The sequence below is a fragment of the Grampus griseus genome (genome assembly GCF_964374135.1).
Source record: "Grampus griseus genome assembly, chromosome: 9".
Classification (NCBI taxonomy): Eukaryota; Metazoa; Chordata; class Mammalia; order Artiodactyla; family Delphinidae; genus Grampus; species Grampus griseus.
The window spans coordinates 96,749,825-97,035,499 of NC_139003.1; the positions used below are offsets into that span (position 1 = coordinate 96,749,825).

Genomic DNA, 285,675 nt, shown 5'->3' on the forward strand with positions numbered 1-285,675 from the left:
ATTTTGAATTTCTCTGATATTATTTCACTTTGAATCATGAGTTACTTAGACATATGGGAACATTTTAACAATCTTTTTATATTTACACACATTTTACTTTCATTGTGGCTGGGTGACTGGTTTGTATATATCTGAGTCTTTGACATTTTTGAGGTTTGCTTTGTGACCTAGTGTTAAATTTTTGTAAATGTTGCGTATGTGCCTAGAAGAATGTATTATTGAATAAACCAAGTTTGTTAACAGTTTCATTCAAATCTTGTTTAGCTTTACTCATTTTTTGTCAGCTTGAATTATTAATAATTGAAAGAGGTGGATTGAAATCAACCACTCTGATAATATGTTCATCAATTTCTCCTTGTAGCTCTACCAATTCTTAATTTACATATTTGGAGTAGACTTTTTGCATGCAAATTTAGAATTCTTATACTGTATGGATTGAATGTGTCTCTCCCCCAAATTCACATGTTGAAATCCAATCCCCAATGCAATGGTATTAGAAGGTGGGTCCTTTGGGAGGTGATTAGGTCATGAGGGTGGAGCCGCTGTGAATGGGATTAGTGCCCTTCTAAGAAGAGGCCCCAGGGAGTTCCCTGGTGGCCTAGTGGTTAGGATTCTTGTCTATCACTGCCATGGCTGGGGTTCAATTCCTGGTTGGGGAACTGAGATCCTGCAAGCTGTGTGGCCAAAAAAAAAAATTAAAATTAAAAATAAAAAAATAAGAAGAGGCCCCAAAGAACTAGTTTGACCTATTCCTACCATGGGAAGAGAAGTCAGCTGTTTGCAACCTGGACGTGGTTTCTCACCAGAACTTGACCATGATGGTACCTTGACCTTGGCCTTCCAGCCTCCAGAGCTATGAGAAAAAAATATCTGTTAGCGCGGTGTTTTGTTACAGCAGGCTGAGCTGGCCATCACCTGTATTTTCCTGATGAAGCTGTTGGTATTATGTTGTGATCTTCCCTGTCCTTAGGAACACTTTCTGTATTAAAGCTTATGCTGCCTGGTGTTAGCCTTGTTACCCAGCTGTCTTTTGCTCAGTGTTTGCATTTCTTTCCTGTTTCTTGACTTTCCATTTTTGGGTGTCGTTACCTATTAGCTCTTATAATCAAGGAATTACTTGATTTTGTTTGTATGCCCAGTATTCGTCTTTTCACTCACCACACAGTTCAGATAATTTTTCTGGGTTCATTTTCTTTTCCTCGTGGAGTACTCCTTTAGAAATTTCATTATTGTTGGTATATTGGTGCAATTCTCTTGGTCTTTGATTTTCTGGAAATGTATTTCATCCTCATTCATGAAATTTTTTTTCTGCAAATTGCACCACTCTCAGTTGAGAGTTATTTCTTCTCAGTCCCTATAAATTGTAATTCCCCGGTTTTGAGGGTTACTTTTTGTTGCTGTTTGAAAAGTCTGTTCTCAGGCCACCTGTTGTTCTTTTGTAAGTTGCAGATCTTTCCCTTCTGGCCGCTTTTAAGACACTGTGTACTATAGTCTGTTGCTCACTCACTTCTGTAACTACACGTTTAATTCCTTAAAAAATGTATTTATCATTAGTTGATACTCTGTATATGATCATTACAATATCCCAGATCTTTGAGGGTCTGAATCCATGGTTGGTTTTTTTTCTGTTGACTGTTACTCTCAGTAGTTTGCTTCCTTATGTCCTTGATGATCTTTGAGTATGAACTCAGGTTCGGTTTATATTAGTCTGAGGAGATACCAGGCGACCAAACCGAGGTGCTTTCTGACAGGCAACATTTAATGATTCTGTTGGTAGCCAAGGGGCACTTCTGGGCTGAATTCCCTGCAGGTGCCCCTTTTCCTTCCCTCCCTCTTCCCTTTTCTAACTTTCAATATAGAAACTTTCCAACATAAGGGAAAGCGGAAAGAGAGTTTTCTTTAACTGAACACCTTCGGTGAAAGTTATAGACATTGTGAAACTTCATCTCTAAATATCCCAGCATCCATGTCCTAAGAACCAAAACACTCTAGTTCGTCACTGCAACATCATTATCACACTTAAGAAAATCAAGTCAGCTGGCCACCTAGTAATTCCCCAATATCATCTCAGACCCAGGCCATTTTCATGTTTCCCTTACTGTTCCCAACAGCTCTTTTATGGATTAAAAACTAGGATTCTAGAAATTATCATACTAAGTGAACTAAGACAGACAAAGACAAATATTATATGATATCACTTATATGTGGACTCTAAAAGATAATACAAATGCACTTACTTACAAAACAGAAACAGACTCACATAGAAAATAAACTTATGGTTACCAAAGAGGAAACGGGGGTGAGAGATAAATTAGGGGTATGGGATTAACTGATACCACTATATATAAAATGGATAAACAAGGACTTACTGTAGAGCACAGGGAACCATCAATATCCTGTAATAAGCTATAATGGAAAAAAATCTGAAAAAGAATAGATATACATATATATGTGTAACTGAATCACTTTGCTGTACACCTAAAACAAACACAATATTGCAAATCAACTGTAGTTCAATTAAAAAACAATCAACAAGTAGGATTCAATCAAGGTTCATGTGTTGCTATCGGTTATTATGCCTCGTTTATTCTAGACCAGTCTCCCTACCTTTTTTATATAAAAGAAAAATTTTTTCCCCTAGCATGTGATTTCCCAAAGGGGAGTCCGGGACTGGCTGTACCACCCACACTGGTAAACTCCAGCCCGGGCCCAAGGTGACTGCTCTGGGTCGTCCCTTTCTCCCGCCATGAGGAAGGAAGGAAGAAGTGGAGGACAGCCTGCTCTCCAGCCCCTGAACCATCCCACCCACAACTCCTCAATCAATCTCCCGGTGGGGCTGACTGGGAGGTGGAGCTGACTCCTGGTGGGGCTGACTGCCTCCCACCCACAGTCTCTCAGGGCATTTGTGGGGGGCTCTCCCCAGTACTTCCACAATGGGCAGAGCACCCCATTTTCACAGCAGTGAGGGAACATCAGTCACCCTCCTTTCAACAGATGAAAATATTGAGGCTGAGAGAAGGGAGGCTGGCAGAGGTCTCACCCGGACAGGTGGAGGGTTCGCTCTGAAAAAGGTCAATGGCAGCAACAAACCCAAGGCGGGTGTAAGGCTGGAGCTGAGCTCTGAGTGGTTTGCAAAGTGAACTGTGCCCCTCACCCCAGTAACTCCCACCAAAATCCAGGTGCAGTGCCCAGGAGTGCCCAGCCTGCCCACCGTGCTCACGGGTGCAGGTGTGCACACAGGTGTGCATGGGGCTGGGGGCTGCACCCTGCCGAGCACTCGGGGACCTGGGCCACACCCCTTTGCATCCCACAAGCCTTGAGCAGTGGGCTCTGACGTTGCGGCACCCTCACCAATATCCTGATTTGTCCATCCCCCCCGGGGTGCAGTGGCACCTGCATGAAACTTGGATTCTCTCTTCCATGACTTCTTAGCATTCTAACTCAGTTTCTGCCTGGGAACTTTTATTTTATTTTATTTTTTAATTTTTATTTTTGGCTGTGCCGCGTGGCCTGCAGGATCTTAGTTCCCTGACCAGGGATCGAACCTGTGCCCCCTGCAGTGGAAGCACAGAGTCCTAACCACTGGACCGCCCAGGAATTAATACGTGATAACTAAGCATTTACCCCCTGCTTGCAACTCTCTGTGGGGAGAAGGAAGCCCTCCCTGCAGGGTTCCACCTCTCTCTTTCTAAACAATACCTGACCAAAGAAAGAGTGCGTTGACCAGAGCTCACCAGGGAAGCCCAAGACCTGCTTTGCTGTCATTTCTGGCCAGGCCCTGGAGGCAGGCTCTGCATCTTCCCCCAGCAGGCCGGGAACAGGGACTTAATCACTGTGAACTGAAAACACATATAAACTGGCTTGCTTTTCTCTCATTGAGTACAATTTGTCTTGACCTGCCCAAGAAATACAATAATATATTATTGTATATTGTAATAATACCCATTATTATTGTAATATTATTATTACAATAATAATGTTTATTTTGCCTACTTTACAATGGCCAAAATCCTTCCCTATCTGTTCTGATTTATTCATTAGTCCTCACAGCAAACCTGTAATGTGTTGGATTTCAATCAACCCATATTAAATTACATTTCCCTGATTATAAAAATTTGTCATAAAGGAATATTACTCAGCCATAAAAAGAAACGAAACTGAGTTATTTGTAGTGAGATGGTTGGACCTAGAGTCTGTCATACAGAGTGAAGTAAGTCAGAAAGAGAAAAACAAATGCCAAATGCTAACACACAGATATGGAATCTAAAAAAAAAAGGGTTCTGAAGAACCTAGGGGCAGGACAGGAATAAAGACGCAGACGTAGAGAATGGACTTCAGGACACAGGGAGGGGGAAGGGTAAGCTGGGACAAAGTGAGAGAGAGGCATGGACATATAGACACTACCAAATGTAAAATAGATAGCTAGTGGGAAGCAGCCACATAGCACGGGGAGATCAGCTCGGTGCTTTGTGACCACCTAGAGGGGTGGCATAGGGAGGGTGGGAGGGAGACGCAAGAGGGAGGAGATATGGGGATATATGTATACGTATAGCTGACTTACTTTGTTATACAGCAGAAGCCAACACACCATTGCAAAGCAATCATACTACAATAAAGATGCTAAAAAAATTTGTCATAAAATTTTTGTAAAAATTTATGCACAGAAACATGTATGGGAGAGGAAACAAACACCCATATTTTCACCCACAAGAGGCACGTGGACGCCTGGCTTCATGCACGTTTGCCGTTCTGGGTGCCTCGCCACAGGTGGGCGAGGGCGGCCTGAGATTCAGGGCCCCAGCGCTGGGCACACCAGGGACCACAAATGATTGAGTAGCTCGCCCTGACTCAGTGGCCATCACTACTCTGAAACACGGGACCCTCGGTGCTGTGAGACTCAACGAAACTTAATGCAGGAACATTTGCTGGCTACTCGCTGAGGGGAGCTAAGCCCTGGGTGTGGAGGAGTGGGACGTAAAAACGAATAAGGAGTGGCCATGTGCTCCAGGGGTTCACAAGAGAGGGAGATGCAGGTAGCTAAATAATTGTCCTTCAAGACTGTAAGAGTTTCCTAGGGCTGCTGTAAAAAAATAACCACAAACTGGGTGGTGGTTTTATAGTAGAAATTTATCCTCTCCCCACCTGGATGCTGGAAGTTCAAGATCAAGGTGTTGGCAGGGCTGTGCTCTCTCCGAAACCTGCAAAAGAATCCTTCCTCACCGCTTCCAGCTGAGGTGGTGGCTGGCCAGCCTTGGTGTCCTTGGATTGAGGCAGCATCACTCCAAGCTCTGCCTCCGTCCTCACATGGCCTTTATCCCTCTGTGTCTTCTCCTCTCATAAAGACACCTAAATGCAGGATGATGGCATCTTGAGACCCTTAACTAGAGTTAAGTAAGAACTTATTTCCAAATAAAGTCCCATTCTGAGGATCCAGGTGGACATGAGTTCCAGGGGGACCCGGTTCAACCTGCTACAGAGACAGATATTGATGAGTGTGGAAAGGCAGGGGAGCATGGAGGGAATCAGCGTGGGGCGATGGGGGGTCTCCTTTGATGAAGAGGGAGCCAAGTTGACCCTTAAATGGGGATGTGCTGACTGTGTTTTATCTTACCAGTGTCACAGCCTTTCCCAGTTGACATGGCTCCAATGGGGCGCCAGGCTAATGTGTCTCCCTGATGCCCCCTTGCCTAGGGAGGACACAGGACCCAGACTCTGGGGCTGGCTATCGGGGACTGTGGGCTCCCGGCAGAGTGACTGTCCCAGCAGTGAGCACCTGGGGGCCGCTGGGCTGCCTTTGCTGGCGTGTGGAGGACAGAGCTGCCCTGGAATGACCCAAGGTGCAAGAGGCACCTGCCCTTCCTGGCGTTGCTCCCACGGGTGTCTGGAAAGCATGATTTGGGCCTCAGGACCCATCAAAGACGTGCAGCAAACCTGCTGCTCTGGTTTCCACTCCTTTCAGTTGAGCTGGAAGGTTTCTGGCCAATGCAGTGGGTGAAACTCTGCAAGGCAGAGGAGAGGTTTGGAGAGGGCATGACCATGCAGGTGACAGCAGGCAACAGGTAAAGCATCACCAGGCTGAGCTGGGGGCAACAGCACGCAGGTGTGTAGGGGAGGGGCGGTCTGGGTGCTGGCCTGCCCCGCCTTGCCCAGAGCCCATTCATGCTACGTGCTGCCCGTAGGTGTTCTGCTACGTGGTGCCCGTAGGTGTTCTGTGGTCAAGTTAGTTGAAAGGCAGCGTTCAACCAGGGTACGTGGGTTTCCTGCCTGCAGCATCTCTTGAAAGCTTTCAGACACAGCGTTTCTTTTCTTAGGGTTTTCCTCAGGACGTGTGTGCTGTAAAAACACGCTTGCGGGATGCTCTGAGGCAATAGGAAACATCTTTTTTTAGAGCATGGAATGGATAAGACGCTTTCTACATTTTAGGGAAAATGTGCCAGCGACTGAGTGATGGGAGGGAGGGCGGTTCCAGTGGTCCTGGCAGGAAGTGGTGAAGACCCGGATGAAGACAGCTGCAGCGGGCGTGAGTGGAGACGCAGAGGAGGAAGCTATTTCAGGGGCCGGATTCACAGGACTGGGAAGCAGATTGGACGTGAGGCGAGGAAGGGAGGTGTGGAGGGAGGCTGCCGGGCTCCTGGCCGGGGAAAGGCAGTGCCTAGAGACGCAGGGAATCCGGAGCGGGCTGGGGTGGGGTCCCGCTCACATTTCCTGTGGGCTGACCTGAGTGCTGTCACCAACACTGAGTGTGACCCAGAGCTGCAGCTCTTCAGCACAGAGAAGGGCCAGCTTAGCCAGACCCCACAGCAGTGAGCATGGGGCTGGCGGGCAGCAGTGTGACTCTGCACCTGCCTCCACCCTCTGCAAAATGCACGGCTAGGAGCTCATCGCTCAGGTGCCCTGGGCTGCATTTACAGCACTTTAAGTCCCTTCCCTGTACAGCAGATGCAAAATGCATTTAAAAATCCTTCTGGAGTTTTGGTTTTCCTTTTAGTCACAGATGGCCTTTTCGGCCTCTGGCTCCTATATTTAACCTATTTAATGAGATTTCTTTTCCAGTAATTCCTGAAACTGGTAATCTCTAATTGGGTCAAATTCTCTACCCACAAGCCAGCGATTCTATTTTTAGTGCAAATCCTCAGGCTGAAGCTTCCCTGCCTTTTGGGTGCAGCTGTCACAGCCGACTCTCCGCCATGCAAAGCTTATTTCCACCCCGCTCCCCTGCACGTTTCAGGGTGCGCCTATAGCTCCACCCTCCTGCCTCCCCATCACCTCCAGCCCTACCCTCCCGGGGATGGTTTATACAAATCCACTTAGTGCCGGTCAGCTTAGGTCCCCCGGGTCACTACAAATAACCATCAGCGGCCGGCGTTGGCGCGGGGCCGAGCAGGCACCCTGCCTGTCGCTTTCTGTCCCCGTGGTGGACGGTGCACCAGGATGGGGAGTACTAACAGCATTGTTTCATGAACTGTAAGGACCCCGAACATCACTGGGGAATCCATAGAGAATCCCGTCCTTGTCCTTTTCAGTCGGGGGACCCCGCTTGGTTTCAGGGTGCACGCTGGGCACTGTCTCTAGGGTGGGTGGCCCTTGTCTGTGCTGACCGCCCCGTCCTCTCTAGCAGCAGAGGTGACCGTCTGGGCACTGAGTCTGTCCCCTCCTTTCTCCCCGCTGGACAGAGCCACGCTCCTGTGCAGGGCACTCAGCCCCTGCGCGCTCACCGACTGAATGGAGAGCTCCTCTCCCTCGGAATATACCCACGCACACCTGCCTGGAATCTAATTTCTTTTGAACTTAGCAGAAAAAAAAATGCGATTTAGAGGAAACAGGAAGGGGATGCACTTGCTCTGGCTTGTTGAGGGAGGTGTGTTAGTTACATCAGGAAAGACAGCGAGGGCATTGCGGGGGCTTGGATGAGCTGCCTTCTGCACCCGCGAGTGTCCACTGTGGTCTCCCTCCCAGGGTCACCTGGACCCTTCCATCCTACCCGTGGCTGGTGTCCCCTCTCCTGGGGTCACCTGGACCCTTCCATCCTACCCGTGGCTGACGTCCCCTCCTCATGAGGCCACTTGCTGTCTCACCAGGATGACACAGGAACCTCGCAGGGACCCCGGAGGAGGTCAGTCCACACCCCCTTCCCCACCCCGAGTCTGGACTAATCATCCAGGCCCCACAGCGTGCTCCGGGCATCAAGAGCTCGCGGCAGTACGTCTCCCTGCTGCCGCCGGTAGCCCACTCTGCTGGGGGCTCAGGTGCTGTTCACAGAGCCCAGCGTGGCCTGACACCACTCCGCTCACCACAGGTTTCACCCAAGGACATGCCCTGCGGCTGCTCTCTTGGGAGTACTTGCCTCAGTTGTGATCGCATATTTATCTGTGTGATTGCTGGGCTTGGCGCCGGCCTCTCCCACCAGCCAAGACTCCTGCTCTGTTTGATACCAAATCCTAAGTGACAAGGGCAATCGGCAAAAGTGTCAGTCACACCAACCTCCGCCCGCCAGCCAGGTCTCCCTGCAAAAAGCTGGGACAGTCCGCTGTTATCTGATGCCTTCGCCCCTAGGCCGGCCGGCGACCCTGGCACGGAGGGCAGGACGCTGAGTCCCCCAGGACCGGCGAGCCCACCACCCTGGGGGGAGGTGAGTGGGAACCAGCTCTGGTGCCCCAGTTAGGCTTCTTCCTGCCAGCACTGCAGGGGACAGTGATGTGTGAAGGGACTGAAGTAGGTTGGTCGCCTGCCCGTTGGTCATCCAGCCGCTTGTCCATCTGCAGTCCCTGCTTGGGCTCGAGGACTCCCTTGCCCTCGGTTCCAGGAGTGGAGCGTCTCCCCCAGGGGCCTCCCCGGGCCTCTGAGTTGTGGTCCTGGGTCATCCATCCAGGCTTTCAGTTGGGAGAGTGAAGTGGCCTCCTAGTTTTCCGGTTAAGGTAGCTGGGGTTGGAGTTCTCTGCCCCCTTTTGACTGGAGGAGTCCTGAACAGATCCCCCGACCTTTTCTAATCGTGGTCCACAAATCATGTTCGTGCGTCCCTCCTGCCCCAGACAGCAAGTCCACCAGGAGAGACCTGAGGAAGGCCTGAGAAGCATGCTGTGGTGGGTGTCAGAGGAACATGCGTCCCAGGCACCCTGGAGGCTGAGCTCTCCCAGGTCACCCGGCTGCAGGTGTCTCCACTTTAATGGCCCATTGAACCTGTCATGTGGGTCGTTTGATTACCCGGCAATGGCTCTGACAAAATTAACTTTCCTGAACGTAGTTTCTTATTGAACTTTCCCACTTCTTTCCTGACCAACCTGCATTTCCACAGTGGTTCAGAGTCAGTTCACTAGAGGTGGGTCTCTTCAAACAAACCCACAGGGCGAGCTTTGTCCCAAATACAGAGTGGCCAGCGGAATAAGAAACGCTCGTCTGGAAGCCAAGTCTCTGGCCAAAGTCCGAGGAACTCAACGAGCTGGCTTAGAGCGACGTCCCTGGTATCGTGGTCTCTGTTCGGACATGCCTGAGACTCACACATTTACCTCAAAGAGTCTGAATGACACTTGACCCATTCCTGTGTGCATGGAACGTTCATTCATGAGAGGCAGAAGCCGTCCACTTTGTGCTTACGAAGTGCAGGCTCTGTGTGCAATTGGGCCTCTCTTCCCATGATAACCCTGTGAGCCAGGGGCTGTTATCTACTCAATCTAAGGAGGACATGAGGCACAGAGAGGTTAAGTAACCTGCCCAAAGTCACACAGCTAGGAAGGGTGGTGCTGGGATACCAGCCCAGCTATGTGACTCAGGGTCCACCACCCCTGTGGTGTCCACGATGCTGGACCTGGCTCCAGGCTGGGCCCACCCTGAACCACGCCTACGCACAATCTGAAATTGGATTAGTTTCTGAGAAGGCCAGAGCCCTTGGCAGTTGTGAGGCTCAAATGCAAAGATACACAGGAGATTCGTAAACAACAGGAAGTCAGACAGAGGCCCAGTGGCGTTACTGCCGCAAGAAGTACTGCCTGCCTGTCTCAAGTGAGGCGTCAGCTCTCTTTCTGAAAGTGGGGAGAGGACTCTGATACCCCCAGAGGAGCAAGGGGGCCAGAGGTATACTAGTTTTGTTTTGCTCTTTTTTTGGAGAGGAAAGCTTTTGTTTGGTGACAAGGAGGTAACCGAATGCCCGTCTTCCCAGACCCGCAGGACACAACACGGCCCACGATGGTGCCCTGCATCGGTTCACCTCCGCTGGGGAGGACGTGCTCCCCAGGAGAGCTGAATTTCTCCTTGTGATCTTTGCAACCCCTTCACTGTTGGTCAATATTTACCCGCTGTAACATGGAACATTATCCAAGATAGACCATATGCTAGATGTATCACTCTGCTAGGGCCCCTGTAATAAAATACTGCACGCTGGGGGCTTAAACAACAGAAATATATTCTCTCACGGAAGTGGGAGGCCGGAAGTCCAAGATCAAGGTGTGTGGGGAGGGCCACACTCCCTCTGAAGGTGCTGGGGGAGGATCTGTTCCCGGCCTCTCTCTTGACTTCCAGTGTTGCTTTGGCTTGTGTGTGTGTGAGTCTGTCTATCTCCAAATGCCCCCTTTGTATAAGGACACCGGTCATATTGGGTTAGGACCCACCTTACTCCAGAATGGCCTCATCTTAATTATATCTGCAATGACCTCATTTCCAAATAAAGTCGTGTTCAGAGGTACTGGGGGTTAGGACTTCAGTATATGAATTTTGGCGGCGGGGACACGACTCAAGCCGTGACATCCAGAGAGAGTATGGGGTGTGTGCATTTGACTGTCTGTCAGATAACTTCCCTGCTAGCCCTGACTGCAAACTGCCCACGTGAGGCCTTCTCCTTTCCACCCAGAAGATTCGATGAGACAAGATGAACTTATGAACAGTGCATGTCCCCACTGTGGCAACCCCTCCCACCAGCTGGAGTTAGGAAGCTGGATCCCTCACAGCTCACACGAAGCTCTGGTGTGTTCCTGTCTCCGGCATTGCACAAGCATCTCCGGGCCTCTGCTTCTTGGTCAACAAGACGAGGGTGACAGATCTTTTCTCCAGGATGCCAAATGGGATGATGGATGTGACAATGACCTGTGAACTGTACCCCATGGCCCTGGCTGCTTTGTCAGGAGGACCCTGTGTGGCAGCAAGCAAAGGGCATGGTGCCTGTGCCTGAATCTCTTTCCATCAACCCTGACATACACAAGCTCTTTAGAAAAGGAGTTGATGCCAATTTTGTCTATTAAATTTGTTGGCCAAGGGAAGAGTGTGCCGTTGATCTGTGAACTTTGCACCCAGGTCGCTTTGTCATATTTGTTTCATTCTTACGTAGTTTGATCCGTTTTTGGATATCATTCAGCTTTCCGTTCATAAAATCATTAGGATAAAAAATATACTACGTCATTTAACAAGAGAATATATTCTTGATACTCAGAACTTAAAAAGAAAAATCCTGCAGACTTTGCTACCATTTGGGGGCAGGGAGAAAACTAGATGATGGAAGTCAGACACTTTGCCACATGAGGGGGAGGCAGGTGATATTCGTGGTTCAGACACGGCCCTCCCAGGGCTGCCAGCTCCACGTGAGGTTGGACATAAACAAACTGATGACCAGATAGAGTGGTGGGTATTAGGGGGGAGTAGGAACTGGGCTGAGGAAGCCATTAGCTGGGTCAGGGGGAATCGGGAAGGCTTCACAGAGGAGGTGCCCTGTGTGGGGAGGCCATTTCACCAGGAGGGACCCGATGGCCACCAAAAATTTGCTGATGTGAACTGCTGGGGACATGGAGTGGAGGTGCCTAGGCAGAGTCTGTGAGGTGCTGTCTTTATAGCTATTGGCACCGGTAAGGGATTACTTTGGACTCTCACAAAAATGGCAACTTCATACGGCTCAACTAATACCGGTACCAGAAAGATGTGAAACACACCTCAAATTCTAATTCTTCACACCATTGTAAAGCAATTATACCCCAATAAAGATGTTAAAAAAAAAATTCTAATTCTTGTGCCCACATAACAATATATGGTGCAGCGGCTCTTACCTCTAGAGTCCCTGGACCCCAGGGAGTACCTCTAAAACAGACCCATGCTCGGGCTGCATTAATTAAACCTGTTTGTCTGGAAGTGGGCCTTGGGAGGGCCTCCTGCAGAGGGCTAGCCTCCTGGTCTCGGGGACTTCCTGGGACCTCCTGGTCCACTGGGGGTTCACACATATGAGAAGCAGCACGGGGTGATGGAGGGGACAGGGGTTCCGCTGTGAGTCCTTACACCTCTCCACACCTCCTGGAGCCAGCTGCTCACTCTGGGATCCCCATGGTAAAGGGCGGACAGAGGCACAGCCCCCGGGGCCACTGTGAGCACAACACAGGTGGAGGCCGGCACAAAGCCCCTTCCCTTAGAGTGAATGAATGAGTGTAAGCCGTGGGTCCCACGCACGCGCCATGGCAACAGTCCCTACATTTGTCCTGCTGGAAGAAAACATCTCCCCATCACTTGGGTTTCCAGTTTCCTCTTACGGCAAACTGCAGGGTCCCTTCTCCTTTCGACACCCACCCCATCCCTGAACCAACAACCTCCCACCTTCTTCCCTAGAGGCCTCACCTCTAGGACTCTAACCTGCTCCTTCTGCACCCAGGTGGCACTGGCCACACGCCCCACGGCCCGAACTCCGGCTGGGGGCTCTGCTTGTCGGACTACACCACCTGGTCACTGCTCCTGCACCGCTGCACCCACTCACGGGGGTTGTAGGAACCAGGGCAGGACTTGCCCACAGCCCGCCGTGGGGAGGGTCCCGCGGGCAGAGGACCTGTGGGGAGATGCCGTGGCGGCCACCTTCCTCCCTGCCCCCGGGTCCTTGGGCATCGCTTCACCTCGCAGGGCCCTAGCTATGGATCCGCAGTCAAGCATGGGCCCCACTTTGCGTTCCTCTAGAACAGGGGACCTGCTTTTATTTGGGGGGCATGCAAGGTAAGCCCTCCCACAGGGGAAAAGCGCAAAATTTCAGCATTTTTAACGCCCCGAGAGACAGCACAGTGCGTGGCACTGCGCACCAGTGGGGAAACTGAGGCCGGGAGCGGGCTAGGTGGGTGCCCGAGGTTTACGCGGCCCCTCCGGCGGCGGGGGGCCTGGGATGCGGCGTTGGGGTGCGGGCCGGGGCGCGCGCGTGTGCCTCGCGCGCCCAGGCCCGCGGCTCCGAGCTCGGCTGTCGCAGCGCGGTCTCCGGAGGACCGGGGCCGGGGCGCGGGCGGCGCCAGTGCGCAGGCGCAGCGGGCGGGAGGGGACGCGCTCGGGGCGCGCGCGCGGGGCAGCAGGCGCCCCAACTCTGCCCGCCGCGCCCCGGCGCCTCGCCGCCCGCCCGCCCGCCCGCCCGGCGCCCCGGCCGGCGAGGGGCGCGCCCGCTGCATGGCGCTGGGATGGCGGGGGCGCCGCGCGGCCGAGGCGGCGGCGGAGGCGGAGGCGGCGCGGGCGAGTCTGGGGGCGCCGAGCGGGCGGCGGGGCCGGGCGGCCGGCGCGGGCTGCGGGCGTGCGACGAGGAGTTCGCGTGCCCCGAGCTGGAGGCGCTGTTCCGCGGCTACACGTTGCGGCTGGAGCAGGCGGCCACGCTGAAGGCGCTGGCCGTGCTCAGCCTACTGGCGGGCGCGCTGGCCCTGGCCGAGCTGCTGGGTGCGCCGGGGCCCGCGCCCGGCCTGGCCAAGGGCTCGCACCCCGTGCACTGCGTGCTCTTCCTGGCGCTGCTCGTGGTCACCAACGTCCGCTCGCTGCAGGTGCCCCAGCTGCAGCAGGTCGGCCAGCTCGCGCTGCTCTTCAGCCTCACCTTCGCGCTGCTCTGCTGTCCCTTCGCGCTCGGCGGCCCCGCCGGGGCCCACGCCGGGAGGGCAGCGGTGCCGGTGGCAGCCGACCAGGGCGTCTGGCAGCTCCTTTTGGTCACCTTCGTGTCCTATGCCCTGCTGCCCGTGCGCAGCCTGCTGGCCATCGGCTTCGGGCTCGTGGTGGCCGCCTCGCATTTGCTGGTCACGGCTACCTTGGTCCCCGCCAAGCGCCCACGTCTCTGGAGGACGGTAAGTGCCGCGCGCGCTCCCGATCCGGTCTGGGACACACCTGCCCGGGAGGGACTGGGAATGCGGGGAGGAGGGCGCGCATCGCCAGGCTGGGCAGGTGGGGAAACTGAGGCCCCGAATTCGAGGGGGGACGTTCAAGGTCACTCAGAGAATTGGGGACACAGTGGGGGCTGGCACCCTGGGGCCGACTCTTTTCCGAGTTACAGTCCACAAAGCGCTCCTGGGTGTGGAATGTGGAGACCGGTAGACTAGTGTAGAGAGGGCAAAGATTGGCAAGGTCAGGCAGCTGGTGAGCGGCCAGGTGCGGCCAGAGCTCGGGTCCGACGCTGTCTGCGCCCATCCCCGCAGGAGGGACGAAAAGTAGGCGCGGGGAGCAGGCCAGGGCAGGCAGGATTCCTGCAGGCTGTGCGCACAGCCTAGGGTGCCTCTCCCTCACGCTTGGCGCCTGGAGCCCATGCGGCGCTCGCAGAGACCCCCTCCCAACCGTGCCGCCATGGGGGAGGTGGGAAGGGGGCAAGGACTTTGGCCCCCTCCAGCCACCCTGGCGCCCAGTTGTGGACCCGTTTGGGGTCCACAGGGACAGGGTTTGCCAAGGTCGCACAGGGCTGTGGTCTCTTCCGACCTGCTCTGCCGCATCCGGCACCCAGGCTCGCAGCGCCTGAACTTTGTCACTGTCTTTCCCTGGCGGGCAAGATCGTTGCGAGGATCCCATGCCGGCTGCTGCCCGTGGGCTCCTCCCCAGCCCAAGAACCCCAGAGGTCTTGCTTAGTGGTGCTTTTGGAGCTTTTCCGTGCAGCCCAGCCTATCCCACCTGGGCTTGGAGGGCCCTGAGGGAGGGTTCTGTTTCTGCCTCTGGCTGCATTTTGGCAAGAGGGCGGGGTGGGTGGGGTGGGGTGGGGGAGCATATCGAGGGAGAGAAAGGGGGAGATGGAGGAGATGGGGTGAGGAGGGGAAGCTGGACAGATCTGGCTTTGGGAGGAGCAGCTGGGGTGGGGGGAGTGATGGGTGTCAGACAGCTGGGGCTGGGGCCCCACTAAGGACCCACCACCCGAGGACCAAGCGAGGGGCCCCCAGACGGTGATGCCCAGGATGTACAGGGTCAGAGGGGCCATGGGACACACAAGAGTGACACAATGCTGGACCTATATTTCAGGGCCCAGAGAGGCCAGTGTGTGGTGAGGGCTGGGAGGGGAGGAGGAGGGAGTATGTGGAGAGGGGCTGGGGGGTGGGGGGAAGAGAGGAAGGGAAGTAGGGGTGAAGGCCGGAGGCAGAGAGGAGGCAGCGATAAAGGCAGAAAAAAGGGAAGAGGGCCAGAGGGCTGCGTGCCCCCAGGGAGGGGAGGAAGGTGATGGGAGGGGGGAGGGGGAGGGGAGGGAGAGGGGGGAGGGGAGGGAAGGGGGAAGGGAGGGGAGGGGGAGGGGAGGGGGAGGGGAGGGGAGGGGGAGGGGAGGGGGAGGGGAGGGGGAGGGGAGGGGGAGGGGGAGGGGAAGGGGGAGGGTTTGTTTCTCCAGCAGGCCTCCTATGGGCTTTGAGTGCGGCTTGTTTGACCTTCGCAGGGGGCACCCCTGTATCTCTCCCCCAACAACCCTCCCATGTATTGTGGTTGTCCCTCTCCCCCCCCCACAGCCAGGTCCCCCCAGCAAGGACAACTTCCCTACCAGGACCGGGAGGGAGGCCAGGTCAGCTGCAGGTGGGGAGGGGGCCTGGACAGGCCTGGGCTGGGGCCTGGCTCAGTTCTGGTTGCACCCAGGGCTTCAGTCAGCTGCTTCAGTGACAGGCAATACTATTGTCTTCTTTTTTAATAACCAATGCTTTATGTAGCCTGTAGTCATTCCTTTTAGAGAATTAAAAGATTAAAACAGAGAGGGGGGAGGGGTGCGGGAGGGGGAGTCTGTAAAGGTGCCTCGGGCACTCAGAACTCTGCCCCTCCCCCAGGATAAGAGGAGCGCCTGTATTCTAGGAAGAAAGGGAGACCATCCTGGGGGCGTGGGAGTCGTAGGGAGCAGATATCTGGGCTTCACTGCCACTGGCTGTGATTCCCTGGGCAATGCAGACCCTTCCTTTTCTGAGCCTCAGTTTCCCCACCTGTCTAAAGGGCGTCGCAGCTCCCCTGTAGGGCTGTGGTGAAAGTTCGTACTGGAAAAGCACATATTTGAAATCTCAGGCCCCTTCTGAATCGTTCTGGCTTCTTTAGAATGTTCATATTCAAACCCATGAGTCTGTACAGGTGGTGGTGATATTGACAGATAGATGGGGATGGATGCAGAGAAATACGTGGTGATCCAACTGTATGGTGCCCCAGGGATCCTCCCTTCCAATTAGAAAATTCTGGGAGTCTGTGAAATCTGTCCTTGGTGAGCTCTGCAACTTGGTATTTGAGACCAGTGAAGAAGATAGCACCCATGTTTCCGAAGCATGTCCGCTGCTAATCACGCTTCACCGCCTCCCTGCCATCTTGCAGTCCACTCACCTGCTCACAGCGCTGCTCCCGCAGGATGGAATTTGGGGCAGGCAGAAGCCCTGCAGGACACAGGGTAGAGGCCAAAAAGCGGCAGAAGAAGGACTGGATGAATGAGGCGGTCTGTGCATGGGTGCCGCCTTTGCTGCCTATATGCAGCGTGTCATATGCTCGCCGGAGAAAGCGCGCTCTGGGGACTGAGACCGGGGTTCAAGTGTGGGCTCCCAGAGCCTCAGGCCCTCCGCAGGGAGGCTCTAAGGCTTTCTTGCAGCAATCCTGTGCCGCCCTGGTGTGTGGGGATCTGGGGACGCAGCCGTGTGCCTTTGGGCTCTGTAGAGCCGGGACCAGCCCAGTTGCCGGGAGGCCGAGGTGGACATGCAGAAAGCCGGCCACGTGACTGCACTGCTGAAATTTGGGGGCCTCCACCCTTCCCCGAGAGGGTATGCCTGCTGCTTTCCGCTAGAGCAGAAAGAATTTGGGGGAAATGGCCTTATTCCCACCTGGACCAGCACCAAGGATGAGCCCCATGAATGTGGACCGGACTGGGTCCCCCCCCTCCCAGCCCCTTGCTTTCAGGGCCCCCTGGTTGTACCTAAACACAGTCACTTTTATTTAACTGGGCAACGTGTCAGAACTGAAGGCATCACGTTCAGGAACACCTGAGGCCTGCTCAGAACCAGCAGCGGTGGGCAGGCTGGAGGGCATGGGGTTGGGGGGTGAGCACAGCAGCCTGGGGGCCTGGGGCTTCGAGGGTGGCGGAGGAGGGGAGGGGGAGATGCCAGATTTGTCCCTTGTTGACTGACAGAGCCTTGAGGGGGGAGGCTCTGGGAGGAGGTGACTGTGCTCAGGGACAGGTTGGCTGGGGAGTGGCGGGGAGGTAGAGTCAGGGCAGTGCTTGTGAAGGTCATTGCCGGGGAGTGACGGTGGGGCAGGAGGGGTGTCTCTGGAGAAGGGTTGCTGGCTCAGGGTGCCTGCTCTGCCCCTCAGGCGCCTTGCCTGTGACGGGTGCAGGGTGCAGAGCCCCAGCTTCCACCCTGTGCTGACTCTCTCCCCAGGGCTCCCTCCCGGATGCCCGCTTTGTGGGCAGGCGGGTCAGGATTGCTGTCTCTTTTCAGAGGGGGGATAGCGAGGGTCCACTGCAGTGTGCAACTTGCAGTGCAGTCTGGTTGCCTATCCACGTAAAGGAAATGTGTTTAGTGCCTGAACCACAGAAAGGGTAACAAATCGCTGCTGTGCTGGGGAGCTGGGAGCTGGCCAGAATTCCCCCTGCTCCTCCAGTTGGGCTGAGCCCTTGAGGAGAACGTGAGTGCTGGCAGGTGGAGCCACGTGACCGCTGTCAGAATCACCATGTGTGCTGGCTGTACCGGCCGCCACACGGGCTTGGGCAGCCCATGCCTCCCGCCCCTATGTGTCTCCCACCCCTCCTTCCAGACCTGTGCCCCTCCGTCAGCCCAGCGCCTCCTCAGGCGGGGCCCTCCCCCCCATGGCCCCCTCTCCACTGGCTGGCCCTCTTCCCCTCTGGTCCTCTGCACCTCCCCTCACCCCACCTCCCTGGACCCTCTCCTGACCAGCCCGCCTCTGCAGCCGTGCCGCACAGCCGGCCCCTCACCCCGGTGGGGCCCCTTCTCCTCTGGCTGGGCTCTTTCCTAGGTGGGGCCCCTCTCCTGCTGCACGTAACCCCCCAGCCTCCTGACTGCCCCCTACTGGTCCCTCCCTCTCCCTCCCCTGCCCTGGCTGGATCCCATCACCCGCTGGCTCACCTGCCTTGGCTCCCGTCACTGGGCAGGGCTCAGCCCCATGGTGACTTACTGCCCCGGCTTCCCACCCCCTGCACATGACAGCCCGGCTGCTCCCTGAGCCTTGGGCAGTGTCCAGTGGCTCCTCCAGGCCTCCAGGTTCATGTCCAGCGGGCATCCCACAGGGCACACCTGATTCCCCAGCCCCCTTGTCTGCTGGGCGGTCCCCTCCCTAAACCTGGTCTGTTTCCATCACAGCTGTGTCATCCTCCCGCCAGGGCAGCCTGCTCAAACTGTAAGAAGCATCCAGAGCTGCCTACACCAGGGCAGCAGGAGCTGGGGCCTGGGTGAGGGGGAACCGTCCTGGCGTCGGGCGAGGGTTCCCACCTGTTCCCCCTCTGGGCGGTCCTGTGGGCCCCAGGCTTTCCTTTGTGGCCGCAGGACCCCCAGACTGTCCATGTGCTGGAGCCTGGCCCCCCGGTGGACCTGGTGGAAGGGACGGGGACCAGGCGAAGCAGACGTGGCTGTGAAGCCTCGCAGCTGCTCGGGCTGGGGCACCTTCTCTGGACAGTTCTGTGATCCACGTTTGGGTGCCAGGCCCCGAGCTAGGGGACCAGACCACCCGCCCTCCAGAACGTTAGTCTCTGGGGACCCCGATCAACAACTGGGACTGCAGTGTGTGCTGGGAGAGTGTGTGTGACCTTCGGAGGCGTGTGAAGGGGACAAGGCAGACAGGGGGCTCAGGGTGGCCTCCTGCGGACAGTGCGCTCCAGCCAAGGTCCTGGATAGATGAGGCCAAGGGGCTGCTGGACCCTGGGGCTGCAGGTGGCTGCCTGAGGGACTGAGCTGGTCACCACGGGGCCAGGGAGGAGGGCGTGGAAGAAAGGCAGGTGCGGGGAGGCCCTGGGGCTCGGGCCACAAGGAATACTTGGAGGTCTCCCTCAAGCGGGTCCTGTGGGGAAACGTCCCCACCCGCTGCCCTTTCCATGGGCTTACAGTGGTTCTGGGGTGATGCCCTTCTCCCCTCACATCTGTGAGGTCCAGAGGGTCAGGGCCCAGCCTCTGGGTTGACGGGTCTCCTGCTGGCTCTGTGTTCCTGCAGCTTGGAGCCCAGAAATGTCCTCGGATCATTTCCTGACTCAGATGGGGTGGGTCGGAATTCCCAGCACCGCGGGGGCTCTGCTCCGAGCTGTGGTGCGGTGGGCAGGGGACTTACCCTGTGCCTCAGTTTCCTCCGAGGTCATGCCCGTGGTTGTGTAGGTGCAGGTGGCCCTCTGGGACCGTGGCGTCCCCGCAGCGTGGGCCAGCACTCAGTGAAGTGGGAGTCTCCTCTTGTCATCACCAATTGAGCGTAGCCTGTGACCTACGAGTTTTCCCTACCTTGGTGACCCTCTGTCTGGTCTTGGTCAAACGCTGAAAGAGACGCGCAGGATGCCGGTGGCAGGCCGTCTGTCCAGACTGTGCCCTTTGGGTGTTCCCATCGCTTCCGGCCGATGTGCTGTTGGGAGCCCTCCCGTAGCACAGCCCAGCAGCGGCAGCCAGAGGGCTGTGTCTGTGCTGAGGCCTCCCCAGGGCCAGGGCTTCGCTCGTCCACGTGCCAGGCTGGGCAGGGGCTGGCGGTGGGGCAGGAAGGGCCGCATGGCAGCCAGGAGGCCTGGGCCACCACCCCGCCCCTGCACCTCCAGGTGAGACCCTGTTCCCGGACTGCAGGCACCTTAGTTTGCACCGAGGGGCTGAGCCAGGCAGGCAGAAAAGAACTTCCCGCCCCTAAAGTGCTGGGTTCCGCCATGTTTGAGGATGTGAGTCACATGTGGTCCGTTGTCTCTCTCACACGCATGTGCATGCACACATACAAACACACTCAAGTGCACACTCACACCCACACAAATGCACATACAAGCACACTCACACACATTCCCACTTGTACGTACGTGCTCTCACACTCACGTGTGTACATGCATGCACACATAAACACACACCCTTGCACGCTCACACAGGAACACACCCACATGCACACTCACAGGCGCGCTCACACACGTTCACGCAACACACTCTGATTATTTTTACTGTTTTCCGGGTGGACGTGTCTCCCCCGAGGGAAATGGGGCCCGGGGCCCTCCAACTCCACGACCAGTGCGTGAAATGACACCAGGCCCCAGGCTCTGCCCAGGGGGGGAGGTCGGGTGAGGGGGCCGTGTGTGTAGGACTGAGAGCCTTGGGGAAGAGTGACAAGGGCCGGGACCCCCACCGGCTGTGTCCCTCTGCCCTCTGTCTGCTTTGCGTCAGTCCAGGCAGGGCAGGCTGGGCTTCCTCGGGCTCACATCCACGTGCGGGGTGTGGCATGGGGCTGACGCGGCGTCCCCACCCACTGCAGGCTGTCCCTCACTGCCGCGTCTGCGGCCCTCCAGTCTTCGTCCCCCCTGGATCCTGCTCTGTCCCCTTCCCTCCTGGACCCTGTCTTCTTGGATTGGAGAGTGGTGGGATCTGCCTTGATACTGAGCTGTCAGGGTTCTCTGGGCGGGGCTGTGCAGAGCATGCCTGTAGCTCTGGGGGCGGGGCCTCTGCGCGCGCCTGCGCGTGTTGTGGACGTGCGCGCGCACGAGTGCACACGTGTAATGTACGTGCCTGTGTGTGCACACGTAGGTGCCCGTGTGTACACACGTGCATGCATCCTGGTGTGCAGGGGTGTGAGTGTGTTCACGTGGGTGTGCCTGTGTCAGGCTTGGTACAGGGTCTGTGGTCTGAGGGCCCACAGCCTGGGCGCAGGGACAGCAAGCAGGGCCTCTGTGTGTCTAGGTCTGGAGTCGGGGGCACTTGCCGAGGTGGGCAGTGCAGCTTGGAAGGGGGCCTGGCCAGGCAGTCGCGGCCTGTGGGGATCCTGTGGGCAGCGGGGCTGCTGCAGGCCCAGAACCAGGGTGCTTATGAGGGGTCCCAGGTGAGGGGCCCCTTGTGCAGGTAGGTGGAGGGGATGTCCAGGTGAGGGATCCGGGTGCAGGGGGACAGCATGCCCAGAAGAGTGACCCTGGGGATGGGACTCCCATCCGTGGTGCATCAGGGTCACTGGACATGCTGGGTGCTCCCTCCTGCTGTCCACACCCTGCAGAGGGGGAAGCCCTCCCTGTGGGCACATTCCCAGTCTGAAGGCAGCTTTCTAGTTTGATTCTGAAGTACAGAGTGACTATATCAGGGTCCAGCTTTTCCTTTGCTGACGTAGACCCTGGCTTCCCGGGAGCACAGCTGACTCTGATGCATGGATGGGTCTTGTTGTTCATGCAGTGGCTCGTATGGGGCCCAAGGCACCATGTGCCCAGGGTGGGGGATGTCAGATGCCACACTCTGGACAAGGAGAATGACCGACCACAGCAGGGCCTGCCCCCTCGAACCTGGGCCGTGCCCGGGACCCTGGCCCTCCGGCCGGCCCTCCTGTGTGGCCTCTTGTCCCGTGCACTGTCCCCCTAGCGCCCTTCTCAGCAGCTGCCTGATGAGCCCGTGTGAGACTGCATTCTTCCAAGGGTGCTTCTCACATCTGCACTGGCAGTCTTGTGCTGCATGTGAGCATCTGAGGGAGGCGTCCGCTCTGGGACACTCTGCCCACTGCTGCTGGGAGAACTTGGTCGTGGGCATCGGTGGGAGGGGGAGCCTTGTGCTGGAGTGATGACCTTCTGTGAAATCGTTAGCGCATTTTTCTTAGTGCCTTTGCCTAGTTCCCTTATGGGAGAAACACTCTCTTGTTAAGGGAAGGCGTTGCCTCCTGAGTCAACCGTGGCCAAAGGGATCTGAAATGTGTGCTCTTTGAACTTGTTTTGCAAGGTGGCTGCTTTCCCAAACACGTGCCCTGCTGCGTGGATGAGAAGCTCAGTGAGCACATCTGGGGAATCATTGGTTTAGCCTAAGGATTTGGAAATATCTCTGATGCTTTATTTTATTTTTTTTAATTAAAAAAAATTATTTATTTTATTTTTTTATTTTTGGCTGCGTTGGGTCTTCATCGCCGCACGCAGGCTTTCTCTAGTCGCGGTGAGCGGAGCTACTGTTTGTTGGGGTGCGCAGGCTTCTCATTGCGGTGGCTTCTCTTGTTGCAGAGCACGGGCTCCAGGCGTGCGGGCTCGGTAGCTGTGGCTCGCGGGCTCTAGAGCACAGGCTCAGTAGTTGTGGCTCGCGGGCTCTAGAGCGCAGGCTCAATAGTTGTGGCGCACGGGCTTAGTTGCTCCGCGACATGTGAGACCTTCCCGGCCCAGGGTTCAAATCCATGTCCCCTGCATTGGCAGGCGGATTCTTAACCACTGTGCCACCAGGGAAGCCCCTGATGCTTTATTTTAAAGCAGATCCTTACCTGCAGGAATCACAAGTGGTTCCTGGGTACTCACTGTGTCCCGGGAGCACCCTGTGCGGTGGGACCCTTTTCTGAAGTCCAGTTTGTTCAAGGGTCAGAAATGGGCAGTGGGGTGAGATCTTCTTTGTGGATAGAGTCGGCGTCCAGGTGTGTAAAGGTGAACGGAGGCGCTGAAATACTGCAGGTGCTGTTTATGGGTGGGTGGGACTTGGAGGCACACGGTCCTGTGGCCCAGCTCACTCGTGCACCAGCAGGTGGGGTGAGCCGGGACCCCAACACCAGGAGGTGCCCTTGATGAAGATGCCGAGGGTTACATAGCACTGCGCCTGGATCCTCCCGCCCCTACCTAGGTGTGGTGACCACAGCCCAGCGGGCCTCAGCCTTGGGGCTTAGAAACCCAACGGCAGGAGCTCACAAGAGCCCATCAGCATCTTTTAAAAAATAACTTGTTTTTATTTTATTTTTATTACGGAAACTTCAATCATACACAAGAGTAGAAGGACCAGCGTGGTGATTTCTTGGGTAGAAGCCCTCAGCTCCAACAGTTACCGACATTCTGCCCTTCTTCTTTCAAAAGATGGTAGCCCTAAAATACTTCTATTAATTGGAAAACAGAGCTAAGAAGCAATTACATTAATTTGACAACACACCTGTGAGTGATGTGGAAAAGCCAGCTCTGCTTGAAAAGACAAGAGCGCCACCCGGCTTGCGGTGACTGAGTAGAGGTGGGAATGAATGGGTCCCCCTGTGAGCACCCTTGGAAAGGAGGTGAGAGGGACCCAGGGGTCTTAGGGCCTGGCCCACAGACCAAACGCACAGTGGCTCTGCAGGGTGGGGTGGGAGGCACGTGGGGAGTCAGGGGGTGGTGGAGCGGGGGGTGGGTGCGTTGGGCAGCAGCTCCCTCCTTGTCTTGTGACCGCACTGCCCTCTGTGACTGAGGAGGACATCCTCGAGCCGCACCCTCGAGTCCACACACCTGGCTTCTCTGCAGGACGGGCCCCGGGTCCCGTGCTGGGGACAGTCTGGGCGGCAGCAGATTGAAAATGGATCAAGTTCAGTGGAGGAGTTTGAATGCTGAGTAGGGGTGATCTTGGGGTGCCTCGGGATTGGGGGGTCAGGAGGCCGCCGAGTGAAAGGAGGGGAACCCTTGCGGGCAGAGGCATCAGTGAGCGGGAGGAGTGCCGAGGGGAGAGCGTGGGCTCCCCAGAGCTGCGTGCTGCGTGGGCCGCGGGGGCATTTGGGGTGCGACACGCTCTGTACGTGGATGGGGGACGGGGGACAGGGGAGCGGCCGGCCTGGGAAAGTGGGCAGAGCACGGGGCTCCTCGGGTCTCAGGCCTGCCGTGGAGGCGGGATGTTGTCCTGGAGACCACGAGAGTGTGAGAGCAGCGACCGGGGGTGTGGGTGCAGTGACGGGGGGACGATCTTCTGCAGATATTTGAACTCCTTTCCAAATTGCCATGAACCTTTTAAAATTTTTGTTTTTTTCTTTGTGGCGTGTGTGTGTTATTTCCCCTTATGAAGGGTCCCTCCGAGGACACCAGGGGCACACGTTTCCCGTTTAACTGCCCGGCGTGTAGATCTGAAGTGTCTGCCCTGCCTTCCTGAGGCCCTTTGGGGATGGGGCAGGGCCCTCCGGGTGGCCCAGGTCTGACGCAGGCGCTTGTGCTTTCCCTGTTTGGCTTCTTCTGTCTTTACATGCTTGGGGCTGACCAAGCGCCCTGCAGAGGAGCCTCTGCGGGAAGCCCAGCGCAGCGGAATTCCACTGGGGGACAGAGCGTCGGGGGTGTGAATGTCTGAAACTCAGCGCACACGTGCTTCAGCACCAACGGGGTGCTCGGCTCTGCCTCTCAGCTCAGCCCCCCGTTCTGAGATGGCCCCTCAGGAGATGGGGAGTTTGGGGGGCAAGGGTCCCAGGGGCGAGCTGGGCCCTGTGTCTACACTGGGCGTGGTCACTGTGCTGGGGGACTCTTAGCCAGGTGGGATTATGCCCCACCCGCCCGGGCCCTGTGGAATTGGCGCGGGCGTGGGGTCTCCCTTAGGGAAGAGGTGCAGTGCAGACCACACTCCTGGGTCCACGTGGGGACCAGGCCGTGAGAGCCGCAGCGGTCCTGGTGTCATCGTCCCCTGGGAAAGCAGCCCCAGGCCGGGTGTGGTCGTGCTGGTCACTTGTGCGCCAGCCCCGGCCCAGCCTCGGAGCCCAGAAGCCAGTGGTCGGGCCCCGGAGGAGGGACTTTCTTCTGGATTGCTGTCTCCCCATGCCAAAGAGACGTCCGTTTGGCTAGTGTCCAGTGCTGGGGGGTCCCCCTGGGGTGGGAGCCCCTTGGACATCCCCATCTGGGAGGAGGTCCTCTGAGGGGCACCGAGACGTGGCACTAGTCTTGCCCGGGCCAAGTGGCAGTTTCCCACGTGGGCCTTAGAGGTGCCCGGGCGCAGTTCCACTGCTGCCGACTGCCGTCCGTGGCAAGAAGCCGTGGGCTCCCCTGGGCTGGGCAATTCTGCCCGGACTGGCTGCTAACTCCCCTGGCCCAGGTGTTGTCTTGGGGCCTTCCCGGAGAACCCGAGGGGTGATCTGCCGCTGTTTCCTTCCTGTGCTGAGCAGTGAGTGATGTGGGTGCCCATGGGCTCGCCAGGAGTGCAGCCGGGCTGGACTGGGCCCGAGATGGGATCACTGCTGCAGGAGTGGTGGGTGATGCCTCCCGACGCCTCCTCCCCTGACTCTCCATCCCTCAGCCTGTGGGCACCTGCATCTCTGAGAAGCTCACGGTGACCCCCGGCCTGTCTCCCTTGTGGTTTCTGCACAGCAGGTGCTAAACCATGTGGTCACCATCTTCAGGGCACCTCCGGCCGGGCCACGAGTTCAGAGAGCTTCATGGGAGGACTTTTTGTTTTTTTTGCTATGTCATGAGGCACGTGGGATCTTAGTTCCCCAACCAGGGGTTGAACCCGTGCCCTCTGCGGTGGAAGTGCGGAGTCTTAACCAACCACTGGACTGCCAGGGAAGTCCAAGAGACCTTCGTGGGGAAAGGAAAACTCCTGAACCCTGGGGAAACCCCGGGGCTGGCCGGTTTGGATCAGTAGATGCATTGGGCGTGTGAGGAAGCTCCCATCTGGCAAGGTGCGGAGGTGGGGGGGACACCTGGTCCTAATGGTTCACATTGGGGGGGCTCCAGGTGGGAGGGCCCTGGGGGTTCCCAGGGTGGGGTGACAGGTGGTTGGCAGACGCCCTCCCCCAGTCTCCCTGAAGCGTCCCTTCCCACCAGTGATCCCATTTTAAGAAATCCCTTTGATCGGATGAATGGATACAGAAGATGTGGCACATATATACAATGGAATATTACTCAGCCATAAAAAGAAACGAAATTGAGCTATTTGTAATGAGGTGGATGGACCTAGAGTCTGTCATACAGAGTGAAGTAAGTCAGAAAGAGAAAGACAAATACCGTACGCTAACACATATATATGGAATCTAAGAAAAAAAAATGTCATGAAGAACCTAGGGGTAAGACGGGAATAAAGACGCAGACCTACTAGAGAATGGACTTGAGGACATGGGGAGGGGGAAGGGTAAGCTGTGACAAAGCGAGAGAGACATGGACATATATACACTAACAAACGTAAGGTAGATAGCTAGTGGGAAGCAGCCGCATAGCACAGGGAGATCAGCTCTGGGCTTTGTGACCACCTAGAGGGGTGGGAGAAGGAGGGTGGGAGGGAGACGCAAGAGGGAGGAGATATGGGGATATATGTATAGGTATAGCTGATTCGCTTTGTTATGAAGCAGAAACTAACACACCATTGTAAAGCAATTATACGCCAATAAAGATGTAAAAAATAAATAAATCAAAGAAGTCCCTTTGCTGAGTGCTGCTGGAGTGGGGGGCAGCTCCCAGCTCACTGCAGGGGTGCGGACAATGTGTGGTTTTCCTGCGGGATGCAGGGCCCACAGGTGGTCTGAAGTGGAGTGCAGTGGAGTATGGGCTTATGCCGCTCAGGTTTCCTAGCCGTGGGGGAGGTGAGCTCTTCCGGGGAGAGGGAGAACAGCTGCTTCCCCCCGAGTGGGCTCCAGCCGAGCCCAGTGAGGGATGCAGTGGCTAGCGGTGGGCGGGGGGCAGGGGGAACGTCTTTCTGCTGGGCAGACGAGCAGTCCTTGGCCTAGCCATTGTACTTGGGAGGGGTGCTGACCACACACATGGCAGGGGTGTGTGTGTGTGAGACCCAGGACCCTGGCAGATGAGGACAGACTGACTGGTCAGTCACCTTGACACACACACACACACACACACACACACACACACACACACACACACACACACACACACACACACACACACACACACACACACACACACACACACACACACACACACACACACACACACACACACACTGGCTCTTTTATGCCCCCCAGGGACTCGCCATTCCTGTTTGTAATCTAACCCCAAAGATGGCAGGAAGGAAGCTAAGATGATGAGAAAATCCCCAAAGGGAGGTTTCTGATCTTCTCAACTATAGTTTTAATTTCAAGGGCTGGAGTCCACCTTTCACATCCTCCCGTGCAGGCCTTTCCGAAGGTCCCCTCACGCGGGCTCTCATGGCTCCAGGGGCCCCGCCCCCTCCTCCAGGGCTGGCCCTTCCGGATCCCTGTGTCCAGCCAGTGCCCAGGATCTCTGCTGCCGTCTCAACAGTCTGCTCACGTTCTGCCTGTGTCGCAGCCACTCCCTGACTCCTTGGCACCTGTGATGGGGTCCTTGTCCTGAAACCCTGCTGCCCTGAGAGCGTCCTGCTGCCCCTGCCCTGCCGCCCCTTCCACACTTCCCACTAGGCACTTGTCCCCACCTGCCCTGGGCCTTGTGTGCAGGACAAGGGGCGGGTGAGGCCCCGGCCATCCCCCGACCAGCCACAAGCCCGGCAGCCCTGAAGCCCATGACTGCCACCACCCGTGCAGGGCCCCCAAGGCCCATCCACCCAAGGCCTGGATCCAGAGATGTGCCCGTGGCCTGGCGGGCCCTGGAGTTACGTGCCTGTGTTTGGGACGTCCTGGCCTTGGGACCTCGGGGAGATTTAACCTCTCTACGCCCGTGTCTTCCCCATAAATGGCAGGCCTCATTTCCGGGCTCACCCACCTGCCCAGGGCCTGCTTGGGGCCTGCATGGTGCCACCTTTGCTTCAGTTTGTAGCAGTCCCTGCTCGTGTGGCCTCCTGGAGGTTTACCTTCTGCCTCCTAGTAAAGGTAGGCCTGCCCTCCTCCCATAGCCCTTAGAGTCCTGAACAATGGGTTCTCCTCGGTTAAGTTACTGATCTCACAGCCTCTCATGGGTGTGAGATGGGGCTTCCCTGGTGGCGCAGTGGTTGAGAGTCCGCCTGCCGATGCAGGGGACACGGGTTCGTGCCCCAGTCCGGGAAGATCCCACATGCCGCGGAGCGGCTGGGCCCGTGAGCCATGGCCACTGAGCCTGCGCGTCCGGAGCCTGCGCTCCGCGGCGGGAGAGGCCACAACAGTGAGAGGCCTGCGTACTGCAAAAAAAAAAAACATAATGATGCAACGTTCAGGTGCGTGTAAAGGGGTGGGGGGCAGTGAGCCCTGTTGGTTGTGCAGGAAGCGAAGCTGCCGCGGCCTCGTGCTGAGCGGCAGGGGGAGAGCTGAGGGCAGCGCAGCGGGGCCTGGGGGCCAGGGTGGAAGGTGAGGGTCTTGAACGAGCTCTAGGGCGGCGTGCCAGGCAGGGAGCAGGGACGTGGGATGGCGGAGTGCCGGCGGTGTTTAGAACTCTTGGTGCGCAGGAGATGCTCACTTGACGAGGGCTCCCAGCCCTGCCTGAGAAACTAGCCAAGACCTGGGCATGTGATTCCATCTGCAGGGCGTGTGGGGTTTGGGGGGCAGCGGGCGAGGGCCCTCCGGCTGGAGAGCAGTTGTGTGCCTTCCTGAGTGCAGGCCAACTGCAGGGATGTAAACGCCTGAGGAGGAATTCTCCCCCCAAGTCTTTGCCCTGTGTCACAAGAGTGGCAAAATATTGGGAAGTGCTGCGAGTACCATCGATACGTCACGGTTAAGAGAAAGATGCGCTGCGTCGTGGTTTCCTGCAGTCACTGAATCAGTGATTCTGAGCACACGTCTGACCGACAGAGTGGGTGCCCCGGAAGTCCCCAGCTGGGCCACTCGGATGAGGGGACACAGACAGAAGGTCTAGCCCCCCTCCCCCCGTGCCCTCCAGGTGGTGGCCTTAACCTCCTGGCTGGGTCTGTATCTTTGTGGTCACTGTGGACTCAGAAAAGGCCTCCATTCCACATGCCAGACCAGGCCTGTTTGTTCTCAATCCAGCCTCAGAGCTCATCTCCTCCCAGCCCCGGCAAGGCTCGCCTGGCCCTCTGGGACCTGGAGTGGCCGGGACAGGAGAGCCCTGCCTGCCACAGGGGACATCTGGACAGTTCATGTTGACTGATGACCCCACGCGCCCACCCACTGCGCAGTACCAGCTTCTCCCTGCTCTACACTGGCCTTCCCAAGGGGCCGGGGGACCCCCAGTGCCCACTGTGGGGTGGGGTTGGCTGCCTGCCCCGTGGGCAGAGACTGACGAGCTGCCGTGGCCATGCACACCTGTCGCCAGGTGATCTCATCCTTTTCCCTGCAGTGCTTCCTCTGCTGGCCGTCTGCCCAGGTCACGGGGCCTGCAGGGCAAGGGCTTGGGAGGGGGATGCTCCTGCCAGGCCTGCCCCGCACGCTCCAGTGCCGTTCCCTGGGCTGCGTGATCTGGTCCATGTGTGCATGTGTCTGTGGGCTGTGTCCCAGCAGCTCCCACCAGCTCAGCCTGCCCCAGAAGCCACGTCACTTTCAGACACTAGGACACGTTGATGCCTTGCCTCTTTGTTTTTTTTTTTTTTTATATTTTTCCCAGTCTAGCTCTTATATTTAGATTTTTGATCCATTTTTAAAAATAAATTTATTTGTTTACTTGCTTTTATCTTTGCCTGTGTTGGGTCTTTGCTGCTGCGCGCAGGCTTTCTCTAGCTGCGGTGAGTGGGGGCTACTCTTTGTTGCAGTGCGCGGGCTTCTCATTGCGGTGGCTTCTCGTTGCGGAGCATGGGCTCTAGGCACGCGGGCTTCAATAGTTGTGGCATGTGGGCTCAGTAGTTGTGGCTCGCGGGCTCTAGAGTGCAGGCTCAGTAGTTGTGGCACGCGGGCTTAGTAGCTCTGTGGTATGTGGGATCTTCTCGGACCAGGGCTTGAACCCATGTCCCCTGCATTGGCAGGCGGATTCGTAACCACTGCGCCACCAGGGAAGCCTGATGTCTTGCCTCTTTTGTGCCTCTCTTGATCGTGGAAAAGCTGGGGTCCCTCCCCACTGCCCATCTGACGAGGCATATGAGAGTTGGGACACAGTCTTATCAGGTCTCGTCCGAGACAGCCTGGAGAGAGGTTGGGCAGTGCAGGTGGCAACACAGGTGTCTGCGTGTGAGTTCTCCCTCTGTCCCTTTCCAGCAATGTGACGGGGCCCAGCCCCCTCACCACCCCGTGTCCTCAGTTATTCATTCAAGAAATACCAGGCACCTGGTATGATACGAGAGGCTCTATTCCAGGCTCCCGGATCAGTCGTGGACCTGACAGACTGAGGCCCCTCGAGGGCTAGACAGCATGCAGGGAAGGTGACAAGTGAGTTAATGTTATATAACGTGTTGGAAGACGGTAACTGCTAAAAACAATAGGAGGAAAGGAAGAAGGAAAGAAATAGAACTGGTCAGCGGGAGAATACTCCAAGCCCAGGTGAGAGTGTGTGCCTTTGTAGACACAGGGGTCGGGTCGGCTGTTTCGAGAAGGTGCCTTGTGAGTGGAAGCCCTGGAGGTCGGGGGTGAGCCAGGCGCTGTGTGGGAAAGGGGTCCCACCCAGGGACGCAGGGCAGAGGCCCTAAGAAAGCAGGCGAGGCCGGGGGGACACGAGGAGGACAGGGTGTAGGGGCCTCTGGCCTGGGCCACGGAGGGCTTTGGGCACAGGAAGACTGCAGGTCAGGGGTTCAGGGCAGAGGACCGTGCGGGGAGCCTGCAGAGCTGGGAGGAGCACAGGGCGGGTTAGGAGGTAGCTCGGTAGCCAAGCAGCCGTCGGCAGCGGGGTGTCAGTGCCCCGTCTGTTGGAGACGGAGCCGGGAGGATTTGCTGGTGGGGGCAATGGGCCCAGGCCTGAGGGGCTTCCAGGGGCCCGGGTCTGCTGAGGTGGGAGAGGCTACCGGGGTGAGTGCTGGGGGTGACCAGGGGTCCTGCCAGGGTCTGTCCCATGCAACGTTGGGCTGGGGAGGGGCACGGCTGGCTGGCCCAAGCTGAAGGTGTCGATCTGGGGTCTTTGGCACAGGGCTGGGCTCCCGAGGTGAGTGTGGATGAGACATCACGAGGGGTGGAGTTTGCGGTGGAGGAGGGTCCAGGTGTGAGGCGTGGACCAGAGGAGGCTGGGGAAGGGGCCAGGGGAGGGGAGCTGACGGTGGGCTGGGCACTGGGACCTGAGCGTGGGCTCAGGATGTGAAGGTGGCCCCGCCCAGGGCAGCTGTGAAGGGAAGGCAGGCTGGGGTGCGGCCCAGGCAGGGTGAGGTGAGGCCTTTTCAGGAGTTTTGCTGGAAAGGGGAGAAAGATGGGCCCGCCTGGGAGAGGAAGAGGCGTTAAGAGAAGGATCTCATTTTCAGGGGAAAGAAATAATCAGACGCTTGCTGTCGAGGATGATGGTTGGAAGTTGCGGGTCCCAGTTGAAGTGGGGAGGGGGGGCCCCGCAGGCAGTGGGCAGTGGGACCGGCTGGGCTGGGCAGAGGGAGGTCCCCGGGGGAGGAGGGACAGACGAGGATTCCCTTGTGGCCGGAGGAGCACCCCAGGCACAGGGTTGTGCACGGAGCTGGCTTCGCTTCCAGAGTGTGAGCGGGCAGGGGGCTGTCCTGTTGGGCTGTGGAGTTTCAGCTAGACAAGGAAGAGAGCTCGAAGGGCAAGCCTTCCAAGGGTGGGAAAGGTGCAGGATTGAGGTCCTGGCAGGGCCCTGGCATCCAGGGCAGCGTGGGCTGTGGGAAGGTCCTTGGGGGCCCAGATGCTGAGGCCCGGTGTGCAGGTCTGCTGGGTGTGCCGCGCCCTCTGCAGCGGGGGGCCCTGCCCTTACACAGGGCCTGTGTGTGTAGTGCCAGCAGGGATGCCGTGGGGTTGGCAAGGACTTGGCAGTACCAGGACGCCCTGTGGTCCTGCGGCCACGTGCTCTGGGGTGTGGTACTCAGCCTCCACCCCGGCACGTACCCTTCCCCGAGCTCAGAACCCTCTCAGCCTGTTGCCCCCATCCCCTCTCTTCTGGTGCCGGCGTGAACCAACGCCCTCTCCAGGTGACCTCTGGGCCAGATTCTCTCTGCCTTGTCACCCTCGTCCCTGATCACTGATTAGGAGGCCAGTCTTGATACCTCCCTGTGCCCCATGGGGGCAGGGGCTGCACCTCTTGTCGCTGCTGTGTGCCCGTCACCGTGGCTGCTGGTCTGGGGGTGTGTGGGAATGCAGGGGGGCAGGTGTGCCAGCAGCTTCTCGTGGACGGCCTCCTCTTCCGCTCTCCTGCGGGAAGATCTCTGGGGCGCGTGGAAGCACCCTGGGTGTGTGAATGTGAATGCAGAGCACCAGGCAGGGGAGACCTGCCCGCTCCCCAGATTGCCCTGCCCGCCTCGCCCTGCCCGCCAGACTCCAGCTGTGGGGTGTGCCGTGGGGCTGTTTTCCATGTGAGCAGCTCACACGGTGTGGCAGGGCAGCTAGGTACTCAGTGACTGCGTGGCTGGGCCTTGCTGTCCCTGGGGGGGTCACCATGGCCGGAGTAAAGGGAAGGTGGGTGTAGAGGAGGTGACAAGGTGGGGCTCCCGGTGACCCAGCCCGCTCCCACTCTGCTCCTGAGTTTTCCCTTGACCAAACTGCCCAGCCTCTGCTGGCCCTTCTGCCCCCAGCCCATGCCTCACGTCTCTGCCCAGACCTCAGTAGGGATCCGCACTCCCCCCCTTTTCTGCCATCGGCCACCTGAGGCCCTGCTTTCTGGAAAAGCCGCATCTGCCAGGTGTGACCTGTGGCGTCCTGCACCCTGTGCTGAGCTGACCCCGGGTGCCTGGCCCCTCAGTTGGACTCCTTATGCTCCACCTGACTGCGTACTCCGCTCGACAGTGACAGCTGGGCGCTTCACTGCAGGGGTCACGGAAGCTGTGGGGCTGACGGGCTGGAGGGCATCTCGGGAGAGGTGTCCTGTGTGTTATATGTTCTGCATGTTCAAAACCTTAAATAGAGGCTGGGAGGGGCGTGCAGAAGCCACAGGTGATTAAGGGTCTGCTGGGAGAGAAGCGCATTTTGTGCAAAGACTCACTATCGTTTGAATTTTTAGAAACGTGTTCACTACTGCCTGTGGGCGTTTTAAACACGCTCAGTACGCATTTAAATATTGACTCCACCAAACTACAATTTATTGTTTCATATACGCCGGTCTTCCCGCTGCCACCAGAAAAGCGCCTTCCTCTACAGACTGGGATGAGCTGATCCCAGAATACAGCAGGTGGTCCTTTAGACGCAGAAAACGCTGCGTGGTACGGGGGCCAGTGCAGTGCACCGGGGTGCAGCCAGTGCTGGCCACTGCCTGTGAGAGGTGGCACAGGCGTTGAAGTTGCGTTTGTGTTCCAGCCCCGCACCGGGTTAAAGCATGGACGCTCCAGCTAGCGGGACGCTCAGATTTGGAGGTGTTCAGGGGCACAGCGAAGATGATCAGGGTCACATGGAGATACTCGGGGTCACATGGAGATGGTTGGGTCGCACGGAGATGCCCAGGTCACATGGAGATGCTCAGGTCACAGTGAGGTGTTCTGGGTGACAGTGGGCACCATTTTTTTTTTTTTTTTTTTTTTTTGCTGTACGTGGGCCTCTCACTGTTGTGGCCTCTCCCGTTGTGGAGCACAGGCTCCAGACGCGCAGGCTCAGCGGCCATGGCTCACGGGCCCAGCCTCTCCGCGGCATGTGGGATCTTCCCGGATCGGGGCACGAACCTGCGTCCCCTGCATCGGCAGGCAGACTCTCAACCACTGTGCTGCCAGGGAAGCCCTCTTTTTTGTTTTTAATCAACTCTCCTTCACTGCTTGTCTCCAGAGCTTTCCACGTTGCCTTTGTGGGAATAACCACTCTGTCTTCACGTTCAAAACTTCTGGGTGTAATGGTTTCCTCGGGCTGTTGTAACTAAGTGCCCAGACTGGGTGGCTTAAACAACAGACATTACTTCTCACACTTCTGGAGGCTGCTTTCTCCCGAAACCTTTCTTCTTGGTGTGTCGACGGCCATCTTCTCCCTGTGTCCTGTCTTCCCTCCGTGCGTGTCTGTGTCCTGATCTCCTCTTCTTATAAGGACACCAGTCATGTTGGATTAGGGCCCAGCCTAATGGCCTCATTTTAACTTGATTACCTCTTGAAAGACCCTGTGTCCAAATACAGGCCCAGGCTGGGGGGTTAGGGTGAGGACTTCCACGTGAATTTCGGGGGACACACCTTGCGTCCTTTCCTACTGTTCCGTTACGTGACAAGCTCATAGCACAGGTGACCCCTGCACAGGGTGGGGGATGAGGCCTGGCTCGTGGCCATGTGAAACCGGCTTGGCACCGTGGGTCTGGCTGGCGTAGTCGTTTCATGGGCTGGTGGTCGGAGGACGCGTAGGAGCCTCTGCTGAGCTGGGCCCTGTGTGTAGCCCTCTGCAATGTTCTCTCCCCTCCAGCTCGGTGCCAACGCCCTGCTCTTCCTTGGCGTGAACATGTACGGGGTCTTCGTGAGGATCCTGGCTGAGCGCTCCCAGAGGAAGGCCTTCCTGCAGGCCCGGAACTGCATCGAGGACCGGCTGAGGCTGGAGGATGAGAACGAGAAGCAGGTCAGTACCCGGGGTCTCGCCCTGAGGGACATGGGGGGCCCGGGGCGGGGGGCATAGAGCCGCACAGCCTTCTCACCAAGGGCACTGGGAGTGAGGCCCAGCCTGGCCCGCCTGGGAGTCGGGTAGGGGCCTCAGGCCCCCGCTGGCCCCTCTGTCTCTGTGGACCAGCCCCCTCAGCTGGTCGGAGGAGAGGGGCCAGCTGCGTGGGAGCAGAGGCAGAAGAACTGCCACTCGTGGTCATCCCTGGGCTTCGGTGTAACCGTGGGTGACATGAGGTACGGGGCTGTGGACGAGACGCCCAGGAGGCAGGCCTCAGTGGAGGCAGAGGAGAGCTGGCCTTGGTGCCGCTGGAAGGCGCTGAGTTGCTAGGAAGTGATGGTCACCCTGTGAGCCTCACACCCGCAGCTTGGCCTGAGGCTGCAGAGCACCCTGCCCGGCTCCTGCCAGGCCTGCTGGGGCAGCTGCACTGTCCCCTGTGATCTAAAGGCTTGGAGGGAGCCGGGTGGGTTCCCACTGCCCCAGCTACCGTCCCCTGCATGTCGCGGGCTCACCGCTTTCGGCGGCGTTTCCTCTGCTGCTGTCCTGGGGCCGCGGGGACGCTCCAAGAGCCCTGGGCGAGGCCTTTAGCTGGGAGCACCCGGACTCCTGTGCTTTCCCAAAGTGCTTGTTTTCCCGGGGTAGGGTGGATGGGACGGGTTTATAAACGAGATGCTATTATTATTGTAAATACGAGGCGTTAAGAACAGACTGTACACTTAAAAATGCACACGCACGTTTCCATTTGTAGGTATTATAACGATGCCTAGTATTTACAGTAAAAGTTGGCCATCACTTAGAAATAGATGGCGCATGTATGTTTAGATCGTGTGTGGATCAGCGGGTGGCTCTGTCTGTGGGTGGTGTACGTGTGGGAGATGTGTGTCTGTGAGGCTGTGTGCATTCTTGCGATGTGCATGTGGGCATGTGTGTGTTGTATGCACGTGCATGGGCACATTTGTATGTGTCTGTACACGTGTGTTTGTGGATATGTGGGGCATGTGTGCAAATGTATATGTGCGTATATGTGTGCATGTCTGTGTGTGGGTATATACATGTGTGTGGATTGCATTCACGTGGACTGCGTGTGTGCATGCCTATATGTCTCTGTACACACCGTGTGCACGTGTGTGCACTTGTGGGTGTGTGTGCATATGTGCACGTGTGGATGTGTGTGTATGAGTGTGCTGGCACCCACATGCACAAGTATAAAGAGCACGTCTCCTGGGGCTGTGCGCTGAACGTTTTCCCGTGCCAGCGTCATCGGCGCCGATGGGGAGTCTTCGGTGCGAAGAGACCCTTGAGCTTGGTGCCTTATTACGTTCATCACCTCCACGGGATCCCAGAAGTGACTCTTCAGAGTCCTCTCCCCTTAAATACATCGCCTGAAGCACTGGAAAAATCAACGTGGGGGCCATTCTTGTGTGTTTCTGAATCTTCCTTTGCTTTCTCTGTATTTTTCTATCCTCTCCATCTCCTTTCAAGTATCTTCCTTTCCCACTTTCTTCAAAAAATCACTTTCTTAAGAAAAAATATTTATTTTTACTGAAGTATAGTTGATTTACAATGTTGTGTTAGTTTCAGGTGTACAGCAAAGTGATTCACTTATACGTACATATATATCTACTTTTTTCACATTCGTTTTCCACATAGGTTATTATAAAACAATATTGAGTAGGGTTCCATGTGCTATACATTAGGTCCTTGTTGATTATCTGTTTTATATATAGTAGTGTGTATATGTTAATCCCAAACTCCCAGTTTATCCCTCCCCCCCTTCTCCTTTGGTACCCATAAGTTTGTTTTCTATGTCTGTGGGACTATTGCTGTTTTGTAAATAAGTTCATTTGTATTATTTTTTTATTTTATTTTTTTTGTGTTACGCGGACCTCTCACTGCTGTGGCCTCTCCTGCTGCGGAGCACAGGCTCCGGACGCGCAGGCTCAGCGGCCATGGCTCACGGGCCCAGCCGCTCCGCGGCACGTGGGATCCTCCCGGACCGGGGCATGAACCCATGTCCCCTGCATCGGCAGGCGGATTCCCAACTACTGCGCCACCAGTGAAGCCCCATTTGTATTATTTTTTAAGATTCCACATGTAAGCGATATCATGTGATATTTGTCTTTCTCTGTCTGACTGATTTAGTATGCTAATCTCTAGGTCCAGCCATGTTGCTGCAAATGACATTACTTCATTCTTTTTTATGGCTGAGTAATAGGCCATTGTATATATGTTCCACATCTTTTTTTTTAAAATTTAATTTAATTTATTTTTTTATACAGAAGGTTTTTGTTAGTTATCGATTTTATACATATTACTGTATACATGTCAATCCCAATCTCCCAATTCATCCCACCTCCACCACCCGCTCCCCCACCCCGCTTTCCCGTCTTGGTGACCATACGTTTGTTCTCTACTTCTGTGTCTCTATTTCTGCCTTGCAAACTGGTTCATCTGTACCGGTTTTCTAGATTCCACATATATGTGTTAATATCTGATATTTGTTTTCCCCTTTCTGACTTACTTCACTCTGTATGACAGTCCTTGGGTCCATCCACGTCTCTACAAATGACCCAATTTCGTTCCTTTTTATGGCTGAGTAAATTCCATTGTATATATGTACCACATCTTCTTTATCCATTCATCTATTGATGGGCATTTAGGTTGCTTCCATGACCCGGCTATTGTAAATAGTACTGCAGTGAACATTGGGGTGCATTTTGAATTATGGTTTTCTCTGGGTGTATGCCCAGTAGTGGGATTGCTGGGTCATATGGTAGGTCTAGTTTTAGTTTTTTAAGGAACCTCCATACTGTTCTCCATAGTGGCTGTATCAATTTACATTCCCACCAACAGTGCAAGAGGGTTCCGTTTTCTCCGCACCCTCTCCAGCATTTATTGTTTGTAGATTTTTTGATGATGGCCATTCTAACTGGTGTGAGGTGATACCTCATTGTAGTTTTGATTTGCATTTCTCTAATAATTGGTGATGTTGAGCAGCTTTTCATGTGCTTCTTGGCCATCTGTATGTCTTCTTTGGAGAAATGTCTATTTAGGGCTTCTGCCCATTTTTTGATTGGGTTGTTTGTTTTTTTAATATTGAGCTGCATGAGCTGTTTATATATTTTGGAGATTAATCCTTTGTCCTTTGATTCATTTGCAAATATTTTCTCCCATTCTGAGGGTTGTCTTTTCGTCTTGTTTATAGTTTCCTTTGCTGTGCAAAAGCTTTTAAGTTTAACTAGGTCCCATTTGTTTATTTTTGTTTTTATTTCCATTACTCTAGGAGGTGGGTCAAAAAAGATCTTTCTGAGCCTGCGCGTCCGGAGCCTGTGCTCCGCAATGGGAGAGGCCACAGCAGTGAGAGGCCCGTGTACCGCAAAAAAAAAAAAAAAAAAAAAAAAAAAAAAATCTTTCTGTGATTTATGTCAAAGAGTGTTCTTCCTATGTTTTCCTCTAAGAGTTTTATAGTGTCCGGTCTTACATTTAGGTCTTTAATCCATTTGGAGTTTATTTTTATGTATGATGTTAGGGAGTGTTCTAATTTCATTCTTTTACATGTACCTGTCCAGTTTTCCCAGCACCACTTATTGAAGAGACTGTTTTTTCTCCATTGTATATCCTTGCCTCCTTTGTCATAGATTAGTTGACCATAGGTGCGTGGGTTTATCTCTGAGCTTTCTATCCTGTTCCATTGATCTGTATTTCTGTTTTTGTGCCAGTACCATATTGTCTTGATGACTGTAGCTTTGTAATATAGTCTGAAGTCGGAAAGTCTGATTCCTCCGGCTCCATTTTTTCCCCTCAAGATTGCTTTGGCTATTTGGAGTCGTTTTTGTCTCTGTACAAATTTTAAGATTTTTTATTCTAGTTCTGTAAAAATTGCTATTGGTAATTTGATAAGGATTGCATTGAATCTGTAGATTGCTTTGGGTAGTATAATCATTTTCACCATATTGATTCTTCCAATGGAAGAACATGGTATATCTCTCCATCTGTTTGTGTCATCTTTGATTTCTTTCATCAGTGTCTTATAGTTTTCTGAGTACAGGTCTTTTACCTCCTTAGGTAGGTTTATTCCTAGGTACTTTGTTCTTTTTGTTGCAGTGGTGAATGGGATTGCTTCCTTAATATCTCTTTCTGATCTTTCGTTGTTAGTGTATAGGAATGCAAGAGATTTTTGTGCATTAATTTTGTATCCTGCTACTTTACCAAATTCATTGATTAGCTCTAGTAGTTTTCTGGTGGCATCTTTAGGATTCTCTATGTATAGTATCATGTCACCTGCAAACAGTGACAGTTTTACTTCTTCTTTTCCAATTTGTATTTCTTTTATTTCTTTTTCTTCTCTGATTGCCATGGCTAGCTAGGACTTCCAAAACTATGTTGAATAATAGTGGCAAGAGTGGACATCCTTGTCTTGTTCCTGATCTTAGAGGAAATGCTTTCAGTTTTTCACCAATTGAGAATGATGTTTGCTGTGGGTTTGTCATATATGGCCTTTATTTATTGAGGTCGGTTCCTTTTATGCCCACTTTCTGGAGAGTTTTTATCATAAATGTATGTTGAATTTTGTCAAAACCTTTTCCTGCATCTATTGAGATGATCATATGGTTTTTATTCTTCAGTTTGTTAATATGGCATATCACATTGCTGGATTTGCATATATTGAAGAATCCTTGCATCCCTGGGATAAATCCCAATTGATCATGTTGTATGATCCTTTTAATGTGTTGTTGGATTCTGTTTGCTGGTATTTTGTTGAGGATTTTTGCATCTGTATTCATCGGTGATATTGGTGTGTAATTTTCTTTTTTTGTAGTATCTTTGTCTGGTTTTGGTATCAGAGTGATGGTGGCCTCATAGAATGAGTTTTGGAATGTTCCTTCCTGTGCAATTTTTTTTAAGTGTTTGAGAAGGGTGGGTGTTAGCTCTTTTCTAAATGTTTGGTAGAATTCAACTGTGAAGCCATCTGGTCCTGGACTTTGGTTTGTTGGAAGATTTTTAACCACAGTTTCAATGTCATTACTTGTGATTGGTCTGTTCATATTTTCTATTACTTCCTGGTTCAGTCTTGGAAGGTTATCCCTTTCTAAGAATTTGTCCCTTTCTTCCAGGTTGTCCATTTTATTGGCATAGAGCTGCTTGTAGTCTCTTATGATGCTTTGTATTTCTGCGGTGTTCGTTGTAACTTCTTTTTCATTTCTAATTTTATTGATTTGAGTCCTCTCCCTCTTTTTCTTGATGAGTTTGGCTAAAGGTTTATCAATTTTGTTTATCTTCTCAAAGAACCAGCCTTTAGTTTTATTTATCTTTGCTATTGTTTTCTTTGTTTCTATTTCATTTATTTCTGCTCTGATCTTTATGATTTCTTTCCTTCTACTAAGTTTGGGTTTTGTTTGTTCTTCTTTCTCTGTTTCCTTTAGGTATAAGGTTAGATTGTTTATTTGAGATTTTTCTTGTTTCTTGAGGTAGGCTTGTATAGCTATAAACTTCCCTCTTAGAACTGCTTTTGCTGCATCCCATAGGTTTTGGATCGTCGTGTCTTCGTTGTCATTTGTCTCTAGGTATTTTTTGACTTCCTCTTTGATTTCTTCAGTGATCTCTTGGTTATTTAGTAACGTATTGTTTAGTCTCCATGCATTTGTGTTTTTCACCTTTTTTCCCCTTGTAATTGATTTCTAATATCATAGTGTAGTGGTCAGAAAAGATGCTTGATATGATTTCATTTTTCTTAAATTTACCGAGGCTTGATTTGTGACCCAAAATGTGATCTATCCTGGAGAATGTTGCATGTGCACTTGAGAGGAAAGTGTAATCTGCTATTTTCAGATCAATGTCCTATAAATATCATTTAAATCTGTTTGGTCTATTGTGTCATTTAAAGCTTCTGTTTCCTTATTAATTTTCTGTCTGGATGATCTGTCCATTGGTGTAAGTGAGGTGTTAAAGTCCACCACTATTGTTGTGTTACTGCCGATTTCCTCTTTTATAGCTGTTAGCAGTTGCCTTATGTATTGAGGTGCTCCTGTGTTGGGTGCATATATATTTATAATTGTTATATCCTTCTTGGATCGATCCCTTGATCATTATGTAGTGTCCTTCCTTGTCTCTTGTAACATTCTTTACTTTAAAGTCTATTTTATCTGGTATGAGTATTGCTACTCCAGCTTTCTTCTGAGTTCCATTTGCATGGAATATCTTTTTCCATCCCATCACTCTCAGTCTGTATGTGTCCCTAGGTCTGAAGTGGGTCTCTTGTAGACAGCATATATATGGGTCTTGTTTCTGTATCCATTCAGCGAGCCTGTGTCTTTTGTTTGGAGCATTTAATCCATTCATGTTTAAGGTAATTATTGATATTTATATTTCTAATACCATTTTCTTAATTGTCCTGGGTTTGTTTTCGTAGGTCCTTTTCTTCTCTTGTGTTTCCCACTTAGAGAATTTCCTTTAGCATTTGTTGTAGCGCTGGTTTGGTGATGCTGAATTCTCTTAGCTTTTGCTTGTCTGTAAAGCTTTTGATTTCTCTGTCAAATGTGAATGAGATCCTTGCCAGGTAGAGTCATCTTGGTTGTAGTTTCTTCCCTTTCATCACTTTAAATATATCATGCCACTCCCTCTTGGTTTGTAGAGTTTCTGCTGAGAAATCAGCTGTTAACCTTATGGGAGTTCCTTTGTATATTATTTGTCATTTTTCCTTTGTGTTTTTAATAATTTTTCTTTGTGCTTAATTTTTGGCAATTTGATTACTATATGTCTCAGTGTGTTTCTCCTTGGGTTTATCCTGCCTGGGACTCTCTGCACTTCCTGGACTTGGGTGGCTATTTCCTTTCCCAGTTAGGGAAATTTTCGACTACAGTCTCTACAAATATTTTTTCGGGTCCTTTCTCTCTCTATTCTCCTTCTGGGACCTCTAAAATGAGAACGTTGGTGTGTTTAATGTTGTCCCAGAGGTCTCTTAGGCTGTCTTCATTTCTTTTCATTCTTTATTCTTTCCGCAGCAGTGAATTCCATCATTCTGTCTTACAGGTCAGTTATCCGTTCTCCTGCCTCAGTTATTCTGCTATTGATTCCTTCTAATGTATTTTTCATTTCAGCTATTGTATTGTTCATCTCTGTTTGTTCTTTAATTCTTCTGGGTGTTTGTTCTTTAATTCTTCTAGGTCTTTGTTAAACATTTCTTTATCTTTTCAATCATTGCCTCCATTCTTTTTCCGAGGTCCTGGATCATCTTCACTATCATTACTCTGAATTCTCTTTCTGGAAGGTTGCCTATCTCCACTTCATTTAGTTGTCTTTCTGGAGTTTTATCTTGTTCCTTCATCTGGTACATAGTCCTCTGCCTTTTCATTTTGTCTGTCTTTCTGTGAATGTGGTTTTCATTCCACAGGCTACAGAATTGTAGTTCTTCTTGCTTCTGCTGTCTGCTCTCTGGTGGATGAGGCTATCTAAGAGGCTTGTGCAAGCTTCCTGATGGAAGGGACTGGTGGTGGGTAAAGCTGGGTGTTGCTCTGGTGGGCAGAGCTCAGTAAAACTTTAATCTGCTTGTCTGCTGATGGGTGGGGCTGAGTTCCCTCCTTGTTGGTGTTTGGCCTGAGGCGACCCAGAACTGGAGCCTACAGGCTCTTTGGTGGGGCTAATGGCAGACTCTGGGAAGGCTCACGCCAAGGAGTACTTCCCAGAACTTCTGCTGCCAGTGTCCTTGTCCCCGTGGTGAGCCACAGCTGCCCCCCGCCTCTGCAGGAGACCCTCCAACACTAGCATGTAGGTCTGGTTTAGTCTCCTAGGGGTCACTGCTCCTTCCCTTGGGTCCCGATGCGCACACTACTTTGTGTGTGCCCTTCAATAGTGGAGTCTCTGTTTCCCTTGGTCGTGTCAAAGTCCTGCAGTCAAATCCCTCTAGCCTTCAAAGTCTGATTCTCTGGGAATTCCTCCTCCCCTTGCTGGACCCGCAGGTTGGGAAGCGTGACGTGGGGCTCAGAACTTTCACTCCAGTGGGTGGACTTCTGTGGTCTAAGTGTTCTCCAGTTTGTGAGTCACCCACCCAGCAGTTGTGGGATTTGATTTTATTGTGATTGCGCCCCTCCTGCCATCTCACTGCAGCTTCTCCTTTGTCTTTGGATGTGGGGTATCTTTTTTGGTGAGTTCCGGTATCTTCCTGTTGATGACTGTTCAGCAGTTAGTTGTGATTCCAGTGCTCTTGCAAGAGGGAGTGAGTGGATGTCCTTCTACTCCGCCATCTTGAAACTGTACCACACCTTCTTTATCCATTCATCTATCAAGGGGCACTTAGTTGCATCCATGTCTTGGCTCTTGTAAATAGTGCTGCTGTGAACATTGGGGTGCATGTGTCTTTTCAAATTATGGTTTTCTCTGGATCCGCTTTCTCTGGTTCTGTCTTGCGTTTCTTTTCTTACTCTTGCTGCCTTTCCTATAGACTACCTAGCATCTACCCTTAAAACATTTTTGAATGCTTGGTGTGCCCTCTGTCCCTCCAATGGGTCCCATCTGTTGATGGCGAGGATGCTGGCCATGGTGTGGCCACTCTTGCTGCCTGCACGTGCGGGTTCTGCAAGTGCACATCCCTCCCCATGCACGCCCGTCCAGGGAACACAGTGGCCAAGCAAGCACTCGTGCTTGCTGCGAACCTAGCCTTTGCTGCTGTACGTGTGTCACCTCTCTGCAGCTCCGAGAGCAAGGAGCTTCTCAGTCCCAGACTCACGGAAGCTCAGCGACGGGTCTGAGTTCTAACCGCCGACCTGATGTTCTTAAGCAGGAAATGTGCAATCACCCAATCCCATGAACCCAGCTGAGTGCTCTGTATTTTCGAGTTTCCGTCCTTACGCACATTCTCTTCCCTCATCTTCGTCATTTTGGTGTATACATAATTTTATTTTCTGCATTTTGACTTAACATTTCCCACAGGTGTATCCACTGGTGCCCTAAAGGTCACCTAAGACAGCTGCTGCTTCCTCGTCTTCATGCAGGTCTCCGCATCTGACTTGTAGACACCATGTTTTTAAAAATGTTTCTTTCTCATAAGCATCTTTATTCGTATAGACTTGAAGTATCCTTGGTTACATTCTCAGGAGTGCAAATATTACAGTGTCATCTCTCTCCCTGTCCTGGGTATTTTCCAAAACATGTTGTGCTTCCTTTTATCTTATAAGTAATACTTAGTTACACCCAGCTCTGGGTAGCAGTGGTTGAGTGGGGTCCTGGGGCCGACAGGGTGGGCGTCAGAGGGAGCCTGCCAGAAATGCAGATTCTCAGGCCTGCCCAGTCCCATGGCTGGGAAAGCTGGGGTGGGCCCAGCGTTCAGGGTTCTGGTGTGTATCCCCAGCGTTGCACGTGACCCACTTTCTCTCTCCCTCCGTCCCTCCTTCCCTCCTCTCTTCCTGTTAGAACTCGGTACCCCCCGTTTACTCAGATGCCGGTTCCTTGCGTGGTGGCCACTTTTCCATGCGTGCTTACTGGTTGTGTTTCTCTGTGGAGCGCATGTTCTGATCCTCTGCCCATTCATGCTCTGACTTTCCCGTGGGTTTGAATGAGCCGCTCACTAGGGAAAGGCTGGTGTTCCTCAAGTCTGTTCCTCTAGCTGTGCTTTTCTTTGTGTGAAACTTCAATCTTTCGCGTATTCCACGGTATCAGTCATTTTCCTCTGTGGCTTCATCTGTTGCTGGGAAAGCTGAGCACACGAAATGCAGAAGTGCGGATGGGTCACCCCTGTGAGTTCCCTTGGCTGGTCCTGAGAGGGGGCGAGGCAGTATCCTGACTTGCTATATTTTTTTGATTGGAACCCCCGGGTCGTATCACCGGACAACTCTCTCCCTGGGAGGCCTTGTCCCTGGCACTCAGGTTACTCTCTGCCTCTGGCTGGGACGCCTGTTTTTAGCTCAGGGAGCCCTGTCTCTTTGGGGGGCAGAAGGCAAGCACTCGGGCTCAAGTGGGGCTCAGCCACCTCTTCAGGGCTCTCAAGCACCAGTAGGCACCAGGGGACGGCCTGGCCAGGCCAGGGGAGCCTGAAGGTGGCCAGGCAGCTCTGCCCAACTCACACCTCTGTGTCAGTGTGAAAACCGCAGCCCCCTGAGTTGCAGGTGAGGGACGCCCTGACCATATGGGCTTGTCTGCGTTTTCATGCTTCAACTCAAGTAACAGAGCAATCCAGTTCCATAGCCGCTTCCAGAGTCTTCTCCAGGCCCTGACCCAGTAAGGCGGCACCCTAGGTGATGTGAGGGGATGGTGGATGCACCCTGGTTCTGGAAGGGGGTTCTGGGAGAGGATGCTGCGGACATGGTCCAGTTCTGGGAGGGGGTGGGGTGGGGCGTCCAGCTCCAGAAGGACCACTGTGTGGCGGCAGCTGTGCCCCACAGGCTTCTGGGGGGAGGCAGGGAGATGCCGGGTTTGGACTGCAGGGGCTGGGAATGGGGTCCTTGAGCAAGACCGAGTCAGGGAGGCGCATGAGCGGTGAGACGGGGCGGGGCATGTGCTTGGTGGTCAAGGGGTGGCGTGTAGTTTGTTGTGGCCTCAGCTGGAAGGAGATGGGAGAAGGTGAGAGGGAGGCAGGGCTTTGCCCTCGGTGGAAGGTGGCGCACCGGACCGCGTGGCGGGGCCCCTGATGTGTCTGAGCAGGACAGAGAGCTGGTCAGACGCAGGTTGGGGGGGGGTCAGTGCGGAGGCAGGACTTGCCCTAGAAGCCGGGCAGGTTGTTCTTTCCTCTCTCCCCAGATGAGTGTCCACCCAGGTATGCCGAGGAGGCTTCTGTAGGCAGGAGAAGATTGTGCTTCATGGCCCGAAGCAGGAGTTTCTCCAGAGCCCCCCTAGACGTCCTCTCTCTGGGATGCACCTGCAGGACAGGCCTGCGTTTGTGTGGCCACCACTGGCCGGCCAGGGTTTGCGGGAGGGGCGAGTGAGGGACCTGCTGTGAAATGCAGACACGCAACCTCAGAACCCTCGCCTGGCCCAGCTGCTGGACCCTTTTGTTCCGGGACAGGAATCAGCAGATGCAAACTGTTGAGAAGCATGGCTCCCACTGCAGAATCCCGGGCAGTAACTTAGACGGGATTCGCAGGTCCTTCCCCGCTCTGTACAAATCTGATGCCAACGTTGTTCTCGCCCAGGTTGATCGGTTGCTTCTTTCTTTTCTTGAAGTATAGTTGGTTTACAATACTGGGTTAGTTTCAGGTGTACAGCAAAGTGATTCAGTTACGTAGATTTTAGGGTGCCCTTCATCTCAAACCTTGGGAAGAGTCTCTGACTGTCTTAGGCAAGGATGCCACTGTGAGCTCTTACCTCTCACCCGCCTGCAGCCGGGAAGGACCCGTGGGCATTCCGTGCCTGTAATCACTGATTTTTGCAGCAACACTGAGAAGACAGTGATGATTGTGCCAGAAATCGGGAGCATCTCCTCCCCTCCCATAGGGTTTAGAATTAATAGCCCTGAAGTTGCTATTTTAAAAGAAAGTCCAACTGCTTTGGCTACAAAATCTGAGTGTTTCTTTATCTCCTGCCCTGCTCCCTGCAGACACGGACAGGCATGTTCTCCCCAGCCCAGTCTCCAAGAGCAAGGCCTCCTCCAACGTTTTCACAAGTGGGAATATTAGAAGCGTTCTTTCCTCCTCAGGGCAACCCACAGAACTAGAGGGGCTGGAGAGGATGGGCAGGGGGCCTGTCTGCTTCATTGGACGCACTCTACTTCTAGAAGGTTCTCTGCTATATTTTGAAAAAGCTACCTGAGTTGTCAGTGACCCCCTCCTCCCACCGAATCAAAACAGCGGCCCCTACGCAGGGCTGCCCGACTCTGTCCTGTCCCGCGGGGTTGTGGCAGAAGAGAGGAATGTGTTTGATCGGAAGGTGTTCTCTCCTCTGGGTTCTTAGATCTTTAAAACTAATTTCAGCCCCCTGTATTGCAGTTAAGCATGTAAAAACTTTGTTCCGTTTTGTAAACCCGAGAACTGGGGCTGGCTCGGAGAATTTAAATGATGTGGGAAGGCCAATAACGCAAGTGACAAAGCCGTTGGTGGCAGAGGGAGGAGAGCAGGGGCCAAAGCCCAGAATCCCCCCCAAACCAGCTGTGGCCCGCTTTCTGCCTTTACATCCTCGTGTCTCTTCAGCCACAAAAAAAGGCTCACACAGATGTTTTGGGTTGATTGATATCTGGATTAAAGTATTCCAGAGGGCTGTGAGGGGTCTTTTAACAGGACTCTTTCAGTTTCAGACAAAAGCATCAAAAATTGGTTCTTTGACACAGAAAAACTTTAGAGAGACTGACCAAGAAGAAAGAGCAGGTACGAGATGATCCGGGATGGGAAAGCACACGCCCTAGGGATAAAGCCAGGTTAAAAATAGATGAGAGGGAAACACTAAGAGGTTTTTTTTTTTGCCAGAATATTTGAAAACTTAGACAAAATGGACAAATTCCCAGAATGGTGTTAGTTACTAAAACTGATTCTAGAAGAAAAAGAAAGCCTGAAACATCCTATGATCATTAAAACGATGGACTCAGTAATGAAAAGTTTGCCAAAAAGTCATCACCGGGTCCCAGTGGTTTGACAGCTGAGTCCTACAAACGTCGAAGGAAAACACCTTTCCAAGCTGATCACGCATAGGACAGAAACTCCTCTGAGCGCAGGATAACCTTGCTCATGACTCTGGAGGATGGAGCTAGGATTCCAGAATCTCAGTTATGCGGCTCAGACTGACACGCAGGGGAGCAGCCCCTGTGTCCCCAGGCTTGCGTTCATGAGTGGTGTCAGCCCCGAGGCCCTTTGCCTCTTGGTGCCCGATTGGGTTGGGAGAGGCCCAGCTGGAATCCCTGTGGGGGTAGTCATTCATGACTCTGCACATCTGAATGCTTGGCCCACGGCTCTGGAGACCCTGGGATGGAGGGAACCTGGTCTCAGCAAGATGTGGTGTAACTGGATGGGAGACAGAGAGCAGCAGCAGTTGGCCCCTGTGGCGAGGCCCAGCTGGAGGATGGGCGTGTCCAAGGGGCATGCTGTGTGTAGGGAGGGTGGGATGTGCACTGGAAGAGTATTTGGTTGGGGCTTTGAAGGATGTGTAGGAGTTTGCCAGGTAGGGGCTGGGAGATGGGGAGCAGTGGGTGGCATTCATAAAGCTAATGGGGGTGGGGCGCACAGGTATTACTTTCCAGTCAGGGCTGGCAGGTTGGTAAGCTGCAGCTCTGTCTTCCTACAGCTTGGTGAGAGTTGGGGTAGAGCTGGAAGGGCTGCTCCACTGGGGGGCAGGGACCACCTGGGAGCCTTAGGTGATCACAGCTCCCCACCGGGGTCTAACCCTTAGGTCTGAGCCTGTCAGAGCTGGTGATCCTAGGGAAGGGGGTGAGAGACCTCTGAAGGTCACCCCTTAGCTCCTTGGGGGCCTCCTTTCCTGCCGTTCCCCGTAGCCCAGCCAGGGAGCCTGGGCTTGCAAGGTCCTACCCCTGAGATCGCGTCCTTGACCTGACTGCACAGGCCACTGCTCCAAAGGCCCTGATATTCCTCAAATACCATTATTAATTCGTAATTCTAAAATTACCTACAGCTGTTTACAAAGCACATCTTCAGTTGTCATCCTAACAAGGTAAATGGGACAATTTTGATTTCCCATTGTGAGGAAATTTATCAAGAGGAAGCAAGTTTCCTTTTCAGTGATATAGGATGGATTTTTAAAGAGGTCTGACTCATTCACAGCATCTTTTGAAACCACTATAGTTGCTATTTATTTTTAATTTAAAAAAGCCTATTGATCTATAGTTTATGTATCAGTACTATTAAGTTCAATGTAAAGTTCAAAACAACTAAATGTTTTTTTTTGATATTTTGAGTGTGTAACCATCACAATAATCTAATTTTTGAATATTTTCATTGCCCCCCAAAGAAACCTGTACCCATTGGTGGTCACTCCCCATCCGCTCTTCCCAGACCTAGATGCCACTAATCTATGTTCTGTCTCTGTGGGTTTGCCTGCTCAGGACATTTCACGTAGCAATACATGGAATCACACAGTACGTGGCCTTTTGTGTCTGGCTTCTTTCACTGTGCGTACTGTTCTCAGGGTGCGTCCGTGTTGTAGCATGGGCCAGTGCTTCACTCCTGTTACAGCTGAGTAGTATTCCACTGTGTGGATGGACCATGCTGTTTATCCATTCATCCGTTGATGGACGTCTGGGTTGTTTCTTCTATTATTTTTCCAGTCTGTTTTTCAGTTTGGTTAATTTCTACTGTTTCGTCTTCAAGTTCACTGAGCTTTCCCCTGTCCTCCCCATTCTGTTGTTGTTGCCATCTGTTGAGCTTTTTATTTCAGATTTTTTTCCAGTTCTAAAATTTCCATTTGATTCTTTTTTTGTGTCTTCTATTTCTTTGCTGAGAGTTTCTGTTTTTTCGCTTTTTCAGACATGTTTGTAGTTGTTCGTTGAATCATTCTTAGGATGACTGCTTTCAAATCTTGGTAGTTATTCTGATCATTCTGTCGTTTGGTGTCGGTGTCTGTGACTATCTTCATTCGTTGAGATTGTTCTGGTTCTTTGTATGATGAGTGATTTCTGATTGGAACCTGGACAGTTGGGGTGTTACCTATGAGACTCTGTGTCTTCTTTGAAAGTGGGGACCACCACCCAGTACTTCCTAGTGGGGCTGTAAGTCCAGGCTCCACACTGGGCCTCGCTTGGGGTTCATGGGGGCGGGGATACCTCCTTACTGCTGTGCAGGAGAGAGTTCTGGCTTGTGACTTGGAAGGAGCAGGAAAGCCTTTGGTCTTCACTGACTATGTGGAACAGTGTGAGAGGTGTGCCGCGTGTTACCAGATGGGGGAGGCCAAAGGCAGGGGTCCCTGCATGGCCTCTCTGACACCCCAGCCTGGGGTTGGTGCTTCCTCACAGCCTGGGGAGGATGGAGGTTTGCAGATGTTTTTGGAGGTGTGCCTGGAGTGGGAACTGCTTCTTCTACAGCAGTTTTCTCACAAGGCTGCCCCTATCCTGATCCTTTGATTAGAGAGAGCCGACTTTTGTCGGAACTTACTGCCGTGCCTGTCGGCATCTCTGGGCCACCCACATGTCCAGCACTCAGTCTGGGTTACGTGAGGCAAAAAGAAAGTCCAAGGACTTATCTCCATGCCATCCCTGGTCCTGAGGTTCCTGCCACCTCCTCTCTGCCTTTCACAGCCTTGGATGACTGTTTTATGTGTAACGTCCTGGACTTTTGGTGTATTTAGTGGGGGGAGCAGGGAAAAGTACATCTCCATCTTTCCGGAAGCAGAGCCCTCACAATTGTTGTTTAAATGTATTAAGGATAATACGTTTAAGTCCCATTTTGATAATCAAGAAAAACACTGAGGTTTTTATATAGCCTTCATAGGACGCTGGGATGTTTGATATGATCCATGTTCATAAATCTGTCCCTTTGATTTCTGGCTTTGTATCTTATTCCACTGGTTAGAACTCATTAGCGTAGCTGTCTGCTCCTAATGTAATGAAGGTCTCATTGCTGCCTGAGGCTTTAGGGCTGTGTTTGGAATTGGATTTCAGGTCTTATCTTTAGGATGTCAGAGCGCTACTTTGTCTTAGGTTGCTCGCTGGATTTTTTTTTGTTTTTAATCGGGGATGGGTGCTTGATCTTTTCAGGTGGCTGCTTTCCTCCCCGTGGGAGAGGCTGTGTGCTTCTCTCTAGTCTTGATTATTAATGTGTGTTGGCTTTAGGCACCATCACTAATCTTGTGGATGGAGTTCATGCTGGGCCCTTGGTCAGAAATATAACCCGCAGTTAGGAGCTTCATACGACAGTGGCTTACCCAAGTGAGATAACCCTTGTCTCTTACATACGTATTCCAGGGAAGGCACTTTATGGCTGACGTGGCAGATCTGATCCGTGTAGCCCTCACACCCCAGTCTCCATCCAGTTAAACGGTCTCTGCCATCGCTGGTGTGTGGCCTTCATCCTCCTGAACAACGATGGTCGGTATAGATCCAGCCATCACGACTGTATCCCCAGCAGCAGCAGAGAAGAGGGAAGAAGAACAAGCTATCCTTAGGGAATATTCCAGAAGCCTCCACAGGACCCTTCAACTCCTATCTCCTTGGCCACATCTAGCTGCACAGGAAGCTGGGCAATGTAGTCTTCACTCCAGGTCTCCAAGGCCCCCAGTGAGAATAAGGGGCTGGATCGCGGTGCTGGTGGTGGAGAAGGGATCTGGGGACAGCACTGACTCTGCCGCAGCCATCTGTCCTGCGCCCCTCGCTGCACTGGGTGTGCACGCCTGGGCCACCAGCAGCCCTCTCCTCTGTCCTCTGGGATTGGCACCTGCCTCTTCATCACCTCTTGCGTCTGGGGCCGGTCAGTGTCCCTCTGCCTTTTCAGTCCTTCCTTCCCTCCTGGTGGCTGCCTCGGTTTTCCTGTTCTAACTCCAGATGGTGCCGGGCAGCCGAGGTGATGGAGAGACCAAGAGTGGGGCGGGCTCCCTTCCGCAGGGGCCCCCGGGGGGAGGCCGTGGCTCGCTCAGGGAGAGCGGTCGGTTCCGAGGCTGTGAGACGGGGCACGTGCAGATCCCCGACGGTGCAGGAAGGAGTGAGACGGGCGCCGGGGAAGCACAGTTTCGCTTGTCTGATTTGGCTTGGACAGCACCTGACTGGTTTTGCAGGTGCAGGTGACAGATTGTAAAGATGCAGGAGACAAGAGAGCGAAGCCGTGAAGAGCTGTCACAGGAGGTGCTGGGAGGCGTAGTACCAAGTAGGGACCCCTGAGGGTCAGCCAGGGCCTGAGACGTTCGTCCCCTTCTCAGAACACCCTGCTGAGGAAGTTGGTGTGATTTTCGCCCTGACAGACGGGATGGGATTGTGACGGAGCTTGACTAACCGCTCCGAGAGGCAGAGCCAGGATGTGAGGCCAGGCAGCTGTCTTGCAGGCCCTGGGACTCGCCTTTTCCCCGACACCTCTGTGCGGGGCTCTGGGGTGCAGGGGCCCAGGGTTGTAGACGCCCACGACACTGGGGCTGCGGGAGAGGGCACAGCTGCCCTGTGTGTTCCCAGGGCCCTTCCTGGGCGGCCTGCCCTGTCGTCCAGCTGCTTTTGTTTTCCCACCTTGCATCTCAGGGCGGTGACAGTCTCTGGGAGCTTCCAGGTGGTCCTTTGATGGTGGCCCGAGTGAGCCCCCTGCCGAGTTCCCTCCACCTCAGGACAGCCGGCCACCTGCAGAGGCTCCTCTCCATGGGCCGTGCTCGGGCTTGTCCCAGAGGCCCCTCTGCTAAGGAATGGCCGACGTCCTCCCATGCAGGCTCAGGTCACACCCCAGCTCCCGTGCCCTGGGCAGTGGGGCTTTCCGTCCCTGAGGCTGTCCCCGAACACACGCTCGGACCGGCACTTCTGTCTCAGAGGGTCCTCTCCCTGTGTGGCCATGGACAGCTGCGCTCTTGCGATGTCCCTCCTGAGTGTGGAGGTCTGTCCAGCCTGGAGCCGCGTGGGGACCACAGTGGGTGGGGCCCCCAGCATAGATACGGGCCTCGCTCAGGACCCAGGGCCCCGGCCACAGCCTGGCTTGCCTGGGCAAACACGCTCCGCTCCACCTGGCGTCTGGCGGGCCTGGGCCTGGCCTCCCTCCTCAGAAGTGTATGTGGGGATGCGTCGCCTGGGGAGACTCTTCCAGTGCATCAGAAACATTCTCCCATCTTAAAATAAATGTGTCACCTGGAGCCAAGGCGGAGAAGCCCTGACATCCGCACCCCAGGCCGGGAGGCGGGCTGGGCTTTTAGGGTCTGTGACTGTTGCCCTACTGCTGCTCTGGTTGTCCTTCAGAGGGTGTCGCGCAGAGGAGCGTCTGCCCCCGGTCAGGGATGTGGCCTCACACTGCAGGGTGGACGTGCGGTCTAGGAGGGTCTCAGGGCCTGGTGGCTGCACCCAGACCCTGCTCCGGGTGGGCCATGCCAGGCATCCATGTGGCCCCGTTGGAGCCTCCTCCATTGACCGGACAGGCCGGGGCCGAGGGGCTGTGGGCCCAGCCTGGGGGCTGCTGGAGGGAGGGAGGGGCTTCCTGTGCCCCCTCCCTGCCCCATGTTCACCCTTGTAAGATGTCCACCTGATTCCAAGCAGGATCTAAATTCCGATCTTTTGTTTGCTTTCTGAAGCAGAGTGGGAGGGAGGGGCTGTGAAAGGGATTGAGGGAGGAGTGGGGCCTCAGTCCAAGTGTCTAGAACACGGTTTCTCAGATACAGTGTGGCCAGTGGGTCTGAGGCCAGGGGCGGATCCACCAAGAGGAGGAGGAGTGGAGGCCAGAGGAGGAAACCGAGGGCCCGGAAGGGCGACAGCGTCCCCAGGGCGGCACGGCTCCTGTGGATAAGCCCAGATGTTTGCTCCATCCTCTGGTGGGGACGGTGGGGGGAGGAAATGTTTGTCTCCCGCAGATCGGGGGAAATCAGAAGACAAGACCGGGAGGAAGTGCCACAGTGTGTCCAAAGCCACTCACTCTGTGTGAACACGGGCCCCGTCTGCTGGGGCACAGGTGCTTTCGTAGCCCACCTCGAGGTCCCTGCTGGGGCCACGCTGGACAGGTCTGCTTGGCGGCAGCGACACTCCCCCCCTGTGACCCGCTGCTCACTGAAGCTGGGGCTCACGGGCGGGCCGGGTGTTCTGGAGGCGATGCTGGTGCCTGTGCAGTGCTCTGGGCGCGGGTTACCTGTGCGGTGACAGCCCAGGCCTGCTCACCACCCACCTGGGGCTGGGAGGGTCCGGGGGACTGGACCACGTGCCGGTCACGTGTGAGGAGGGTCCGAGGCCCCTCGTGGAGGGCAGCTTCCCGGCACCAAGGTCACTGGGGTGGGCGTGTCCAGGAATCGTCGGGGAGCTGCCGTGTCACGTGGGCCCGTCTCTCCTGTCCAGGAGCGGCTGCTCATGAGTCTCCTGCCCCGGAACGTCGCCATGGAGATGAAGGAGGACTTCCTGAAGCCCCCCGAGAGGATTTTCCACAAGATCTACATCCAGCGGCATGACAACGTGAGGTAGGGCTGGCACTGGCCTGACCCTGCGATGGGCCTAGGGAGCACAGGTGGGAGGGGATGGAGGTGGGGGGGGGTATGGAGGTGGGGGGGGTATGGAGGTGGGGGGAATGGAGGTGGGGGGTATGGAGGTGGGGGGTATGGAGGTGGGGGTATGGAGGTGGGGGGTATGGAGGTAGGGGGTATGGAGGTGGGGGGGATGGAGGTGGGGGGAATGGAGGTGGGGGGTATGGAGATGGGGGGTATGGAGGTGGGGGGATGGAGGTGGGGGTATGGAGGTGGGGGTATGGAGGTGGAGTGGGATGGAGGCGGGGGGTATGGAGGTAGGGGGTATGGAGGTGGGGGGGATGGAGGTGGGGGGAATGGAGATGGGGGGTATGGAGGTGGGGGGAATGGAGGTGGGGGGAGTGGAGGTGGGGGGATGGAGGTGGGGGGATGGAGGTGGGGGGTATGGAGGTGGGGGGGATAGAGGCAGGGGGTATGGAGGCGGGGGGTATGGAGGTAGGGGGTATGGAAGTGGGGGGAATGGAGGTGGGGAGGATGGAGGTGGGGGGGATGGAGGTGGGGGGAATGGAGGTGGGGGGGATGGAGGTGGGAGTGATGGAGGTGGGGGTGATGGAGGTGGGGGGGATGGAGGAGGTGGGCAGAGGGCGCTAGTTTAAGGGAAGGAGGGAGCACGTGTGGGTTAGGAGCCCAGGGGAGCACTTGCCCAGCAAGGAAGCAGCTCCCACAAGGGGGGTGTGTTGGCTTCTCGGGTGATGCATTTCACAGCTGCCCTTTCCCATTTTCTCATTTCTCCACCTTCTATTTCCTGTGTTGGCTAGAAAGGGTGGGAGCTCTGTTCCTAAGCCAGGTTTGGACAGTGGCCATTGGGCTGGGAATTTGCCTGCATCAGGTTAATAACTGAGCATTGTTCTAGTTGGTGCCGGGCTCTGGGGTAGGGGGTCTTCTCACTCTGTTCATCTCATGGCAGCCCCAGGAGCTAGGGATTGTTATTCCCATTTTATAGGTGAGGAAACTGAGCCCTTGGAGTGAATCAACTTTCCCTGGACACTCTGAGGTTTGCTTGTTTGTTGTTAAAGATTCTGTTAAAAAGCAATTAATTGTATTCAGTCATGCATTCCCTTTTAAAGTACCTGGAATAGATAACAGTGTTGCTTGTCTGGGAATCATATCGATACTTTACGTAAGTGTCACTCAGGCAGGAGATGGCGGTTTGAAGGACCCCCTCTCATCCCGGAGACTTGTGCTCCACTGCTTACTGCTTGTACTCAAGTTCCAAGCAGTCTGCCTCTCTCAGCTTTTTTTTTTTTTTTTTTTTTTTTGCGGTACGCGGGCCTCTCACTGTTGTGGCCTCTCCCGTTGCGGAGCACAGGCTCCGGACTCGCAGGCTCAGCGGCCATGGCTCACGGGCCCAGCCGCTCCGCGGCATGTGGGATCTTCCCGGACCGGGGCACGAACCCGCGTCCCCTGCATTGGCAGGTGGACTCTCAACCCCTGCGCCACCAGGAAAGCCCTCGCTCAGCTTTTGATAAGTCATTATATGGTTCTCAGTCATCTTAGTTTCCACATGCTATTTGCACTTCTGAATCAATCCCCTCTTCCTTTCTTCTTCCTTCTCACCTCCCTCCCTCCCTCCCTCATTCCTTCCTTGTGTGTCTGGATAGTGCCTGGGGAGGACAGCTCCAGCCTGGCTGCATCCGCGAAGTGGGTGTTGTGCCTTCCCGCAGAATCCCAGGCTTCCCATATCATTGCTTCCCTGTGCTCTGTCCCTCCCATCTGTGAGCTGTCTTCCCCGGATGCTGAGCTCCTGAGGACAGGGACCTGGGGTGTAAGAGATCCTCCACGCATGTTTGCCTGCGTGCGTGGGGGACGTTGGGTGCTTCGGGGGTGACGTTTCCCACAGGTAGTGGAGGAGGACAGGCAGGGCAAGCCCTGGGGGCTTTCCTAGCATGGGAGTGAGCAATGCTCAGTCGGTTTTTGAGGAACGAAGTGAACGGGCAGAGGCTGAGAAGCCAGTGGATAGAGGAAGGCCTGTGAATGCATGGCTAGTTATAGAGAAGGAAGAAAACACAGTGACTCCTCAGAGATGTAAATAAGCCTGAATTTTATACCAAAACAGAGGGGAAAGAAATCGGTGTTGTCTATCTCCGCCCACTCTTGCAATCCCTTTTCTTAGCTTCTCAGTATCAGTGACACTTCTCTACCCTAGACACCCAGGTTTTACTCATTCATTCATTCATGACACAGGTGTGCATCCCCCTTGCTCTGTGCTCGGTGCTGTGGGCATATAAGCTGGGCCTGCATCCTTCAGTCCCTCACAGTCTCAGTGGGCAAAGCTGCCCTGCAGATAGAGGATTATAACTGGACGTTCGGCTCGTCATGGGGTGAACACAGCGTCTTTCCAAGCTGGGGCAGGGCGTGGTTGAGGTGGGGCGAGGGCCTCGTCAGGGAGAAGCTTCTCTGAGATGTGGGCTCCTGGCCCCTGCCTGTGAGGTGGGTCGCTACTCTCTGGCATGAGGTGTTATTGAAAATGCAGAACTGAGGTAAGATCTGGCATCAGGAATTTTAAGATATGAACACAATTGTGTAAAAAGAACAAACCACTTTCATTCCACATCACTTTCTTCATTTAAACTGGAGATGCATGTTTAAGTCTCACAAACCCCTCCAGTGTACCATGTGTGTGATTTCCCAAGTCTCACAGCTGAGGGTGCTTTTGGCTGTAGGCGACAAAAGTTGGCCATGCAGTGTCTTCAAGAGCGAGGGGCTCTCTTTCCCCTGGGGCGAGAGGTCCAGAAGTGGCACCTGGCCCTGGTCCGGCAGCTCCGTGATCAGGCCCCATGGCCTCTCCCAAGTGGGTTCCGTGGAACACCTCGTCCTGAGACAGGCCCCTGATCCCATCTCCCTCGTCCCTCACATGTGGGAGGGTCAGGGTGCTTGGAGGACTCGTCAGGAACCCCAGCCTCTCCCAAACGTACGGCTCGGGGAGGTTCTCTGTTGTCCTACAAGTTCTCTGCCCTGCTTTGGTCCTCATTACTTAAGCCTTTGAAAGTCTTTCTAGCATCCAGGATGCCAGCTGTGTGCTATGGGTGGGCATTGACTTGTTTAGACTGACCCAGGTACTGTAGTAAATGGACGCCCCGCATATAAGAGGGGTTGCCCCCCCCCATAGCTGACTGAGGGGTGACCCTGCGCGTAGCACAGGACTCCCGTGAGGCTCTGACGGGGCCTGGGCCTCAGTCGCCTGCATCACCTGTAGGAGGTGTGGAGGAGGGCTGCTCATTCCATAAGAGCACGTCACTTCTGCTCACCTGCCACCAGCCACGGCCCCGTCACAGGGCCACCCTGGGAAAAGGGACAGGCCTAGTGGGCGTTGAGCTTCTCCCCTGTGTCTGGGGAACGCCGAGTATATAGACAGCATGCGGTGGTCACTGCTGCTCCCCTGTGTCCTGGGAGGAGCTCTGAGTGGCTCCAGCATTTCCTCCCTCTATGACCAAAGAGTCCCCCGGCTTCTCCCAGCCTCAGTCTCCTCACCTGTGACACGAGAACAGCAGAGCCTTCCTTTTCCGCTGCTTGAGGGATCAGCAGGGGGCTCTAGTTTCAGGTGATGTGCGAAGGTAACGTCCGTCTGAGTGGCAGGAGCCTGTCCATCTGTCGGCGGAGGAGGGCAACTGGCACCCCTTTGTCTTGCAGCATCCTCTTTGCAGACATCGTGGGCTTCACGGGCTTGGCGTCGCAGTGCACGGCCCAGGAGCTGGTGAAACTCCTCAATGAGCTCTTCGGCAAGTTTGACGAGCTGGCCACGGTAAGCGCAGCCTCTCCCTTTGTCCGGAGGTTCACTTGAGTTGCTCCTGGGGTGACGATGTGCCAGGTGGATCCCCATGTTGGAGATGTGACCTAGGCTGGTTGGGACGCGGTGTTCGCCCGTTGTTCCAGCCTCACTGCTCGCTGGTTCCTTCCCTGGGACCTGAGCGCTACCTTTGCAGACAGGACGGCGCTGCACCAGCACAGGCAGCGCCTCCAGTGAGGGGCCCCGGCAGCACGAGGCACCGGCTGAGCTGCGTGGTCTTGCGCGCAGGCCGCCCTCCACCTTCTGTCCTGTGGCACGTGTCGCTTGGGCTGGCCTTGGTGGAGGACTCTTCGGAGCAGGCCTGTGCTGCCCTTTTCCGGGCCCGCTGCCTGCGCTTGAAACTTGCCTGCTGGGGGTCAGCTGGTGACGTGTCAGGATGCCCGGCCCCCTTGCTCACTGCGGGCTGAGCGCCAGGGTTTTGAAGTCTTCCTGGAACAGGTCACATCTAAGGCCGGCAGAGGTCAAACCGAGGCTAACGGCCTCACTTGCAGCATATGCAGGCCTGGGACCCCGACCCCCACCTGCCCTGTCCTGCCAGGACATGGGGGAGACACAAGGACATGGACAAGTGCACCTTCTCCTTCAGCCTCGCTCGAGGTGGAAACAGAGGCCCCTGAGTGGGTGGTTATGAGATGGAGGGAGGGAGGGAGGGAGGGAGGGGTCGGCCGGCAGATTCTGTCGAGGTCAGACTCCTTCTCAGAGGAGGTGACAGTTAAAGCTCTTGGAAGGAAGAGTGAACGTCCCCTCAGTGAACAGGGTGAAGAGAGGACCCCTGGCTGGGCCTGGCTCATGCAGTGGCCAGGAGTCCTGAGGGACGCTGGGTGGCGGGTACCGCGTGGGCCGCAGACTCGGACCGGCCTCTGGGCAGGACACAGAACACCAGGCCCCGGCCTTTGCTCTTGCCTTGCAGGAAGAGCGAGCAGCGGTCACACTGCCTGTGATGTCGTTTTGCTGGGCATGGAGCTGCCTGTCCTCGAGGCCCTGGCAGCCTTTGTCTGCGCGGCCACTGGACTTGCTCCCGGGAGCGAGGCTGAGGTCTGTGCAAACACGTGCCGCCTCGCCTTCCTGGGAGAAGGCCTCCCGGGCGTCCTCCCGCGGACAGGGCTGCATAGAAGAGGCGGGGAGGGCGTGAGCGTGGCCTGTGCCCGGGCCTCCAGCACCTTTTACCTTTGGGTCAGGATGTGTGTTTTGTCCGATGCAGGGGGTGACTGGCGGCCGGGGGCTCTCATAGTGCTGCTTGGGAGCTTTCTCAGGCCTTCTGCTTCCTCCCCCCTCACCAGGAAGCTTCTGGACCAGGGTCCCACTCGGCCCACCAGGGCCTCTTTTCTGAGCATCTGCTGCTGACGGGAGGGCCTGTACTCTTTGCCTCTTCGTCCGATTCTGTCTTCCCAGCAGCTTGAGGTCAGCATCATGGTCCCCGAAGGATCAGGGCCAAGTTTGGTCAATGATTCGTGGTGAGCAGTGCCGCCTGCCCCTCTGCTGTCCTTGGGAGACCCCCCTGCTCCAGGCCTCTCAGGACATAACCTGCTTCCCAGCCGCCCAGGAAGTCTTTACGGATTTTCCGCTGGTCCTGTGTCAGATACCTGATTTGCAAATATTTTCTTTCCCACTTTGGCCTGTTTGTTCATTTACTGACAGTGTTGTATAAAGGGCAGAGATTTTAGTTTTTATGCAGCCCAGTGATCACTTTCTTCTTTTGTGGGTGTGGCGTTCCCAGAGGTGGGCAGTCCGATGGCCGGCCCCACCTGTGCTGTGTTCTACTGGAACAGACGCAGGGCCTACCCCGTCCAGGGTTTGGAGAGATGGGCCTCCCTGGGTGGGAGAGCACGGGCGGAGATGGTGCCCCGGGAACACCCAGGTCTTCGTTCTCAGCATGAAATGTGTGATCTGGGGGCTCCCTGTCCTGTCCTCTTCCTTCCTAGAATACAAACTCCCTCTGTCGCTTTGCCAGTTTCTTCTGTTTTAAATCAGCTGCAGGTGTGAGTGTCACCTTGAGTTCCAGGCCTGTGCCCTCACCCTGGCCCTGGGGGCACCTCTCGGGCCCATGTCCCAGCTGTGACATCCATTGCTCCTTTCTATCGGCACTGCACCCAGGGTGCACGTGGCAGGGTGTCCGCTGGGCCTTCTGGGGCATCACACGTTCCCTCAGAATGTCTCAGTGTTCCATGTGTTTCCTCAGATTGTTACAATTTGCCTTTTTTTGGTGTTAAATTTATCCCTAGGTATGTCATTCTTTTTGGTGCAGTTGTAAATGGGATTATTTTCTTAATTTTACTTTCTACTAGTTCGTTATTAGTATATAGAAACGTGACAGATTTCTGTATATTGATTTTGTATCCTGCAACTTCACCGAAATCATTTATTAGTTCTAACAGTTTTTTGATACAGTCTTTAGCGTTTTCTGTATATAATATTATGACATTTGCAAATAGAGACAGTTTTACTTCTTTTCCGATTTGGATGCCTTTTATTTCTTTTTCTTGTCTAACTGTTCTGGTTAGGACTTCAACACTATGTTGAATAAAAGTGGTGAGAGTGGGCATCCTTGTCTTGTTCCTGATCTTAGAGGAAAAGCTTTCAGCTTTCCACCAGTGAGTATGATGTTAGCTGTGGGCTTGTCATACATGGCCTTTTTTATGTTGAGGTAGGTTCCGTCTATACCCACTTTGTTAGACTTTTTTATCATGAAAGGATGTCGAATTTTATCAAATACCTTTTTTGCATCTATCGAGATTGCTATATGATTTTTATTCTTTATTTTCTTAATGTGTTTGTATCACATTGATTCGTGTGTGTTGAACCATCCCTGGAATAAATCCCACTTGATCGTGCTGTGTGATCCTTTTAATGTATTGTTAAATTCGATTTGCTGAAATTTTGTTGAGGATTTTTGCATCTATGTTCATCAGGGATATTGGATAATTTTCTTCTTTTGTGCCATCCTTGCAGGATAATACTGGCCTTGTAAAATGAATTTGGAGGTGCTCCTTCCTCTTCTGTTTTTTTTTAGAGTTTGAGAAGGATTGGTATTAATTCTTCTTTGAACGTTTGGTAGAATTCGCCAGTGAAATCGTCTGGTCCAGGGCTTTCCTGTATTGGGAGTTTTTGATTACTGATGCAGTCTGTTCAGATTTTATATTTTTTCGTGATTGAATCTTGGTAGATTGTATATTTCTAGGAATTTATCCATTTCTTCTAGGTTGTCCAGTTTGTTGGTACGTAAGAGATTTTCTCTTTTATTCACTACTAGGCTCTTTCACCAGGACACTTACTAGTGTCTGAGATGTTGGATTAGATACTTTTATCAAGGGAAGTGCACACCCTCCAGAGAACAGGTGCTGCACACACTGGAGCCTCATGGTGGGTTGACTGGAGTAAGAGATATGTTAGGTGTGTGTATGTGTACGCATGTGAATGAGCATGTGTATATAAATGTATGTGAGTGTGTGTGTACATGTGAGTGCATTGTATATACGTGAGTGTGCATGAACATGCATGCAACTCTGTACATGTGTGCATGTGTGTACACGAGTTAATACGTATGAGAATATGTAGGTGTACGTGTGTGTACATGTGTGTTAAGTTTTTGTTTAGATTTTTTTTCCATCTATGCTCCTGAAGGATATTAGTCTGTGGCTTTCTTTTCTTATGTTGTTTTTATGTGGTATCAAGGTAATGCTGATTTCATAGAAGAGTTGGGGAGTATTTCCTCCAGTTCAATTTTCTGGAAGAGTTTGTGTAGCATCGGTATGATTTCTCTCTTAAATGTGTGGAGAATTTACTGGTGCATGGAGTTTTCTTTGTGGAAATTTTTAACTATAAATTCAATTACTTTCAGTAGGGCTCGTGGGGTTATTTATTTTTTTCTTGAATGAGCTTGGTGTTTTATAATCTTTCAGGGAGTCTTCCCATTTAACCTAAGTTGTCAAAATTATTAGAATAAAGTTGTTCACACTATTTCCTTGTTATCCTTCTAGTATTTGTAGAATGTGTGGTAATGGCACCTGTCCCATTCTTGATTTTGGTGATTTGTGTCTTCTTTTTGTCTCGTCATTCTGGCTGCAGATTTATCAGTCTTATTGATTTTTTAAAAAGAATTTGCTTTTGGTTTCATATATCTCTATTTCCATTTTATTAATTTCCTTTATGTTTTTTCATTATTTTGTTTCTTCTGCTCATTTTGGTTTTCATTTGCTCTTCTTTCTGTAGTTTCTTAAGGTAGCAGCAGAGACCATTGTGTTTTAGATCTTTTTTCCTCTTCTGATATGAGTGTCTAATGCTGTGAACTTCCTCCGAAGTACTGCTTTAGCAAATTTCTCATATGTTGTGTTTCTATTTGTGTTCAGTTCAAAATACTTTATCATTTTCCCTTTAATTTTTCTTAGACCCATGGATTATTAAGACGTTTGTTTTTTGAGGGAGTTTGCAAAGATCTTTCTGTTTTTGACTTCAAATTTAATTTGATTGTGGTTGGAGAGCATACTTTTAAAATTTGAATCCTCTTAAATTTATGGCCCAGAATATGGGCTTCACTCATTTGTGTGGTCTACGTGTGGCATATTTCCACGTTTTATCTTTTTTTTTCTGTTTAATTTCCTCTAATGTTTCTTTTTCTCTTTTTTTTATACATTTATTTTTTTAAATTTATTTATTTTTGGCTGCGTTGGGTCTTCATTGCTGCGCGCGGGCTTTCTCTAGTTGCGGCGAGCGGGGGCTACTCTTCGTTGTGCTGCGCGGGCTTCTCACTGCGGTGGCTTCTCTTGTTGTGGAGCACAGGCTCTAGGCACTGGACTCAGTAGTTGCAGCACACAGGCTCAGTAGCTGTGGCTCATGGGCTCTAGAGCACAGGCTCAGTAGTAGTGGTGCACGGGCTTAGTTGCTCTGCAGCATGTGCAATCTTCCCGGACCAGGGCTCAAACCCATGTGCCCTGCATTGGCAGGTGGATTCTTAACCCCCGTGCCCCCAGGGAAGCAAGCCCTCCTCTAGTGTTTCTTGCAGTGTGGGCCTGCGGGTGACAAATCCTTTCAGCTTTTATATTTCTGGAAGAACTCTTTATTTGGCCTTTATTTTTTTGAATTTCTTTTTTGCTGGGTATAGAATTCTAGGTGCAAAGGTCTTTCCTCCAGAACTTTAAAGATGCTGCTCTTCTTGTCATCGTTCGTATTGTTTTCAACAAGAAGTCTTCTGTCACTCTTTGCTCCTCTGTATGAAATGTCTTTTTTCTCTGCCTGCTTTTAAGATTTTCTCTTTGTTGCTGGTTTTCAGCAGTTTGATTTTGACGTGCCTAGCTGTGGTTTTCTTCAGATGTCTTGTGCTTGCAGTTGATTGAGCTTCTCGCATCTGTAGTTTTCATAATATTTTGGGAAAAACCCTCAGTCACCGTTTTGCAAATACTTTTCTATGCCCGTCCTCCTCTTCCTTCAGGAACGCCAGTTTCACCCACGTCAGGATGATGATCTTGTTTTATTTTGGGGGTTCTTTTTCTTTCTGTTTCATTTTGGACAGTTTCTACTGCTGCGCCTTCAGGTTCACTAATCTTTGCATCTTCAGCGTCTAACCTGCCACGTACCATCCAGTGCAGCTTCCAGCTCAGACATCCTGGTTTCATCTCGGATCTTTCTTCCTTCTCATTGAGGTGACTGTGAGGAAGCTCAAAATTAAAATGGCCTCATTCCCTTCTAATTTATTGCTTTTTTTCTCTGTCCTTTTGTGCGTGGATGTTGTGGGTTTTAAACATATTTTCGTTCTAATCTGCTGGTGTCCTGTTTTGATGAGCACCTGGACATGTTTTTCTCACATGTGCTTGTTTTGTGTCCAAGGGCCCGGTGAGGAGGGTGTGGTGACCCCAGGGATCCAAACCCACCCTCCTTTACAAAGGTATCTGCCGGGCAGTTAAACAAACACAGAGCGTGTTTGTCTTAGTCTCCACAGGAGCTGACGTTTTATTTACCCCGATCCACGGCTGATGACCGCAGATGTGCACTATGTTTTTGACCTTTCCCCCATTTATTGGATCCATTTTAGATTTGTGTTTGCTCTGATCTCCGTGTGTATTTGACAACTGGCTGCACCCTTTGGGTTTATGGAGAAGCCCCTGTCCCAGGCTCAGCCCTGCTCCACCGCCACCTGTTGGGGATGGGGCCCTTCTCTGGATCAGTTTTCTCTGCGGGAAGATGAACTGGCCGGGTGAAGCAGACGTTCATCTGGCTGGTTCGGGAGGTATGGGCCAGCACGGAGGGTCCTTGGTGTGCCCACTACGGAGACGAGCCTGAGTCCCTGTTGTCCTCTTATCCGCAAGGCCATCTGGGCTGGTTGTGGCCCCCTCCTCAGGGGTGACAGGCAGATGAGAACACAGTCCTTAGCTCTGGTCATGACCCCGGGAATCCTTCAGGGACTGTTTCCAGAGAGAGCTTGTCGCACTGTTGTCAGTTCTCAGTCCCGAGGTGGCGGTTGCCTGGCACAGGATGGGGGTGCATTGGATTTAGGACAGTGCTGGTGGTGCCCGGGGCCAGGAGGCTGACCCACACGCGTCATGGGTGGTTAGCGAGCGCAGACAAGTGCGGGAGGCATCCCCTCTCTGGTCCGAGCATCCCTGGGGATGCTCAGAGTCTGCTAAGGGGCTCTCCCTGGGGATGCCCGCCCTTGGGCTTGGCCAGTCTGCGCTGTCCCTGAACTCGGACGCTTCGTGAGCCTTTCTGGCCCGTGAGGACCCGACACCGAGGGGCTCCTGGACAAGAGTGTAGGGGGTGCAATTCCTGAAAGATGACTCTGACGACTTGTGTCAGTGAGGACATTATTTTTCAGTTATTTGTGTTTTTCTGGATGTTTCTGAAAGGGACCCATGGAAGCTGGTCCAAGGGCAGAGCTCCCTACCCAATTCCGAGCTACTCGGGTGTGTGTTCAGGTCCATCCTTCCTGTCCCCCCTCATCCCTCCTCCTCGGGAGACTGTCCTCGGGATCATTTCAGAGGGTCAGGCCTTCCTGCTCTGACACCCTGGTCCCGTAGCTGCGCAGAGTTGGCCGCGTTCAGGCCTGACACGTGCTCGTGGGTCAGTTGTGACTCTACTGGACGGTGTTCCTTGAGCAAAGCCACCTGTGCACCTGCTGTCGGGCAAGGGGTGCTGGAGCACAAAGACGGAGTCAGGGAACTTACAGCCGGGGTACTTACAGCTCGGGTGGGGAGACCTGGAGCCAATTTTGCAAAACCAGGATTTGCTGAATGAGATGTTTGCTAGGGTGTGGTCAGGATGAAAACAGACATCGTGAGCACAGCCTGGAGGGGGTGGCGGTGGAGCTGTCACCAGAGCTCAGCTTGGAAAACTGCCCCAAAGGAACGATTTTAAGTGATCAAATAACATAGAGAGTAGAATCCCGATTTTCACACTGTGTGTGCACACACTTATGTGAGTGCCAGAGAGAAAAGGCTGGAATGAAATATCCCAGAATAACTGTGGTTATTGCTGAGTTGTGATTTTTAATTTTCTGAACTTTCTGCATCCTTGATGATGAACCTGGATTTCTTTAATTATCCCTTGATTAGCAGGGAATAAATATTTTTTCTTCTTTTCTTTCTTTTTTTTTTTTTCGGTATGCGGGCCTCTCACTGTTGTGGCCTCCCCCGTTGCGGAGCAACAGGCTCCGGACGCGCAGGCTCAGTGGCCATGGCTCTCGGGCCCAGCCGCTCCGCAGCATGTGGGATCTTCCCGGACCGGGGCACGAACCCGCGTCCCCTGCATCGGCAGGCGGACTCCCAACCACTGCGCCACCAGGGAAGCCCTAGATATTGTTTCTTGAAAAGCCAGTAGATGTTTGGAATTTGAAGGAGTCTGTCATTCGTATCAGGTCACCTGTAGAAACTCACCACCCTGTCTGCTGGGAGGAAACCTTTATTCAGCAGGTGCGGTGGCCCAGGTCCCTGTGTGGGGAGATGTGCTCTAGGCAGAGGGAGGAGGGTGGTGTGGAGAGCAAGGTTCACTTGAGGCCTGAGTGGGGAGCCGCGGTAGAGGGAGAGGCAGGGTAGCCTGAACGGGCCCCTTGAGTGCCGTGCACAGGAGGAGGACGTGTCTCCTCCACGTATCACCAGGGAGGCACTTGTTCATACTTGGCTTCAGAAAGCAGCTCCCCGGTCCCTCCTGTGTGCCAGCATTGTCCTAGGTGATAGGGGTGCAGCATGAGTAAGCCAGATGTAAACCCTGCCCTTGAAGGTTTTAGAAAATTCGCACAAGCACAAAGGTAGAGACAATAACGTAACGCCCTCTCCCCCGGCACCCACAACCCATCCTCGACAGTAACTAACGTCTGGCCAGTCTTGTTTGGTCTGCACTCTCCCCGCCAGGTCCTGCCCAGCACCGCACAGCACGCTTGCATCCTTGGTGAGTAGCTCTTCCACTGAGCACGTTACGGCCAGCACCACCTCAAGGCCCCTGTCGCACCCAATTGCACTGACTGCAGTCACAGAGTCCTGAGTCTGGCTCTGGGCTTGGTCACCCTGCTCGTCTCAGACGTGTCTTTTCTTCAGAGCTGGTTTGTTCCAGTCAGGATTCACATGAGGTGGACGTGTGTCTGGACTGCACCCTTGGGTGATGACACAGAGGCTAAGGCCATAGAAGGATGCTCTATCACTCATGGTCCCCGAGAGGAGGGGACACACCAGGCCATCCAAGGTCACAGGGGACCACCGGGCGCCCAGATTGGCAGAGGGGGCTGGGAGAGCAGGGCGGGGCTTTATTGGCATTTCCACGGGAAGAGGGGGCAAGCAGATGCAGGGCTGGACAGTGTGGATAGTAAGGGCTCTGGGCTGTCGGTGTTCCCTGCAGTCTGGTCCCTGCCCTGGTGATTAGGGTGGGGACAGTGGCCGGAGTGTGAGAGCCCGCAGAGGAGACGTGGCCTCTGATCCGCCGGTGTAATTGGAACAAGCCGTTGTTTGTCTCCGGGAATTAGCCAGCCCTGCGCGGTGGTCATCGTTCCCTGCCAGCGAGGCCCCCGAGACGTCAGACCTTCATAGGATACAGAAAACTAAAACCTGGATGAATACACACACCGTATTCCGTGGACATGCCAAGTGTTTCTTGGTTTCGGTTTTTCCTTGTTAAGCCTCCTGCCTTTTGTGGCGGCTCAGCCCCAAGGCTGGGTGTGTCCTGTGCTTCTCCTGAACCAGCAGACCTTCTCTACCTGCCTTAGATCCTGGGCTCGCTCATTTGTGTTGACAGCCCTTCCCTGGAGCGCAGTGCTGTCCCCAGTGCACCCCTCCCCACTGGCCTCCTCCCTCCAGGGCGTGTGGGTTTGAGGTTCCCGTGTTGTTACCCGTCTCCCATGACATTGCACCCGAGGGTCACAGCAGCTGCCTGGCGAACTCGGCCCATCGGTGCTCACTCTGGTTGCCACAGTGGTGGTTTTCGGATCCTGTTGTTTCCTCTGCATTTACTAGCTTGTGGTTCCTTAAAAACGAAGCTCATTTAGTCCTCAGCTCTTGGGTTATCCTCAGTGCATGCTTGGTTCTTTTCATTTCTTTATCAAGTTTCAGGACTAGAACCCTCCGAAGGGGTGAGCTGTGCGGTTGCCTCCTGCTTCCTCTCGACTCAGCCCGTCCCCTCTGAGCGTGGTCCTGTCTCACAGATGTGGCGTTTTCCGGAAGCCCTAGTTTCTTCCACTGGGAAATGGTTTTTCCAGCCTGTAATCTGGGTGGTCTCCGGTCCTGGGACTTTACAGGAGCCAGACATGGAAGATATGTTTTAGAAAAAGAAAAATTCATGAATGAATGCTCAGTTCATACTGATATTTCCAATTCACTTAACTTCACTCCTGTGATTCTTAAATTTGTGTCCCTTTTCCTTTGATGCTGGAAACCCTAATGACAGTAATAGAATTTTTTTGTTTCATCCTTTTATATACAGTTGATTCGAAATAGCATTACCAATATTATTCCCCACAATAAGACCATTGAATAGAATCTAAGATTTCTTTAGTGGTTGCTCTCGTTACCTTGCCCTTGAAGTACATCCCACTAGATATCCAGTCAAATACGTGTTTTCCTGTCACTTGTGAAACCACTTGTGAAACCACTTGTGAACTGTGCTACCAACGTGGTCCCAGTTATTTCATTTTGGTTTTATTTTTAGGCACTGCTGTTCTAAATTTAATTTTTCTTTTTTAAGTACATCAACTATTTGCACGGCTCTGTCCCACAATGCAGACCCTGAGGCAAGATACGCGGAGAGAGGGCTGAGCCACCCCACCGTCGCCCCCCGCCCCGTGCAGTTGGGCATCTGTGCCCTGTTTTGGGTTGCTCCTCCTCTGTTCCTTTTGGATACCAGGAGCAGAGGTGTACATGTGACTGTTTATTATTGGAGAGTGTGCCTCAGTGGGGCCCGTTGATGTCTCTTGGGCGTGGCTGAGGCTGGAGAAACTTCCGGTCCTCAGTTAATGCGGCTGGTCTCTGCTGTAGGACAGATGTCTGTGCGTTCTTGGGTTCCAGCTCTGTCGCTCCTGTGTGGTCCCTCCCCGTGGGCAGGAAGCCCTCAGAGCACAGGGTCCTCGTCTCTTCCCTTCGCTTGTGTCCGCGGTCCTTGTTGCAGTGGGTGGAGCACGTGGGACTCAGTAAAAGGAACTGCAGGAACGATCTGTGGAAATGGAAGTTGAAATGATTATGTGTCCTACTTTCCAGCGATAGCCGTGGTTTATATCTTGGTGCATTTCTTTTCAGCTTTGTGCGGACGCAGCAGGTTAAACGCTGAGACAGCCTCCTAGAAGGAACATTTTCTAAAATCTCTTATTTGGTTTTCCCACGGATGGCCCGGCGCCGTGCAAGGTTAACACCACTTGGCCATTTGGTTTTGCATGCAGTCACCTGGGGATCAGGTGCAGTCACTGGGTCATTTCAAGCTCTCTCTCTGCACCTCCCCTCCCACAGGGGTGCCACCAGGTCTTGGGAGCTCCCCAGCCTTCCCAGAAGCCAGCTGCAGTGTGGGGTGCACATGATGGCCTCTGACCTCTCTGGACCCCGCTGTTTCAGAGCCGGCCTCAGAGGGGTTTGGGCCTCTTCCGGTTCTGAAGCTGCAGTGGCTCTTCCTGAGATCCCACTGAATTCTCTGCTTCTTCCTGGGTCCAGGGCTGGGCGGGCAGGGTCACAGAGCCCTTGAGTGTGGGAGTCTCTGCCGTCCTCTCGGGCAGGGCCAGCCAGGTCCAGAGTTGACCAGCGGGCCTGCAGACCATACCTGGGAAGCAAAGGAGACCCTCCTGCCTGGATCCCCCGGCAGCCCCTGTGCTGCTCTGAGGGGGCTCTGTCCATCATGTCCTGTCACTCCTGTCCCTTCCCAGCAAGCCCCGCCGTCCCTCCTCCTCCATTTTCTTTCTTTGCTTTGGCCACGAAGCAGCTGTTCAGGTGTCACAAACGCTCCCTGCGGGGGAACTCCAGGCGCTGGCTTTCGGTATTTACAGGGAAGATGTTGTTATCTAAAACACCAAAAGCAATGGAAAACATCGTTTTTTTGGTCTCTTAAGCTTGTTAACAAAAGTCAGGAGAGTTGAGATTAAAAAACAAGGGGACGGGTGAGCATTTCACTTCCCCAGTCTGTTCTGAGCCCGGGAGGGACTGTCTCAGGATGGTCGCCAACGACACATGTGTCGCTGGCGGGCTGTAGTTATGCCCCTGCGTGTGTTGGCTCTCCCCAGAATGCGGTGGGCCTCATCTACCTGTGAGCCCGCAGCCTGGATGTCACTTGCTAGATGCCCCGTCCTGCCTTGGAGAGCAGCCCTGCTGGGCGTAGGGGTCACTCCTGAGGCTCGCCAGGGACACCACTTGCATTCATCACAGTTTACAACGACAGGGTCCTTCAGCACTTCCTGTCCTGAGGGGTCGGCCAGCCCCACAGAGACTCCCTTTTCTGTGGCGGCCACTCTTGAGTCTCTGTGTCAGATATGACGGTCGGGCTCATAGGGTGGCTGCTTGGGGGGCAGCCCCACCCACGGCCTCTGATTTCCCTTGAAATCTGACGGCACAACTGCCACTTACTACCTGCCCGTAGGATTTATGGCCCATTCTCACTCACACACACACACACACACACACACACACACACACACACACACACAAGCGCGCGCGCACACCTGCCCGCTCAGTGACCTTGTACCGAGCACCTTCCAGTCCCAGGGTCACAAGGCTGGGGTTATGGGGCCTGGAGGTGGCTGGGAACTCCGCAGAGCCAAGCTGGGGGATGCAGGGATGTCTGCAGTCACCCGCACTCATCGTCCCACGGAGATGCTGATGGGTGGGGAATACCTGTCATCCTCGAGGTCCCCAGAATCAGGGCTTGGTGACCTTAGAGATCTTCTGCAAGAATGCTGCCCACGTGGGGTAGGTGCTTGTGCGGGCTTCTCAGAGGGAGGGGTCTGGATCACCAGATCCAGACAGCTCGGAGGGGGCTGGACGAGTCGGGAATCATGAGCCTTCCACCGAGGGTCTCTGCGCCTGGGGAGGGTCGGGCCCCTGGCAGTGGACCCTCATCTCATCCTGGGCGCTCGGGTCTAGTGAAGGCAGCCCGACTGTGAAGACGGGGCACAGATGTATGGGGCGAGCTGCCCCTCGCTGGCCTGCACGGTGTGTCCTGGCAGTGACGGTGGGGACAGGTGAGGACGGACACTCTAGAGGTGCCAGAAGAGAGCCCGGGCTGCCTGCTAGCCTAGAGAAGCCTGGCTGGCTGCTTCCCAGGGGCTCTGCAGTGTGGACGTCTGCACCAGGCCCTGGGCTCCCAGACTCTGTCACGGGACAAGTCAGCCCCAGCACGGCCTGCCCATGGAACGCTGGGAAACAAACCCCTTCTGCAGACCAGGAGGCTGGTGTCTTAATGGTTAAGTGGCTGCCCCTGGTCTCTTGACGGATGAGTGGCTGGACCCTGGACCTCCCTGGGGCCAGCTCCCTGTCCACAGGGGGAGCTTGTGGGGCTTAGCATGGGGAAGACCCGGTCACTGGGTTTCCCCAGAGACCACCCGACAGGTGGAAGTGACTGCTCTTCTCTTCCCCTTTGACCGACTGTCCCTACACTGAGGGAGGCCCAGGGCTGGGGGGAGCTGGGCACCCAGCCATTCAGTGGCCTGGGCCATCTCTCAGGAGAGCAGCAGGGTCGCTGGCCCTTGTTCCTCCCCGACCCTCTGCACCAGTGGACAGCGTCCTGCAGAAGAAGTGCGGGCCGTGTGTGAACCCGTGGGTGGTGAGGGCTGAGAATTCTCATCCCAGGGCACTGTGTGAATTCACAGCATTGGAGAAAACCTGCAGGAGGTGGCTCCTTTGTAAGAAACCAAAGAGCAGAATTAAATACAAGCTGTAGAATGTGTTCTCAGAGTAGGGTCGGCAGAGCTCTGGGCTTTACAGGACCATCCGGGGGGCTGTCCGTCCCGGGGGCTGGGAGGTCCGTCTCATCCACGGACGGGCTGCGTGAGGCTGATCTTCACAGACGTGCACAAGCTCAGGAAACATGATGTCATGAATGGTAGAACAAAGAATCCAGCTGTCTCCTGTCAAGACAGATACTGGAGACTTGCAAACGTGAGAACGATGCCTTGCTTCTCATTAGTTTCTGTTTGGGGAAGTGTCATAATTTTTCAAACAGTGTTACTTATGTTAATATATAACACATTTGCTATTGTTACTTTAAATGCTTTAATACGTTTTAAAAAATCTCTCAGTTGTAGCTTCTCATGTGGTAATAGCCATAGCTGTAACCTGCTTACATGAAAACTTTTTATGAGGTCCTCAGTTATTTAGGGGGGGTTTGAAGGGGTGTTGTAAACAAAATGTTCTAAAACTGCCGTTTTAATGCTGTCCTTGAAATAAAACTGACAGTCACCGTCATAATCATAGCTGACCCCAGAGGACTGGTGCAGGACAGGTGGCAGTAAGCGTCTGGCGTGTCTCTCTGTCCTCAACACGAGGGCGAGGTGGGCACTGGCATTCTCCCCTTTGTGTAAGTGCGAGAGTAGACCTTCTGCAGTGTCGGAGGACTCTCCAAGGTGCTCCCCGTGGGTGGTGAGGTCTGGGCTCAGGCCCCGGCTGGTGGTTCTCCGGGGAGAGCTGCTCACACGGCCTGTGGACCTTGACTCTGGGTTAAGCCACGGGCACTCAGATGCGTGTGGCCTGCCCTTCCCGGGCTGGCGAAGGAGCCTAGCATGTTCCAGTAGGGCCAATCACATGGTGATCCGAGGACGGGGACTGTATTAGCCCCTCTTGGGAGAGGGGGCCCCTCCTTGGGGAGAGGACCTGGCTCCCAGGCATGGGGTGACCTCCCCTCCTTGAAGGGCCTGTGGGGTTGGCCTGGTGATCTGAAGGGCAGGGGAGGTGGACCCCCGCGTGGGAAGAGGCTGAGTGCGGGTAGCGGGGACGGCGTGGGGTGCCCCAAGGCGACCTAATCACAGCCATATAGGGGCCACCTGCCCTCTCGAGGTACCCTGACTGTGGGAGAGCCGCCTGGGCCCTGGTCTAGGTCGGGCCTTGAGCTCAACGGTCAGCGCACCTGGTGGTGGCAGAGGCGCAGGTGCTCGGGCAGCCCCAGGTGCGTCACTAACATGCCCTTTGCCCTCTCGCCCGAAGGAGAACCACTGCCGTCGCATCAAGATCCTGGGAGACTGCTACTACTGCGTGTCCGGCCTCACTCAGCCCAAGACGGACCACGCCCACTGCTGCGTGGAGATGGGCCTGGACATGATCGACACCATCACGTGAGTGCCCTGCCGTGCAGGCCTGCCTTGTCCTGGCCAGTGTGTCCGAGGTGGGTCACCTGTGCCGTGGCTGCGGAGACCCAGAGCCAGGCGGCGAGGTGCTGGGTGGAGTCCCGCCTGCTCTGTGCAGCTCTGCCTCTGTGATTCCCTTCTTTGCATTTTGTGGGGACTGCATTTCCCTGTCCGCGGTGATCCAGGGTATTGCCAGCTATGCATTAGTCAGGCCAAAAGAAATGACCCTTCGAGCTTAGCCGGATAAGATGTTCAAGGAGTTGATTGCGGGAAAGGGTTGGCTCAAATCCGGCCGCGTTCCAGTTGAAAAGGAGTCCCACGTGCTTGTCCACGCGGGCAGGTGACCAGGTGTCAGGGGCTCTCTGTGGAGAGAGGGTGGGGTGGAGCAGGTATTTTTGGAACACTGGGGGCCTGGCCTGCTCCTTTCTTAGCTACCCTCATAGCCCTCGTCAGGCAGTGAGGAGGTGGGAGCCTTCCGTCTAGTTAAGGAGGGTGTGGAGCTGGGAGGTTGGGCTGGTGGGCGGAGCTTAGAGCCACATCGCGGCTTCTCGACAGCCTGGAGAGATGGCTTCGGCTCCGTGAGATGGGGTCACCAGGGCCTGCCGTGGTTTCACACTTGGGAGCAGAGAAGTAATAGCACGAGAATGGGACGCGATGGGATGAACGGCAGGCTCAGCTGCACAGTCCTCGCGAGGCAGACTGCGGGGTCCACACACCTGCACACTGTGTGCAGAAGCAGGGTGCTCAGCACCTCGCCAGCGTGCTCGGCCTGGTACCCCGCTTCTCAGGAGCCAGGAGCTGTGTGTCGGCATTGCCTGGGCAAGTCGAAACCCTGAGGCCTGCTCTGCCTGGAGAGCCAGTGGCAGCTGGTCTGGGCTGTGGTCTAGGATTGAGGGTGGAAAAGCCCCCCCCTCTAGGTGATTTCAATATGCAGCCCTTGCTCTGGAGAAAAGCTGAACTGGAGAAGAGGCTGGTTGTTGACCGGCCTGCTCTTTGGGGAGGCCAGAGGTGGCCCTGGGTCGCGGGCACAGCGCCGTGGGTGACCTGGAAGCAGAAGAGGCTGTTGTGCCGAGATGTCCCTTGCTGGGGCCACAGAGAGGTCTGCTGCAGGCCTGGGGACCTCTGAGTGGACAGAGGACACCCAAAGGCTGGAGGGATGGTTGGCAAGGTTATGAGATTCCTGAAGCATCTCGTGCAGACGCCGTGCGTGGTGACGCAGATGCTCAGGTTCGGGGGATGCGCGAGCCCCACCGTAGGGGTGTTGGACCACTGTTGTCAGCTCCCTCTTCAGGCGGACGCTTTGCGGGCAGCACATCCACCAGGGTCGCTCGCTTCAGAAAACAGGGCAATCCACTGCGACCCTTGTGAGTGCAGGACCGACGTGTGTGGGTCAAGCGCTGCTGCCGCCGGATAGAGAGGAGCGGAAGAAGGAATCTGTAAAAACCGAGGAAGAAGTCTCTGCAAGGGCAGGGGCAGGCAGGCGTGCAGCCAGACCGGCCCTGACCTTGCGTGAGACCGGAGGGGTCGAGGGTCTTCTCCCTGGCCAAGAAGTGAGGAATGATCTTTTTCCACTTGGTAGAAAGTTCATTTCTACGGGGAAAACAGATGAAAGATTTTCCATGCTCCGTGTAAAAGACCGAGTGAAGAATGCAGCCTGAATGTGGAGTCCCAGGGCTCTGAACCCCCGCCCAGTGGAGTGGCAGTGCCCGAGGCCCTCTGGGCTCCTGCTTGGGGGAATCTGGCCCCCATCTGCCCGCAGCACCCAAATCAGATCCTCCTTTCAAACTGTGGACCTCATTAAGGTGTGCAATGTGCTCTTAAAAAAACACCACATGTTAATTGTTGTTGGTGTGATTTTTAATAATAATTTAAAGTCATCTATATATTCCCAGTTTTGGCCAGGTGGCACCTGACTGTGGGAGGAATGGAGATAGAGTGGGAAGAGCCTTACGTGCCCAGCAAGTGTGGTGACTGGCTTCGTCTTGCCCCTGCAGAGCTGTGACCCTGGCTCTCAGTTTCCCCATCTGAAAAATGGGAGTGATGGCTTCATTGACATCCAGGGCTCTGAGCGAGGTTGGATTGGCAGAGACCAGGGCAGTGGGACCAACCTCACAGCCACGTCCAGGCCCTGCGTCCTGGTGGTCAGGGGCTAGTCCTTGACCTTGAAGGTTCTGGGGAGGTTTCTCCAGGACTCCTGGTGGTGTCATGCTGCTTGGACCTGGGTCTTTGACCGTAAGTTCTGCGGCCCCTCCCCAGGGTACCCAGGCCTGATCCTGCCCCCCCCGCCAATGGGTGTGCTGCCCATGTGAGATATGTGCCTCTACCCTTTCCTGCACCCCAGTGCCAGCTTCCCTCTGTCAGGCCTTGAATATTAGGTCAGACCCAAGGAACCTGCTCCTCTAGTCTGGTGCAAGAACGCTTCCTAGAGTTCAGGTCATCAGTCCCCAGATGCAGCTGTTCCTGAGTGGGCTGGGGGCTTCCTGCCCGAGGAAGCAGACAGGCCCCCTGGGTTCCTGGTTCCCCATCCTTGAGGTGATGCTTTGGTTTCCTCGCATCCCTGATTTTCTCTGCTGTGACATGCAGAAACCGTGTTTGCATCTCTGAGCTGTTGTGGGAATTAAATGGGATCCCAGGTTAAATGGGCTGGCACGGAAGATGCTGGGGCCCCAGCCACTGCGGTCATCAATTCATTAACCCCCAGAAAAGGCAGCCAGCTGAGCTGCCGCTGTCCCTCCCTTGGGCTCCAAAGCATCAGGATTCTGTGCACTTACAGGAACGGGGTTTGTCCACTCCACGGGGAGCACCTTGCCCGTCACAGGCATTAGCAAATCACGAATCAGACCTCCAAACACGCAGGGTACCGTTTTGCTAAATCCTTCATCCAGACGTGGCTTTGCTTGTGGTCTGGGTATTTTTGGTTCACTATATTGAGTTAAGTAGAAGTAAATGACATGTGCTCTTCCTTCCCTGACCCGTCTTTGAGCTGGTAAGGCCAGCTTGCCTGTGCTCAGGTCATGGGTAGACCCGATGTGCCCAGGCTGGAGCAGCCCAAGGCTGGAAGTCGAATGAGAAGAGATGGCCAAGTGACAAAAGTCATTTCTGGTTGTTCTGGAGGCCTGGTCCTCCCCGTCCTTCAATTTTCTCAGTTCTTGGCAAACGCTCTTCAGTGAGACAGGTTTTTTGTTTTTTTCTGTTTTTCTTTTCTTTTTCTTTTTCATACAATTTTTTCTTAACTCATTGTGGTGGCTTCTCTTGTTGTGGAGCACGGGCTCCAGGCACACGGGCTTCAGTAGTTGTGGCTCGCGGGCTCAGTAGTTGTGGCGCACGGGCTTAGTTGCTCCGTGGCATGTGGGATCTTCCTGGACCGGGGCTCGAACCCGTGTCTCCTGCATTGGCAGGCAGATTCTCAACCACTGCGCCACCAGGGAAGCCCGACAATTTTTAAATTGTAGTATAGTTGATTTACAATGTTATGTTAGTTTCAGGTGTACAGCAGAGCGATTCAGTTACACATATATATGTATATCTATTCTTTTTCAGACCTTTTCCCCTTACAGGTTATTACAAGATCCTGAGTATGGTTCGCCATGCTGTACAGTAGGTCCTTGTTGGTTATCTAGAGTGAGACAGTTCTTGAGGCAGGATTTATCTACAAGTGACTGTCCAGCTCACTGCACGTCTGCTGTTCCCCCAATTGAGAGCCTGCTCGAAGGGGTGACAGACGGGGCGAATTGGTGGAGTGTCCTGGGCTGCACAGGTTGGGTGGAGGCTGGCAAAGGCCCTGCACACTGGGGACAGGAAGGCCTCCTTGAGGAAGGTTGGACGTGGGTCGCAGCAGTCCCCCTGCCCTTTGCCCTTCCACGACTGCAGAAGTAGAAATGCTTAAAATGCACAAAAACATCTTTTGCAAGTTTACTTCTTTCCCGAACTCATTTCTTTTTGTGAATTAAGAAAAATTTTTTTTTAAACCTTAGTTTTGTTGTTTCAGTACCTTTAACTGGCGATTGGCAAACGAATGAAAAAAGAGTTAAAATTGAAAAAAAAACACATTTAAAGTGTATACAATGAAATAGGTAGTAAAGATATGTGAACAGTCAGGCTTCCACAAAACCTTTATTGTAAATTCGTGGCACGCAGGCTTCTGAGGTTATCAGAGCTGAACACCAGGATGCCCGGGGCCCTGTGTAGATGTATCTGGTTCTACGGTCCAGCCTGGCCCCCTGAATACGGAGGACGGTGAGGCTGGGCTTGAGGGCCAGCTGGGAAGGCAGTGTCTCGGCACGCCTCTGGGGCCCGCGTGTGCCATGGTTTTGGGGGACAGGCCCTCGGTGGGTGACGCGAGCAGTTGCAGGCAGAACTGCTCCTGGTTAGAAGACAGGCTGGGATGGGGGGGGAGGTTTGAGTGGAGGCCGCTCGGGGTGGGGGGCCGTGGCAGGGGCTCCTGGCTGGCAGGAAGCCCTTCCAGGCTGTGGGTGAACGGTGTGCAAGTGGAAGTCAGGGTAGGGCAGGTGGGCTGGGTCCAGTGAGCCTCACGCATGCTGTGGCATTGCTGACAAATGGGGTTACCCTGCCCCCCAGGTCCTGTCCCTTCCTGGTCGCAGCCTGCAGTTTTTGATCTGAGGACAGGACGTTGGCATTGAGGCAGCCGAGTGTGCACAAGCCAGGCTGGGGAGGTGGAGCTCTGGGGACCCAGCCCGAGGTGCACCCCGGGTGTAAGTGTTTGCTTCTTTAATGCTGCTACTCCTGTTATGATGATGAATAAATCGTGGATCATTGGTAAGGGCATCACGCATCAGTAACCTGCTAGGAAGAGATCATGGGATAGTTTCAGAGTCCCTGGGGATGCTAGTTTCAGAGTCTCTGGGGAAGGCCCAGCCTTCCCGCGGGGCGGCCCAGCTCTGTCCTCTCTTCTGCTGCACAGAACAGGCTCCTTTGCTGTCAGAGGCACGTGAGCCAGGGCTTCGGGACTTTCCTTCTCTGTCGACCTCCTTGCGATGTTGTGGACTTAAGTTGTGTCCTGGTGGCATTCATTTTGTTTCAGATGAAGATTCCCAGTCTCTTTATTTCCTCATCATTTGAAGCCCCTCGTCTTTCTTTAGTCTTTTAGATTAAGGGTTTTTTTCTTGGAGGGCAGCGAGCTGGCGGTGGTCAGCAGCTGTGTGGGCGAGGGGAACTGAAATCTCATTCCATACCGTTTACTCACGAGGGTCCAGGACCGGTGTTACACCAGGCCCTGGGAAACTAATGGCCAGGACCCCTTGTGGATGGCCTCGGGTCAGCAGGCGGCAGGCCAGTCCAGGCACAGAGGACTTCCAGGTACCGAGCGTGGAGGCAGGCTCACGCGCAGTGACCACCAGGTGGGATGGGGCTAGTCAGGACACGGGACGCAGGTGGGCTGTGGAAGCTAAGCCAGGGCAGGAGGTATCAGCTACCGCCTTCCTTCTCCCTTGGGCTGACACCAAACCCAAGGGGCCATTGGCGGGCGCTGTGGCCGGAATGCATCTGTCCAGCGGCTAAGCCCTGTTACAGCTTGCAGCCGTCGCGGGTGGGGTAGGTGGGAAGTCCCAGCCGCCTGGGACAAGACACAGGTGAGGAATGGCCTGGGGCAGCCCCTCCCAGGATGCTTGCAACCTACTCTCTGAGAGGGCCCTAGGATGTCCGCCAAGCCTCTGGTCAGTAGAGCCAGCCCGGCCATGTGGCCATGTGGACGCAGTAGTCTCTGATGGAGCCTGACCCAGCGGAAGCAGAGTGACAAGGGTCTGGGCAGGGACGGGGGTGGGTTTGCTGTGGTGAAGGATCTGGGAGGGCTTCCTGGCTGCAGCATCCGGGCTGGGCCTCTGTTATGTTTGAACAGGGTGGGATGCACATGACTCAGCCCTGAGACTTGGGGCAGGACTGAGATTTTGCTCACAGGCTCGGGGCACCTGTTGTATTGTGGGGGCAGGTCTAGATGTGGTTGGACTACAGGGCAACTGCTGTTGGGAGGGGACGGAGGGTGGGTAGTCCATGTCGGGCTGCCCGAGGGTGGTGGCAGCGTGGCCCTGTGTGCCTTTGGTCTCCCAGTCTGCCTTCCCTCTCACAGCCGATGTCCTAATCATGGGGCGCTGTGTCCCCGAGCCTCAGCTCCACCTTCCTGCCCTTCTTGCTACGGAACGTCTCCACCGGCCGGAGAGCCCCATCCAACACACGTGCCGGTCGGGGCCACCTTTGGACCCGCCCAGGGTGGGGAGGGCTGGGGGCGCCGTGGCCGACCCCCTCCCCGCCCTCACGGCTTCCTTGCAATTCTGTCCCTTGGAGCACACCAGCCAGGCCCGACATTGCTTCCTCAGCAACATGCTTCAGACTTTTTAAAGATTAAATAATCTCTTGCTTTTGGGGAGAAGTGGAAAGTCCAGCAAAGTGGCATCAGAGGGCCTCCCCGTGGCTGCGGTGCGTCCCCTGCGCTCTGGCTGTGCGATCACAGGCCCTTTGCGTACTTCCTGCATCTCACTTCACCGTGGGCCTCGTGGGGCTGGAGAAACCATGCAGGGCGTCCTCGTTCCTTTAAAAGGAGCTTTTAAAACCACCTCCTGTTTCTTCTGACGCATGCTTCCAGTGACACTGCCCCCCACCTCCGAGGGTGGTCTCTCCTGGGGCCCTCAGGGCTTCCTGCCAACCCTTTCCTCAGCTGGGGCTGGAGCCCAGAGACACGAGCGCCTGGGGCAGTGGAGCGCGCGTGCACTGGCCCTGCAGTCTGATTTCAGCGTCCGCGTGTTTCGTCTTGTTTTCTCCCTTGAGCTGACTGATGCAGTTTGCAACCCACAAGGTCCCCCTGTTGTTCGGGGCAGGTTTGTGGAGCCTCGCGCCTCCCCACAGGCCGGGTCTGCAGCCCACCCTCTCAGGGAACTCAGGGTCAAACCTTGACCGTTCCCAGGGCTGCTGGGACCCTGTCCGATGTTCCCCGGGGCTCTCACGCTGGCCCCTGGCTAGCAAGCAGGCACGGACACCCCTGATGAGGTCAGTGGTACCCAGAGCAGGATCGGGGTCCTGGATCGGGGTCCTGAGCTCATTTCTCTTCTGCTGCTGCTCTGGGTGGGGAGGGGGATAGGGGAGGTGGGATGCCTTGTGAGATGGCCAGTGGCCAAGGGAGCAGTGGGGAGCCAGCTTGGAGTGACCCCTGCCCACCAGGGCCCGCAGCTCGGGGGTCAGGCTGACTAGGTCAGGAGACCCGCCCCCCGCATGCTCCCGCTGCCCTGTGCTCCTGGCCCTGAGGGAGCAGACCACGGGGCCCCAGCCCCACGCCCTGCCTGTGTTTGCTGCAGGTCCGTGGCCGAGGCCACTGAGGTGGACCTGAACATGCGTGTGGGGCTGCACACCGGCAGGGTCCTCTGCGGGGTCCTGGGCCTGCGCAAGTGGCAGTACGACGTGTGGTCCAACGACGTGACCCTGGCGAACGTCATGGAAGCCGCCGGCCTGCCTGGGTAAATCGGGAACCCTGAGGGTAGGGGCGGGGGATTCTAATTCAACCTTCTGTCTGGAGATCTGGGAATGCCCGGCTGTCCCAGCCCCACCCCCAAGGCCCCAAAGAGAGTGGGCGAGCCGACCCTGGAGGAGGAGACTGAACGCTGCCCCTGTGGTCTGCCTGGCTCGGAGCTGTCCTGCGTGCTCAATGTCGCTTCTCTTTTTGCTTTCTTTCTCAGACTTAAAGTGGAAAGTGTTCTGCCTTTAGAGCCCCACTAGGGAAGTTACAGATTTTCTTCTAGAGTGAGGAGGGTGCATTTCTCACTGGTCCGTGCACTCCTAATGCTTTCTCATTACAGTCGCCTCCTTTGGTCTCATTTTCTTCAAACCATTCCCCAGAGCCAAGGCATCATGGACGGTGAAAACATTAACCCGAGAACTGAACGGGACCTCCCCGCCCTCCACGAACGGTGGGCAGCAGGGGGACGATGTGACTGCAGAAGAGGGGGCTCTGAGGCACACTCCCATGGCCCCACTCTCCCGATTTCCGCCTCTTAGAGGGGTTGGCAGGCCGTGCTCACAGCTGCTGCAGGGCCCAGCTGCGGTTCCCAGGGGCTAGAGCTGAGCGTTAGACACCTGCACACGCATGTCTGCTTCTGTCTTACGAACCTCAGGGCAAAGCTCTGTGCCCTCCGCTCTGCGGGACCTCAGGGCCCCTCTGGCCCTGGCTGCCTGTCCCCAGCTGTCCTGTTCTCACCCTAGAGACCTGGCGTCCTCTGGGCCGCATCTTCCCCCCTCCCTCCTGGCCTGACTTTTTGGGGGAGGTGGCGGAAACAGGTGACACCTTTCCTTGTGCCAAGGCCCTGAGCTCGGCCGAGGGACCAGTGAGTGACATCCAAGGCCAGTGGCTCTGGAGAGCAGCTTTGAAATTGCAGGAAAGGAGGGCTTACGGGGCTCCAGGAAGCAGCAAGCCCGGAGATTAGAATCCAACAAGCCTGAATGCACGCTAAGCCTGCCATGGGAGTGGCCGCAGCATTTCTAAGCGAGCTCAAAAATTGCGGCACTGTCATCTGTGACCCGGGCTGCCTCTGAGCGTCCGTCTGGGGGGACCCTCTTGGCCACCGACCCCTCCTTCCTCCAGGGCCCCGTCCTTCCAGCACCCCTCCACTCCTCCTGTTCTCCACCCTTCAGAGCAGGGACTCGGAGTTGGGGGGGGACACCTTCTCACTGCGCCTGCCCCTCACCCTCTGGGCGCCAGAGTGAGTCCCAGCAGCTGCCCGCCTGCAGCCCCGCTGTCCTGCACAAAGTCCAGCCCCCTGGCCGGCCAGGTGGCGCCAGGAGCCGCCCACCTCCCTCCGCCCCTGCCCACTGAGGTCTTTCAGCGTTCTGCCTGCCGTGCAGACAAGCACACGGACTTCCCACCGCCAGGGACCCCGCTCCGCAGCCCCCTCACCTGGCCAGGGCGTCTTTCAAGTTCCGGCTGACCGGTAGCTTCCCTCCTTCCACTCTACTTACCAGCCCCATGGTGGGGGGCGTGCATCCTGCCTGCCCTGCTCTCTGCTTTGCTTCTTTCTTCCCTCCTCCCCTCCACTCCCCCTTTCGGAGACACCCACCTCAGGAGCACAGTGTTTACAGAGCACCTGGCTTTTCCAGGATGGGGGAGGGTGATGTCGGCAGCGAAGACAAAGCCCTCGGCCCCGGTGGGGTTCACGTTCTTGGGGGGCCACCGGGGGGATGCAGAGAGGGGAGCACGACACGGGGCCGGGGGGAGGTGCCTTTATCACCTGTCAGCCTGGGTCTCCTGGGCACTGAGGTCAGTTCGGAGCTGGGCGGGGGTCTGGGGCGCTCACAGGCCCTTGGGGGCACTGAGACCCTGGCACTGTGCACGGAGCGCCAGGAGGAGGTGCGAGGAGGAGGGAAGATGATGAAGGTCCGAGCCTGAGAGCTCCTGAGAGGAGGGGAGCGCGAGACAGGAAGAGGGGCAGGGGAGGGTGGGGTGGTGAGAGGGAGTGCGGGCAGCCGGGAGGAGGGCTGGGGAGGAGGGAGAGCCGTCAGCTGCGTTCAGTGCTGCAAAATGAGGACTGGACACCAGATCAGGTGTGTGCAGCCAGCGGTGGCCTCAGCAGAGGGTTCAGGGCACACGAGGGCCAAAGCGTGAGTGCCTGGCTCCCAGGGAGATAGCATTGCGACTCTCCCCGCAGGGCAGGGGGCGGAGGGGAAGGAAGCTGGCCTGGGCGGGGTTGCTGGAAAGCTGCTCTGTGAGTGGGGACCAGGGCTGCTGAGCCACCCTCCCCAGTGCCTCTAGGGGCCTGGCACACGTGGTGCGTGCACCCCTCGGGGTCCTGCCTTGCCCTTGCAGCGGGGCAGGGGGGAATGTGTGTGATGGGGCTTTTCCAGTAACCTTCCGAGAGGCCCCTGGAGATGGTGTCCGCCCTGGAGCTTCTCAGGGTTTCCTCACTCTGCCTCTCTAGGTTTGCTCTTTCTTGCACTATTCTTAATGTGATTCCTTCATTCTTTTAAAAAATTTTATTTTATTGAAGTATAGTTGATTCACAATGTTGTGTTAATTTCTACTGCACAGCGAAGTGATTCAGTTACACGTGCATATATATATCAATACGTTCTTTTTCGTATTCTTTTCCATTATGGTTTATCACAGGATATTGAATATAGTTCCCTGTTCTGTGCATAAGACCCTGTTGTTGATCCATTCTCTATATAATAGTTAGCATCTGCTAACCCCAAACTCCCAGCCCATCCCTCCCCCTTCCCCCTTCGTCCTTCTTTTGCTTTCTTCATCCACCCACCTATCCACTCATCCATCCTCCATACTTCCTCCATCCACCCATCCATCCTCCATCCATCCATTCTGCAAGCACTTGTCTTCTATTCATTGGGTATTCGGGGAGTGTGGCTGGTCAGACAGACAGATGGACGGGCGGACAGATGGGAGGAATGAATCACTGCTGTGTCTTTACCCCAGCATCTGATGCTGGGACCCCTGGGACTTGATTCATGGACTCCTTCCCAAGGCCGTACACCCTGAGTGGTTGCCTTGGAGAGGCCAAGGCCAGGGAGGGATGGGGCACCTGTCTGCTTCTTGGTGGCAGGAGACCACACAGCCCTCTCTGCTGCCCTGAAGCACACACAGCTCCTGGTCAGCCCCAAACTGAAGTGCTGGATGCATGTTCCAGGCTGCCTGGAAGCAACTGAAATTGGGTCCTGAGCAAATGGCCTACCCGCGCCCCCCACCCCAGGGGCCCTCAGGTAGGAACCATGATTGGGGTCACCTGCATACCCCACCCAGCTCCAGGGTATGGTGGAGCTCCCTCCGCCCCAGGTCCCACATCTCCCCACCCCTATTGTCTTGGACAAGACAGTCTCATCAATAACTGGGCTCTGGTGCTGCGGGCCTTAGGGATGGCAGACACTGGGCGTCCCCACCCTCCGTCTCCAGGGCAGGAGAGCTAGCGTGGCTGTCTTCACTCCCACCACCTGTGTTGGGGGAGGGATCGCCCCGTGAGTGGTGGGCGGCACTTGGAAGTGAGGTGGCCCTATCCCCTTTAGTGCCCTTGCTGCTCAGGACCAGCCAGGCCTCCAGTTTCTCCCCAGCCCAGGCTGAGAGCCTGGATGCTGTCCATTGCCACCATGTGCTTTTAGGGCAACCTGCACCCGAGACCCCTCCTCTTTTCCAGAGCCTGAGATGCCCTGCACTGAGAGCGGTCGCTGATGTTTCTGTCTCCCTATTGGCCCCTCAGCTCAGTGACAGGACTGTGCCGTCCCTCTCTGTGGTGGAAGGAAGGGAGGAAGGAAAGGAGGGAGGGGGACCAGTGAATGAATGAGTGGACGTGCGTGCATTTCTGGAGACCGTTGATGCCGTTTGCAGTTCAGGGCCAGGCTGATGGGGCGACAGTGTCCCAGGTGCCCTCAGGGCCAGCAATGGGGGGATGCTCACTCCTGCCTCAGTGCCCTGCATGTGTCTCCCCCTCCCCGACCGAGGAATTCAGGAGACTGTTTGGGGACGTGAGGGCTCAGGTCTTTGCAGGGAGTGTTTTGCATGCTGGGGAGTTTGTGTTTCTCCCTAAGCCCCAGTGCTCAGGCCTTGCTAAGGGCCGGAAGCTCAGGCCACGTGTCTAGGTTACGTGGGGACTGGGTTTTGCTCAGGTTATGCTAACAGAGGATTTCTCCTTCTCTCACCAGAAAACTCACTGGGGTGGGCATGAATGCCGCGCACACGGCTCTGTTCCCACCCGCCCACTTTGTGTGGGGACAGTGTGGGCCTGATGTTGGGCTGGGGTCCTCCCGCCCTGGGGGTTTGGCTTCTCCTCTCACCTTGCCCCCCTCTCCTTCCTTCATCGTCCTTTCTGTGTCCTCTGACACTTGCTTCCTTTGTCCCCTTCAGTTCCTCTTGTGTCCCTCTGGCCCCTTATCCCCTCGGCCTGCAGCCCTCCCTGTTCTTGGCCCTCCTTTGCACACTCCCCCCTCTCTCGTGGGGTCCCTCCCCTGCCCCATCCCACCTGTCAGTCCTCCTGTGCGTATGCCCCAGGGAATCTGAGTGTTCCTTCCAGAGCTCTGCCAGGACCCCGCAGAGCATCGCCCGGATGCCGCCCAGACCAGCTGTGGCCCCGCAGGGGAGGCTCCGTCCAAACCTCCGCCTCCTTTTCCGTAGGAAGGTTCACATCACAAAGACCACCCTGGCGTGCCTGAATGGTGACTATGAGGTGGAGCCGGGCCATGGACACGAGAGGAACAGTTTTCTGAAAACTCACAACATCGAGACCTTTTTCATCGTGCCCTCCCATCGGCGAAAGGTGGGCTCCAGAAGGGGTCCTGTGCGGAGCCTTCTTAAGGACTCATAGCTTCCCAGATCGCTGCTTCTCAGGCCCTGAGCTCTGCGCACATGGGAGGGTGTCCCCGCTGACCTTGTGTCCTGGGCCTGGCCTGTTGCCCGTGAGGGGAGGGCCGTGGGGGAGGGGAGGGGATGGAGCTTGGAGTCAGGGCCCTGGGGTCCTCGAGGGCTGGGCCATCCTGAGTCCTACCGCACCTCCCTGGGCCTTCACTGCCTCTCCTGCAAATCAGGTTTGAGAACCCTCTGCAGGAGGTCAGGGATGGGGTGCGCTATGGATCGAGGGGTGCTGTGCACACAGGAAGGCTTGTGACCATCCTGTGTGAGCGCTGAAGGTCACTCTGTCCTGGGAAAGTGATCTGGACACGATTGAGGGTGACCGAGCCACTTCCGGGGCTCAGGTGAGGGGTACAGGGCTCAGGTGAGGGACGCAGGACTCAGGTGAGGGGCGCAGGACACAGGTGAGGATTGCAGTGCTCAGGTGAGGGGCGCAGGACTCAGGTGAGGGACGCAGGACTCAGGTGAGGGGCGCAGGGCTCAGGTGAGGGACGCAGGACTCAGGTGAGGGGTGCAGGGCTCAGGTGAGGGGCATAGGGCTCAGGTGAGGGACGCGGGACACAGGTGAGGGGCACGGGACACAGGTGGCCACAGTACTTCTTCAGGATACAAGCAGGTCAGGGAGAGCTTGGGGTTTCGCTGTCCTGGTGCATCTCCAGGCCAGGATGCGGTGGCCCCCATGTGATGTGGGAGCTGGGGATGGGTGTGGCACTGGCCAGGGGAGAGAAATGGGGCTCAGGGCAGGACAGGCAGGGCAGGGTGAGCTGACTTCTGGAGAAGGGGAGTGAGTGTGTGAGGGAAGGGCAGGTGTGAGAGGTTTGGGTGACCAGCTGGGGTCAACCTGGGGACATAGGAGCAGAGGGCAGGGCGCCAAGGAGGAAGGCCTGCGAGCCGCTGCCGGGATGCAGGAGGTTGTGAGTCAGAGGAGGGAGCCTTGGTGCCATGAGTGGATGCCGCCCCACCCGTCATACAGAATTAAACAACGGCGTCAGCCATGGCTGCGGTTTGAGGGTGGGAAGGATGGCGAGATCTGTACGATGAGCAGCCCCTTGGGAGAAGTTTGGGTTGAGGAGGAGAGAGAAAAAGGTGGAAGGCAGAAGGGCAGGTCTGCAGGAGGGGCCCCGGGGGCCAGTGGGTGACACTCATCCGCGTGGTGCTGCCCCAGCTGGGTGATGTCCATGCATCCGCCCCGGGATTCGGGCATCGCTCTCGTTTCAGAGGCATTGGACGTAGTTGAGACCTGCGTGTTTTGGGACTGGGTTGCCGGTTCTGTTCCCTGCTGGGTCTGGTGAGCCGCAGGTCCTCAGCAAGTGGCCTGTGATCTCCCTGCCCCGTTAAGTTCGTGCTCCCCGCCCAAGAGGTAGGACGTGTGTGTCGGCTCACAGCGTTTCTCTCTGCTGCACGTCCGCACAGATATTTCCAGGGCTGATTCTCTCAGATATAAAACCGGCCAAGAGGATGAAGTTCAAGACCGTGTGCTACCTGCTGGTGCAGCTCATGCACTGCCGGAAGATGTTCAAGGCTGAGATCCCTTTCTCCAATGTCATGACCTGCGAGGACGATGACAAGGTAGGCGGGCCCCACCCCCGTGTGCCGGTCCCGCAGGGAGTCCCTGTGTGTCTGTCCTCCCAGTGCCGTCCTGCTGTGGTCGGCTCCAGTAGCCCTCGTCCTTCACCTCGCACAGTCTTGTAAATGCTGTTCAGAGCTGGGCTGCTTTTGCTTTCCTGCAAAACACTTTTCATTATGTTGTGGGGTTTTTTTTGCAACTTGGCATCCCATGGATTTATCGGTAAATTCAAGCCACAGACCCCAGCTGTTGTTTAAATCTGTCCTCAGGATATCTGTACGTGTCAGATATTGTATCGCTGGTTCCGGAGCCCCCGACCTCCTCTGTCTGCACCCCGAGAGCCTCAACGTGGTGTCACCCCAGCCTTGCCCTTCACCTCCATGGAGAGCATCTCTGGCCATCCCCTCCCTCCCTCTCTGGCTCTCATATCAGAGGCCACTCCTTCCTGGGTTAAGTCCCTCTAGTTCGTGGTGCATGGCCTCCAGCACCTGACGGAGGTTCCTTTTGTGGGTGTTCCTGCAGGTGACCTGGGTGCAGGATTTTCCGTCTTTCTTCTTGGGTTGGTCAGAGTCACCTTCGTCTTTAGTCTGCTGGGATGGGGCGAGGCCTGGGGTGAAAGCCTGGAGCTGAGCGGAGGCAGCATTGTGGCTGGCGGGGGGATCCTTAGTGTCTGCTTCAACCACACAGGCATACTGTCTGTAACCCGGGGCCAGAGACCCTGATCCCTTCTCCCCGCAGGGAAGACCCTGGTCCTCTGGGGCAGGAGGGCCGCGTCCCGGCAGCCTGGGGTGAAGCCTGTGCTCCGCCACTTCGTCAGCAGCTTTGAGCGTCCTCCCCGCGTCCTCTTGTCTTTGGCCCTCCAGCCCCCTCACCAACGGCTGTGCCTCCTGAATATTCTGACTTTCACTATCACCTGTGCTCTTGGGTCTGCACATCCGTGACCGATTGCCTGTTTCCCGAGATTGCATTGCCGCTTCTGCACTCTCATTTTCTCCTCCGTGTGGGTTTTATGCCTTTAAAAGGAATTCCCTCATCACAGTTTTAGTGGCTTTTCGGGAGGAAGCAAAATCCTGCTGACTCTCGCTCGTGGTGCCTTATTCTAGAGGAATTTTCTTGTGATTTTGATGACGAGCTCCTGTTTGGGAAAACTTTATCTGGAGATGCCTAAGAGCTCTGTTGCTGGTGAATTCCCTCAAGAAGATGGGCCTTTCCTCTACTGGCCTTGCAGGAGGCTAAATGCCCAGCTTGTGGTTTTTAGATGTCCCAGGTGGTACGCAGCTAGGTCTAAGGCCAGCTGTCTTAGACCGACCCCACTGCGTGGTCTCTCCTGGTTGGTGTTTGCTGACGGAGCCTCTCAGGGTCTGGGGTTCAGCCGGAGGGCTTTGACCTCACTGCCCGTCTTGCTTGGGCCCCTGGATTTCTGTGAGCCCCATGAAAGCTTGATGGTACCATTCCCTGGCCTGCATTCCTACTGTCCTGACGCTTCTGGCCTCTGGTCATTTTCCTTACTTTCTTGCCAGCTCAGTTGTACATTTCAAAGTATGTATGAGTTAATATATTTACCCAGAATTTGTAGCAGGAGAACTCTCAGGCTTTCTTGTTAGCCAGATTGCCAGGGTAGAAACCCTGATTTAATCTCTGTCTTCTTCCCACACTACCCCCGCCCCAACCCCCTTGATTCAGCTTGACCCCCCCGCCAGGGATGGGACTGGGGGAGGGTTATGAGGTGCACAATTTAAATATGTGTCCAAAACTCAGTATCAGGATGTGCTTCCCTGGTGGCGCAGTGGTTAAGAATCTGTCTGCCAATGCAGGGGACACGGGTTCGAGCCCTGGTCCGGGAAGATCCCACATGCCACGGAGCACCTAAGTCCGTGCGCCACAACTACTGAGCCCACGTGCCACAACTTCTGAAGCCCGTGTGCCTAGAGCCCGTGCTCCACAACAAGAAGAGCCACCGCAATGAGAAGCCTGCGCACCGCAGCGAAGACCCAACACAGCCAAAAATAAATAAATAAAATAAATGAATTTATAAAACAAAAAACCAAAAAAACCCCTCAGTATCAGGATAAGTAACAGTGCAATATTTTAAAAAATCAAATGTAATCCAAAAGAATCCACAATGAATGAAAAATCAAATTTTAGTTGAAGCCTGGGCAGTGCAGAGCCATCGTCCTGGAGCCTGAGGCAAGGGCTGGCGTCCCCAGGACTCCTCAGGGGGGTTGGGGTGCGGAGCGGGGAGGGAACGCGTCATTCCTGCTGGATTGCCCAGGGTGGAGGAGTTAATAAGGCTTTTCCAGGGCAGAGCCTGCTGACCTGTGAAAGGAGCCTATGACCCCTGGATTCAGACTGTGTCTGATGAGCCTGCACAGCTAACATCAGCCTCTCCTTCGCTGGGGCCGGTGGCTCCTTGGTGTTCGCACTCGGACCACAGAGCGCCAGTAACACCCCCGCCCCAGCCATGGCTCCTTAGGTTGGGGAGGAATCGCACACCTGGGCTCAACGCCCAGGACAGGAGCTGTGCAGCTCCTCCCGTCCCTCCCATCCCAGGAGTTGGGGGAGGCAGACCTGCTGTGTGCATGGCCCCTTCCCTCCCTCCTTTTCTCTCTCTTTTTTTTTTTTTTTTTTGCTGTACGCGGGCCTCTAACCGCCGTGGCCCCTCCCATTGCGGAGCACAGGCTCCGGACGCGCAGGCTCAGCAGCCATGGCTCACGGGCCCAGCCGCTCTGCGGCATGTGGGATCCTCCCGGACCAGGGCACGAACCCGTGTCCCCTGCATCGGCAGGCGGACTCTCAACCACTGCGCCACCAGGGAAGCCCCTTCCATCCTTTTCTTCCAGCGTCACGAGTCACGGTTGGATTCCTGGATTCCTCGTGCCCCGAGCCTCTCACCTCCCCAGCTTTGTAGCCCTCCCGCCTCCCTTGGGAGCATGCGTGGTGGTGTCCTGGGTTTCGTCCTTGGCGCCCTGTCCCCGCAGTCTCCCGCGGGTCTACCCTGTGTGCTCAGGGTCCCCATGCCCCTCTCCGACACACCCGACATCTCTGGTGCTTGGGACACCTCCGCCACTGCCTGGCTGGCTCCAACGGAGGAGACCGCAGCCCAGGCTTGCGCTCTGCTCTCAGGCGCCCTCTGCACCCAGCCCGCTTCTCTCTCCGTCACGCCGCCTCCTCCTCCAGACTCTGACCCCTTGTCCGCAGGGCGCCCGATTCCGGCCTCGATGCCCCCTGGGCAGCCTCTATGGGCCCAGGCAGCTCCCCTGCTGGGGAGACAGAGAGCACAGCCTCCATGGGCAGGTGCCGCAGGCTGGGAGCCGAGCTGGGAGCCCGGGCCTCTGCTACCCTGCTCTGTGCCCTTTCATTGCCACCTGCCCCCCGTGATTAGTGAAAACGAGGATGGGGAAGGTAGAGGGCTGGCACCGTGGGGGGGCATCAGAGGGTGAAGACAGGGCAGGCGGCCTGAGGGGGGGTCCATGGTGGTCCTGGGACGATGGGGTGGAGAGGCTGTGCACGGGCGGGGCCGGCCACCAGTGGGGACATTTGGGGAGGATGACATGAGTGCCCCGTCCGGTGACCCCCGAGCAGAGCAGCCCCTGCCTTGCAGCCGTTCTCCCCGGCGGGTCTCAGATCCTGCATCTACTTTAGGATGAGGTCTGCCTCATCGTTCCTGTTCCTGTCTTCCGTTTACTCTATCCGCACCTTGAGCCTGACCGAGGGGGCCTTGGAGATGGAGCTGGGGAAGCCGGCGGGATCAGGGCAGTGGGTTCCACTGTCGCCTGTGCCTTTGTGCCGAGTTTGTGAGACATTGTGTCCCAGGTTCTGGGGGGTGACTCAGATGTACGTGGTCAGCCTCAGACCACAGCGCACCTGGGGTTCCCGTGTTCCTAGCCTCTCCTGGGTCAGCGGTGTGGGAGCCCAGGGCGAATCGGCCGCTAGGTGGCGATACCGTGCACGCACCTCCGGCCAGGGACCTGGGCTTCGGGGTTTGGTGTCAGGGCTCCAGCACAGCTTTAGGGTACTTCACGTCCAAGGTACTTCTCTCCAGTAAATCCAACCCCCGCATGCTTACGCTTGTCTGTTTCTTCCTTCAGTATTCCTTTCTGATTATAAAAGTAATTTATTGTGGAAAATATGGAAAAATACGAAAATGCACAAAGAAGAAGATGAAAAGCCTTCACCTACAATCCGATCACCCTCAACCAACCTATCGTCAACATTTTCGTCCTTCTAGCTCCTTAGATGTGTGTATATTTATAAATTTCTACATAAACTTGATGGGATGATATACAATCAGTTTGCTGCTTGTTACTTTATTTTCACTTGCCAGTGTATCATAAGGGTTTCTTTATATTATTGACTCTTCCTCAAAAATAGAATTCTCTAATCATTGTGTAGATTTCCAGCCTAGGGAGAGACCGTTTACTTACTCAACTTCCACTCAACTTCCATTGATATTTAGGTCATTTCTGCTTTTATTGTTGTTTTTGGATTTTTTTTAAGCAAAATAAATGATTCACAGCATTTTTTTGCTCACGAAAGGGCACTTACATCTCTGATCATTTTGTAAAATGGATTTCTCTGAGTTGAGTATCTGCGAGAGTGTAGCTGGTTAGAGATTGTAGCACCAGTGTTACCTGTAGCAGCAGGTGGGAGACAAGCCTCCCCCTCCCTGGCCAGCCTGGGGAGATGCTCTCTATGGAGTCCCCTAATACTGCCAGTAGATTTGCCCCTTCCAGAATGTACACCAGGAGCCTTCCAGTTCTCTCTCCCCTTTTAAAAAATGCTGCCTCTCTCCTTCTCTTCAGATTTAAAATTACCTAAGCATATTTATTTTAAAATACAAAAGTAACATGTACCCGTGATACAGAAAGTCCAATCCCCCGAACTGTTTACCATTTTGTGTTTTTTCTTCCCCCCCAGAAAAACCTGGCTGTGTGCTAGAAGGTTAATGCCAATAAGACCTGACCTATTTAACTGTCCCAACGCCCTGTCTTTTCACTCAGTGACAGACCTTGGAGATCCTGGAGACTCGTACCAGGGGGCCTCTACCTGCAGACAGACTTGTTTCCCGGTGCCTTGCTGATGCGTGGGAACGTGATTTCCAGATTTCTTCTCTTGGCCATCGGTGCTGAGAACATTCTTAAATTAAAAAAATTTTTTTATACATCTTAATGAACTTTACAAGGATAGCCTGCGGTAACTTCTTTGTAGTGAAATCACTGTGTTAAATGGTGCCTGTATTTGAATTTGTGATCGCTGTTGCCAAATTGTTCTCTCCATGTTTTCCGCACTCACTCTTGTGACAGCTTCCCCAGCACGGCCTCAGCACAGTTTAAGCATTGTTCGTTGCTTCATGCCGCGTCTCCCTTCCTGATCTATTTCAGGTCTGCAGAGGGCCTTTCCTACCCTGTTTCCCAGCTTTTTGTTTTAAAGATGGCTCGGAATATTTTAGAAACATAGTTTCCACCATTACTGCTTGAATTTGATGAAGATCAAATTCTAGCTTATGTTTGGTCCATACTTATTGAAACTGATTGTAGTAACTTTTTTACTTCCCTTGGGTTTCCTTGATATACAGCGGTATCACTTTTAAATAGTGATAAATTTTGTTTCTTTTTTTACATCCTTTATTCAATGATAGTGATGAGTGGCATTCTTTTTTTCATTCTGGCTTAATTAGTTAAAACAAATAGAGTTTTCTTATTAATTGTGATGCTTTTGGTAAGAACTAGTAATGGGTGCCCAATGATCTCAAGAAAGTAGCCCTGTGAGTGAGTGTTTGCACTTGTTAAAATGAGAAGTAGATATTGAATTTTAGCAAATAGTGTTCGGTATCTATTGAGATGATCATTCTGGTGGCTTTTCTTCTCTGACTCTTACAGGGTAAATGGTATTACAGGCTCCTCCAAGGTTTCTTTGACATCTAGTAGCTTTTTACTTGCTTTGTGTCCCCACCGAATCAGGATGCCCCAGGTATAACCACTGCAAGGGACAGCGGTTGGCTCCCCTCTCTGTCACCACAGTGATGTGTGTGCCACTCTTTTGTCACTGGCTTTTAGTTGTCGCAAGAGGACACTCTGACCCCTGAGGTGACAGGCTGACCTGAGGTGGATCTATATGTCCATCAGCCCCAGACAAACCAGACCAGAGCACAGTCGCCATTGGCCACTTACGTTCTGAGCTGAAGGTCACTTACCGTGGTCGAGATCCAGACCAGGTCTGCCCACCTGGGAACAACCTGCACTGGCATCCGGAAAGCTGCTGGACAGAGCAGAGACACTCGCTGAGCTGGATCTGGGCATGGTGTTCTCGTTGCTTAGGCCTCAGAAAAGACTTCACGCCTCAGGACGGTTTCCAGGGGCTCGTAGGATTTCTCGTCTGAAATCACCCGACTGAGCCATCCCTCATGGCCCCGCTCGAGAGCTCTGTGCTTTCAGCTGCTGCCTCCCCTCCTGGCCAGTTTTGGTTCAGCCCTTGTGCTGGCCCTTGTCTGGCAAAACTCCAGTGGGTTCCAGTAAGAGGTTCTGCTCTTCCTTGCTCCCCGACAGCCCATGTCCTTGAAGTGGATTAAACCCCGAGCTGTCATCCATGACGATCCAGCCAACACAACCATTACCATTGTCCCCCGGGGAGCAAGGGGGCATCGTGTAGATCCTAACGCGTTCATAGTTGAAGGTAAGGTGGCAGCTTTACAGCCCACTTCACAGTTCAGATGAAATGGACAAATTCCTGGTAAAACTCAAAAGGGCAAAAAGACCCAGGCAAAAGTGGAAATGTGAATACTCTTTTGTCTGTTAGGAACTCAAGTCTTACTAAATTGCTTCCCAGGAGGAAACTCCCAGCCCGTATGGCTCTGACGGTGGGTCTCCTGGTCATTGAAGGAGTTCTAGTGCCCCCTCATATACGGACTCTTGCAGAGAAGAGGAAGGAGAGAACTTTGCAGCTGCTTCAAGGAGGCGGTGGATACCCCCTGATGAGGACGCCCCTTGGGAGGCGTGAGCCTGGCCCCTGCCCCTGCTCTGGGAGAGGTTCAAACAAGGAATTCTTCGTGGAAAAGGGTGGAGAAAAGCCGCCAGTTCTTAGGCTGATGAGTCATTTCTAGAAAGTCGTCTGTGAAGTGATAGCATTAAGCCCCTGGGCTGTCCCTGTCCCTTCAGTAGGTGAGGGTGGATGGCAGGGCCGCTCATCGGGCCCTGTGGGGAGCTGGATATGTGAGGGGACTGGCTAAGACCTGGGGCAGAGCAGCCGCCTGCTGCCTGCTCCCCAGAGGGGCTGATGCTGAGCAGAGACCGTTTCTCAGACCATGGCCTTCCTGGGGTGTCAGGTGTGAAAGGAGACCTGAGATGCAGCTCTGTGCTTTGCAGGCCTGGGGACACTTTTACTGATCTCAGCTGCTCATATGCTTCAGGAAGGTGGGTGCCCAAGCTCAGCCCCAGGAAGTGCATGCCTGCCCAGTCTACCCCAGGCCAGGGTTTCAGCTCCATGCTGTGGGAATGCCCCATCTTCCCTGTCCCCCAGTTCACCACCCTGTCTTCTTGTAACTACCACACCCCATGGCAGGTAGAGGGCAGATTGGGATTGGAGGAGCAGACAGGTCATAGCATCCAGGAATGCTGCTTCAGAGATGTGTGCTTTCGGAGGTAGTGCTAATCAGGAGTGGGTTTCAGGACATATGAAGAAAACCCCAATCATGGTGGCTTGAACAAGATAGCGGTGAGTTTTCTCACGGATAAACTAAATCCAGAGAGCAGGCAGTTCAAGGCTAATGTGGTGGCTTCAAAGCATCTTGACCAGACCCTTTCTCTTTCATTATTCTGGCTTGGCTGCTCTGCCACCTCATGGCCCAAGATAAATGCTGGGGCTCCGGTCATTACATCTGCATTCCAGCCAGCAGAAAGAAGGCAGAGCTGGCAAAAGGCATATCTCTCTCCTCTTGAGGATGCTCCCTAGCAACACTTCTGCGTATAGCTCATTGGCCAGAACTCAGCCACACAGCTGCACCAAGCTGACACGGGAAGGGGAGAAAGGCAGTGCATTGGCTGAGACCAATGCCTTTATAGAACTTGGGTTCTGTGACCAAGGGGGTATGAATGTCGGGGAGACTGCCAGCAGTCTCTGCCACGCACTTGCATCTGAGACCCTGACATCGGTGGGTCCATGGAAATGGGCTGGTGTGGATTGAGACCCAGTGGCTTTCTTAGTGGCAGTGACACAGAACATTTCCATCACCACCAAGGTCTCGCCCCACTCGTGGTCACACCTTCTCCCTCCTCACAGCCATCCTTAACCCTGGATCCCACTAATCTGTTCTCCATCCCTATAACTGTCACTTGAGAATGTTGTATAAACGGAATCACACAGTGTGTGACCCTTTGAACTTGGCCTTTCTTATGCTCAACTCTATGCTTGGGTCCTTCCAGGTTGTTGCTGGGATCAATAGCTCCTTCCTTTCCGTGGCTGGCTGGTATGCCGGGTTGGAATGGACCACCTTTGTTTAACCACTCACCTGTTGAAGGACATTTTGGTTGTGTCCAATTTTGACTATTACAAATAAAACTACTATAAACGTTCAGGTACAGATTTTTTACGTGGACATAAATTTTCATTATTTTTGGATCGATGCCGAGGTGTGCCATTGATGGGTCATATTTGGTTTTGCGTTTTGTTTTGTTTTTTTAAGAAACCGGCAAACTGTCTTCCAGAGTGACTGTACCATTACACATTCCCATCAGCAACATATGCGCGATCCAGTTTCTCTGCATCCTTGCCAGCCCTTGGTCCTGTCACCACTTTTTTTAAAGAAAATATATTATTGTTCTAATAAGTGTGCGGTGATGTCTCCTTGTGATTTTATTTTGTATTTCCCTGATGGCTAATGATGTCAAACATCTTTTCAAGTGCTTATTTTCTTTTTTGTGTGTGTGCTATTTTCTTCTTAACAACTTTTATTACCAAAAGATGCATGTTCCCTATTAAAATTTCTAGCTGCATACTGATCTAGGAGCGTTTTCTCAATGGAAAGAGTCTTTATTCTGACTTTTATCTTTCTGACATTGTAAGAAGATTTTAATATCACTGATTTATTATTCCCCTCTGCTGGCTGGTGAGCTTTTATGTTTTCAGCCAAACTGTCTGTACAGCATTTCATCTACAGATCTTTACACGTGTGCAAAGATACAACAAACAAAGCACAGGGGAGAATTGTGACAGTGAATTTCCAAATGGTCCTCACAAAGCTACTTTCATGTCCCCCCAAATTTGAGGGGAGTAAGAAAAACTAAAATACAAAGTATTAGTTATAAAATTAAAGAGATACTTCATACTGTAAAGTAGATACAGGCTAGCTCTGCAAGGGAATGACATTTAATCCACTTTGAAAAAGAAATAAAAAACGGCTTCCCTGGTGGCGCAGTGGTTGAGAGTCCGCCTGCCGATGCAGGGGACGCGGGTTCGTGCCCCGGTCCGGGAAGATCCCACATGCCGTGGAGCGGCTGGGCCCGTGAGCCATGGCCGCTGAGCCTGCGCGTCCGGAGCCAGTGCTCCGCAACGGGAGAGGCCACAACAGTGAGAGGCCTGTGTACCGCAAAAAAAAAAATAAATAAATAAATAAATAAAAATATGTGTTTATGTATTTCAAGATTTAATCCCTCATATAAAATGCTATGCTTTAATATTGATCGAAAAGCGATTGCTTATATTTCTATCCATGTGTTTTTTTGGCCACACTGCCCAACTTGTGGCATCTCAGTTCCCTGATGAAAGCCCAGGATCCTAACCACTAGGCCTCCAGGGAGCTCTTTGTATGTTCTCTTCTTTGGTGAAATGCCCCTTGTGTCTATTGTCTGCTTTCTAACTGGATTTTATATTTTCATGTTTTGTAATGTGATCCACTCTGAGTTAATTCTTTTTATAAAGTGTGAGGTTTGAGTTAAGTTCATTTTTTTTGCTAATGGATCTCCAATGGCTCCAGCACTATTTATTTAAAAGCTTTGCTTCTACCATTGAATTGCTTTTGCACTTTGTCAAAAATCAGTTGACCATACTTGTGTGAAGCTATTTCTGGTTCTCTGTTCTGTTCCATTGATCTATGTGTCTGTCCTTCTGCCAAAACCATATTGTCTTGATTGATATAGTTATATAGTGAGTCTTAAAATCAGTAGAGCAATTCCTCTCACTTTATTCTTTTTAAGAAAAATGAGCTATTCTAATCCCTTTGCTATTCCATTTAATATTTAGAATAAGCTTGTCTAGCTACAAAAAAAAGAATATCCTGCTAGGTTTTGACAGGAATTGACAGTGTGGGGAGGATTGACATTTTCACTATGTTGAGTCTTCTTATCCATGAGCATGGTATGTCTGTCCATTTATTGAGATCTTCTTTGATTTCTTTCATTGGCATTGTGTAGTCTTCAGCATACAAGTTCTGTTGTTAGATTTACACCTAGTATTTCATCTTCTCAGTGATTATAAATGGTACAGTATTTTAGTTTTGGTCTTCACACGCTCATAGCTAGTATAAAGAAATATGGTTGATTTTGTATGTTTATCTTTTATCCTGTGGCCTTGTGGAACTCACTTATTTGTTCTAGGATTTTTTTTCCTCCCACTGGGGTTTTCTGTGTAGACTATCATGTCTGTTTCTATCATGTCTGCAAATAGGGACAGTTTCATTTCTTCCTTTCCAATCTGTTTTCCTTTTATTTGCCTTCCTTGCCTTATGGCACTGGTTGGGGGCACTGTATTGTATTCAAGGTGAGGGTGAGCCAGAAATCTCTGCCTTACTGCAGATGGTAGAGGGAAAACCTTTTACCTTTGAGTGTGATGTTAGCTGTAGGTGTTCTGGAGATGTGCTTCATCAAGTTGGGGAAGTTCCCCTCCATTCCTAGTTTTCTGATCATTTTTATCATGAGTGGATATTGAATTTTGTCAAAGGATTTTTTCTGTATCAGTTGATATGACCATGAGGTTTTCCATGTGGTGGTTAATATGGTGTTAATACGATGGATCGCATGGAGGTTCAAATATTTAAACAGCCTTGCATATCTAGTAAAGGTCATGGTGTAGGCCTCTACTTATATATTGCTGAATCCTATTTGCTAATGTTTTGCTAAGGATTTTTGCATCAATGTTCATGAGGGATGTGACCTCAAAAGTGGTTTTCCTTTTTTTAATACTGTCTTAGTCTGGTTTTGGTATCAGTATAATACTGACTTTATTATTTATATAAATTTATTTATTTTATTTGTATTTATTTTTGGCTGCATTGGGTCTTCATTGCTGCCCGTGGGCCTTCTCTAGTTGCAGCGAGCCAGGACTACTCTTTGTTGCGGTGTGTGGGCTTCTCATTGCGGCAGCTTCTCTTGTCGCGGAGCATGGGCTCTAGGCATGTGGGCTTCAGTAGTTGTGGCATGTGGGCTCAGTAGTTGTGGTTTGTGGGCTCTAGAGCGCAGGCTCAGTAGTTGTGGCGCACGGGCATGTGGGATCTTCCTGGACCAGGGCTTGAACCCGTGTCCCTGGCACTGGCAGGTGGATTCTTAACCACTGTGCCACCAGGGAAGCCCCTAATACTGACTTTATAAAGTGATTTGGGAAGTGTTGACTTCTATTTTCTGGAAGAGATTATATAAAATTGATGTTAATTCTTATTTAAATGTTTGGTAGAATTCACGATGAAACCATCTCAGCCTGGAGACTACTTTTGCATGAATTTTAAAATTATGAAGTAAATTTCTTTAGCCATTATAGGGCTTTTCTAGTTATCTTTCCTGTTGGGTGAGTTCTGGTAGTTTGTATGTTTCAAGGAGTAGGTAATTGATCTAAGTTGTCAAATTTATATGTGAACTATTGTTCATAGTATTTCCTTATATCCTCTTGATGTCTCCAGGGTCTGTAGTAAAATTATATTTCTTTCCTGAATCTGTTAGTGTCTTTCTTTCTTTTTCTTTGTCATGCTTGCTAGATATCTGTTGATTTTATTGACATTTTCAAAGAACCAGTTTCATTGCTCTGTGCTGGGCACTGTCCACTCCACATGAGCGGGGGCCCTTAACCCTCCACATGGTACCACCGCACAAGTGCCATGTAACCCCACTTACAACACCAAGGATGAGATAACTCACCTGGGATCTCGCTGCCAGCAGGTGGCTGAGGCGGGATTGCATCTCAGATCCCCAAACCCGGCCCCCCAGACTCTGCAGTGGGCGAGGACCCAGGAGGAGGGAGCATAAGAGCTCTTTTCTTTAATAAGTGGAGAATTTGACACTATCCCTTCCTTTCTTTCCGTGACGGGCAGCGGAGGGCATTGAGAACAGCCTCAGAAAAACTCAGAAACCGCTCGTCTTTCTCTACAAATGTTGTCCACACCACCCCTGGGACACGCGTCAACAGGTACATCAGCCGCCTCCTGGAAGCCCGCCAGATGGAGCTGGAGATGGCGGACCTGAACTTCTTCACCCTGAAGTACAAGCAGGCTGAGCGAGAGCGAAAGGTGAGTGCCGGGGGGGGGGGGGGGGGGGGGCTCTGGGGAGGCTGGGAGTGAACGTGGGTGGCCCTTCTCGCTGTAGTTCTAGGGATCCCTGGTGCCCTCAGGAAGACCTTGGCGTCTCCAGGAAGCTGGGCGGCTGACGGTCCTTTTCTGTGTCTTCTAGTATCACCAGCTTCAGGACGAGTATTTCACCAGCGCCGTCATTCTGGCCCTCATCCTGGCCGCCTTATTCGGCCTTGTCTACCTTCTAATAATCCCGCAGTAAGTACTGTTCCGGGTCCATCAGTCAGAGGAGAAGGTCACCAGGAGTCCTTTTCTTTTCAAGTTCAGGTTCGACTCCCGCGGTCACACTCCTGCGGTGCCCTGGCCTTTGGGGACGGCCTGAGCCACGCACCAGTTCTCCATTTACCGGAGGAACTAGCTGAGCACGCCTGATGGCAAACGTGTGGAACGCTCACTCGCAGTTTTTAATTTTAAATGTGCTCAGTTCTCAGACACCGTATATTTTCAGTGACTCTGTCCACACCACATGTGCCATTGACCTCATGACAGCGTCTGCAGCAGGAGACAAACAGGGCACCAAATGGGCACCCTGGTGTCTAGGTGCTTCTCATTTTCAGAAACATTAAAATGAGGAAAAGCAGGCTTTGGAAAGGAACAAAAGCATAATGATTTTAATAACATTTAGTCATCGTCCCGAGTGGAGCAATTCTCCTGTGAGTTTCCAGAAAGTACATGGAAGCCGCCCCCACCCCCCACCCCAGGACACTGTGGACACACAGTGGCCATCTGCACGGCCCTATGTGGGGATACAGCTTTTCCTAGAAAAACCCTTCCCAGTTGAAGCCCCGTAAGAGGGTTGTACCCAGCAGCCAAGTCTGTGCAACCCCAGCCCTTCCTGCACAGGGAAAGCATCTCTCAGGCACTCCCAGGACTAGAGAGACCCTGGGGGGCTTAGAAGTTGGGGTGGACACAGAAAGGGCTCCTCCCCTAGAAGAGAGCCAGCATGGACAAGTCCCCAGAGACCACTGTTCCTTCCCGGGGGCCAGCGACTGGGTGAGGCAGGGGAGGAAGGGTGGGTTCCCAGGCATTTCTCGGGCACACCTCGCCCGGCCCAACCTGCAGTGCCCACGTGTCTTCTGTCCTAGGAGCGTGGCCGTCCTCCTCCTGCTGGTGTTCTGCATCTGCTTCCTGGTGGCCTGTGTCCTGTATCTACACATCACCCGGGTCCAGGTATATGTGTGCTCGTGTTCTCTACCTGCTCGTTACCTAGTCCAGGTACCAGTGTGTGTGTGTCTTGCACCTGCACATCACCTGGACAGGTAGGTGCATGGCTTCTGCCTGCCCTGTTGGCAGGACAGGTGGGGTAGTGGCAGGCGGAAAGAGCTGTCCGCGTATTGGGGGTTCATGAAGCCCGTCATGATATGCCAGGTGCAGTTTGGAGTTCTGGGAAGGTGCCCCATGGACACAAGGGTGGGTGATTGGTAGTGACTGGATAAACGAACACAAGGTGTGACGCTCTTCTCTGCGGATGGAGCGTCCTGTGGCTCGTCGTGGGTTCCCGTCCTAGCCTGGGGCGGCCACGCTCTCGAGGATGCTTCATTGGCCTTGGAGCCAGGGCTGAGTGCGTGGCCCCGTGTCGCCCATGGCTCCTGGAAGAGGGCTCTGTCCTGGTCCCGCACGCCTCTCTCCCATCCTGAACCTTCCTTTTCAAATGTCCCCTGTCCCCACTAGACCCCCACGTGTCACGTCTGACCGACCCAGGGTTATTTTTGCACAGTTGTGGAAAACAGCTACTTCTTGAGAAGATTGGCTCTAGTTTTATTTATTTAAATTTTTTATTATTCATGGGTAACTTGTTGAGTAAGAAAAAATGCTATTTATTCAAACCACGTTCCCAGCTCTTTGATTTCATAGATGGAGTGGCGTCTGGTTTGGTAAACTGGAATTTCCCACTTCAGATAAGATTGCTTTATTCACCTAATTTCAAGTGAAAGCATGGCAAGTGGATGCTAATTTCTTAGCCCGTCCTATTCATCCCCAGTGTTCAGAATCTGTGCACCTGGTGGACAGTTTTCCTGGAGGAGGTGACCCTGGCTCCCCCAGCCCCTTTCTTTCCACCCACATACCCCTCCTTGCCCTCCCCCATGGGCCTGAGCATTTTTTCTAGGTGTGCGATTTTGATCCATTGCTTCATGGGTCCACTCAGAGCGATGGTCAGGAAGCAGCGGGGTGCAGCGTGCATGGTCCTGGCAGCAGGCAGCTGCAGGTCGCCCGGCCAGCATGCGCCAGTTCAGGGGCCAGTTTACACACTCGCACACTCCCCTTCGCAGGCCCTGCGCCGGGCTCTGAGCTCACCATGGGGCTTGTGCAGAAGACTGGGCGCCAGGCGACAGGAGGGGCCAGACAGCAGGCAGGCTCTGGCTGGGGAGGGTGGGGACAGGCAGCGGGGGCAGGGTCGTCCCGCAGAGGCCAGCACGTGCTGAGATGGGGAGACGTGAGTGGTCACGGCTGTGCACGCAGGTGGGAGGGTCCATTGCAGCTGAGCATCTCCGAGAAGGCCTGGGAGTCAACTGGGCAGAGTGCCTTCCTCTGTGACGTAGAAGCGGCCACAGCCAGGGCATGCAGCCGGTGGGGCAGCTCCATTGCTAGGGGCTGCCAGCGCGAGGGCCTCAGTGTCTCCGTCCGTGAAAGGATATTCATGATGTACTGGGAGCAGGGCCTGGCACACATTCTGCCCGTATTTCAGCCTCACTTTTCTGTCCGCCGTCCCAGTCACCCCTTCGTGGTCCCCTGAGCGAAGGTACCGCTCAGGAGGTGGGGCTCCTGCCTTGGGCTTCCTGCCCTCCCTACGGCCCTGGCAGGGCTGGCCTCCGGGGAGGAACAGTGCCCTGCCCACCGTGCCCCCGGCCCGGCCCACCTTAGACCCTGCGAGCCGCCTGCAGGGGGTGGGGAAGGCAGGGAGGAGGTCTGCAGTGGTGGTGAGATTCCACTTACACTGGACGTCGTCGATGAATGGACAGTGCCTGGGAAGTTAGAAAACCTGTAGGTTTTCCCTCCTTGGGGAGGGAGACGGAGCCTCAGCAGAGGACAGTGACCCTCCGGGGACAAACTCGAGGGCTCTGCTAGCCCCTGAGAGTGCCCCGCCGTCCCCGTGATGCATCCTTTTCTACCTCAGCCCCAGTGGCTTCTGCAGTGCATCTGTGTGGGGTTGAGTTCATGTATTTAGCATAGGGTAAGTCATATTTTTTAAACTTCAAATTGCAACTCTCTGGGGGGCTGTGAAATTGGGGGTTTTTTTGCTTGTTTTTATGTGTGGTTTTTCGGTTTTTTTAGGTTTGTGTGAGATGTGAACAAAAGGAATGGAATAGGAATGAATGAAAATGCCATCGTACATCAACTGTAGTCAGGGTTTCCTGGAAGTTTGCTTCAGTTGTGTGTACCTGTGCGCCGTAGTGTAAAACGCAGTTCTTACTACTCTTGATCTTAGCCAAAGGCTGATGCCAGGTTTGATGCCTGGTCAGAAGCCTCTGAAGCCCCGCCCCCATGGGAGCACGTGGTCTCTGGCCACGCCCTGTGCTTCTCTGGGCCCTCAACACGCATGGGCGGAGAATAAGCCCAGAGCGCAGAGGCAGGGCTGAGTGGAGAAGGCTGCGGTTGTGTAGTTGTCGCCTTTGCCTAGGTCGTTGAGACTCTGCGGCTCCGGCAGAGTGTCGCCCGCATTAGGACTGACCTTCCACGGTGCCGGGCGGTCACCCCTCCTTTCGCCGGCCATCTGGCGCGGCCGCGGTTTCTTCCGTGTGTCGCGCCCTGGTCACAGCACGCTCCACGGCTCCGCTTCTCTGCAGAGCACAGGGCAGGGCCTTGCTCTGCATCCCCTTGCCTCGCGCCCTTGTCACACTGCTGGGGTCCTTTGTGAAATTCAGCTCAGGCTGTGAATCCCCGTCTGGCCGTGGGGTCCCGGGCGCTCAGCCTGGCCATTGCTGCAGAGTCCCTTCGTGAGACAGTGACAGCATGCTCTGAGGATGTGGCAACGATAGACAACCCCCTGGGTCACCTTTGACTAATTGTGGGTCACGTTCTGGGGGAATTTTCCATTGTTTATGTCAGATCAGCTACCTTTTTTCTATATTATGACAAACTATTTTTCATGCTGTTTTTAGGTCTGTGGAGATGTGTGTGTGTCTGTGTGTGTGCGCCTGTATATTTGTTTTTTTGCTCAAGAACTGATAAGTTGACCCAAATTAACTGTAAAAAAGGCGGCCAGCAGTCTTAAAATGAACAGACAGCCCTTCTTATCATGACTGTGTTCCTACCCCTCTAATTGCTCCCAGCAAACAAGCCCCAACTCCAGGCGGGTCCTTGTGATTGCCATTAATTTCCAGAGAGGTATTTTAACTCTTGTGTATTCAATCAAACACGTTTGTAGGATCAGGCAGTTAGCATGGAGTGAAGAGGGTCTCAGTATCCCGAGGCTGGCCGTCACAGCTCTTCACCATTGTGTGATCCAGGGGCGGCCTTAAACAATGTTATTTTGCAGGTAACGGAAGAGCCAGCTCAAATGGTCTTAAATGATAAAGGGAATTTATTGTCCTATATATTCAGAAAATTCAGAGGGAGGGAGAGAGGGAGGGGAGGAGGGTGGGCCCAGGGCTGGTTTTATCCAGTGACTCCATTCAACTACCTGAGACCAGTTTCTCTCTGGGTCTTCTGACTGCCCCTATGTGCCGGCTCAGCCCAAGGCTGCCCTTCCTTGGGTGGCCCAAAGGCCTCAGCAACCCAGCTGTACATCCGCGTCCACCCTCCAGGCCCGGAGCGGGACACACCGTGGGCGGGGCTTGCCCAGCCTTGGCCAGTGGCCCTCCGCTCATAGCCTCCCGAGAGACATTTGTCCTGTTTCCACCTCTCCCGCAGCACCAGGGGCCAGGCCCCACTCCCGGTGGCGCCCTGGGGGCTCCTGAAGCCCACCCGGCCAGAAACAGTGTCTCCAGGGTTTGCTGAGTAAAAGGGTGAGCAGCCCGTGCTTCTTGGGGCTGGGGGCAGGAGTCCCCTTGAGCATCCACGGCCTTGCCCAGGGCTCAGTGGGAGAGAAGACTGGGATGCGCGTGACGCAGGTACTAAGACAGTGGGGCTCACACCGCCGCAGAACAGCTCCTCTGCGTGAGGACCTCAGAGGAGATCTGTGTTTCAAGGAAAATACAACAGTATTGAAGCCTAGAACTGGGACCCAGATCCACGTCCACCACTGTGTGAGCTGGAGCGGCCCACTCTGTCTCCGGGACTGGAGAATGAGTGGTGTCTGGGCCGCATTTCCTCACCGGTAGAGCGGGGTCGGTAATGATTCCGACTTCACAGCGGGGAGGATAGAGGGATAACCGTGTAGATGGTCCCGGGCTCCCTGGCTGGTTGGTGTTTTCTGTAATCTCCCTGTGGTCTCTATTTTCGTTTTTGTTTCTAATTTCAGAAGTGTGAGTCTAAGAAGAACGTCTTTTATCCATGACATCATTTTTTGAATATTGCAAAATGTGTTTATTAAATAGACTTAACATAAGACTTCTAATGACAAAAATTTTATAAAGCCTGTGTGAAGAAAATGATAAAACTTAGTTAAAGCATGTAAGACACAAATGAATGGAAAGTCTTACCATTTCTGAGATAGAAGGATGCAGTATTCTGAACACGTCAAGGTAATCTGTTCAGTGATTGTCGGTGCCACTCAGCGTCACAGCATCTTTTTAATTTAAAGGCTTCAGTTTTCGTCTTTTTTAGTTTGGGCAGCTTTTCCACCGGGGAGATTAATTATATGAAAACAGCCAAGAAAGGCGTGTGAAGGATGAGTAGTCGGTGAGACTCTAGCTGCCTACAGGTGGCTCTCAGCATTCTGTACTGTGATTTACTGTGAACACGATCGACTTTGTAACAAGAGGCCGTTTTCTCAATAGCATTTTGTTGTTCAGTGTTTTCCAGGGTGCCTGACGATCCAGATCCGCACCGTCCTGTGTATCTTCATCGTGGTCTTAATCTACTCTGTGGCCCAAGGCTGTGTGGTGAGTGTCTCTGCTGAGCACGGGGCTGGGCGTGGTGAGAGCTGCCAGGCGCAGGTACGTGGGGGGCCCTGCGGGGACCACCCTGGAGGGCCTGGCCCTGGGCTGGGGAGGGAAACAAGGGGATCAGAGGTGGGCCTGGGGGTGCTCAAGGAAGTGCGGGGTGGGAAGGGGACGTCACCCAGTGCAGGACACGCGATCCTCCTGGGAATGGAGGCCCGGCCTTCGCAGTGCGCAGAGGATGAAGCTTGGGCAGAGAAACAGGAAGGAGGGGGTGGGGGGAGGGACAGGATGGAGCTGAGTGGTTTGGGAGGATGGTAGGGGTTTCATGCCCCCAGGCCCAGGCCCTGGGGAGACTGCCCCCTCTTGGGTAGTCAGGAGACTAGCAGGGCCGGGAGCAGGCAGAAGTTTCCGAGGCCCGGCTGATGGCGCCGGGGGAGCGGGTTGGAGCGGGAGGCCGTAGGGGGCTGGGAGCAGGGCGCGTGAGTGTCCTGAGTGGGGCTCCTCCCACGCTCCTGGGTCCTCTGTCCCCCTTCCAGGTGGGCTGCCTGCCTTGGGCCTGGAGCTCCAGTCCCAACGGGTCCCTGGTGATCCTGTCGTCTGGGCGCCGGGACCGCGTGCTGCCCGCCGCGCCCTGCGAGTCTGCGCCCCACGCCCTGCTGTGTGGCCTCGTGGGCACCCTCCCGCTGGCTGTATTCCTGCGGGTGTCCTCCTTGCCAAAAATGATCCTGCTTGCCGTGCTTACCACCTCCTACATCCTCGTCCTGGAGCTCGGCGGGTACACGAAGGCCGTGGGGTAGGTACGCTGTTCCGGCTAGAGCCGGTGGCCAGGCATCGCCTGTGTCCACGCGAGGGGCCCTGTGTTCCGATTTGCTGAACAGAAGATCGCCGGTGCCGGGGCTTCTCCCTTTCTTCACTTGGACCCACGTTCCAGCCACTCCTCGGGTTTCCCCGGGGATGGGGCTCTCCGCCCGGGTCAGTCCCGGGCGCCGCTGGGGGTGTCGCGTCTGAGGGGCCTCTGGGGACCGGCCTTGCGTTCGGGACACTGACGTGGGTTTCCTTCCTTTTCTTCCCCAAGGGGTGACGCCGTCTCGGGCCGCAGCTTTGAGCCGATCGTGGCCATCCTCCTGTTCTCGTGCACGCTGGCCCTGCACGCCCGGCAGGTGGACGTCAAGCTGCGGCTGGACTACCTGTGGGCCGCACAGGCAAGAGGAGCCCCTCTGCTTCCGTGGGGTGGGGGGGGCGGGGGCCCCTTGGGAGAGGTGTCAGGTGGGGGCTCCCGGCTGGACGCTGGCGGCTCTGTGGGTGGAGCCACTGGGGCTAAGGAGCAGGAAGGCAGGCAGGCGGGGGGCGGTCTGACGAGCCCTGTGCGACGGTCAGAGGCTGACTGCTTTGCCAGCCGTGAGCAAAGGCGTGCTGGCAGAGGGGTGACGGTGCAGAGGGGCTCGGCCTCCGCTGGCCGGACGTGACAGCGGGTCTCATGAGGCTCGTGGAAAATTCCTGAAGATGCCGAATCTCGCGTGGCCCGCTCCAGACTTAGGTCTGTGGTTGGGGGCCGGGACCTGATGTTTTTACAGTGCATGCTGGGGAACGCTGAAACGAGAGGGAGAGACTCGGAGGAGTAGCAGGCCCGTGAGCGGTCCTGGGCCCTGAGCCCCTGTGTCAGGCGATGACCTCAGAGCACAGGCGCACCGGGCATACCCAGGGCCACTTCTGGGCCCAGCCCAGGTCACACGTGGTGTGGTGTGTCTCCGAGCCCCCTCATCACCTGTTCCTTGTCCCCTTGTCACCTGCTCTGTGTCCCCGACTCTGGGAACAGAGGGCTTCCGGCTTTCTGGTCCAGAGGCCAGACTCCATCTGTGTAAGTTGCACACTTCCTGGCTCTGGACACATTGCTTCCCCCTGGTTTCCTCGTCTAAAAATGGGGAGGCGGGTGTGCAGTAGAACAGAGGCTGCAGGAGAGTCTTCTCATTCTGACACATGAAGAAGCAGCTGTCTGAGGGAGTTCATTCTGTTCCGTCCTCACAGCAGCCCTGCCCGGGAGGTGGGATTACAGATGGGGCTCAGACACAGATGTGACGTGCCCAGGGCCAGGGCTGGAATGACTGGAGGTCCCAGCAGGTCTGTGGTGGGTGGGAGCGTCCGCATACCAGGGACCCTGTGTGCAGCCAGGGTCCCAGTCCAGAGCCACGTGGCTCTGAGCCAGGGGTCTGGGTGCACCCCGCCGTCACCCCACACTCTCCCCGCCTGCTGGGGGGCCCAGTCTCCTTTTTTTTCTGCCTGCCCACACCCTTGCTTCAGGAAGACGGATGACGCCTGTCCGTGTCCGGCGGTGGAATAGGCAGGAGGTCAGTGGCTGAGGCCCTCGCTGGTCAGCTGTGTCGGGTGGGCAGGAGGTGGGCCTAGAGTTAAGTGGTCCTCCTCGGGAATCCCACAACTCCACTTGGGGTCCCTGGTCCGCAGTAGAATGGAGTGAGGACCGTAATCCCGTGTGGGAGTGTATTGGTTGGGTTCTGCAGAGAGGAGGTTTATTCCCGGGATTGGCCTGCGAGGTTACGGAGGCTGACACGTCCCGCCGTCTGCCACCTGCCGTGAGAGAACAGGAGTGGTGGGGTGTACGTAGTCCAGTCCGGGTCCCAAGGTCAGAAACCGGGAGTGCTGATGTCCGAGGGAGGGGGAAGATGGACGCCCCAGCTCAGGCTGAGAGCAGAGTGCCCCTCCTCTGCTATTTTCTTCCCTTCAGGCCCCAGGGGATTGGATGACGGCCGCCCACATTGGAGCGGACGACCTCCTCCCGCAGTCCAGCTATTCAGAGCTAATCTCTCCTTCAGACACACTCAGAAGGGATGCTCACCAGTGATCCGGGCGCCCTGTGGCCCAGTCAGGTTGACACATGCAATTAGCCACTGCAGTGAGGAACGATTACAGTTCCCTTCCCAGCAGGCTTGGCGCACAGTCGGTGCAGACACCGTGTTACGTCTGACAGGCTGCAGGCCCCACTGGGCTCTCTCCGGAGCCACTGCTGGGTGTTCTCCCTGTGGGAAGGAGGGGCAGGGAGGGGGGATGGGAGGGCTGGCTGTGATGGCGGCGGAAGGCAGCGGCCACTCCAGTGGAAACTACTGTTCACCCTCTAGTTTAATTAACCTGGAAAAGACAGATGCTACTAAAACAGGTTGCTGTCTGCACACCAGGGCAGGTTGTATTCAAGATCATGAGCAATCATTCCATTACTCTGGGTAAACAAAAGAAAGAAAATGTGCGTGTGTGTGTGTGTGTGTGTGTGTGTGTGTATCTGTCTGTGCACACACGGATATGCTAGGTGAAAAGCATGGCTTATTTATTCCTTTTTATACAGCAGCTTTGCTGAGGTGTAGTTCACATCCCACGTGGTTCACGCACCCATCTAAAGTATACAATTCCGTGGCTTTCAGTATATTCACAGCATCGCGCAACCAACACCACAGTCAGTTTTAGTACATTTTTACGCTGCCCAAGGAACCCCCCATAACCATTAGCGGTCGCTCCCCATTTCTAGCCACCCCCCAGCCCTGAGCCAGCACTCATCTACTTTCTGTCCCTGTGGATTTGCCTGTTTCTTTATTCTTCAGCCTGTACTCTTAAGTCAGTGCCTGTTCTGGACACACTGACTCCCTGTGTGCGGCCAGTGGGAGCCCTGAGCCAGCCCTTGCTGGGACAGACCCCTGATTCGCAGGGGCCTGTGGCCCAGCCCTGTCTTCACTCCATACCTGGATTCCAGGTGGGCAGGAGGCCGCTGAGATCTGAGCCCCCTGGCTCCCTCTGCACAGGTAGGGACCCCCCAGGTGGGCTCTCTGGAGAGCACTGGCCCCAGTTCCTGTGCAGCTTGGGCAGGGCCCCTGGTGAGGGCGTAAGGGTGGGAATCCACCTGATTCTGGCTCACCCCGCTCCTCGGGGGACTCAGGCAGCCGCCTTCACCGGTGCCAGATCGAGGCCGCAGCCCCACTGACATGTGCACACCATGCCCAGCCAGGCTTCTGGGAAGAGCCTGGGCTTCTCTGGGCCTCTTGGAAGCTTGAGACTCAACCGTGGAGGGGTGAGGGGCTGGCGTCGAGGAAAGGGGACAAGGTGTGTGCCAGGAGGGGGAACTTCACAGAGACCCTGGGGGGAAAGGGTGGCGGGGAGACCATTGAGGGGTCAGAGCCCCCCGTTCTCTGTGGGCAGGGCTGACTGCTGGCCCCAAAGCCAGGGTGGCAGGATCCCATCCCTGTCTCTGGAAGGTGGCCTGGCCATGGAGTGTGATGGAGCAGGGGCAGGGGGAGGCACCCCTGGGTGGGGACCCCACAGTCACAGGGGCCACCAGGGGGCAACTTGGAAGTGGCCCTGTAGAGCCCGGGCGTGGTTGTCCATCAGGCGCGGGGGTTGCGGTAGAGGTGGGTGTGGTCTCAGGCACGTAGCACTCAGTCTGGGCAGAGGGCAGAGGGCGCGCTCCAGACCAGTGAGGTCAAGAGAGCTAATGGCACTTGGACCATCTGAAAGGTGGGGCAGCGATAGGACAACCCCAGGCTGGTGCAGTGCCCAGGGCACCACAGTGGAAGGGGTCCTCAGCACCTGGGACAATCTGGGCCACCAGACAGGATTCACGACCTTCCGCCAAGGGACACAGCCAGACCCCAGTGACCAAGCTGGGAGGGACCCAGCCACGCTCTCCTGCCTCCCTCCCAGCCCCTACTGATGTTCCCACCGGCCGAGCCCGGCCAGAAGCCAGCGGCAAGCGGGCCTGTAGGTAGAGCCCTCTGGGTGGGTCCTGGGTCAGCACAGACGCCAGGGGAAGAGGCCGGCGCACACCATTCCTGGAAAGGGGATGCGGCTGCTGCAGTTTGCCAAAGCCGTGCCAGGTAAGGGAGGACGGCCTCTTTGTGGTGGGCTGTGCCGCTGAACTTGGTCTTGTCCGGCTCTGGCCGGGTATCCAGGGTGACCGGGCAGGCTGGTCCCCGAGATGTGTCTACTCGCCGTCCGCTGGGCCCTCTGGTTTAAGATCTTTCAGTTATGAGTAGCTACTCAGAGCTAGAGAAGAACGGGCTTAGGATGAGCCAGGAAGCGCTGGACCGGCTTGGGAGTGTGGGAGATGGGGTTTCCCACTCTTTGACTGGGTGCCCGTTCTGGACCTCATGCTCAGAGAGTGGGATTGAGGCCCTGGCTGTCGACTCCCCCAGCTGGGGACCCCTTCCCCCAGGCAGGCAGGCAGGTTCTCTCATCTGGATTGGCAAGAGCTGTTCTTGGCATTGGTGTCCCCTTAAATGTTACTAAGTCCAGTGGTTGACCCTGTCCTGGGGTCCTCTGCCAGCGATATCCCTTGCACACCCGGCCCCACTGTGAAGAGCGCTTTCCAGGGAGTCTGGTGCAGGAGAGGACCTCTGTGTCATGGGGGAAGGGTTGCCTACATGGAACACACTGACATATTTTTCTAACGATGTGTAACGAGAAACGCCTCGCTTTCCTGTAAACGCAGCAAAACAAGGAAATTTCTAGACTTTGCCCATTTGCCCTCTGGATATTTCAGCATGTCGTGCAGAGGCACATCAGAGTGCCTCGAACTGTTGCAAAATTGCCAGACCAAAGACTCAGTGGGTTAATTATTTATTGAGACCCAGCTGGTTCTATAAACCTAAATAAACAGATGGGCTTTTCCTTCCTGACGACTTCCTCAACCTCTTAATCTGGAACTATCGGAATGCCTTTGCTCCAGTGATTTTTTTTCTTTGAACTCAGTAGATAATCATGATGACACTTATAATTTTGATTATGATAAAAATTTCTCTCTCTACAATGAATGCCTATTCCGACGGTAATTCCCACTTGTGCAGCGGCCATTCTCAGCACTCGGTGGCCGGGGGGAGCTCAGACGTGGAGTTCCCAGTGGCTGGGCTGAGCTGAGGCCTGCTGCAGCTCCTTCTCCAGTCACTTCCCAGGCCTCCTTTCTCCACACGCATGACAGGCCCACGGCCTGACCAGGCCCCCAAGTTGGTGACATTAGCCTATAAAGATAACACCTGATAGAGTCTTGGAGATTTTGGAGGAGTTAGCCAGGGAGAGGTTCTGTCGCTGTTGGATGGTGTTTTACATTATGTCAGTTAATTCAGGTTCTGATTTTCTCTCTAATCATTCTATCAAGTTTTGAGAGAATGGTGTTGGAATTTCTAACTACAGCTGTGGATAGAACTTGTTGCAGTTCTGTCAGTTTTTGTATGTATTTTGATGATCTGTTATTAGGTGCATAAATATTTAGGATTATGTCCTCTTGATAAATTGAAACCTTTTTCCTCTGATCAACAAAAAGTCGCTCTTCGGGCTTCCCTGGTGGCGCAGTGGTTGAGAGTCCACCTGCCGATGCAGGGGACACGGGTTCGTGCCCCGGTCCGGGAAGATCCCACATGCCGCGGAGCGGCTGGGCCCGTGAGCCATGGCCGCTGGGCCTGCGCATCCGGAGCCTGTGCTCCACAACGGGAGAGGCCACAACAGTGAGAGACCCGCGTACCGCAAAAAAAAAAAAAAAAAAAAAAAGAAGACGCTATTGTATACCTGTGGGCTAAAACCAAAAACTCCAAATAAATATCGATCCCTAAAAAAAGACCTTCTTTTTCCAGGTAATATGCTTAGCTCTGCAGTCTGCTTTGTCTGATATTAATATAGGTAATCCAGCTCTCTTGTTATATGTTTTTCCATCATTTTACTTTTAACCTATTTGTATCTTTTTATTTAAAGTGGATTTCATATAAGCAACATACAATTGGATCTTGCCTTTTAATCGAGCTGTTCCGTTTACAATTAATGTGATTATGGATGTGGTTGGATTTTAATCTTTAATCTTCCATGTTGCTGTTTCCTGTTTGTCCCATCTGTGCTTTGTTTTCATTTTCCTCTTTTTCTATTTTAGGTTAATTAAATATTTCTATTATTCCACTTGATCTCCCTCTTTTCTTATTAGCTCTAACTCTTTGTTGTATTTTTTTAATGGGTACTTATCATAGCTTGTCTTCAAGTGGTATTATACGACCTCACATATAGTATAAGAACCATAACAACAGGACGTACATCGGTTTCTTCCATCCTAGGGATTTTGCCATTGACATCATCATAGATTTTATTTGTACATATATTATAACCCCCCAAATATATTATCATTTCCATCATAAACATTAAAGTCTGTTTTAAAGATATGTTATAATGAGAAAGAGTATTTTTTGTTTACCCACATAGTTATGATTTCTGGTGCTTTTCATTCCTCTGTGCAGATCCAGGCTTCTGTCTGTTGTCATCTTCCTTCTGCCTGAAGGACCCACTTTGATGTTTCTTGCAAGTCTGTTGGTGATGAATTCTTTCACCTCTTGCGTGTCTGAAAAACTCTTCATTTTGCCTTTGTGGTTGAAAGATACTTTTGCTGGGTATAGGATTCTGAGTTCATGATCTTTTTTTTCTGCTCAGTGCATTAAAGACGTTCCGCCACCTTTCGTCTGGCATTGCTTTTAACGATAAGTCTGCTATCATCTTTATCTCTGTTCCTCTGACCCCACCTCCCCTCGTGTTTCACCCTCTTGACAGTGGATGGGGGGCTCCTCTGGGTGTCCGTGCCCCGTGTGGCCTGACCAGCCTGGTCCACCCTGAATCTCCACACTTGTCCCCTCTGCAGGGCAGCCACTCTCTATGGAGACAAGCACCATCATTGATCACCTGCCCAGCTGATGCAGTTGTTGATGCATGTCTCACAGAGTGCCTTTTCCTCACGTGAGACTAAATTATCAAAGGGAGGCAACTAGGAATGATTCAGTTCAAGAGTTAGAGACGAAGTCCTTCTCACCTGGGGACTGATGACCTCTGTCTCAGCTTCTCTGTGTGCTTTGGAAAGGCCCTTTCCCTTTCTGTGCTTCCCCAGGAGGAGGTGGGCGTCCCGAAGAGGGGGGACGTCCCCCAGAGCCTGGGCGTCCCGAAGAGGGGGTGTGTGTACCCCAGAAGGCAAGTGAGATAGCACAGTGGGGTTTTGGAAGAAGACATCATGATGTTAGCTTATGTGTGAACTTGGCTGGATCACGAGGTGCCTAGTTATTTGGCCAAAGGTTTTTCTGCGTACCTCTGGAAGGGTATCTCTAGATGAGATTAGCATTTGAATTGGGTTCAGTAGAACAGATTCCCCCTCCTAATGTGGTGGGCCTCATCCAATCCATTGAGGGAGGCCTGAATAGAACAGAAAGGTGGAGGAAGGGAGAATTGGAGCCCCTCTCACCTGTCTACACGATCTGGGACATCGTCTCTGCCCTCAGCACCCCGGTTCTCAGACCTTCAGGAGTCACACCACCAGGTCTTCTGGGTCTCCAGTTTGCAGACAGCAGATGGTGGGACTTCTCAGCCTCCATAATCACGAGAGCCAACTCCTCCTCATAAATCTCTTCCTGTATATCTATATCTGCCCTATTCTTTCTGTTTCTCTGCGGAACACTGTGGAACAACATCAGAAGTTCTGTTTATAGTGAGCGAATCTGAAAATTAAGAAACATGCTTTCCTCGTTGAAGAATGAGCTGGCTGGGTTGATCTCACCCTGGCCAGATGTCACTTCTAGGACACAGGCAGGGACATCACTGCCCAGGCATAGCGAGGCCGGTGCCACCCTCCCTCAATTGCTCATTTTTAGCGAGCTGTCCTTAACTCCAGCTGCTGGGTCAGGGTCTGCTTGTTTGGCTGGTTAGACTGAAAGCTTCACAGCACCTCATAGGGGTCACACCGAGAGTCACAGGGCACAGCGGCTCACCGGTCATCTGCCGGGAGTTGTCAGGTTGTGCTGTTTTTTGTTTTTGCTCTGTTCTGTTTACCAAAAGATAGTGATCCCAGGCTGGGTGCCCTTCTGAGATGCCGTGTAGCTGTCTGTAAGTGTCCCCTGGTAATTAATTTCTGGAAGGTAAGCTCCCATAATCTGTCCTATAGAGTCAGGGGTCAGATTTTTGACACGTGAGAAGGAACGTGCTTTTTTAATTTAATTCTTTAATTTTTAATTTTTTTGTTGAAGTATAGTTGATTTACCATGTTGTATTAGTTTCAGGTTGGTTATCTATTTTATATATAGTACTGTGTATATGTTAATCTCAAACTCCTAATTTATCCCCCCTCCTCTTCCCCTTTGATAACTAAGGAAACTATGGTGTAGAAAAAACTTTTTTTTTTTTTTTTGGCGGTACGTGGGCCTCTCACCGCTGTGGCCTCTCCCGTTGCAGAACACAGGCTCTGGACGCGCAGGCTCAGCGGCCATGGCTCATGGGCCCAGCCACTCTGCGGCATGTGGGATCTTCCCAGACCGGGGCACGAACCCGTGTCCCCTGCGTCGGCAGGCGGACTCTCAACCACTGCGCCACCAGGGAAGCCCGAGAAAACATTTTGAAAATGGATGTTGGATGTGTCTCTGTCGTGTGATTTTGTTTACAGGAATAATGTATATTACCCACAGCTCTTTCTTACCAATACTTCCTGGCTGGTTGGAAAGTCTTACAAAAAGAGAACTTCAGTGGATTTTCATCTTATTTGTGAAAAATATAACGATCCAACTTCTTCTGCTTAGTTTGTAAGAAGATAGACATTTATCAGTCAGATTTCAACAGAAACGTTCACATCCGTGGATGGATTAAAAAGTAGTTGATTATTTAGAAAGAGAGTTAATCTGATAGCCCATAAATCTGAGTTAGCTGTAAATAAATTGAAAGAAACCGAAATTAGAACGAAAGCTTTTCAACACACAAAGTGATCAATCAAAATTTTTTAAAAAGTTGAAACATATTCAGTTACACTGCATTCATTAAAATACTGTTAACGTTAATATTTTGGAGAGAGCAAACATTTATGTGTCATTAATAAATTTCTAAACACCTGTTAGTTAAAAACTATTATTTACTTTCTCTTTACCTCATCTTTCAAGAAACTTTCTTTTGTGTGTCAGTGCACACGTGTTAACAGGAAATTAATTATATGTGTCTTAGGAGAGGTTCCTGTTTCCCTTGTGAGGCCTTTCTTCCCCACACAGCTGTGTCTGCTGTTACCCATCTCAGCCGCTGTCCGCAGCCACAGCCCTGTCTGCAGGGTCCATGCTTGTCTGAGCCGGGTCCTGGGGCTCCTGGGCTCCTTCTTCTGTCCTCACCTGCAGCATGTCTACCCACTTTAAGGGGCAGGACGAAGCCTGTCGTGCATCAGCCCCGTTGCTAACTGACGGCTCCTGTGGACCACACATCTCGTTTTCCCAGAAAACGCCCTAGAGGAGGCCTGGGACTCCTGGCTGGGCCCCCTTCCTCCTGGCAGGTGTGGCCTGAGGCCTCCTCACATCCACCTTTGGGGGTCTCACATGCTTGCTTTTAACTGGTAGAATCACTGCATGAAATCCAGCAGCGTGTAGCCGACCCCTTCCACTGTTATTATAATAACAACACCAAAAATAGGTGACACTCTTCAAGGCTTACGAGCTAGCACACGCCCTCCTAACCCCTTGACAGGTAGGAATGGTGCCTCTATGAATGGGTGTTTCATTTTATGACGAGGCAATTGGAGCTCTGTACCCGGCCACTTGAACCAGGGTGTGCTGCCCTCCACGGTGTGGGTTTTGGTGGCGGCCGCAGGCCATCAACACGGCATGCCTGTGACATTGTCACTGCATTCAAGAGCTTGTTGCCCCTGTAATGCTGATGTAATGTCCCCCCAGTTGAGCTCCTTCCCTGGCTACGGCCAGGTGCCAGATGTGGAAGTGGGGGACAGTGATCCACAGTGATCCGGTGGCCTCCATTTCTGAGGGCTGGCACCTGACCTGAGGCTGGCCTCAGCACTTTGCCACCATCGCCTCTTGAGCCCTCATGGTGCCCAGTGAGTGGGGCCATCACCACTGGTTGCATTAGTCTCTCAGGGCCCTGGAGCTAAGAGGCCAGCCAGCTGGGACCCGTACCGCACCTGCCATCTGCTTGGCCGTGTCCCCCAGTTGGACCCGCCGGCTTCTACCCTCTGCTCCGCTGGGTCTGCCCCCCCGGCCCCTGTAGCTTTCTGCTTGTCTCAGCACCCAGAGACTTGTGAGTCCTGCTGAAAGCCACGAGATTCTAGAGGACGCAGGAGCTTAGGGAGGGTCCACCGCTGGCTTCGGGCATTCCCAGTGAGGCCGGCAATGCTCTGGAGGCACGTCGGAGGCTGCTGGAGGCCTGGTGTGTCCTGGGAGTGGGCACGTGCCCCACAGAGGGCTGCTTCAGGCCTCTGGTCCCCAGAAGATGGCTGGGGGTAGACCCTGGAAACTGGGGCCAGGCCCCTTATTGTCTGTCCTTTGGAAGCTCTAGCTGAGCCGGGTGGTGACTAGTCCAGAATTGCGTGGATCCTCTGAGCCCCTAATGTTGATCTAGTCACTACCTGGAGGGGGCGTGGAGATGAGCCTGGTGGAAACTGTTGGCATACTTGGCATTTAGCTTGGATAGCAGAAAGAAGCATGCGTTACAGGTGTAATAATTCAGAGCTCTCATTAAAGAGGGTAAGGCAGACATTTTTCGGGAGTGTTGCGTCAGGCGTAGGGACCAACCACTGCAGCGGAAGAGAGAGCGGGCTCAACCCAAAATAGAGGGCGGGCAAGTGGGGCTTTGTAGCCAAGGGGCAGGGTGGGGGGCGGTGGATGGGAAACTCCCAAAGGAGGCATCCAGCGTGAGGGGGCTTCCGGCTAAACTGACCTAACAGGATCCCTGCTGAGAGCAGGCCAAGGTGATCCGACATCACCTGGCTGGGCTCGGAGATGAGGAACGCGATCAGATAACCGGGGTGATCAGAGGTCAAGGGTGGGGCGTCGTGTTAAACTGACTAAGCAGGGCTCTTGCTCGAACTGGACGATGCAGAGATGAGCGTGGATGCCCCGACGTCAGGGCACATTGGGGAAGAGTGTCCAGAGTCTGGTCCAGGCGAGAATCTTGTTGCATGGCGGGTAGTCGAGCGAGCAGGGAAGCGTGAGTGGGCGGGCCAGTGGCTAACGGAGGACCACTCCCCAGGCAGAGGAGGAGAGGGACGACATGGAGAGGGTGAAGCTGGACAACAAGAGGATTCTCTTCAACCTCCTGCCGGCCCACGTCGCCCAGCACTTCCTCATGTCCAACCCCCGCAACATGGTGAGCACCGAGGTGGAGAGGCCCCTCGGCCACCCCAAGGGCAGGGTGGGAACTAGACCATCTGAGGCCCCTGGGCCATGGGGGTGACAGGTGCCCAGAGCTAGCGTGCCCTCCCCTTTGATCCTCGGAGAGAGCACAGCATCCACTGTCCCCACAGGGAAGGCGAGTGGGCTTCATTAAACTGCACACGAGGTTGGGAAGCGCCGTTTCAAGGCCTGCACGTCCTGGGTGGCCCCCTAGAAACTGCCACACCCACCCGTAGGGCCGGCGGTTCACTCCCTTCTCTGTGCTCAGAGCTGTCTGGGTTGCTCAGAACGTCCTAGTGGCCGCGACCTACTGCAGTAAAGCTCTGGGACCACCCAGTCAGCATAGGGCAGGGCTTCTGAAAGCCGACTCAGCAATAAAGAGGCTCCGGCTGGGCTTTTAGGTCCTAAAGGCACAAACCTCCAGGCTTCGCTTCACTAGCTTTGGCCTGAAATAGCTCCAGGGCTCATGTTTTCGTCCCGCTGGGCTGGGGGCTCTGCACCCACCTGTGAGCTGACTTACCTCGTGTGGGCCTAGATCCTCCGAGCCCCCTCCTCGTGTGGCACGGGGTGCCGGCGCGTCCTGGCAGCCACGCCTCAGGACTGGTCCGCAGGCCCTGCTCCCAGCGCCAGCCCTCAAGGCTGCTCTGCCTGCCTCTTCAGTGCTTGACCCAACCTTTGGCCCCCAGGACCTGTACTACCAGTCGTACTCGCAGGTGGGGGTCATGTTCGCCTCCATCCCCAACTTCAACGACTTCTACATCGAGCTGGATGGCAACAACATGGGCGTGGAGTGTCTGCGCCTCCTCAACGAGATCATCGCCGACTTCGACGAGGTAAGGGCCGCCCCACAGTCCTGACCCCCTGGGGCCTGGGCCGGCCTGGTGCCCCTCCTCCAACCGAGTCCTGAATTGTGTCCACCGATGTAGCACGTTGCTCTGTGGATGGCAGGGGGCCAGGGGGAGCACGTGCCTTTTGTCTCCTTGGGAATCCCAACCAACCGTGACAGTTGAGGAAGGAAATTGGCCTTAGGATATGGGGAGGGCGGGTGCTGGCATCTGTGCCCTGCCTTGTGAATGTCGAGCTCAGGTGGGCGGCTTCACCTGCAGGTTGGGGGGGTGGGCAGGCACCTCTGCACCCTCCAGAGCCAGGCTTCCAGTCTGCGCCAGTTCTGCTTCCCTCCCTGGGGCCCGTCTGCCCGCTGGGTGGTTGTGAGCTCAGCTGCTGGAGGACGGAGAGGACGGGAGTGCATTCCGTATGGCTCCTCCTTGGCGCCTCTTTTAAGCACCTTTGCTGGAGCCCCTGAGGCCTGCGCCTCTCGGTTCAGCCCGAGAACTTGTCTCATGCCTACATGAAGAAGACACACTGCTTTCCAGAACGTACCTGTCTGCGGTTGCTCCTGGCGGCCGTGCGCCGCCGTGACTTTTATAAGATGTTATGTAACGTTTAACAGTTTTGTGTTTCAAACAAAGCTCATGGACAGAGACTTTTACAAGGACCTGGAGAAGATCAAGACCATCGGAAGCACCTACATGGCTGCCGTGGGGCTGGCGCCCGCGGCCGGGACCAAGGTGAGCACAGGTCGACAGGTGGGCCCTGCTCAGGGGCTGGGCCCCGGCTCTGCCCCCGGCTCTGCCCCCAGCTGCCCAGGGACCATGGGCAGGCCCCCCACTGTGGGCCTCAGTTTGCCCTCTGCACTGGATTAGGGCAGCAGCCTGCAGGCTGTCTTGTCAGTGGCCAGTTCCGTGTTGACCTTCTGGGGAAGGTCAACACGGAAGGCCGGGCACAAGAACTACCTCCAGCCCTGCCCACTTCCTACCACCCTGGCCCCATCCTGGCAGCCTGACACCACTGAGTGTTCCCCTTTCCCAGTTCAGGCTTGTGAATAAAGTCCTCAGGTTGCCCCTATAAAAAAGGCAGAAAAAGAGAGGAAGATGTAAAAAAAGAAGTGTCATGGATAGAAAGCAGTTACACATATGGTAGATGCTAATCTAACTATATCAATAATCACCGTAAATGTGAATGGCCTAAAAACACCAATTAAAAAACAGAAACTAACAGAGTGGCTAAAAAACAACACCCAGCTAGGTTTTCTGCAAGAAACACACTTTAAATATAAAGTCACAGATACATTAAAAAATAAAAGGATGTAGAAAGAGACACCATGCTAGCACGGTTAAAAGCTCAAGTAGCTATCTTAATTTCAGACAAAGCAAATTACAGATCAAGGGAAATTATCAGGGATGAAGAGGTACATTATAAAGGAGTTAATTCTCCAAGAATACGTAACGACCTTTGATATTTATGCACTTAACAACAGGGGGCGAAAACTGATAGGACTGCAAGGAGAAGTAGATGAACCCGCTATTCCTGCTGGAGACTTCATTACCCTGCTGTCAGTAACCCGTGGATGCAGTTGGCTGGAAATCTGTGAAGAGAGCTGAACTGAACAGCATCGTCAATCACCTGGATGTACTTAACATCTATAGACTACTTCATCCAAGGACAGCAGAATGTACTTCTTTTGAAGCTCACATGGGACATTTACCAAGATAGGCCACATTCTGGGCCATAAAACACCGCTTAATAAATTTAAAATAATTGAAATAATGCAAACTATATTCTTAGACTAGAGTGGAATTAAAGTAGAAATCTGTTGCTAGGAGATAATTGGAAAATTCCAAAATATTTGGAGATGAAGCAGTACACTTCTAAGTGATACAAAGGAGAAATTAAAAAAAAAAGAAATCTTGGGCTTCCCTGGTGGCGCAGTGGTTGAGAGTCCGCCTGCCGATGCAGGGGACGCGGGTTCGTGCCCCGGTCCGGGAAGATCCCACGTGCCGCGGAGCGGCTGGGCCCGTGAGCCATGGCCGCTGAGCCTGCGCAAACGGAGCCTGTGCTCCGCAATGGGAGAGGCCACAATAGTGAGAGGCCCACGTACCGCAAAAAAAAAAAAGAAAGAAATCTCAAGAGAAGTTGAAAAATACTTTGAACTAAATGAAAATAAAAATATAACTTATCCAAATTTGTGGGGTGCAGGAAAAGCAGTGCTTAGAGAGAAATTTATGTCATTGAATTCATACATTAGAAAAGAAGACCAATCCAAAATCAATAAGCTTCCACCTTAGAAAAGTAGAGAAAGTAGAGCAGTATAAACCTAAAGCAACAGAATAAAAGAAATAATAAATATCAGCGCACAAATCAATGAAATCAAAGACAAGAAATCAGAAAATCAATGAAACCAAAAGTTGGCTCTTTGAAAAGTTCAATAAAATTGATAATCTCTAGCCATGCTAACCAAGAAAAAGGGAGAAGACACAAATTACTAATATTAGGAACAAAAGAAGGGCCATTTCCACTGAACCAATGGACATTTAAAAGATGTTAAAGGGCTTCCCTGGTGGCGCAGTGGTTGAGAGTCCGCCTGCCGATGCAGGGGACACGGGTTCGTGCCCCGGTCCGGGAAGATCCCACATGCCGCGGAGCGGCTGGGCCCGTGAGCCATGGCCGCTGAGCCTGCGCGTCCGGAGCCTGTGCTCCGCAACGGGAGAGGTCACAGCAGTGAGAGGCCCGCGTACCGCCAAAAAAAAAAAAAAAAAAAAAAAAAAGATGTTAAAGTATATTGTGGACAACTCTATGGTGCTACACTGGAGGTCCTGGCCAGTCCAATAAGGGAAGAAAAGTAAACAGAAGAGTTATGAATTGCAAAAGTAGGAACAAAACCATCATTCTCAAATTGCTCGCATGTTTAGAATATACAGTGCTAAAATGTTTCCATATAAGCTGATAGAATTTTTAAGTGACTTTACCAAACTTGCTGGATACAAAATCAACATAGAAATTTCTATTTTATCTCTGTATCTTAACTACAGACAATTATAAAATCAAACATTTTAAAAGTTACTATTTCCAACTGGTATAAAAAGTATAACTATGTGTCCACAAATTTGGTAACTTAGGTGACATGGACCGATTCTCTGAAAGATGCAATCTGCTAAAACTCACATAAGAAAAATAGATAATCTGGGTAGGTCCATATCTATATTAAACATTGAACCAGTCATTAATAACCTTCCAAAACAGAAAGCACTGGGCCCAGTGCTTATTTAGATCAAAGATCTAAATAAGTCAAGAGATACTCCGTATTTCTGCGTAGGAAAACTCAGTATCATTAAGATGTCAGATTCCCACTTGATCCGTAGATTTAATGCAGTCCTGATGAAAAGTGCAGCAAGTTATTATGTGACATTGACCAACTGATCCTAAGTTGACACGGAGAGACAAAAGACTGAGGGTAGTCAACACAACATAGCAGAAGCAGGACAAAGTTCGAGGACTGACACCACCAGAAATCAAGGCTTGCCGTAGAGCTGCAGTAATCAATACAGTATGGTTTTGGCAAAAGGGAGGTAGTCAAATAAACCAGTGGAACAGAATAGAGAGCCCAGAAATAGATTTATGTAAATATCGTCAACTGATCTTTGACAAATGGAGCAAAGATAGTCTTCAACAAATGTTGCTAGAAAAATTGAATATCTATCTATCTAAATTATATTTTTTAAATGAATCTAAACACAGACCTTACACTGTTCACAAAAATTAACTCAAGATGTATCATAGGCCTAAATGTGACATGCAACACTATAAAACATCTGGAAGATAACATAGGAGAAAATCTAGGTAACCTTGGGTTTGGTGATGGGTGTTTACATACAGTACCAAAAGCATGATCCGTGAAAGAAAACACTGTTAGATTGGACTTAATTAAAATTTTAAAATTCTACTGGTGGAAAATACTATAATGAAAAGACAGTCCATATACTTGGAGAAAATCTTTGCAAACCACCTATCTGATAAAGGCTTTGTACCCAAAATATTACAAAGAACTCTTAAAATTAAGAAGACAAATAGCCCAATCAAAAAGTGTTCCGTCCAAAGATGGGAACAGACACTTTACCAAAGAAGATATACAGATGGCAGATAAGCATATGACAAGATGCTCCCTATCATATGTCCTCAGGGAAATGCAAATTAAAACAACAAGATACAATTTCACACCTATTAGAGTGGCCAAAATCCAGAACGCGGACACTGCCACGTGCTGGTGACGACGTGGAGCCGTAGGAACCCTCGCTCATTTCTGGAGGGAATGCAAAATGCTGCAGCCACTTTGGAAGACAGTTGGAGTTCTTACAGAACTAAATATGCTCTCACCATATGATCCAGCAATCACTCTCCTTGTTACTTATCCACAAGAGTTGAAAACTTATGTCCACACAAAATCCTGCCCAAGGATGTTCATAGCAGATTTATTCATAATTGCAAACCTTGAAAGCAACCAGGGTGTCCTTCAATAGGTGAATGAATAAATAAACTGTAATACATCCATACAATGGAATATTATTTAGCACTAAAAAGGAATGAGCTGTCAAAGCATGAAAAGACATGGAGGAACCTTAAATGCATATCATTAAGTGAAAGAAGGCAATCTGGAAAAGCTACATACTTTGTGATTCCAACTGTATGATATTCTAGAAAAGGCAAAACTATGGAGATAGTAAATAATAGTTTCCAGGGTTTGAGGGAATAGGTGGGGGATTTAGAGGACGGTGAAACTATTCTGTATTCTACTACAATTATGGATACATGAAATTTTGCATTTTTTAAAACCCATAGAGCACACAGAGTGAACCCTAACGTAAACTGTGGACTTTAGTTAATAATAATGAATCAACGTAGGTTCGTTCAGTGGTAACAAATCTACCATAGCCTAAAGCAAGATGTTAATAATAGGGGAGACTCTGTATGTGTGAGGGGTGGTACGGGGGTAGTATATGGGAACTCTCTACACTTACCTGCTCAATTTACCTGTAAACCTAAAACTGTTCTTTAAAAAATTGTCAGTTAATTTTTTTTTAAAAAAAGCATTAATTCCCCAACTTTGAGGACTATGAAAATATTCCTAAAACAAGAAGAGCAAGTAACCTTGATATCATTAGAAAAAGAAAAAAAATTACAGTTGTTTTCTCACAAAAGAGAGGATCTGTCAACACAACACGATGAAAGAGACGGAATCAGTGTGAGGAAGGAGGGCTGGAACTGCTCTCTGCTGTGTGAGCAGTTGACTCAGACCCCCTCTGCTCACCTTACTTTGCTTGTTTCCAATGGGCTGGTGGCAGCCTTGTCTGAGCAGTGGGACATCTGGTCTCCCACCACAGGGTTCCCCTCCGCCCCCATTCCTGCGGAAGGGCTCTGCCTGGGCTCAGATGGCCTCAGTCTCTGCCCTCAGGAGCTGGGAGCCTTGGGCAATAATATTCCTCCTCTGTTTCAGTCTCTTACCTGTAGAATGGGATGATAAACACACACTAGGGCAGCTGTAGGGTGCCACCCAGTCAGCCCCAGGCCCAGCCAGCGGGGCTGCTGCATGGTTGACGTGGGGGTCAAGTCCCTGATCCTGTGAGGGGTACAGCCTGGTCCGCCCACCCCCGCAGGTCACTGGCTGAGTGTCCCTGGCCCCTCTGCCCTTGCACCTGTCAAACATAACCCGTGTCTGCTCACGTCCAGGCTAAGAAGTCCATCTCCTCCCACCTCAGCACACTGGCAGATTTTGCCATCGAGATGTTCGACGTCCTGGATGAGATCAACTACCAGTCTTACAACGACTTCGTGCTCCGTGTTGGTACGTGGCTGCGAGCTGTCCCATCATTCGGGCCAGCTCACCCTTCCTGCGCGGGCCCCGGGAGCTGGTGGCCTGGGCTGTCCCCTGGGAGCGGGGGTCATCGGTCCAGGCTCCCTTGTCTCACAGGAAGGAGGATGGTACCACCCAGAGGAGTGCACGGGACGCAGGGACAGCTGGGTCCACCTCAGAGCTGGTTATCAGTGACTGAGGACCTGGAAGAGTCATTATGCAGCTTAGGAAACGCAGGAGAAATCTTGATTGTCTTAGAGACTCTCAGATACACCTCTGAGTCCACACTCAGCTGGAGGAAGGTGCCCCTGTCCGCAGGCCCGAAACGTTGGGGCCGAGGCTGTGCAGAAGCCCAGGGTGCAGGCTCAGGCTGGGTCTTTGGTCCTCCTGGGTTCCCTGCCTTGCCTGCGAGTGAAGAGGGGAACCACCCGGGGTCTAAGCTCCGCTCTAGCTCTTATCAGACTTGTAGGGTTTCTGTTTTCAGTCTTAAATTCACTTTTTTCTGGGAATACAGGTTTACCAGAAAAACTTGTATTAGTCGAGGATATAGTTAAACGAGAGATGTCTTTCTTTCTCTCTCTCTCTGCCTGTCTTCCTTTCTGTCCTTCCTTCCTTCCTTTCTTTCTTTCTTTCTTTCTCTCTCTCTCTTTCTTTCTTTCTTTCTTTCTCTCTCCTTCCTTCCCTCCCTCCCTCCTCCCTCCCTCCTTCCTTCCTTCCTTCCTTCCTTCCTTTCTTTCTTTCTTTCTTTCTCTCTCTCTTTCTTTCTTTCTTTCTCTTTCTCTCTCCTTCCTTCCCTCCCTCCCTCCTTCCTTCCTGCCTTCCTTCCTTCTTTCTCTCTCTTTCTTTCTTTCTTTCTTTCTCTCTCCTTCCTTCCCTCCCTCTCTCCTTCCTTCCTGCCTTCCTTCCTTCTTTCCCTCTCTCTCTCTCTCTCTTTCCCTCCCTCCCTCTCTCTCTCTTTCTTTCTTTCTCCTTTTTTCCTTCCTTCCTTCCTCCTTCCCTCCCTCCCTCCCTCCCCCCTTCCCCCCATTACCTACTAGTCCACGATATAGTTAAACAGGATATTTGTGGCTGTTTTACAGTTCAAATGTCTAGTGGCCTTAAAGAACAGCACTTAGAGCTGGGCTTGGGCACGAGGGGTGGTAGCCTCCAGAGTGGGTAGAGTTCTGATGTGCTTAAACACGGTGCTGACTTAGCCCTGGTGCCCGGCCCGAGGGACGTGCTGGAGGTAGGGCCAGAGCACCCTCTGCGCCTCACCCCCGGGGTCCAGTTCTCCTCTGGGGCCGCGGGCTTGGATTAATAGACGTAAGGGTCCATCAGGGAAATTCTGTTTCTTACTCTCCTACTGAGGACCCATAGGCCCGTCGCACCTCTGTGCCCGGATGGCCGGTCACACAGGAGGCTGCATCCTGGCTCAGTCTCGTCCACATGGACTGGGGCAGCCGGGGTGGTAGAAGGGGTTCCCCAGGTCCCACCAGCCATCTGGAAGTGGCCCCTTTGGGGCTCCTTCCTGGGCTCCCACATCCACCTAGCCTGAGGCTCCCAGCTCAGCCCGTCCAGTTCCACCCCTGCCTCCTCCCAGAGATGCTAGCACCCACTGCCCCGGCTTTGGGGAGTTGACTAGGCCAGCGTCTGAAATGGTATTAACGCGCTTGGCTAAGCTCAGGAAACTCGACGCAGAGTACTGAGTCAGAAGGTGTGCTGTGGTGTCAGCCCAGACCTGGCTGCAGGGGCGACTGGGGCTCCTTGGGCCTGTGTCACTGTCCAGGCCAGTTGGACCCTGTGCCACATAAAGACAAGGGCGCCCTGAAAATACGTAGTTCTGGGCCCGACACCCAGAGGAGCTGAGGGGATCCCTCATCCAGGGGACCCGTCGAGCCACTGTCCTTTCTGGGAGAGGGAGCTGGGGGCGGAGGGACATGCTGTGGCCCACAGCCTGAACGGTCAGCCTTCCGATCCGCAAGCCTCGGCACGGGGTCGCCGTTCCAGGAAACGGGACTTTTTCCCAGATCAGGGCTGCTCCCTGACGGTGTGGCATGCAAGCAGAGCCCGGGAGCTGCCTCTCGGCGATGCTCTGGGGTCCCTGCTCTGGGGAGGGGCGTTGCACTGTGTGACCCCAGGAATCCGTGACCTCCCACGGGGCTGCTCCTCCCTTCGGAGGCTTCCCCACTGACGCCCCGCGCGACTGTTTCCAGGCATCAATGTTGGCCCCGTGGTGGCTGGAGTGATCGGGGCTCGCAGGCCGCAGTACGACATCTGGGGAAATACGGTCAACGTGGCCAGTCGGATGGACAGCACCGGCGTCCAGGGCAGAATCCAGGTCAGTTCACTCGGAAGCCCCCGAGGCACAGGGGCCCATCCTGCCGGCGGGAGGCTGAGGTGGAAGGGGTGAGGGTCGGGCGGGGGCGGCCGCCCAGCCCCGCAGCCTGCGTCCTCCCGTCCTGGTCTGCCTCTTCTGGGGAGGGACACGGAGCCGCGAGGCTCAGTGTGTCTGCAGCCTTGGAGGTTGGCCTCTGTGTGGCCAGGCGCAGAGATGGGGATGGCGAGTGATGGCTCCCGAGAAGGGAAGGGGCTGCCTCACCGTTTGAAGGGCAGGTGCTGTGGGGCCCCCTGACCTGAGAACCTGCGGGCGCTCACTTGGGATGCGAAGCAGGTGCTCTGGCACTGGCTGGCACTGAAGGTGTAAGAGACGGTGGCCCCTGCGCTTCGTGGTATGTGGCCGTGCGGTTCCGCTCTCGGGATTTCCCTTGGAACAAACATGCAAGCGTGGGTCACACGGAGGGAAGGAGCCTGTCCCCCGTGTGTGGCTTCGGTTGGCCTCTGGGGGCCCGGATGGATGGGGCAGAGAACGCAGCGCTGGGTGACTAGGGCCACTGCCCTCCTGCTGTGGCCTGGCCTTGAGGTAGCCACCAGCTGGCAGCCAGTTAGCACTGGTCCTTTACTTGATCACAAAGTCTCAGTCCTCCGTAGACCCTGCGAGACACGTGCATTCACCCCAGGTTTTGAGAGAGGCACTGGGGTGCGGCCTCTGCAGGATGCGGTTCCAATGAGAAGGTTGCCCACCTGGGGCCCTCTCGTGTCATACCTGTTCAGTTCCTGGGGCCCCCGCCTGCATTCATCGGGTGCTAACCCTCGGACAGGTACTTTGGTGGGTCCCTTGGGTCCGTCAGCTTAAAAGACAGGCACCAAAATCTTCCTGGGGCTCTCCTGCTCGGAACACAGGCGGGATCTGCGTGCAGCCTCTCTGCACCTCTGCATTCTTTCTCTTCAACTTTTCTCGCGGTGGTGGAATACACATGTCGGAAAGCGGACCGTCTTAGCTGTTGTTAAGTGCACAGCTCAGGGGCGTTAAGCGCGTCCACGGTGTCGTACTGCCGTCCATCCCAGGACACCGTGTTCCTTTTCTAAGAGGATCTTTCATCTATGTTTCTCACAGTCTTCCCCAGGAGCTGGTCATGCCCCAGGGGACACCTGGCGGGAGCCCCCTCCACCCTCCAGCCTGGCTTCTGTCCAGTGCCAACATCACATCTCTAAGTTTGTAACATCTGATCTGCGTCGGCCACCCCTCTGCTCAGAACTGTCCCTGCTCCCTCCGGCCTCCTGTGAGGGCTGTTTGCCATGGCAGGGACTCCGGCACGCCATCCAGCCTCTGCCGGCTGCTGGGCTGCCCGGCGATACCTGTGTCTGGACTCCCGCAGGGCAAAGTCCCTCGGCCCGGACCTCCTGGAGGTCCGCATCGCAGGAGGTCTTAGCAGACCAGGCCCCTCCCCTCCCGCCCTTAGGCTCGGGTGGCAGCACCCCATGCACTTGGGACAGGGCAGGACAAAAGCAGGGCTCTGGTGACATTTGTCAACCTGGGTAAGACCTGCAGTCCCTCCATCTGGCGGCCCACGTGACCTGGCCTGGCTGCTTGGCCACCCCCTTGGCCGAAGGCTCTTTCCCTCCAGCCCATCGTGCTTGTCATCCCAGTTTAAAGGGAGAAACACTTATGCTCCACTGTTGTATGGTTCTCGTAGGTGTTCTTGGTCACAGCCCAGGAGAGATCCCTTCCCTTTGCCAGCCCAGGTTAAACCTTTGGTTCTTTTAAAGAAGTGAACAAGAGACTCACATATTAATGATGAAGGTTTGCAAAGAGGTGTCTTAACTTTTTCCTGAGGATAATATCTAATCAGATATCACCTGCCCAAATGCTCATTCCTTAGTCCTCAGCTGGGAGCTTTCTTTCTTCTGTGTCAAAATTCCTAAAAAGGAGACCCCTCCTCACGCCTGCTGTCCCAGGAGAGGCAGACAAGGGGGTTCTGAGCAGACTAAAGTCCCCGGGGCATCCCAGGGCTCCGTTTTCCAAGGAGTACGGCAGCCAAGAGAAGGTTGACTGTGACGATACCCAGGTTCCACCTTGGCCATCAACTTGAGGACCAAGCAGGTGCTTCCCGGGAAGTGTCTCCGTGGGAGCCCAGCACCCTCTCTCAGGCAGAGCGAGGTCGGTGTGGTTGCAGGGTGGGTGTGGTTGCAGGGTGGGTGTGGTTGCAGGGTGGGTGTGGTTGCAGGGTGGGTCCCCCCCACTGCTGGCCGGGCCTCACAGGGAGCTCTAGAGAGAGTTCCCAGCCCACCTCTTCAGAGACACAGGGATTCTCATGCAGGTGGCTGAGAATCAGACTTCACAGGGGACTCCCTCTCGGCCTCTTGGGGACCTCGTGTCTCTGAGCCCCTGACCTGGACCCTTTCTGGGCCCCCCACGGTGACGTCATACACAACCCCGATTCACAGCCTGGGACTTCCTGGCTAGAATGTCAAGGCTGAGAGATGCACAGGGGCGGCATGCAGCCCGAGCTCCCAAGCGGCCCGGAAGGACGCCCAGGCCCGAGCCCACCTGCCTTCAGACCTCGGCTTTACTGCACGTGCTGGTGGGTCATCTTCACCTCCAGCATTACCTTGTGCGATGATCTGAATATTTTGTTACCTCTCATTCTTCGTAAGACAAGAGAATACAGTGAGAGGAAAGAGCTCACGTAAGGATAAGACTCAGAGATTTTTGTTAATGTGTATTTTGGGCCTTAAGCTGGACGTCAGGGTTCTAGGAAGGCCAGATGAACAGATGAATTGTGGGTTGGTTCAATCGTGAAAGGAAGGAGCACGATAGAGCCTTTGATCGCAACAGCAGGCCTCTGAGATCACCTTGCATCTCAGAGGCCACATCTGAGTGGTGACCTTTGTGACAGTGGCACCTCCCCTGTGTCACCGGCCAGCCTGTGACTCAATTCCATGAAGGACTCTGGGGTGCGCTGAGCCCTGCTGGGGACCTGAGTGAGGCCGTGTGGCTCTGGCCCTTGTGTGGCCTTGGATCGAGGTCTTTGGCAGCACTCTGGGGAGTTTCAGCACTCCCCACTTTTTCTTGACCGTCCAAGTTTTTGTGAATGTCATAGTCATCATCAAGTTGACCAAGGGACTCTTCTTGTAAGTGGACGACATGCTTCTCCTTTACGAGGTCTGGGAGGGACCACCTGACCTGCTCCCAAGGCCGAGAGATGCAGCCAACCTGGTGAGGGTCTAGGCCTCAGGCACCCACCTGCCGTTCTCCATCCCGGTGGGTGGGCGGCGGCAGCCCTGGTGAGGGGCCGCGGAACTTTCTCCAGAACACCAAGCAGCCCCCTGCCCCCCGCGCGAGCACCAGCCAGTGCCTTGCTGATGAAAATCCACAGAAACTGGCGGAGTTAATTAATTAAGGGGAACGATACATCCTTGGCCACTTGTTGTGGGTTGAGCATACTCTGTTCCATGCCCTCTGTCTACACTGGATCAGCCAGTTTTGCTTGTTTGTGCCATGAGGGGAGCTGAGGGACCCCCTCCCAGCACTTGCAGATCCATTGGCAGATTTCACTGTCCCGGGAGCTGTGCAGGTTGTGATGTTCCGTGGTCATTCTTGTTTCCTGAACTGCGGGCAGGTTTCTGGCGGGCCTTGGTTACCTCCCTCCCTCCCTTCCTTCCATTGGTCCCTTTATTCTTTCATTCAGTGAGCACTTATGAACACCAGGAGCCTTGGTAAGTTGTGCTGAGACAGACCTTTACCGTCGCACGCGAGAAGCAGGCTGACGGTTAGCGAGGGTGAGAGCCGCGTTGGGGGGAGGGGGTGGGTTCAGGGTTCCAGCGAAGCCGGCGGGGAAGAGAGCAGCCCCTCTGCCCAGCTCTGCTGGGGACTGACACCCTGGGGATGCGAGACCCTGGCCTCAGGGTGGGCTGAGTCGTTTTAAATAAAGACGCCAGAGGTGGGTGACTACATGGGGTGGGGGAGGGGGGATTTTCAGAGCAGCAGCTGGGAGTCGGGGTGACGGGGAGAGAGGTGGTCTCCGCCTTCAGTGTCAAGTGAGGAGAATCCAAATGATCGTGTCCTCTTCTGTGTACAGAACCTTATTAGAAAGTGCTTTCTTGCCCTTTACCTTTTTCATAACTCTGTGAGGCAGGAATTCTTTTGGCTAAACCCTTGCCCGGGACCTGAGCATCAGGAAAGTTAAGTCACACCCCTGTTGTCCCTGGGAGAACGTGCCCTCTGCCCTCTCGTGCTGGTGGCCCACAGAGGCCCCAGGGGTCCCTGGCAGGTTGGTGTGAGCCCACCGGGGCCCTGAGGGTTCCGTGCCAGCCACGGGGATGGGAGGCGGTGCTGTCCCCTTCCAGCTGAGCTGCTACCTGCCAGTCCCAGACCCTCGAAGACGTGTGGGGTTACCGCGTCCCGAGGGCCCTGGCGGCACAGCCGGAGCCCTGTGTCCAGGCATCTGGTTAGGGCTTGGGGTGATCACGGAGCTCACACCGCAGCCCCTAGGACCGGGTCCGTGTGGGCCCTGTCCAGCCCGCCCACCCACTCTGGGCACCCCCCATGGCGAACGCTGTCCTCTCCTGCTTGTCTAGGGCCCCGTTGAGGCCCCTCTGAGTCCCCTGCTTTCTCTGCAGGATCACGTCCTTCTCGCCGAGTGACCATAGGAGGGGCACAGGACCCGACTTGCCAGCCGACCTGGGGAAGCCAGAGGCCGGGCGATCGGGTGATCAGTGCAGGTCGGGGAGGGACCCTCTCGTGGGCTCCCCGTTGACCAAGAGTGACGCCCTCCTTTCTCCGCTGTAGGTCACGGAGGAAGTGCACAGGCTGCTGCGGCGGGGCTGCTACCGCTTCGTGTGCCGAGGCAAAGTCAGCGTCAAGGGCAAGGGCGAGATGCTGACATACTTCCTGGAAGGCAGGACCGACGGAAACGGCTCCCAAAACAGGTCCGTGAACTCAGAGCGGAAAATGTGTCCTTACGGGAGAGCCGGCCTCCAGACCAGACTGGCCACGGGCCACCCCCCGGTGCCCCCTGCGGCCGGCCTCCCAGTCAGAGCCGGGCCGGGGGCTCTGCAGGGCTCGGGGCTTGCCCCCTGCCCCCCAGGCCACCACCTGCCCCCCGGAGCAGCTGGGAAGGAGGCTTAGCGGAGCCCAGGCGGGCCGCTGGGGGCACAGCGCACAAATGCTCGGGGCGTTGGTGGCCTCGGGGCTCCCGCAGGGACCAGCCCGGCCAGCAGAGCAGGGCCGGGAACCAGTGGCCGGGCTGGGGAAGGGGGACTGTCCAGGCATGACCAGAAGCAGCTGGGCAATGACTCGGGTGAGGGGAGAACCCAGACTGCGCAGACGCCGAGGCTTTAGCAGTGTCTTTGTTTGCTCCGTCCTCTTCTCGGTGGCCGAGGGAGGTTGGCTGGGTGAGCTTTGGACGTCGGGACCGTCGGGACCGTCAGAACATCCACCAGGGCCACAGGCTACAGCGAGAGCCTTGGAGGTCTGGCTGGCAGAGTGACTGGGCTGCCCAGCTCGTGTGTGCCCGGAGACGGATTGGCATCAGCCCAGCTGTGTGGGTCCCGTGAGGGCAGCTCCCGCCCTGGGCGGTGGCCTGCAGAGCCCAGAGTAAGAGTCAGGACTCTCTTGGCCAGAGCCAGAGCTGGGCAGGCCTTCGGTGGACGGTTTGGGAAGAACTGAGAAGCCCCTGTCCCACTGCATGGATGGTGGTGGCCGCTGGCTTTCGTCGAGGTTGGGTTTTTGTTAAGAGCCAGAGGCAGGTCTTCTGGAATTCTTGGGGGACCCTGCAGCCACATCTCTGTGACCAGCATAGTTCCTGTTCCACCTGTGCGCTCTCCACCTGCCCTGCTGAGCATATCGGCTCCTGTAAAACCTGGACGTTCCCTTTTCTGCCCACGTCACTGTGTTTGTTCAAAGGAGAGAAGGTGGTCGGTGTCATTTCTTACCTCTTCCGCCACGGCATCTTGGGTTCCCGTACGCTGAACAACAGTGCAAGGCTTTGTTGATTTTGAAAACAAGTGGACCTCGCAACCATGAGAACGCTTCCTGGATGGAAGGCGTTTCTCTGGCAGAACCAGTCCCTTGGACGCGGAGATTTGGAGTTAGTTTATGGCTGTCGGTACAGATGTCCCTGCTCCGGTTTGCAGGGAAAGTGACTGCAAGTAATTCTGTGCAAGTCTGGGAATCTCCTACCTAGGCATCTCTGCGGTTGCCATGGAGATGAAGAATGCGGCCATGCTGGGATGGGCTCCTGGGCGTGGGCAGGGATCTGGGAGGGCCAGTGCGAAGAGACTGGCCAGAAATAGCTGGACGTGGAGACCTCAGCTCTCGACTGCAGGGAGGAGGGCAGCTTGAAACTGGAGGGAACCTTCTGGGCAGGCAAGTCAGTAGGGGGATGGCCATGCAGAGACCCAAGCTCCGACAGCAGCCCGGAGGGTTCTGTGGGTTGCAGGGGAGCCCTGCTCGGCAGAGTCAGCAGGCCTGAGGGTCCCATTCCACACCGCTCTCCCTGGGGGTCCCGACTTTTCAGAATTGGGACAGGGGCTCACTCTGGACTGAGCCCCATGGGGGTGGCTAGTGGCGTCCCCCGGGCTGCCTCCGTTGTGGGTGTATGACTCGTGGCTGTGTGGGTGTAGCTGACAGGGCCGGCCACTTAGCCCATGTGGACGGGCCAGTGACAGAGGCGGGCAGGTGGACAGTCTTTCCTCAGATGTGCCCTGGGTGAGAGCTGAATTTCCTCCCCCCTCCCCTTACAGACAGAGCACAAGCTGAGTCATCTCCAGAGCCCTCTGAGCACACGGCCTGTACAGGTGCACACCTGCGTCCAGCTGCGGGGCTGAGACCCTGGCCAGGGCCCTGCTGCCCACCTGCTCCCCATGGCCGAGCTTCCAGCCCAGGGCAGGGCGGGAGGGGGGTGGACAGTGCAGGGGATCCTGACCCTGCGAATATGCTCTGTCACATGGCAAAGGGGGCTTTGCAGAGGGAATTCAGGGCTTGGGGCAGCAGCTGAGGAGAGGATCCTGGACCATCTGAGTTAACTCAGTGTGACCAATGCGACCACGTGGCCCCTTAGAAGTGGACACGGAGGCCGGGGCAGTCAGGAAGATTCGAAGCACGAGGTCGCTGTTTAAAGATGCAGGGCCCGCAGCCGGTCGAAGGTGAGGACGCCCCAGCCATCAGCCGGTGAGGAAGCGGGTTGTCGATCCCACAGCTACAGGCCTTGAATTCACATCACCCTGAGCGAGGTGGACCCTGAGCCCCGGGATGAGAGCCCAGACTCACTGTGCTGGGACCTCAGGTCCACAGAGCCACGGGACCACCCCCCGCCCCCACAGGAGTGTTGGCAAAGCCACGGAACGCGTGGCCAGCTGTCACCGCAGCCACGGGAAGCCATCGGGGCCTCGGCTGTTCTGCAACGGCGAGGTCTCCCCTTCGATGAGCAGAGCCTCCTTCATCATCAGCAGTTCCAAACCCTACCTGCTTCCTGTGGGCCTAGGGGCCGTGCTCAGCCATAATGTTCCTTGGGGTTTGGCCAATGACTTCCTTTTTATTTGTGATAAGACTGTATGATATTGCCTTATTTATTTTTAACCTTGTACGATATTCATGTACAAATGTTAGAGCCTTCCAAGTAGGATTCTCTCTAAATTATTTCTTTTAAGATGCTCTGTAAATAGCGCACCGGTCTGCCTATTCCATTCTGACCAAAATGAAGGTAAGCCCGACACCCCGTGTGAACAGCACACTTTAGCCGATGCGCGAGGTTCCTAGTGCATCGCCCCTGCTAGGCCAGGCTGCTGCTGCCCTTTGGAATGACCCCATCCACGTGTCCCTTCGAGACCCTCGCATGCCTCTTGTGCCTGACCTCAGTAGATTAGAACGCAGCCCCGAACTGCCAAACGCTTCCACGCCCCTGACCCTGGGCCAGTCCACTCCAAGGTCTGTGTCCTGCAGGGTGGACCCCACGCCCCCCAGACCCAGACACCCTGAGCCTGCCGTGTTTATCGGACTCCAAAGCCACCAGGGCTTCCGATACCTTCTGTCACTAGAAGCAATAACTCTAAACTGTACAGACAGGTCTGGTCCAAAGCAGATTGGTGATTCAGAGACAAGCCATGTGTACAAGTTTCCCCAAACTGAAGAGCACACTGTTGGGGGGCTGACACCCCCAAATCCGGGCTGACGTGCAGGCTCGGACAGGATCTGGCCAGCCTTCGGGGACACCTTGCTTTGTCTCCCCCCATAGGAACCCTGCACCACCGTCCCAGTAGCGACCTAGATATAATATTTGAATCCCCGCTTTAACCTGCCACGCGGGAAGGAAGGGCTGGGTTGGCCTGTCAGCCGTGTCTAGGTTTCCTCCCTGTCTCATTTCCCGTCTCATTTCCAGGGTGTGTCTCATTTCCAGGGTGTGCCCGCCCTTCTGCAAAGTGTGTTCTGTGATCCCCTGAGTCTCGGGGTCCTGCGGGTCTCTCCCCACATGACAGGCCCTGCCCAGGACACCCATGCGTGACCCGTCAGGCAAGCACTGCCTAAGTGTGCGTGCACCGCGCGGGAAATGCAGGTTCACACGCGTGTGCCCTGCATCCAGCAGTTCTCTTACCGGGGTATCACAGACCTGCTGTCACACGTGTCATTCTCGAGTGTGCAGACCTATTGGTTGTGTATGACGAGCCCCCCCCACCCCCGGAAACTGGCTTGCCCTGGGTTTTGTAATGGCTTCAGTGAAAAGCAACAACAAAAATGACCCCCAAATCCAAACTCCACAGAGGCAATTGGTTTCAAAATATTTGCTTTGGTGAAGTAAATGAGGGGTGAGCTGTGGCCGACTGGCAGGTGGAGGACACGACCGTATCCCTGGGCCCAGACATCCCCCCTCCACAGCTGCAGTTTGCTTTGAAAGTCTGTGCTAGCCGTTTCCCGTTTTCAATCAATACTGCCGGTTTTGTAGTGGATGATGAAAGACGTGCCGTTTCTTCATACAGCCTCCTGGGTTTGCATCTGCCTTCGCAGGACCTTAGGCTGGGGGTGGGTCTCAATCAGATTCAAGGTCTGCTGGGGCCTGCGCTGCCAGGCCCAGAGGTCAGCAGGCGGGACTGGGGGCCCACGCCTGGGTGATGGGAGGCCAGTCGTGGTGGCTCGGGCCTCCACACTGAGTTTGGGAGACAACAAGGAGATGGGCTTTACCTGAGGGACTCTGCTGACACAGGGCCCATTGTCCCATGACATGTGTCATGAGCAAAGGCCAGGCCGGGTGCCCAGGGGTTGGCCAGGTGGGCCGTGCGGGGAGTGGCGTTGTGCGTTTCCCCAGGATGGACTCAGGAGCTTGGGGCTGGTGTCCGAGGCCTGTGTGGGTGACCACCTCGGGAGTGCTGACAGGCAGTTGTCCCCCAGCCCCGGGTCCCCCAAAGCAGGAAGACATCCTTGATTCTGTGTGGACTGACAGCCAGGAGCCACAGGCAGGCCCCGTGCCTGGGAGACAGTGTGGGTGGGAGAGTAGGATGCAGTGGGCACCCCAGTGGCCAGGGCTGGGGTAGGCGTGGCCAGCAGGGTGGCCAGTTAAGCCAGCTACGGACCAAGCTGCTGGAACCTGACCTAGATTTCAGTCTCGGGTCAGGGGCCGTGCGGGTGCACCCCAGACAGCCGGCACACAGGGGAGCTCCTGGGGACCCCTCACCTCCAAGAAGCCACAGGAGGCTTTGGAAAGGATTCGGGGAGTTTTTCTTTGTCTCCTGTCTGTGTACAAACTGGAGACCTGTACTGGAGACAGGTCCTGTGGTGGGATGAGGAAATCTGTCTTCTCCATTGTCCATTTCGTAAAATTAACAAACCCAATTTCAGGTGCCCCATTTGGGGCTAGACCTCCCTAAACAACTTGACTTTACGGCAGTGGAACAGACATTCGTATTCCTTAATTTCCCTGAAAATATAACACATCTGTTCACTAAGATAAAAAATAACTTTTCTGCCAGAGGCCAGGCTTAATCCAAGTTTGTGTGTGTGTGTGTGTTGTGTTTGCATGGCATGGCGTAAGCAAAATTAAAATCAATTATTTGTTCCTAGGATTAGGATGGATTCATATAAGAAACAAATGAACTAGAGATACAGACAGATGGCTACCCCCCAGGGCATCGGGGGAAACTGCCCCTGAGTGCCCCGACCCAGCTCTATTTCCTCTAGAAATCCTGACCTTAAAAGGAGGAGGAAGGGCAGCAGCTTCTCGGCCAGACACAGAGGCAGCCTTGACCCCCGCCGGCGTCCACGTGGTGCCCGGGCCTCCCTCTACAAGTACTAGAGAACCACTAGAGAATAAGAAAGTCTTCCTTCCTCCCTCCCCTCCTTCCTGGAATCTCTCCACAGTATCAGTACAAAGTCCAGGGATGTCAGGGCACTGAGCCGATCCCGTTTTCTGTTGTTTGTGTGGTCGTTTTATTTCTGTTGTGTTTGGGGTTCCGGTGTACACTGAGGCCTGCGGGGAGTGCCGCAGGAATTCTGGAGGGAGGAGCCGACAGCCCCCCCCCCCTCCGCCCGCCTCCCTCCCAGTTACCCGGGCAGCCACTTGCAGGCCCGGCTTCAGTCTCTGGGCTGTGTTGTGGGAAGAGAAAACAATAGACAGGTGGTCTTCAGGGGTGTGGGTCGCAACTGGCTGGAAAAACACCTTGGGAATCAGACAACTGACCCCAGTGGCAGCCCCCTGGTCTCCCGTGATTACAGTAAGCTCAGTTTCTTCAGCCCTTGATGGTGGCTATCCGTGTAGATATAATTCTTCATTCCTTTGTGAAATTCCTGCACTTCCCCTGATTCAGTGTGTTCTACACTAATAAACACCGGGAAAGGCTGGGTCGCTCTCCTATATAGTTAAACTACGTCTCTGGTGGACTCTTCACGTGACTACAAACTAAGGGAATGATCATGACTAAGACCCGTATCTTGCTCAGCAAGTACACCTTTCCTGTGCTTTTCCCGCCCCCTTGCCTCCAAACATTCTGCAGAGGGAGGCGTGCTTATGCTCCGCATGTTGTCGATGAGAACTCTGAGGCTCAGAGAGGTTACAGACTTGGACAGTCACACAGCACTGTGTGGCAGGACCAGGATTCATCCTGTTCCCATCCATTCCAAGCCCCCGGTTTCCCATTCTTTTCGGCACCTCTTAACTAACTGAAATCGGCAAAGTTGTGTTGGTTTGGGTGGAGCCTTTAGCTCTTGCACACACAAGTAGTGGTGGTGCCTGGCCGGCTGGGTCTGAGCAGCCAAGCAGGCCCCCAGGCAGCGGGTTTGCCCCACAGCCCATCCCTTGGATGTGCCCAGGCACAGAGTTGTCCTCACCTGGGCCTCACGTCAGGACGGTAAAACAGTGCCTGTCTCTCCGCTAAGCCCTGCCTCTGCTTTAACAGCTGATCCCCGGCAGAGACTTAACAGTGTTGGGCCTGAAGAATCCCTGCCTTGTCTTGTCATCCTTTCTATCCTAAAACTATGTCCTGTAGCACCACCTGCCATCGTGTCTTAGAAAACACAGACTCTCCCTCAGTGAGGACAGTTGTCTTATCTCTTTCTGTAAGGCCTCTCTGACATCAGCCAGGGGGAGAACCGGGGCCCCCTGGTGCCCCCAAACTGCACACGCTTCTCCACTTACAAGGAGCCAACCCAGTCCCCAGCTCCTGGTCAGAGTCCTCCAATGTCCTTGTCACGCTATGGCGTGGTGTAGGCGGTCAGTGTTCCTTCCTGGGGATCAGAGGACGCCCAACAGCAGGTTTCACTGAGAATACACAGAAGGCGAGACAGGGACCACCACGGATGGTGAAGGATTGGCAGCCACCCTGCACAGGTGTCTCCGCCTCTCCCAGGCTCTGGCTTCTGTGGTTCCTGGCAACTCATCTTCAGATGGGTTGGATTCCAGAACAGCTGGCAGTCGCATCTTGAGAACAGACGTTTAAGCAGAGAGCAATTCCTAGACTAACCCTGAGAGATCTGTCCACCTCTTGGGCTTGGTGAACGCGTGCAGGGCAGCCAAACAGAGAGCTGTGTCTGGGGCTCTCACTCCCTGCGGTGCGAGCAGTGGGCAGTGGGCCCACCAGCATCCAGAACTTGTTTCTTGACTCCCACCAGCAGCCCGCACGCGATCTCAGGCCCGGACACGAAGCACATGTCTCAGGGGACTGTTCCCACATTCTGGGAATCCCGGGGAAGCCACCAGGGCCTCTTGCACAGGCCGGGGGTGCCGGCACTCCCCAGGCATCAGCCCCAGAGAGGCACGCGGTTTTGTCTTCATCCCTGTTGAAAGTGTGGCCGCGCGAGCCATTTGCACTCAGCATCGCATGCCGTGAAATTCCTAATCGTGTGAAACTTACTTTTGGGATTCCGAAACACGCAGCATGTGCAAAGGGGCAGGCCCAGGCCACCACGGGTTGTCTGCCGGCAGGCTGCAGAGCGTCCCGTCACAGCAGATCCTGGACCCTGAGCCCGTGCAGCTCCTGCACTCCTTCTGCAGTGTCTCCCCTCGGCCCGAGCTCCCCCCGCCAACCTCTCATTCACACTGATTGCACCCCACCTTGCACAAGCGGAGATTATGTACCGATTACCACCCTCTCTTAGCAGCAGATTCCACTCTCGTTTAAGGTAAACCCAAAGCCCACTCTTGGATTTTCTTTACTCACTGAGAAGGGTTGTGTGAACCCCTCGGCCCTCCTCTGTCCCTCCAGGGAGCACAGAGTGGGCCGGGGTGACACGTTCTCCTGCCAGTAGAGCTCACAGAGGATGCTTCTTTAGATGTGGAAACGAGATGTCTGTACCAGAAGGACAACAACTCAATATCACTGGGTAACTTCTCATGATAGATTTGTATAATCAATACGGGTCTATTTTTACGTCCACTGAACACTGTAGACTACCTACCAGTCTTTTCCAAGATTGTTAAATTGAGACAAGTAATTGAATAATTTGTCCTATTTTTATTTTGAAAAAAAAACAGTGAAATGGACTGAAATGTTAAACGTGAATGTACATTTCTTAATTGCAACTTTTCTACTGAGTGTTTGCACTATACTTTCTGGAATCTTATTTAACAAAAATAAAGGGAAAAAAATTGCTTGACTAAACTCTGTGGCCATTTTAATTGAAAAACTAACAGTTGTGTGGATGTTTTAAAGACCCTGGGACATGTTCTGTAATTTTCTAAAATGCTGTCACCCCGTCCTTCCTCGGGGCCCTGGTGTGGGCCCTGCTCCTCCGACGTGACAGGTGGGCGCAGTGGATGGACACGCTTCGGCTCTTTATTTATTTATTTTTGGCTGCGTTGGGTCTTTGTTTCTGTGCGAAGGCTTTCTCTAGTTGCAGCGAGCGGAAGCCACTCTTCATCGTGGTGTGCGGGCCTCTCGCTGTTGTGGCCTCTCCCGTTGCGGAGCACAGGCTCCAGACGCGCAGGCTCAGTGGCCATGACTCACGGGCCCAGTTGCTCTGCGGCATGTGGGATCTTCCCGGACCAGAGCACGAACCCGTGTCCCCTGCATCGGCAGGCGGACTCTCAACCCCTGCGCCACCAGGGAAGCCCTAGGCTCTTTTTGATTTCCGCACCTAAACATGAGAATCCAGGAAAGATAAGTTTGTATTATTTGCAATTCCCCATGACTAGTCTCTCTCTGACGAGTGTCCTCCGGCTCTTTTAATCTTTTATAAAAGAACAGGGAAAAATCTTGCCTGCCTGAAATGAAATACGAAAGTTGGGGTTCAGTCTCACTATTGACCAGCTGTGCACCCCTGCAGACCTAGGGAGTGGAGGGGCTCTGGGGTCCTGGGCCACTTGAGCAGGTGGGAATGGCCACCTCCAGGCAGAGGCCACAGTGAAACAGCACAGCCCAGGGCTACTGGGCACAGAATTTCATGGAGTGAGTGACGTCTGTCATTGTGATTTAGGAAAAAAAATCCATGCCAGCCCTGAGTGGAGTGTGGTCCCTAACTGTGGCAGATTCTGAATCTCAGGCATCCTCAGAGAATGTCAGTGGCTGCCCCTGACCACACCCTGGGCCTCCTTGAGAGCAGGTTAAGCTGTATCCCTGCCCTGGACCAGCAAAGCTTCCTGCTGGACGAGCCGGTGAGTGGTGTGAAGAGTGGCCAGGAGAGGAACACGGTCACCACGGAGAGCTGAGATCCGCGGGTGAGAGCCTGGACCACCGGGAAGCCGTGGGCAGAGGCGGGCGCAGGAGAAGGGACAGGCGGAGAGGTGGGGTGCGCAGGCTTGGGGCTCTGGAAGTGCCCAGACGTCTGACGGGTTCTGTGCTCTGCGGGCGCGTGGGGGGCACCTAGTATTGGAGGCTATGAGCCTGGATGTGCTTGAGCTGCAATGGCCACGCTGCGAGCTCCGAGTTGCTGCTGGTGAAGAGAAATTATTCACTGGCCACTTGTTAAAATGGCAGGGAGGAGTTTATTCAAGGCTAGTACAAAAGTGGGGAGAGATTGGACTCCACTCTGGATACAGCAAAGACAGCTGAGGATTCTCGGCCACCGGGCAGAGTGAGGGGCTCAGTGGATACAGAGTGACTGAGAGGAGCTTGGTCAGATGCCCAGGATGGTGATGCTTGCTGTAGGGTAAGCCACGGACTTGGACATCAGGGGTGGGGGGCTCCCCCATAAGCCACTTAGCAGGATTCCTTGCTAAAACTGGGCTCTTGGCAGGCCAAAGTTAGGTCAAGGTCAGGGCCTAACAGAGAAGAGGAGCTTGACCAGAGTGGTTTGGACGAAAACTGGAGACGCCCCGGGTTTTGGAATCCTGTCCATTAGGAATTCTGTCGGCTCTATCTTCCCGATTGATCGTCCGCATTTCACGTCACCTCCTTGCTGGCCCCATCCTGTCCAGCCTGTCCCCCCTTTCCTGAGTTACAGCAGAGCTCACTAAGCATTCTGGTCACTGAATCTCCTCCCCATGTCTATTCAAAGGCCAGCTGCAGGGGTTCTCTTAAAATGCCGATCAGATCGTGACTCGTTGACTCAAACTGTGCGGGGCCCCCAGCTCACGTAAATGAATGGGGGTCTGCCTAGGAGCCGAGACGCTCTCCTTGGGCTGCCCTTACTCTTTGCTGTTGAGGCCACTCCATCTGCAGAGCTCCTGGCTGCCCAGTGATGCACCAGACATGCTCCCCCACTGGGATCAAGGGCTCCCTCTGTAGGACACGCCTCCCTGGCTCCCACTGGACTCCCCGTTCCTCCAAGTCTTTGCTCAAATGTCAGCTTCCCCAAGGGGCCCCTTCTCTTCTGTGGTTAAAACTAGCCTCCCCACCGCTCGCTGCACTTTGCTTTCCGCTGGCCGTCATCACCTCCAGATATGCCTACGATGTACAGGTTTTGTCTGTACTGCTTCCTGACCCCTCACTGGAAGGTAAACTCCTGAGAGCAGGGATTCTGTCCTTTTTACTCATCTACTCAATGGAAATTTATCAAATGAATCAATGAATAAACAGGGTGACCACTTAGGTGGCCATGTTAGTCTCCTGTCACAAATTACCAAAAACTGGGGGGCACTTATAACAATAGAAATTTTTTCTCTTACGGTTCTGGAGGCTAGAAGTTTGAGATCAAGGTGTCACAGGGTTGGTTCCTTCTGGGGCTTGAGGGAGACTCAGTCCCATGCCTCTTCCAGCTTCTGGTGGCCCCAGGTGTCCTGGGCTTGTGGCCGCATCACTCCAATCTCTGGTCTTCACATGGTCTTCTCCCTCTGTATCTGTGTCTTCTTTACTGTCTGTCACTGGATTGAGGGCCCACCTTAGTGCAGATAATCTCATCTCCAGATCCGTACCTTAATTATATCTGCAAAGACCCTTATTCCAAATAAGGTCTGCTACGGACTGAATTGTGTCTCCCCAAAATTCATATGTTGAAGCCTAACCCCCAGTGTGGCTGTGCTTGGAAATGAGGTCTTTAGGGAAGTCATTAGGGTTAAATGAGGATCAGAGCAGAGAAAACTTGAGTGGCCCATGGATGGTGATGATGATGATGATGGAGGAGAAGGTGGTGGAGAAGAAGCACCCCCAGCAGCCGCAGCAGGAGAAAGAGAGCTCTGAGCACCCATGTACATTAACCCATTTACCCCCGTCACACCCACACCACACTGTAACCTACATTTATGCCTTTGAACAGGCCGTGCTCTTTAGGGACACACAAGTGAGTTGTTCTTTTTTCCTGAGCAGCTCCTGTTTTCCCTGGGCTGACATATCCCTGCCCAGCATCCCCAGGGCCCGGGGTGGAGGAATGTCCTAGGCAGGTGTTCACAGATGCCAGCAGTGAACCTCTCCCAGCCGGTGCTAGTTCCTGCTGGTGTGACTGTCAGATAAGCAGTGCTGAGGCGGGGAGGGTCTGGGAGAAATGGGAAGGACTTTGGGGACAAGTGGGAAGCAAAGGAAGGGATATCACTGAGGGTTACCAAGGGGCAGGAACGAGGGGACCTGAGGGTTGGGCAAAGGATCCAAGGAGACTCTGGAAAAACACCACGGATGAAACCAAAGTATTTATACCCCTAAGAGACACAGGGTCATATCCTAACTCTGTATGGGAGAGTTCCTCATCTTCCAATGCTGCTATGGAATTATTTGTTAGATTTTAAATTTCTGAGGCGTCTTTTATTTGCTGGGTATGTCTCTCTATGGCATCCTATTATTTCACCACTATTCCCTTAAGACATACTTCAGGTTCTCTGATGTTTTCTTCTGCCTTCATAACCTGTTTCCTATATTTTTGTGTGTTTCAGTCTCTCTCATTTTTTATTTATACATTTATTTTATTTATTCTTTTTAAAAAAATTTTTGGCTGTGTTGGGTCTTTGTTGCTGCACACGGGCTATCGCTAGTTGCGGTGTGCAGGCTCCTCATTGCAGTGGCTTCTCTTGTTGCGGAGCATGGGCTGTAGGCATGCGGGCTTCAGTAGTTGTGGCTCTAGAGCGCAGGCTCAGTAGTTGTGGCACACGGGTTTTGTTGCTCCGTGGCATGTGGGATCTTCCTGGACCAGGGCTCGAACCCGTGTCCCCTGCATTGGCAGGCAGATTCTTAACCACTGCGCCACCAAGAGAGTCCCCTCTCTTTCTTATTTGAATTGAACATTTGCCGTCATCTAAAAACTCTGCATCTGTGGATGGGGCTCGTCTCCTGTGGGACAGGCTGAGCTGTTAATGGGGTGCCTCGACATCTCTCTTTGGGGAGGTGCCCCATCTCCTCCTGGGACTGTGGGCCTGGCTGCATCCATAAACTGTAGGGAGACACCTAGACTCTCAGTGTCCAGTACATAAATCACCCTGTACTCACCATGCCTGTCAACAATTAGAGCATCCGAGCCCTTCAGAGCTCCTCCTATGCCCCCCATGAGTATTCCCACCCTCCTCAAGGGTCATAACAATCTTAAAAATATTACAGATAAAGAAGATGTGGCACATATACAATGGAATATTACTCAGCCATAAAAAGAAACAAAATTGAGTTATTTGTAGAGAGGTGGATGGATTTAGAGACTGTCATACAGAGTGAAGTAAGTCAGAAAGAGAAAAACAAATACCATATGTTAACACATATACATGGAATCTAAAAAAAAAATGGTTCTGAAGAACCTAGAGGTAGGACAGGAATAAAGATGCAGACGTAGAGAATGGACTTGAGGACACGGGGAGGGGGAAGGGTAAGCTGGGACAAAGTGAGAGAGTGGCATGGACATATATACGACTACCAAACGTAAAATAGATAGCTAGTGGGAAGCAGCCGCATAGCACAGGGAGATCAGCTCGGTGCTTTGTGACGACCTAGAGGGGAGGGATAGGGAGGGTGGGAGGGAGACACAAGAAGGAGGAGATATGGGGATATATGTATATGTATAGCTGATTCACTTTGTTATACAGCAGAAACTAACACAACACTGTAAAGCAATTATACTCCAATAAAGATGTTAAAAAAATATTACATAACTGGGTTAAAAAGTACAATGTGAGGCGCTTCCCTGGTGGCGCAGTGGTTGGGAGTCCGCCTGCCGATGCAGGGGACACAGGTTCGTGCCCCGGTCCGGGAAGATCCCACATGCCGTGGAGCGGCTGGGCCCGTGAGCCATGGCTGCTGAGCCTGCGCGTCCGGAGCCTGTGCTCCGCAACGGGAGAGGCCACAACAGTGAGAGGCCTGCGTACAATGTGAGAATCTCTCTTCTAACCAGGGAATTTAACCCATTTACTTTGGTTATGCTAAATTTGAACTTGAACCACCTTGCTTTTTAATTTTTTGTCTTGTTTTTCTGTTTTTATCTTTTTATTAATTCACTTTCTTGCACTTTCATTGATTCACTTTATTGTGAATATTAAAACAGAGGGAAAAGAAAATTTCATTATTCACAGTATTAATTACTATATTATACCCACTCATAATAAACAACACTTGAACCACTATCATTGCCCTACCCTGATTACATGCTATTCTTACCTATTATTTTAGTCCTGTGCTTTTTAAAATCTCACAGAAAGATACTAATATAGGCATACATTAGAGATATTCAGGTTTGGTTCGAGACCACCACAGTTGAGCCAATACTGTAGTAAAGTCCCATGAATTTTTTGGTTTCCCAGTGCATGTAAGAGTTATGTTTACACTACAGTCTATTAAGTGTACAGAGGCATGTCTAAAAAACAATGTATATTCCTGTCTTACCCCTAGACAGGAATAAAGACACAGACCTACTAGAGAACGGACTTGAGGATATGGGGAGGGGGAAGGGTGAGCTGTGACAAAGCGAGAGAGAGGCATGGACATATATACACTACCAAACGTAAGGTAGATAGCTAGTGGGAAGCAGCCACATAGCACAGGGAGATCAGCTCGGTGCTTTGTGACCACCTGGAGGGGTGGGATAGGGAGGGTGGGAGGGAGGGAGACGCAAGAGGGAAGAGATATGGGAACACGTGTATATGTATAACTGATTCACTTTGTTATACAGCAGAAACTAACACACCATTGTAAAGCAATTATACCCCAATAAAGATGTTAAAAAATTAACATCATTTAAAAAAAAACAATGTATATACCTTAATTAAAAAATACTTTATTGCTAAAAAATGCTAACCGTCATCTGAGTCTTCAGTGAGTTGTAGTGGTAACAAAGATCACTGATCTCAGATCTCCAGAACAAATGTGATGATGAAAAGGTTTGATATAGTGTGAGAATTACCAAAATAAAATTAGCAAATGTTGGAAAAATGCCACTGATAGACTTTCGATGCATGGTTGCCACAAATCTTCAACTTGTGAAAAACACATTATCTGTGAAACACAATAAAGTGAAGAGTAATAAAATGAGGTATGCCTGTATTTTATTTTGATAGTTTAAAATTTTAATTTATACTCCCCATTTTATTTTTCACCAGTCTTTCTTGCCTCTCAGACTAGCCTGCTGGGATAATATTTCTTGTTCCATCTTGTAGGAGCTCCTTTAGCTCAAGCTGCAGCAATAAATTAACTTTATGTTCATATGTAAATCTCTTCATCTCCCTTCTTAAAAGATGAAAAACAGGGCTTCCCTGGTGGCGCAGTGGCTGAGAGTCCCCCTGCCAATGCAGGGGACACAGGTTCGTGCCCCGGTCTGGGAAAATCCCACACGCCGTGGAGCGGCTGGGCCCGTGAGCCATGGCCGCTGAGCCTGTGCGTCCGGAGCCTGTGCTCTGCAACAGGAGAGGCCTGCGTACCAAAAAAAAAAAAAAAAAAAAAAAAAAGATACAAAACAAAACTGTGTACACAACTATCGGTTGACAGTTTGTTCTTCCCTGAAAAATTTGAAATATTATCCCATCCAAGTTTAGTTGATGGTGTGAGGGATGGCTTCCATCACTGCTTTGAGAAATCTTGTGTCAATCAAGTTGTTTTTCCTTTGTGTGTTGTCTTAGGGTTCCCAGAGAAATGGAACTAATAGGTGTGTGTGTGTGTGTGTGTGTGTGTGTGTGTGTGTGTGAGAGAGAGAGAGAGAGAGAGAAAGACAGACAGACAGACAGAGAGAGAGAGAGTGGGGAAGAAGGAGGGGGAAAGAAAGAGAGGGAGGGGGAGAGAGGGAGAAAGGGAGAGATGGAGAGAGAGAGATTTATTTTAAGGAATTGGTTCACACGAATGTAGGGGCTGGCAAGTCCAAATTCTGCAGGGCAGGGCAGCAGGCTAGAAACCCAGGGAAGAGCTGAGACTGCATCTTGAGTCTGAAGGACATCTGGAGGCAGAATTCCCTCTTCCTCATGGGACCCCCGTCTTTTCTCTTAAGGCCTTCAGCTGATTGGATGAGGCCCACCCATGTCATGGAGGGTCATCTGCTTTACTCAAAGTCTGCTGATTTAAATGTTAATTTCATCTAAAAAAAAAACCTTCACAGCGACATTTAGATTGAGGTTTGACCAAACAACTGGGCACCATAGCCCAGCAAAGTTGACACATAAAATTAACCTTCATCTGTGATGTATAGCTTTTCTCTGATAGTGTCTTTAATTTCAAATAAAATCAACTCCTAGGAAAGAGATTTTAAAAATCATTATGAATAGCACAATATCCCAAAAGGAAAAAAAAAGGCATTTACAGGATTCTCAGAGAAGAGATACAACTAACTAGAAAACATATGGACATATGTTCAACAGAACTCTCAGTGAAAGAAATGTAAATTAAAAAAAATTTTCATATCACCTTTCAGTTTGGTAAATGTTTTGGTTTTTTTTTTTTTGCGGTACGCGGCCCTCTCACTGTTGCGGCCTCTCTCGTTGCGGAGCACAGGCTCCGGACGCGCAGGCTCAGCGGCCATGGCTCACGGGCCCAGCCGCTCCGTGGCATGTGGGATCTTCCCAGACCGGGGCACGAACCCGTGTCCCCTACATCGGCAGGCGGACTCTCAACCACTGCGCCACCAGGGAAGCCCCAGTTTGGTAAATGTGTTAAAAGATTTTTTAACCCTAGGAAAGCCACAGTGAGCTCCCATTTGGGCACTGCTCTTGGTAATTTGTACCTCACTTGGTAACACATAACAGGGACCACAAAAAGTATATTCTTTTTCCTGGTGTAGTTTCTATTCAACTTAAAATGAGACGTTGTCTCAGTTACATCCTTAAATCCAGTAAAATAACTTCAGGATTCTACATCACAAGATTGGTAGACATGGGCACAAAGCATTTTGTACTAAGGCTGTTATCACAGTGTTATTTATAATGATGAAAAATTGGGAACATACTGGTGGACAGAATGCTAAAACGAACCCCCAAAGAGTCCATGCCCCCGTATCTCTAAATCTGTGAAGGGATGAGATATCACCCCCCAATCACAGTTGTGGGATTGGATATGTTACCTGGCACACTGGACCTCATAAAAGCCCTTGAAAGCAAGGAAATTTCTCTGGCTGGTGACAGAAAAGAAAGGCAGAGGGATTTGAAACATGAACAGGTTCCGTTGTACGGTTGACAGCTGAAGACGGAGTAGGCCATGTAAATGGGGGCGGCCTTTGGGATCTGAGAGTAGCACCCAGCCCACAACCAGCAAGGAAAAGGGGCCCTGAGTCCTACGACCACAGGGAACTGGGTTCTTCCATTCTCTCCCAGGTGCCCCAGGGGAGAGTCTACCTTGATCTCACCTGGAGAGATCCCAGGCAGAGGCCCAGCTGAGCCACCAGAGCCAAGCAGAAGAGGTGGATTGCTTTGAGCCGCTACGTTTGTGGCCACTTGTCATGCAGCAGTAGAAAACTAAAACACAGCAGAAGCTAAGATACACTGACACACAAACCAAACATCCGGCAATGGGGAAATTGGAACACGTAAGGCTGGCGTGTCCATGCAACAAACGCAGTCTCCACACAGCAGTTTTCTGAACCACGCTTAGTGACAAGGGGCTGCACATGCTGTGTGGACTACACAAATTGTGCTTGATCTTTTAGGGGAAAATGTGTTATTTAAATCAAGCTTAGAAATGTCTTCTCATTTTAAGTTAGATAGAAACTGCAGCAGGAAGAAGGAGGCACTTCCTTTCCTTGTATGTTTTAAAACTGCATTTTCTGCAAAACATACAGGTTTGTATACATAACAAGAGTTAAGGAAATCACTTTCATTCCAAATAGTGGTGTAAGTCACACCCACGCTGGGCTCTAAATGAACATCACTAGTGTGATTCCCAAGGGCTACCGTTAAGAGATTTGTCATGTTGCCAATGACAACCATTCATTTGGAAATCTTGCAGATTCTCATTGTACATCCCACCTGAGCTGGCAGTACCCGTTGTCCTGAGTGCCTCGACCTGAGGATGTCCCCTCCTGTTCATTCCCAGCTTCTCCCAGGCCAGCCCTCCTCCGAGGATACAGTGGGGTGCCGGGGGTCAGACGGACTCCGCTCCACTTGCGCGATCTGGCCCTCGGGCAGCAGACTGGCCAGCACAGCCTTGTTCCTCTGCTTCCCGCCACCGCCCTCCAGTGGATGGAACTTGTGCACAAACACCTGTGTTTAACTTGGGAGATATTCACGAGAATTGCACTTTAAACACTTTAACTAGCGGACCTACGATACTTACATATACTCCAATTGTATGAATGTAAGAATCTGGTTTTTCGGTTCGTTTTGGGGGGTTGTTTGTTTTGTTTTGTTTTTTTGGCCACGCCATGTGGCACGCAAGATCTTAATTCCCCAACCGGTGATCGAACCCACGCCCCCTGCATCGGGAGGGCGGAGTCTTAAGCACTGGACCACCCGGGAAGTCAAGAATCTCTTTTGTTAACACATAGGAGAGTGTGGACAAAGGATGTCCCCTGCCATTTCAGTGAACAAAGGATGTTGCAGTCCTCTGCCACTGTCGCTGCTCCAACGGTGCACCCTGAGGGGATTCAGGATGGAGAAAAACTGGATGCTGGCCCTGGATAGCTAAGGTGCACATCAAAGGAATGATTTCGAGGACTCCAGCCTCTTGCGTCTTCCCATATAGAAAAGCACTAGAGGCTTTAACTTGAGATGTCTGCTTCTTTAATTAGCAATAATATTTTGATGTTCAACGACCTTTTTTTTTTTTCCAAAAACTGTGATATATCCTGGCTCCTCCTTTACCTCTTCAGAACCATCCCTCTGAGTGATCCAAGAGGCTGTATCCAGGCTTAAGTCCTCAGTAAGTCCACTGAGTAAAAAAATTCTCAGATTTTAGGTTGTGCGTTTTTTTCAGTCAACAAGACTCAACATAAATATCTAGGAAATTATCTCAGGGGTAAACCTTTTTCCTGAGTCCCTATAATTCCCAGTCTTTCAAAACAAGCTTCCCCAAAGTCCCTACATTATTTTTCTTCCTCCCTAGACTCATTCTCAATCAGATTTCTTTTAAAGGATGAAAACAGATAGAATTCACTTGGTTACATGTCTGACTTACTTTGCATCAGACACAGACTTTGGGAACAGTTCTCGTGAAAATTGTTTATTTTTAATGACAAAGATGGGAAGGAATTAACACTGAAGTATTTAATCTCCATGTTATTGCAATTATAGGTAGCTTTTCTGCTTCTTAATTTTTCAAATGTAACACAAAAGTATGAACTATTTTATGATCTGGTAATTGTTATAAAAAAGGAAAAGTGGACAAGTCGAATAGTCAGCTTGTAAAGGAGAGAGTAGCTCATAAAACTTAAATGTTTAAACACACTACACAGTAAATAAGTTCTTGCCAACATATGTAAGAACATCAACAGAGGAAATTTGAAGCAACTATCCCAATAATTGCAGCCCTCAGCCTGCATCTAATCCCCTGTGAGGAATCCCGATCATTCCTTCTTTATTCAAAACCTCCACACAAATGAAGCCTCTTCCAGGGAGCACCTTTCTGATCTGGAATGCCCTCCACCCACCCAGCAGCTCCAGAGTAAGACTCTTCCCTCTCTCTTAGACCATCCTCAACCTTGCCGTCCCTTGGAATCTGCCACCTCCTGTCATTTCAGGCCAGCCTGAGCCTCTGTTTAGGGTGCCCGGTTAGACTCTGCTCTAGCAATAGGCTTTATCTGCGTCCCTGAGAAGACCCAGGTCACGGATGACTGGCCTGGAGGATGGGCTGCGGAGGCAGCACACGATGGCACTGGAAACGTAAGCGCTTTTGGTTTTTAGAAGAAAAAAACCACTTTTAAAGTGGAGGGGTGGTGTGAAAGCATTTACAAGGATAAAATCTAGCTCTGTATTCATAACCACAACGGGTCCACTAACAGACGTGTCTCAGAAATGCCTGGACCTGGGACGCTGATGCCGGGCTATGCTGACTGAAGTGCCCTGGGCACCCGTTGTTTTTTTTCCTTACAGTATGAGGGTCACAGAAACCTCCAGCCCTTTCATGGGATCTTTATCCTAAGCAGTGAGGTAGAGAGCTCAGTTCTAGAGAAGGACGGGACAGGAGACAGCCCCGCACAACTGCAGGGGTTTAAATTCCTCACCCCGCCCCCCAATACCCTAAACAAACCAGCAACCACAAAGTCTCAGAATGCCCTCCAGTTGAGAGCCACTGTTTTGGCCTTTCCTGGAGTGGCAGTCTAAGACCCTGTCCTCTCCAGCTGGGTGGGCTGCCTAGCTCCTTGGTATTTACCTGTGAAACTTGGTCCTATTCCCTACATTGTGTCATCCCAGCATCTCAGGCTCACCTGGCGGTGCTGGGGAAGAAGACAGGGTAGATGGGTTACGTCTCATCTCCGGGTACCTCCAGGGTGGCCCTGGGTCATCCACCTCACCTGTCTGTACCTGCTTCCTCTAACCCCTCATCTCAGTTGGCGCCTCTGAAAGCCACATTTGGAATCTGAGTAACAAGATCATACGCCAGTTCCTCCCAACCCACCCAGAGGTGCAACGGAGGTCAAGGTTGGACCCAGAGCAAGTCCTGAGGAAGGTGTGGGGTTGACAGACAGACAGTCGGATGGACAGATGAGTAAGTCAGGCCACAGCAGGAGCTCCTGAGCACAGCTGCGTCCCGGTCCCGGGGCTGAGCACTCAGTCGTCTTCGATGGTGAGTTCGTGCTGGGTGGCCTCCTCGATGCTCTGAAGCTGATGGATCTCCCACTGCCTCAGCCGCTCTGTCTGTTAAAAGAAAGGCATCTCTGAGGTCTACCTTGTAGGAGCACTGACCTTTGCTAGAGACAATCTGTGTTGGAAAAGCAGGTGCGCACCCAGGGCTGCAGACCCTCACACGGGTTGACTTTCGGGCACCACCCAGGACTCACAAGTGAGAGCTGGCCTCGCCAGCATCCACGGCTCTGCCCCCGCATGCCGGGCACCATGACCCCAAGACGGAGCTAGCAACCTCCCAGAGGACCGAATCCCAGTGTGGGGACTGGCAGGTATGTGAGTGGATGGGGTTAGGACCCCAGGATCTGGGTCTGACAAGGGCACAGAGAGGTCACTGGGGAGGGGACAGGAACAAGGAGGGACCAGCTAGGCATGGTCCCTAGGGGAACGTGAGGGGTGGTTGGCACCTGCAGATGAGTGAGTGTCTGTGTGAGGCTGTCTAGACGGGCCATTTTCCTGCTGTGTTTTCAAGGGGCTCTTCCAGAGCTGCCCAGGGCAGGGGAGGGAGGGAGAGGGTCCCCGGGACAGCGTGGGGAAGATGGAAGCAGGATGACTTAGGTTGCTGAACAAGGCAGAGGCACATAGAAAGTGGAGGGGGGCAGGGCTCAGGTGGCTTAGCCAGATCCCGTGGCGTTTGGTGTGGGGACTGGATCTCAGAGGACAATCGTGGAGGCGAAAGGAAAGAAGGCTGGGGTCTGCTGGCCACCGATGGCAGGCCCGCTGTGGGTCAGGGTCCCCCAAATACCCTGAAAGTATAAAAATAGAGGCAAGCCCTAGGGGCAAAATGAGGAATGGGAGAGCCTGGTGCCGTGGAGGACCCAGTGTCTGTCCCAGTGATTGAGGAAGAGGGTCTCTGCCTGCATGGAGGGGCTGCACTGCTTCTGGGGACCCAGGCTCAGCTGGGGGTAGGTAGGGTTTGTGGCAATCTCCCCCCACCAAAACCAGTGAGACCTGCAGGCCCCTTCTCTCCTTCAGCTCCAGAATATTCCAGCCAGGCTCATGCTTCTCCTAGCAGAAGGACATTAGCTTGTGGGGATACTGACCAGTGAGAGGAAGCATCTGTCCTGCAATGGAGAGGCAGCCGAGGCCCCCGGGCAGCCCCCGGTCGACAGGTCCCACCCAGAAATGCACACAGAGCTTCTGATCTGCTGGTAATTACCTGCTCCTGACTACAACCAGGCACGGTCCTGAGACTCAGCAGGGTGTGGAGGGTGGCATCAGAAAAACTCACTCCATGAGCAGCGGCCCCAGAAAGGCAAGTGAAGCCAAGCAGAGGGGGCAAAAGGCCAATGAGAGGAACTTACGGGAACGAGGGAGCTCCTGGAAAGTCAAGTCGTCCTGCAGTAGGTAACCTTGGAAGGTAGAACCGAATGACACTCTGAAGAAGTAGCGTGAAAAAGTAAGACGGGAAAGAGAAAAGAGACCACTAGGCGATGAAGATGACACGAATAAATGAAAAGATATTCTGTGCTCATGGACTGGAAGAATTGATATTGTTAAAGTGTCCATGTTACCCAAAGCCATCTACAGATTCAGTGCAATCTCTATCGAAATTCTAATGGCATTTTTTACAAAAAAAATGTTTATGAACAATTTTAAAATTCATGTGGAACCACAAAGGCCCCCACAGAGCCAAAACAATCTTGAGAAAGAACAAAGCTGGGGGCATCATGCGTCCTGATTTCAAACTATATTACAAAGCCATAGTAATAAAAACAGTATGGTATTGGCATAAAAACAGACACATAGATCAAAGGAACAGCATAGAGAGCCTAGAAATAAACCCATGTATATATGGTCAATTTATGACAAAAGAGCCAAGAATGTACAATAAGGAAAGGACAGTCTCTTCAATAAATTGTGTTGGAAAATCCAGACAGCCACATGCAGAAACAATTAAACTGGAACACTATCATACACCATACACAAAAACCAACTCAAAACGGCTTAAAAACTTGAATGTCAGACCTAAACCCATAAAAGTCCTAGAAGAAAACATGGGGGTGAGCTCCTTGACAATGGTCTTTGTGATGGTTTTTTTATTTGACACCAAAGCAAAGGCAATAAAAGTAAAAACAAACTAAAAAGCGTCTGCTCAGCAAAGGAAACCATCAACAAAATGAAAAGCAACCTATGAAATGGGAGAAAATATTTGCAAATCGTATCATATCTGATAAGGGGTTAATATCCAAAATAGATAAAGAATTTATATAACTCAATAGCCCCAAAGCAAACCCAACTTAAAAACGGGCAGAGGATCTCGTGTGAAAGGCAAGGCAGCAGTGTCCACAGCAGTGCCCCTTCCCGAGAAGCTCCTAGAACATGAGGTCACCAGAGGACCAGCTGAGGGGCTGGGAAGCAGAGCTCACAGCGGGAAGGGACCAGGAGACCCTCCACCCACCAGGACCCCGAGGTCGGCCAGAACAGGGGAGCAGGTGCGGCTGCAGGGGCTCGTGGCTGAGAGGAGGACAGAGCAAGGGGCTTTCTGGGGACTCCCACCCTGTGCTATCTCATCCCTACAGCACGGGAAGGCAGGCTATGCTAAGGAGTTTGGGGAGCACATGGGAACCGTGGGAGGCACATATTTCATGGCACAAGCAAAGGTCCTTCCCGTGGGGTCACGGGAACCCCTCAGAGTGGGGGAAGGATGGGGTACAGGCAGGGCCCTGAGCTGGACGATCTCCTCCAGTCCTGGTGACCTCACAATGCCCAGGCCAGGGGCCCATCAGTGAGGAAAGGGCAGCGTTTGCTCTCTCAGTTGCCACCAGGATGCTTCCCAGGGGGCCTTGGGCAGGGGCCCAGAGCTCCAGGGGATGGGTCGGGGTCAGGTCCTACCGCAGCAGCCAGTCTCTTCAGGTCCCGTGGCCTCCTCCTGGCTGTGTTCGGGATCCCGGGCAATCCCGGGTTTGGTGACGATCTCCTTGCTCGGGGGGACTTGCGCTGCTGCTGCTGCTGCTGCCGCCGCCGGGTGACCGAGGCTGGCACGGGTGGGTCTTCCTCCAGCGCAAAGGGGTCCGAGTTGGATCCTAGCTGTCCACTGGACACCTCAGAGGCCCGGATGGTGGAAAGCCGCCTCTTTCTGAGGGGGGCCTTGGGGCTGAGCTCTCCCGGGGACGAAGGGAGGTCCCAGGGGGAGCGCACAGGCAGTGGGGACCCGCCTGCAGAGCCCCCTTCCTGGTGTGAGGGGACATAGCCCAGTACCTCTGAGTGCCAGCTGGGGGCAGCTCCCTCTGGGGTGCTGTGCTTTAGGACCCTTGTCAGGGACGTCCGTCTGGTCACGGAAGAAAAGCCCTCATCCTCAGAGGAGCTCAACTCAGGAAGCTGCCAAAACAAAGCACAGAGGTCAGCATCCCAGAAGGTCACAGCAAGTGGAGCCTCGGGCCCGGCACCAAGCCCCACCGGGCACATTCCTGAGGTACAACCATGAGGCAGACACTCCAGGTCTGCCCCAGCGAGGGAAGCTTCCAGCACAAGATGAAACCCATCACAGGACAAGACCACACTCATGCTGTGCCTGCCTTTTCAATAGTTTTGTCTTTTTTTGGTGAAAATTTTAAGCATCTGTCAGAAAGATGGTTTTTAAGGATAGGACTGAAAAAACAGATGACTTTCAGGTAATACTTTTCAGAAAAAAAAAAGTTTGAAATGTCAATGAAATCATCTCAACATTGAAACTCAACATGAAAAAACAAAACTGCGGTTTTGGGTACGTAAGTGGAATTGTGTTGTGCAGGTGCAGATGCTGAGAGTGGGGTGAGGTGTGATGCTTTTGAAAAGCTTGATAATATCCCAGTGCCAAACCCCACGACAGACAGCAGCGAGTCCATCGTGGCCACCTTTTTTCTTCTTCCAAAATAAATCCTTGACTAAACCATTAGAGGTGCTGAAAATACAGTCTAGGGAGGGCTTCCCATGGACACATTTATTCCATGGAGTGTGCTGCAACGTTCAAAATCTGTTCTCCTGGATTTCTCACAGTGTTCTTATGAGGTAGGTGTGATCTGCATCAAGGAACTGAGGGGAACATCAAGGCGGGGTGGGGTGAGTGACCAGAAGCAGGTAAGCAGAAGAGACGAGCTGTGGATCAGAGCTGTTGACGCCCACGTCTGTGGAGGTCTGGTTTCATGCACCAGGATGCCTTGAGCTCCGCCAGAAAGCAGGGAGGAAGTGCCCCTTCCTCCTGGGAGGATGAACTGATCACGATCATTTACATGGCGTCTTCTGTGTAGCCCTTGGGGTCTTTTTGAACATTGTTTCCTTTAGCAAAAATGCTTAGAGTGGATTAATGTAACTCTAAATAAACCTGAAAGATAAGATTTACTCCAGAGAATGAGTTGGTATCAGAAACTACCAAAATATCTTCCAAAGTGGCTATGCCATTCTTCCATCCCTTCCATCCCACCAGCAGCGAGGGAGAGTTCTGTTTCTTCCACACCTTCACCAGCATTTGGTACTGTCAGTTTAAATTTTTTTTTAAATAATAAATTTATTTATTTTATTTATTTATTTTTGGCTGAGTTGGGTCTTCATTGCTGCGTGTGGGCTTCCTCTAGTTGCGGTGTGCGAGCTTCTCATTGTCGTGGCTTCTCTTGTTGCGGAGCACGGGCTCTAGGCACGCAGGCTTCGGTAGTTGTGGCTCGCGGGCTCTAGAGCGCAGGCTCAGTAGTTTTGGCGCATGGGCTTAGTGGCTCCGCGGCACGTGGGATCTTCCCAGACCAGGGATCAAACCTGTGTCCCCTGCATTGGCAGGCAGATTCTCAACCACTGCACCACCAGGGAAGCCTCTAAAATTTTTTTAAAATTTCAGTTTTCTAATAGGTGAGTAGTGGTATCTCATTTGCATAGTAGTTTTCATTTGAATTTCTGTAATGTCCAGTGACATTGAACATCTTTTCATTTACTTATCATCTACTTATCTTGTTTCGTGAAGTGAAGTTCAAACAGCTGCCACATCAAATGCAAAGAGAAAAAACTCACCTATTAAAAGACTCTCAGATTGGATTAGAAAGAAAATCCAACTCCACACTGTATACAGCAATAGGCACTGAAGATGAGGTGTTCAGAAAGTTCTGAAGTAGAATGATGGCAAAGACAATCAGAGAAGAACAAGTGAAAAAATTCAGCGACTTCACTATTTATATTGGAAAAGGCTGAATTCAGGGCAAAATACATTAAGATCATAAAAGTACAGTGTAATAAAAGCCAAAATGCTTTTCTGTTATAATTATCTTTGCACCAGACAGTATAGCATCCACACTCATAGAGCAAAATGCAAGGAGAAATAAGGAGAAACAGAAATAAAGTAGTAAGGATAATTCACTTATAATCAACACTTATCCGAAGAGACTAAGTCTTCCTACTTCAAACAGGGACTGAGATCTCAGAATAAAGACGTGGGTTGAGGGGGAAGGTTGGGCTTTTACAAAAAAGAAACTTCAAGCGAAGATATTCTTTTTTTTTTTTTTGCGGTACGTGGGCCTCTCACTGCTGTGGCCTCTCCCGTTGCGGAGCACTGGCTCCGGATGCGCAGGCTCAGCGGCCATGGCTCACGGGCCCAGCCGCTCCGCGGCATGTGGGATCTTCCCACACCGGGGCACAAACCCGTGTCCCCTGCATCGGCAGGCGGACTCTCAACCACTGCGCCACCAGGGAAGCCCTAGCGAAGATATTCTTATTAACAGGAGCTACTTTTAACTAACCCACTTATGAAAGTGAATAAAGAGCCAATAATTCAATTTTGGAAGTTTGATGGTTTTTAAAAAAGCGATATTGTAACATATTGAAAAAATGTTTTAGTATTACAGAAAAAATGATTTAGTATTGTCTTACAAATATATATACAAAGCTTACAGATAAAAAATTAGTATTGTTTTAAAAAGATGGTCTCGAGGGCTTTCCTGGTGGTGCAGTGGTTGAGAGTCCGCCTGCCGATGCAGGGGGCGCGGGTTCGTGTCCCGGTCTGGGAGGATCCCACATGCAGCGAAGCGGCTGGGCCCGTGAGCCACGGCCGCTGAGCCTGCGCGACCGGAGCCTGTGCTCCACAACGGGAGAGGCCACAGCAGTGAGAAATCAGCGTATCGCAAAAAAAAAAAAAAAAAAAAAAAAAAGATGGTCTCGACATTCATATGGGAATATCATATGGGAAAAGGTAGGCTTTCAAAGGAGTAGGGAAGAGAGGTTTTTTTTCTCTTCCTCTTTGCATGTTGTTCTGACTGGTCAGTCATTTGGAAAAAAACCAAAACAATAGTAAAAACATGTTCCTACCTCATACCTTATATAAAATAAATTACAAGGCACTGAATATTATATTCTTAAAAAATTCATAGATTACTAGGAAAAAGCAGAATAATTTTAAAAAATCTAAAACAAAGTTGGATTCTTATTCACATCATTCACCATGATAAATTCCAAATGGATATTTAAATGTATAAAAGCAAAGCTATATAAGAATTAGAAGGAAACAGTGGTGAATTCCTCTGTAAATTTGTCAGAAATAAGGCTTTTTAATAACTCATAATACAGAAGCCATAAAAGAATAAACTAAATATAATTTTTTAAAAAGATGATATACTAAATGAAAAAAGATAAAACACAAGTTCTAGCAAAGATAAATAAGGTGTTAATTTTCTAATATCTAGGAAAAAACCAACAGCCTAATGGATAAATGTGCAAGGACCCTTAACAGTGTTTTATATACAATTTTTTAAAAAATATACAGATAAGGAAAGATCTCTTTGTTTTAGGTAGAATCCTTTTGTACAAACGGAAGGAAAAAAAGAATCTAAAGAAAGTTCCAGAAGAGGCTAAAAACATGATGTTTACTTATGCTGCGGGCTGGACAGAGGGTGGCGGGAGTCACTGTGTACCTGTTTATGCTTTTTTATTTTGAAACCATGGGTACGTATTACCTCTTTACAAATGAAAAAGAAAAGAAAGCCCTACTTGGCTGGTGAAGAGACAGGCACACCGAGACTCAGAAATCCCCCAGGAATCCCCTGGTTGGGACGGAAGTGGTTGAGGGGTCTCAGGTCGGCTGGTCCCACTGGAGCCAAAATACAGGGTTATGAAGGTCAGGATTTGAACTTCCCCTGGGGCCTGCGACCTAATTGTGCAGCCCCACTTTCCATTTCGCTTCTGGAGCAAGGCGTTGCATGGGTTCCCCTCTGCCGCCCACTGCTTCCCGGGGCCTGCAGGCTTTCCCCAGAGAGGCCGAGACCCAGGACAGAGGGTTTGGGGGATGAGGGGTGTGGGGGGCGGGGGGCAGCAGAACAAGGGAATCCCCTCTGATGTCTCTGGGATGGTGCATTGGGTGCCGTGCCTGGGCAAGCGGGGCCTCCGAGCACAGGTTGCCCGTTGGGGAGAAAAGTGGGCCTGGATCCCCAGGCCAAGGACCAGGAGGCCCCCTGATGCCAGCGCAGGACCTGCCCGACCTACCGGGAGCTCAGGCGGATCCTGCTTCTGCCTCAGCCGGCGGCAGGAGCTGGTGCCCCCCTACCTCGGCTGCCTGTAGCACCCCTCCCCTCCTGCCTGGTCCCCGGCACCCCACCAAACCCCCACCCTCCAGCCCCATCGTGCCCCAGCTTACCTGCACCCCAGGCACACCCAGAAGCCTCCCTCTCCACCGCCCCACCTCGACCCTGCCTGCGTGCCCGCATCCCCCCTCCTCGCCCCCATCCTGCCGCCTCGCCCCCATCCTGCCCTGGGCTACCTGCACCCCGGGGTCCATCCTGCTTCCCAGCGGGGACCAGATGCCTTGGCGAGCTGCAGTGCACGGCGAGCCCCTGCGCCCTGAAGTACCCGCGGGGTCCACACGGCAGGCCTACGCAGGCGTGCAGGAGCCCACCTGTATGCAGTCTCCCCTTGATGACCCTGCAGGTGCAAGAGCCACGCAGGGGTGGAGCCCTGAGCCTTGAGCGGCTCCACCTGGCAGGTTCCTCTGTGTGCAACTGGGTTGTGTGTCCCGGCCTTCAGGAAGTCAGGGCCCACAGGTGGGTGCCCTCACAGCGTGCCAAGTGGTTTACCAACATTGCCACCACATCCTAAAGGAGTGGAGGTCATCGCCCCACCTCAGTCCCCAAGGCATCTGAGACCAGAGATATGCCCTGTCGTGACTGGAGTGCAGAGTCAGATGGTAGGACAGCTGAGGGTGACGGCAGCAATCGGACTCCGCAGTCCCAAACTTGAGCTGATTGGAACTACTCCAGGGCCTGTTGGAGCCCCCAGCTGGGCCCAGCCGCAAGTAGGTCGCACGAGGACCCATAATTGGCATTTCTAACGAATCCCAGGGGACGCTGAGTGAACGAATGGTAACACCACTTCAGAATACTGGTCACTTAACACACTAACCTCCCACCTAGCCTTAAGCGTCTTGGGGGGTGGGGAGGGGCTGAAGGGAGGGTGCAGCAGAGAAGAGCAACAGCCGCCACCCTGAACCCGCAGCCTGTGAATGTTGGTTCTGAGACGTGATCTCAGCCTCCGAGGAACCCAGAGCAGCATGTTTATTATCCCCATTTCAATGAGGAGGAGACTGAGCCGCGAGGGGGGCGGGGTAGCTTCCCAAGATCATTTATGGGCGCCTAGCAGAACCACTAAATCCTCACCCTCTGAAAAACCTTTCTCGGCAAAGATCTGATAAACGCGTTCACTCTCAGGTGTGACTAATAATACTTCAAAATGAACAACAACAACAGAAAAGACGAGAACCCCAAACTGTCTGACTCCAAAATCAGCACGCTTTGCCCTTGCTACTCTTCTGGTATTTTTAAAAAGTATTATCCATCTGAACTTTGCCACTAAGTTGCTGTGTGATTTTGGGTGGCTGGATTTTGTCCCCGTTCTCTCCTTTGTCTTTAAATTGAGGCACTATCTGAGGTCATATCCTAATGCTTTGAGATTCCTGAATCCTGGAGGCGCCCAAGAGTGTTGAAGGAGATTGTCAGAGACAGGGGTTCTACTGGGGACCCATCCCCTTCTGTTGGCACAGACCATCACACTGGGGAAGCTCTCCAGGCTCAGGTGCTGTGGGTGGTGGAAGGGAGCCCTCGCCACCCTGCTGCTTGGGTTCTCGGTGGCCACAGCCCTCCCGGAGGGCAGGTCAGCTTTCAGCGTTGGGTGCAAGCCTTGAGAGCACGCACGACCTTTGAAGGGGCAGTTCCACTTATAGGAGCATCAGGAGACAATGAGACCAAGTAGTCACTCATTTCCTCTTACGTCTGTGGAGCGTTACCTTTAAGAGCCCTGATAGAAGTGCACACACATCTAAGGACAGGAATGCTCTGCAGCCAGTAACCTGTGTGTCAACATGTGTATACACATGTGTACATGTGTACACGTGCATGTATGTACACACATGTATGCTTGTATATGTAAATACACACTGTAGACAAAATGTTCATAATGTATTAAATGAAAAAATGCTGTAGAACAGACGGTATAGTGTGATCCCATTTTAAAAATCACACATAGACACATCATACACACACACACACACACACACACACACACACACACACACACATCCAAAAAGAGATTCATGGAAATGGGAACATCGGTAATATCTAGGAGGTAACATGATGGGAAATTTTAACATCACTTAAATCCATTTTACGTTTTTCTAAAAAAAACATGTAATTAGTAAATAATAATTAAAAAATGAAGCTCACCTGGTACAGTCCATCATTTTCCAGATGGGGAAACTGAAGATTGCAGAGGGGAAGAGTTTGCCCAAAGTGCTGGAGTGAATAAGGTGGGAGCTGCCTGGACACTGTCCAGCACCCTGAGGTCTGGCCCAATGTTTTCCTGCTGCATCAGTACACCCCCAGTGTCCCCCTGACCTCATGGCACCTGGGCACGCCGCTTTGAGTATAACGTAAGGCTCTTCTGTTTGTGTTTGTGAATGAAAACATTGTGAAATCTTCAGTGTGTCCAGAGTCGCATTAGTCTAGCACACAGTGTTACCTGTCATCAGTGCCCTTCACTACAACATCGGGCAGCCCTCTGGGGAGATGTGCGGGGGCCTGGGCATGCACAGGGGCCCTGCACGGACTCCAGGCCTGGCCCATGGCAGAAACTGACCCACACCCTCCAAGCTCCTGATCTGTGCCGAGAGCCCGCTACATCCCTTGTGTTGACTCCCAGAAGCCCGAATTCCCCTCACCGTGCAGGTGAGGACCTGGGGAGGCTGAACTCAAGTGTGATTCAAGTCCAAGTTGCAGGCACACACATGCCTGCTAGTCTGCCACACTGAACGCTGCATTACGGATACAAATAATGCTCCTGGTGTAAGAAGGGCTGCTTCAGAGCCTGGCTCTGGTCATTGAGAAGGTGTGGGCCCAGGCCAATGAGAGTCATCCCACTGTGTGTTCTGATCATGTGTAGGAATTCCTCAGTACGATGCTGGGCACATGGTAGATACTCAGCAGCCGGCAGCATCTTTTGTCAGCACGCCTGCTGCCCATGTAAGACTTGTCATGCTCCACCAGTGGTTTCCATTTCCACCGTACACTGGGGCCTCTTCTGAACTCCAGCACAATGAATTACTTATTGTTTCTGTATTGTATATATTTTTCTTTTCTGTATAGTATGATGTTTTGGCACCTTACAAACCTTTCTGGCTGGGAGAGACTGGCCCTCCCTGGCTAGCCAATTCTTGGAGATAGAAAAGGGCTCATCCAGGAGCATGTTTTTGATATATGGGAACAAACCAATCCAGAGTCAGGCCTATTCTATCTGGGCTGTGTTCCCCAGGAGGCAAAATTCTTCTGCCGTAAGCACCCCAGGGCCAGGTACCAGGCAACCAGAGGCCAACTCTATAGCTTAGAGCCACCAACACTATTCAAACGAGCCAGTCCTAAGCGCTTCACCTTGCCCTGCCCTGCCTTTCCCAAGGAGACCCCAATAAAGGCCATGGCCTTGGCTCTCCCCTTGCTACCATTTTCTACCTCCTGACCACGCTGGTGCTTCCCCTGTGGTCCTGCATGGTGTGCTGGGGCTCCTGTATCCAGGACCTGGAAGTGAAATACATGTCTTATTTCTAAGACATTTCTATTCACATCTACTCCTGTGGCCCATCAACTTTACAATTCCATATCTAAGACATAAATTCTTAGCACAGTTTCTACATAACTGATATGCTCAATGTTGCCTTTGACCCCAGGTTATAAATAAGAGGCTAATAGTTGGTACTCTTTGTAAAGCACAACTGAGGAGAAGAAACATGTAAACTTCATTAATAAATAAGTGCAAAATATCATAGGACAAGCACTGCTTTAAAATTATTCAAATTTGCAAAGAGAAAATGCCAAGATACTCTCCAAAACAGAAAGCACCAGGTCCACATAGACTTCTACTTAACATTTAAGGAAGAAATTATACTAATTCTCTATAACATTCCAGAATATAGAAGCAGAGGAAAGAATTCCTAGCCCATTCTATGAGACCAGCATTACCATAACACCAAAACCAGATGAAGACATTACAAGAAAAGAAAACCACAGACCCATATCTCTCACTAACATAGAAACAAAAATCCTCAACAAAATATTAGCAAATCGAATCCAACAGTGTATAAAAAGAATCATATGCCTTGACAAAATGGGATTTACCCCAGGTATACAGGCTGGATCAACACTAAAAAATAAATTAATGTAATCTAACACATCATAGGCTAAGGAAATACCATACAATAATAACAACATATATAGAGAAAACATTTGACAAAATCCAACACCCATTCATGATAAAAACTTTCAGTAAACTAAAAATAGAAGGGAACTTCCTCAACTGTAAAGAATATCTACAAGAAACCTACAACCAAGTCATACTTAATGGTGAGAAGCTCAAAGCTTTCCCAATAGGATCAGGAACATGGCAAGGATGACCTCTTTCACCATTACCTTTCAACATTGTACTGAGAGTCCTAGGTAATGCAATAAGACAAGAAAAGGAAATAAAAGTATATAGATTAGGAAGGAAGAATTCAAACTGTGTTTATTTGCAGATGACATGGCAGTCTATGTTAAAAAAAATCTGGAAGAATCAACAAAAAGAATCCTAGAACTAATTAATTATTATAGCAAGTTTGCAGATACAGGTTAATATACAAAAGGCAATCCCTTTTTTTCTTTTTTTGAATTTTATTTTATTGTTCTTATTAGTCACCTATTTTATACATATTACTGTATATTAGTCAATTCCAATCCCCCAATTCATCCCCCCCCACATATTCCCCCCTTGGTGTACCTCCGTTTGTTCTCTACATCTGTGTCTCTATTTCTGCCTTGAGAATTGGTTCATCTGTACCACTTTTCTAGATTCCACATATATGAGTCAATATATGATATTTGTTGTTCACTTTCTGACTTACTTTACTCTGTATGACAGTCTCTAGGTCCATCCACATCTCTACAAATGACCCAGTTTTGTTCATTTTTATGGCTGAGTAATATTCCATTGTATATATGTACCACATCTTCTTTATCCATTCATCTGTTGATGGGTATTTAGGATGCTTCCATGACCCGGCTATTGTAAATAGTGCTGTAATGAACATTGGCGTGCATGTGTCTTTTTGAATTATGGTTTTCTCTGGGTATATGGCCAGTAGTGGGATTACTGGGTCATATGTTAATTCTATTTTTAGCTTTTTAAGGAACCTCCATACTGTTCTCCTTAGTGGCTGTATCAATTTACATTCCCACCAACAGTGCAAGAGGGTTCCCTTTTCTCCACATCCTCTGCAGCATTTGTTGTTTGTAGATTTTCTGATGATGCTCATTCTAACCGGTGTGAGGTGATACCTCATTGTACTTTTGATTTGCATTTCTCTAATAATTACTGATGTTGAGCAGTTTTTCATGTGCCTCTTGACCATCTGTATATCTTCTTTGGAGAGATGTCTATTTAGGGCTTCTGCACATTTTTTTGATTGGGTTGTTTGTTTTTTTTAAATATTGAGCTGCATGAGCTGTTTATATATTTTGGAGATTAATCCTTTGTTGATTCATTTGCAAATATTTTCTCCCATTCTGAGTGTTGTCTTTTCATGTTGTTTATAGTTTCCTTTGTGGTGCAAAAGCTTTTAAGTTTTATTTGGTCCCATTTGTTTATTTTTGTTTTTATTTCCATTACTCTAGGAGGTGGGTCAAAAAAGCTCTTGCTGTGACTTATGTCAAAGAGTGTTCTTCCTATGTTTTCCTCTAAGAGTTTTATAGTGTCCAGTCTTACATTTAGGTTTTTAATCGATTTTGAGTTTATTTTTGTGTATGGTGTTAGAGAGTGTTCTAATTTCATTCTTTTACATGTACCTGTCCAATTTTCCCAGCACCACTTATTGAAGAGACTGTCTTTTCTCCATTGTATATCCTTGCCTCCTTTGTCATAGATTACTTGACCATAGGTGCATGGGTTTATCTCTGGGCTTTCTAACCTGTTCCATTGATCTATATTTGTGTTTTTGTGCCAGTACCATATTGTTTTGATGACTGTAGCTTTGTAGTATATTCTGAAGTCAGGGAGTCTGATTCCTCCAGCTCTGTTATTTTCCTTCAAGATTGCTTTGGCTATTCAGGGTCTTTTGTGTCTCCATACAAATTTTAAGATTTTTTTGTTATAGTTCTGTAAAAATTGCCATTGGTAATTTGATAGGGATTGCATTGAATCTGTAGATTGCTTTGGGTAGTAGTCATTTTCACAGTATTGATTCTTCCAATCCAAGACCATGGTATATCTCTCCCTCTGTTTGTGTCATCTTTGATTTATTTCATCAGTGTTTTATAGTTTTCTGAGTACAGGTCTTTTACCTCCTTAGGTAGGTTTATTCCTAGGTATTTTGTTCTTTTTGTTGCACTGGTGAATGGGATTATTTCCTTAATTTCTCTTTCTGATTTTTTATTGTTAGTGTATAGGAATGCAAGAGATTTCTGTGCATTAATTTTGTATCCTGCAACTTTACCAAATTCACTGATTAGCTCTAGTAGTTTTCTGGTGGCATCTTTAGTATTCTTTATGTATAGTATCATATCATCTGCAAACAGTGACAGTTATACTTCTTCTTTTCCAATTTGTATTTCTTTTATTTCTTTTTCTTCTCTGATTGCTGTGGCTAGGACTTCCAAAACTATGTTGAATAATAGTGGCGAGAGTGGACATCCTTGTCTTGCTCCTGATCTTAGAGGAAATGCTTTCAGTTTTTCACCATTGAGAATGACGTTTGCTGTGGGTTTGTCATATATGGCCTTTATTACATTGAGGTAGGTTCCCTCTATGCCCACTTTCTGGAGAGGTTTTTCTTTTGTAAAATAGGTGTTGAATTTTGTCAAGAGATTTTTCTGCATCTATTGAGATGATCATACGGTTTTTATTCTTCAATTTGTTAATTTGGTGCATTACATTGATTTGCATATATTGAAGAATCCAATATATGTGGATGATTGGTCTTGTGATTGGTCTGTTCATATTTTCTATTTCTTCCTGGTTCAGTCTTGGAAGGTTATACCTTTCTAAGAATTTGTCCATTTCTTCCAGGTTGTCCATTTTAATGGCAAGAGTTGCTTGTAGTAGTCCCCTATGATGCTTTGTATTTCTGTGGTGTCTGTTGTAACTTCTCCTTTTTTCATTTCTAATTTTATTGATTTGAGTCCTCTCCCTCTTTTTTTTGATGAGTCTGGTTAAAGGTTTGTCAATTTTGTTTATCTTTTCAAAGAACCAGCCTTTAGTTTTATTGATCTCTGCTATTGTTTTCTTTGTTTCTATTTCATTTATTTCTGCTCTGATCTTTATGATTTCTTTCCTCTACTAACTTTGGGTTTTGTTTGTTCTTCTTTCTCTAGTTCCTTTAGGTGTAAGGTTAGATTGTTTATTTGAGATTTTTCTCGTTTCTTGAAGTATGCTTGTATTGCTATAAACTTCCCTCTTAGAACCGCTTTTGCTGCATCCCATAGGTTTTGGATCATTGTGTTTTCATTGTCATTTGTCTCTAGGTATTTTTTGATTACCTCTTTGATTTCTTCAGTAACCTCTTGGTTATTTAGTAACATATTGTTTAGTCTCCATGTGTTTGTGTTTTTAATGTTTTTTTCCTTGTAAATGATTTCTTATCTCATAGCGTTGTGGTCAGAAAAGATGCTTGATATGATTTCATTTTTCTTAAATTTACCGAGGCTTGATTTGTGACCCAAGATGTGATCTATCGTGGAGAATGTTCTGTGTGCACTTGAGAAGAAAGTGTAATCTGCTGTTTTTGGATGGAATGTTCTATAAATATCAATTAAATCTATCTGGTCTATTGTGTCATTTAAAGCTTCTGTTTCCTTATTAATTTTCTGTCTGGATGAGCTGTCCATTGGTGTAAGTGAGGTGTTAAAATCCCCCACAATTATTGTGTTACTGTCAATTTCCTCTTTTATAGCTGTTAGCTTTGCCTTATGTATTGAGGTGCTCCTATGTTGGATGCATATATATTTATAATTGTTATATCTTCTTTTTGGAGTGATCCCTTGATCATTATGTAGTGTCCTTCCTTGTCTCTTGTAACATTCTTTATTTTAAAGTCTATTTTATCTGGTATGAGTATTGCTACTCCAGCTTTCTTTTGATTTCCTTTTGCATGGAACATCTTTTTCCATCCCCTCACTTTCAGTCTGTATATGTCCCTAGGTCTGAAGTGGGTCTCTTGTAGACAGCATATATATGGGTCTTGTTTTTGTATCCATTCAGCGAGCCTGTGTCTCTTGTTTGGAGCATTTAATCCATTCACATTTAAGGTAATTATGGATATTTATATTTCTAATACCATTTTCTTAATTGTTCTGTGTTTGTTTTTGTAGGTCCTTTTCTTCTCTTGTGTTTCCCACTTAGAGAAGTTCCTTTAGGATTTGTTGTAGAGCTGGTTTGGTGGTGCTGAATTCTCTTAGCTTTTGCTTGTCTGTAAAACTTTTGATTTCTCTGTCAAATCTGAATGAGATCCTTGCCAGGTAGAGTCATCTTGGTTGTAGATTCTTCCCTTTCATCACTTTAAATATATCGTGCCACTCCCTTCTGGCTTGTAGAGTTTTGGCTGAGAAATCACCTGTTAACCTTATGGGAGTTCCCTTTTATGTTATTTGTCATTTTTCCCTTGTGGTTTTAATAAGTTTTCCTTGCCTTTAATTTTTGTCAATTTGATTACTATGTGTCTCAGCATGTTTCTCCTTGGGTTTATCCTGCCTGGGACTCTCTGCACTTCCTGGACTTGGGTGGCTATTTCTTTTCCCAGTTAGGGAAATTTTCAACTACAGTCTCTACAGATATTTTATCGGGTCCTTTCTCCCTCTTTTCTCCTTATGGGACCCCTAAAATGAGAATGTTGGTGTGTTTAATGTTGTCCCAGAGGTCTCTTAGGCTGTCTTCATTTCTTTTCATTCTTTTTTCTTTATTCTGTTCTGCAGCAGTGAATTCCATCATTCTGTCTTACAGGTCAGTTATCCGTTCTCCTGCCTCAGTTATTCTGCTATTGATTCCTTCTAGTGTATTTTTCATTTCAGTTATTGTATTGTTCATCTCTGTTTGTTCTTTAATTCTTCTAGGTCTTTGTTAAACATTTCTTTATCTTTTCAATCATTGCCTCCATTCTTTTTCCGAGGTCCTGGATCATCTTCACTATCATTACTCTGAATTCTCTTTCTGGAAGGTTGCCTATCTCCACTTCATTTAGTTGTTTTTCTGGAGTTTTATCTTGTTCCTTCATCTGGTACATAGTCCTCTGCCTTTTCATTTTGTCTGTCTTTCTGTGAATGTGGTTTTCATTCCACAGGCTACAGAATTGTAGTTCTTCTTGCTTCTGCTGTCTTCTCTCTGGTGGATGAGGCTATCTAAGAGGCTTGTGCAAGCTTCCTGATGGAAGGGACTGGTGGTGGGTAAAGCTGGGTGTTGCTCTGGTGGGCAGAGCTCAGTAAAACTTTAATCTGCTTGTCTGCTGATGGGTGGAGCTGGGCTCCCTCCCTGTTGGTTGTTTGGCCTGAGGTGACCAAGCACTGGAGCCTATCTAGCTCTTTGGTGGGGCTAATGGCAGATTCTAGGAGAACTCACACCAAGGAGCACTTCCCAGAACTTCTGCTGCCCGAGTCCTTGTCCCCACAGTGAGCCACAACCACCCGCTGCCTCTGCAGGATACCCTCCAACACTAGCAGGTAGGTCTGGTTCAGTCTCCTGTGGGGTCACCGCTCCCTCCCCTGGGTCCTGAAGTGCACACTGCTTTGTGTGTGCCCTCCAAGAGTGGACTCTCTGTTTCCCCCAGTCCTGTCAAAGTCCTGCAGTCAAACCCCCCTAGGCTTCAAAGTCTTATTCTCTAGGAATTCGTCCTCCCATTGCCAGACCCCCAGGTTGGGAAGCATGACGTGGGGCTCAGAACCTTCACTCCAGTGGGTGGACTTCTGTGGTATAAGTGTTCTCCAGTTTGTGACTCACCCACCCAGCGATTGTGGGGTTTGATTTTATTATGATTGCGCCCCTCCTACCATCTCATTGCAGCTTCTCCTTTGTCTTTGGATGTGGGGTGTCTTTTTTGATGAGTTCCAGTGTCTTCCTGTCGATGACTGTTCAGCAGTTAGTTGTGATTCCAGTGCTCTCGCAAGAGGGAGTGAGCGCACATTCTTTTACTCCACCATCTTGAACCAATCTCCAAATTCAATCCCTTTGGAATACAGCAATAAATAAGTGGAATTTGAAATTAAAAGCACAACACCATTTACATTAGCACCCTCCAAAATGAAATACTTGTGTATAAATATAAGAAAATATGTACACAGTCTATATGGGGAAAACAATACTCTGATGAATGAGATCAAAGAAGAACTTAATAAATAATTTAATAAATTTAATGGAATTTAATCATGGTTAGGAAGACTCAGTATTGTCAAGATATCAGTTCTTCCCAACTTAAATATGGATTCAAGACAATCCCAATGAAAATCACTAAGTTATTTTGTAGATATTGACAAACTGATTCTAAATTTTATATGGAGGTAAAATACCCAGAAGAGCCAACATGATGTTGATGAAGAACCAAGTGGGAAGACTGACATTACATGACCTCAAGATTTATTACAAATCTATAGTAAATAGATTATGACATATAAATGTATAATTCTATAGCCTAGAGTGTGATATTGATGAATTAATAGACAAATAGAGCAGTGGAGCAGTTTAGGGAGTCCCCAGATAGAATCCCATTAATATCATCAACTGGTCTGGTACAAAGGAACAAGGGTAATACAGTGCAGTAATACAGTGCAGGTAATACAGTGCAGACTAACAAATGGTGCTGGAACAAACAAATGGTTTGTTCTTTTCAACAAATGGTGAAAAGTGTTTTCAACAAATGGTGCTGGAACAACTACACATCTACAAGCAAAAAAAAAAAAAAAAAAAAATCTAGACACAGACCTTACACTCTTCACAAAAATTCACTCAAAATGGATCACAGAACTAAATGTAAAATGCAAAACTATAAATTCTTAGACGATTACCTAGGAGAAAACCTAGATGATCTTGGGTATGGTGATGACTTTTATAGATGCAACACCAAACACAGGACACAATAAAACAAAAATTTATAAGCTGGACTTCAATAAAAGGAAAAACTTCTGACCTGTGAAAGAACATGTTAAGAGAATGAGAAGAAAACCCACAGACCAGGAGAAAATATTTGCAAAGGACAAATCTAATAAAGAGCTGTTGGCTAAAATGCTAAAAGAACATTTAAAACCCAAAAATAAGAAAACAAACAACTTGATTAATAAGTGGTCAAAGGCCTTACGAGACACATCCCTAAAGAAGATAAACAGATGGCAGCCAAGCACATAAAAAACCCTCCACTTCAATTTCATCTGGGAAATGCAAATTACAACACAGATACAGGCACACAACTATTAGAATGACCCCAACCCAGATACTGACAATACCAACCGATGAAAAGTTTGTGGAGCAAAAGAACACTTATTCACTCTGCCTGGTGACAGCACCCACAATGTTCATGCTGTAATGCGGGTGAGATGCCCCCATGATGTGCACACTTGATGCAGGTGACAGCGCCCTATGTGATGGACTAGAAATTGTAGTGCAGGAGGCAATCCCCCACTTGTCGGCCCAGGGTCCCTGCCCTTTGCCCAGGTCAGAGAATTAGCAGAGTTGTGTAACCTCATGCCTGGAAGGCATGAATAAAGTACTACATTGTTGCTGAGTTCTGTGGGTGGGAGACACCCTGTGGCCCCTGTGTGGGTTCGATGGGGCTTGGCGAGGGGGATCCCGGATGTTTGAGGTTGACCGATGTGTCCATAGACATATTAAGGTCTTTGTGCGGAGAGCTGGAGAGTGTGGACTTCCTGGGGGACATCACGGGCCCAGTCTGGTGCAGCAGCCTTTTCTCCTCATTGAAGTCATGGACACTTTTAACCATCTATGAAACCACAGAACTCATCACCAAAAAATGATCATCAACGCTTAACCATACAACATTATGCCTAACATAGCAGAGAGGCTAGGGATTTCCCGCAGCCCATGGGCAGACTCTTCGCTGCTACACGGGGCAGTGAATTCTGGCTGGAAATGACTCACACGGTTCATCTGGGGTGAGCAGCAGAATTGAGACGGGACGGCTCAGGTCTCTTCTCTCCTTCCAAGATTCTTCCATCGCCTCATGCTGCCCACCCCCCCAAGTACGGCAACGACTCTTCTATCCATCACCCTGCCCTGAACTCTCCGCTGCCAGCTTCTTACGGTGTGGTTTTGAGTGGCAGTGGGATGGCCTGGGTCTTCTAAATGCCTTCAAACTTGAGCGAGCATCAAGGTCCCCTGGGGAGCTTGTGAAAACAGAGGGCCAGCCCCCATCGCCAAGCTTCTGGGTCAAGGGTCTGGGTGGGACCTGGGAGTATGCATTTCTATCCAGGCCCAGGTGATGTGAGTCTGGTCTAGACCATGACTGAGGCCCCCGGTGCAGGAGGAGGGCAAGGGAGTGATTACCCTTGAGCGCCATCCACGTGTCTGGCACTTGTATCCCAACCCCAGTGGCACCCCAAATGGGAATGCAGGGTGGGTGACCTGCCAAAGTAGAGATTAAACCCTGGTCTTTCCACGGGGCCCTCGGGCACCGGCCCCACCCCGGGCACACTGTTTGAGCTCCTGTGTTTAGGATCTGGGCTGTGTTGACGTGACAAAAGCGAGGTTTGCTTTTCCACTTTGATTAGCAGGGGGAGTAGACTTGCCCTCAGTTTGCGGAGCGGTGGCCTTCATTGCTCAGGAGCCGGGCAGCAGGCCAGGCCTTTGCAAGATTTGCATCATTCGCTGTGTCCATCGATCGCGGAACACGGCAGAACATCTTTTTGTGTTTTTCCCCCCGGGTTAAAAACAACTTCCCTTGGAGGTTCCCCTGGATTGCAGCGATCTCTCCCTTTGAAAATCTGATTTTGCCCTTGACCTTTGCATTGTTTTTCAGAGCAGCGATTGCCCAATTTTCCAGCTGGTGGTGAGTAAGCAGCTCGTAACACGGAGGCAGAATTGGAAACAGCAGGTGACGGAAGGCCCCACGCAGTTTCATCATCCTCTGCTCTGTGAGCGCACCCTGTGGCTGCGGATGGTGGTGACAGCTCACATTTATGCAGGGCTGACTGTGCCAGCCTCTGCCTTATCCCCATTTTATAGACATGGAAACTGAGGCGCAGGGAGGTTACGTAATATGCAGGACGTGGAATCCAAGGTGCCAGCACAGGAGGTCTTGCTGGGGAGCTCCCACGCCTGCCCTTTAGGGGTTGATGAAACTCTTGGAGCTGAGTTCTTGGAGCTGCAACCAGAGGTGGTGTGCTGTGAAGCGTCATGAAATAAGCAGCAAAGACGCTGTGTGCAACCCCATTCAGGTCATGTCTTCTCCTGGGGCCACACAGAGAGACTGCTCAGATTACATGCAGCTCCTCTGCTTTTCTGTGATGGCAACAGTGGTCTCCTTTCCTCTGCAGGCAGAAAATTTACAATGCGGGGTGAAGAAGCAGAGTGCCAGGCATCTTCTGTGTCACTGGAGCTCCACGAGTGTAATGCTTTGTTTTGCCTAGTTGGTAAGATACAGATTCTGTAGCTGGCACCGAAAACTTCCCATACGTACCCCCAAAGCTACTTTTCACCCCTGTCCCCCCAAATATACTCCCAATTGCCCTCGCACACACAGATAATATTGGCCCTTCCTTACATCATCCTTACGTCTATGTGGTTCAGCATCAAGGGTACCAGCTTCGGTTTGGGCAAAGGGGGGCTTCACCCCCAGCTGGTGTGATAAGCCCTACCTCTTGAGCTCTTGGGGAGGACCCCTGGCAAGTCTGGCGAGCACAGCCAGGCGCCGGGTACCTACAGTTCACTTATAGGAGACCACGGCTCCCCATGCCCCCACCACGCCCTGCTCCCATGCTCTGCATCCAGGAGTGCCTGGTTCTTGGACTCTAGAGTCCTTAGGAAGATGGGCTGGGGCACCATTAGTGCCCTGGGCATGGCTGGGGCAGGGTTCTCTGTGAGCCTGTCCCCTGCCCACCCAGCCTGGCAGGAGACACACAGGTAAATGCAGGTTTATGTAGCTCTTCAGCTACAGTGCCCCTAACCCATTGTCACAGTCTTCGGGAGCGCAGAGGGGGCACCTCATTCTACCTGGGAGCTGCCGGGAAGGCTTCTCAGGGAAGAGGAACTTCAGGTGGATCCTGAGGGACGGAAAAGGGGCAGAACATCTTCACCAACACCGTGCAGATGTGGATGACAGAGAGATGTGGATGATAGGGGGACGCGGACGGCAGGGGGACGCGGACAGTAGGGGGACGTGGACGGTATGGGGACGCGGACGGTAGGGAGACGCGGATGGTAGGGGGACGTGGATGGTAGGGGGACGCGGACGGTAGGGAGGACGTGGACGGTATGGGGACGCGGACGGTAGGGAGACGCGGATGGTAGGGGGACGTGGATGGTCGGGAGACGTGAATGATGGGGGACATGGACGGTAGGGAGGACGTGGACGGTAGGGGGACGCGGACGGTAGGGGGACGTGGACGGTAGGGAGGACGTGGACGGTAGGGGGACGCGGACGGTAGGGGGACGCGGACGGTAGGGTGAGGAAAATTCACTCATGGAGAAAATTCACTCAGCAAGAAGAAAGTCATGGAGGTATGACGGTGGGTTTTTTTCTTCTTGAGTTGGGGTGGAGGGACATTAAGCCTGGAAAATGAGCCGGAGTCTGCAGGGCTGGGATTAGGGGAGGTGGGGGAGGCTCCAGGTCTATGACACGTAGGGAGGGGCTCCCTCCCCCACCACCCTGCAGCTCAGTGCCCCCAGCAGGAGCGCCCCCTCATGCTAATAGGGACCAGACCTTGGGGTCAGACCACGGGGGGCACGGAAGGCCAGGCCAGGCTGTGGATGCCAGCCAGTGGGCGGTGGGGCCTGGGATTCAGGATGCACCCAGAAATGAGCACAGCAGAAGCCACCTCTTGACCTTCCAGGAGAGAGGGACAGACGGCCCACACAGGCCTCGAGGAAGAGCCCTGTCCGTTTGTGTTGACGGGGTTGGAAGCAGGGAGAGCTCTCTCTGGGTTGGTGGTCATCTGGTTTGCTGCTGCTATGAGGCAAGCCTAGGAAACATTTGGGAAATCGATTCACCAGGAGAGGAATTTCCACTACGTGCAGGATGAAGGAGACCTCAGAGAGGGAGGGAGGGACCTCACCAGGCGAGTGCACAACTGGGTGAACTGTACAGGGCTGGCAAATTGCCAGGCACACGGTAGGTGGGGCCCAGATATTTACCAGATGATTATCTCTTTCATGTGTGTCATTGAGAAAACGTTTCAAGTGGGCACGCCGATTCTAAATCGAGGAAGTCCAGAGAGAACATTCAGAGCACAAGTTCTTTTGGGGAAATGAAATCCTTTAGAAACTCACCTCAGAAATAAAGTGAAAAAAGTCAAAACCATTGGTCTGCTCCTGAACCAGACACTGACCTTTGCTTTGTAAAAATAATGACCAACATGACCGTGAACATCCAACTGCAACTGTTTTCACCAACCTTATTTTGATTGTTCCTGAGGACATGCTGGGGGGCAGGGGTGACAAGTTATTGATATAATAGTGGCAGAACACAAGGCAAGTAACTTTCCCAAGGCCACAGAGCCAATGAAGTAACTAGAAAAAAAAGCTAGTAAATTAATTTCAATTTGTTTCTTTTTGAGATAGATAATATAACTGATAATGTAAGTACCTGATAATACCAAAGAAAACAAAGAAAACATAGTACTTACTAGATAATGTGAATCTAGAAGGATAAAAAAGAGTGTGAAGGGAAAACCAGTCTCTTCCCCAGTCACCTAATTTCACACCTCCCCTCCAAGGCAGGCAGTGGTAGCAGTTTCTTCATATTCTTCTCAGAATGTTCGATACATTTAGGATCACAGTGACATATACATTCCTATTCCTTTTTTGTACACAAACAATGGCATATTCTGTGCCTTGTTAGTTTTACTTCACTTGGAAATTTTACTTAACTTGCATAATATTACAAACCTTGGAGATTTTCCTCCATCAGTAAATATACAGCTGCCTTGTTCTTGTCAGTAGCTGCCTGGTTTCCAGGGACCGGGTGCCAGTGAGGGCACCTGCAGTACCTGGACAAGGGCAGGGCCATATCTCACTGTCTTTGAAGGTACAGTGACATTTTTCTTTCCACTCAAGAGGATATTCAGAAACAGGAATTCTAACTAGAGAGAAAGCCTTGGTCATCAACTCCTGATAAAAATCTGGTCTGAGGCTGAAAGTCAGAGGAAGCTGGGGTCTGGGCTTCGTTCTGCACCCTCGCCCTGTCTCTGAATGGCCCCGAGTCCCTCTCTCTCTGTAAGCTCAGTTAACAAGGTGGGTCTCTGGCGGCTGTGGTGACATTAGCGAGGGCGCCATCAGCCCTGGGAGGAACTGCCCCTTTCCTTCCTTCTTTCCTCCTGGGAAAAGCTCTCAGGACAGCAGTTAAGGGGCCCGTTGGTCTTCTTTCTGCAGAGGGAGAAACAGTTCTGGGCTTTGGCACTGAGAAGCTGCCAGGGCTGTCCAACACCTGGCTTCTATCTAAGCCCATCCTTCCTTCCTCTGCCTGGGCCTTGATTTCCCCACTTGAAAACTGGCCAATGCGCTGGCCTTGCCCAGCTTATCTCTCTTGCTTTCCCTGGGTCTTCCGGGGACCGCCGGCAGACTCAGCCTGAAGATGCCCCTTGAACGAAACAAGCAAGCGCCACCCTCCGCTTGGCTGTGCGCTCCTGGCTGGAATTGCACTTTGGCTCCAGGTCTGAACCCTAACGACAGGACAAACACTGTCTGAAACCTGGACCGTTTGCCCTCCTTCTACCCACGGTTTGCGCAGGGCAGTGCTCCTACAACCAAAACAAACTTATTTTGAACACCGGCCGCGAGCACGCGGCGCCGCCAATCATTAACCGCTGGTTCAGGTGGCCCGGCCGGCGCCCTTCATAAGGTGCACCCGGTGCCCAGCGAGCATCAGCCACCGCTCAGACAGCATCGGCCAGCGCGCCGCCGCCACCGCCTAGCGAGCACCGGCTCCTGACCGCCACCGCTGCCTGGCGATGCCCCAAGTCCCGGCTGTCCGCGCCTGGCCGCTTCTGCTCTCGCTGGCCGTTCAGCTCGGCTCAGCCGCTGACGCTCCCCAGCCCTGGCGCTGCGCGCCCTGCTCCGCCGAGAGGCTGGCGCTCTGCCCTCCCGTGCCCGCCTCGTGCCCGGAGCTCACCCGGCCCGCCGGCTGCGGCTGTTGCCCCACGTGCGCCCTGCCGCTGGACGCCGCATGCGGCGTGGCTACTGCGCGCTGCGCCCATGGGCTCAGCTGCCGCGCCTTGCCCGGGGAGCCTCGGCCCCTGTACGCCCTCACCCGCGGCCAGGGCGCCTGCATGCCCGCGCCCAGCGCCGAGGCCACAGGTACCAACCGTCTCCCCGCCCGGGTCCCTCCCCTGGGACAGATGGGGTGGGGACTGGGGCGGGCAGAGGGCTGGGGCTCCACCAAAGCTCACAGCCAGTGGGGAGCAAACCCGGCCAAGCTCAGAGCTTGCAGCCAAAACCTGTAAGGGGAAAGGATTTGTCACCCAGATGAACTCCATCGTTGTGTGGTCCTGCAGGAGGCGCTTAGGATAGGGCAGGACACACGCAACTTGGTGGGAGAGCTGGGGGAGGGAGCCCAGACCACCTGGGCAGCCCACTGATCTATAGAAACCCAGAAGAGGGAGGCGATGGGGTGCCCGGGCAGCGGGGTGCCACTCCAGCCGCCCCTGGCTCTCCTCCCTGCCAATGCATTAGTTTCCGGGAAGACCTGCAGTGGGAGCCTGTACCGCTGGCCTCCTGGGAGGTGTTTGGAATGTCCTTTGAAATATATGTCCTGTGCAGACAGTATGTGCTTCCCAGATGTTTACAGAACATAATGTGAAAGTTCAGGCTAAAAACGTCACTTGCGTTCATTGTCATAGAAAAACAGTGGTTGATGTGTGTGCTGCCTCCTCAGAACTTGACAATCAGAACTTTCCTGAATTTAGCAGTGATTTACTTGTAGTGGGAAGCAGAGGAAATACACCCACCTCTACCCGCTCTCCTTACCTCCCTGTCAGGGCAGCTGTATGTCCAGTGATTCCGTGATTCTTGGCGGGATCTTGTGGCTCTATGCCCTGATAGGGATCTGCTGGAGCGCGTCACCCTTCCAAGGTGGGGACGGTTTTCCTCCTGGTTCTCTGCCTTCAGAGTCATCTCTGTGGTCCTCAAAGGAGAGGGTGTCCCCCCGGGTTCCCTCAGGAGAGCCAGTTCTCTATCATTCTGTCCATGCACCAGATCCAAACCCTAGGACTCTGCAAGAAATCTGGTGACCCTCCCTCTTCCCAGGGTTGCAAAGAAGTCACTCTGTGGGAAGGCAGAGCCCCTGGAAAAGAAGAGAGTAGAGCTGCAATCTAGACCCCACCTCTAAACAAACCCTACCACCTGTTCACAGGGAATTACTAACATGCCCATTTTATGGATAGGAAAGCTGAGGATGGGGTCAGGAATTGAATTGCAATCCATGGCTTTCTCAGGGCTCCTCCCGGGCTTTGACACATGTGCATGTGCCTGCTTTAGAAGCAGAAACACGGGGCACTCTTGCCATTGGTATTGCTGTTGGGTCATCCCTCTACCTGGAAGCCATCAGAAGTTCCTTTAAAGTGGGAGTAGGCAAAACTACATGGCCATCCTGTCCCCGTCCGGTTTTGTGGGAAGGGAAGCAGCTTCGGGGGAGGGGGGCCCAGGTGCAGATGCTTCGGAGAGAGGCTCATGGGTTTTCGTTTTTCCATTTTCAGAGGCAAAGGACCCTGCCACCCTGGAGAACATGTCCCCTGAGAGCTCAGAGATGACCCAGGAGCAGCTTCTGGACAATTTCCACCTGATGGCTGCGTCCAGTGAGGACCTGCCCATCCTCTGGAACGCCATCAGTAATTATGAGAGCATGAGGGCCCTGGAGATCACAGACATCAACAATCGGAAGGTGAGAGCCTCGGGGTAGGTGGAGCCTCTAGCTTGAATCTGCTTGGCCCTGCAGGTCCGGTCCTGAGCCCTGGATATAAACAAGTTCCTTCCCAAAGCCTAACAGACATTTCTCAGCTTAGCTTTGGGAACTTTTAACCCAAGGGCTTTCAGCAGAGGAGCCCTCTGGATGGAAAGAAAATGCAGTTCGTGCTGTGCAACCTTAGATACATTACTTCACGTCTCTGAGCTCATCTCTAAAATGAGGGTATCAGACTGGCAGTGTCTAAAGAGCACTGAGCTATTCTTAACATCCTCCTCCCCCATCCCATCTTCCCCCCACTTTTTAAGAAATTGTGGTAAAATATTCATAACATAAAATTTAGCATTTTAATCATTTTAAAGTATAAAGTTTAGTTACATTAAGTACAGTCACATTATTCTGCCACTATCTATCATGACCGTCCATCTTGAGCAGTTTTTCATCTTCCCAAACTGAAGCTCTGTCCCCGTTAAGCGCTAACTCCCTTGTAGCATCTTAATTGATGTATGTTTTTAGTCCTACCACTTGAGGGCGACAAAGAATCAAAGTTGGAGTGACTTGGGTTCATTTGTGAAAAAAAGAAACTCACTTCTAAAAACATGCATACCCAGAAAAGTGGAGATTGAACCATTTTCTGGACACTTCAGAGTTTAAGCTTGAAATGATGACAAATAGAGAAAAGTTCATGCTTATCTCAGATTGTCCAGATGAACGCCTTAATCCTCAACGAATTTGGTTCATGTGAACTAACCTTGTAGATTACACAGGAACGTTGTTCAAAATTTAGAAAGCTCTGCTACTAAGTTCTCCGTTCACAGAGTTGTGCCCATTCTCCTTTCAACCAGATGACTGATGCCAGAATTACTCACGGGGGGCAGGAGAGTCGGAGTGCTCATGGCATTGGTGATGCTCTTATCTCCTGCAAGTGTTTAGTGAATGTTCAGTGAGGGAGGGCATGGGGTTCCCATCCTTTATCCTAACAACTCAGAACAGAGACTAACCACCCTCCTTCTATAGGTGAGAGAGTGAGGCCGAGAGAAAGTGGGTCCAGGCCTGTCCTCAGAGCCTACACAAAACCTCTTGCATCCACTCCCCTTTTAGGCTAATAATACACTGTTTCTTGTCATTTATCCCAACGTCAAATTTTTCTTTCAGGAGCCCTGCCAGCGAGAACTCTACAAAGTGCTGGACAGATTAGCCAGGGAGCAGCAGAAGGCAGGAGACAAACTTTACAAATTTTATCTGCCAAACTGCAACAAGAATGGATTCTATCACAGCAAACAGGTATGTGCATCCTCACGCGACAGCCCCTGATGCCCACACCCCAGCCAAGTGCCAGCCTTTCAACAAACAGGGTGTCCAGCTCCAAGTGAGCAACCTAAAACCACATAACAGATCATATTACGCAAGACCCACCCCTCTGGGAGTAGGAGGCACTAGCCCCCCGGTAGCCTGAAGACCAGCCCCATGCTCAAAGCCTGTGTGCACTCGGGGGCCCTGAGCTGAGTGTCGCTCCATCAGCTAGCAAATCTCAGCAGGTGGGGACCTTCACAGGCCCCTCACGTTCTGGATCTCAGTGTCTCACCTGTAATAGACAGGAACAGGACAATTCTGCTTAGGAAAGTGAGTATCTGTTTGGACATCTCTTACATTTTTTCTCCCTACAAAGGGAAATGAACTTTATAATTAAATATAATAGCATTTTTTTGGCTTGCCAGATAATAAGTGAGATGAAACAGACCAAGACCTAATTTTGAGGAGCCCTTTAGGACTCAGTGAAGCCTAGGTTCTGTGGATATTTCTGGGGGAAACTGGGGACCAGGAAGTGCTTTATAACAAACAAGCAATTTGGCAGGGGGTACGACAGCAAGGTTGGCCACACATGGGCAGGCTCCCTCCGGGCTCAGGCGCTCTGCCGTAGGGGCCGTGAAGCAGACAGTTCTCCGCACGCTGTACCATTCAACACACGCGTGACATCCTTATTGCACTGGGCACTTACTCTTAGTCTCTATTTTACGAAGAGAACCAAGACGGTGTAGGATTTGCCCTCAGTCATGGTCACGGCCGGTTGGGGATGCCCATGGCCTGGCTCTCAGCTGCCACGCCCTCCACACGGCACTGGGCAGCACGGAGCTCCGCCGCCCTCTCAGCTTCACAGGGGCTGCTGCTGACCTCGCTTCTTTTCTTTGCAGTGCGAGACATCCCTGGAAGGAGAGCCTGGGCTCTGCTGGTGTGTCTACCCTTGGAGCGGAAAGAAGATCCTGGGGTCCGTGGCAATCAGAGGGGACCCCAAATGCCATCAGTATTTTAACTTACAGAACTGAAAACAGATGCAGTATGATCTATTCCTTCACATGAAATATTTAAGTACATATGATATTTATACTCTGGGATACACACACACTTATATATATATATAGATGTATATGTATATACCTAGGAATTACTTTTTATACTCCACATATGACTTGATATATAAAGCTGTGGTTTATTTATTCCCCATAAATTTATTTTTTTCTACACGGTAACTTGTGTTATATTAATTTATATATCATGAAACACTTCCCATCACGTTGTAGGTAAATATTTGTATTTTAGCTCTTCAGAGGTTCCTGCTTCCGTCTTAAAGAGCATAGGAAAATGCTGCCGAGGAAATGCAAAATCAAACGTGTAGCAGTGATTTTCTTTAAGTGGTTTGATGGAGGACGGTTAGGCTGTGCTTAAGAATGATTTACTCTGTTTATTCCATGGATCTGTGTTTCGCGTAAATTTGCAGGCAAACTTGAATGTTGATCGTGTAGTCAAAGCTACATGTGATGGTGTTGCCACGTGTTAACATATGTATTGCAGATATTGTCAAACGCATGAACACAGTGTAAACACCCTGGAATAAATATCCCACACTGGATCATTGCTATCGTCACGGACATTTGTTGAACATAACGTCTTCTTCCTTCCTGAATTCCCTCCGTCCGTCACCTCCCCTTCTGCATGCAGCGCTGGCGAGTCCAGTCTGCAGGTTCCTGGTCCCCAGTGCTGGCAGGTCTGCCCTGCCCACTGAGGGCTCCCACGCCCGGGGCACCCCTCCCTCCCTCTGCGGCCCCTCACCTCTCCGCTAGCTCCTTCCCTTCCTCTTGTAAATAGGCCAGGGTTTCTCCTATCTTAAATGCAAGACAGAATCACTTCCTTAACTTCTCCCTCACCCGTCTGTTCTCTGACTCTGCCCAGCCTATGGCCCCTGGAGGGCTTCAGTGGCGCCCTCCAGGGCAGCACCCTGCTTGCCCCTCTGTTTGCACGACTAAGACCTGAGCCCAAGACATGGGTCCTCTGCCACGTGGGTTCCTTCCTTCCTGACCCCCCTTCCTTCCTGCCCTGCTGACTGCTCCTTCCTTTTCTCCCCCTGGATGGGCATCTCATCCATCCCAGCGGATCCCAACCGGCCCCTCCCTGCTCTGGGCTCCAGCTCCCTATCTTGGGTCTCCCCCTTCACCCCCTGACCCCCACAGCTGCCATCCTCCCTGTGCCGAGCCCGCAGGACTCACTGTGAGCTCAGCCCTCAGATGCATCATTCAAAATATATCAGCCCGACGTGTGTCAGCCACGGCCCCATCCCACCCTGCTAAAAAGAACCGCGTGGTTATCGTCGTGCTCGCCATTATCCTGTGATGGCAACGGGAGCTTTTCTCAGCGCTTCAACCCCCACGAGGGCCCTGTAGGACCCAGCCTGAGGGTCTGGACTGCACCTACCCCTCAGGTGTGGGCTCAGGAGCAGAGCTGGGGAAGGTGGACTTCCCTCCCCACGATGCGCAGGAGGTGACTTCTGGGCAAAATTAAAGCGACACAACTCTAAACTTGAAGGCACTGGCACAGCAGCGCCTACAGGGGGTTCTCAGTCTCAACTGAAGCTGGGGGTATTCATCCACCTTGACCATGGCATGTTTGGGTGGTTAGTCAAAAGTATCAGTTAACTTAGACTGGGCGGGGGGTGGGGCGCGAGGGGCAGGGCGGGCAGCTCTGTCTAGTCCCAGGGCTTCTGGACATGCTCTCATGCAGCAGTCGTGACCAGCAACAGTGTCTCATATTTCCAGTTCCGGTTCCTTTCAAACGAATCAGGAGTTGATGGGCATTTGGGAGGCAATCTAAGAGTCCTTCACGATTCTAGTGCCCCCATCTTTTATTGTTGTTGGGTCCACCTGATTCTCCAGCAACTACTCAGCAGCTCCCTTGGGTCAATCCTATTCATAGACAGGACAGCTCTCTCTGCTCACACGTAAAAGTCATGCACCCACATGTTGAGTTATGTAGTCACAACAGCAAGTCCCATGGGTTCACACAGGTCTGGGGGTAAATGGGCTCTGGGGACAGCTCCTGGGGGGACAGAAGGATCTCTGCTCCAGCCATGTTTGGAATCTATTCCACGTCTGATCCGGGCCATAAGCGTTATTAATAGGATGGTTTCTGTGGCCGGGTCAGGCCCAGAGCATTGCTGCACTTAGTCATGACAGCAAGCAGAGGCAGAAGGTCCAAACGGAGCCCCTCCCATGAAAATCATCCTGCTTGTCCATGCTTTTGCCTCTGTGGGTCTAAATTGGGACAGCACTTCCCTACTTCCAAGCTTGGGAAACTCTCAAGTCTGAGACAGGTAGAGCAGTGCTTAGAAGGAAATTTACAGCTATTAAATGCCCCTATTATTTATTAATAGGGGCATTAAAAATCTCATAAAAACTTTATGACGCTGAAAAAGGAAGGCCAAACCAAACCTACGTCAAGCAGAAGGAAGGAAATAATAAAAATGAGAGTGGAAATAAATGAAATAGAGAACAGAAAATCAACAGAGAAAAATCAAGGAAACCAAAAGCTTGTTCTTTGAAAAGATCAACATAATTGACAAACCTTTAGCTATATTGACCAAGAAAAGAGAAAAGACTCAAATAACTAAAATCAGAAATGAAAGAGGGGACATTACCACCGATTTTACAGAAATAAAAAGGATTATAAAGGAATATTATGGACAACTGTACACTAACAAATTGGATTATTGAGACGAAATGGAAACATTTCGAGAAACACATGAACTACCAAAACTGACACAAGAGGAATTAGACAATCTGATTAGACCTATAACAAGTGAAATGATTGAATTAGTAAAGAAAAAACTACCCACTAATAAAAGCCGAGATGGCTTCACTGATGAATTCTACCTAACATTTAAAGAATACTTTTAATTCTTTAAAACTCTTCTAAAATTTAGAAGATGAGAAAACACTTCTCAATTCATTTTATGAGCCTACATTCATAAAAAGTTTCACCCTGATTCCACACCAGACAAAGACATCACAAGAAAAGACAACTACAGAGCAAAATCTCCTATGAATATGGACACAAAAATCCTCAACAAATTACTAGTAAACTAAGTCCAGCAACATATTAAAATAATCATTCACCATGCCCAAGTGGGACTTATCTCAGGAATGCAAGGTTGTTTTAACACCCTAAAATCAATGAATGCAATAAACCATACTACTAAAATAAAAAAACCAAAAATCCCATGATCATCTCAATAGACTCAGAAAAAGCATTTGATAATATCCAACACCCTTTCATGATAAAAACATTCAACAGACTACGAATAGAAGGAAATCTCCTCAGACTGACAGAAGGTATCTAGGAAAACACCACAGCTAATGTCATAGTTAATGGTGAAAGTCTATACGCTTTCCCCCTAAGATCAGAAACAAGACAAGTATGTCTGCTCTCATGACTTCTCTTCAACACTGTAGCCAGGAAAATTAGGCAAGAAAAAGAAATAAAAGGCATTCAGATATAGGAAGAAGTAGAACTACATCTGTTTGAAGATGACATGATCTTATACATAAAAAATTCTAATAATCCACTAAAAGATTATTAGAACTAATAAATGAGTACAACAACATTGCAGTATACAAGCTCAATATATAAAGATTAATTGTATTTCTATATGCTTGCAATAAACAATCAAAAAATGAAATTAAGAAAATTTCACTCACAATAGTGTCAAGAATAAAATACTTAGTAGTATATTTAACAAAAGAAATACAAAATGTATATTCTGAAAACTACAAAATCTTTTTGCAAGAAATTAAAGAAGATCTAAATAACTGGAAAACACGCCATGTTCATGTATCAGAAGACTTGACATTGTCAACATGGCCATACACCCTAAACTGACCTACAGGTTAAGCACAACCCTTTTCAGAACCTCAGTGACTTCTTTGTAGAAACTGACAAGCTGATTTTAAAATTCATAGGCATTGCAAGGGTCACAGAATGGCCAGTGTTTTTATTGAAGTAATACAATACCTTTCCTCTTCTCTTCAAACCTACTTGTTATATTTTTGTTTCCAAAGGAAACTAATCTACTTTTTTGTTTACTTTTTGTTACAACTGTGAATTCATAATGTCCCAGGGTACTGGCCACTCTCTCAGATGATGTGTGACGGTCTGTGTCTACATCTGAAGTTCAAGAACACAGGTGCAGGTGAAGGATGGGCCAAATGGACAGCGTCCAGCACCGGAAGTCTGCGTCTGGTCATTCTTACCCTCCCCTGGCCAGGGAGGAGCTCTGGGGGAGGATATTCCTGGTGGACACTTCCCAGTGCAGAGAGGGAGACCTGGAAGGGATAATCTGAACTTCGTACGTTATCACTGGCGTCTGTCAGTGTCTGCCCTGCCTGGATTTCACTCCTCAGGACACCTGGACCAGGTGTCTGTGTAGGGGTAGGGCAGGTACTAAGGGCACTAGTGGGGACAGGGCCACAGCAGCCTGTCCCTTTAGTTTAATGCTGCAGCACTGCCTCCTGCCTCACCCCCTTAAAATCACCTTTGGCTGCCATCTGTCTTCCCAGGGGCTTCGCTGTTTCCAATGACCTTGAAATTCTCCTTCAGGAATCCACAGCCACCTTACTGGAGGTGCCTGAGGTGTTTCCGGGGCTCAGTCTGATGTGTCTCTCAACCTGAACTTGTACAGAGGTCCCGAGTCCCCCCTAAACTGTCTTCTCCTGTTTGCTTCTTCAGGGGAAATGCTGCTTTAGTTGCTCAGACTTGCTGTCATTCCTGACATTCTACGTCCACCTTCTCACCCTCACATCCAGTCCATGCCTTATATCTGCAAAATATGCGCTGACCGGGCCGCACCTCAGCCCCCCAGGGCAGCGCTGGTCCGATCCGTAGTCTCCAGGTTGAGGCCTCCCAGGCCTTGGCTTCTGTGGGGCCGCTGGACCAGCCTGTCACAGCTCAACAAGGTCACCCCCCTCTGCAGCCTCCCAGCCCCCCATTCACTCAGCACAAATGTCAGGGCACTGGGGTCCCGACCTGCCCGCTCTCCGGCTGCAACTCCATCTCCCCCCATCCACCCCCCTCCTCCTGCCTCGGACAGGGACACTGGGTGGCTCCCCGCTCAGGCTCCGGGGGCCCGCTCCCTCACTGCCCCCAGTTCCCTCTCAGCTAGGCCTTCCTTCACTAGCTTTTCCAAATTAAACAAAACCCCAAAAATATGCCTCCGCCCGCCAACAACAACAACAACAAAAGAACATTCACTGCAGGCTTTTTAATATTAAGAAGGGGACATACAGGTTCTCACGTCCGATGCTGAGAATGGTAAAGAGGTTATAAGTTTTACCCTGAGGCAGACGTTGTGGGTCCATTAAAAAGACGCTGAGGTACACTAAAAAAGAAGAAAGTGAGACAGGCTGGGACCTGGGGCCGGGGACACTTTGCTGCAGTGCTTACACCTACACAAACGTCTCCTCGAGCAATAGAATACGAAGAAACTGTAAGGGACTAAAAATAACTGCACGCATGCGCAGTTGGGGGGCAAGTATGAACAATAACATACAAAAAGGCCACAAACCAACCGCCCTTTCTGAGGTGCTGGGAGCAAAAGCAGGGTGCTGCACACGATCCCAGCACACAGCACCAGCAAGGAGGTGTGCAGATCACCGAAGACACCCCTCCGGCCCCACCCCGCCATCGGCCCCCACCCTCACCCCATTGAAGGGACCAGCTCCCCCGTGCCTTGGGGAGCGAGCAAGGGCACCGGTTACTTGTTCTCACTCGCTGTCCTGCCGCAGGGGCCCCAGCCTGAATTTCTCATCATCTGGCCTCCTATCAATTTCTATTACTTAAAAGAGTCCAAGGACCCACGTCGGTAACAAAGGGCAGGGAAAACAGAAGCAAGGACGCCGCTGGACGTTCCGCGCCCCCCTCTGTTTTCCCACACACTCATCTCCCACGGGCCGCGAGTCCCACTGGCTCGCCTCGTTTACTGTGTTTCTCTACAAGAGCAGCGATCCTGCGTGTTCTGTTCACTGTGTGCAGACCATGCCAGGACCAAAGCCGTAGACCGTATTGCTGGTGGAACGCGGGGCCAGGAGAGGAGGCCAGGCCACCCCCGAGGTTTGGGGTACGGCTGGGCCGTGGAGACGAGCTGTGGGAATGGGAGCCTGAGATGCTCACGGGATCAGACCCCACCCTCCAACTTTGGAAGCAGATGCCTCCCCGGGCAGTGGGCCACCGCTCTGCCACACGGAAGCAGCACACTTTTCTAAATAAAAAGGAATCCATTCATGTTCACTACGGAAGTTGTTGAAACTGTAACTATTTAGACATAAAATAAGGACGTTATCTACATTCACAGTGTAACCAGGTTACCGTTTTGGTGCCTTTCCGTTCGGTTTTATGTGTGTGTGTGTGTATGTGTGTGTGTGTGTATGTGTATGTATGTGTGTGTATGTGTGTGTGTGTGTATGTGTGTGTATGTATATGTGTGTGTACGCAATATAATTGCATTTTGCTCTTCCTTTATCCCACCATGAGCATCTTTCTGTATTATTACCATCAAACACATTTTAGTGGTGGCATAATATTCCTTTCTATGGATGTATTTCAGTTTAATATCCTCATGCTCTCTGGGCACATCCCCTTTATGCCTTTAGGATACGTTTCTGGAGAGGAATGGTTGGTTCAAGGACTTTTGAACACATAAGAAAATGGCCTTGGACAGGTTGCCTTAACACTGAAGCCCCGTTTCATGACACCCACGTAAGCCCCGTTTCAGTACCCACGATTGGTAATTTTCCAGTGCATTTATTTGCTAGCTGAACCCTGGTAAGGGGTTGCCATAGCAACAGCATGGCCTTGGCCCTGGTGAGTGGGGAGCCCAGATCACTCATTTCTTTGTGCCCTTGGGGGATGGTGGCTGAGGACTCATGGTACTTGGGGCTGGCGATCCTGGTGGGGGGGTTGGTGAACCTGGGAGGACTGCCCAGAACTGGAGGCTTACTGCAGACGTGACGGATGCCAGCAAGGCCACAGGCTGGCTCCTTGGGTTCTCTTGCCAGAGATGGAAGCAGGGAAAGTTCCGACTATGGTCGGAACATCACTGCCCTCTGGGTTATTTCGTAACACAAAACCCGGAACCGGTCACTATCAAGGGGAAGGGGATTTCTTTATGGTAAAAACTTTATTTACTATTTATAAATACATTGCAAGACGAACTTTTCAAAAATACCTTTTTTTTTCTCAAAAACTTAATTAAAAAAATAAAGGAAAGCTAATAGGTAGGCAGAACATCTTGAGATCCCTTTGTGTTCTCCAGGAGGGCTGTGTGCAGCGTGCATACAACCAGAGGCTACAGTGGGGCGGCCGAGGGCCCCTCCCCACTCTCCTGCCAGACCTGGAGGGTGGCCTCCAGGAGAGCGGCTGCGCCCTGTGCACGAGCCCCCTCCCTCCGTCGTGGCCGTGTTTATATTCTCTAGCATTGCTTACAATTCGTCTAGGATTATCTAGTATAGGTGCTATCATATCTGGACGATGACGTATACACTGTGAACAGTCATGAAGAGGGTATTCTCTCTGTGTGTACGTGTGACTTAGAAAGAAAAGAAGGAAGTCCAAGTGCAGCAAAGCAAGGGGGATTCTCTGTGTTCTCCCAGTGTCCTCGACCGGCTCCCCAGCAAGCCATTCGTCTTCCAGGTTAGATAGAATCATTATTTTTTACATTGTGCCAAGGAGGACAAAAGGGGAGAGATGAAAATAAACCTCTTTTGTCTTTAAGGAGCTTATCCTCAAGAATACACTTGCTCTTGAATTGTTGAGTGGGAAAACGCTATTTTCTGCAGTCATTGGAGAACAAGGCTATTATCTGTGATGCCCCTGGCTGTCACCCTGCCCCCCTGCCCCACGGGGCCTCAGCAAAGGCTGTGTCTTCAGGAAGCTGCCTGACAAAGAAGGGTCAGAAATCCCCACCTTTGTAGGTTCCCAGAGTTCCCTAGAACATTCTTGGTCATTATTATTATTATTTTTTTGTGCAAGATTCCACCTTATTCTCTCCACTAGTTTCCAAGCAGTGCAGGTCCCTTGAAGATACAAAATATCTTCTTGGTCCAGGGACCCCGGCCCTTGCTTCCAAGACGTAGCTTCAGGTGGGTGCGTCGTGATGTGCAGGCATCAGAGGGCAGGGCGTTCCTCTTCTCGATGAGGCCTTGTCTCATCTTACACGTGGGGACGAAGCGCGCGTCTACATAAGCAACACTGTCGCTAAGGCATGAAGTGGAGGGTTGGCTGCGTTGGCAAACACGTGGGGAGGGTTCCAGGGTGGTGTGAGCTACGGCCACGCCGTGCTTGAGCTTACAGGAAGCAACAAGAAGAATCAAACTGCGTTTCACTGACTACTGGAAAGTGGAAAGATGCCAAGTTCACCATTTGGAAGAAAACTAGGCATTTCAAACATCTCTTTCTAAACTTTGGTTTAAAAAAAAAAAAAAATCAATTCACCACAAGAAGAAATTGAAATCGAGGCTGTAGCCAGCTGCTGATCATGTCCTTGGCAGTCTTTTGTGCAAAATAAGGCATATTTGAGCTCCACATGAACTAAAACAGAAAGAAAAAGGAATGTATTGAAATGACTCCCCCCAAATCAAAAGGGCGCGGTGCCCACGCTGGGATCACAGGCATGATAGCCAGGCAATTGGCAGGGTGGAGGCTCATTCCACACTTTTTAACAAAGCAGAGAACACCACGAGACGCCCACGGTGTTCACTAACATAATCACCCTAAAATTATCATTATTTTTTCCAACTTGCAAGGCAACAGAACTTATCACTAAAAATGACAGTTTCTTCTGTTTACTTAAATTTGTCTTGAGATGATGAAATATATTTATCTTTTTCCCCCCAATAGCTCTCTCATTTATGAAAAAAGATTTTTAAATATGATTTCATTCTTCCACGTGATGGTCTGAAATTTCATTTTCACGTTAGATTTAAATAAACTTTATTAACATGCTATTAATCATAGACTCCCAGAATAGCCATAATGTATTTTACTGGGAAGAAAAAGCCACGTCTTTTAGAAACACATTCCTTTAACAAGTTCTTTTGGATGAAAACAGTTTACATGTGAAGATAAATGAACCATCAGGCTCACGGGGGAAAAGCTTAACTTTGGAAATCTTACGTTGTGTATGAATGTTTAAGTGTTCTAAGTTCTTTAAAAATGAGGCAATGCTATATTTAAAATGGATAACCAACAAGGACCTACTGTATAGCACGGGGAACTCTGCTCAATATTATGTAACAACCTAACTGGGAAAAGAATTTGAAAAAGAGCAGATACATGTATATGTTTAACTGAATCACTCTGTTGTACACCTGAAACTAACACAACATTGTTAATCAACTATACACTAATGTAAAATAAAAAGTTCAAAAAAAATGAGGCTAAGTATCTCTAAGACAAGCTGGCCACAGACCCTCTTTCCTGCTCTGGTTTGGGCGGGTTGAGGGCTCTGTCTCGTGTGGGTCTGTCCTCCAGGCCAGTGCCGCTTCTGGGTCGCCAGCCCCTGGGATCTATAGATGCCCCTCCCACCAGGCTGGGTCCTGCGCCCCCTCGGATCCCACCAGTGCCCAGGGCTTACGTGGCCGCAGTCGTCTACTTGCTCTCCATGCTGTAGCAGTGCACGTCCCCTTTCCCCTTCACGTCGAAGCCCGGGAGGGGCTGCCCGTACTTATCCACGCACCAGCAGAAGCCCCGCTTCCTGCCTTTGGAAGGGCGGCACTGTGGGCAAAGCACAAATGATACAGTGAGTCCCGGAGAGGCCCCGCCAAGGGGGTCCTGACGACGGGGGCAGGTGCTCAGCACCCAGGATGGTTTCCCAGCACGGCCTCTGCTATGCTGTGGAAGCGCGACTGATCAAGGCCTTGTGTGCACAGCGTGTGTCTGGGGGCATGCTGGGCAGGTATGAGTGCCCCAAGAAAGCAGGGGTCCTGGTGGTTTTGTGTCCCTCAGGGTCTCGCTGGGGTGGACATTGGCCCTTGTTGGTCCTACAGGTCTATCTGCTGAATGGGGGGAATGATAACGTCCCATCTGCCCTGTGCTTGTCACATTTGGGTGTTTCAGACCACACCCCAAGCTGTGTATATGGTACCTTCTCAGGGTGAGTTTGCTGAATAAGGACTGATAGAAATATACGAAAAGGCAAAGAGACCAGTGGCCACTGAACAGGATGGCGCCCTCTAATCCAGGCCACTCCCACCAACACTCTGAACACGGCCCTGTGTTCTGTGACTAATTCCGTAGATGCTGAGGTAGGAGGCATCCAATTAGAGAGTCCATTGAGATGCTCCCGTAGAGTGATCTGAAATCTACAGAGGTACACTCAGCACGCCTTAAAGTAACAATGTATCTGACCCTTTACAGCTGGTCACCACCAGGAAGGCACGGGTGTGGAAGGGACCAACGTGGGACCTCAGGGTAAGCCTCCTGCCACAGCAGCTCACGTCAGGCTTCTTGGAAATTCTCTACAACAGTTAATAAAAACATCCCTCCACGGTGCAGTGCGAACGTGTCTGGGTCCCTCTATGGCTAGTAAGAGGCTCCAGGGAGGCCTCGCGTTGCTCTGTGGGTCGGGAGGCAGAAGCGGACAGCGGGAAGATACCAGGATTTAGGGATTTAGGGGACGCCCCTCGGAGGTCTTGGATGTGGCAGGAACCGCAAGCAACGGCGGCAGCCAGAGCATTTGGGTGGAGGGCTGGTGTCTCCTCCGCGTAAGCGGACGGTGGGAGAGAAAGGAGCTCGCGGACCGTGCTCACCTGCTTTTTCTTGTAGAAGCCCTTCTTGTCGCAGTTGGGGATGTGGATGCCCCTGGGGCTAAGCATGTTCAGGAACTTGAGATGGTTCAGCGTGTCCTCCATTTCCCGGCGGCAGGGCCCCTGGGGAGAAAACTCAGGTTACCTGGGAACTCCCCGTCTGACAAAACCCTGCAACGCCCGGGGAACCGGCCACGTGCCCCTGAGCGTCTCTGCCCGACTTAGCTGTCACCGTGCCCACGCAGCTGCCAACCAGGGCTCCCTGTCTCTCTTCTGACTCTGCAGAGCGAGGCACAGAACTGGGACAGGGACCCACAGGCCAGGACACTCGGGGGCCACGTGAACAGCTCTTGTGAGAACACCTCTCTGCCCTGCAGGGGCCTGGAGAGCAGTGCACTGATTCTCAGGAGATCTCTGCCATAGGGGAGGGTCAATAGCCCTTCTGTAAGGATGGGCTCTTGGTTGCCCACTCAAGCAGCAGGACCACCGGAATAACTGCCGGGGCTCTTGAGTAAAGAGCAACCCCGTGATCTCCAGATGCCCAGGCCGGGCAGCCCCACCCTCAACAGCAAAAGGAAAAGTGCTCACGTATTCCGTCTCACGCTTGGACTCGGACGAGAAGTTCTGCGTGTCTGTGCTCTGAGACTCATAGTCGACCTTGTAGCGCTGGCTGTCCTTGGCGTGTCCTTTCTTGATGACGTCCATCTTGGTGTGGACGGGGTGGAATTTGGAGTCAGGCACCCTGTGCGTGCTGGTCAGGGCCTGGTTCTCTGTGCTCCCCACGCTGTGGCCTTCCTCTGACTCACTGCCATTTCCTTGAAAGACACAAGGGAGACACAGACTTGAGGGTCATTGACATTTAACGACGGGATCTTACCATTTTGACCAAGTCCGAACCGAACGGAAATGTGATTCAATAATTCCAAGTTTAGAAAAACACCTCGATAAAGTATTATTCCATAATACTAGTGGTGAATGGTACCCCCTTGGTCTCAAGAAGGCATCTCTTAAAAATGAAATCTGACACGTGCTATTACAAAGCGGGTGCTGCTGAAGAAAAATGCTTTTCGTGCTCTCAGCTTTCAAGTACCTCCCATCCTCCACCAGGAGGGGGCAGAGCCGAGCCAGGGAAGGCTCCGAGGCCCACTCAGAAATCCCTCAGGGATGCCCCAGTGCGGGCCTCCCCCGTGTGGACTTGTGGACAAGCACATCCTCTGCCCCACCCGGCGCTGCTGAATCAGAAGCGCTGGGGCGATGGCAGAAACCTGGGAGTCAGCAAGCCCCAGGGATTCTGATTCCAGCTCGTCCTAAGTGCCGCCAGGCAAAGGGCTCAGACGGGGAAACTGAATTCTCCACAAAGCGCCTTTGCCTCAGGCCCCTGGACTCATGAGGCATGTCGGGTAGTGTTTCACAGGTCTCGCCGTCACATCTCTCACTGTCCGCGCAGGGTCTGGAACACCCACAGGAGCTGCACAGACCCTGCGGATCCTGGGGCACTGTCCTGGGTGAGTCCTTCCTTCCTTGTCTGCATAGGAGCAAATGGGATGAGGACACCACCAAACAAGGCTTAACAATCCTTTGTGCCAAAGAGCTTCACTCTGAAAAGGAAGCCGCTTCTGCACATCTCTGATTGTAATCAAACTAATGAAGACACACTTGCTATTGATATTGGAATGTCCACAGCGTCACTGGGATTTGAAGTATACTGGCTAAATTGCAGCTGATATGGAAGGAGAACGCTCTCTGTTCCTTTCCAGGATGAACTTGGGCCGGCTAAGGGAGAAGGGCCAGTGGGGAGCCCCTTCCTCTTGCCTGGTTCTGTGCAGCCAGGTAACTGTCATAGGATGACCTCACTGATGAGCAGAGTCCTGATGCCTCCCCCTCCTAGGTGGGGCTCAGTTCGCTATCTGATCCCACATCTACTACCCCTGGGGTGCCAAGCGCACTGCTCCAGCTGACCTGTTCTCTACCCTCCCGAGAACTGGCCCATCAAGGTGGCAAGCCTGCTCACCTGCCTGGAAGCCTGCCAAGGCCTCTGGCTCTAGGCTCCGAGGAGCAAATGTCTAGCTCTGGCTTGGAGAGTGCTTCTGGAGGGTTGAGAAGGGCTGAAAGATACTCTGCTTCTGTTGCAGAAGCCCTGCTCTCTCCTGGAGGCATCTCGGGCAGGTGCGCTCACAGGGGTGTTTGGGGGAAGTCCTCGTTCTCTCTGGGTTTCGATCACCCAGGAAAAGAAACAGTTCCATGAGGAGAAGTTGCAAAGTTCCCAAGGGGTCTGGTGTTTGGGGAAGCACAAATTTATCCAGCCCAGCAACCGACAGAGTAAGTTTTTAATTGGTAGAATTTGGTTTCAATTTCCTTTCATCTTAGTTTTATTTGTTTATTTTTTCCACGGAAGTACTGGGGCAAAGGGGATGCTAAGAATATGCAAATGAATATATTTGCATTTCTTTTCCAAGAACTCTGAGTAATTTCTTAAACTTCCTTGGTTTCTTTCTAATGCCTGCTGAGAGAGGAAAAGAAAACCGTTCCATTTAAGCCACAGATAATTTTCTTAAACTTTTGACTGTTATTTAAATGTACCCCCCCAGGTGGATTTTAGAAGTCACTTAGATCTTTCCGTAATTTTATAATAAACCCCATCAACCTATACTGTGGAGCTACTAAGACAGTAATCTTACTTCCCATTATAGTCTAGCCAAAAGTTACAACATCTATAAAAACTTCTAAGATCACTTTCTGAATATCCAAAAATGAACGGTAACAATGAAGTACACACACAGCAAACGCCCCAACTGCCCTGAGAGACAAATACATCCAGCAATTCTAACCAGTCTACCGGAGCCAGTATATGTTTCAGGCAGTTGTAATTTTACCTTTCCACGAGTCCTGAAAGGAAATAGCCTCACCTGGGAGTGGAAATCTGCAGGTAAGGAAATTATAAGGGGATTTCCATCCTTCTAGCCCCAGATGGGGGCTAGCCCACGGTGGCCTGTCCAGCTGGTGGCTGGAGGTGAGGGCTTTATCTCCTAGCCTTCAGCGACGCGGTAAGTGCATTCACATACCTGAGTGAGGCTGGCTAAGCGTGCTTGAAATTTAGAGGAACACCTGCCAACTCCAGAGTCATTTCTTTCTGAACGTCAGGTTGTCCAACCCGGTTCCCACCTCGCTGCTTCTGGGACACCCCCGGGCCTGAAACTGCTTTGCAAACCGTAAGTCTGTGTAATTCAGTATTTTTAAAGCCAGCTACCATTTCCCTCAACGTGCCTGCCCACCTTCCCCGTCCAAATCCGCCCTGGCCCATTCCCTGCGCCCCCGGCCCCGCAAGCATCCTCGGCATGGACACGCTCGCTCTTCGTTCGTGGGAAACAGAAGTCGCGGTACGGAATTGGGCCGCACAGTACACGCCCACGTTTCGGCGCGGCGCCTGCATGAATGGCTTGAGAATCTCCTCCGTCCAGGATCTCTCCATTGACCGTTAACCTCTGCATCCGCTCCCTCCCTGCCCAGGAAATCTATAACCCATTTTCGCCGAAAGCGCTTTACAATTTACAAGAACTCTGCACTCAAAGAACGGAGCGAGTAGAGGGCCGGTTGCGGAGGGTCCCTCAGGCGAGCGCCCTCGCCTCGCGGGGCTTCAGCTTCCCCACTTACAACCCTTGGGGTGGGAACAGCAGCGAAGTCTCCACAGAGGTACCACCTTTGGCCTTGGCCGAGGGGCGCGCTTCGGCGGCGCACCTGGCGTGGGTAGCTCACCTGGCGCGGGCGTTGCGGGCAGCAGGTAGGCGCGCAGGCGGCCGGCGGCGCTGGCGTTGGCGCAGATCCCGCGGCCGTCCAGCAGCGCTTGTAGCGGGCGTGGCTCGCCGGGCGGCGGCTGGCAGCGGAGGCCGGAGCCGCAGCGCTCGGTGTAGACGCCGCAAGGCTGACCCTCGCGCAGCGCGCACGTCAGGCAGCAGCCACAGCCCGGCTCGCGCACAAGCTCGGCGCACGGGGGCGCAGGGGGAGGTGGCGCGCACTGGGCCAGGGCACGCGCGTCGCACGGCTCGCAGCGCACCACTGGGCCGGTGCCCGCAGCGCCCGCGCCGGCCCGTGCCGCTGGCGGCCCGTGGAGAAATGCCAGCGCGGTCAGAGCCGCAGTCCAGAGCGCGGAGCGCGCCCTCAGCATGGCAGGGAGCGGGGATCCTCCTCTCCGCCGCGGAGATTCGATGCTGGGCTGGCCGGGGGACGCGGGGACGGGGCGACAGCGAGCGGCGCGAGGATGTGGGAGCGTGGCAGGAAGGGTCCAATCCTCAGTGCGGAGCCGCCGCGCTAGCATCTGGGCAGCCTGGGTGCGCCAGCCACTATATAGAAGCCGAGTGGCCGAGGACACGCCCCGGAACGGCGCGCCGTCTGCGGGGAGGGGGGCGGGGGCGGGCCGGCGCGGACCCGGATCCCCGGGCCCGCGCCTCGCCCTGTGCGGCCTGGCCGAGTGCGGGGGCGCGTAGCGCGCGGCCGTCCGCGCACCTGCTTCGCTCGCTCATGCCCGGCGCCCCCGCCCCACCCCCCCGGAACCCCTCGGTCCCCGGGAACTCGGCAGCACCACCACCCCGCCGTCCCAGGTGCCTCCGGCCACCCAAGCGCTTCGGCCACCCCGGCATCTCCGGCGCCCCAGGCCACCCCAGCGCCCCCCACCTTGGCTACCCCGTTGCAGCCGCCCTTCTCCCTCTGTGCCCCAGGTTGAGGTCGCTCCGTGGCGAGATGGTGTCAGGGAAACTGGTGAGCACAGCTCTTCACCGTGTGTACTTGGCAAAGCTTTGCAACATTTAATACCTTGGGTCGGGGGATGAATTTCTGAATGAGGATACCCGATTCGCATCGGGGTCTCGGGGAGCCAAGGACTCGGGGTTTTATCATTAGCACCTACCTTCCCCCCACAAATGCGCGTCTGCAGGTGCGCACGTGGTTTTCGTCCTTTCCACGTAACTTCTCAAAGAGGTGAGGGCTCGCACTTGCCGTCTGTACGCAAGTACTTGGTTAGCAAAGTGGGCCGGCGGCGAATGGGTCCTTAGCAAGGCTTGTCAGAGATTTGACATGACGCCTGTTCTCGTTTTAGGCATTGTTTTCAAATAGAGCTTACATTCACAACAAAAGAATATAAAAACCAATAAAGCCAGCACTGCTGAAGCGTGATTAATAACCTAAGTCCTTAAAATTGGTGATTTCCACTATCATTTTTTCAGGTCACTTTGTATTCCTGTACTAAGTTTCCTGCGGTGCGTTGAAGTGGAGACTTTGGAATTCTCGCTCATCTGTGCAATGTAAACACTTTGCACTAGGGGGGGAAGTCCGAGAGCACAATTGCGCCGGGAGGTCTCGGTGAATCTGGTGGGCCGGCTCCGTGCGGATCTTTTCAACTGTGTCTGCGCGCCCCTTCCCTAGGTGACCAACAGAGGACGCCAGTGGTCCAGGATTGAATTTGGAATTACACTTGCAAGGCTCTTACAAAGGGCGTGTGGATCAGCAGTGGGAAGTGGCGAGACCACCGCGTGAGCGGACTTTCCTGGACGCTGTAGAAAACGGATACTTGTCCTAGGAGGAGGATCGGTGTCTAGGAAGACCCTTTTGCAGTTTGCAGTAGAAACAGCAAATGAGGACCTCCTTGCATTCCCTCCTCCACCCCGGGCAGAGCTCTACGCAGCCGTGGGTGAAGTTAACATGGTCCCTACTCTGTGTGTGTATGTGTGTATATATATATATATATGTATATATCACCATACATCGCCTCCTTTTAGTAAATTGGGAAGGCCAATTTACTCATAGCAAATAAATAATAAAATAATAGTACTAACTGAGGCTTTACAAAGGAGAACAGATAAAAGGCAGAGAGGGTCTTGTCTCCCCCGGCCCGCAAAGGCACAGCCCCTCATGTCCCCGTCGTGCCCCACCTCCTTCCCCATCACTCAGGCTAGATTGCCCTGTTTACTGTGAACTGTGCCATAACCATCGCTGTCTATTCTCTTTCTCCTGTACCACTCCTTGTACCTGTATGTTATCTGCTTTGACAGCCAAGAACAGGGTCTCCAATTTCATTGGAAAATTGAAACAAAACATGTGTTCCTCCTTAATAGCTAACCATGGAGAACTTGACTCTGATATTCCGGCCGGTTTCTGTATCAGAAGATTCTTGGGGTGGCAGGTCCGCCTCTGTTTAGCACAGTGTTATACCCGGGGCTGAGCTGGTCTTTGGTCAGTGTGACATTTTTTATCAGCATTGTCTATTTTATTTTATTTTTGGCTGCCTTGGGTCTTTCTGGCTGCACACGGGCTTTTCTCTGGTTGCGGCGAGTAGTGGGGGCTACTCTTCGTTGCGGTGCGCAGGCTTCTCATTGTGGTGGCTTCTCTTTTTGGGAGCACGGGCTCTAGGTGGGCGGGCTTCAGTAGTTGTGGCACACGGACTCAGCAGTTGTGGCTCACGGGCTCTAGAGTGCAGGCTCAGTAGTCGTGGCGGACGGGCTTAGTTGCTCCGCGGCATGTGGCATCTTCCCGGACCAGGGCTCGAACCCGTGTCTCCTCCATTGGCAGGCGGAGATTCTTAACCACTGCGCCACCGGGGAAGCCCCGGGGAAGCCCTTACCAGCATCATCATCTAAGTAGCGGACAAGGGAAGCCCAGGGAGAATGTCTAAAGTCACAGACCTCGCCGTGCAGTTGGAGAAAAGGTGAGTGTTCTGCGCGGAGTCCCTAGGGGGCGCCTAAGCGTCGGGATGTCCCTGAACAAGCCAGAGACCAAGAAAACTAAAGGTTACACTGTAACTTGCAATAACGTTCCACAACAGCGTTTCATAGACTCTCATGACCTTTCTCGTGAAATCTTGCAAAGTAAATCTGGGGCAGTGATGTGGGGAGAATTGTGTTTCAATTTTTAATCATTTTTATTTCACAAAACTGCAGGGAACCACAATCCCCTCCTCCCCTCACCATAGAATGTAGTTGTTGCAGGGAAGACTTGGGGACTTGGACGGGATAAAACTTAATTTTGTGGCATTCTAGTTAATTTTGTCAAACTACCAATTCATCTGGCGTTTGTGGTTATTAACATAAAGTGGTTGGTAGGAAAGATGGCTTTTCCCCTGGTGAAGGTACTTGGCATAAATTGCTGAATAATTGTGAAGTAGCAGACAACCGTTGGCATAACAGACAGGAGACAGGATGGGATATATCCCTTTTCACTAACAAAATTCAGTTGGCCTGATTATGAGGGGTGATTGCTGGGTCAGCCTGCCTATCTTCACCTCATGACAGAAGCCACTCATTTCTTAGAGCAGCTCACAGGCACCTTGTCTCCATATGACGTCCACCTCCCTTGCTTCTCTTCTGCCCTAGCTGGACACACCACCCTATGGTCTCTCTCCCTGCCCCTAGCAGCAAGCCCTCTCTTCTATGTCCCAGAGGTGTGGCTGTCAGGTTTACCTACCACAGTAGACTCTGAAACAGAAATGTCCTAACTCCTAGAGGGGAGTGATGTTATGGACCTAGTTTCAGGGATCGGTGCCACTCTGCCTAAAGCTTTGCCATTTCCCGCTAGAGGAGGTGTGGGTGGGGAAAGGGAACCTAATTTCCCCTCCATCAGATGGCCTGCTAGGTAAGTCTCCTGAGTTTGGGGATGCATTAGGACATTACTGCTGAGAAGAACACTAGAAATGACCCTAACCTACAAATGACACCGTTAAGAGTTTATCTGTCCGCAAACGGAGCACTTCCATGTGCTGGCCACAGGGTCCCACAGGCTGTCTGGAGAGACTGATGGGGGCCAGACAGTGGTGTGCAGTGTGACCATGAGAAACACAGAAGAGTTGACCAAGTGTGTTTGTGACCCAGGGGAGGGGGCACAGACTCTCCTATGTGGTCGAAAGGAGCTTCAGAGAGGTGAGTTGAGTCTTAAGGAGGGATATGAGCTTGCAAGGACCGCAGCTCTGTGTGCCTGGAGGGATGAGGGAGGCCTTGGAATGGACAGCATGGGTGTTGGCATGTGTCTTTCAGAGGAGGTGGAATTCTGAGAGGGAAGCTTGATAAAGTGGATTGGGAAAGTGGCACCAGTGGCGTTAGAGCCGGGGACTTCAGAGTTAGTGCCATCCTGCTTGGTCTGACAATTTGGAGATGGATGAAGGGCTTCCAGAGAAAGGGCTTGGGCACGTTGTAAGCAGAAGACAAGCCTTCTGGGCTCCCACCCGGTGAAAGGCAGGTTTCTGTTCAGCACAATGATTCCCTGTCCACAGCCTTTGCTCTCACAATAGCATTGCTGTCCCCATGGGCCCTGGCACCCATGCCTGTGTAGTCATTTACAGGGCGAGGGCTGTTCCTCTGTTCTGGTCGTTCACAGGGGGGCAATTCCTGAGTCTGTCTCAGATCCAGCTTTTGTTCAAGGCTGGAACTTCGGGAACTAAGAGGGAGATTGGGACCTTGATCACAGGAGACCTGAGTGTTTGCCCACCCTTGCTAGCTTCTGACCGGAGCAGGTTCTGAACCTTGATTCCAAGACCAGGAAAGAGCACTGCTGTGTATCTCATGGCATCCATGGAAGGATTAGCTCTTGGACACAGTAATACCAGTACATGGGAAGTCAAAATTTATTCCTGTATTTACAGAGCCACCTGAACAAACCTTAAATTAGAGGATTTATTCTCAAATGGATTCCAAACCAAAGCCCCCCCAGCGCCCCCCCCGCCCCCCACCACCCGCTCCAGATTCCTGACTCATTAGTTCAAATGTTAACATGTTTCTTGGCGATGGTATGCAGTGGTCAAACTGGCCATGGGCATAATATGGTCTTTCCCTGGCCAATAGGGAGCAAGGAAGATTTGGGGGGCATTTTCCATTCAGCTGGTTTGCCTCTGGCACTGACACCAATCCTGTCACTTCCCAACCAGTGATCTCCTTTCTGTTACTCTAGTTTGCATTTTCTAGAATTTTATATGAATGGAATCATACAGTATGGACTCTTTTTCATCTGGTTTCTGTTACTCAGCATAATTATTTTGAGATTTATCCCTGTTGATGCAGGGAAGAATAGAGTTCACTTCTTTTGTTGTTGAGTTGAATCCCATTGTATACATACAACCCTGGTTTTTAAAATATATTAACTTGTATATTTGAGTTGTTTTCATTTTTTGGCCATTAAACATAAAACTTCTGTGAACATTCATGTACAAATATTTGTATGGGTGCAAGTTTTCAGTTCTCCTGGATAAATACTAGTAGTGGAATATCTGGATTATATGATATATAATCATATATATATAATACATATAAAATATCATATATGCCCAGACATTTATGTATATTCATATATAGAATATGTATACACATATATGTGTGTGTACATATATATATTTATATATAGATATACTTGATGTTTTATGAAATTGACAAATTGTCAAACTGTTTTCCAGAACGTTTGTATCATTTTACATTCCCACCAGCAGTATATGACAGTTCCAGTTGCCAACACTTGGGATGGGCAGTCTTTTTAATTTTAGCCATTCTATTATTTAAGTAGTGGTATCTCATTTTGGTTTTAATTTGCATTGCCTTAATGACTACAGAAGCTGAGCATTTGTCTTGTGCTAATCTGTCATCTGTGTATCTTCTCTCTTCTGAAGTGTCTGTTCAAGTTTTTGCCCATTTAAAAAATTGGGCTGTTTGTTTTCTTATTGAGTTTTGAGATTTCTTTATACATTTTGGATACAAGTCCTTCTTTACTGGATATGATATTTGCTGGATATATTATCTCCCAATCTATGGCTGGTCATTTAAATTTTTAACAAGATATTATGAAGAGTGAAAATTTAAATTTTGATGAAGTTCAGTTTATCCTTTTTTCTTTTATAAATTATGCTTTTAGTGTTATGTTTAAGAAATCTTTGCCCAACCCAAGGTCACACACCAAGGGTTTATCTTGTTTTCTTCTAAAAGTTTTATAATTTTACCTCTTACATTTAGGCCTATGGTCCATTTTGAGTTAATTTTCAAATTTGGTGTGAGGTATGGATTGAAGTTATATGGATATCCTATTTCCAGCATCATTTTCTGAAGACTATCCTCCACCGAACTGCTTTTATGCCTTTGTTGAAAATCAGTTGTCTATATATGTGTGGGTATAATTTTGGGTTCTCTATGCTCTTCCATTGATCTATTTATTATGCCATCTCTATTTATTCATCTTTCTGCCAGTATCACACTGTTTCCATTACTGTGGTTCTATAATAATCTTAAAATCAGATAGTGCTATAGTCCTCCAAATTTATTCTTTTTTTTAAAAAAAAATTGTTTTGGCTCTTTTAAGTCTTAGAATTTTCACATGAATTTTAGAACCAAATTTTCAATATCGATAGATCTATCTATATATATCTAGATATCTATATCTATACCTAGATATATCTACCAGCATTTTGGCTAGGATTTCTCTGATTCTAGAGATCAATTTGGGAAGAATTGACCTCAATAATATTGGGTCTTCAGACTCATTAACACAGTATATCTATCCATTTATTTTTCAGCGTATAAGTCGTGCATGTGTTTTGTCATACATATTTCTAAGTATTTCATATTTTTGGATGCAATTGTAAATGGTATATATATATATATATATATATTTTTTTTTTCCGGTACGCAGGCTTCTCACTGTTGTGGCCTCTCCCATTGCAGAGCACAGGCTCCGGACGTGCAGGCTCAGTGGCCATGTCTCACGGGCCCAGCCGCTCCACGGCATGTGGGATCTTCCCAGACCGGGGCACGAACCCGTGTCCCCTGCATCGGCAGGTGGACTCTCAACCACTGCGCCACCAGGGAAGCCCATAAATGGTATATTTTTAAGATTTAAATTTCTAAGTTTTTATCACTAGTATACAATTGATTTGGGTATATTGATTTTGTATCCTGCAAATGTGCAAAACTCATTTATTAGTTCTAGTAGTTCTTTTTTTTTTCTTTCAGTTCTAGTAGTTCTATTATGTATTACATCATCTGTGAATAAAGAGGTTTTACGTTGTTTTCCAACCTGGATGCCTTTTCTTTCTTTCTCTTGCCTTGTGACACTGACTGGAACTTCTAGTATGATGCTTGGAATGGTAAAAGAGGACATCCTTGTTATGTTTCTGATCTTGGGGGAAAAGCATTCGGACTTTTATAATCAAGTATGATATAAGCTGTCGGTTTTGCATGTGTGACAATTATCAGGATGACAAAGTTCCTCTCTTTTCCTATTTTGCATAGAGAGCATTTTATTAGGAATGGATGTTGACTTTTGTTCAATGCCTTTACTGCATCTATGGAAATGATCATATAGCTTTTCTTTCTTAGGTTATTAATGTGGTGAGTTACATAGAATTATTTTCAAATGTTAAACCAGCCTTGCATTCTTGGGATAGCACACACCACCCCAATCTCTTCCCTTAGCCCCTTGGTCTTATTCTTTTATATATTGCTGAACTTGGTTTGCTAAAATATTTTTTCAGAATTTTTGAATCTGTTCATGGGAGATATTAATCTGTAGTTCTTTTTCCTTGTAATATCTTATTTCTGGGGGAGTTTGTATAGAGTCTTTGATATTACTTCTTCTTTATATAGTTGGTAGAATTGATCAGTGAAACCATCTGGTCCTGACGTTCTCTTTATAGGAAGTTTTTGATTTGTTTTGTTTTGATTTTCTCTCTGCAGGCCCCGAGGGTGGAGCATCAAACAACAGAGGATTATTCTCAGGTCCTCAAACCTAGTGGAATTTGCCCTGCTGGGTTTTGGACTTGGGACCCATGACCCTTTTATTCCTTCCAATTTCTCCCTTTTGAAATGGGAATGCCTATCCTATGCCTGCCCCACCACTGCATTTTGGAAGCAGATAACATGTTTTCTAGTTTAAAAGGTCTACACATGGAGAGGAATTTTGCCCCAGGTTGGGTCATACCCTCAGTATCACCCATCTGGGCCCTTTAGGCAAGTAGATTATGGGATGTGGAACTTTTTGAGTTGATCATATTTAGATGACATTTTGGGATAATTCTGGAATGGAAGATTTTAAGATGAGGTGAATGTATTTTGTATGCAGGACAGATGTCAATTTTTGGAGGGCAGAGGGCAAAATATACTGAATTAAATAGTGTTACCTTGAAATTCATGTACACATGGAATATGAACTTATTTTTAAACATCTTTGCAGATGTAATTAGTTAAGATGAGCTCATATAGGATGAGAGTAGGTCCTAAATCCAGTGTTAGGTGTCCATGTAAGAGGATCTCGACACAGGCACAGACAGAGGGGAGAACGCCTTGTGAAGAGAGGCAGAAATTGGGGAGATCTAGCTATAAGCCAAGGAACGCCTAAGATTGCCTGCACCACCATACGCTAGGGGAGGTGAGGAATGATTCCACCTAATGTCTTAGAGGAAGCCTGGCCCTGCTGGCACCTTCCTTTCAGACTTCTGGCCTCCAGAACACAGAGGTAATAAACTTCTGTCATTTTAAGCCACCCCATTTGTGGTAATTTGTTAGGCAGCCTAAAGAAAGGAATATATTTTGCACTTGAAACAATGAGATTGGATGAAATTACCAAAGCAGTGAGTGAGGTCATGAGAAACTAAAAAGGAAAAAAAAAAGCCTGAGTTATCAGCGAGGAAAGGAGAAAAACCAACACAGGTGGGAGGAGAAAGGGGGAAATAGAGATCACAAGCATGGGAAGGTGAATGGCTTGGGAAAATGGTAGCATTAAGGACCCACTGGAATGTCATGAATTTAAAATAAGACTAATTAGCATGACCGTGTCCTGTTCTCCAGCTCTATTCAGCAACAGGTGCAAAGAGCTGTCAGACAGTTGGACTTAACAGGGAGAGGTTTCCCCAAGAGGGTGAGCTGAGGGGAGATGGACCAGGAATTGAGACAGGCGGGCTATGAGTGGCCACAGACTTTAAGTTCAAAAATCAGTCCTCCTTTCAGTTTGATCAGCTTTTGCTTCGTGTATTTTGAGGCTCTGAGTCCGGCATATATATTTTGGAATCCTGTGAATTGACGCTTTATCGTCACGCAATGTTCCTCCTCACCTTGTTAACATTCTTTCCTCTGAAGTCTGCTTATTTGATGCTAGACACTCCAGTTTCTTTTGATTATTGGCTGCATGCTATACCTTTTCCTATTCTTTTATTTTTTTAATTGGCCCACTTAAGAATTAGACAGTTCTTCTTTTAGAAGAAGTTGAGAATTAGACAATGAAGTTGTTCTTTTTTAAAAAGCGTGGGTACATCTGTTTTTTAAGGACTAATCCCAGATACTTAATTCATTCAAGTAGTTTTCTATCCTCAGCAATCAAACTTTTAAAATAGTTACAGTGTTCAGCGAAAGAGTTGTCAATGCTGTACGAAGGGTAAACTATCACTAGTATTTGTGTCCATTTTATAAGATGCAATTTGTGAAGAGTTTTATAAAAGTTCACCTATGTATATACAGGTAATTTGCCTCAAAGAATGTCTTAGAAACACAGTATAAACATTTATACTATAGACAGAGTTCACTGTCTCCACTGGGGCTGTCCACAGAATCAACAGGTTTTCTTGAAAGCAGGTACAAAGTGACGTCAGCACAAGATCTGCTGGGATGACTGCCCCATAAAAAGGAACAAGCGTGGTTATCTGTGGCTTTTAACCTTGAGCCGCAGTTAGGCTGCGGATCCCCACCCTGGCGATCTAGAGTCAGCAGGTGGAGATGGCAACTTCTCCAAACATCGTATAGACACTGGTTTCCGGGCTCTGATGGAGACTTCGGAGGCCATCAGAAGTCCATGGGCTCAGATCTGGGGCAGGATGAACCTTGACATCCCACTTTCCCCCATCAGTGACCGGCCACAGGTCTCAAAGTCTGTGTGCAAACATCTGGACGACCACCCGGCTACTTGACAAACCTCCCGTGGTTGTCTTCCTGACCTGTTTATGGCTTCTTCCTTGTGAAGGAAAATCCTTAGAGAACATTTCTGTTCTCTTTTGTGCAATGTGTTACATTCTCTGGCTTTTAATTTCTTTTCTTTATCTTTTGTTTTCCACAGTTTGATTATGAAGTGTTCGCCTATGATTTCACTGGAGTTTATCCTCTTTAAGTTTTCTCACTTTTTGAATCTGTAAATTTGCATTATTCATCAATTTGGGGAAGTTTTCAGCTATTGTTTTTCAAATTCTGTTTTCTCTGCTGATCTTTTATCATCTTCCATGTTACTTTGAGATTGTTGTGTACCTCTCTGGTGCTCTGGTCATAACACATTTGTTTTGGATCTTTTTTTCTCTCTGTTGTTTAGACTGGATAATTTCTATTAATCTATTTTAAAGTTCATTAACTTTTTTCTTCATGATCTCCTTTTTGTTACTGAGCTGATCCAGTGAATTTTTATTTCACATATTACATTTTTTTCTTCTAAAATTTTCATTGAGTTATTTTTTACATTTCCTTTTTCTGTTGAGCACTTTTCTTTCACTTGGAGGTTGTTTTCTTTGGCCTCATGGAGCATGGTTTTAGTGGCTACTTTACGTTTTTGATCATTTCTACGTCTGGGTTGTCTGGAGGTTGGCCTTTGTCGACTGTCTTTTCTCTGGAGAATTATTCATACTCTCCCAGCTTCTCTGCTGTGTGTTCCATGCAAGAAATGTATGTCCTTTAGACCCTAGGTGCAGGGTCCTCTTATAATCTTATGGGGAATGTTGATGCTGTTGTTTGTTTGTTTATTTATTTTTTAGCAGTATATCACCTTGGTTAGGTCCAACCACAAGTTCTGTTTCACTCTCTGTGGCCAGTGGTTCTAATCTCAGTTCTGCTTTAAAGATTTGTGATGCTGCTTTGGGTCTGCCTCAGGCCTGAATTATACAGGGGTTATTCTGTGATGTGGGCTCTGGTCTAAATCTCAGTTCAGTTCTCAGAGCATTTGGGATGCTGCTTTGGGTACCTCCCATTCACGTGCCCCTTGGGGATGGAGGACCCACTTCCAGGATGGCTTAGTGACATGGCTGTTGGCAAGAGGGTTCAGTTCCTCTCCACGTGGGTCATCAAGCTGCTCGTTCATGACATGCAGTTGGCTTCCCCAGATCATGTCATCTGAGGCAGAAGGCAGCCGGGACAGGAGCCACAATCCCCTTTAATGACCTGCTCCTCAAGTCACAAACTGTCACTTCTTTATTCATTAGAAGCAAGTCACCAAGACCAGCCCATACTCAGGGGAGGGGAATCAGGCTCCGTCTCCTAAAGAGGGAATACCAATCAATTAATTATTGAGGGAAGAATATGAACTTTCCAATTACATCTGTGGACTTATCTGTTTCATCTTTTATTTCTGTAAGTTTTTGCATCATGTATTTTCAAGCTTTGTTACTAAGTGACTATACACATTTAACATTGTTTGTCTTCTTGATGAATTGATTCTCCTTTAAAAAACGAGTTCTTGGGCTTCCCTCGTGGCGCAGTGGTTGAGAGTCCGCCTGCCGATGCAGGGCACACGGGTTCGTGCCCCGGTCCGGGAAGATCCCACATGCCGCGGAGCGGCTGGGCCTATGAGCCATGGCCGCTGAGCCTGCGCGTCCGGAGCCTGTGCTCCGCAACGGGAGAGGCCGCAACAGTAAAAGGCCCCCCTACTGCCAAAAAAAAACCCAAAAAACAAAAACGAGTTCTTTCTTTATCTTTGGAGGTACTGTTTTTCTTGAAGTCTGCTTCATCTGATATTGATTTAGCCACTGAAACTTTCTTATAATTAGTGTCTGCTTGGTATATATATTCCATTCTTCTGCTCTAAGCCTAATGGTTTGTTTATATTTAAAGTGCATCATTTATAAATAGCAGTAGTTGGGTCTTTCTTTGATTTTTAAACGTAGTCCGATTATCCTTGTCTTTTAAGTGGAGTGTTTTTGTTAATTAATGTTTAATCTAATTATTCCTTTGATTGGGTCGAGTTCACCATTTTCCTGTTTACTTTATTTGTAAATGGTACTGATTTTCCTCTTTTCTTTTTACTTATTTGTTCCACTGAATCTTCATCCCCCTTCTCTTTTCCTGCCTTCCTTTGGATTCATTAAATATCTTTTGGTTTTCCACTTTCTTTCCTCTGTTGGCTTTTTGTATTGTTTTCATTGTTAACTTTAAGATTTTTTGTGTGTGTGTGTGTTGTTTTTATCCTTAACTTTAAGATTACAGTGACCCCACTAACCGTTTCTCAGGAAACCAGGAGTTCCTATCAGACCACTTCTCAATGTGAGAACTTCAGAACAACGTAACTCTGTTACCAGGATCTGCACTGTTGTGCTGTTGTGGTATGTGTTTTACTTACACACATGCTATGAAACACACAACACATGCTATTATTTTTGCTTTAAAAAGAGTCTTACATATATTAAAAATATTTTTGTCTTTGGCCACGTGTCGACTCACGTGGGTGACTCCCTCTCTCTCTGCAGACACGTGTTTCATCTCAGATCATCCCCTTCAGCCTGAAGATCTTCCTTTAGTATTTCTTTCAGTGGCAGGGTGCTGAAACCTTCTCTCAGCTTTCTTTTTTTTTCTGGGAATGATTTATTTCATCTTCATTTTTAAAGTCTGTATTTGCCAACTCTAGAATTTAGGGTTGGAAATCTTTTTCTTTCAGCATTTTAAAAAAATTAATTAATTAATTAGTTTTGGGCTGAGTTGGGTCTTTGTTGCTGCACGCAGTCTTTCTCTAGTTGCGGTGAGCGGGGGCTACTCTTCGTTGCAGTGCACGGGCTTCTCATTGCGGTGGCTTCTCTTATTGTGGAGCACGGGCTCTAGGCGTGTGGGCTTCAGTAGTTGTGGCTTGCAGGCTCTAGAGCACAGGCTCAGTAGTTGTGGCGCACAGGCTTAGTTGCTCTGTGGCATGTGGGATCTTCCTGGACCAGGGCTCAAACCCGTGTCCCCTGCATTGGCAGGTAGATTCTTAAGCACTGCGCCACCAGGGAAGCCCTCTTTCAGCATTTAAACAGAAGATTTCATTTTCATCACTCTGGCTTCCTTTGTGCTTTAGGAAAAGTCACCTGCCTTTCTTTTTGTTGTTACCCTGAACATAAGTTGTTTCTTTTCTCTGCATGCTTTTACCCAGCTTCTCTTTTCTTTGGTTTTCAGAAGTTTGACTAGGGCATGCCCTGGTATAGATGTTTGTGTTTATCCTTCGTTGGATTTGTTGAGCTTTTGAATTGTTGGTTTGATGACTCTGACAAGGTGGGGAAATTCTCACTTATCATCTGTTCAAATGTTTCTTTTGCTCCTTTATCACCCTCCTATGAACTCAGTTACATCCTTATTAGACTGTTTGATATTGTCTACATATCTATGATGTGATGCAGTATCTGTTTTATTTCTTTCTATGCTTCAATGTGAGTCCTTTCTATCGACTTATCTTGAGTTCACTGATTCTTTTTGTTCTGTTCAGCCCCCTGTTAAACCAACTGAATAGGTTCTTAATTTCAGTTATAAGGTTTTTGAATTCTAGCATTTCCATTGGGATCTTTTGCCTAGTTTTTCATTTCTTTGCTTAAAGTATCCATCTTTTAATTCATTTTCCTATTCTTCTTTGATGACTTTAGTATACTTATAAGTTATTTTAAATCCTTTTCTGCTAATTCCAAAATCCGTGTCATCTCTCAGTGTGCCTCTGTTACCTGTTATTCCCTTTATTGTGGCTTTCATTTCCTTGTTTCCATGAACATCTGATAATTTTGGTTTTACCCTTGACTTTGACTATAAAGAACAGTGGAGAGGGTGACCAGAGTCAGGAGCTCATCCCTTTGATCCAATCAGGAGTTAAGCTGGGCCATGGCTGGTTTGTGCTGTTAGTAGTTGCAATTCATTTCTGGTTTCAAACATCTTGAGGGTGACACCAGATTCCTCTCTGGAGTAAAGGCTTTGGATCTAAATGCCTCCAAACTATGGAGATATCCCTGTCTCTCTTTGTAGACTAACCTCCATCTTCTCAAGTGGGAGAATCGGCACATGTGTGAGCTAGCTCTTTTTTGGGGGATCCTCCAGATTCCAACCCATTAAATCTCTTCATCTTGGCCAAGTTGCTCATCTGCTCTGCAGTGATCTCAAGGAGGAAAGCGGCCATTGATCTTTTCTTACCTGGGGAGGGATTAGAACTCTTCCAGAATTCAGTAAATTTGGACTTCTTTATATCTGCATATTTCTGATAGGTTTAAGTCCCATTTTATTTTGTTCTAAGTGTATCTTCTTTTCTCATTGTTTTGGTGAGAAAACAATGGGGCGTTTTGGTGAGAAAACAAAGGGGTGGTCTTTTTACCGTTTCTGTATTCTGCCTTGAAGCAGACGTCTCAATCATCTTTACAGATGCATGGTATTTCCTCAGGTGACGTGCGGTCACTTTCCCAACTAGATCCTATTGATTTGGAATGTTTCCAGCTTTCTCTTTTCTGTTTTTTTTCCTTTTCCTTTCATCTTTTTGTATTTTTGTAAAATACTGCTGCAGTGAGTAACCCTGTGCATATGTCTTTTTAAAATTCTTGCCAGTAAATTCCTAGAAGAGACGTTGCTGGGTTGAAGGGTAAATGCCTGCATGATTTAGCTAAATTGCCCTCCACAGGGACTGTGACATTTTGCATTCCCCCTGGGTTTATGGGAGACAGTGTTTTCTTTAGTCTTGCCTCATTATATGTGGTCAACCTTTTGAATTTTTGCCAATCTGATAGGTGAGAAGTGGTAACTCAGTATACTTGGAATTTGCTTTCCTCTTGTTCTCAGTGAGTCAAGCATCTTTTCATATGTTTAAAGGTCATTTTCAATTCTTTTTTTTTTTTTTGTGAACTGCTCTGTAAACTTCTTGTTCTTTTTCTTCTTTCTTCTCTATAGTAAGAAACTTCGTATTTTAAGGCTATTAATCATTTGTGATGTAGGTTGCAGATTTTTTTTTCTTTGCGGTACGCGGGCCTCTCACTGTTGTGGCCTCTCCCGTTGCGGAGCACAGGCTCCGGACGCGCAGGCTCAGCGGCCATGGCTCACGGGCCCAGCTGCTCTGCGTCATGTGGGATCTTCCCGGACTGGGGCATGAACCCGTGTCCCCTGCATCGGCAGGCGGACTCCCAACCACTGTGCCACCAGGGAAGCCCCGGTTGCAAATATTTTACATTTTAATTTTTTTCTGTCGTTTTAATGTTTTGCACAGACTTTTGACGATCCATCTGGAAGTCTAATTCTTGAAGGCCTCAGTAGTCACTTCAGACACAATTGGACTCGTCAGATATTTTTCACTTATAACGTAGATTTGCTGCAGGATCTCAGAAAGCTTTCTTTGACACATCTCAGTTTTCTAATAATCCCCTTTAGTGGTTTGGCCACACTGAGTTATGTCTTAAAGACACTGTACTACTTCTTGCCTTTTGTTTAGGTGCTCAGTGCCTTTCCCTTCCTCTGGCAACTTCAAAACAAGGCTGAGTGGTTACCACCTGTGCCAGGCCTTCCCTGACACCTCCAGACTTTTTACTACTGTCCTCTGTGATTTTCCCGTGCTCCCATCATAGAGCTTATGCTGCTTTTAAGAAAATTGATTACATGCCTGTTTCTCCTCTTCAGGGCAGGGACCATATCTTACTCAAATCCTGAATCAAATCCCAGGTCCTGAACCCGGGTACTCAGTGAATATTTTAAAGGTGGAGAAAGACATATGATTTGGCTGTGTCTGCTGGGCAATCGGGATGTCAGGGGTTTTAACCCATGATGGTGGGCCCAGTATCTCAGTGACCAGAAGCAGGGGTAGGGGTATTTAGAAGTCAGAGGTCACTACAGGAAAGGCAGGGGCCTTGATGTGGCGTCAGGGTCAGGATGGACTGCTGCTGTGGTCATCTAGCAGCTGAATCGCCGGGGGAGGGGGCAGATATGGGAAATAAAAGCACCATCGGTCACTCCTTGGACACTGATTGTGTGGCATTCTCTGTGCTAGGCACCTCAGTTTATAATACTCAGTCCCTGCAGCAATTATTTCAGACCGGGAATCAGACTCAGGGAGCCCCTCCGAAGAGGCCATTAAAGTGGGTGGTGGTGACCCTGAGGGTGCATCCTCTGTTCTCCTAGCTTGAAGTGCGTGCCATTCTCAACCATAGGATCGTGCCTTCATTTAAGATTGTCTTCCAATGCAATTTCTAGTAGGACTTCTCAACGCAGAGGCCACTGCTATTCACCAAATAGATGAACCGTGCTCTTACTTCTTGAGTTTGCGGACATAGGATAAAAGCCTCCGGCTATTTACAGGGGGAAACCTGGCAGTGTGTTGGAAGGCAAGTGGGATGCCACCACTACAGCTGCACAGGTGGGATTTTACCCACTGTGGGTTATTTAGGAAGATACATGTTCTGCTTTTTGCACCTTCTTTTAAAAAAATGATGTATTTCTTAATTGCACAGCCTGTCCCTGTCAGGGCAGACAGAGGGGCTCCTGTGCGGCCAGACTGACACAGAGTGGGAGATGGAGTTCTGCCCTGAGTCCATGGTGTGCCACCCTGCAGGGCCTTTCCCTGCCTGCGCTTCCTGTGTGGGAGTTGCCTATGGTCCCTGCTTGCGGCCTGGGCACAGGGAGAGCTGAGATGCAGCAGTTCCAGACCGTGCAGCCACCGGCCTAGACTCCGTGGGTACCCGGGGCCAGCAGTACCGTGAGAACAAAAGTACAAGTACCCGACAAGGTGGCAAGTCATGCATTTGTTTTACTTTGAATATTATTTCAATAATTTGTATTAATCTGGAACGTCTTTTAGCTAAGCACACATGCAGAACCGTGAGAGGGGCTCTCCGGAGCAACACGCCCCATGGCAAATGCATTGGGGGTTGCAGCCATATGTGGTTGGGAGAGTCTAGGCATCCTGGGTTCTGGGGAGACTATCTCCTGCATGTGAAGTCTGGGCTGAACCCAGAACCTGGAGTTTAGAGAAAGCCTGGGAGAATAGGAGGAGGCTGTCCTGGTCAAATATTCCAGAGACTTACAAAAAAAATAAAAACGTCCTCTGTTGCGTGGGCACATCAGCTGCTTTTAAAGAGTTGGTGGAATATTTATTGTTGGACAAGATTCCATTTCTCAGTGAGGCAACGGGAAAGATTTCTGACCTCCCATACTTTCCTCATTTCCATGTAAAACAGCCTTCCTGGGGACTGTATATGTGTGTGTGAGCGTGTGCGTATGTACGTGTGTACACACGTATGAGTGTGCAAGTGTATGTGATCGTGAGTTTGCATGTGTGTTTTGTGTGAGAATGTGCCTGTGTGATGCAGACACAAATCCACATTTGCCGATTTTATCACTTGTTTTTAGTTTAACGAAGTATTAGCTGAAGCCATAATGAAGCAATAATTATCAAGATTGGCAAAAGTGCAAGCATCAAGTTAAAAACAATTTTAATGGCCAAAATAGGTTGTATTTTGTTGAAATGCAGTAAATAATTTTCATTAATTTTAGGTTGAGGGAGTTAAAAAAAATAAAACCTGTGTAAAGACTTCTGATGAGCCCCACCCCCTGCCCCAAATTTTTGCTAAAGTCCTGGCATAATATGAAATTTATTTAGAACGTGGTCACTGTAAGCTTCACAAATTCATCAGCTTCGAAGCACTCAAAGAAACGCGTTGAAACATATAAAATAAGTTAAGAACGAGAGTGAGTAACTTCTCTAAAAACCTGCAAACAAATAAGCAAATTCCCAGCCCCACAGAGGCAGGCCATATAAAAGTGAACCCCAAATAGTGCAGACTATTTCCTGTGTGAAATATACAGCATGTTGCTTGACCTGAGTAAAGTGACAGGGCTTTGGAGAAGCCGCCAAACCTTGCCTAAATCCCAAACTTGAGAGCCCTTTGGCTGGTACTTTGTGTTACCAGGGCAAGGTAGTCAAGCAAATCTAAATCCCCACTGCTCTGAACACCAAAGCTGTACTTTCAAACGAATGGCTGGACCTTCCCTGGTGGCGCAGTGGTTAAGAATCCACCTGCCAAGGCAGGGGACACGGGTTCGAGCCCTGGCCCGGGAAGATCCCACATGCCGCGGAGCAACTAAGCCCGTGCGCCACAACTACCGAGCCTGCGCTCGTGTGCTACAACTACTGAGCCCACGTGCTGCAACTACTGAAGGCTTTGCGCCTAGAGCCCATGCTCCGCAACAAGAGAAGCCACCGCAGTGAGAAGACCGCGCACCGCAACGAAGACCCAACACAGCCAAAAATAAAAATTAAAAATATATAAATTAGTAAAACAAAAACTACCGAATGGCTGTGCTAGACCCTGAATATGGCCTCTCCTGGGAGGGGACCAGGGGTCGGGGGGCGGATGGCCCCTTACTGAACTTCCCTGCTGGGGGCCCAGGGCTCTGGCTGGTGTGATGCAGTCTCCCAACCCAGACACATTAATGGGTTTAGGGTCCTAATCACTCTACCTAGCCAAAGGGTATTCAAAATAAGAATAACCCTCAGATAAGTGTGGCAAAGTGTGGATAGGGTGTGACCATTTGAACGGGGGCTCCTTGTGCCAAGAGAGCTCTGTAGGAGTCTTTGGGGGCTTCCTGGTGGGAGCAGCTTGCCTTGCAGGGTGAGGCTGGGTGGGTGCAGGGTCACAGGTTGGGGTCTGGCCCAGGTAGGAGAAGTGAAGGTAGGGGCTTGGAGCAGGCCATCCATGTGGTGTGTGGGTGGGATGGGATGGGCTTGGGGTCCTGATCTCTCCTCTCCTCTCCTCCCCGACTCTGCCCTGCACCACTGGGACTTCAGGGTGCTACTGCCCTCCCCCTTCCCTCCCTCAATGCAGAAGCCAGTCTTATCAGGACTTTGCGCCTGGCCTGTGTGTGCTGGACCTGGGTTCTGGCCCCCATGGGAGGCCCTGTGTGGGGGCCAGTGGGATCCCATCTCTGGGGTGGGATCCCACCTCTGGGGTGGCTGAGCTCACACAGCCTCTGTGTAATCCTCAGGTATGACGGCCTTCTCCACTTGGCTGAGTTACGGACATACAGAGCTCACCAAAGTGAGGTCACACCACCCACATGTTTGTTTTGGTGAACAAAAAATGTTTCCTGCTATTTCAGTAAACAGCAAACGTTGGCAGCCATCAGCCACTGCAGCTGAGGCCCGCCCTCCCCCTCCCCCCAAAGGTGCACCCTGAGGTGATTCAGGATGGAGAAAAACAGGATACTGGCCCTAGAGAGTTGAGATATATATCAAAGGAATAATTTCAATGAGCCCAGACTCTTGCATCTCCCCATACATAGAAAGGCACTAAAATCATTAACTTGAGATGTCTGGTTTTTTGTGATTAGCAGTAATCTTTTTTTAAAAAATTAATTAATTTATTTTTGGCTGCATTGAGTCTTCGTTGCTGCGCGCGGGCTTTCTCTAGTTGCGGCGAGCGGGGGCTACTCTTCGTTGCGGTGCGCAGACTTCTCATTGCGGTGGCCTCTCTTGTTGTGGAGCATGGGCTCTAGGCACGTGCTTCAGTAGTTGTGGCTCACGGGCTCTAGAGTGCAGGCTCAGTAGTTGTGGCGCACGGGCTTAGTTGCTCCGTGGCATGTGGGATCTTCCCGGACCAGGGCTCAAACCCGTGTCCCCTGCATTGGCAGGTGGATTCTCAACCACTGCGCCACCAGGGAAGCCCCAGCAGTAATCTTTTGATGTTTTGGCTACTTTTTTTTTTTTCCCAGCAAAAATTCCTATATATCCTGGCTCTTCCCTTACCTCTTAGGAACAATTTCTCAGCGCTAGCTGAGAGCCTGTCTCCTGGGCTATAGTCCTCAGTAAGGTCCTAGAATAAAACATACTTCTCAACTTCCAGGTTGTGCATTTTTTTCAGTTGACATTTTCATGCTGAAAGACCTGGTGTGGCTTCTTTCCTGAGAAAGACTTTTCCCTGGAGCTATGAACAGGCACCAGCCTCTAGGACATTAGTCCTGGAGAGATTGTTTCCCTACAGGTCTGGGACTGACTCCCCTTCTTATCAGGGTCCGTACAGCCTGTAAAGGAGGGTTTAGTTTTACAGGCCGATCCTTAGAACAGACCTCATCTCCTGATCTGTCCTGATGGTGGGAGCCCTCGTCAGCCAGGTGTTCACAACCTTGGGATTTCCACCTGTTCAGACTTCTGTCATCACGTTGTATAAGATGCTCTGGTCACCCTACCGGTTACTTATCCAGCTAACCAGTTTGAAGAAAGTAATACTCTAAGGAAAAGTAATCCTATAATTAGTAACTTATGTTGTCGAATTTTTTTTAGTCAAAAACGTCATTAGTATGTTAATTAATATATGAATGCGAATTCATGTTAATGTACTATTCTGACACCAGCTACACTTCTGATCACCAACTCCCATGTTGGGAGTTTTTCCCACACCAAGGCAGCTCTCTGACACCAGCTGGGTGTTCTGCAGTTCAGCTCAATTCTGACTGTCTACTCTCAGGTAACATCAGATCCCACGAGACGGTACCCCTTCCCCCCAACTTCAGATGGCAGTCACAAGTTCCAGGTTGTCACCTGTGCTTCTGATCAACTGGCTATAGGTGGGAAGTTCCAACGACCCCCTCTGTGGGTTCAATTCATTTGCTAGAGTGACTCTCAGAACTCAGAGAAGCATTTGACTCACTAGGTCACCTGATTATAAAGGCATAAAAAACTCAGGAATAGCCGAATGAAAGAGATTCGTATGACAAGGTACGGGGAAAGGGCATTGTTGATGTAAAATTAATCAGTTGATCTAAGAAAGAAATGGAAAAGTTTATTCAAGCCAAATTGAGGATTATAGCCCTGAGAGAGCATCTCAGAAAGCTCCGAGAACTGTGCAGCCCATTAGAAGTCAAAGCACAGTTATATAAGCCTTCTGAGACAGAGGGCTGTACGTTAAATGACACATTATGGACAGTTTCCACAATCCAGATCTGTAAGTACAAAGTGGTGGGTCACCCTTGTAACCCAGCAGGACCCTATGGGGGCTTCCCGGGACAGACCCCTCCCCCATATCCTCTGCTGTAGCTCCTCTCTGAGGTACCTAGATAACAGCATGTGATGGACATTTCCCGAGTTGCTTTACAGATGCTAACCCCCCCGCCCCCGCCCGCCCCTGCAAATGGAAGATGTTAACTACTTGATGACCTTGAGCATGTAGCCCCCAGGCTTACTGGAGACTAAAGATTGTTAAGGCTGACCCCTGTGACACCAGCCTGTTACCTCACCATCCACCGATCAGAGAACTGTGCACAGGCCGATCACATACCCTGCGACCCCCCAACCCGCCAAAACATGGCCTTTAAAGATGCTTTGCTGAAACCCTTCAGGAAGGTTGGGGTTTTGGCTTTACTGTGTGTGGGCAAGCAGACCCAAGTCTGGTTCCATAACCTTGTGACCCCTTACAAGATCAAGAAGGAAGGTTATATTTTCAGGAGTTGTCTTATTGAGGCCAGGAGAAAGTTCTCTTTATGGTTGAGCAGGGATTCCTTCTGATGGGAAGGTTAGGTCCATACGCACTGCACATAAACCATGGTGGGAGAGAGGAGGCCAGAGAGCAGAGAAAAATTTTATGTTAAAATTTTTCTTGGCTTGCCATAAAATATGAATTTTATTTCATAGCCAGATGGAAGAGATGCATAAGGCAAGGTATGTGGAAAAGGTGTGGAGCTTCCAGGCCCTCTCCAGGAGCACCGTTCTCCCCAGATCTCCATGTGTTCACCAACAGGAAGCCTCTGAACCCTGTCCTTTGGGTTTTTATGTAGGCTTCATTACACAGGAACATTTGATTAAGTCATTGGCCATTGGTGATCCATTCCACCTCCAGCCCCTCTTCCTTCCTGGAGGTCAGGAACTAAAAGTTCCAACCCTCTAATCACGTGGTTTGTTCTCCTGGCAACCAGCCCCCATCCATAGGGGCTTTTCAAACTCACCTCATTAACATAATAAGAGATATTGTACCATTATAGCTCACATTGTAAAGGGCAGAGCCAGATCTGACTGCATGTTGGATCTGTTCCTTTTACTTTAACCTTTGCTTTCCGCCGCTTTTGTTCACTAAAAGGATACTGTCTCTACAGAATGGCCTGCCTCGGGAACCCCGCCCCTCTGCCTGAATGTTAAACCAAAGTGGCTTTGTTCAGGCAAACATCCGGACCCTGTCCACCTGTGGATGGCTGCAAGAAAGAAGAAATTAACACCTCCCCTCCCCAAGGCTGGTCATTCCAGGTGATATCTGCAAAACGTATGGCCTTTTTGCTTTACTTCCTCATCTCCTCCCCCTCTGTGCTATAAAAGAAACTGGCATCCAAACCCCGATAAGATGGTTATTTTGAGACTTTAGCCTGCCAGCTTCTCGGTCTGCAGGCTTTCCGAATAAAGTCGTATTCCCTGCCTCAACACCTCGTCTCTGATTTATTGGCCTGTCGTTCGGTGCACAGCGAGCTTGGACTCGGTAACATCACAGGAAATTACAAGGGTTTTAGTTGATCTGTGCCAGAAAGGGGATAAAGACCAAATATATATATTTTATAATAAAATCCAATAGCACAATACGTTAATTATTAATCAAATCCACCAAAAAGCTGGTTATAAAACCAGTTTTAGAACATGTTGTGAACCTGACATATTCTCTCTGCCCCCAGGGAGTGGTTGGAGACACACTTTTTGGCCCCTGACTCCTTTGTAAGATCCCTACAGGGGTCTTGAACGTGTCTCTTGGAAAATAGGCAATTCTGCTCCCAGACCAAACACTGCTAAATTCCCGGTGAGCGGCTACAACTTCGTTTTCTGCAGCAACTGTTTCCAAGGAGTGCTATTAGCGCTGGGTGGAAACCCACCAGCAAATCCGCTGTGAGGGATTTTCAGCTTCACTAGAAGCAGGAAGCCACAGTAATATCCAAAGTAGAGCCTGCCTGGTGCAGCCTGACCAGCTAAGCTGGTTAAATGTTTGGTTGTGATTTGAGGGTCTAAAAACTTTGAATGAATGAATGGAGTTCTTGGTACATCTTCATTGATGGCTGTCAGTTTCAAATGAAGAAAGAAGCTTCTGAAGGACTGTACAGATGAGGTGACAGGCTTAAACACTGAGCAGAAATAACAGAGCAATAATTTTTCTACTCTTTTAAAAAATGAGTCCCTTCCTGTGATCCTACGGGATGTGGAAACTCAGTTATTTGGAAATACCAAGTACTATGTAATCACGTAGGTTCACCTCAAAGAAATGAAAACGCTGATTTACCTTTAAGAAAATTTAGGAAAAGGTAATAAGTGCAATTATATATCATCATTTTATATCAAAGTAGTACCTTTCCAGAAGGTTATTTGCTCCTGTGATCAGAGATTTCCCCAGGTATTAACAGATTAGGACTCACTAGAATATCTGCTAAATATCTTGCCTTGGTGGAATGGAAGCCCATCGCTGCATAAGTCAGTTTTGTTAGCGCTGTCTTCTAAGTCCAAAAGGGCACGTCTTATTGCTTTTACAGCTACTCTTCTTATTACAGAAGCTTTTAGAAGGATGAATGTGCTTTTAGTTAGATTGAAGGCGGAGGAAGAGACTCAGTACAGTGGCTGAGTCAGCGGGCAAATACAGCTGGTGGTCCAGGGTGAGCCAGCGCAGGTCCTGTGGTTTGTGGTTTAGGCAGCATTTAGGGTTGTTCTTTTCAGTGACGTTGGAATTGCTCCCAGGCCACAGCCCCACTTCTGCATGAATTACTTCTGTGCACACCTGTTGGCAAGAATGGAGGCTGCGGTCATGCCAGGCAGCCCAAGGGCCTAGGGAATGTCCAAGCTCAGGGTTCCCATGACCCCAAAGAGGGTACACTGCGGTTTTCCACAAAGAAGCCACACCTTTGGGCTTCCTTCTGCCTGCATCTTTTTTTTTTTTTTTTTTTTAAGCTGGGATATAGTTCCTTACTACACAAGGATCCACTGAGCCTGTTGAGAGAAGGAATTTGCCAAGTTCCTTCCTCCACTTGAGAAAAAAGATCATCATAAAAACACGAGTTCACATTTCAAATTCAGTCTTTCTTACGCGTCATGTCCCCTCCAACAGGTAGTCTCTTTCCAGCGCTCCCTCCAGCCTCCCCTAAAGCCAAGGGTGGAGGGAGCGGCCTGGCGCATCTCCCAAAGTGTCTTGTCTGGATTCCTCAGTGAGAGAGGACTTGGACCAAGAGAACAGAACCTCATTCTCTGACATGGGGGATGCCAAATTCATACTTGTTGGGAAAAGGAGCCCTTAGCCTGCAGGACTATAGTTTTACTGTTCCTAATAGAACACTGAACTCTCCAGCTTCCCGAAGGCCAGAGCAAAGGCATCCCTCCCTCAGAATAGCTGGCTGAGCTGCAGCCGTCCCCTCATGAGTGAAGTTTTGCTCCAGGAAAACCCAGCTGCCCTGGCAACCCACCAACAGCTTGCCGCCTCCAAAGTGGACTCACGGGCCCATCGCTCTGACTTGAACGTGACCAGGTGGTCTTGCACCCAAGTCTCATTCTCGGTACAGGTGAGAGGTTTTACGTGACTCAGGTGGCCCGCGTGACTCACCTGTGAGCTTACGTTCGGCTGCCGTAGCGGGGAATGTGCAGGGCAGCGCTGGATGCTCTAGCCGGGACCAGCTTCTCCCCACGTCCCCTTGTTCGGTATTGAAAACTTAACATTAGGAGAGAGGAGAGGGCACCTCTGAACACACGCCCCTTCCCAGAGGCTGGGGGTTCAGCCTGATTTCGTCCCTGGTGAGGCTCCACCTCACCCCCAGGCACCTGGCTGTCTGGCCTGTCAAGTTCACACAAGGGAGATCCCACCAGGAACCCCTGTCCCCCTCGACCCACAGAGGGTGTCAGGCAGCCTCCTGCCCCTTCTCCCAAGGGTGCTGGGCCCAACCTGCCTCTCACCCCCCCGCACCTGCTGTTCCTCCAGATTGGTCGTTGTCGTCCTCTGGCAGGGTGCACATCGGGGCAATGGGCAAGGCCTGCTCCTTGGATCGAGGGGCACTGATTAAGGGGAGCTCACGGTCTCTCTCCCTTCCCTTTCCATTTTTCAGAGAAAGACTCCGACAACGTGGAAGTGTAGAGTGGGATGTGCCAGTTTGCCAGACTTGCCCTGCCCTGCCCCCTCCTGTCCCCACCTGCCCTTACCTGCCTTCACCTGTTCCCACCCGTCCCTATCTGCCCTCACCTGTTCTCACATGTCCTCACCAGCCCTCACTGGCTCCCTCTTTCTCCTCCCAGAGGTGGATGTGGCTATCGATTGGTGAGTGTCGCACAGGACCTCCCCATGCACTTCTGTGACGTGTAGAATTTCACCGGGATTTAACCAGGATTATGATGCACCTGGGGGTGTGCAGCAACCTGTTCCCTACAGCAGGTCCTCAGCTCTTTCTACGCCAGCACACATACCTCTATTTCATCCTTTTCATGGCTGCGAGGTTGACTTGACATATTGAGCTTTCCCCCTTTATTCAGGAAGGTAAGTGTTCCATGAGTAAACCGTGTGCAGTGGATTGAGGCTGTGAAGCTTTTAATCAGCTAACAATCAATGTGACTGGTGCTGGAAATCAACGAAGGTATCTGTTGTGTGCTGAGCTTCCCAAGTGAACCTTTCCTTCCCTTCTGACTAAACTTTTTCTTTAAATTTAATTTTTATTTTATATTGGTGTATAGTTGATTTATAACATTGTGTTAATTTCAGGTGTGCAGCAAAGTGATTCAGTTATACATATACATATATTCATTCTTTTTCAGATTCTTTTCCCATATAGGTTATTACAGAAATGACTCACCTTTTTCTGAGAAAAGTCCAATTGTGAGGAAAACTCAATGCTCTTTAGAGGAAGAATCTCATTAACTGAGCAGTGTCCGGGTGACCATTCTGAAAATTTAGTTGCAGGAAGATGAGGCTGTATCGTGTTCTATGTTTCGCTTTTCTCATCTCTTCGTGTACCTTTCCCCCATGCATGGAGCTCTCCTCACTTTCCCGAAGGCTTTGCAGGAAGGGACCCCGGGCATCTTGGAGGAGGTTCTCAAGTCAGTACAGAGTCTTTCGACTCTGAGCATGTGTGCTGTGTGACACAGCAGGCCAGGCTGTTAAATCCGACAGGATCATAAATAGTGCAAAGCTGTATCAGTGGTTAACACTCTGGCTTTATCTGCCTGTCCTCATCCGATGCATGACACAAAATATTTTATTTCATTGAGGACTTGGCGCTTCCACGGCTCAGATGCAGAAGGTTTCTGAAGCTTCACCCACATTGACCAGAAGGATCGCCGTGACTGAGTGGTTATAACCTCCAGTCACTGCAGGTGACTTGTCTGTGCAGGTGTTTGCCACCTCCTGCGACCTAGCGGTCTTGTGCTGCCTTCCTGGGCCATTGAAGGAGAGACATCAGATGCCCCACCAAGGGGCAAGGAGGCACCTTATTAAATAAGCCAGATGGGTGGAAGTTTTCTCACGTGACAGTTTCCTTGGGCATCTTCCCGCAAATGTCTGAAGTGTCCCAATCCACGGAGGAAACTTCCTCTCCTAAAACCCTGCTCTTTTTGTGGCAGCAGTGTATTGTCCATTGCTTACTGCTTTGTTTCTGAAGTTGACGTGGCCTCGTACTGTTCCAGGGATTGACAGTGAGGCCACCAGCCCCCGCCGGAAAGGCATTCTCAGAGCCCAGCACTGCTGTTTAGAAACCATACAGTGTGAGTCGATTTCCAGGTGCTGTGTTCATTTTCAGATCGGTTTTCACAGCAGCAGAAGGTGTGGGTTGGAGCCCCTGGCCTTTTGGAGTTGTTTTTGGAAAGGAAAATGACCTGCGGGCAGTTCCCTTTAAGCCAGAGGCCTTGTATCAATCATCAAACAGGTACCTGACATTTATTGAGTGTGAAGGGTGCCAGGTGCCAAGACAGAGGCTGAGCACAGAGTGGTGGAGAGGGGCCCACCTCCTGAAGAGTCAGGCTTTGGGGACCTGATTTCAGGGCTGGGAGGTGAGAAGTACAGGGGAGGCCTCTGTGGCTGCTGCCTGGGGCTTGGGGCAGGCTGCCCAGACCAGGCGATGTTTGGACGTGGCTTCGACGGTAACTAGGAGTTTGCAAGGAGGAGAGGTGGAGAGAGCAGAGGTGCAGGAAGCCCCGAGAGGCCCCATGTTTGGGACGGGGGAGAATTCTGTGAGGTCGAGGAGGGAAGTCTGGGGGCACTTTGGGACCAGACGGTGGGTGGTCCCCCGTGTGGCCTGCACTGCATGTGACCCTCATTTTCATACCCTGCTGCCATGAATTTTTATATTATTGTCTTTTGTTTCATTTTGGCAGGACGTGTTGATGGACTTCTAAAAATGGACAGGACTGTTATTCTAGCCCTTTGTGGTAAAAGCCTGAGGGCCTGACTGCTGCTGTCCTCGCAGGCTTCTTCCTCGGGGCCAGTTCTGTTCCTGTTTCCAGAGCTGCTGACCCTCTGCAGAAGCTTCATAAGTCAGGATGGCATTCAAGTCTGCCACCTCGGAATGTACCAGAAGGGCTAACGGGTTTGGGCGGCTGTGTGCATTTCTCATCCCGCTCAGGAGGGGAAACGTTGGGTGTGGACCACAAGACCTCTGTGGGTGTGAAACACTCTGGTCTCGGGCAGGGAACTAGCTGAGACCCTCTGATGATTTGGGAGCTGACATTAGATAGAAGTAGCCAGGAGTGCCCAATGACAAAAGCGGTGACCCTGGAGTCTGCCACGTGCCTCTCCTTTGCCTTCTAGGCTCGAAGCTCTCCTCCCTTCCTCTATTCTGTTTGCTTTGCTTTTTATTTCATTTCCCTCATCCTGTCTGTTTCTCTCATTTCTGAGAAAATATACTGGGTCACCTTTCATTTAAATTCACTGACAGCTGTGTACCCACGGAGCCTGAACTACTGTTAAAGTCATCTTCCTGGGTACCTGGGCTCCTGTCCCCTGCTCTCAGTTTCCTTAGGACTTCTGGGGGTTCCACAGTGTCCTCTCACAGAAAAGCAGCCCTTTTATTTTGAGGGGTTGCGTCTCCCCATGTCTAGAACCATGGTTTTTGCTGGGAGCTGCACTTACATCCCTCAGTCAGATGTCACAGGCAAATGGGTCCTTCCAGGAATGGATGTGTGACCCACTGCGGCTAGCAGGAGCGCTTCCCGGGGGATTTTTCTATGTGGAGCTGGCAGGGAAGACAGCTGTCCTCTGGTCTTAAAGCCGCAGGTTGTAGACCTGGAGAGGCTTCCAGCCTTGTGGAAGAGGGTGAAAGACTCCCTCTGTAATGGAGCAGAACCCTATGCGGCCGTCTCAGGACAGACACCTCCCATATCTTCCACCTGCTTCTCGTCTGTAGAAAAACTTTATCAGGGAATAAATTTAATCAGAGAAGTGAAGAAGTGCAGACACAAAGGAAAATAGTCAAACAAGACAAAATAATAATAGTCTAGCCATTAAACAAAGTCAAGGACCTTTAATTCCTCCTCAAGGGCTATGGTTAATATTCTGAGCTATATCCTTTGAGATATTTTGCAGATACGGAAGCCCCTATCAGGTGGAAAAAGTTAACTACATGATCACCAGACTGTAGCCATGACATAAGCTACTCCACCTTGCACAATGCCAAGAACCGGCCTCAGGGAAATGGGAACAAACGGACCCTGGAATTGAAGGTTAAATGTACTTAAAACCATCAATATGACATCGATCAGACCATTGCATGACTAATATCAAGGTGATTTTTGGAGTTGTTCTGTACATGGCCACTCCCCAGCCTCTGCATCCCTGAAACTCCCCTTTAAAAGTTCTTGCCCCTGATCAACAGTGAGGAGTTGGTTCTTTGGGACATGAGTCCACCTTCTCCCCAGGATTGCTGGCTTCCTCAATAAAGCTATCTTTCTTTTGACCCAACACTTGTCTCTCAGTATTGGCTTTTGAGCAGCGAGCAGCTGAACCTGAGTTTGGTAACACTTCCCTGAGGGAATGATCCATCACAAACAAGGAGAGAAAGAAACAGAAATAGAGGCCCAATGACCACATTTACGCCTGAGGCCCATTCCCTTCCTCCTGGTCCCTTCCTCTGTCCTCACCTGCCCCTCCCCTGCTCCCTCTGACTTGTGGATCCTCTGTGCTGCTGTGCCCTTCAGGGGATTTCTGTGGAAAGTGATGTGGCATCTGGACTCTCATGGTCAGTGGGGCACGGCATACTGGGACCACGGCACCGCCCTCGCTTCCGGACACCCCAGGCCCTCTCCCAGCATCTGAGGCAGCATCTCGGCCCTTCCCAGCTCTCTTCAGAGAGACCGGCTGCCCTAGGGAGGCCCCCTCCTCACTCTGAATCATGAAATCCCTGTGATTCCTTTACAGCACTCACCCCGTTCCGTACTTGCCTTTTGATTTGCTCTCTGCCCTACGAGGAAGTCAGTGCTGTGAGAGCCCACCTGTCCGGGACCCACTGGCTGCTGGTCCCCCAGGGTGGGCACAGAAGCTGCCAAATGAGCACAGATGAGTGTGGGATGGGTGGGTCCCCCTGGATCCTGCTGTCCCTGAAGTGACTTGGCTCTGACCCTCCCAGTGCCTTCTCGTGTGTGCCCCTAGACCTCCAGAAGCTGTCTCTTTTTCATCATACCCACATTTCACTGCCCCAAAGGCCAGGTTAAATGTAGTAAAATTGGGAGCACTGACCTGGAACTAGGAACCGAGGGAAACACGGCATCTGGGCCCAGTAGGTGTTCAGAGCTGGGTTGGGCCTGAGACCTCGAAGCTGAGTCTTCCACAGGTCCCAGGCCAAAGGCCCAGTTTTAGGAAAAGCCCTCTGGACGCCTGATTGGTGTCCCTCCTGCCCCCGACACACCTGCTCTCTGATTTATCAACTTCAGCCTCGTCAGTAACCTTCCCAGTGGAGGATATCACCTTTGTCTCTTCCTGTGCAGTTGGACCAGTAGGCTGGACACCGAGAGCAGGAGAAAGTGCATCCCCTTGGATCAGCCCTGGATGTGCAGGACCTCAGTGGAAGGACGGTGACAGCATGCAGCTGGGGACACCCAGTGAGCAGAGTAGAGGGCTCTGCAGCTGGGCTGTGGGGCGGGAGGTCACAGCACCCGCCTAGGACAGTACAAGTCCTTGATGCAGGGAGTGTGGGCTTCAGCAGACCAACGTGGGTGGTAGTCATTGGATTGTGGGGCCCCAAGGAGCCGTGGGGGCAGGTGAGGGTGTGGACACTTTGAGTTTGGTCACAAGGTCCCCGGGTGTGGGGTGAGACTTGTGGAGGAGGAGACTGGGGTGCTGCTGGGGCCTCCATCAACGTCTGCAAGAGAACTGGGTGGGGGGGACACCCAGGCCAAGGTCATTCCCCGAGGAGGGGACCCAGAGCTGATTCAGAGGAGGGACCCAGGATGAGGACATGAGGAGGGGTGAGCAAGAGCTCCAGGCAGCTGAGACACAGCTGCAGCACCTGACCCAGCAGCTCACTAACCTCACAGAGGCCTGAGCTGTGCACAGAATGTTCTCGAATGCCCCTCCCCCTGCACACCCTGGGGAAGTGGGCACAGAGCTCAAATGCCCACAGTCCACCTTAAAAGCGTGAGCATGCTTTTTATTCTACCTAGTAATAGGTCTTTTTATGTAAGGTAAATGTCATGCTTTCGATTATTTACTATGAAGGAAACGTAATGCTGCAGAGCCTCGTTTAACCTGGACTGCAGCGTCTCGAGGTGGGTTCTGTTATTATTATCAGGGAGACCTGGAGGAGTTAGGAGCCTATCGTCACACTATACATCCCAGAAACAAACCTCAGGTCTCAACCAGATGGGAATAAAAGCAGCCAGCAGTTCCTGAGGGCCAGGGCCTGCGGTGCCCGTGCCATGGTGCCCTGTGTCCTGAAAGGGGAATTGCGAAACACATGGGGACTGCACCCCATGCCTAGTATCAACAGGCACCTCCGTCCTGGGTTCCCTTAACAGATGGTGTCCTAAAACCCTGTGTTGTGGGCTGAATATTCCTATCCCCCAAATCCATGTGTTGAAGCCCTAACCCCAATGGGATGGTATTTGGATGTGGGGCCTTTGGGAGGTGATGAGGGTCAGATGATATCGTGAGGTTGGGGCCCCCATGATCAGATTAGTGTCCTTCTAAGAAGAGACACCAGAAAGCTTGCTCCTCTCTCTCTCACTTTCCCGCTCTCCCCTCTGCCACGTGAGGGCAGAGTGTGAAGATGGCTGTCTGCAAAGCAAGAAGGGGGTTCTAACCAGAACCCAACCATACTAGCACCCTGATCTCAGACTTCCCACCTTCAGAACCCTGAGCAATCAATGCTTAGGCCGCCTACCCTGCGGGACTTAGTTCTGGGGCCCAAGCTCTCTAAGACACCTTGGTTCTCTGCCTGCACGTGTGCAGAACCCTTCTGTCACCACCTGGCCTGCACTGTCAGTTGTGATCAATGTGTGTGGGGGGGCCCCAAGGGGCTGGGGGCAACCTGGAGGTGACCTTTGGACAAGTCCCTTCTCCCTGAGTTCTGATGGGGCATCAGTTCTGCCTGGGGAGCCAGGAGCCAGAAATTCAATCTGGAACCCAGTGTGCCTGGGCAGAGCCTGTCATCTTCCTTCAGGAAAGGATGGTGAATTTCTGCAGATTTCCAGGGCCTCCTCTGTGCTGACAGGAGGGAGCCTCAGCTATCCCTGTGGAGCCCTGAGGACCTGTGTGTGGGGAGGGCACGGTGTGAGTTGTAGGTCACATGGGGCCTCAGGCTGACCACTAGGTGCCACTGCCCGGGGGGAAAGTGCTGGCTCTCTGCGCGCCTTGTGCGGAGGCTGGAGATCCCAGAGATTCACGGCTACTCTAGAGACGGGGATCCGGGTCACAGAGCTACGGCTGTCAGAGCCGAGGGTATTGATCTCTCCCAGAAACAATGTGGTGCGTGGGATCCAGATTCACCACCTTCAGACATCGTCCACGGGCTCCAAGCCTGCCTTCTGCATTCTCATTCTCAAAGTCATCCTTTGAAGGGGGCATTGTCTCATTTTTAGAGACAAAGAGGCTGACGCTCGGAGAGATTCAGTTCCATTTCTGCAGACACACAGCTAAGTGAGTGGATGGCAGAGCTGGGGTTCAGAGCTGTTGGGGCCCCCAGGACCTGCCTTTCTCCTCGGTGCCTGACTCCCCTTTCGCAGTAGGGGTCCTTCTCCCCAGGGACTGACGTTTTAGTCGGGGGGGGGGGTGGTGGTGGTGACGGTCGGCCACCATAGAACGTTGGTGTGAAAACTCTGTCCCAAATCGTGTGTGCTCTGTGACACGCAGGGACCACAGCGCCAAAGGGTCCCCACCCTGCAGGAGGGTTACCGAGTCCAAGCTCGCCACACGACAGGCCAATAGATCGGAGACGAGGTGTTGAGGCAGGGAATGTGACTTTATTCCGAAAGCAGGCAGACCGAGATGGCAGGTTACTCAAAATAACCATCTTGTCGGGGTTTGGATGCCAGTTTCTCTTATAGCACAGAGAGGGGGAGGAGATGAGGAAGTAAAGTAAAAAGGCCATAAGTTTTGCAAATATCCCCTAGGATTGGCCAGCCTCGCGAGGGGAGGTGTTAATTTCTTCTTTCTTGCAGCCGTCCACAGGTGGACAGGGCCCGATGTTTGCCTGAACAAAGGCACTTTGGTTTAACATTCAGGCAGAGGGGCGGGGTTCCCCAAAGGCAGGCCATTGTGTAGAGACAGGATCTTTTTAGTGAACAAAAGCGGCGGAAAGCAAAGGTTAAAGTAAAAGGAACAGATCCAACATGCAGTCAGATCTGGCTCTGCCCTGTTACAGGAGGGCCCACACCCCCGCCGGGGCACTGAGCTTCCAAGGGCCAGTGGGATGCATGGGCCTTGCCTCTAGACCCCCAATAAGGCAGAGAGGCAGTGCCATTGCCACCTGGCTTCCCGCAGGTGCTGAGACCCCGAGGGCCCGGCCAAGAGGCCCACAGCTCACAGAGGGGCACAGAAGTGCTGGGCTGTGCCCCAGGCCTTCCGGGGCTAGGCCGTCTCCTCCCTGCCCTGGGTCTCCCCTCTCACTGCCTCGCTTTCTGCTACCAGACGTCCTCAGAGGATGGGTTTGGATGAGGCCCGTGGGGGAGGGAAGTGTGAGCCCTTTGGTGGTGAGGGGGCAGCATTCAGGCCCTCGTCAGGGTTTGTGAATATTGGAAGAAGTGTAAAGTGAGATTACCGGCGAGGAATCTGAAACCTGAGGTTCATCTCGAGACGCCTCTGGGGCTCCCCACTCGCCCCTTCTCTCTCTTCTCCCGGACCACCAGTGTGGAGTGAAGCATCCACCAGAGCCCAGCAGGACCGGGCACTGGGGATGCCCAGAGTGCTCTGTGAGGGATGCCCAGCCTCAGAGCACCAGGCTCCATGGGTGCCCCAGGAAAGTGTTCCGACTAGGCAGGCCCGTTGGCCATGACCCCACCATCTCCCGTGGGAGGCTCGGGCTGGGGATCTGGTGGGCACCCGTGGCTGTGTCCAGGTTCTGAGCCTAAATTTTCAGCATGTCTGAGTCTGGGCCTTGGGGGTGGGTTCGCAGAGAGCAGCATATTCCCAATGGGGGCTTCCTGTTCCCAGGCGGAGGCTGGAGACAGGCTGGGGGCACTGGGGCTGGGGGCAGGGTTAGCAGAAACTCAATGCCCCGGGGTCTGGACGGCAGCGCCAGCTGTTCCTCATTCCATTGTGTGAGGAGCTTAATAACACAGGGTAATTCAGCCCAGGGGCAGGTGCAGCAGATGCTGGCAGGGTAGGGGAGGCCCCGTAGGAGCATGATGTCATTGGGCTCCCAGGTGGATGGGGTTTCAGGAGGGCTAATGTGGCCACATTTAACTGATGAGAATTAAGGTCCCGGGAGGGCAAGTGAGGAGCTGATGTCATGGACATACACGGGGCGTGGGAATCATTCTCAGTGACCTGGAAGCAGCTCTAAGCCTGAGTGCCTCGTCTCCAGCTGCCTCCCTGTCCTGCCAACACCACTCACCCCCAAACGCTCAGTGCTTCCCGTGACCCCTGGGGCGGCCCAGTGTCCCTGGGCTCCCTCCTCGGGGCTGGAGGGGGCGGTGATATGCACCCATCCCTCTCCGGGTCATGGGACAATGGGAGCTGCCTGGACATTCTCTGAAGACACCCTGAGAAAGGGCATCGTCTGCTTTTCTGTGGTCACGGGCACGTAGAATTAAGACCAGGACGGAGAAGTTGCGAGGAGAGAGACTGGCTCATCTAAAGAAAACATTCCACCCCAAATAAGTGCTGTTCTGCCCTAATGGCAGCATCTCCCACACTCCCGTGCCGTCTGGGAGAGATGGGTGGCTCTTGCCCATGGTAGGACTCAAGCCTCAGGTGGGTAGGCAGCCGGATAACCCCACACAGCCCTTCTGACTGCAGAATGCTGGGTGCTGTGCTGGTGTTCACCTTCCCTCCTGCCTCCACAGTCAGCTCTTCCCTGACAGTGATAACGAGCAGGACTCTGCAGCTGTACCTCATGTACTTTGTGTCCACGCCTTACTGTAGCCTCAGGGCAACCTTCCAGGTAGGTCTGTTAGCCCCATTTTATAAGGATTCAGGACTACCCAGGCTCACGGCTATGAACTAGCTGGGATCGAAGCCTCAATCTAAGCCCCTGAAGCCGCTACTCTTTCTGCGTCCACCTCAGCCCCCACCTTTGCCCAGCTGACCTGGCACCACTGGACAGTCTGGCTCAGGACCCTGGCCAGGGATGCAGGCGCGTGCCGGGCTCCACTGGGGGGGGGTGCGGGGGGGTGGAGGTACCGGGGTTCAAGACCTGAGGGCTTCTCTCTGCCCCTTGATAGTTCCCTCAGGTCTTGTGACTCCTTCTCAACACCTGGGCTCCCAGAGAGAACTTTCCTGACCACCGGCTAAAGCAGCCTCTCCCACCCCCTCTGAAGCTGCCGCCCACCCCGCCCCGGTCTCCACAGCACCCGGAACACGGGCGCCAGGGAGCAGGGCACTGTCCGGCTCACTCAGTTCTGGGACGTGGACCAGCACAGAGGAAGCACTCAGTGCTTGTTTGCTGAATGACTGCAGGAAGGAGGCAGGAAGAAGGAGAAGGCCCTGCATCCTCAACCAATTTGCTTTCTAATGTGGGTGGAGTGGAGAGACGCAATGACCAAACCAAAATGGCCAAGGTGACTTTAGGTTGTGCTAAATGAAGGCAGAGTGATAGAGAGGATGGGAGGGCCTGTGGGAAGAATGGCACTCGATTTAAGACTGAACGATGTGAGGGGTCAGCCGTGGAAAGAACAAAGGAAGGCACTGAAGGAGGGACAAGAGCTCGTGCAAAGGCCCTGAGGCAGGAAACAACTCAGCAGGTTCAAATACAGAGCTGAGGTGAGTTCACTTGGAAGGAGATGCACCCAGGGAGGATGGAGGAGCCTGGGTGGGCCCCTCACATCCTCTAGGGCCCCCTGAGTCACTGGCCTGGGGCTGTCAAGCTCTGCAGGTGTTCCTAGAGAGAAGCCGGGACACACACACATACCTGATCCACAGGGGCTCATCGGAGGATCTGAGCAGTTGATCCTCACAAATGGTCTGTGAAAGAACCACCCCAAAATGCAGGCATTCAGCTGGGTCCATTTTCAGTGCATGGACTTCACAGCTTTTACATGTTCCTTCCAGACGTTATGAATCTCGATTTCATGAAACCAAGAAGATTCATCAGGAAAACAGAACTGTGCCGGCTGAAACGCTGTTGTCATTAGCCATTGCCCCCCCCCCCAAAAAAAAAGAATCCCCCTACCTCTTTGCTAACCATTTTACAAGAAAGGAGTCTATGAAGTATATTTTTTGAAAACAACTAGTGCCCGTGACCATGGAAAGTGCAGGCAATGAGGAAGCCTCCCCTCCCCGGGCTGGGGGTGTGCGTCTCTGAGCTGTGACCCGCAAGCCCGCTGTTTCACGTGTGAGTTGTTCTTGATTGATGGACAAAGATAAGCCCAGTCACACCCTTGGATAGGAACTCAGGGATTCAGTCCCATCAGTTTCACACAGACCCAAGGCTCATGTGTCTAAATTATGGGAATTTGGATTTGGCCTTGGCTGTCCACCACCAGCATCAGGAAATCTCTGAAAAGGAAACCACACAGACTCCAGCTGTCCAGGTGTCGTTTACCAGAAATGGCTCCAGGGAGATTTTATTTACAAAAGAATGACTCGCGCTGCAGTGTAAGTCCTTGACCGGCAGCCTGCAGCTGTCCAGTGTGGCTCAGGGGGTCCAACGCCGGGGCCCAGCTGAGCCAGACCTGGTGGAACCCGCCTGTGATGGGGAAGCAGGTCAGGGACCAAATGGGGCTGTGGTGACGAGGTGGGGCTTCAGAGCAGCTGCCCTGTTCACAGGCTGCTGGCCATGCGCTGGGGGATCAGACCAGAGCATCACGGCCTGTCCACACGGGACAGCCTACTTCTTTGAGCCTCGTTTTCTCATCGGAAAAAGGGATGGATTATAGAAGCTGCTTCTTCATTTATTTCAGCTACACCTGCCTCTGCTCCGGCCAGGCCCTGGGGCAGCGCGGTTAGAGGCAACCCTGGTCCCCACCTAGTAACTCTCACAGTGGGCCTCCAGCTGAGTGTCCTCCGCCGCAGGGCAGGTGACCTTCCTCCCCCATCCTTGCACGTAATAAACGGACAGCCACTGGCCCCACGCAGGACTGGCCTTCTGGGTACCTCAGGGCTCCTGGGCTCCTGGCCTCAGGGGCAGAGGTCCCGGGAGAAGTTCTAAAAATAGCAACCTTTCCAGGACTGTTACTTCCAAAGTCACACCTGACTTTGCAATACTAAATAAATATTAACAAAGCTGATGCTCTCTTTCCTGCTAAAACGTCAACCTTTTCTAAAATCGATGTTAATAGAATCCCAAACCTTTGACCTGCAGGAAGCCCCTTCTTTGGAATACTTGCTAAAAAGCTGGTATCTCATAAAATAAACTCTGAAGAACTTAGGAAGTCCAATGCAGTCTGGGAAAAGTCATAATCCAGTAAGAAAATCTTAAAAAATGTTTTTCTTAGTTTCTTGAGTAATGGAGTTTAGACTTTACAGAGAGCCGAGTTTAATATCTGTTGCTATTTCATATTCTTTAACCAAAAAATCTGCCCTCCCTATTAAGGATGATTTGCATATTCAAAGAGTTTTCTGCTTTCAGGAAAAATAACAAACAGTGCCGTCTTGATTAGGTGATTATTTTGCTTCAAGTCCCGAGGGCTCCCGATGCCCTTTGGAAGAAATCCCAGGGCTGAACAAAGCTCTCACCATTCAGTCTTGCCTTTTGCCACCCTGTCCACCCGCCTCCACACAGAACTTTCTCCCCTGAAAGACGACTATCTCCTCCATGGGACCCTGGTGATCTCAGGGGTCCACACAGGCCATGGGGCAAGGCTGGAGCTATGGCTGGACACAAGTCTTTTCAGAACGTCTTGTGGTCCTCCCAGACCCCGGGATCGATTGTGAGGGGCTGCCATCTCTCAGTCGCTTCACTGGATCAAGGAGGCCATCACAAGTGTTTTCTCGTTTGCCTCCTGGATTTTGAGGATGTGTGAGGCCTCCTCCTCACCTCCCTTTAGAAGACAGAACTGCTTCCCTGTTGCGTGCCAAGGTATCCCATCACTCACGGCCTTCTCTGTCCTCTGGCCCCCTCGTCTCAGCACCACCTTGCACAAGGACCTGGGGAGCTGTGGCCCCTTTTGCTTCTCTTCCTCCCCCATCCCTGCACATAATAAGCTACTCTGGCACCAGCCAGAGGGTGGCATGAAGCCAGCTGCACAGCTGAAAGGCCAGAAGGGTCCCTGAGCCATCACAGAGCTGGAGGGTGGGCCTGCATACCCTGACGCCTTAAACAAGGACCTCTGGTTTCCCATCACATGGCCCGGGTTCTGGAAAACACTGGGGTGACCCTCAGGGCAGAGGGACCGGCTAGGCAGAGCCAGGGTCAGGGAGAGGCTGCTCAGGGGTGGCTGAGGGCAGGAGGTGCACCTGTGGAGGTGAGATAGCCCCAAAGAGTGGCACGTCCCCCTCAGTCCCAGGGGACGTGGAGCCTGAGCGCTTGGCGGGCCCTGCGGTGACCTCCCCTTGGCCGTGTGCACGTGCGTCCTCCCGACCCTGGGTGGGGGTGTGAGGGAAGGGCTGGGGCTGCAGAGGCGGGTTGGGCGTAGGGGGGCTTGGGATACATGCATCAGCCCTCACTGGTCAGGAGGTGTAAACCCTGAACCCTTCCCAGGCATTTCAGAAACGACCCTCCCAAAGGAGCAAGTTAAAAGCAGGAGTGGCCACACTCGCACGCCCCTGAGTGGAGCTGTTCTTGGTGTAAAAACCCACTCTTCCCCTCTCCCCACTCCATGGCTGGGCCCGAACCTGGAACAGCAGCCCTGACAGGCCTTGTCCTCAAGTGCCCTGTCCAAATGGGGTCCAAACAGGGTCTCGGGAGCTCTCGGACTGCTTTTACTCTTGCAGAATCCTGCAGGTTGAAACAGGGCATGTGTAAGGCTCTCAACTTTGCTGAGGTCAGAAGTTTTTGACAGTGAGTCCTTGGTTGGTAGGTATCACTGAGGCCCCCTGGGCCAGGCGAGAGCAGGTGTGTTTACTTTTGATTTTGGGGGCATGCAGGCCTCTTGAGTCTCTTCAAACCCAGAAGGCACGTAGGCCCCTTGGGGTCCTTTCTGGTTTAGAAACTTTGAGCTGCTGGAGCTTGGAGTCTGGGTTGAAACCAGAGAAGAAGTTGGCAAAACGAAGGTTGGAGAGAGAAAGACCAAAGCCTGGTTGAGTTTGGTTCCCTGGATCCAGCAGTTCCTGAAGTCCACACCTCAGTGTGAAGCAGTAACACTTGTTTGTCATTTTGTATAAGCCGGGTTGAGTTGAATTTGTGCTACTTGGAGCTAAAAGGGTCCTGAAGAAGCTAACTACTCCTGAGAAACATCACAGAATGGTGGGTGCATCCCTCCCCAGGGGCCCACACTGGGGGACAGTTTGTGAAAGGGGAATGGAGAAGGCAGTGTTTTCTGGAGTCCAATCAAGGTGAACAGGGTGTATCCTTAGGAAAAGACCAAATGCCACAACTAGCCAGGCTCATAAAGGCCCTTGAAGGCAAGGAATACCAGCTTTTATCCGTGGGTTTGCATCACAACTAAAGTCGCCGTTCTGTCATCACAGCAGAAGGGGGGTCGTCCCCCAGAGGCCCAGGGGAAAGAGACAGGGCACCAGCCTCTATCAGCCACTGCGGCGCTGCCAGGAGAGGAAGCTCTGATTCCAGGTGGTCCCCCTGCCCCTGATGGCAGGAAGCTCCCCACAAGGGGCCCTTTAACACGTCCCAGATCAACGTGGAAAATCTTTGAGAATGTGCAGGCCACTTACTCTAATCCTAACAGTGACTTTCTGAGCCATGCCTTGGCTAATTTGGGGATGAAGAGGATGGAGACCTTACCAGACAGAATAAACAGGAGAGTGTTCCTTTTAACCTTGAAACCTGACAGATCCACGCTCTTGGGTGTGTTCTCCTCCGGAGCACGTGCCTTGGTCACTGACCCGGGGTCACCGTCTGCGGGCATGCGGATCTGTCAGCTTTTGGGGAGCTTGGTTGGTGGGAGCCTAGAAGGGCTTATCCCCTTGTGTAGCCTGAGGAAAGCCAGGTTTATGGACCTGAAAACAGAGGTTTTCAGACCCTGCAACAAATGCTTCTCATTGCAGTTTAAGTTCCCAAATAACGTAACCAGTGTAATCTTTTTTTAAAAAAACTTTTATATTGTACTATAGTTTATTAATAATGTTGTGTTAGTTTCATGTGTACAGCCAAGTGATTCAGTTATACATGTATCTGTGAGTTGTTACAGAACATTGAGCAGAGTTCCGCCGTGCTATACAGTAGGTCCTTGTTCCTTATCCATTTTAAGTATAGCGGCCTGTACAGCAAGTGTATAGCAAGTTGCCACCAGTTTCTGATTTCATACTTAGGAAAAAATTCATAAAATGTGTTTGATTGGTAAAGAGCTAAGGTTGAACACGCCAGTGGACGTCCATGAGAGAGGTAATCGGGGGCGAGAGGGCCAGTGGGAGAGGAGGGGATTGAGCTCGGGGACAGGAGCAGAAGGGAACAAGAGATAGGGCAAAACAATGCAGCGCGAGGAGGGGCAGTCAGCCCCGCAGCCAGCCTCTAAGAGCTTCCTGACTCTGGGCCTCACAGGCAGCAACCCAGAGGCTCGTCTTTCATTCATTTCCAGACCCAGGCTTCTCCAGCTCCCTGCAAACTCTGCTTCCAGCCTCTGCTTTGAGAAATGGTGTCACATCTTGCAAAGTTTCTCTCTCTTTTAAAAATTTATTGGAGTATAGTTGATTTACAATGTTGTGTTAGTTTCAGGTATACAGCAGAGTGATTCAGTTATACACCTGTCTATCTATCTATCTATCATCTATCCTTTTTCAGATTCTTTTCCATTATGTTTTATTTATTTATTAATTTTATTTAACATCTTTATTGGAGTATAATTACTTTACAATGTTGTGTTAGTTTCTGCTGTATAACAAAGTGAATCAGCTATACGTTTACATATATCCCCATATCTCCTCCCTCTTGCGTCTCTCTCCCTCCCACCCTCCCTATCCCACGCCTCTAGGTGGTCACAAAGCACCGAGCTGATCTCCCTGTGCTATGCGGCTGCTTCCCACTAGCTATCTATTTTACGTTTGTCCCTTATGTTTTATTATAAGATATTGAGTCAAGTTCCCTGTGCTGTACAGTAGGTCCTTGTTGGTTATCTATTTTATATATAGTAGTGTGTGTATGTTAATCCCAAACTCCTAATTTATCCCTCCCCCCACTTCCCCCTTTGGTAACCGTAAGTGGGTTTTCTATGTCTGTGTGTCCATTTCTGTTTGAAGTTTCTCTTTCTTAACTCAGTTCATGTGTAAATGAGGCCCCGTCAGCCAAGTGATTGCGATGTGTAAGGGCATTCCTAGCAGAAAGAAGCAGAAGTGGAGGGGAGAGCAGACACCTGGAGGCTCAGCTCTGAGCAGACACATGCTAACACAGCCCTGGGCACACCGGGCCAGCAGGCCCTTGACCTGCGGCAGGTGGGAACTTGTTAGCGTCCTGAGGAATACCTTCCTCTGATGACTGTCCACCTGAAAGTATCATTTGGACTGCTGCGTTGAGAATGGACATTGGAGGATAAGGTCGGACTGAGGGAGATGAGTGAGAAGGCTGCCACAGTCATCACAGCATGGGGCGAGGGTGGAGGTGATGGTGAGGAATTACAGAGAGGCGCCCAGAGACGGCATCATGGTCATCTGAGGTGCAACACTGCCCGTCGAGGGCTCTAGAGGAGAGACCGAGCGTGGGGTGTGGGCACGTGGAGTTTGAGTTGTAGATTAGACACATACGTGGATGGGGGCGCTGCAAGGGAATACATGAGTCTGACCTCTGTGTGGAGCCAACTCTCTCCTGCCTTCCCTGTCTCTCCCCCGCAAAGAACTGTCGATGAAAACATTAATCAATAGTCAACCTAAGAAAGAAACGGAAAATTTTATTTGAGCCAACCTGAGGATTATAACCTGGGAGAAGATCTCTCAGAGAGCTTTGAGGACTGTTCCAAAGAGGTAAAGGGGGAGGCCAGTATACATGTGATTTTGAAGAAGGGGTACATGTAACCAAGCACACATCTTGGTAGAAGGCTACTGCTATTCTCGAGAAAAACGTATCTTAGATAATGGTTTCGGTGCTTTTGTAAGTATGGGAAGATGCAACAAACTGGGTTGATAAAAATTTCTCCTTAAAATATCTGACTATCTGATGACTGGTTCTGCCAGTTTTTTTTTTTTTTTTTTTTTTTTTGTGGTACGCGGGCCTCTCACTGTTGTGGCCTCTCCCGCTGCGGAGCACAGGCTCCGGACGCGCAGGCTCAGCGGCCATGGCTCACGGGCCTAGCTGCTCCGCGACATGTGGGATCTTCCCGGACCGGGGCACGAACCCGTGTCCCCTGCATCGGCAGGCGGACTCTCAACCACTGTGCCACCAGGGAAGCCCTCTGCCAGTTTTCTTAGTGTATGAAGTGCCTCATCCTGATCTTTGCCCCAGATTCCTTGCAGGGTGTATTGTAGGTCAGCGACTTCAGTGGCTAACGACTTGATTCTTGTAGAACTGGATGGTGGGCACTATTCTTTGTTTTAAGATCCCTTCCCTTTCGATCTTAGTTAGGATCAAGGTTTGGGAGGCATTTTGTGACCGAGTTGTCCCATGGTGCTAGGAATGCTCATTCCCAGGTCCGGCGCGGATTTCATCGATCGGCCACTCAATGTGCTACTACTGGACTAGCCCTGTTAACAGTAACCGAAAGTCTCTTGACCGCCTGTCTTACTCGTCTCCTGTGGTCCAGGAAACGGTCCTCTCTTGTTGCTTCTCCCCATATCTGGACTTGTTACATTATTACAGTCGTTGATCTTATAGAACTACATACTTGATCAATTGTTTCAAGTCACCTAATCATCTTTGACTTTATCTGAGACTCAGTCACACATTTGGTAATGCAAGAAACTCTAATCTTATAAAATAGCACAATACAGGTAATATAGCTAGTAACATTAATATGTCATAAGTATTTAAGCTAAGAACTTCCATTACGTACTGCCCAGTATCTCCCCAGGTCATCTAACCAGTCTGTTCTGCACCACTTGCTATCTTTAAGGGAAATGGTACATGGGCATTGCACATAGAGTTCATCAAAGATGTCTGCACGTACAAGATGAGTGGTGGGTCATTGTGACCCTTTACAGGATTGAGAAAGGAATGTTGTCTCCTAAGGAGTTACAAGGCTATGAGAAAATTGAAGAAAATGAAGAAAATTTGATCTTTATGGTTGAGCAGATATCTCTGCCATGGGGAGGTTGGGTCAATGCATCATACAGAAGAACAATGAACACTAGAGGAGAAGGAGGCGGCCTCAATGGGCAGAGAAAAACTTTATGTTTACATTTTCTTGTCCTGCCTTAAAATATGACTTTTTATTTCATCAAAACAGACTCAGATCTTCAGTGACCCATTAGGCTCTGGGCAGACACCCTAGTGTAGCACTTTTATTGAGATGTAATTCCTGTGCCCATGTACCTTGTAGTTACACATTCAAATTGGACATTCAATGTTTTTTTTTAGTACAGTCACAGAGTTATGCAACCATCATGACAGTGTAATTTTAGAACATTTTTGTCACCCCCTCAAAAAACCAGGACCCATTACCAGACAGTCTCCATTCTTCAGTGTGGTGCTTCTAAATATTGATTATTCCTATTTTTTAAGTCTGTCTGTAAGCCCTTTAATGATAAAGAACCCCATGGTATTTGTTTTTGTGTTACAAGCCTATCAGAATTATTCCAAAATAGCTTTTGTATGAATGAGCCATACTTTTAAACAGAAAGGATTTTAAAGAATATGACCCAAGGATTGTGCATCTTTAAGAAAGGATGACCCCTTTGCATTTTTGTGCTATTTATATGTCTGTTGAAGTATTTTTCATATCTACTTGAGAAACTGGTGGGAGGCTATGGAGATAAGTGATGATTGCTTTTTTCTTCTTTGGCTATATTTCTCTAGCATCTGTTGTAAACAAAACAGAGAAAAGAGCTTTTCTAAAACTGGTGCAACTATCTCAGATTCAAGGAAGCCAATGATAGAAAAATGTAATATCAAAGTTCAGATTATTATAAATACATGGCATAAATCACATCTGCTCATTAAACTTAATTCCAAGGAATAATAACAAAAGCAAAGAGATGTTGAAAAGTCTCTTGGGAGAAATAAAGTAGTTGATAAATTCTTGGTTTTAACTGTTGTATGCCATGAGGATGCTCTGTCTTAATTTTGGCCAAGTGTGTAGGGACCCAGACTACACACGTTGGAGCTGGAGGACACCACAATGGAAACCTCTTCCAACATGTCCATTTCAGAATGAAGAACTAGATAGTGGTACCCTGGGACCTCCAGCAGGTTAGTGGCAGGGCTCACCCAAAGCAGGGAGCCATAATCTATTAGTTCAAACCAGTAGGAATTAGGTGCCAACTAGGACTGTGGGGTAGACCACTCATTTTCAAACATTATTTTAAGGCTAAGGAACGTTTTGTCAAATAAAGGCTTATGTGGACCAACAGTAAGAAATGATTAGGGCAGAATAGTTCTGATGGGGCCTGGGGGCTGTCTGGCTCCCCTGGTGCAGTTGTGCCAATTTGACTTAGTGAGTCCTGAGAACATCCTGTGAACATTCATCGCTCCCCTGTGCCCATCTGGAGCACAGGGCCTGTGCCCTCAATATGATCCCTGGTTTGCTTGTTCCTCTTTCCTTCTCAACTGTGGAATCTCTGGACAGAATGATTCTATCTCTCATGAAACTGTTTGTCTCAATTTATGACCTCAGGAAAGACTAACTTAGCTCTCCTACCTGCCAGGTACTTTTCAAGGTGCTAGAGATACAGCCCTGAGAAAAACAGTTGTCTTATGCTCATGGAGCTAACATTCTACGGGGCAAGGGTGTGCGGAAGCATAATAGTTAAATAGGAAACAGCTATGTGACACGTGAAGATAAGTGCTGTGGAGAAAATGCAGCAGAGGGAGGAGTAGAGGCAGTGCCGGGGCAGCTGGAGTGGCTAAATTTGCAGTTTGAGAAGGCATTTCTAATAAAGTAACATTACATAGATCTATAAAGAAGTGAGGGAGGAGCCATGCATGTCAGGGAACTTAGGTGCAACGGCCCTGAGGCAGAAGCCTGTAAGGTGAATTAGAGGAACCGCAATGAGGCCAGCACGGAATAGCACTGAAACAGAGTGAGTAAGGAGATGTGAACAGAGGGGTCTCAGTGAGCCAGATTATGCAGGGCTCTGCAGGCCATAGTACGGGTTTGGGACAGGGACACAGGAGCAGAGGAGTAACACAGACTCACTTGGCTTTTGAAAGACTCACTCTAGCTGCTCTGTTGAGAACACATAATAGAAGACTGAGCATAGAAGCAGAGAGACCAGTCAGGAGGTTCCTGCAGGAATCCAGGTCAGTAATGGCATATCCATCCTTCCAGTTCATCAGGCCTCTCAGCTCCACAGTTTTCATGGCCTAAATTCAAGTCTATTACAAACAACTGGCTCCACCTTCTAAATAGTCCTGAAATCTGTCTGCCTCTCATCACCTCCTCTGCTCCTGGTCCAAGGTACTCTCATGTCTGATCTCATTACTGCAATTGGCTTCCTGGCCTTACTCCTCCTGATAGTCTCCCATTGACACGGTAATCAGCGGATCCTTTAAAATGTAAGTCAGGGGAGTGATGTCATTAAAAATGGCAGATTAGGTAATTTCAAAACTCTGTTCCTCCACTAAAGCAACAATTAAGCTGGAAAAAACTATAGGAATTAACTTTTTCAAATTCTGTAATCTAATAAAAACTTTACAAGAGCCAGGGGAGTGTTTTACAAAGAAAGAAGATCCTGAATTTCAGTATGAGAGCACTATGGCATTTTAACTTACCTGCCTACAACCTTCTACTTCCCAGCCTCAGGGTGGCTACGGGGATGTTGGTGTGTGTTCTTAGTGTGACTTGCTGGTTCCAGAGGAGGCAATATAGACCTTGGTCTCAAATACGTATGGTTGTGTGTCTGTCAGGTTTCTCCCTGAGGGATTGGTCAGGAGCTTTGTTTCACTTGCCTTGGAATTCTCAGGACTGAAGCGGCCTCTTGGATGGCATTTATGAAAAGCATTTAAAGGCAAATATACAAGCAGCAGCTGCCTGAGGCAAAGGATAGCAGATGGACAAACAGCAGACAGACTGGAAGGCTTAGGAAGAGGTTGGATAAAGGATATAAATGAGGGAATAAGGCTTTGAAAAACTTGCACATATATTAGAGAATATAGGAGGCCACACATATGCTCAGGGCTGGATGTATGCTCAGAAAAGATTGGATAAGGCCCTAAATTTCATCTCTGGCTGATCTTTACACTCTTCTCAAGCAGGAAATGAAGGCTAAGGCAGAGTTGTAAATGACAAAAGCATGGAAGCACTGCCCAAACACATAGCCATCTACAAAGACTGGGAGAGTATTTTATTATGTTGGCTTTCAGTCACTTGAGGAAATCTCTGTTAAATCACTAGCTGACCACTAAATGAACAGAAGTGAGGCTTTAGGGACCACCGTGACAAAGAACAGTCTTTACAGAAAGAGTTTAGAAGAGTCACTAAATAAAAAACTACAACCCACAAAAATCAGCAAAGAACAAACTCTGAGGAGAAGGGGATTATGATTTCCAGAGTTACCACATTATAATATTTTAAATGCCCAGTTATTAACAAAAAGTTGCAATCTATGCAAAGAAACAAGAATGTATAACCCACTCACAGGAAAAAGCAAAAAGAAGAGAAATTTTCCCTGAGGAAGCCCAGGTATTGGATTTACTCTTAAAAGACTTTAGATCAATGATCTTAAATCTGCTCAGTGAGCTAAAGGGAACCATAGACCAAGAACTAAAGAAAACCAGGAAAATGATATCTAAACAAATAGAGAATATTGCCAAAGAGACAAAAAATATAAAAATAAACCAAATAGAAATTCTGGAGTGGAAAAGTACAATACTGGAAATGAAAAATTCACTAGAGGGGTTCAACAGCAGATTTAAGCAGAAAGAAGAAAGTATCAACCAACTTGAAGATAGCTCAATTTAGATTATCCAGTCTGAAGAGCAGAAAGGAAAAAGAATGAAGAAAAATGAACAGACCCTAACAGACCTGTGAAACACCATCAACTGTACTAACATATGCATAATGGGAGTCCTAGAAGAAGAGGAAGAAGAAAAAGAGGCAAAAAAAATTTTTTTAAGAAATATGGCCCCAAACTTCCCAAATTTGATGAAATGCATGAATTTACCCCTCCAAGAATTTAGATGGACTCCCATCAGGATAAATACAAAGAGATCTACACCATGGCACATTATAGTCAGACTTTCAAAAGACAAGGAAAAGAGAGAATGAAAACAGCAAGTGAGAAGCAAATTGTCATGTTCATGTACTAGGGATCTCAAATAAGAATAACAGCCAAGTTTTCCTCAGTAAGAGTGGAGATCGGAAGGAGTTGGGATAACATATTTAAAGTACTGAAAGAAATAACTGTTAATCAAGAATTCTATGTCCGGCAAAACTCTCCTTCAATAATAAAAAGGAAATTCAGACATTCCCATGTAAACAAACGCTGAGGACATTCATTGCAAGTGGGCCTGTCCTACAAGAAATGCTAAAAGGATTCCTTCAGACTGAAATAAAGGGACACTAGACAGTAACTCAAAGCCATAAGAAAAAATAAAGAATACCAGTAAAAGTATCTACAGAGGTAAATATGAAACCTAGTATGACTGTATTTCTGGTTTGTAATTCCTCTCTCTTTTTTTTATACAATTTAAAATTCAGATGCATAAGACAATCTAAATTTATGTTAATGGACACTCAATGAATAAAGATATATATATGTGTGTGTGTGTGTGACAATAACAACATTAAGGGATGGATGGGACTGTAAAGTAGTAGAGTTTTATTTTTTAAGCAATTGAAGCTAAGTTGGTATTATTCAATCTATGTTGTTAATATTTAAGATGTTAATTGTAATCTCCAGATTATGAATTAGGAAGTAACTAAAGAAAGATTTAGCTAAGGAAATAATAAAAAACTATTAAGAAAGGAAAATGAGAGTGGAATAAAAATGGTACACTAGAAAAAAATCAATTAAAGACAAAACAAGGTAGTAATGGAAGAACTGAGAAACAAAAAAGATATAAAACATAGAATATAAATAACAAAATGGCAGAAGCAAGCTTTTAATAATAATTACTTTAAATGTAAATGGATTAAAATACCCAATTAAAAGGCAGAGATTTGAAGCCCGTATTGAAAAAAAACATGATCCAACTATATGCTGTCTACAAGAGACTCACTTTAGGTACAAAAACACAAAAATGCTGAAAATAAAAGGATGGCTAAGACATTCCATGCAAATGCTAACCAAAAGGTAAAATGAAGGGGAGAAGGGCATGTGATGATGGAAGCAGAGAGGAGTGATGTGAACAGTTGCCAAGGAATGCTGCCACCTCTAGAAGTGAAGGAATTAAGGACACATTCTCTCCTGGAGGCTCTTGAAGAAACTAGCCATGCTGACACCATGATTTTAGCCCCTAAGGACACATTTTGGACTCTTGCCCTTTAGAACCGTAAGAGAATAAATTTGTGATGACTTAAGTCACTAAATTTGTGATAATTTTTTTACAGCAGCAATTGGAACCCAATACATAATCTCAGTGAAAGCAGAGGTTTTTGTCTCTCTTTTTTCTCCCTTCTCTACAGAAGATTCAGGACTTAGAATAGTCTTCAATAAATGTTTGTTGAGTGAAAGAAGTGAAGCCAGATGTTATGGACCAGATTTAGTAGGTTGGCTAAATGCTGTGAGGAGAACAAGTGGCAGTTCTGTTGGCCTTGCTTCTGCTTGCACGAGGAAGCTCTATCATAGGTCAAGAATGAAGGTGAAGGGGTTGGGGTGCGTTTGAAGGGAAAAGAGAAGGTGTATCTCTGGGAGGTGTTGGACTAGGTCATTAGCATAACATAAATTGAGATCGTCAGCATAGTTGTATGCTTTTCTCCAGCTAGGGCCATCGGGCGGCCTGGAGTTGGCAGAGCCACATTTCATCAGACTTGGAATTTTTCTAGGGTAATGTGATAGAGACAGAGTGGACAAAGGAGTGGGGATGATCGCAAGGAACTTATCATAATGATGAATCCTGCCATCTAAGCTGGGTCAGGAGAAAATGAGGACATGGAGTGAAATGCTGCCCAGATACATGGATTGGAATTCATAATGGGTCTCAAGGTCTTGTTGGAAAAGCAGTACTAGAGGGAGTGTCCTCCAATGGTAGAAGGGGATGGAAGGATGTCTTGTTTGAAACTGAGTAGACTGAGGAGTTGTGGTCATCAACAGTGTCAAGGTAGGGGGGGTGGCTATGAGGGTGGTGAGGCTGTGCAGAGGATCAACTCTTTGGAGAAGAGGAAGTAAAGGAAGGGAAATTCAGGCACCAAAAGGATGTCTCTTGTGGGTATTAAAATGAGATTGGAGAGATCACGGTGATCCAGGTGCTGAAACTACCAAGCAGTGCAGGGGAAGGACCAGTCTAGAGAATACTGCAGAAAGGAGGGGTAATGGATGACAATCATTCATTAACAAGAACATGACTGAATGTGTCATGTGCCAGGGATTTAGTTATAGGTTCTGACAGGAGGTTGTAGGGACGAGGGCTGTAGAATGATCTGGAAAATTCAGTGAACAAGGAAGATTCCTACCCTACCTCCAGGCCCACTGAGTTGGGGGCTGTGGAGAAAATAGCAAACTGCTATGAAGGGTGCAGGGGCAGCAGAACGAGTCCAGGGTTAGTTGGAACACACCCATGAATAAGGACATTGAACAAGAGGTCAAGTATTTTTGATGAAAGGCAGGTGTCTCAGTTTTCACCTGAATGTTCAGGCTGCCCATCCTAGCCTCTGTACACCCTTTTATGGACTGAATGTTTGTACCCGCCTAACATTTATATATTGAAACCCTAATCCAATGTGATGGTTTAGGAGGTGGGGCCTTTGGGAGGGGATTGGGGTTAATGATTTCATGAGAGGATGGGACCCCCATTATGGGATTAGTGTCCCCATTGGAAGAGACACTAGAATTTTTTCTCCCTCTCACTCTTCCATGTGGGATGGTGTCTATGTGCCAGGAAGAGAGCTCTCACCTGGAACAGAATTGATATCCTGATCTTGGACTTCCAGCCTCCAGAACTGTGATAAAATAAATGTCTTGTTTAAGCCTTCAACCTGTGGTACTTTGTTACAGTAGCCAGAGCTGATGAAGACATACCCCTCCTCAGCACCTGAGCCAGGGAGACTGGCACACAGGCTCTGGGACTGGAGAGACTTGGGCTCACCTGCACTTAATCATCTACCTTGCTCTGTGGTTTGTGGTCAAGAACTGCCCCTGTGACAGCCCCATCAGGGGCAGAAAGCCCACCTCACACCACATCTGCTCCTTGTCCCATGTGTCTTTCCCATCTTGGTATCCATCACCACCAGCTGTCCCAGTGTTCAGACAGCAGCCCAAGCATGGATGTGGCTGCTCTCCTCCCCATGGCCAGGAGCCTTGAGAACCACATCATGCCATAGTCCAACTTTCCTCTCATGCTCCTTAGCCTACATGCTATAAACACTTATAAGGCTGTGAAATGGGCTGAATTGAGACCCCCCCCCAAATTCGTATATTGATGTCCTAATCTCCAGGGTCTCATAACATGACCATATTTAGAGATAGAGCCTTTAAAGATATGATTAAGGTCATATGGCTGGACCCTAATCCAATAGGACTGGTGTCCTTATAAGAAGAGGACATCAGGGCACAGTCACACTCAGAGGGAAGATGATGTGAGGACACAGGGAGAAGACAGCTGTCTACAAGCCAGGGAGACAGGCCTCAGGGGAAACCAGCCCTGCCGGACACCTTGATCTCAGACTTCCAGCCTCCAGGATTGTGAGACAATAAATATCTGCTGTTTAAGCTGCCCCATCTGTGGAGTTCTGTCACAGTGGCCCCAGAAGACAGTGCTGGCCGTTGTCTCTCTGGACCTTCACCTGTACATCTTCCCAGGATGGCCTTTCCCTGATCTCTACGGGGACAACTCCTACTCATCTTCCAGGACTTCGCTCAGGCATTCTGAGAGGTTCAGGAAGCTTCTCTACAACACCCAGCTAGTCTATCCCCCAGGGAGCCCCCAGCTCCCTGGCGACCCTCCCCAGGGCTCCCCACATCATGGTCCAGACTCCTCCTGGACCAGATTCCTTGGGTGTCCAGTTGTCTCTGTGCCTTCAGTGCCCAGTGTGGTGTCTGGGGTATAGAAAGTGATCAGTGGACTTGTGTGCAGTGCGGGAACACACGTGTCGCAGCGGCAAACCAAGGGGGAAATGGAATCAATAATTATCACAGAAAGCACAATAGTCTATTTGAGTCAGACACAGCCATGGCGGGGGTGCTGCCCTGGCCTTTTGATCTGAATCAACTAGTAATCGCCTTGATGGTCTAGTTCACTTCGTATCCTTGACATGACTATGACTTCAGTCAAAGATAAACAGATCCATCTTTAGGGGAGATTTATTTGAACTGAGGCGAGGAGAGATACATTCTGTTTTTCATGCCCATCATGTTTTCAGAAAGCAAGGATGACATCACACACTCTTGTTATTTATGATTTCCAAGGGGTTCATGGAAATTTTTTTTTAACCAACCAGGAGAACAGCTTTTTCATTATAATACAACTTTTTGGGGAAAAAGCATTCCCTGGCCTGTGTTTCATTTTAAAACTAAAAAGATGAAAATAGATTATAAAAGCTAAATGCCACCAATGTCCACAGGAAGCTTTTGAACCCCATTCCCTGCCTTCTGGGTGCAGACCCTTGTTACACCAGTGCCTGCAGAGCCTGGGTGCTGCCTGGCCCCATCCCACCTGGCCTTGGAGGCACCTTCTTGAGCACCAGGCTTACTGGGTTGGGCTGTGTTGTAGCCCTTTGTGAGCTTCCAGCTCCATGATGTTGTAAAACATCCTAGCTTTTAAGTCTTGGGCTCTACTTGGAGTTTGTATATAGAAGGAATTTGGAAGAATGAATCACATAAAACCATGTTTATCCAGCCCTATGCTTCTCCTGTTGTTGTTGTTGTTTTTTTTTTTTTGGTTTAACAAAAGGAGTTTATCTTTTGGTTTAACAAAAGGAGTTTGTCTTACATATGAAAAAGTTCAAGGGTTGGTTCAGCAACCCAACAATGTCATAAAAGCCCAGATTATTTCTATCTTTTCACTCTTCCACCCTTATTATTTCCATGATATCTTCTCTCAAAGCCTCATAGCGGTCATCACTAATGTCAAGGTATGGGGGTGGCTATGGGGGTGGCGAGGCTGCGCAGAGGATCAACTCTTTGGAGAAGAGGAAGTAAAGGAAGGGGAAGTCAGGCACCAAAAGGATTAAAAAGAGATTGTGAGTATTAAAAAGAGATTGGAGAGATCACGGTGATCCAGGTGCTAAAACTACCAAGCAGTGCAGGGGAAGGACCAGTCTAGAGAATACTGCAGAAAGGAGGGGTAATGGATGACAATCATTCCTTAACAAGAACATGACTAATCTTAGTGGAAATGATTTCAGTTTTTCACCATTGAGAACGATATTGGCTGTGGGTGTTTCATATATGGCCTTTATTATGTTGACGTAGGTTCCCTCTATGCCTACTTTCTGGAGGGTTTTTATCATAAATGGGTGTTGAATTTTGTTGAAAGCTTTTTCTGCATCTATTCAGATGATCATATGGTTTTTCTCCTTCAGTTTGTTGATATGGTTTTTCACATTGATTGATTTGCATATAGTGAAGAATCCTTGCATTCCTGTGATAAACCCCACTTGATCATGGTGTATGATCCTTTTAATGTGCTGTTGGATTCTGTTTGCTAGTATTTTGTTGTAGATTTTTGCACCTATGTTCATCAGTGATATTGGCCTATAGTTTTCTTTCTTTGTGACTTCTTTCTTTCTTTGTGACATAGTTGTCTTTCTTTGTGACATCTTTGTCTGGTTTTGGTATCAGGGTGATGGTGGCCTCGTAGAATGAGTTTGGGAGTGTTTCTCCCTCTGCTATATTTTGGAAGAGTTTGAGAAGGAAAGGTGTTAGCTCTTCTCTAAATGTTTGATAGAATTCGCCTGTGAAACCATCTGGTCCTGGGCTTTTATTTGTTGGAAGATTTTTAACCACAGTCTCAATTTCAGTGCTTGTGATTGGTCTGTTTCTATTTTCTATTTCTTCCTGGTTCAGTCCCAGAAGGTTGTGCTTTTCTAAGAATTTGTCCATTTCTTCCAGGGTGTTCATTTTATTGGCATAGAGTTGCTTGCAGTAATCTCTCACGATCCTTTGTATTTCTGCAGAGTCAGTTGTTACTTCTCCTTTTTCATTTCTAATTCTATTGATTTGAGTCTTCTCCCTTTTTTTTCTTGATGAATCTGGTTAATGGTTTATCAATTTTGCTTATCTTCTCAATGAACCAGCTTGTAGTTTTATTGATCTTTGCTATTGTTTCCTTCATTTATTTTTCATTTGTTTCTGATCCGATCTTTACAATTTCTTTCTTTCTGCTAAATTTGGGGGTTTTTTTGTTCTTCTTTTCTAATTGCTTTAGGTGTAAGGTTAGGTTGATTATTTGTGATTTTTCTTGTTTCTTGAGGTAGGATTGTATTGCTATAAACTTCCCTCTTAGAACTGCTTTTGCTGCATCCCATAGGTTTTGGGTCATCGTGTTTTCATTGTCATTTGTTTCTAGGTATTTTTTGATTTTCTCTTTGATTTATTCACTGATCTCTTGGTTTTTAAGTAGTGTATTGTTTAGCCTCCATGTGTTTGTATTTTTTTACAGTTTTTTTCCTGTAATTGATATCTAGTCTCAAAGTGTTATGGTTGGAAAACATACTTGATATGATTTCAATTTTCTTAAATTTACCAAGGCTTGATTTGTGACCCAAGATATGGTCTATCCTGGAGAATATTGCATTAGCATTTGAGAAGAAAGTGTATTCTGTTGTTTCTGGATGGAATGTCCTATAAATATCAATTAAGTCCATCTTGTTTAATGTATCATTTAAAGCTTGTGTTTCCTTATTTATTTTCATTTAGGATGATCTGTCCATTGGTGAAAGTTGGGTGTTAAAGTCCCCTACTATGATTGTGTTACTGTTGATTTCCCCTTTTATAGCTGTTAGCATTTGCCTTATGTATTGAGGTGCTCCTATATTGGGTGCACAAATATTTACAATTGCTATTATCTTCTTCTTGCATTGATCCCTTGATCATTACATAGTGTCCTTGTCTTTTGTAATAGTCTTTATTTTAAAGTCTGTTTTTTTCTGATGTGAGAATTGCTACTCCAGCTTTCTTCTGAGTTCCATTTGCATGGAATATCTTTTTCCATCCCATCACTCTCAGTCTGTATGTGTCCCTAGGTCTGAAGTGGTTCTCCTGTAGACAGCACATATACGGGTCTTGTTTTTGTATCCATTCAGCCAGTCTATATCTTTTGGTTGGAGCATTTAATCCATTTACATTTAAGGTAATTATTGATATGTATGTTCTATTACCATTTTAAAAATTGTTTTGGGTTTGTTATTGTAGGTCTTTTCCTTCTGTTGTGCTTCCTGCCTAGAGAACTTCCTTTCACATTTGTTGTAAAGCTGGTTTGGTGGTGTTGAATTCTCTTAGCTTTTGCTTGTCCGTAAAGGTTTTAATTTCTCCGTCGAATCTGAATGAGATCCTTGCTGGGTAGAGTAATCTTGGTTGTAGCTTTTTCCTTTTAATCACTTTAAATATGTCTTGCCAGTCCCTTCTGGCTTGCAGATATTCTGCTGAAAGATCAGCTGTTAACCTTATGGGGATTCCCTTGTATGTTATTTTTCCCTTGCACCTTTTAATATTTTTTCTTTGTATTTAATTTTTGATAGTTTGTTTAATGTATGTCTTGATGTGTTTCTCCTTGGATATATCCTGTATGGGACTCTCTGCACACCCTGGACTTGATTGACTATTTCCTTTCCCATATTAGGGAAGTTTTCAACTATAATCTCTTCAAATATTTTCTCAGTCCCTTTCTTTTTCTCTTCTTCTGGGACACCTATAATTCGAATGTTGGTGCATTTAATGTTGTCCCAGAGGTCTCTGAGACTGTCCTCAATTATTTTCATTCTTTTTTCTTTATTCTGCTCTGTGGTAGTTATTTCCACTATTTTATCTTCCAGGTCACTTATCCGTTCTTCTGCCTCAGTTATTCTGCTATTGATTCCTTCTAGAGAATTTTTAATTTCATTTATTGTGTTGTTCATCATTTTTTGTTTGCTCTTTAGTTCTTCTAGGTCCTTGTTAAATGTTTCTTGTATTTTCTCCATTCTATTTCCAAGATTTTGGATCATCTTTACTATCATTATTCTGAATTCTTTTCCAGGTAGACTGCCTATTTCCTCTTCATTTGTTTGGTCTGGTGAGTTTTTACCTTGCTCCTTCATCTGCTGCGTGTTTCTCATTTTGCTTCACTTACTGTGTTTGGGGTCTCCTTTTTGCAGGCTGCAGGTTTGTAGTTCCCATTGTTTTTGGTGTCTGCCCCCAGTGGCTAAGGTTGGTTCAGTGGGTTGTGTAGGCTTCCTGGTGGAGGGGACTGGTGCCTGTGTTCTGGTGGATGAGGTTGGATCGTATCTTTCTGGTGGACAGGACCACATCCGGTGGTGTGCTTTGGGGTGTCTGTGAACTTAGTATGATTTTAGGTAGCCTCTCTACTGTTTTTTTTTTTTTAACACCTTTATTGGAGTATAATTGCTTTACAATGGTGTGTTAGTTTCTGCTTTAAAACAAAGTGAATCAGTTATACATATACATATGTTCCCATATCTCTTTCCTCTTGTGTCTCCCTCCCTCCCACCCTCCCTATCCACCCCTCTAGGTGGTCACAAAGCCCCGAGCTGATCTCCCTGTGCTATGCAGCTGCTTCCCACTAGCTATCTATTTTACATTTGGTAGTATATATATGTCCATGTCACTCTCTCACTTTGTCCCAGCTTACCCTTCCCCCTCCCCATATGCTCAAGTCCATTCTCTAGTAGGTCTGCATCTTTATTCCTGTCTTGCCCCTAGGTTCTTCATGACCATTTTTTTTTTTAAGATTCCATATATATGGGTTAGCATACGGTATTTGTTTTTCTCTTTCTGACTTACTTCACTCTGTATGACAGACTCTAGGTCCATCCACCTCTAGGCAGCCTCTCTACTAATGGGTGGGGTTGTGTTCCTGTCTTGCTAGTTGTTTGGAATAGGGTGTCCAGCACTGTAGCTTGCTGGTCATTGAGTGGAGCTGGGTCTTAGTGTTGAGATGGAGATCTCTGGGAGAGCTTTCGCTGTTTGATATTACGTGGAGCCGGGAGGTCTCTGGTGGACCAATGTCCTGAACTTGGTTCTCCCACCTCAGAGGCTCAGGTCTGACACCCGTCCAGAGCACCAAGACCCTGTCAGCCACACGGCTAAGAAGAAAAGGGAGAAAAGAAAGAAAGAAAAGTATAAAATAAAATAATAAAAATAAAAATAATTATTAAAATTAAAAATTAAAAAAAAGAAAGAAGAGAGCAACCAAACCACAAAACAAATCCACCAATGATGACGAGTGCTAAAAATTTTACAGAAAAAAAAAACAACCCCCAAAACGGACAGACAGAATCCTAGGACAAATGGTAAAAGCAAAGCTATACAGACAAAATCACACAAAGAAGCATACACATACACACTCACAAAAAGAGAAAAAGGAAAAAAATATATCTATATATATTAAAAAAAAGAGGAAGAGAACAACCAAATCAATAAACAAATCTACCAATGACAATAAACTCTAAATACTAAACTAAGATAAACATAAAGCCAGGAACAAATTAGATGCAGAAAGCAAACCCCAAGTCTACAGTTGCTCCCAAAGTCCACCTCCTCAATTTGGGATGATTCGTTGTCTATTCAGGTATTCCACACATGCAGGTACCTCAAGTTGATTGTGGAGCTTTAATCCGCTGCTTCTGAGGCTGCTGGGAGAGATTTCCCTTTCTCTTCTTTGTTCTCACAGCTCCCAGGGGCTCAGCTTTGGATTTGGCCCCGCCTCTGTGGGTAGGTCGCCTAGGGGGCGTCTGTTCTTCGCTCGGACAGGACGGGGTTAAAGGAGCCGCTGATTCGGGGGCTCTGGCTCACTCAGGTCGGGGGGAGGGAGGGGCACGGAGTGCGGGGCGGGCCTGCGGCGGCAGAGGCGGCGTGACGTTGCGGCAGAGGCCGGCGTGACGTTGCAGCAGCCTGAGGGGCTCCGTGCGTTCTCCTAGGTAAGTTGTCCCTGGATCCCAGGACCCTGGCAGTGGCGGGCTACACAGGCTCTCGGGAGGGGGGTGTGGAGAGTGACCTGTGCTCGCACACAGGCTTCTTGGTGGCGGCAGCAGCAGCCTTAGCGTCTCATTCCCGTCTCTGGGGTCCGCGCTTTTAGCCGCGGCTCGCGCCCGTCTCTGGAGCTCCTTTAAGCAGCGCTCTTAATCTCCTCTCCTCGTGCACCAGGAAACAAAGGGGGAAGAAAAAGTCTGTTGCCTCTTCGGCAGGTGCAGACTTTTCCTCGGACTCCCTCCCCGCCAGCCGTGGCGCACTAACCCCTGCAGGCTGTGTTCGCGCCGCCAACCCCAGTCCTCTCCCTGCGCTCCGACCGAAGCCCGAGCCTCAGCTCCCAGCCCCGCCCGCCCCAGCGGTGAGCAGACAAGCCTCTCGGCCTGGTGAGCGCCGGTCGGCACCGGTCCGTGCGGGAATCTCTCCGCTTTGCCTTCCGCACCCGTCTGTTGCTGTGCTCTCCTCTGCGGCACCGAAGCTTTCTCCCTCCGCGGCACCGAACCTTTCCCCCTCCGCGGCACCGAACCTTTCTCCCGCCACGGCACCGAAGCTTTCTCCCTTCGCAGCACCGAAGCTTTCTCCCTCCGCCACCCGCAGTCTCCCCCTGTGAAGGGGCTTCTAGTGTGTGGAAACATTTCCTCCTTCACAGCTCCCTCCCACTGGTGCAGGTCCCGTCCCTATTCTTTTGTCTCTGTTTTTTCTTTTTTCTTTTGCCCTACCCAGGTATGTGGGGAGTTTTTGGCCTTTTGGGAGGTCTGAGGTCTTCTGCCAGCGTTCAGTAGGTGTTCTGTAGGGGTTGTTTCACATGTAGGTGTATTTTTGATGCATTTGTGGGGAGGAAGGTCATCTCCACGTCTTATTCCTCTGCCATCTTGCGGGTCTCCCCTCACTTCTCTTGTTAATCCTCATTCCTGAAACCTGTGTGGAGCTTTTTACAATAATTAGTCACTTAAGGTTTTATTTCCTTGTCCCGTTGTCTTGGTGTTTACTGTCTGTTTCCCAGGATACTGACCGGGGAATGAAAAGGGCCCTTGACATGCTCTCTACGTGGTCTCTGCAGCTGTAGTTGGCAGAGGGGGACCTCTGGTTCACGGCAAGAAAATAGAGGTTCAGGTGGCCAGTTTGGTTTCTTGGCTGCATTTTCATGTGAGTTTCTCTCTCTGGGCTACACTTCATCTCAGGGGTGCAAAGGATTGCTAGATATGGTAAACAAAGGCAGGGGTGTGGCCAGCGATGTGTGGTAATTATAGAGAATGGTTTTCAGGAGAGAGAATGGCTTCCCCAGGGACACCCCACCTTATCATGGAACACTGGTGTAGAGTCATTGAATGATGTGTGATATTAACGTGGATTGTCCAAAACACCAAGGACAGGGAAGATGTGCCATGGAAGAGAAGAGTCTGGGAAACATCCTTACCTCTCCAAGCCTCAGTTTGTCCATTTCCAGCAGAGAGGGAGGAATGTGTGCCCGGAGGTCCCGAGGCTGGCACTCAGTCACGTGTATGAATGCTGGCTCTGGTGCCTGAAATAGCTGGGGTGCAGCAGGTGGTGATTCCCGCACACCTTCATGCTCCCCGGTCTTCCACTCCAGACTCCTCACTCTGCACGGTGCAGAGGGCGCCTACTCAAGTCACACAGCCTTGAGCTCGAATACAGGGTCTTTCTTTCCATGACTGTCTTCGCGAAAATTCTCTCACTTTTACAAGCCTGTTTCCTCTTTTGTAAGAGGGCAAAAATATCTGTCTCATTGGGTTGTTTTGAAGGTAGAAAAATACTAGGAAGCATCGAATGTATTTCTAGTTCATTGTCATACTCAATTCATGGTAACTATTATTACTTTTAGAATAAAATACCTCTCAACTCCAGAAATGCCTAAAACATATTGATATTTTTCTTTTTGATTTCTAGAACTGTCATATGCCAGATGCTCTTGGGATATAAAATTCTAATTTTGTGGAAATCAATTTGTGGGTCAAAGGGTTGGGAAGAAAGATACATCTTGTTCTGTTTTTTCTTCTTTTACTCTCTTCTCACAAAGTAAGAAGCTGATCACTGGCAACCCTAATTTAAAATAGTGCTAAACATAAAGTACAAGTGACAGTGCTTATTTATTCTGGGGCTTTAAAACTATGCATAGTGAAAAGTGTCCTAGACCAGGGGTCAGCAAACATTTTCTGAAAAAGACCAAATGGTAAATACTTAAGACTTTGCAGGCCATACTGTCTCTGTTGCAAATACTCAACTATCTCATTTTAGTACAAAAACAGCTGTAAACAATACAAAAATGTTGAGAATGGTTACGTACCAGTAAAACTTTACTTACAAAAACAGACAAAGGGCTGGATTGGGCTTGTGGGCTGTAGTTTGCCAACTTCTATCCTAGATTACACAGTTCAGCTTCCTATTAGCTGTGTGACACTGGCTTGTCACGTTCTCCTGCGGTACCGTACTATCCTCGTTTCAAAAAAGGGTCAGTCTGAAGATTCTAAAACAGTATGAAAGTGAATATATGCAAACGAATCCAGCACAATGCCAAGCATGAACTAATGGAACACACTATGGTCTTTTCTGCCTTTTATCCATGTTTCTATTCTTGATTAATTAAATTCTGGAGTAGTGAAGGCATTTTATGTCATCTATTTGTAGTGACTGTGTACTGTGTTGGGAAGGATTCTGAGACTGTCTGGGCTTGGCTGGGAGGCCCGTTCGTGGCTGATGGCCCATTCTTGGGTTAAGCTCTCTTCCTGTTACCCTTGTTATGTTCTTTGTAGTTCTATTATTCAATCATTTTCTTTTGGTTTCTTCTCTCCGCTTTGTCCCTATTTATTATCTCACAGCACCCTTGCATTCATTTATACTGGGAAGTGCTGATACTTATAATGCTGGAGTAGGGAGCAGATGTTGGCATGACTATGTCTTTGGAGTTTTGTGTGGTTTAAAGTCTAATTTTCGTTTGATGATTCATCAAAACGTGCCTTTTCGTGGATCAGTATTTTCTTAAGAAAGATGATAAAAATGTTTCTACATGTATGTTTGTGAGATGTTGTCAAACTTATTTTCGACAAGACTCTTTCATTTTCTGAGATTCGTCTGTTCTTTTCTTGGCCCCCAGAATTCTCATCCTGAGTGGGATGAAGATGATGAGACCACATCATTTTCCCTGGCTTTCCTCATGTGCCTCCCACAGTGGGGGGAGGTGGCCTCCATCCATGCAGAGGGCAGGGAATGCTGGTCCAGTCCTACAGAGGCTTCATGTGCAGGTCAGTGTTTCTGGAAGATTCCTTTTCTGTGTTTGTAAAGTTAGGCGATTGCCACAAGACTGCATTTTGACACCAGTGCAGAGTTCAGGAGTCCTGAAGACCACCTCATGTTTGATAATTCACTAGTAGGACTCATAGAACTCACTGGAATCTGCTCTGCTCATGATTATGGTTCATTACAGTAAAAGGACATGGATTAAAATCAGCCAAGGGGAGGGAGGTGGGGGCAGAGCTGAGAAGGGTTCCAAACAGGGAGCTTCCATCTATCTCCTCCTGGGGAAGTGTGGGTGGCATTAACTCCTGCTGGTAGTGCTGTGTGATAATACACACGCAGGATTGACAACTAGGGACACTCACCTGGGTGCTGGTGTCGGAGTTTTTCCTGGACCTTGATCACGTAGGCAAGGTTGACCAAACTTTGGTCTCCAGCCCATCCAGAGAAAGAGTGATGCTGCAATGGCCCAAAGTCCCCAGGGTGCGGGCGACCTTCCTGGTTGGCAGTACTCTGTGTGCTGTCACACGTCTTTGCTGGGAGGACCTGGTGCTGCCCTTAGTTCCCCTGGGACAGGACAACAGGAAGCTCTGCACTGGAACCCTCCTGGGCTCAGTTGTCTCATCTCTGATTTTAATGTGTCCTTTAACTGTAAAAAAACTACAAACATGAGGATAACAGCTTTCAGTGAGTTCTGTGAATCCTTTTAGTAAACCAGAGGGTGGTCCTGGGAACCCCCAGACTCTGCGGTTTATGTCAGAAGTGGGAGTGGTATTGGGAGCTGCCCTTCTAACTTGATAGTTGGTGTTAAAAGTGGGATTCACTAGACTGACCCTGTCTCACTGAAATATGTGGTTTGGGAAAAATGAGAGTGAGGTGGTGGGGACTGGAAAACATTTGATTTCTGGAAGGGCTTGGAGTCACCCATGGTATGAGAATGCAGCTTCGCTACAATCAGTTAATGGAGGAAAAAGTTACCAATGGAATTTAGAAATGATAGATTCAATTTTTGAGTAGCTGGCTCACTGACTGCATAAAGAAATGCAAAGTTAACTGGAAGTAAGCCAAATATACAATCCCTTAGCTATTGTATTTTTTAAGAGTTAAAATGAAAATAAAGTATTAGGGAAGATCCTGATGCTGGGACAAGCTTGAATTCCAGCAAGTCTGAACTATAGCCACTAGTCTCAGGACTGCTACCAAAGGGAAAGTCTTACTGAAATGCCAGACAGCTAAGAAGTTTAGCATGATTTGTAAGAGAATGAGGAAAGACAAAGTAAGAGTCAAGGGATTTATTCCAGCAAGTTGGACAACTTTGAATGGTCATTAAGAAATGAGGTTTTAAAAAAAGTGAACGTTGATGGGGAAAACAAAGGTTTTAATGCAGCACTATCAGAGACTGGGTGGGCAGACGGTAGTCCGGGGTGCTTCCCCAGCATGGAAAGGTCCAAAATAAATCTACTCTATTTGCCATACTTTGGAAGAATTAAAGAAGGCTCAGGTGACGATGAGAAACTTGGACTTGAATTGTCTTGGTCAGTGGCCCTACAAGCTAATCAGTGTAAGCATTGAATAAAGAAAGCTCCAGGGCTTTTTGTCCTGACTCCAACTTTCTCTTTCCTACCTGATGCAGTGGTCCCAGAACCAGGGCTGCAACAGCAGATGCTGAGAGCCAGCACAATTCCAAAATAAGGAACTGTTAACTTTATCTTTAAATCTTATGTCAGAATTCCTAGGGATTCTTGATTTCAGCCTCTATATGAAAATTAGAGGAATTAGTGGAATCCCCATCTGGAAAAATTGGGGTTGACAGTGAATGCAGCTGTTTGCCTCATTGTTGAGATAGCCCACCAGTTCTGCACTAGTGTAACCCTGCCCTACGTGAATGGGCTTGGACTGGGTTGAGGCATTGCTAGACTAGTATTACTGCCTGCAGTCTGGACCAATACTAATTAGAAGTCCCTTCCAAAGGTGGAAAAGTGTGGGTAAAAATCAATGACAAATGGAGAGAAGGAGAAAGAGTAGCTGAGGCTGAAGGGATGAATAAAAAGGTTATGCCACAAGGACAATCCAATATTACACTGGTGCCTTGAGAGAGATTCAGAGCAAGAGATGATGTTGTCTCTTAGCTCAGTGATACCGGATGCCCCCGATGGTGAAGCTATATATTGCCAAGACAACTTCTGCTTTTGGAACCTGACAAGGTCAAACAGAAGCCTGCAAACCTGAATGGCATTGCTCTGGGAGACATTTGGTCATTTGGTCACATGTGAAAATGGCCTGGACCAATTGTTAATGACTGAGTGGGACTTGAATGACACACCAGTATCTTTTGACTCATTTTCAAGTTACATCTACTACTGTCCTAATATGTGGGTAACACTAGCCTTTTTGGTAGGATTCAACTTCCTTGTAGGAAGTTTATGGAACAAGTTTATGATGATATTGACATCGATGAGTAGATGCATCAGGAGACTGGGCTACGACATCCTCAGGATGTAATATACGAGTGAAAAACGACAGGCAGAGGAGGATTGGGACTAGCTAACCAGAAGTTAACTTCCATGCTAAATAGTTCTGCACAAACTTATAATAAGGAACAAATAGCTGCAGATTGGGGTGAGGGGTGAAGAGTAATCAAATTAGTAGGAAAATATGGACAGTGTATGAAATGACTTTATAGGATGGATTAGCTGTTTCTTTAAATCTGTCCCAACCTGGTTCTGACTCTTCCGTATGTTAGGTGCATTCGTACTGATACTATTGGTATATCTGTCACAGAAATTCTGTACAAGATGTGGATGTTCAGATAAATATAAATATTTTGCTGTAAGAGCTTTGGGTGTTTCTCATCAGGGAAGCTTACCTGAGCATCACGTCCAGAATTTTTATAAGGCCTCAGTCACACAGACGTGGTTGATTGCCCATGTGGACACTTTATTCTCCAGCCCTTTCAGGAGTCGAGCTGATACTCCATGGCCAAATGGCTCCACCATAAATTATGTTGTTAGACAGCCCAGTGTGGCTCAGGACCCAGGTAAACACTCTTATCAACAGAACATTCCAAGGGCCTAAATATCACTCCTAGGAGCCTGGGCAAAGGACAGATTCCTCTTTGGGAAGGTTAATTCCTCACTGCCCAGTGTCAGTCAGTGGAATAGGACCCAGAGCATATTCACAGTTTAGGATTTAATACAGCAGAAAGTGTAACAGGCATAGATGTTGACATGGAAACATGGCTGCTCTAAGATTCTGCAGGTTCTAGTGGGAGCTTGTTGAGCTCATTATCATGCAGTTACAAACACGTTGAGCTATGTAGGATTTCTGAGCGATGACTGATTGCTGATCCAGAATTTGTTAAACACATATTGGAAGACTAAGAAGCCAAGAAGGAGGCACTGAGATAGCCCAGGAAAAATTAGGTTTGCAGAGGTCAGAAGGTGACCTAGGTGGGTTTGGATCTAAGAGATGAGAGTGTAATATCCAGCCCACACCTTTTAATAGAAGGCATTTTTCCTACCTTCAGGGCTGGCCTCTACTCTCACCCACAGGATCTCCAAGTGGAGAGAAACGCTTGCAGGCAGTGACCTTTGATGTGTACCTGTCACTCCTTGCTCTGTCCTGAAGAGCAGTATATGACGTGTCTGCTTTCCCATTCCCCATGCATCCCCTCAGGGCCCCTGCTGCACTACATGCCGAGTCTATGGGACCCCTCGCCATCCCCTCCCCTGTCAGTCATGGTCGTTCTTCCAGTGCAATGCCTGTGTGGTGTATCCAGTGGGCTTTGCGTGGTGCAGACACAACAGCCCTGTGCCTGTGAGTTTGCTCAATATAGGTTATTAGGCAGCCGTTCAGCAACTCTTACTTTGGGAAGAGTAAATGAGGACTGTATTTTTATTCAAATGTTTCTTCATGTTTTCATTCATTCACCCGGCATTTTTTTTCAGCATTTATAATGCAGTGAATGAAACACTTTGGATAAAAACGAGTATAATCAGTTACTTAAATAATTCAGATACACTCCTTATCTCAGGGTGTAGAAGTTCCACTGAGGCTGTTTCATCCTGGGTGGAAATTGTGCATCGAATTTGTAGTTGCAGGTAGTCTAGTCCTTCAAAATGAGAATGATCAAAAACATGGGACTCCTGAATCTTTCAGGAATAGCCAATACAAAAACTTCTCTGGAGTTTAGGACACAAGGAATTCTCACAGAGAAACAACACGTGCTGAAAATCAAATCACAATAAAGTGTTGAAAAAGATATGCCGAGTAACTTCCAGTTTCACCTCCAAGATGCAGAGCTTGTGAATGGTGGTCGCTAGCCTTACAGCAAGAAGAAGAAAAAACAAATCAGCAACTTTTACTGGACTCATCCGAGAAGTGAGGTCACAGCGCAAGCTGTCCCCTCAAACCTAGAGAGGCAGATACATCCAGAGAGATGAGGCAGACGAGAGCCACTTACCTGGAGCAGAAGACACTTGATGCCATAAGCTGATAGAAACGCTTAGCTGTAACGTTCACTAACTTTTGGAGGTCAAGGGTAAGCTAACCATGAGGGTGAGAAGGTCCAGGGGCTCAGTGATATAAGGAGCACCACACTTTTGCATACTTTTCTTCTAGAAATTCATTTGCTAGGGCTGCTGTAACAGAGTACCACAAACTGAGTGGCTTAAAATGACAGAAATTTATTGTCTCACAGTTGTAGAGACTAAACATCTGAAATCAAGGTTTAGCAGGGCTGTTTCCTTCTGAGAGTTGTGAGGGAAGGATCTATTCCATGCCTCTCTCCAAGCATCTGGGGGTCTCAGGTGATTCTTGGCTTGTAGATGTCCATTGTCTCCCTGGGTCTTCACATCTTCTCTCTGTGTCTGTGTCTCAATCTCCTCTTCTTATAAGGTCACTGATCATACTGGATTCGAGCCACTCCAGAGACCTCATTTTAACTTAATTACCTCTGTTAAGACCCCACTTACAATTAAGGTCACATACTAAGGTATGGGGGCTTAGGACTTCAACATGTATTTTTGGAGGGACACAATTCAACCCATTTCAGAACTCAAAACGGGTTCTCATGGGGAGGATTAGAAAAAGCTCCCGATATGGCCCTGGTGGGGTGAAGGGGAAGAGTAGCCATTGTGACCCTCTCCCCAAATATTCCCCTTAAAAAAAACATAACCTCCAGGAGGAAGGACCTTACCAGAGGACAATTCTGAAACCTTATCCCCTGTGAGGGCAGGGAATTCCACCCACTCCAGCCTGTTTCAGCATTGTCTCATTTAAGGAAATAAAAGTCATAATCAACTGGAGAGTGGCTTCAAGGACAGGGATTAAGGGGCATAGGGAGGGGTAGTTCTACCCCTTGAGGGAAACCAGAAATACTTCTGAAGGACACACACCATGACACAGACCAATCAAAGTACTGAGATGTAACCAGAAGATTAGAGAGTGCGCTTTCTCCCTCTCACCATACACCATCCTAACAAGCCACCAGTAATAATGAGTAGATTACAGCTGAAAAATTTGAAAGACAAAAACTCTCTATGAGGCAGTTGTATCAAAGAAGGGGGTCAAAACAAGCTGACTGGAGGAATTTGAAGCCTTGGGTGCCTATACTTACAGCAAACATTAAATATATTTCAACACCTAGCCAGATATATACACATCTTCAGGATAAAAACCTGTTTGTTTCAATAACTCTTACTCTATACAACATGTTTGTATTTTAATAAAAAATGACAAAGCATGCAAAAAGACAAAATAAACAAAACAAACTCAAGAAATCCATAATCTAAAGAGACAAAAACTTGTCAGAACTAGAGTTGATAAGACACAATGGTTAGAACTACCAGACAGTGATTTTAATATAACTGTGTTAAGTGCTAAAATAACAATAATTTAAAAATATAATGTGCAAGGTCAGATGGATAATGAAAGAAAAGAAAAGAAAACTATAAAAATGTATCAAAAGGAAATGCCAGAAATAAACAAAACAGTAACAGAAAAGAAGGATGTCTTCGATACGTCCAAGGAGAGAATTAATGAGTTTGAGTGTAGGTCAATAGAAACATCCCCAAATCATACGCAAAGAAAAAATTAGCAGTAAGAATAGTGATAAAAAAGAATACAATGTCCAAGAAATGTGGGATATTGTGAATAAATGTATAAAAAATTTTAAATGCATATAATCGGAATGCCAGGAAAAGAAAGAATAAGGTAGAGAAAATATCTGGAAAAATAACAGCCAAAAACTATAAAATTTATGTCAGACGACAAACCACAGGTCCAAGAAGCTAGACAAACACACTGAAACTGCAGAAAACAAAAAACAAAGAGAAAATTTTGAAAGAATCCAGAGAAAGGATGCACACCTTACTTATAAAGAAATAAGGATAAGTACTACCATAGATTTGTCATAAGTAAGTATGCAAGCAAAAAGAAAGTGGAGTAAAATCTTTAAAGTGTCAAAAGAAAAAATATTCCTACAGAGAATTTCATAGTCAGTGAAATTATAGCCAGTCATTTCTCAAAAGTGAAGCAGAAATAAAGACTGTCAGATAAACAGAAAATGAGAGAATTTATTTTAAGCTTATCTGCTTTGGAAGAAATTCTAAAATAAGCTTTTCAGGAAGAAGAAAAATGGTATAGATCAGAAACTTGGATCTATATAAATAAGGGAGAGAATTTGAAAAAAACCCAAATAATTGTAAAAGATATTTTAATTTTCTTATTCTTATTGATCAAAAAGAGAGCTGTCTCTTAAAGCAAAAAGAGTAATAATTTGGAATTTTATAGTATATGCATAATTAAAATGAATAACAACGTCACAAGGAATGGGAGGGAGAAATTGGAAATATTCTCCTTAAGATACCTGCACTACACATGAAGTAATAAAGTGTTATTTGAATATGAATTTAGATTATTTAAAAACTATTATAAGTGATAGGGCAACTACTAACAAAGTTACAAAGAAGTATAAATTATATGTTCAGAGAGAAGTTAAAATGGAATCAAATAAAATGCTCAATTAAAACATGAGAATGTAGAAAAGGGAGAAAAAAGGAGAATTAAAGAACAAATGCAATAAATAGAAAACAAAAAGATGGTTGATTTTTATCACTAAACTTAAAGATGACTGGCCTAAATTCACCAATTAAAAGTCAGAGATTGTTACAGTAGATTAAAAAAAGGGGCTGAACCATATGCTGCTTACAAGAAACTCATTCTAAATATAAAAACTCAGGTAGGTTAAAAGTAAAAGGGTGGAGAAACTTATACTATACTAACACTAATCAAAAGAAAACTGTAGTGGCTATATCAGTTTCATATAAAGCAGACTTTCAAACAAGGATGATTTATTAGAAATAGAGAGGTGCATAACAGTGAAAAAGGGGCCAATTCTGCAAGAAGATATCATCTCCAACATGTATGCACGTAACAGCAGAGCCTCAAATACATGAAGCAAAATGAACAGAACTGAAATGAGAAGCAGGAAAATCCACTGCTATAGACTGAGGCTTCAATAACCCCCTATTAGTCATGGATAGATCAAGCGAACAGAAAATTAGTAAGGATATATATTACCTGATTGTATCATCAACCAACCTGATCGAATTGGTATTTATAGAACATTTCATCCAACAACAGCAGGATACATATTTGTCTCAAGTACACAGGGAACATTCACCAAGATAAACCATATTCTCAGTAAAAATCACACTTCAATTGAAAGTAATAGAAAGTACACAAAATACCTTTTTAAGTAACAATGGAATTAAACAAGAAACCATAGGAGAAAAATAGCTGAAAAATACTCAGATATGTGGCGATTTAACAACACATTTCTAAAAAAGTCCAAGGGTCAAAGAAAAATTAAAACCAATTTTCATTTATAATATAACCAGTACAAATAAAATACTTGGTAAAAATCTAACAAAATGTATATGCGAGATCTCTGTGTGTAAAACTAAAAAACACCAAAGGAAGAAATCACAAAAATATTTAGATAAATAGAAAGATATTCTGTATCCATGGATTGGAAGAATAAATATTGTTAATATATCAGTCTTTCTAATTTCATCTATAGTGTCAATGCAATCCCCATCAAAATTCTAGCAAAAAATTGTTTTTTGTAAAAACTACTGAACTTAGTCTATAATTTATATGAAATGCACAGGTACTAGAATAGGGAACACAATTCTGAAAAAGAACAAAGTTGGAGGACTCACATTGCCAGGTTTCAAGACCTGCTATAAAGCTGTGTTAATCAAGAGAGCAGAGTGAAAGTACAGACATATAGATCAATGGTACTACCTGAAGAACCCAGAGAAAAATCTACACAGATCTGGTCAACTGATTTTTTACAAAGATGCAGGGGCAATTTATTGGAGAAAGGAGAGTCTTTTCAAAAAATAGTTTTGCTACAAGTAGATATCTACATGCAGAAAAATGAACCTCAACCTTTCTTCATGCCATACACAAATACTAACTCAAAATGGGTCACAAGCCTAGATATAAAATACAAAACTATAAAACTTCTATTAAATAGGGGATAAAATTTGCTTGATCTTGGTGATGAGTTTTTATTTTATTTTATTTTTTAAAATAAATTTTATTTATTTATTTTTGGCTGCACTGGGTCTTCGTTGCTGCACGTGAGCTTTCTCTAGTTACAGTGAGCAGGGGCTACTCTTTGTTGCAGTGCGCAGGCTTCTCATTGCAGTGGCTTCTCTTGTGAGGCATGGGCTCTAGGTGCATGGGCTTCAGTAGTTGTGGCTCGTGGGCTCAGTAGTTGTGGCTCACGGGCTTAGTTGCTCCGCGGCATGTGGGATATTCCCGGACCAGGGCTCGAACCCGTGTCCCCTGCATTGGCAGGCGGATTCTTAACCACTGTGCCACTAGGGAAGCCCTTGATGAATTTTTAGATTTAGACACAACACCAAAACACTCTCTCTGTAAGAAAAAAGCTGGTATGTTGAATTTTATTAAAACTTAACACTTTTTCCCTCGTTAAAGACACAATGAAGAATCCAAGAAACTCAAACTGGGTATTAAAAATATAAAATAAATAACTAAAGATAAATGAGAAATTTAAAAATTCATCTGAGAGCACTATCAGTTATTTTTTGTGAGTAAACCAAAAACATTAAACAAAATTGGAAGTTTCTTAGAAAAAATATAACTTAGCCAGAAGAAACTCAAGAAAAAAATTAGTTTAAAATATTAGGCCAAAACTGTGTTAGAACTAACTTCTATGAAAAAGTTATGGAAAAGTCTGCACTTACGTTTTATAAGCTGTCACAGAATATAGCTTAGGAGGAAAAATTGTCAAAAGCATTTGTGATGTTTAGAATAATCTTGATCCACAATTAGACAAAGACATGAAAACCAAGGATTATAGGTACGACTTATTCATTCATTTATTCTTACATTTCACTAGCATCTACCATGTAGCACCAGGCACTATCCTGAAGCTCAGGATACACCAACAGAACAGATGAAGAATTCTGTCCACGTGGAGCTCCCTTTGTAAAAGGGAGAAACAAAACAATCAATTAATAGAATAAGTGAGTAGGTATCTTAGCGTATTGGGTGATTAATGCAATGCAGAAAATAGAGCAGGTTAAAGTTTTACTGGCATGCTGTTGGCTTTGCAATTTAAAATTAACTAGTCAGGGTAAACTTTAAGAATACCTTTTCTGACATGGCTTGCAAAGGGGTGAGGGATAAGCCATGCATTTATGTGGAGGAAGAGGCAGAGGGAACAGTCACTCCAGAGGCTCCCAGGTTGGGTCCTGCTCAGCACAGACTAGGAAGAATAAGTAGCCCAGGGTCTGCAGCAGAGTAAGAGAGGGTGTAGGAGGTGATCACATGGGGCCTTCTCAGCATGGCACAGACGTGGGCTTCTACTCTACATGAGATAATCTGCCATTTCCTGGGTTTGAGCCAAGGAGTGATAAACTCTGACTTTTTTTTATAAGGCTAATTTGTTGCGAATGGATGATAGGAAACCATGGTGTGAATAATGGGACCAGTTAGGAGGTTCTTAGAGTAATACAGGTCAGATAGGTTGTTTGCTTGAGGAAGGGCAGTAGCTGTGAGCATGGTGAGAAGTGCTTGGATTCTGGCCTGTTTTAAACCTGGACCCACAGGATGTACTTATGTCGAATGAGATAGAGTTGACTTAGGGTGACTCCAAAGTTTTTGGCTTGAACGACCAGAAGTTGTCATACAGAATGGAAATAGGAAAGGCTGTTGGAGCAGTTTTCAGGGGGCGAGATTAGGAGTGAGGCTGTCTTGGCCATGTTGGGTTTGGGATCTATTAGGCATCCTAGTGTGGGTGTTGTTTGGGCTACTGGATGGACACATGGAATTCAGGAGGACGTGTGGGCTGGAGAGGGAAAATAAGAATCACTGGCTTTGAATGGTCTTTGAAGTTCTGTGTCTGTATGAGATTATCCAGGGAATGAGTGTAGGTAGGATGTCAGAAAACTACAGATGGAGCTCTGGGCACACTGACAGGAAGAAAAGAGAGACCGACAGGAGGGGTGGGTGAGGTTGCTTCCTGGAGCAGGCAGAGAACCAAGAATGAGTGACGCTCTGGAAACACAATGATAACGTGTGTCCAAAAGAAGGCATTTGTCTAGTGAGTCAAACAACGCTGGTCAGGTAAGATGAAGATCGACATTTGACTTTGGGTTGCCAACATTGCTGATGACTTGACCAGCACAGCATTACAGATACAAAAGTCCTAAAATAAACTTAAGAGAACTGAAGCCAAGGATATTCAGCAGATGTCACGACTGTGTTGGGTTTATCCTGGGAAAGCAGAGGTGAGAACGGGAGAGGTGAGTCATTCTGCCATCCACCTCGGCCTCCCACCATGAAACACCTGAATGTCCAACATGTCAGGAAATTCTTGAACCACAGTAGCCACACATCTGGTCTGTTTTATCTGTCTGTGTCCCCGCAGAAAATCTTTCATTAACCCTTTGTTGCCTCCCAGAGAAAGTCTGAACTCTTACCTGCTGTGCAGGCTTTCCATTCTCTGCCCCGTCTTTTTCTGCAGGCTTGTTGCTTATGATTCTTTGACCCTATGTGCATCCTACGAACCAGCCATACCGACTTAGAGTCCTCTGACCAGCTACACGAGGTGGGGCTTCCACATTATTACTTATGCTTGTGGATGACACCATTGTTGCTCAGTGAATACCCAATTCTCCTCCACAGTCTCTGCAATTGTCTCTGCAGTTTTGGGAAAACTGGATACCCACATGCAGAAGAATGAAACTGGACCCCTATCTTACACCACTTACAAAAGTTAACTCAAAATGGATTAAAAACTTAAATGTAAAACCTGCAATTATAAAACTCCCAGAAGAACATATAGAGGAAAAGTTCCTTGACATTGGTATTGGCGGTGATTTTTTTTGGATATGACACCAAAAACAAAACAAAACAAACAAATCCCAAAACAACAACCCAGCAACAAATACAAACATCAACAAGTGGGACTATATCAAACTAAAACAACTTCTGTACAGCAAAGGAAGCAACCAAGAAAACGATAAGACAATCCACTGATGGGAGAAAATATTTGCAAATCATATATCTGATAAGGGGCTAATATCTAAAATACATAAGAAACTCATAAAACTCAATAGCAAGAAAAGCAATCTGATTAAAAAATGGGCAGGGCTTCCCTGGTGGCGCAGTGGTTGAGAGTCTGCCTGCTGACGCAGGGGACACATGTTCGTGGCCCGGTCCGGGAAGATCCCACATGCCGCGGAGCGGCTGGGCCCGTGAGCCATGGCCGCTGAGCCTATGCGTCCGGAGCTTGTGCTCCACAACGGGAGAGGCCACAACAGTGAGAGGCCCGCGTACCACACAAAAAAAAAAAAAAAAAAAAGGCAACGGAACTGGATAAAAATTTATCCAAAGAATACATAGAAATTTCTTACAGGTACATAAAAAGATGCTCAGCATTACTAATCATCAGGGAAATGCAAATCAAAACCACAATGAGTTATCACCTCACATCTGTTGGGATGGCTTTTATCAAAAAAACAAGAGATAACAAGTGTTGGTGAGGATATGGAGAAAGGGAAACACTGTGTACTGTTTGTGGGAAGGTAAATTGGTGCAGCCATAAGATCCAGCAATTCCCATCTCTGGGTATATATCCAAAGGAAATGAAAACAGAATCTCAGAGAGATACCTGCAATCCGATCTTCACTGCAGCATTATTCACAATAAGCCAAGATACGGAACAACCTCAATGTCTCAGGGCCTGATTAGAGCAAAAGGTGGAGGAAGCCTGAATTGGCTCGCTCTGTCTGACGGCTTGAGCTGGGACACTAACCTTCTTTTGCTCTCACCCTGGGTCTTACACCATTGGCTCCCCTGGTTCTCCAGCTTTCAGACTCAAACAGAAATTTGCACCAATAGCTTTCCTGGGTTTCTAGCTGGTAGACAGCAGATTGTAGGGTTTCTCAGCTTCTATAATCTCATAATCATCTGAGCCATTTTTTAATAATATTATATAAATTATATTTATAAAATATATGAATATATATATAAATTATACAAATTATAATTTATAAATTATATATGAATATTTATGTCTTAATCTATAGATTAATGGACAATAGGGACCACAGATCTGTAGCTTATTTTTTTAGATTTTGACTGTTGAATAATTTTTTAATTGAAGTATAGTTAATTTGTAATATTGTGTTAGTTTTAGGTGTACAGCAAAGTGATTCAGTTATATATATATATATTTTTTCATATTATTTTCCATTTATTTTCATGGCTATTGTAAATAATGCTGCTGGGGTACAGGTATCTTTTTGAATTAAGAGTTTTCATCTTTTCTGGATATATGCCTAGAAGTGGGATTGCTGGATCATATGGTAACTCTATTTTTAGTTTTTTAAAGAACCTCCATACTGTTTTCCATTGTGTTTGTTCCAATTTAGATTCCCACCAACAGTATAGGAGGGTTCCATTTTCTCCACACCCTCTCCAGCATTTATCATTCATAGGCTTTTTGATGATGTGAAGTGATACTTCATTGTGGTTTTGATCTGCATTTCTCTAATAATTACCGATGTTGAGCATTTTTTTCTGTACCTGTTGGCCATCTGTATGTCATCTTCAGAGAAATGTCTATTTAGGTCTTCCACCCATGTTTTTGATTGGGTTGTTTTTTGTTGCTGTTGCTGTTATTGAGTTGTATGAGCTGTTTGTATATTTTGGATATTAAGCCTTTGTCAGTCACATTATTTGCAAATAATTTCTCCCATTCTGTAGGTTGTCTTTTCATTTTGTTGATGGTTTCATTTGCTGTGCAAAAGCCTTTAAGTTTTATTAGGTCCCATTTGTTTATTTTTGCTTTTATTTCTTTTGCCTTGAGAGACTGACACAGATCTGTATTTTTGATAAAATCTATAGGTGACTGTAATCCAGAAACACTAGTCTAGAATATATAATTTCCGCAATGCAAGATTCTTGAGATAGGATCAGCTTGGTAACAATCAAGACCAGCAAGGGTGTCCAAGGATTCTAGAGTTTTTTGCATAATGAACAGTCGAGTTCTTTCCACTGACTTTCCTTTTAATTCTCCCATTCTCATCACTAATATATTTTTGGTATACTTTATAGTGTCTGAAATGTCTCTGAGGCTCTGTTCACTTGCTTCATTCTTTTCTTTTTGAGCTCCTCAGACTGACTGATCTCAATTGTTGTTTCTTCAAGGTCACAGATTCTCTCTTCTGTGTGCTCAAATCTGCTGTTGGACCACTGTAGTGAATTTAAAAAATTTTAGATATTGCACTTTCCATCTCCAGAGTCCCTATTTGGTTCCTTTTTATATTACCCTCTTCCATTAATATTCTTTATTTGTTGAAACATTGTTCTTTTCCTTCAGTTCTTATCCATGGTTTCCTTTAGCTCTTTGGGCAGATTTAAGACAGTTGATTTAAAGTCTTTGTCTAGTAATTCCAATGCTTGGGCTTCCTCATGGACGGTTTCTATTAATTTCTTTGTGCCCCCTGTGAATGGGCCATACTTTCTTGTTCCTGGCATGTTTCCTAATTTTGTGTTGAAAAGTGGACATTGTGAATGCTATGATGTGTCAACTCTGGAAATCAGATTCTCTCTCCTTCCTGGGGTTTTCTGTTACTGCTTGCTGTGAGTTGTTGTTTGTTTCATGATTTTCTGAACCCTGTTTGTAAAATCTGTATTCTTTGTTGTGTTAACTGAAGTCTGTGTCCCATTAGCTTAGACTCCCAGTTTCTTCAGACTGGCTCTGTGTTGGGGCACTCCTTCCATGCCTCACTGGGCATTTACAGCCCTGCCTTAGCCTTCACTTCCTGTTTGCACAGTCCCTGAGGGTCAGTCAGGCATGAAAGTTTAGGGTTTTCTCAGGCCATTTCTAAGCATGCATCCATCCCTCTGGCACTAGCAGCCTGCCCCAGGGAAATGGGCTGCTACCCTCCTACCTGCCACTTTTCTTAGGAGTGGGGGAAAGTAGGAGGGCAAATTAATATGCCGTAGCCCTCTTTAACACAACACAGTGCTTCTTTCTTCATTGAGATTCCCCTCGTTGTTGTAAGTTATGGACTAGATTCCAGAGTTCTGCAAAAGTTGATTCTGGCCGTTTTGTCAGCTCGTTATTTGTTTTTATGGAGGAAGAAAGATGTGGAGTTTCCTACTCTGCCATTTTCGGTGATGTCTAACATATTTTAAATCTCACTTATACACAATTTCGTTTAATACACCCTTTATTTTACAAGTATTAACATCATTGAAATGTTCAGCAATTCTCTTTTTCTGAATTTCTTCCCCTTTATCCTTCATTCCCAGTACTCTACTCTTTGCTTGTATGTGCAGATCTCCATGCTAATTTAAATACTCTGTACATGTCCTTCAAGCCACTAGATATACATTTGTCTACAGATATGGGAATTTTTGAAAATGCAAAGTTGTCTTTTGTGGCATCAACAAAATTAGCACAGAGTTCTTTCCCTCTTTTCCCACTGAGTAGCTGGAGCATTTAGTCTATCAAAGATTTCTGACACTTTGTGGTAGGGCCTTTGGTTTTTCTCCGTCATTGTTCTTAATCCTAGAAAATCACATCCATCTTGGAACATGTTCCTGTCCATAGCACATTTCTTTTTCCGGTTCAGCGCAGGGACTGCAGTCCCAGTGATATTTCCTGAACCAAGACTTCTCAACCTTCATGAATACAGGGTCAACTCCAAGTACGACACAGAATCACTTCAGTTATGTGTGCGCGTGCACATACACACACACGCACCATCTTTGTTCTATATCCCATTAATCTTCAATTTCTAATGCAGGAATAGTTACTGGATTCCAGTGACATGCAGGGAGATAAGGCACACATAGCTCTCTTACTGCAGAAAAACACAGGTTGGTATTTACCAAGCCCTACGCCAGGTTACACTGTCATCCTGCAAAGTTCCCTGGCTGACTTGGGAAGCAGCCAAAACTTCATGAGAAGAGGTGACATCCAAAACGCAGCTGAAAGATGAGTGGGATTACGTAAGTGGAGGAAGGAATCGCTGGCTGAGTGACCCGAGAATGAACCAAGAGAGGGAGGTAAGAAGCCACACAGGGATGAAGCGTGAGTCAGGATACTGAGAAAAGCAAGGGATCCTTGGGTACCACGGGTGAGTCTGCAAATACAATCTGGTATCGAATATGAAAGCTATCTTAAGTTGTGCCAAGGAGATTGGGAGAGAACTGGCAGCTCTGTGGAGGGCGGAGACCAGCTGGGAGATGCTCAAAGCCAAGACAGAAGAGAGGTCATTGCCCCTGTGCAGCTGAGAAGGATAGAGGGCAGCTGCAGACATGATGGAGAGCAGGATGCAGGTTGAGGAGCCCTGGGATGTTGAGGGCTGCAGGAAGTTGCCAACAACTAGAAATTTCAGAAGTATCGTGACCAGAGGTGTGGATTAAGTGTGTGTCCATGGCACAGTATGAAATTGCTAAATTTCACCCCCGCTTGGGGATGCACCAACACCCCCAGCATCATGATAGGCAACATTCCCATAGGGTGACAGGTTCAAGGCTGGTGGGAATGGATCTCAGACTAACCCACTGACACCCATGCCACTGAGTGTCAGTGTCCTGCTGGCGTCTGAGAACAGGATGATGAGAAGCCTCACCTCCTGCCCTCCAAACGACAAGGAAGTGAGGAGGCATCTTTCTAACCTGAAGTTTCCCTGAATCGGGTGTAGCATTCTGTAGCCCAGGAGGCCCCAGAGCAGAGTCCTGACCCTGGTAACTTGTGTCCTCTCTCTTCTTTTCTTGGTCAAACCACAGGACAACATGCAAACTTGATTTCCTTAGCTAATTATGTATACAATTTTTCTACATATACTTTCTATGACTTTCCAGGGCTTTGGAAACAACTTGAGAAAATTACGCCATAAAATCAACAAACAAGATTTTAAATGGTTTTCCTTTCATAAGACATGATGAACCACAATTAGATAAAAATGTCATTTCACATTTCAGGCCCTGCTGGTACCACTAAGTGCTACTTTTTTTTTTTTTCCTGTGGATTTGTCTTCAGTTGTAGAAGAGAAAGGCATACGGTGGTTTGGCTCCAGGAAAGAAGGTAATGCGCATAGAAGAAAATGCACAGGCAATTTAAACCCAGCTGTTCTGAATTTGGAATACTTGAGTGCCGGGACAAATGATTTGCAGTCACTGAAGTCTCAGATTTCAATCCATTACAGCAGAACGAGGGGTGAGTTTCAAGCAACCACAAATCCTGCCAAAGCATTTGTAATGTTGGGCAAAGCCATGTTTCCAGAGCACAATTGCAACTTCTTAAGTAATTCTTTCTCAGATGGACCTTAATTGAGACAATTTTTCTGAAGAGTCAATGCTTTTAAAGTCGAGAAAGAAAAATGGTAGTTGAAAAAGCTCAGGATTAGTAGGAATGTTAAAAATGGAAAAATAAGCCAAAGTCAGATATCAGGGTGTGATCAAAGAGTAAAAATGTTCAAAACCTTTTGGGCAGCACTTCTGGGTTATCTGAATGCCAGGACACATCCAACCAACTCAAAGCCATCTCATAAAGTGCTACTCCCGTGCCCTCCCTGTATTTGCAGACTTGCAGTGGCCGGTGTAACCCAGACTCAGGTCCCAGTGGTCAGGGACACCACTGTGAGCCACTCAAGTCAGGTCCGCAAAGCGGAGAAGAGCTTCCCAGCACCAGGGGAAGTTTGTAGCTGGTGCATCTCAAGTGCCTGGCCCAGGCTGTCGATGAGGGAGAAAGCAGAGTGTTTTCAGAGATGTAATTTATGACCCTGAGGTGAGTCTGGACAGAAGGCGATGTTTTCATGAGATGCAGCCAAACGGTGTGAAAATGCCATGTGTGAGTTTCAGCTTTACTAATTGCTTGGCTTTCAGACTTAAGGCCAGTTGATCGTGTTCCCTGAACCTCAGTTTGCCCATCTGCAAAGTGGGGAGAACGGTGTCCAGCGTGTACTTCGTGGGCAGTAGGTGCTACCTGTGCTCACGTGTTTATCCCCGGCACGTGCTGACAGGGTCCTCCACACCAGGCACTCTTCTAGAAAAACTGGCAAACAGGACCCTGGCCCTGTTTTTGTGGGATTTAGACTCCCATTGGGTGAGGAAAGGAGAAACTAGACGGGAAGACAAGTAAGTACTTAAGATATTCTCAGAGCGACTCATGAGAAGGCATCAGACACGTGCCGAACTGGTGGGAAGAACACGTAAGTAGAGGGAGCAGTGATGCCAAAGGCCCGAGGCAGGAATCGCAGAACCACTGGTAGCGTAGAGCACTGTTCTCACTCTTCAGCTGTCTCAGCACCCCCTGGGGGTCTGGTGAAAACATCAGGGGCTGGGCCCCAGCTCAGAGGGCTGGGCCCGGGAATCTGCATTTCCAATTAAGTTCCTTGATGACTGTTGATGTTGCTGGTCTGGGCTCACATTTTGAGAAACCATGGGGTAGAAAGAAGTGCAAGTGGGGAGTGGGGCAGGGGAGACCTGGGAGGGAGGTGGGCCTTGAGTGGTACAGGGTTTGGATTTTATTGATTGAAGTGGAAGCCTCTTGCAAGGTGGCTCTGGTGTTTTGTGGAGAGTGGTCCTTAGCATGGAAGCAGGGGTCGGGGGCTGGTTGGGTCGGGCCAGCGATGCGGGTGGTTTGGATTTTTGGGAACAGTGCAGAAGGCTGTTTCTGAGTTATATTTTGGACGTAGACATGTCGGGTTTGCTGATGGATGGGATCTGGGATGTGAAGGAAGAAAAATAAGGAGAAAAGGATGACGACCGTATACATGGCCTGAGCAACCTACAACTGGTCAAACGTAAGTGAAGACCACTGGCAGATGCGTGTCGGGCAGGGGATTGGGTAGGCCAGCCATGGCACATAAGAGCAGACGTACAGACTCACTGAAGAGTAAGGCCACCAAGTGCAGCAGGCTGAGCTGTCAGAGGCTGGGGCTAGGTCCGTCTCCGCCCGCAGGCGGAGGGTCCTTCTGTGGGGCTCTGGTGGACAAGTTAGTCCTGCCACGTGGTTCACTGATGGGTCAAACTCTGCCCTTCTCTGTAATATTCCCTACCCCCATCAGAATATTATCTGGAAATCAGTACTCTGGCGGGTACCTCTAATGCCCACCCTTGGAGATCACCAGGGAAAAGTTTAAGAAGGGTGGTGTGATATCGAGGAAAAACAACGGTGTTTAGAACACAGACCTGGGCTTCTCTGTTTCCTCCTTCGAGGCCGCAGGCATGATTACTTCACGTCTCTGTGTCTTCATTTTCTTTTTCGAAAACCAGAGAGGATGATGTCCACTTATTTCCAACTTTTTGAAGATGGCATGAGATAGAGTGTGTGGAGGTTTTGTCAGTCTCAAGGGCTATGAGAAAACAGAATGTTTATTATTATTGGCGTTTCCACTAGGAGGTTGTGAAAGCTCTTGATGAGTTGTGAATTATTTCATAAGTGGAAGATGTCGCTCCACATTTACAAAACGTTTGGGTCAATTCATGAGCTCTTGGCTCTGTGTGGTGCCCGTGTCTCGCAGCTCACACGCCTTGTCAGACAAATTGTCTGGTACATTTGAGTGTCTGCCACGGGGGATGAGTAGCTTTTGGAGGGTAGAACAAGGCTATCTTGGATTTCCTAGTCCTCTGATTTCGCCAAGGTATTTCCTGACCACTGTAAAAAGAGGCAGTTCTAGATGCAAAGAAACTCTGGTATTGATACGACTCTGGCATTCCAGGGAAAACCCACCAAATGAAGACAAGAACTGTGATAGAGGGTGTGCACAATTTTTATTGGTTCGATGGCTATAATTCTGGAAACAGATTATCCAAATCTGCAAGTAATTTTAGCATTGGATTTGTAAGGAAAATGTAGTAGCATGTGAAACCTCACTGGGCTTGCAAAATGAAAGAATCACGAACACTATGAATTCACTGTTTCTTATGGAGGAATCAAGTCTGGTTGGTAAGTTCAGGTGGACGCACAGGATAGGTCTCCACCCTGAACGATGTCGCAGGACTCCAACTTTCACCACAGCTGCCATCTGTGAGTCTTTTTCGGAAATTCCTGTTTCTCTACAGCTGATCCCTTTCAGGGAGCCTGCAAATGCTTGCCGTCCACCATCATGATAATTGCTGTTTACTGAAACTTACCGTATGCCTGTGGTGCCCACTCTGATGACCCCTTTCCCTCCTATTTGTAATCCTAGCAACAACCTTTGAGCCAGGAGCTAGGACCGTCTTCCTTCCACAGCTGAGCACACAGAGGCTGAAAGAAGTGAGTCACTTGCTGCAGGTCCATTGCTACAGAGCAACGGAGAGGGGTTTGACTCTCCGCCTCAGACTCTTGCGATCCCCAGTGGGATGTGGGTGCGAAATAGTGCTTCTGTTTGTTTTCCACTTTAACTTTGCTACTCCAGCAATATGGAAGATTTTGTTTTATAATTTCTATCTTTTGAAAAACACTTGAAAAGCCATTTCCCAGTGCTTTTAGAATACGTAATTTAAAAAATCATATGGTTGTTAAAATGACTCAATTACTTTATTATAACCATACGTTTGACAATAATGAAAGAAATGTTCTAGTAGATTTTCATAAATTGTTTTCCAGTCTCATAAGCCTGTGCTACAACCACGTTCAATTAACGAAACCTTCACACCGCTAGTTATTTGATACATCTCTACTAAACTGAGAACTCCCTTTCAGAGTATAAAACAGAAGACTTCCTGTGGAGACACTGCATTCAGCTTTCCATTCTCGAACAGATCATTGCTGTTCAAACACAACGTCAACCAGAGATCTTGTAAGATGTGCTTTGCTGAGCAGAAGACTGTTCTCAGTGAGGAAGCTGTGGACGCCAATCTCAGATTTCTCCACCCAAGAGCTCCATCAGCGGAGCGGGAACCCATGAGGGGTTTTGGCAAGGGAGGGGGTGACCCCAAAGTGCGAAGCAAGAGTAGGATTTCTTTCATTTCGCAGTTTGGGGTATGTATGAGTTTGTGTGTGTGAATGTGTGTGTGCGCACACAGATATACCCATGGACATTCAGATATAAACATAGATATACACTGGGTATATCTGCGCATACACATGCGTGTATATATGCATAGATATAACATTATGGTTTTCTTTATAAAACCTTTGTTGAATCCGAGTAAGCACCCACGCCTTGTCCACTTCTTCCCTTAGCGTCTAGTAGGGTCCTTGGCTCAGAGCAAAGTTTTCCATAAAGGGTGATGGAATGAGTGAATAAATGAATGGATACAACCTACACTGAAAAATAAGATTTTACCTGGTTATGAAATAAATACCAAGTGTTTATAGTTTGCAGAGTCTCTGAATGCAGCTGCATGGGGCTGAGTGAGGAAAGAGAAGACGAAAAGTTAGTGTTGCTGTCCAAGGCTTGCAGTTTGACATTTCTGCTTTGCTCCTGGACGGCTGCTTCACCACCGGCCATCAACCTGTTCGAAGACCAAAGATACCGCACTTGAGTTGTCGTGTGCCACCAGTGTACTCCACCAGTGCTGTACCCGCAGTCAGTAAACATCTGTTTCCCATATTACCTTGGGCAGATAATGTTAGCTCTTTGATTGGTTTGATTGATTTACACACACACACACACACACACACACACACACACACACACACAATTTAAGAGCTCAGCTGATCCTTTTGGTACCTGGTGTTTAATTGACTACAAAACCAGTTGACATGTAGCCTCAGGGTGATTTTTCAGTAGTACTGGATAATCCCTACTTTTCCTTGGTGAACAGAGGAAGTAAGAAGATCACCGTCCTGGTTTGATAGGGTTCTACCTGCTATAAATAGCAGCCGTATTTTATACTGGTTTTGTCAGCTGGAGCCCAAACTGCCACCATTTTCCACTGGAGAGACTTCAACCATCTAGTTGATTATACTTTATTTTCTTTGGAAATTTCTTCTGTAACAAAGCCTGTTTCAAGCTGCCGGAGCCCACGCCAAGGAAATATTCTCGAGGCTTCATTCTTCTGCGTCTGCATCCCTGAAGCTCCGGCTCCATAATTCATCCTCAAGCACCAGCATCACGCCCAGGACTGGCTTCCACACTGAGGGCATGTGGCACCTGAGGATGTCTGCACAGCTGCCTGTCCAGGCACCGCCCTGCAGCTCTTTCAGGAAGCAGTGCAACATTAGGTCCATGGCTCCTCCATCATTCACGTCTGCAGACGCCAGAGCAATAGCTCCAACTTGACCTTGGCATGTCTCTGCCGCTTCAGTCTCCAGCTTCATGAGAGATGACATTTCCATACGGTAATATATAGCACAACATCTGAAATCGCCAGGGTAACGAAAACGAAAAGGGAAAAGTGCTCATGGAAATGAACAGACTTTAAAGACCGTGGAGCTGAGGGCAGACGCGGGGACCTGGAGCTGCCCCTCTCTGTCTGCTGAGCGAGCGCCGGCCAGCCTGGCACGTGTCTGAAGGCAGGTCAGACCCCAGACTAAGAAAGAGCAGAGGGCGGCAGGGGTCGCATCACTGTTATGGCTTGAACTAGAGCATGTCACTTTCATTCTTTAGAATCATGTTTGCAGGGCTGTCAGCCAGGGGCTCGGTAGTGCTTCTTGGATGAATAGATGGTGTTGCTCCTTTCTTGTTAGGGACTGGATGGTAGCACCTTCATCCAGGGGTTCAAAATGTGTAAACAAGAGCAGCCCAGTAAGGAAGAGCGAGCTAACAGCATCAGCCTGCTGCCTCCACCCCTCAGAGAGACCCCCGGCTGTCCCTCTGAAGCAGCTCACCCGGTGCCCCCAGATCCATCTCCACCCGTCCTTCCTCCTTCTGCCTCTCTCTTCCTGTACATCCACAGAGGGCTTTTGTCCCTTCCTCCAGGGCCTGGAGCTGAGTCAGGTCCTGAAGAAGGCTGAGGCCAGCTCCCTGAGAAGCGGCCGAGCCTCAGAGAGAAGCATGATGCCCACCCGAGCTCGTTATGGATGTTTCTGGCTACCTGACCTTGAGCAAGGGCGTTCCTTCCAGAATCTCTTTTCCTCATACAATGGGGAGGAAATAATAAGGTTATAAGGAGTTAGTGAGGATGTGCATAGATGGTGTCACCTGGCACCTGGCCTGTAGTTGTAGCCCAATAAATGGCGCCTCTGTTGTTATAACTTCTTAAAGGGCACATATAGACACACACAAATATATGCACACGTCAGTGTACACATGCGTATATGCACATGCGCACACATGTACACACACGTGTGCGCAGACACACATGCACATGAGCACTCGTGTGCATGTGCACACGCATATACACACGTGCATGGATATGTGTGCATATGTGTATGTGCACGTGTATGTATATGTCCAAGTGTGTGGGTGCACACGGAATGAGTTTTAAGGAACCAGAAAGTGGTCCCATTTTTAAATTATCCTAATTCTAAAAACAAAAAAGGTGTCTTACTTCTGGGCGGCAGAAGATGTCTTATTTCTGGGCAGTGGGGGGACAGTGAAGTCTGTAGAGCTGGGAAAAGGCTTTCAGCAGCAGCCCCTGAGTAGCGGCGGGGGAGGGATGGAGAAGGAAAGGAGGTGGGCGGGGCCTGCCTGAGAGCGGAAAGCCCTCGGCCAGCGTGCGGCCCTTTGCCTGCTTCCCTCTCCCAGGCTGCAGCTGCTCAGCGCCCACCGCAGGGTCAACCTGCTCCTGACACAGAGGAATGAGTGGAGTTGGGTCCTCTTTGTTGCTCGCAACCTCACCCAGGTCCCTGTTCTAGAACTCAGCTTCTCTTGGGTTCCTCCTCCTCAGAGCTCCCAGCTTTCCAGCCAGCGTCCCCTCTCAGGACCCCCAGGAACTCCTCCCTGCGTCCAAGCCAAGGCAGACTGCGCTTTCCTGCCGCCCGGCTCCCAGACGACTCTGCCCCGGCTTCCCCAGCCCCTCTGTGTTCCTGGCCCGGCGTCTATTTTCAGTAAGCCCGAGCCCCTTTCTAGAAGAAGAAGGAGGAGAACAGAGTCAAAGAGTGAAGAAATGAGTATTGCCTGATGCGGTCGAAGGAGCGGTGAGACTCGCACTGACATGGGAATGAGGATGCTGTCTACCATCAGGAATGTCCAGAAGCTTAAATGAGCCAATTCAAGAAGCATTTCCCACACTGCCTGCCACACAGCGAGAAATGCTAGTAATTAAAAATGACCACGATGTTAAAGAATCGCTGGGGTCGTTATTCTTGATCGTTGCAAATCAGAAGGCGGTGCCTTAGCCGTGCAGTGTTTCCAAGGTGTTGAATGTGAGGTGGGCGCCATTTTCTAGGTCAGAAGGGAAACCGGTTTGGGAGGGAACAAAAGCAGGTTCTCTTGTGTTGATGGGAGAACGTGAAGGAGAGCCGCCTCCTGGCAGCAAGAGCTAGGAGTGTTCGGCAGTGTGCCTAGGGCCGTGGCTCTTGCAGTAATTAAGGGAGGAGCCACTAGATGGGGCGGCCGTTCTGATGCCTTGGTACCTACGCAAGCAACTGAAACTTAAGCCAGGGTCATGCATCGACTCTTGGAGAATGGACAGCTGGTCACACACAGCCAACTAGGCTGTCCCAAATAAGGCAACTGAGTAAGCCATCACCAGTCAAATAATCTCCTTGCTTTGCTTCCTCGTCTTTTCTGTAAAACTTCTCCCCAGCTCCTGTTGGGGGAGGCCCCTAACCACCTTTGGTTTGGTACTGCCTGATTGGAATGGATGCATGCTCAGATAAACGCTTGGAAGTTGTAAGGCGTCTCAGTTTATCTTTTAACACTGAATGAGAGAAAGGCGGTGAGGAGTGGGCGGAACTGACCCTACTCTAATTCCCAGTAAGATGTAGGAAATGCAAGGTGACAGAAACCCGAGACTGGCCAGTGGTGTTCTTCCCCACAGGTTCCTGTGGCTCTAAGCTTGGGCACTGGGGCAGTGCTTCTGGTGGGGCTGGTGCTGTCCGCACTCGGTGAGGGGCAGCTCATCCCCAGGCGTTCATCCGTCACCCTGGTCCTTCTGTGTATCCTCATTCACAGAGGAAAATTGAAACCCACATATGTCCTCATGAAGTGTCCCTGAGCATCTGGTCATCTCGTCACCGCTGGTCATCCCGGTGATGTCCCTCATGTCCTATGGGTGTCCTGTGTGTGGTCTGGTCAGGGCACCGTCCTACTGCTGTGAATTAGCACCCCTGGAGCATCAGGTAGCACTCCACATAGGGAGGTGACCTACTCTGGGCAAAGCGATAGCATCAGCTTCTACAGCCGACTTTCGTTTCTTTTCTAAGGCCTCCCCTAAGCCTCTACGCTCAGTGAAAGCGTCGTTGGGATGCTTGGCAGTAGAAGGCAGGGAAGAGAGACCTTGGAGAGTGAGGGCAGGGCTGCAGCGGCGGGAGGTGTGCCAGTTCTGGGTCATCTCTAGGGAGAACATTGTCTGGTTTCTCTCTTTCCCATTGATCTGCTCTTTGGTTCCAAAACTTCCTTTCTCATAACAGACCATATAATCCAGAACAGAATAATTTTTCCCTTAACGTATTGAAATTTACCATACATGCATTCTTAAGTGTACATATCTTAATGTAGAAAATGACACAGTTTAAGAAAATATATGTAATATATATTAAATGTATATATATATGTAACATATATTAAAAATATACGTAATACATCTAATTCAGCCAAATTAGACAAATCATGGCAAGAAGGAAGTAGAGACAATAAAAACTTACCACTTTATATTTCCTGGTTAAAAAAATTTTGACATAGTTTTACAAACATAGTCTGTACCCCTGCATACCAGTCATGGAGAGCTTCTCTCTGCCCTTACCCAGTCAATTCCCCCCTGGGATAATCGCTATTCTGACTTCTAGCTCTGTGGGTTAGCTCTGTCTGCTACGGTTTCCATATAAATGGGAATATATCGCATGTCCTCTTCTGTTTATGGCTTCTTTCACCCAACATTGTGTCTATGAGAGTTATTGTGTTGTTGGCTGTAGTAGTAGTTTATTTATTTTCGCTTTAGAATATTCTATTGGATGAATATAGCATAATTTACATCCGTTGATGGGCATGAGAGCTCTTTCCAACTATTGGCTACTAAGAATAAAGCATTTTTGTATATGTCTAGTGGTTCCCGTAGATGCCTAATAGTGGAATTGCCAGGTCTTAAATCATCTACGTGTTCAGCTTTAGTAGATGCTTTCACTTTTCCAAAGTAGTTGTACCAGTTTCTACTCTGACCAGCAATTCATGACTTTCCACATCCTCACGAGCACCTGATGTTATCTGGCATTTTCAGTTTTCTTTCTTTCTTTTTCTTCTCTTTTTCATTTTCACCATTCCATTTCAGTTTTCATTTGCATTTTCCTGATGGCTAATGATATTAAGCACTGTTTTACATGCTTATTGACTGTTTGGGCTCTTTTGTGAAATGTCTGTTCAAGTTTTTTCCTTTTTTAATTGGATTGTGTGTCTCCTTACTAATTTGTAGGAATCCTTTAAGGGTTCTGAGTAAAGGTCAGATAGATGCCTTGGAAACATCTTCCCTCTGTCTCTTAGGTGGATTACCCATTCACTTTCTTCATTGTTTCTTCTGATGAATATTAAATATTAAATTCCCAATTTAATAATATCCAGTCTAATAAAAATTTCCTTTAAGTTAGTGCTTTTTTTGTCTTGAGTAAGAAATCTTTTCCTACTCCAACATCAAGAAAATAGCTATGTTGTCTCCAATGAGTTTTACAGTTTTGCCTTTGATATTTGCACGTACAGTCCATCCTGAGTGGATTTGGTGTCTGGTGTCAGGTGGGGTCACTGTGTTTTCCCACAGGTTCTCCAATGGATCCAGCACCATGTGTGGAAGAGCCAACTCTTTCCCCCATGGCTTCTGAGTGGCATCTTTGCCATAAATTATGTAACTATATTTGTGGAATCTATTTCTCCATTTTTTAGTAGAATACAGAGTTTTTAATATTTAACATTTTCTAACATCAAGCTGGACTCAATTTATTCCTAAATAAGTGAAGCAGTTATAACTGTAAAGTTGTAAAGGGCCCTTAATAGTGCTTTAAGGAACTTAATATAATTTTATTTTTGAACAAGAATTTCCACAGCCTATAATTTTTCCAAAAAATTTCCAAAATGTGAAAATTGTTTATGGCAGAAGAAATTCAGGGTATTTGTATCGACATCTTGATACCAGGTTCTTTTTTTAGGTGCTCAGCAATGTGTGCCAAGCATGGTGCTACCATCTTAGGAGAGACATAATGAAAAGAGTCCTACCCTCCAGGAGTCCCACCCATGAGGACTTCTAAAGCCAGAGTTGTGCCTTTCCAGCATGTTTTTTAATCACTAAACTGGAGAAACAGAGAAGATAATTCAGCTTCTCCATCTTTGTATCTCTGTGTGGCCACATGAAGCCAAATAGGGAGGCTTACCTCTGTGGCACAGGAGGGGGTGAGTCAACCCCCTGGACCAAAAGCAATCTGTGAGGCAACTCCTGGGATTCACGAAGGAGTCAGGAAGAAGGAGCCCAAGAGCTACCTTGAATTCTTGCCAAGGCCCCCATTCCTTGCACGTAAGCATTGCCGTTCACACATACTCACTTATTTCTTCCGTAATACATGGTTTTCCCACCGTTGACTAGCCCACTAGATAAATTCAAGGCATTTTACAAACTGTGTTTCTTGAGAATTAGTTTTACAAATTCAGTTCCTATCAGAGGTCTCAAAGTTTGGGACAGGGAGGGTTCTCACTAAAATCTCAGAATATGTGTTGGGTAACTAAGATGTAATGAGATCACGGTCAGATATGGTCAACCATCAGTATGCCTACTCATCTCACTTTACACATCTCAGTCCTGGAGGCTACCATGTTTCATAACATGTAGTCACTCAACTCATGCCTGTCTGGATTATTTTAAAGAAAAATGTTTCTTTTTTCCTAGATATCCAGGTTTGACTGTAATACACTTTAAAATTAAAATTGTTGGCATGTTTTGTGTTCCGCCTGTTAAAAACTATGTTTTTTAATGTTGAACACTGTGGAACTATCCCATAGTGTCAATGGCACACATCAGCCTCTAGTATCCTATCTATAAAAATTTATTTGTTTATTACACTTATTTTTATTGTCTCTCTCTTTTTGTGGTAAAACATATATAATATATGTGGCCTTCTCTTCCTAGTTTGAGTGTTTTTGTCATGAAATGATGTTGAATTTTGTCAAATGCTTTCTCTGTATCACTTGAGATGACCATGCATCCCCTTCATTCTGTTAAAGTTGTGCATTACACTGATTGATTCTAATATGTTGAACCATCCTTGCTTTCCAGGAATAAATCCCATTTGGTCATGGCATATAATTCTTTTAATATGCTTTTGAATTCAGTTGGCTAGTATTTTGTTGAGGGTTTTTGCATCAATATTCATAAGGGATATTGGTCTGTAGTCTTCTTTTCTGGTAGTATCTTTGTTTGGCTTTGGTATTGGGGTAATGCTGGCCTCATAAAATTAGTTTGGAAGTATTCCTTCTTTTTCAGTTTTTGGTAGAAGTTTCAAGGGAATTGGCCTTAATTCTTCTTTAAATGTTTAGTAGAAGTCAGCAGTGAGACCATCTGGTTCTGGGATTCTCTTTGTTAGGAGGTTTATGATTACCCAGTCAATCTTTTACTGGTTATAGGCATTATATCTCTTTTATTTCAGGAATATAAGTTCCATGCAGTTTTGGATCTTCTGTTTTGCTCACTTATGTGTTCCATGCACCTAGACCAGTGTTTGGGACATAGTAGGAGCTTAGCAAGTAGTTGCTGAGTTGGTCTATTCAGACAAGATTCTTTCCAACTCTCTGGTCTATTAATCATTGTGTTAATTTCATTCTAAAGCTGATTCACACTAAATGGGAGAGCAAAGCAGCTTCCTGGAAGCCCCCAGCAAGTCTCTGTTGCATGTCTTTGGGAGTCAAAGGGCTCTCCAACCTTGAACAAGTATTTCAGAGATGGGTTGCCCACTGGCTTGGGATAATCAAAGGCCTACCCCAGAGCCGAGGTGGCATGGATGTTGGGGTGCTGCCCATAAGGCCCACCACTGCTGCTGCTTTGTAGATGGATGAAGGTGACGTCCTCCCTGGTGGGGAGGCCTGGCAAGGTGAGCCATGAGCCTGTGAATCATACAGGTCAGGGAAAGGCAGGAGGTCTCTCACTATTGGTTGTGGATTTTAGGACAAGATGGTGGAGAGCAGATTGTGGCTCTGAGGTTACGTCAGCGGTGTAAGGTCTCGCACAACACCCTCAGAGCCAGAGGGGCCTGAGGTGACTATGAGAAGCAGAAGGAGGGCAGGGGACAAGAGTGGTGGGGAGGACAAGGCCAGCAGAACAGGTGAGAAAGAGCTGGCACTCCATGCTTATGCATGTAGGGTATTTATGGTTTGTAGGAATTTGTTCCTGGGGGTGTGGCTGGTGAGAAGTTTCCCAGCTTATTCAAGGTTTTGTGGAGGAACAGTTCCACCCTTTCCCTAGTACTGGCACATTTTGGTTTGTTATCACAAAGCTCAACATGGTTGGAATTTTTCTTTTTTGTGATGGTGAAAGAGAGAGAGAGAGAGATTATGAGGAATTGGCTCCTATAATTAATTATGGAGGCTGAGAAGTGCCATGATCTGCCCTTTGCAAGCTGGAGACCCAGGAAAGCCAGTGATGTAGTTTGAAAGCCTGAAAGTGAATAGATTCCAGTCCAGATCTGAAGGCAGGTAACCAGGAGTGCTGAGGAGGGCAGGAGAACGATGTCCCAGCTCATCCATTCGGGCAGAGAGTCAACTCAACCTTCCTCTGCCTTTGTGTTCTGTTCAGTCTCTCAGAGGATTGGATGATACCCACCCACCCTGGGGAGAGCCATCTGCATTACTAGGTCTACCAATTCAAATGCTGATCTCTTCGAGAAACACCCTCATAGACACATCCAGAAGTAATATTTAAACAGCTATCTGGGCATCCCTTAGCCCAGTCAACTTGACTCATAAAATTAGCCATTGTGATATGAACTAATAAATATTCTCATGTTAAAGTAAGATGAAGTGACTTTTGCCTTGGATGCCACTTTAACGTGGGAAGTGTCCTTAAGGATGGTTTAGGCCATTATCCTCATTCCCGGGTGAGGAAATTGGTATAGAGTGAGGGGTCATGGCTTCTCAAGGTCAGGCACCCTGTCTTCGCACAGCCTAGACAAGAAACTCATACTGTAGTTCCCAGTGCAATATACAGGAAAATCATAAAGCATGCCCTTAAATATTATCCATGTGGTCCTTACAACACATCCATGGAACATTTAGGGCAATCTTGTTCTTGCTCTGTGGGCAGTGGGGCCTGGAGGACTTGAGTCATGGGCCCACACCTTCATTTACAAGCTCAGCATGAAACCCAGCGATTCTGGGACAACAGAGCCTACTTCCTTAACCCTTTTATTATTATTTAAACTAATTATGTTTTCCTTAAAATATAATTTAAAAATAGTTGTTCTTTCATTTAATGTCATAATGTATAGCTGAAACTGGAGTTTCTATTACAGATTCCCTTCTCCTATCACAAGTGTTTGAAATTATCCAATTGAATAAGTATGCAAAATGCCATTTTATATCCCTAAAGCCAAAATATGGTTTCCATTGATTTGGAAAAAGAAACATGTCCTTTAATTTGAGCCCATGTGTGGAGCATAAACATTTGTTTCCCATTACATCTTGAGCTGTCCTTGGAATTCTCTTTCTAGTAATGCTCAACTCAGTTATATATGGACGCTTTCTCAGTAGACTCTTTTTAAAGTTTAATTGGAGATGCAACTCTAAATGAATGAACTCATGGCTTCAAAGACTTTGGAAAATATGTAGTGATACCCAAATGGCAACTTAAAATGAGCTTGATTATGTGACAGGCCAGAAACAAAGGCATGGCCTGAGGGCCTTTTGGGCCATGGGCGCCGTGGAGGCACATGGGGACAGACACACTAGGAGAAAGTGTGTTCAGGTTTATTATTCATAGGGATCTGTCTAGTTCACATAGAGGAAACCAAAACATGAACAAGAACATTACAAAGTGCCTTCCCTTGTGTTACACACGCTGACCCCAAAGGATGTGTCTAGAGGGGACACAGTTCACATATTTGAACCCTCAGATTTTAGAAATTAAACATGAAAATCTGGAGGAGAGCAGTGACTCAGTGACGTTCTCCTCGTCAGCTGGTGTTCTAGCCAGGTCTCCTAGGTTCAGATGTACTGTCATCTCTCTGATATCCTATCAGTATCTTCTGTTCACGTAAGTCCCACCCCAATTTGAGAAAATAACAGTATTCAGTCACTTTTTCTTGTTCTCTCAGATATATAATGCCTATGAAACAGTTTTTGGGGACAGTAAAGAGAACTGGGACTGGAGGTGATTACAAGAAAGACTCTATGACTCAAACTCTGTCAGCTTCTTCAGTTGTCTTGTGATGATCAAACACCTACCTTGAGAAGAAAGGCAGGAGGTGAGATGTGATAGCCCTGCACTAATAGGAGGGGCATAGTTATTGGTTTTGCAGTTTTCTAGGCTTTGGGGAAATAACTGAATAACACAGGTAGATGAGGCAG

The 285,675-nt window shown here is 50.1% G+C and overlaps 3 protein-coding genes across 3 annotated transcripts; 2 read left to right on the top strand and 1 right to left on the bottom strand.

The window, feature by feature from the left end:
• Positions 1-13,394: 13,394 nt before the first annotated feature.
• On the top strand, positions 13,395-130,763 carry ADCY1 (adenylate cyclase 1; the record flags this gene model as incomplete). Its single annotated transcript, XM_082661602.1, has 20 exons — positions 13,395-14,039; positions 34,294-34,443; positions 53,345-53,463; positions 57,157-57,268; positions 71,896-72,023; positions 79,337-79,495; positions 84,145-84,286; positions 85,792-85,947; positions 98,235-98,429; positions 98,590-98,687; positions 99,575-99,659; positions 104,384-104,473; positions 105,010-105,266; positions 105,549-105,675; positions 116,489-116,605; positions 117,318-117,464; positions 118,101-118,199; positions 123,193-123,307; positions 125,509-125,633; positions 130,425-130,763. The coding sequence occupies 20 exons, from the start codon at positions 13,395-13,397 to the stop codon at positions 130,761-130,763; spliced, it is 3,405 nt and encodes a 1,134-aa protein (XP_082517728.1).
• A 44,435-nt stretch (positions 130,764-175,198) lies between these two features.
• Positions 175,199-180,119, top strand: IGFBP1 (insulin like growth factor binding protein 1). Its single transcript, XM_082662266.1, has 4 exons — positions 175,199-175,614; positions 177,012-177,196; positions 178,373-178,501; positions 179,410-180,119. The coding sequence occupies exons 1-4, from the start codon at positions 175,269-175,271 to the stop codon at positions 179,539-179,541; spliced, it is 792 nt and encodes a 263-aa protein (XP_082518392.1). The 5' UTR covers positions 175,199-175,268; the 3' UTR covers positions 179,542-180,119.
• Positions 180,120-186,703: 6,584 nt separating this feature from the next.
• Positions 186,704-194,638, bottom strand: IGFBP3 (insulin like growth factor binding protein 3). The gene is made up of 5 exons (XM_082662337.1): positions 194,095-194,638; positions 190,930-191,156; positions 190,345-190,464; positions 189,171-189,310; positions 186,704-188,125 (listed from the first exon to the last, which is right to left on the bottom strand). Exons 1-4 carry the CDS (start codon positions 194,501-194,503, stop codon positions 189,185-189,187), a joined length of 882 nt encoding a protein of 293 aa, XP_082518463.1. The 5' UTR covers positions 194,504-194,638; the 3' UTR covers positions 186,704-188,125; positions 189,171-189,184.
• Between the last annotated feature and the right edge of the window lie 91,037 nt (positions 194,639-285,675).

Bases quoted from the DNA above. Each gene is read 5' to 3' on its own strand.
- IGFBP1 (XM_082662266.1), top strand. From the start codon at position 175,269: ATGCCCCAAGTCCCGGCTGTCCGCGCCTGGCCGCTTCTGCTCTCGCTG. The intron at 175,615-177,011 runs GTACCAACCGTC...TTCCATTTTCAG, and splicing joins GCCCAGCGCCGAGGCCACAG to AGGCAAAGGACCCTGCCACC. The intron at 177,197-178,372 runs GTGAGAGCCTCG...TTTTTCTTTCAG, and splicing joins CAGACATCAACAATCGGAAG to GAGCCCTGCCAGCGAGAACT.
- IGFBP3 (XM_082662337.1), bottom strand. From the start codon at position 194,503: ATGCTGAGGGCGCGCTCCGCGCTCTGGACTGCGGCTCTGACCGCGCTG. The intron at 191,157-194,094 runs GTGAGCTACCCA...GTGTCTTTCAAG, and splicing joins GCCCGCAACGCCCGCGCCAG to GAAATGGCAGTGAGTCAGAG. The intron at 189,311-190,344 runs GTGAGCACGGTC...CTTTGCCCACAG, and splicing joins GCTTCTACAAGAAAAAGCAG to TGCCGCCCTTCCAAAGGCAG.